The 240,440-nt window shown below is 32.4% G+C and overlaps 5 protein-coding genes across 6 annotated transcripts; 1 reads left to right on the top strand and 4 right to left on the bottom strand.

The window, feature by feature from the left end:
* Nucleotides 1-7,111: 7,111 nt before the first annotated feature.
* On the top strand, nt 7,112-187,728 carry LOC130450323 (high affinity cGMP-specific 3',5'-cyclic phosphodiesterase 9A). Its single transcript, XM_056788656.1, has 14 exons — nt 7,112-7,476; nt 111,703-111,987; nt 145,613-145,719; nt 146,514-146,730; nt 154,819-154,933; nt 157,532-157,769; nt 161,824-162,026; nt 162,482-162,665; nt 171,078-171,329; nt 172,523-172,740; nt 173,582-173,866; nt 174,521-175,101; nt 175,853-176,040; nt 176,101-187,728. The coding sequence occupies exons 2-14, from the start codon at nt 111,888-111,890 to the stop codon at nt 176,269-176,271; spliced, it is 2,859 nt and encodes a 952-aa protein (XP_056644634.1). The 5' UTR covers nt 7,112-7,476; nt 111,703-111,887; the 3' UTR covers nt 176,272-187,728.
* Nucleotides 187,729-188,181: 453 nt separating this feature from the next.
* Nucleotides 188,182-209,852, bottom strand: LOC130450412 (uncharacterized). The gene is made up of 10 exons (XM_056788785.1): nt 209,821-209,852; nt 208,432-209,317; nt 207,196-207,408; nt 202,627-202,875; nt 202,104-202,240; nt 193,417-193,906; nt 192,097-192,477; nt 189,663-189,875; nt 189,049-189,297; nt 188,182-188,449 (listed from the first exon to the last, which is right to left on the bottom strand). The coding sequence occupies exons 2-10, from the start codon at nt 209,315-209,317 to the stop codon at nt 188,271-188,273; spliced, it is 2,997 nt and encodes a 998-aa protein (XP_056644763.1). The 5' UTR covers nt 209,821-209,852; the 3' UTR covers nt 188,182-188,270.
* Nucleotides 209,853-214,069: 4,217 nt separating this feature from the next.
* On the bottom strand, nt 214,070-228,080 carry LOC130450411 (cytochrome P450 6k1-like). Its single transcript, XM_056788784.1, has 9 exons — nt 228,015-228,080; nt 225,624-226,464; nt 224,156-224,368; nt 223,244-223,495; nt 222,791-222,951; nt 218,341-219,208; nt 217,003-217,215; nt 215,638-215,886; nt 214,070-214,280 (listed from the first exon to the last, which is right to left on the bottom strand). Exons 2-9 carry the CDS (start codon nt 226,462-226,464, stop codon nt 214,114-214,116), a joined length of 2,964 nt encoding a protein of 987 aa, XP_056644762.1. The 5' UTR covers nt 228,015-228,080; the 3' UTR covers nt 214,070-214,113.
* A 1,944-nt stretch (nt 228,081-230,024) lies between these two features.
* LOC130450322 (hsp90 co-chaperone Cdc37) lies at nt 230,025-232,937 on the bottom strand. The gene is made up of 5 exons (XM_056788655.1): nt 232,751-232,937; nt 232,336-232,626; nt 231,955-232,233; nt 231,311-231,535; nt 230,025-230,648 (listed from the first exon to the last, which is right to left on the bottom strand). Exons 1-5 carry the CDS (start codon nt 232,781-232,783, stop codon nt 230,367-230,369), a joined length of 1,110 nt encoding a protein of 369 aa, XP_056644633.1. The 5' UTR covers nt 232,784-232,937; the 3' UTR covers nt 230,025-230,366.
* A 1,472-nt stretch (nt 232,938-234,409) lies between these two features.
* LOC130450321 (BRCA2-interacting transcriptional repressor EMSY) lies at nt 234,410-239,482 on the bottom strand. 2 transcript variants are annotated; one of them, XM_056788653.1, is made up of 5 exons: nt 239,117-239,482; nt 238,582-238,756; nt 238,086-238,454; nt 235,764-236,944; nt 234,410-235,107 (listed from the first exon to the last, which is right to left on the bottom strand). In XM_056788653.1, the coding sequence occupies exons 1-5, from the start codon at nt 239,175-239,177 to the stop codon at nt 234,935-234,937; spliced, it is 1,959 nt and encodes a 652-aa protein (XP_056644631.1). In that variant the 5' UTR covers nt 239,178-239,482; the 3' UTR covers nt 234,410-234,934. The 2 variants fall into 2 exon arrangements, with proteins under 2 accessions (XP_056644631.1, XP_056644632.1); XM_056788654.1 differs by having other exon boundaries at nt 238,582-238,732; nt 239,117-239,460.
* Between the last annotated feature and the right edge of the window lie 958 nt (nt 239,483-240,440).

Below are 240,440 nucleotides of genomic sequence, written 5' to 3'. Positions count from 1 at the left end.
TATTTAATTTTTGATTGAAATCGACTCCCGATTCATTAAAAAAAATTTTCCCACACAAATAATTTTGGATCTAAAATTGTACGGCATAATTTATGATCAATTTTTGGCGACCATTGTACAATGGAAAATTCACAGATGCGTTATTAATAATCTAACGGAAAGTATGAATTGTTTATAGAATAAACAAAAATTCTTAATGAAAATTTCCATAATTCAATTATGTGTGAAATTTCGACCAATTATTCATGCCAATTCCTAGTAAAAATCTTATCGTCTCGATATAAAAGTAGTTTTAAAAATATAACAGAAATTTTATAAATAAATGCACCAAACGAGATTTATTATACAGGGTGATATCACACTAAGAAGATTGCCAGCGTATTCAAAAAAATGCATCGAATGTAAAAGCCTGTATCGGAACATTTAAAACCATAGAAAAACAAGTAAAAGACAATCTTGAAGAAATTACACAGAAATTGTTTCTTATAATGATTGTATTAGGGTCTCTTGGCATCGTTTTGCGTCAGGAAGACCCACTAGTGACAACACTGTTCAATATCTCACTGGAATATGGTGCAAGAAGCATTCGAACGAATCCCGGAGAACTATTTGCAATAGACTCACGGATGATGGAAATTCCCGAGACAAGTTAAGCTCAATATCTCATTTAATCCATAAAAAAGATCTATTATTGTTTTCGTCCATTAAACTCCTGGTTTTCTTTTTTTTTATCACCTTCATGTTCTCTACAAAGTTATGGGTTTCGATTGGTGTTAGTTTTTCCTTGTAATTAGCTGTGTTGATCAATCCTCTTATCGTTAGATCAGACCAGTACCGTCATCTTCATCACCAGACTCATCATCGGTAAGAAAGTTAAAATCGGGCGGTTCGACGTATATAACTTCGGAATTCAGATCCATTTTAAGAGTTTCTTGTAATATAAAACCTCGTCCGTAAAAAATAAAGAAGAATGAATTTGAGTTGAGTAGAGTAGTGGGAGGAGCGGGAGTTTTGTAGGTTAGTTTTAGTAGCGATGAACCGTGGCGCATCGTATTTTCGCTATTGAACATTTCTTCAAAAGTAATAAATCAGTTATTACTGTTCAACGGCTTTTCCGCACAGAGTTTAATGTTCCACGAAATGGTTCGATAACTGGTCGCAACATAATACTTCGTTGGGTGCCTCTTTTCGCACAACTCGATTAGTTATGAAGCAGAAGTCGTCCTCGCACGGCGCGAACTCCACAAAATGCCGACAAACTTAGGGCGTCGGTTCTTAAAAGTCCTCGCCGCTCCACTAGAAGGCGCGCTCCAACTCTGAACTTGTCTCGACGATCGCTGCAGCGCATCCTTAACGATGATCGTGAAAAATAATGGAAAACTTCGAAGAAAGACTCTTGAGGTGTATAGAGGCGAACCGTCATACCGAATAATCTTCAGTTTATTTGAAAATCATCCTGTATCACGATCCTACATTAAATATCAATATTATTCTTGTATTCGAAAATAATTATCGTTTATATATATAGAAAAGCAACCCACATTTGAAAAAACAATAAATGTTTTTTTAATCGCAAGGACGCCTATTTACTTATAATCCTGTTTTTAACGTCTCGTGTACGTCATCGCATGACCAGATACTATTTAATACTGTTCAATTTCATCAATAAAATAAATTTATTTTCAATTTTTAATTTTGCTATTGAACTCTCTTCTAATGCAATTATTAATGGTTGTTTTAGTCTTATTTCACTATTGGGCGCTAAGTCTTTATGTAGTATTTGACTTTAATGACGTTCATGACCTTTTGGCGTCGATTGTGCTAAAAATTCTTAATCCTTATGTCTTCAGTTAATTCCTAGTTCTCTTGTCTTAAATTTTTTTTATATCGTCGTCATTTGAGTTTATTATATCGATTCATATACGTTAAGTATTTGAATGTACAAAAAAAAAATGAATAAACTTCAGTTAGATAAAGTCAAATACCCCTTAGATTAGATAAGAAAATATTTATTATACTGTTTCGAACAAATTCGCAAAATGGTTCCCTAGGCCGCCCCTATCCAGATTCTATGAAATTTTAAAAATTCGCCGGCGTCTTTCACATTTTTTGTAAATGGCGGAAGCGACTGATGTTTCATTTTAGAACTTTTTATTATAGGCGGGCGGTTTATTTACAGTATTTCTTATAAAAAAAATTCTAGGAAAGTCAATTCATTTATCCCTTTGAGTTCTAGAACTTTATAGAATTCTATTTGTGGTATATAAATAAGTTTATGAAGCACAGTTAAGTTTTAAATAAATAGTCGTAGTGAAAAGAACGAATTGGTGAAAGCAATCGCAGAAATTATTCAAGTGATATTCATAAGTAAATTATTGTAAGTTAAGTGTATTATATAGTGTGTAGATGAATTGAGTACGTGAGAGACAGTGTTTATTAATTCACCCCAGGAATAAGAAGAGTTATAATACAAATAAACATTTAATTCATTTTATAATAAAAATATTCATATTAAGCAAATAGACGTAGGAAATTAATGAAGGAAATCAACAAATTACAGGAAAAAGCAAAGCAATTACGGACTGGTACCAACTAAAAACTAACAAATACAATTTTGAAACGGTATCGACCTTTAACTATCTAGGAATAACGTTGGGACAAACATCCAGAGATAGGATAAAGGAAAGGATACGAAATGGAAGAATCAGAAACCTATTAAAAAAAAAGAACATAAGAAAATGAAAACGTACAAGACCCTAATAAGACCAGTAACACGTATGCGATGGAAACAATAGTAATTAACAAAAGAGAAGAAGAAGAACTGAAAGAAAGATAATGAGAACTACAACAGGTCCACACACAAGAGGGAGAAAGGAAAACGAAGAAATAGAGCTGGGGAAGGAAAATATAGTGAGATACATAAAAGCACAAAGACTCAACTGGGTTAGGCATATAATGATAAGGAAAACTTCTGAAGAGATCAACCCCATTGTGGCCAAGGAGAAGAGGCAGGCCGAGAAAGACTTGGAGAAACGAAATAGAGGACATAAGAGCTAAAAGCGATAGCCATAATCTGAAGGATTTAAAGATGATGATGAAAGATGTTCCTGCTATTCTTCTACATCCGCTCTTTCCCAAGCTCAACACTTCTACAGAAACAAAGTTACTCAGAGGTACTTTATTTGTTACAGAAGTCTCCAATTGTAAAAATTTCTTCTTCAAATGAATAACCCATGCGACCAGGCTTATACGCTAGTTACATTGGATCAACAAAACTATCAGTTGGGTCTTTACCTATTCTTGGTGTAGCTACATTATATATTTGCTTGATGGATAGAAGCTTCTGGTTTCAAATATCTAAGGCGCATATAAAAGAATTGGTGGCTGGTCATCTAAGATGACATTTCCATATATATAAGTGTCATGGAATATCCTGGATCCTTGACCAGTCACAAGTGCGAGGTACAAACACATGGGCAATCCTCACAGTCAAGGTACCTGATTAGCATAATCAAGGAAATCGTAGTTTTAACTTGAGTACGACTTGATCATCAACTGTCTTAACTAAGAGCTGTGAACCCAGGTTCCTCTTGGCTATTAAACAAAGTTGTAACGACTGGGTAAAGCTTAGACTGATGATTGATTGGTTATGTTAAAGTTCACAACTTTGGGTTGAGAATTGGGTTACTATATACAGGTATATATGAAATTCAAAATAGACTTGATATAAAATGTTGACCACCATAAATGATAGTATTGTTTTATTGTTTAATTCACTCTGACTAGTTTCTTCTTAATTTATTATTAATTCTTGCATCTCATACATAGTGTGTTCTTTTTCAAAATACTCGATTTTTTCTACATGGCCACAAATGTTTTAATAGTTTTGAAATTGGTACATTGCTTATCTCGTTATTATCTTATTAAATCCAAATAACTACACCACTAAGTAAAACCTAGAGTTAACTATAAAGATAGAGAAAGCGCTATGTAAATGGAAGAGAGAGAAATAATATCAGTTTGCCATCCTGTATACTCCTGAATAAAATCACAACTTGTTATTCTTTTGATTTACCATCACTTGAAACATCGACGTCATGGTGATCCAATCAGATAGAGAGTTATACATGGTAGTATATGTTTTTTCTTTCTCTATCAACAGTACGTGCCCATTTGAACAAGCTAGCTCTCTACCTCTACCTTTACCCCCTACCCAATAGTTTATAGTATTAAAAATTTCCAGTTTTTCATGTTCACAATTTAATAATAACAAACTATTCACCATAAACAGAATATATTTTAGTTTTTCAATTGAATAATCTTGTACAATCAGAGTATTTGGTAGTTGGATGCGTGAATATGTGTATCTGGGGATTTATTTTTGGATCTGGCAACAGGGGAGACGTTGATAGGCGACGCCGATCGGATTTTCTCGCGATAAGTCGTTCGTTTTCAACGTCGTCATTGGACGCCTATTTACGAATAAAAACAAATGAAGATTTACTATGCTACTTCAAATAATAAATATCTCACCTTGGAAAGGGGATTTGGAAAATATTGTTTGTTGAATTAATGGTGACGAAACATATTTATAATCACGATTTTCATTCAATTTTGCATAATATATCGAGATAAAATTCTATTTTCCATAATAAAGGGAGCGTGTTCCGGAATTCAACAAAATTTATAGCAGAGATTAACTCTTTTTATACGGTTTTTAAGAGCTCAAGGGAGGTATTGTTTTTTTGACAATTACTAAATTTAACAACCATTCCAATAATGGCTAGACAAAAATTATAGCAGATATTCTTGCCTATGGTTGTCTTGGTTATGAAGATAACATATTTTTGAAAATAATTTTATCGTTCAGCTTGACTTCATGTGACTTTAAACATTATATCTGTGTTTATTGTCGTTGTCAGAACCCCCAGGAAAAGTCTGTACGTCAACTAAATATCTGTACTTCCCCTGAATCGTTTCGTTGATTCTAGATCTGTATTTCCTCGAAATAGGCTTTTCAATTTTGAGCTCTCTGTTTTTTTCTCATTTGTACTTAATTTTTGATTCAATTTGGATGTTGGTATATAATTGCCAGGAGTTGATACATTGGGAGATTGTGAATAAATATAAAAATAATTAGACTTCTCCAAAAGAAAGCTATTTTTCGGCGACTATACATTCTACGTGCTATCACTTTTGCTGAAATAGTCAGGACATTTTCACAGTTACTATGGCTCGCTCGCAGAATCTTCAAAACCAATCGGCTAAGCTGATATTTTACGGGGAAGTGACCTGCCAGAAGACCCACCATCATTTTAATGTCGTTTCTGGACGATTCGAGAAATTCCTCGGCTTCCTGATGACACGGTTATGAATTGTTTGGATTGTCTTAGTACTAGAGTGTCTCTGTAGTAAGATTCCACATGATAATTTAATCACCCGTTCAGTTATTTGTTAATATGACATCTTAGGAGGCCACATAGTAGAGCTTTGGTAGTTAACTCAAGGCAAGGATGTCTGCTACATTGATATACTTCCTTGTATCTTTTGTAAGAAAATTTTGCCTTTTAGTTTTAGTTTTTTAATGGTTTTCCCCATTTTTGAGGTACTTTTTTCTCATATTTGTATTAAAAAAAAAGTAATATACATTTTTGCATACGTTCAAACCAATTCTGGAAACATTTTTCCACTCTGAAGCTGATATCGTAGAAAAATTGTTTTCAACAGCTTCTTGAAGTGTCCGCGCTTCTTTTGTGTGATAGAAGGAAAGAAGAAAAAGTCATTAGGCGATAAATCGGGTTATTACGAGCTATGAAACATTAATTTTGGAACGTCAGTCATAAATGTTGATGCAGATCGATTCTTCTGCAATCTGCGATATATTAAGCGATATCTTTATCTGTCTTTAAGTCACGCGCACAGCATCGACTACAACTGATTTTGGCCGACCTTCTCGACATTCATCACTGACTAATTTCTGCAAACCAATTGCAAACAGTCTTCTCTGATGGTGGTCCATTACCAAAAGTTCCATGAAGCGATTTAATGCGTTTTTGTTGACGAAAACCTTTTTTAAAATCATAAAAAATAATTTAACTCAAGGATATTAAGGGTGATTAACGCCACACCTATTGTTCGATAGTAAAAAAGGCAATGAGAAGAAATCAGTACAATAATCATGAAAAATGATAAAAACGTATATGAAATAATACTAAATAAGACAAAACTGGAACAAGTGAATATATTTAAATACATAGGCTCAAAAATGATAGAATATGAAAGAATTAAGGATGGGATGAAGGACTGACCAAGGGCAGCAAGAAGACTCTTTGGTATTATCAAAAATACCTGGAAAAGAAAGACGTACCGAAATGAAAAAGTTTAGTTTCAAATTCTGCTGGAGACATTCTTGCTTTATAGAAACAGAGAGGTTTGAATTTTACGAATACCTCTGAAGGATATATGCAAGCAAAAAAGCGAAAAATTTCGCACCAAATTATGGGGGTCCCTCATTGTAATCAATCAGTTAAGTACGAGTACTTCTGGGGGATACCAGCTGAATAATATCGTTAATTAAAATAAGACAAAAACTGAAAATGAAGTGCCTCAACTTCTTAGTTTTATTTCTTCAATAAATTTAGATAGTTAGTTGTTAGTATCATAAATGAATTATTTACAAATGACTTGGTTTTTGAGGAAGGTGGGAAAATGATATTTATCACATGGGAGCGCCTTTTCATCCTCATTCTTGGGAGGGAAAGTACCACTTTCCTCCCTTATTTTACAAATAGCTATAAACTGGAAACCACATCAAAACCAAGCATAAAAACACTGTATGAATAATATTTTTAGTAAAGGTTACACGAAATATTTCTTTGATTTTTAGTCCTAGTTAGACATCCAAGGAAAAATGTAATAATAATTCCATCGTGTAAAAGATAGTAATTTAGTATTTTCTCAGAATATTTTCATAGTTGAATTACTATGATAATACTTAAATATATATATATATATAAAACGTGATTAAATGTGATATGGGATACACAGCATTTCTTATCTGTACAACAAACCGTACGAACGACTTGACAACACTGTGTAGCGGCGCCAATCCAGTTCTATGAGCGCTATTTTATTGTGAGGACGCAAACTGACTATATAGTAACTTGGTTGGTCCTTGCTCCGTAACGGCGACTGCAATTTATTGTTTTTATCTTGGAAAGTTGAAAAATCTTTGACATTGCATGATAAATGTACGCGGTCATGAATTTTGTCGTGATTAAATCGGGTTTTATCAGACACAACGCAATTAAACAATTGTGATTTTTGTGTTAGGTTGTTTGTTTATTTGAAAACTATAAATATTTGTTGTTTGTATTTATTGTGAATGGTGAACATTTTTTTTTCTGAACGAATTTTCATCGGGAGTATAACAGAAATTAATTTAAAGTGTGTTATTTTTTCGAATTCTTGAATGAGGTGAGTGTCGATTGTAATTTAGATTTATTTTACCAATAATCGTCCAGCCAAGTTTCAGGAACGAAAATGTGAATTTATATCAGTAAGACATCGACAGTTTTCCAAAAATTTTCCCTAGATTCAAATTATTACAAAGCGATCAAAAAATCTGTTATACTGGCCAATGTTCCTCGAAGATAAATTTTAAAAATGCAGATAACTATTATAGTTTTCAAATTTTAATTTGGTTTTTAATTTCTCCATCCTTTTTGAATTCCAACAAATCAATATTCTAATAATAGAGGGCGCTAGATAGATTTGATTGTTGTCCCAACCGAAACATTTTTTTTACCGTTAAATTATGTTAAAAATCTTGAACAAAAAGTTTCTAATAAATAATTTGATATTGATGAAAAGCACATGTACGTAATAAATCAAAAAAAAGTCACAACCGTAAAAAAACTGAAGGAGATAGCATCAAAAATATAACTCCACCTTCGCATTTCAAAGATTAGAAGATTAGAATTAAAAAGAAAACATAATAAAATAGAATGAGTAAACTCGGTAGAAATTAAGTAAAAGAGAAAATAATAGAAAACTTTTCACCTAATGGAAAGGTTGTAGAAGCTTTTGTCAGTTCTAGGCTAAAGACATCGTCGTAGAGGATGTTTCATAATAGTGGGCCTAGTACCGAACCCTGAGGAACACCTGAGCCCACTTCAAGTGTTTCCTTGTTCTCTAGGACTATCTTTCTTGATTTTTGAGTGAACCATGTATTGATGAATTGTGGAAAAACTGGTACACGTCAGTAGAGGTACAGAAAAATTAATGTATGCACTCTCATGAATTATTTCACTCGTTTTCGGTTTGTAGTGCATTATAAACATACTCGTTGCATAATGTACTAGTTTTTTGTTTATTCTGTTGTATATTATGTTTTTTTTAAACCTAGAAATTTTGTTTTTTCTTATTGTTTGCTATACCTACCGTAAATGAAAATATCAGCAGTACATTTACCTTAATCATTATCTACAATTACAGTTTTGAAGATAAATGATAAGATAAGATTTTTTCGTCAAATAATTGTTAAAACGTTTTATAAAGAGAATTTTAGATTTTATCTATAGTAATGATAATTATTTAATTAAAGTCATAGTTTAGTGTTTGCAGTAGAAAGGAGTTTGTGGTTTTCTTTATTTGAAATTACATCATAAAGTTTATTTCTTTCAAAAATTATTTAAAAATAAAAACTAATTTTGAAACAGAAGAGACCTAAAATCAAGAAGATTTAGAAACAAAGATATAAAGTTTCTTGTAATAAGTAAAAACAATATTTTCATATAATAGAGATAAAATCGTCCACATGATTTGTATTATACGAGAAAATAATTTTATATCTCAATTTTATTTTGTTGATGCTCATGTTAAATGCGTACTTAGTATTTAAATAGTTTTTTAAAATGTGAAAGGATGTTATACCTGGGTAAATGCGTCGACGAAGGTAAAAAGAAAAGTTCAATCATTAACATTAAAACTCTGGCCCGAACGTTTATATTCCCATTCTTATATGGCAAAAAATCGTAGATACTTGGAACAAGGAAGCAATTTATTGATTCATTTTATGTTTAGAATTCCCTGGACAGCAAACTAATCCATACTGGAAGACTGTAGACTATCATCATTAAGGATGAAGAAAGTTTGCAATATTTTGGACATGTATCTAGAAGACCTTGTGTTATTTGCGTAAACCGACTATAAAATAAGTATTTTGTATATTTTACCCACCTTTACATACATAAGGTTAATAATAAGCAACATGGGTGGATGCCTAGACGAAGTGCTGCAATATTTTGAACACGTAAAAGACGAGATGACAATATAGAGGCTCATCGACTATGGGATCAAATGAAAATATGAAAAGAGACAATCAAAAAGGCGATAGAGATTTTCAAAAGATGTCAAAATTCTCATAACTGAAGAAACGAATAGATATATATTATAGAAAATATTTTTTAGTGATTCAACTTTGGATTGAAACGAAGTTAACTCGAAATATATCTGGATAAGTTATTATACAAAAGATATTCTAGTTGATATAAAATTTGCGCTAATAGATTTCAGAATTTTTTGTGATAAATTCAACTAAGGCACATATATTTAATAGTACAGGGTACGTGTGAAATAAGTTCGTGACTGTATTTACTATAATTGTTCATAATATTGAAACAACTGAATAGAACTTTGAAAAATGATTAAAAAGGAAGTTAATAGCTATTTTGAGGACCTTGGCTAAAAGGAAATTACGTTGAATATAGTTTTGTTCAAAATTTTTGCGTTTTCTCTGTTGGGCTAGACACTTTTGGGTCCATTCTCGATGGTTTCTCATACAAACCAGCTGGTCCACAAATATGTCTCCAAATAATTCTGATATCTCTTGTTTAATCCATTTATTTTTCTTTTCAATTCTTATAAAAATCTTTTGTAACATTTTTCCTTCAATTTTCAGATTTTCTTCCAAAGTTTTGTATTGTATTTTCCTTGCAAAGCTCTGAAACTTCATTTTCTATTTTCCTTCTACAAGGCTTTATTTTTTTGCTCCTTCGTCTGCTCCTTTTTATTAATTTCTAAATAATCTTGTTCATTTTTTTCAGGTATCTATAGAAGAAATAAGCAATTTTCTGCCTTTTCTTATCATCTACAATGATGCCCTTGATCGCCCTAAAACTGAACAAAATCTTTGTCAATAATTCATTTCTTCTGTTTATATTTCAACTATACTAAAACACAAAGAAATTGTCTATGTTTAATCTGTTTTTACTTAAAATATTATTGAAATTATGTTGATGATTAGATAGTTAGATAATGAAAACTTAATCAGCTGTAAATAGATCGAATTACTAACAGTTGGAGTTTAGATACAAAGTCCTTATTATGCGCCAAATCATTCCAATAGCTTAACCAAAGAATTCTATCTCTATCTTCACCCATTTTTACTATGTGTAGCTTAGAATCGACTATGTAGTGTCTAATTATTTCTTTAATAAAGATTGTATAATATAATAAACTTCTACAATGCCGACCGTCCAAACCAGTAGTTATTACACATTTCCTGTTAAACATAGATACTTACACCACGTCTAATCTCAATTGTTTGACTTATGTATGAATATCACTTAACGTGATTGAACCTTTGTCCCCTTAATCTAATTGAGAAACAGACGACTACAGAAGACGTTCTCAAATGAATCAATCACAGCTGATTTATCTCCTCGGTGATATCATACACTTTGGTAGGCACTAGTCACTAAAGTTTCTAAAAGTTTGCTTTGGCGCTACAAGTTTAAAAGGTTTCGTAAAGTAATTTAAAGTATAAGTTTGATTATGTAGGGTCATTTATCTTTATTTGACAATTTATTATAAGATTACAAACAAAGTACGAAATATTGGTTTTTCCCAACTTCCAACAACAATAAATTAGGCCAAAATTCACGATCAGAATGTATTCTAAGAAATAGAAACAATTTAATATCAGTTCCTTTAGTTCTTATAATATACTGATATCTTCCGGGAAAACCTCGACGATCCTAATTGCCTGGGGAATCTCTTTGCAATTTCCTTGTTACCCCCTAGCTCATGGAGGCTGTGTGTGACTGCCTTAAGATTGAGCCTACCAATTTTTTTCTCTACTCTTTAAAATACTTCTTCCACCACTAACTCTGAAGGTTTTTCCACTTTTTGGCAACCATCTAACTGGAACCAAACAGTTTCTATCATTTGACTTGATCCTTAATAAGGAATTCCAAGGTTTGTATCATCAATATTTAACCGACTCTAAGCTTGGCGGCATTTGTCACATACTTTCAATCAATGTTTTTAAATACTAAGAAACAAAAAGTTTAATAAAGATGGTGCGTCGCTTTAATAACATAATGAAGTTTCCAGTGTCCTCTACTGTTACCAGATACGGCTCCGTGTGATTTTTACCTTAGAATTTCATTAAAGATAGTGGGTATGCGCCTCAACTATCACATATTAGGAAAGAGCAGCATAAATTACTCGAGAGACACTGATCAACTTGAATGTTATAAATATTATGAAGCTTCGAAATTTTTGAGACGTTTTGAGACAACAGTTTTTTTTTTTCGTGCAATAGTATATATAGTATAAAGTATATATTTAGTGGGATTTCAGGAAAAATGTTTATGCAGTACCTACAAAAATAAAACACGACGCTGGGTGCGGAAAAATCAATGGTAGTTAATAAATTACCACACACCCTCTTGAGATGCATAATTTGAATAAAATAGGGTTCGTTTATTTGTACGTTTAAGACATGCTTAGTTGTATAATGGTCTGACTGTTGTGTCAACGATCTAAGAGCAGAGCCCCCTTGAAATTCGGTTTGTAAATCATTCCAAGAATCTTTCCCGATTTATATAATGACTTGGCTACTGCGGATCTTGAAAATTCAGTTTAATAATTTTCTGTGGTGACGGAAATAAAATAATTAGTCGTGTTTTTAATACTTTTATTGAATATTCAATAAACAAAAGTTAAACATTGAAGCAGTATACTTAATAAAAAGCTGTCCAACATAATCCCACCTAAAGCAATATTTGAAAGGCCTACTCGACAGGCAGGTGTGGCTCATGAACACCGAGATCTCCTGGTACACCAAGGTACATCTTTGCCGAATACTACAAACCTACAGAAGTTCAAAATCAGTATTCCAGACATATCGCCACTCGAACTACTTGAGCTTTGACTTAAATTGAAAACCTCCTCCATTTTTGTTTTTTCCTCGGCTAAAATTGACTCGATTAATGCTTCCAGGATGATACCAGAGAAAACTAATTGAAATTTTATTACGATGAATATTATCTGGGGCAGAGTCTACTGCAATTCTTTGTCTTCACCCGAGCTTTCAAATAAACTCAATTCTCTGGATGCATCGATTTTATTTGATTTTTCAGAGACGATGTGTTGCAGCCCTTGTAGGATTTATTGCATATTTTACAATCAGCTTTATCCTCGTCGTGTTCGATTTAAAATAAATCCAAATATCGCTTTATGTGGGCGGTGACATTGGAAATACACTTGTTAAATACTTTATCAACTACAAAAATTCTGTTCAATACACAATGTTCACTATATTCACAATAATAGTTAAAAACTTGTTTTAGAATGCTCAGACCTTGGAACCGCCCAAAAGGAACATTCGTTTCTAATTTTTCAATAAGTACGGAGGTGCCAGTGACAGACCTTGCGCAATTTTTTTCTTGTCGCATCCGCACCGATTATCGCGGATCCAGATGACCGAATCGATGGGGAAGCTCCGCAATTTCGGATGCGGATGCAATATCCTTGCTTAAAAGATCCACTACATATTTTTGGTGAATGAAAATGATTTACATTAAAACGATTTCTGCAAAAGAATATGTGATGAATCGTCTAAATTTTAGGTTACTTTTGCAAGAAAATCAGTTTTAAATAACTGGTGACCTAAGGAGGTCGAAACGTCAATTTTTACCTGTTATTCAACACGAAAAAAATATAAGAAGGTCTAAGATATAAAAAGTTATTAAAGATTAATTGAAAAAAAAAATTATTTTCTGTCTTGGTATCTATTATTTGTACTGAACTGTAAACCTAGTACATCATCCGCTTTTATTTACGTGTTTTGATCAAATTTAAAAACAGTAAACATATAAATAAATCTTCATTAAATACTAGTTTTTGAATACTTGAGTTAAATGATTCATGACAACGTAAAACAAAACGAAAATGTTGAAACTAATAAAAATAATTTCAAGATTATCTCAAATGTAGATAGGAATATTCTGTTTTTAATAATCACGAATTCTCTTCGATATTTTATTCAACGAATATTGTTGAATTTTGCTTTTAGTTTCAAAAACCAACACCTTTCTAAGCTTTTACCAAGATATCATAAAAGGATTGTTGAAATCTCAGACCGTGTTTTGCATTTCTACCACGATTTACATTAATTTACATAAATATATTTAAACGAGTGTATATTTTCGTTTTAGAGTTATATATGTTCTTTCCTTGTGACTAACAATGATTCATGAACTTTCCATAATTCACGCAATAGTCTGTGAATTAGATCAAATCTGATGTATTTTGAATACAGTACGAATTCGAAAGTGTTTAGTATTAAAATGAAATCCGGAAGTACAAGGAATAATTCATAATTTTGACATCTGCATTCAGAAATAACATCGTCGTTGCCCATTGTTGAGGTATCTACTGTTATCCAGAGTATACTTCCCACCATTTTATCAGGTTTTCTTTTAAAAAGGTCCGCGTAAATCTTACTTCTATTTCTGGACAAAGTAACTTTCATATTTCAGATCTTAATAATTGACAATATCAAATTAGACCTTCCGATGAAACATTCGCCTAGTTTTTTGTATCTCACAGTCTTCTTGACACAAAATTAACGGTGTTATTTCCATTATAGCTAGATTCTATCGATAACATTGGTCATGACTATTCTACAGCTTTTACAAAGTACATGTCGTACTAAAATTTTTATTTTGGTTCGCGATAGGAAATCCAAAATAGGGTTTTAAAAAATCTGCGGCGGGTCCCTTCTCATTTGAAATAAACTACCCACCAACATAACAAAAAGAATTAGCATTTACTACTAGACATTTTGATTGAATTTGATGTCAATACTGGAAAAAATTTAGTCATATTACCATGGTTCATGTTAATATTGACATAACCTCGATCCAGAACATTCTAAATGACCTTCAATTCCAATACGTGATTCGTCCCGTTAAATCAATTGATTCCTCTGTCGATGACACTTTAAAACCAAGAAGAAATTTTCTTATCCCTCGCTTTAGTCTACGAATATGTCCCTCCAAATTATCTTAACTTTCTCGACATTTCCTACGTTGCCTAAATCCCACCTCAAAGTTTTCTACGGTTTTCCATCACATGGCGAATCCGTTCACCAACCAAATAGCCCACGACAGTGGATAGTATAATCAAAGCTGTAACTACTCAAATGAAGAAAATTTTTTCCTACATCAGGGCCTTTCCATGGAATCTCCATATCCTGCAAAACAATCTTCCGATCCCTCGCCAGGATAAACCGACGCGCTCTATTGAATTTCAGAGAGTTTCGAGTAAGATTTGACGTGTAATTAATTTGGTTCAACAATAAAATTTGACGTGGTTTTAGGTTTAATGATGGTAGTTTGAAATATTTGCAAACACTCGCTTTGGGGCACATAAAAAAAGTTGAAACATTGAATATATCGAGAATTTTCCATGCGGTGCTTATAATAATAACTATGAATCGATTTAATGGCATAGGGGCGCATATATGATATGATTCCATTCATTCAATACGTTATATTAGATTATCAACAATAATTTAAAATATCGACGCAACACGTGGAAACTATGATTATAGCAATTTAAACTTTGAAAGGAAATAGTGCGATTAATATGAGGAACGTGTACTGATGATAACGATAATACAATTTCAAATTTTGGTCCGAGATTAATTAATTTGAAGTTTAATTATTATTATAGAGAAACGTATTTGGAATAGAGAGTGATATTTTATAACGATACGTTTATTTATTTAATCTATATGGGTATCTTCGCAATTTCCTCGATGCAAACATAGTTCAGGAGCTATTTGACGGAAAAGTGATTTTTCAATGGAAAATTTATTTCCAAAGCGGCGCTACGGTTGTAAACTCGGAATTTAAGGGTTCATTTTACCACTATAGGTAAATTGGTTAGGTTTACTTTACTTTTACTAGTTTATTATTCGAAAGCAACATTTATACAGAGGTCAGGAAGCGCTGTGTGTGTGTGTGTGTGTGTGATCAGGTATCCATGCAGGAGATCTCTTTGGTCCGTAGTCTTTTGAGGGTCACGTGAGGGGTCAAAGTTATCTGGAAATGCTCGAAGATTTACGTGGGGATATGAAAAACGATCCGAAACTCGCGAACATCCGCCGCATTACGCGTTATGTGTGCAATGAATACTTTAATAAGGATTCGTTGAGTGACCTGACACCTTGTGATTCTCAAGGATCGCGTTTTTGCTAGAGGACCACGCATCTATCCCGACTTCCGAACTGCAATTGAAAAAGAATTTGAAACTCTTCTCAGATAGCTTGAAATACTTCGCCGGATTTGCTTCTCTTATAGGAACGAATCCCTTTTGTAATTGCAAATTTATTGGTCGATATCGGTTTCCAAGGGATCGACATAAACGAAAACGGTTTTTGGGGGTCGACGACGTCTATTAACTAACCCGAGTTCTTATTTAAAATTTTTTAGATACTGTATAACTTGTTCCAGGGGTAGAAAGTCACCAGATTCATCCATCGTACTGAATTTTTCATTTTTTCATCTTCACTTTGCGATTTAAATGTTTTTTTAAAAAAATAATTCCTACTCAAGGAACTTGAATTATTATTAATTACACTTGATATTTACCAAGTTTTTTGTGTTTATTTTGATAAATTTTGATAACTAAAGAATGTTAAATTTACCCACTTAACCAACGGCAAATTTTCTAAATTGGTAAGTATATTGTATCAATAGAAAAAAAAATGGAGATAGAATTTTTTAATTAATTATAAAGTAATTACGGGGGTCTCGTGCCTAAAATGATTTGGGAATCCCTGGCCTAGACCGATGCGAGCTTTAAAGGGGAATCGTTTGAAAATATTCTTGTTGAAAAAGATGGAACGCGGAGGTAGTCTGATCCATATCTGGTTTTTCTATGCAATGCTTTCTGCTAACTTCCTTTGTGACTCCTTTTCGAATTCTCTCGGGATAATACCCTTCCTGGATATCGGGCTCTCTATTCCCATAATTCATAGCATTACTTTACAATGTAGCATCCATTTTTCCTTACCTTTTCCTCCACTTTCAATCCCTGACATCCACATTTTTCACTATAATTCATTTGTGTCTTGTGACAGCAACTATTTGTTGACCAGTCGATCTACACTTAATAAAATCGATGTTCTGAGTAGAGTATTTAGATTTGCAACTTCATATTAGCTCTGTGTACTATCAAAGATGAAAACCCGTCGATTTATCAAACACGAATTTTTATCAAAACGATACAAAGCTCCAACACAACTGTACTAAGTTTGGGATTAGCAAATAATCGGAGCGAGACAGATCAAGTGATTATGGTGGATGAAGCAGAGGATTTATTGATACACGGCTCAGCTAGTGTGTAGTGCTAGTGATCAAACAAAATTTTTTCTACAATAAATGTGATCGTTTATTCGACAACTGAAAATCACCATAATATTGTCCAGCTAGCAAGATTTTGGTGTATCCAAGATTCATCTACTTTTTGATGCAAGCGAGAACTTTTGATTAGCATTAAACAATCGTACCCAATAATTTAAAATATAATAATTTAAAAATTATTCAATTATGTTTGTAACTTATACATTTCTTTTTATATATCTTAGAGCCTTCTCGGTTATAATTGAAGAGGATTCAGTAAAAAAATATAAAATTTAAAAAACTCATTCACTTTTTACTTGACGCATACGCTTGTACATTATTGCAATGTTGACGGACATAAAAGTGTTGTTTACATTATTAATCAAAGGCCATCAAATTTAATGCATCTATATTATGTACGAGATTACTTCAAATGTTATGAAATTTATGATAATAGTTATCTACATACATACTTTATGGATTCTATTATCACTTTCATCTGATTGGCAAAACACGTGTCTTCGAAATAAATGTTCAATGATACTTCCGATGTTTACTTTTGGTAAGAAATGATAATAATTTTTAAGAAGTATGTTGCTGCGTGACTGTTTTCGCCAAGGTTAATTGTCATCAAGAGAATTATGAATTTAACATTATTGTTTTATAAACTAGTTAATTGATTATATCAAATATATATATTACTTTATTATTGTATATATTTATAAAGCTTGAATTTGAATTATTTATAAATATCCATAGATATCAGCATAATTTTGATTATATAATTCGAGGCTAGAAATCAAGTCTAATGTAATATTTTCTCAAATAACCTTGAACTATACACCTTGTCTCCCGATAGATGAAATAAAAAGATTTCTGCGATTCACTGATTCATGATTTATTTAATGATGAACGTACTTAGAACATGTTGTCATACGATGTTATTTGAGTTCTTTACAGATACTTGCAACATATATCTTGGTCAAATTCTGAATAGTATACCAGCATTTCTTTGCCAGAAACCAATTGCAAGAGACGAATCATTATCCACCTCGACAAAACTACGTCTCAGTCTTGATGGTTCATCCGCCGTAGATTCCTTGTTTGGTACCCAATGATTTCTTATATTCGCAGTTCTAAATTAAATTTCGAGGTCAAAGTTTTTCTACACCTGAAGGAGCGGTTGATGTTTTCAAATCACATGTTTTGGATGTATCTCTGCAATGAACAAATCGCTATGCGTTCGATCAAAAGATTCCTTACAACAGGAATCGTTCATTGTAAAAAAAAAGATACAGAAGCTTATGGTGAAACTGATGCTTTAAACGATATAGACCCCAAAAGTTTACTCAGAAATCGGGTATAATTACAAAGTCAAAATTTGTTATTTGGTAAAAAAAGATGACGATTGTTGTTCTGTTTGTATTTAGGGGAGCAAAATTCTAAAAAACGGGAAAGTACTTCCACCATAAAGGCCGGTACACACTTATCATGTATCCTTCCGAACCGACTACGATCTTACAGAAGGACGAGTGTCTGAGAGGGAAAATTTTATAGTTCTGCATTGTTTTTTTAGTACAATTAGGAAGTATCCAGTACTTTATGACCAGACAAACGAGACAATAGTCATTTAACTTACTCTTAACTTAACCTAACCTAACACTGGAGAATTCTTCGCGATTTTTCCCTCCACAGCCGAAGAGGAATCTTCTGAAGACTATTTTTTTCGAATCGTATCATCAGTACTTTCAGGTAGTTCACGCACATTGCAGTTTTAGTTATTTCGAACGAAATTGTGCAAGATGCATGTCATCATGGTAAATCGCAGTTGCTGATCATTGAACCGAACCATTCGCGATTTCAATTGATTCCAGACTGAGTGGGGTGGCGAATGTATAGAGTCTGGAAGCGTATTGGACATGAGTGCTCACTCTTTCAGATCCTGCACCGATCCGTTCTTTATCTGTCGATCTTGGCAATCCCCGTTACATAATTAAAGCAAGAAAGCGCTATTTCACAAAAGGAAATGTTTGGTGCGCTGTATTAGATCTCATTAGACTCATTTTTTCCAACATAACGGATGCTCTACTCATTCTATCCTTAGACTTTATAATAATGGATTCTGTTTTATGAAAAGGGTGAAAAAAATTGTTTATCAAGAGAATATTTTGTATTAAAGCGTAGATTTGATTCATGACAACTTATCTTAATAACTTAAACTTAAAAAACTTAATAACTTAAGAAATTTTCTTGATTTGTGTTAGACATTATCTATCTCTTACATTTTATAACTGGTAATAGGTCAGAATATTTATTTTTGTGGTATTACAGTAGAAACTCGATTATCCGGCCGATTCGCGATTATCCGGACTATCAATTGCGACCGATTAAATAATTCGGAGTCAAAACTGGCATTACCCCGCCCGTGCCCCACGGAATCGACAGATTATGTCGGATGACGATATCTTAGAAAACAAATTGCCGATTAATGACCAGCAGGAAATGGAAGAAGATGAAACAGAGGAAAATATAGATGTGGAAAATGATGTAGGGCCATCTCATGATAAAGCACAACTGTCAAATGGTTTGAAAAACAAACAAAATTAAACTTATTATTAAATTATTAATATTTTTGATTAATAAATGGCAATTCACGATCCAGAGATTGAATCGTTTGTGTCGAAGACGTTTTTTCTACAATTACCTCAAATTTCTAACAAAATTTTATTTTTTTTGCTCTCGTTAATCTCGAGTCTTTTAGGATGATCATAGAAAATGTCGTTCATGAATTTTTTGATTATTTATTAGTAAAAATTTAAATAAAGATATTCTCCAATATCATCCTTTCTTTTAATAAACGATTGATGCGATTCGAGTAATTCAAAGTATTCCAATTTACCCCCAATCTACCACAAAGAGGCTTAAAAGCAATTTTTCTTGGCACTTAGATCCCTTCAAATGATAAAGAATTCACCTCACTGTTTTCCACATCAAATTTCTGTATATTTTCTATTCACTGCTTTCGATTTCACCCTTAAAGAAGGGTTAGTTAATTGATTGAATTCCGATAGCATTGAATCATAATTACTTTCCAATTCATACACTAAACGCACATGGAAAATTAGTATCAACACCAATCGATAAAAAGGAGTAGTCGGTGGTTAATACTTATATTATTGATCCCTCCATAATTTTAAGTACTTTAAATTTAGAGAAAATAAAATAAGCATCAGATAAAATCAAAACAAACTTTTTTCTAAATGAATTTTCCTTACTTGGATCATATTATAGTCAGGGGGCCCACGTGCAAAAAAAATGATTACCAGCAAGCTGTACCTTTACGGTTGACGAGTCCTCCAAAATTTCACTATTAGGAAAATTCAGCAGTGGAAACTCTTCCGGCAATTTTAAGGGAACGTGAAATATTATATTATACATTCATTATTATAACTGGAGTGATATTTGACTGTCTGTTAAGTTTTTCGTCTCTATTTCCATTCTATTCAAGTAACAGTACTTTTCAAACTTCTTTTTGCCTATAATAAATCTATTTAGTGAATTGATGTCACTAAGTTAGCAGAGCAGAATGTGTGGATAGAAAAAAACAATAAGCGGACAATTAAGTGCTAATTTAATGCTAATTAAGTGTAGTGTAGTACACTCATAATTAGTAGTACACTCATAATTATACTGTCTGAAGCGCGTTTCGATAACCATGTTATCATCTTCAGAAAAGTTTACTACTAATTTCTAAATCTCGAAAAAAGTGAGGATCTATGGAAACTTGAGTTGTGGCCGAGATTCAACATGGAATTAATAGTTTTCGAACTTTGATTGATTGTGCTATGAGTGGATATCAAAAAAGCAAAGCTGGTCAATCGAAAAAATGACTCAAATTCTACTTTTTTGTAATCTACAGTGACTCACAGCACAAGAACCAATCAATTTTCACAAATTTTATCAAGAAAATATCCCATAAGGAGTTATAGAAAGAAATATGATGTTTGTCTACGTCTATTCACGTTTTTTTTTCATTCATTTGCATTTATAAAGAATGTAGTTTCTAAATCGGTGAAAAGGCGTGAAAAAAAGTATCGTAGCGGCTCATTTTTTCACGATAGACCGAAAAAATCTAAAACATTTGCCCGTGAAGAAATTAATAAGTTGCAAGCTCCAGACAATCATTATTTCATGCATTAGGTATAACAGAAAAAAATTTTAATGTAACCTTGGATATTATTTGTAACATTTTAGTTAACGGATAATCGAAAGTCCGGATAATCGGATGTATGAAGAAAAGCGGGTTTTTCAAACCATTTAAGAGCTGTTTCCAGAGCCTGAAGTGCTTCATCATGAGAAGGTCCTACATAATTTTTCATCTCTAGATTTTATTCTGTTCCATATTCTGGCATTTCCTGCTGTTCATTTATCTGCAATATGTTTTCTAAGATTTCGTCATCCGACATAATCTGTCGATCCCGTGGGGCGCGGGCGCAGTAAAGCCAGTTCCGGCTCGCTCGTGCTTGCATAAATTCAACTTTTAGTACATTTGTTGAACATTTTGTAACTTGGCTCAATATTACTTAATTATTTAATTGGTCGCAGTTGATAGACCGGATAATCGCGAATCCGTATAACTGAGGGCCGGATAATCGAGTTTCCACTGTATTACTTTACTCACTTGTTGCATAAATAACTATTTCTTGTCTTCTAGATCAGTTTTGTTTGTTAAGAATAACTGCAAATCTTCGAAGGTTTATCAACTTTGTCTAAATATTTGATAGATTCATTTCAAACAACATGACGGCTGCCCGTTCTGTGATATTCAATCTGCTACTTTTTTGTTAATAAATTTGTAACGGATATTTCTACTTGCAGCCAAAATTTTTGATATCCTCTTGTAAAAATCACTTTCAGCTCCTCATGCTAAGCTCGAGTAGCTCATTTTGTAATTCTTCCATTCCATCAAATGAATTTATTATCCATGGTGGTATTTCTATCCACAGAATATCTAATTCGAAAATAATCATGCAGAGCAATCAAATGTTGAACTTATTGTCTGAATATCTTCATGAAGGCATCAACTGTGAAAAATTCTAAAATCTTATCTGCCTATATTGACATATCACTTCTTCATTTACCAAATAAGTTTTCTTGGAGACACGCTTACGATTGTGGATCTCCATTTTTTTGTCACGCTGAACGTAGACCTCTGTCGAGTCTCTCGTGGACTCCTGGTGATCCACCTGGACACTTTGGTAATCACGTGAATATCTCAGGTAGTTCACATAATCAGAGGATTTCTTCTTACCGATTCCCTTAAATAGATTGAACGTTCATTATTTTTTCAAATTTAATGTAAACTGTTAACTCCTGTTTGGAGGTGTGTTTGAAACCAAACAAATATTATTTGATTATTGAATTCAAGGATGAAATATTCGCTTTTCATTTAATCACATGTTAAACTGATAATTTGATTACACGAAATAAAAACTGTGATATTTCTACTCGGTTTTAGTTGATGAAATCGTCTGTTATGGAAATTGCAAATAATACCATACACATAATTCACAAAATGAATTTTGTCTGTATTTTTTTACTCAGAAATATTAGATTATATAAAGTCTTCAGAGATTGTTCGATTCTTTTTCCATTTAATATCATCCTACGGACCATCTGCGGGTTTATTTCACTTACATTGTTTGTCTATCACTCAGAAACCAGAAATATCAGTAACTTTTTTTAGATAAATACAAAAATTATATTACGTATAGACAAGATTGGTGTGGAAATAAGGAAAACCGAAGAAATAACCAGCATCAAAATCGGAATAAAGAATAAATTTGGCAAATACTTTGTAAACTCGATCATTGCGTGGAAATATTTTTCACACAAGCTCACAATGATTAATTTATCAGATTTGAGGTCGATTTTGTGACCTTCCTATTTATATTTTATATTTATATTAAATCATACCATTGAAAACAATATTATAAATAAATCCAGTCCATTTTCGATGATATAAATATTGAAATAATATCACTTTAGACACTTGAAACTTGTTTATAGTTTTCACTAGTCTATAAACTTTTTAATTTTAATATGGGCATGCAAAAAAGTATATATATATATATATATATATATATATATATATATATATATATATAGTCCAGTAACGGTTTTAACTCAGATTTCCATCGATTTGCTTGAAATTTTAATGACCGAGACACACTTGTCATACTCCGATCCGATTTTGCTGAAAGGATTTGGGTGTAAAACCTTATAAGATACGATTGGTACAAGAATTGATGCCACACGATGTCCCACAACGTCTAACATTTGGTGAATGGATGCTGGCAAAGTTGGAGAGAGATCCACTTTTTTATCGAAAGATTGTGTTTAGCGACGAAGCTCATTTCTGGTTAAATGGATACGTCAACAAGCAAAATTGTCGCATCTGGAATGAAGATCAGCCAGAAGCATTGCAAGTGACTGTTTCGAGTGAATTATGAGCGGGTGGCATCATCGGGCCGTACTTCTTCAAAAGAGACGATGTTACTGTGAATGACGAGCGCTATCGTGTGATGATTGTCGATTTTTTTGTCCAAAATGGAAGAATTAGACATGCCTTACATTTGGTTTCAATAAGACAGTGCCATATGCCACATTGCACGCGAAACAATGACCAAATTGAGAGCCGCCTTCGGCGAATAGTTCATCTCACATTTGGGGCCCGTCAATTGGCCATCTAGATCGCCCTTGGACTATTTTCTGTGGGGCCACGTTAAGGATAATGTCTACAGGGATAAACCAGCAACGATTGACGTACTGGAAGCTAATATTGAAGTATTTATTCGTGAAATACCGGCTGATATGTTGGAGAGAGTGTGCCAAAGTTGGATCTTGCGCATGGGCTGCCGCGGCTCCGCTTTGGCCAATATTTCCATGAAATCATCTTGAAACATTAAATTATACTGATGGTTCTGTCGATTCCAATAAAGGTTTTATCAATTTTTTCAAATGTTTTGGAAAAAATCACTGATTCTTTAGCTAAAGAGAGTTAGTTATACCTACAACAAACTAACACATTGCTTTTTAATTTCGGGGAACATAAATTTTGAAGTATAAGTAAGGCTTATATGATTATTTATTGAATTTTGATAACAAGGGGTAGTTTTTACCCATTGGTATAGAGTAGATTTTAAAGTGAAGGGTGGATAGGACTTAATTCCTAAATTTAACGCAAATCCGTGCGTCTTGATGGATTTCTAAGTTGATACTATACTTTTACCGATAACTAAATCGACTATAGTCGAATCATGCTCTAAATGTAAATGAATACGTGAAAATTTGATGAAAAATTAGTTGTGGTATAACTAATTGAAAAGTGACTAATAGAAATGAAATTACTATGTTTTGAATCGAATGAGTTATCATATAAACATTACTGTGGTCAAATACATTATAACCAACATTCCTTCATATCAAATAACTAATTTTAATAAATATTGAAAACATATTTAGAATATAACAAATCGTAACGATTTATTAACATTTTTTTGCACTCTTTGACTTTCTGAAACTTGCGTTTTACGCTGACGATAACGCTGATTCCCGCAAAACTTAACGACAACAACATGACTATTGTTTTCATTGTTTCCTTTGAACCGCTTAAGTTGGTAAATAGTAATTTAAATAAAATTATAATATAACATCTTTTAAGAATACTTCATACTGAAAATAAATGATAAAATTAGCAGTCATCGCGTACTTGCGAATAAATAACTACAGGTAAACATCCCAGTAACCTAGAGTTGTACCTGTATTTGTGTAAAGTAAGGGTTGTTTGTTTTCAATATAATTTCTCCGTTTTCAAAAGATACGCTTGTAACACTACCATACTGTTCCAATCTAGTCTCAGTTAATCTTTGCACTCCGTCGAACATTTAAACTCAAAAATTTTTATTACACAACTATCTTCAATAATAACACCATCAATACCTTCACATAACCACAGCAATTTTCGTTATTGAACGTGTCATGTATCATATTATTTGTTTACAAGAATTCTTTTAGATATTGAACATTTTTTCTAACTACTTTTTCCATTATAATAACTTTTTTTTACAAAACACCATAACAGTGTTACATTATGTCATAATATTGCTAAGCATGATTTTATGCAACAATGCAACCATCAGATGTCGTTTTCGTCGCGCACCCTGCCCCAGAACACATCAAAATTCACTTCCATAACTAATCACGTCAATAATTAAGAGAATCTGGTGTTCTAGTGATGAATTTCCGACAGTTTCAGATACCCAACAGAAAACTAGAATATTTTGACACGAACTGTGATATATGAAACCTAATGTCTGCTACAGATCATCGTATAGTCCGAGAACATTGAAGATTGTATTTAAGATGACTACGTTTTTGATTTTGGTCCACTTAACTACTCAGCTTTAAGATAGTACCATTGATAAAAGCAAAATCAAAATCGACGATGACATTTCTTATAGGTTAGACCCTGTTGTAATAAATCACATTTGCTGTTTAATTAAGCGCCAATCGATGTATAATATTTTTGGTCAATCGGTCCTTTGTTAATACAAATAAACTTCCTACTGTATAACTGTAAGTTAGAAGTAAAAAAAAACATTCGAAGTAATGTAAGCAACGAGTAGTATAGGCAAAATAAGACATGTATAGTGTGTAGTCTAAAATATATCACATTAAAGTGTGGCGCCATCTGTTCCAGACTTATGGAAACTACGATTAATAACAACAATCTACGTTGATGATCAGTTTATTATTAATTAATTATTAATAATTAATAACTATCCTATCATTTAAGTTGGACCAAATTACATATATATGCCAACTTTCATGAATATCAGTTGACTGGTTTTTGATTTAATTCGGAACATACACACGGACACTGAAAATTTTCATATATTAAGAAGATGGGATACAAAAGGTTTAGAGAAAAGTTGTATTTCGGAAGCAAAATAATAAGATGTAGAGTATCGAGAAGCCAAAACGATTCCACTTACCATTTGCAATCTAGATAAATTATATTAAAATAATATCAATACCTGTATACACAGACTGTACTAAATACTTGAAACGTTTTTAATATTTACAGAATAAAATGTGTAAATTGCTGCTTAGCACTCGTTAGATCCTACAGTACATTGGAAATAGAATTTGTAATAAAAGTGTCCTTGAGAAACACTATTAGATAATTGAAGTTAAATTGTACAATAAAAACAAGATTAACTGTTATAACGAACAAATTTTTCAAAAAATTCGAGTCCACTTGACATACGCCCTTAAGCAAATTTTTCCTTTGGTTATTTTATGTCATACCAATACATATGCTCTAAAAGGTTCCTCATATAGTTAAATGTTTTGCAGTAAAGATTGAGCAGCGAGAAATATTGCTGTCCGATATTCTGTAATTGAACTGCAAGCTTCGAAAACTTTTACCAGTAGCTAAGTACCTCAGTGTAACAATTTTTGATCTGCTGATATTACGTCTATTACCAAGAATTTTTTAGAGATCTTATGCTCTCATTTCTTCATCCATTTTCAAAAAGTTTTTGTTAAATCTAGCATTTCCTGACATTTACTTAAAAAATTGGTGTTATTTCTTTTCGTATCTGGATTTTCTCAGTAACAACAAGTTATGCGTTGCCTTCTTAGCCTTTTAGGTAACAAAAATCTTTTTTTAATTTTTTACTTGGACACATTGAACATAAGTTGTTGCCATGCTACAGTTTGGAATAAGAATCGCCAAGCTTCTCAGAATATCCGTTAGCTGCCGACATCACCTCTTCATTATTGGAAAATATTTGACCACCGAGCCTAAACCTGCCAGCAGAGGGAACTAAATCCGGTGCATAAGGTAGTAATTCATTAATTTTGGTAATTGCAATAACGGATGTTTCAGCTGGTGCACTGTTTTCATGAAACGACACTCTCTTCTTAACGAAATTCGGCCGTTTTTGCTTGTTTTCTTCGCTGAAACGTTGCAATAAGTTTGTATAACACTCATCGTTGATAGTTTTTTCTTTTTAAAGATTGATAGTGAAGAATATCCCACGCGCATTCCGAAAAACCGTCTTTGCTTTCTTTGGAGCCGGTTCTCCTTTTTCAGTCCATTGTTTTGATTGTTATTTTACTTCTGGTGGAACCACGTTCCATCCATGGTTATGAAACGGCGCAAAAATTCGACTTTATCTCTAAAACATTGCCAAATACTCGATGAAAACATCTTCACGATGATGTTTTTGTTTTATTGTGAGCAAACACGGCACCCATCTTGCGCACAGCTTTCTCATGTCGAAATTTTTAGTTAATATGCATGTACTGCACTTTTTGAAATGCCTACTATGTCTGCTAGCTCGAGCACTTTCAGTCGGCAGTCATCCAGTACCGCTTTGAGGATTTTCTTCAACATATCTGGAGTCGCCACCTCTTTTGGTCGACCCCTGCGGTGCTGGTCTTCGCAAGTCGTTTGATAATGAAGATCCAGTCTCACCAGTAGAAACTAGTTCAGATAACGCCATTCAAATAAAAATGATGGCTGCTTAACAAATATTAAACAACGTGGGGTCTTCAAACTTAGTGCCATCTCTAGTGCTATCTTTAGGTCAGGCCAGGTACTTCTGTGTCCGTCCACGTATATATTATTTACTATTTAGGCATGGAATTTCCTATTTCTTATAAGCGCTCAATATTTTTGAATAATCTATTTTTTTGTATTCCGACAGAGGTTTTCATTATATAGCAAAATCCAAATTTATACAATGGATGAATTTTATGTGAAAACTAACGATATGAAACTTACGTAACATTTCCAAATATAGATATAGGTCAACAAGGAATTATATGAAATGCACGTAGGAGATGTCTTGAAAGAGAAGCATAAACAAACTTGGGAAGTTAAGAGTATCTCACTACCAAGACAAAAGAGTCCTTGAACAATCCTTGTACTTTCCTCTGACACAAAGAGTTGCAGCAACCACCATAATTTAATTATTTTGTTTTGATATTGTCTTCTAATAGGAGTTCATTAACTACTGCGAATCCTGGGGATTCGTCAAAGAATTAATACGGAAAATAACCAAGTGTAATGAAGGTATTGAAAAATAAATGGCGATGGAGAAGTTGAGCAATATAAGAAACAAAATAATTCAGTGAATTAAATCGCTACTTAATGGAACGAAATAGAACTTTTGAGTTAAAAGGAAACCGGAATAGACAAATCAGCGGCGGCTCTTGGTTAAAAAGTTGAAGTCGAAAATATATTTTACATAACAATCAAAAGTATGCACCAAGAAAGCCAGAAGTACCGGCAACAAAAATTTTAATTAAATTAAGAGAAGGATATATATCAGAAACAGCACTTTAGAAAATAGTCAATAAGCTTACACTAGGAAAAAAGAAAAACTAAAAGAAAATTTTCAACTGAAAAAAAAAAGAAACTAGCTCTTCAGCCAGTGTGTTTATTTACGTGCCATAGAAACGAAAAACAAAAAGAATTGAAACAGTTTGGAGATCACCAACAGTTATATAGGTTATCCGCAATACTAGAAACCAAAATTACAACTCAATATTCCTTTTAAACGCATCGGAATATTGGAAAACCATCGAGAACTCAATAATAGAATGGTCTATAAATAGTTTTAACTTCAGTTAGCAAATGAATGCTTCAAATATACGCAGTTGGTTTCAATAGTGACTTTATTTTAAGAAGAAATTTTTGATTTGTCTCTAGTTTTATCTACTCTGATATATCGGCGAAAAAAATTCACTTGAATTACAATTTTCAATGCCAGTGAACTTTCTATCAGCATTAAGCCATCCATTATCTAACTTGCAGATTATTGTCACGTATTTTCATTCTATAAAAGTGAGGACAAAGGTGGGGCTCTGAGGTTCGTACAGTAAATCTCTGTTCATACGGCAGATGCAAATCATTTTATTAAACGGATCGCTGTCGAGGTAACTTTGTCATGTTTCGTTAATTGAATAAATAATATTCGACTGATTGTCTATTAATATTGACACAGAAGAAATGAAATAACATGGCGAAAACTAACGATTTACCTACTAAGATAATCACCCAATAGATTTCGTTTAAAAAATACGTTATTTCGATCTCTTGTACTCACATATTTAAAATAATATCAGTTCATTCAATAAAAATTTCCATTCTCACCTTTTTTTACCATTATCCTTGAAAGGGATGTAACAATTCCTTGTTTAACCTCACTCTAAAGTGTAATATAGGTACAAACCAGCGTGTATCTAATGTTAACACACATTAATCTATTAAAGCAGAAATTATACACGGCCCGTGGATTTTAAGTTGAGCAACCATTTTGCAACTTGCAACAAAATTTACGGAGGTATTAACAACATAATAACTATTTATCATCGCGGTTTTAATTAAATTCTGATAGTCCGGGAAATAACTACAATTTAGATTAGACTTTCTTTCCAGCTCGCACTCCAATTATCAATTAATTACTAATTAACTCCCAATTACGAGCGCGAAGGCGATTAAAACGAGGCTACAAGTTTTTTGAGGCAGCTTTGTATGGTGCAAGACAATGCGCAAGAAATTGCATGTAATTTCTTGCCAGTTCAAAATATTGCTTGACATTATGCAAGTCTCACTAATCAAAATTCTATAAGTAAAAGTAAACAGTTTTTTAACCTCGATTTTACTGGCTTAAACATGATAATTTAAAAGCTAAGTAGGAAAAAATTGGTCATTGAATTCTTCTTCTTCTTCATTTAATGCTTATCCATTAATGGATATTCGCGACCACATTTTTCATGGCTTCTCTATCTCTAGAGGTATGGATCAATGTCTGAATATCTTGTATACCCGTCCACTGCTTCACGTTCCGCAACCATGACATCCTCTTCCGTCCCAATCTTCTCTTATCTTCAATCTTGCCCTCGACTATCAGCTGAAGGAATTGATGTTTATGGCCAAGATATGCAATCTTTCGTTTCTTCACGATGTTAAAGAGTTCACGGTCTTTATTGATACGCCTGAGAATATCCTCATGCCTCACTTTGGCAGTCCATGGTATCTTCAGGATTCTACTATATACCCACATTTCGAATGCCTCTAATTTGTTGATGTTTTTTACCTTAAGGGTCCAACTCTCCATCCCGTAAAGAAGCACTGACCAAACGTAGCACCGCACAAGTCTCAGTCTAAGATCAAGATCAAAGTCGGTACATGTAAATAAATTTTTAAATTTTATGAATGTACTTCGAGCTTGTTCAATTCGGCATTTTATTTCACCATCCGACGACCATTCTTCATAGAGCCATGTTCCTAGATATTTAAATTTTTCTACCCGTTCTATAGGTTTTCCATTATATGTTACTCTAGATTTTCTAAACGTATTCGCTTCCCTAGTGATAATCATGAATTTAGTTCGTATGTTGTTGACCCAGACTCCATTGACTTTGATTCGATCCCAATGTCTCTATCTTCAAGTGACTCTCGAAAGATGGATTCAGAGTATATATTAAACAGAAGCGGCGACAATATACAACCTTGACGACTCCTCTGCGAATCCGAACTTACTCAGTTAGACCATGATTTACTTTGACTTGTGCTTTTTGGTGCCAATACAGATTTTCGATACAACGAATGTCTTTTTCGTCCAAACCCAATTTTTTGGGGAGCTTCATAAGTTTCTGATGTTGAACTTTATCGAAAGCTTTTTCGTAGTATATGAAGCATAGACAAACATTTTTTCATTGGTCATAGCAATTCTGTACAAGGACCTGTGTTGCGACTATTGCCTCTCTTGTACCTAACCCCTGTCTAAATCCAAATTGCGAGTCGCTTATATTATTATCACATTTTCTATATAATCTTTGATGTATTATTCTTAGGAATATTTTTAGGGAATGGCTCATAAAACTAATTAGCCTATGATCTTTACACTTTCTTGCGTTCGATTTTTTTGGGATGGGAATAAAAACTGAAGATAGCCACTGTTCAGGGTAATGACCAGTGTCATATATCTTGTTGAACAGCTTGTGAAGCACTCTAATGCCCCTTTCGTCCAGTAGTTTCAGTATTTCTGATGGTATTTCATCTGGACCAGCTGCTTTATTGTTTTTAGCGACTAGTACAGCCTTTTCTACCTCTTCTTTGGTAATAGAAGGTCCAGTTAGACATTCTCCTGCATCGAGTTCTCTGGTCTGGTCTGGTCTATTGGTCATTGAATAATTGGCAATAATTATATTTGCAGCTTCTCCGCTTTTTGAGCTGATGGACAGGTTATTACGTAATAAAAATTGCACCAAACCGATGATGTTGTAAGGGCGGAATCTTGCATGAAACAATCAGCTGAACTTCTTCTGCGCATACTTTTGAACAAGAAATGTTGCAATAGATTATTGCATTACAAGCAGTCTTTAGGTACTTAACAGCACGCAGAACCATTCTATTGAACATAAGTGAAATTCAGGTCCTCTATCGATTGATAGATAAGTGAGGGAGAGATTTCAGATTTCCCACCCAAACAATTACGACAATTTCTGCTTTGTTTTAGCGGTATAAGGTCTGGCATCTTTATGTATGAAGATGACATCTTCACTCAACATGTCCGTCCATTTCCTTTAGTGAACTTGTCAAAGTGGCACATTCACAATCTGGATACGTATTATAATATGCTACATATTACCTCAAGTCCTTCACGAACTTTCACATATCCTGTAGATAATTTTAAACCATTTTTTTGCTTTATTGATTTCTGTTTAAAAAGGAATTAATCGGACGCTCCTTGTAAAATTTCAGATTTTTAATTGTTATTTTGTGTAGCTTTCAAATGATTTTGTCATAGAGGAATAGTGAGGTTTTTAAATATCTATTTTATTAAGTTTCGGATCATCTTCTTCCAGTTTAGTCCATATTGTTATTTGTTTGTCTTGAATTATCGAAAACAGACTTGCTGCGTAGACTACATACATCAACTGTAAAATCTACTCCAAACTTTAATTTCTTCGGCGAATTTTTGGAAAAAAGTATTATTTTTTAACTACGTGTTTGAGGAATTTTTGTTCCTGAATTTTCAACATTATTCTTTAAGCAGAATCTTTTGGATTTCCTGCGGTATTCAGTACATTTTCTTCTCTAATATTTTCTCAACAACTGATGTACTTGCTTTGCTGAGTTTTTATATTTGAGCAGTATCCTATGTACCTTGGTTTTTTTGAGTTTTATTTTCGCTTATCAATTTTCCGGATTTTCATTTTCTATATATCCGATAGTATTTTTTGAACAGTATCCAACAGTATTGGATACATTCCTACTGACTTTTTATTTTCTCAACCACTGATGTACCTTGCTTTTGCTTTCTTTTCTCGATTTCCGACTGAATTTTCAAGACTATTTCTGCATTTCCAATACTATTCTTTGACTAATATCTTCGGGATTTCCTGCCGTATTGTTTACGTGTTGTACTGATTTTTGGAAATATTTGATTTTACTTTTCTTACTACGACGAATATTTTTAAGAACAAGTTGATTCAAAGATCCAAATTTTTGATATGAAAAGTAACTGAATTGTATAATCAAATAGAGTAAACACCAAATAATTCCACCACATTGATATCATTTTTAATTGCTTGTCTATCACCGTAATGATTTACGTATTGGAGAAATTTCAAATAGCATAACTGGAATTTTCGTCTTTAGCATATTATCTATACACTTAATAAAAATTTTAATATAACTTTGATTGAAATATAATTGTTTGACTGATAATCTCCAATCAATTCCAAGGACCTATTCAATCAGATAATCCGAACACAATAAGAACCGACTCATTTCGTCATAACTTGACCCTGTTTTCTAATAATTGGAATGATATTAAACAAACAAAATGAAAATCAAAATTTGGTTTCCAAAAAATCTTAACGTATCTATTTATATGTTCATTTGAAAGTATCTGGTTTTACGTCTAGACTTCTAAGTGAAATATTTAATCATTACTATTTATATATTGCGAGAATAATCATTGTTGTTACTGAATCTTTATAAAGGCCGCTTGACACGTTGCAATAAAACGTGCAATATTTCTTGATAAAAAGCATGCGCTGATTGTTTCATGCAAAATCTCGCACTTGCAACATCATCGGTTCGGTGCCATTTTTATTGCGCGCAAGCTGCAATTCTATAGAGAAATCTAGTTACTTTTCTATTAACAACCAACCTATCCATCAGGCTTCAAAATCAAGGCAGCAATAGATATAATTATTGACACGATTCACTGATCACTTATTCACTTCATTACTTACTTACTTTTATCATCATTGTTAAATCGGTCATAAAATAATGAATCAAATTTTAGGTTAAGTATTTGTTTAATTCACTGATTGAATTTTTATTGGTGGTAGCCATGATGCAATGACAAGTGACACATGACGTGCAATATCTTGTCAAACGGCCTTGAACAGTTTAATATACATTTCTAAAAATATTATTATTCAAGCTTTTGTTTGCCCTCTTAATAATATTTAGATTTAGATTTCATTAATTAAACGATATATCTTTCAAAATACTTAACTTTGCTGTCATAAAACCCAAACAGAAACTATAGATACATCATTGCAAGTGTTACAATGAGGTTTAGACAACAACAAAGCAAATACCTGAGGGTACAGACGTAGAGAATAGAAAGCAATACCTGCAATAACGATGTAGTTAACTTCAGTAGTTTGTGGATATAAAGTGATGCTTTCCATTTAATGATAACAGTACCACTGTGTATAGATATTTGTTTTGAGGAAAGTTTTCTTATTGTATAAATTACACCGTTTGATATTATATCTATTCTTAAGGCAACATTGAGATCCAAGTATTGTTTTGTTTGCTTATAATGAATATCGTCAGTTAGAGAGTTTTGTTTGAGTATTTAATTGTTGTTTGTGACGAAATGGAGCTGGATACTTTCATGAAAAGAGTAGAAAGAAAATACACGCAATCCATTAAGCAGATACGTTGAAATGTTGTCGCACCCAGGACTTTAACTTTAATAGTAAGTGTTTGAGGTATGGCAGGAGTGTCATCGTCTACTATTCATAGAATTATATGTTCAACGACACATTCAGTAAGCCTAAAATGATCCAAATGACTATTTGGATGCGACGTAAGATTGACAAAGTATGGGTGGAAACAATCATCATTACTTACCATCATACTTCAAGACGTATTGGCAGGTTTCAAAGTAACAACACGTACAAAAGAGCGGTTCAAATAACTCGTAGTAAGTGATAAAGGATTTATAGAGGCAAATAGCACGATTCAGATACTTTCTTATATACGAATAAAGTGGTTTTCTACTATAATTTTTAGTTTTTCAAAGTGAATTCTCTCTCTTTGATGACCAGTAGATTCGTTTATTGAATTGATTGGCTTGAAGTGCTCTAGATGTTGCTTTAGATCAGTACTCATTTTGTAATTGTTTATTCAAGGAAAAATGTTTATATATATGCAGCTTAGTACTGTAGGCTTTTAAGGTTCATTATTTTATTATTTTTCTATTTCCATCGGTCTTCCACATGCTTGCACAGGCTGTGATTTTGATCTTTTGCACTCCAATTTGGTTCTAAGTCTCCAATATCTGCCAAAAATGGATTTAGCCATTATTTCTTTGGTCTAATTGTCTTTCTTCTGCCTCCTTTCCTTTGTTGAATGACTCTTTTCGAATATTCTCCGACATCTTCTTAGTACGCCCCAACCATCGCACTCTTTGAGTTTCTACGAAACTTGTTATTAATGGAATTTCTTATAGGAATTATCTAGTTATTAGTTAGTCCTTTATTAGTTTTTATTTCCCCAAGGATTGCTTCAATACTTCCCTTGAATGTTACTGTTGATTGTACTTTTTTCTTTTTGCTACTTTTTATATGGATATTTCATTCCGTTCTTCAATTTCAATGTCTTCTTTCCCACCAAACACATTATGGCTTAGCACTTTGTTCTCTCTTGGTTTATTCTTATATTTTGCTTATGATGATAAACCCTTTTTCGTAATTTTTATCAGGATTTCCAGTAGATTCAAAACAATATACATGTTTTTTCTTTATACCGTATCACAAGCCTTTTTGAAATCATTTTCTTTTCTCTATGTCTTCCCCGACGTATTCAATACTTTTTGATGGCATCCCATTCTCTCCTGCACCCTTATTGTTTGTAAATTTTCTCGCCCTTCTAAGAATTCTTCATCTGTTGGATAACGAGAATATTTTCTTTTTCATTCACTTACATGTGGAGTATATAAATTAATTGCGTTAATAATTTAAATACAATCGCAAAAAAAGTTGCTACGGTAGTTAGAAAAAGTTTTAGATATTTTTTAAATAAATTTAAAGTATAGAACATCGTTTTTTTTCATTCATCATGTGTATAAAAAGTGTATGCCAAATAAAAATTAACTGGAATAGGATAAATAAAAAATTGGTTCCAGCAGTGGCAATATCTCATCAAACATCTACGGTACACAACAATGTATGTGATGAATATTCATAATGATATTTTTCATAGAATTTCTATCCCCTAGAGATATCTACCGAAGTTTGAAATTATGTTCTGTTTGTTATATGAACGTGTACAAGCAGCTTCGTAAATATTTGAAACAAACGATGGAATTTTATATGTTTCTACGATTTACTTTATTAGTTTTCTTTATCTTCTTTAGTCTTTCTCCGATAATGGTCCCAGAAGTATCTGGCACAACAAAGAAAACACAAAAATTTTGGAAAAAAATATTTTTATTTTTCCTTTTAGCTCTATATACTTTTCCCAGCGATGTTCAATAAGTTTGATACACTTTTTAGCCATTATCTGCCGACATCACTTCATTGTTGAGAAACTTGGGAACAGAAAATAATCCCAGGGAGCTAAATCTGGCGAAATTTAGTTCATTAATTTTGGCAATTGCAATAACAGATGTGTGAGCTGGTGCATTATTTTGATGAAACAACATTTTCTTCTTAGCCAAATGCGGCCGTTTCTGTTTGATTTATTCATTCGTATAATACTCGCCGTTGATAGTTTTTCTGTTTACAAAAGAGTCAATGAAGGTTATTCTAAACGCCTCCTAAAAAACCGACACCATGATCTTGTCTGCAGATGGAACGTTCTTTGCCTTATCTGGATTCGGTTCTCCCTTTTCAGTCCATTGTTTTGATTGTTCCTTTGTTTCTGGTGTGAAATAATGGACCGATGTTTCATCCATCGTCATGAAATATTGCGATGGAAACATCTTCACGACGTTGTTTTTGTTCCATTGTGAGGAAACGCGCCACCCATCTCGCGCAAAGCTTTCTCACGTCCAAATTTTCAGTTAATATGCAAAGTACTGCACTTTTTCAAATGCCTACTATGTCTGCCAGCTCCAGCACTTTTAGTTGACGATCAACCAGTACCACCTGTGGTTTTTTTTAACATTTCTGGAGTCGTCAACTCATTTGGTCGAACTCTGCAATGCTGGTCTTCGCAGGTCGTACGGCATCGTTTAAACTCTGCTATCAAATATTTTTACTAATGATAACGATGACCAATTGTTTCTATGTCAATTTCGATGGTTGCCAAACAAATACTAAACAACCGTAGGAATCATTCTTTACCCTGAGTGATACTTTATGATTCTCATATCGTATCGAGTCCTCCACCCTGTTTGATGACTTGATTTTTTGTTACTGTCTCATATTAGACAACAGAATGTAACATGTAACATGAAGTAACGAGAAAAACTGCCTAATGTAACTAACCACCTTTGAAATTCTCTCAATTATTAACAAAGTTGTCGTGAAACAACGTAGATATATCTGGTCTTTGGGGAGTAGCGTGAGCGTTAAGCATTTAAGTGGAAACATTAGAGCAACACGGGGTGTATGGATCGATTATCAATGTATGACATTTTCCTTTTGCATGCTAGAATAAAATTTACAATAGTGGCAGTAAAACTCACGGTTGACATGACAGTTATACAAAGAAAGGAAAACATTGAAAATACGATAATGTTTTTAGATAATAACAGATTTATAGATTTAATATCAATTATTTCCACCGTATAACTTTCTGTTTAATACTAAAATACTTACACCTGTTGCTTCTCGACGTTGCGATTTTAGCTCTGGGGTAGAAATTCGATAACTTATTCGTTCTAACTCGTATCTACTCAAACTGTTGATTGGTTATAATTCTGATGTAATAATTTAATCCTCACTCTTTCGTGAGCAGCAATTTTACATCTATAAAACTTTGTTTTGCTTTTGGGGTTATTAGAGGGGTGAATAATTAATCAAATATCTAGAAATCAATTGAATAGCTGCTATGAAAAACTCGTGGAAACGGAGAATACATAACAGAAATAGTGTTATTCATTTTATTATCCATTCTAATACCAAAAAATCCTCGACATCTCGATTTCTTAACTTGATTGTTTTACAATTAACGACGTATCATATTTTTTAATGAAGTCAAAGATCCACCTCATCAGAACCATTCTTATCCTCTTTAGGATGTATGGGTTGAGAAACGCTTCAAAAGGAGCTCCAGGTCGAACAAAACATCAGCGATTTCATACATCGTAAGATCTACTGAAGCTGGACCAAAAGAAGATGAGAGAAATCGCCAGACAAAGATTTGAAGGACTATACCAAAGAAGACTACGCCAGGCATCTAATGCCAAGAGATAAAAGGAAGAAGAAGTAAAAAGAACAGAAGAAAGACAGTCTAAGAGTTTACTCCTTCTAGATAAAAATTCACCATAACCGAAAAAAAAAAAGAGTGAAGAGGAGCCGCCACCAAACTCATGTCGACTTCTTGGAATACATAGTTCTTTGAGAAATACATTTTGAAAGGGGCGGGTTTGGACTAGATGTGTGACGTATCATTTTCATCGTCAATTTCAACGAATTTTCGATTTGAAGTTAGTAAAATAGGCTAAAGACAGATGTGTAACAATTCAAAATGAAGAATCAATTTTATGGGTGAGATTCTGTTAAGAAAAAAAATAGGCTTGGAATTATCAATAAGTAGTTTTGTTGTATACTTTTGTTTTAATGAAATATTGATTTAGGTTTTAGTATCTTTGCTTAAAATTCCAATTTTTAATACAAGTATAAACTATTTGAGTTGGATTCTGTGTTTTATATGAAAACGTCTTCTATGCAATACCAATTATTGATACAATTATCTAATTTTGCTTTTTGATTGGCGGCTAGATTATTTTGAAGTTGTTAGGTTAGGTCATCAATCATTACTTTTGGTTGTTGACCATAATGGTATTGAATATATTAAATCGAATTTTAATAGAAACGTTTGTACCATATACCAAATTAATCTGTTAATAGAAAAGATCTATAGTACTTAATTTGAATTTAAAAAAATTGAATATTCATAATTATTTTCCTTGTTATTAGTTTTTCTAAAAATAAATGAAAAACTTAACTGGAAAACTAGCTTACTAACTAACTAATTATTATTTTCTTCTTGAGTTTTGTTCAGAGTATCTAGAGATTTTTAAACAAACTTTCAAAACAAGGACTTATGTGATTGTAAAGAACTTTCTGAGAATATTCCCAGCTGTTCAAACTTTTGAATTAAAATTGAGTTGATCTGAAACAGTATTTTTAGAAAAACAAGATGTGTACATTGTATTCCAATTAATTAGAATAAAACAAAAATCATTATCTTCCAAAATGAATAATCGAAAAATATATTTAGGTTGATCAATTCTTTGAAAAAATCATTCAGAATTGGATAGAGGATGCTCAACTAATCGTTATTTACCTAGAATGGTAAGTTCCGTTTTTTTTTTCCTTTGAGGAAACAGAAGAAATATCAATCCGCGTTTCTACTTACCCTGTATCTAGTTTTTCGATACATTAATCATTTTAAACAAAAATATTGAAATTTCTTCAAGTGTGAATAGTTTTTTTATATAAAATGTCCATGCAACTATAGGAAAAGTCTAAATTTATGATTATTCATTTTCTATGCTGTATACAAAAATTTTTCACACAAAATATGGAGTATAGTCTCTGCGAATTATTCAAAATTAAAACTGTTAGAAACGTTTTTACATTAGAAACTAAATAATATCATAAACGAATCCCCTGATGATGAATATCTGGCGACAAACGTAGTACATCTCACAACAATTCAAGGTTTTTATTATCTAGTCAATTACATGATTAATTTTTATTACGAGTACAGAAGAATTGCACTATATTTACATATAAAATCGAAAATTGTCCAAAAGATGTTACATATTTTTAATCTATATAAGAAATACTTAAATATTCGTACCACAGATATTTTGCGACTCGTATTCTTCAAATTTGAGAATTGCTTCCATAAATCATTATTTGTTTATAAAATTAAATGACTAACTCTCAAATATTACTAAAAATGAATATATAGATACCGAGTGAGTCAATCATTGTTCTAGCTGATGAATTAAATGACGAAACTGATGACGATACTAATACTATTCCTACCAATATAGAAAATTATGATTATAAAATAAAGTTAAATTCAAACGAACTCAAAGTACCATTATTAAACCAAACGAGAAGCTCTAGTACAATCTTTAGAAGGTCGAAGGGAATCTGATAATCGGGGACATCTGGTACTGGGTTGGTTTTCCACAATTTTCTTTGTAACCTCAATATTCCACGTGGATTATTTGAGCGCGAACGATCTGCAAGCATCAAACCTCCACTATTAAAACGATGGAACCAACACTGAGCCGTTCGTTCATTAACTGTATCTTATCCCTCAATTTCACATTTTTTTGCTGTCACTTTTGTTACCAATAATTTTGGAGCACCTTCTAATTGCATCCGTCATGAACTCATGTAACCTTCTAAGGTATACGAAAGTATACCTTTGATCGTAAGTAAATGAGATTTGGGAAGAAATTATTGCGGGAATCCCCGGGAAAATCAAATAACGGGTAACTAAGTTTAGGAATGGAGAGAGAAGGTTTGTATATCGCAAAATCTGCTTCAATTCATTTAGACTCGATAGTGGAATCGCTTTTTAGTGTCTGAAGTAACAGAAATTCATTCTTCACTATTGATATGATGCATCCAACGCTCATTAACTGCATCTTCTTTGTAACGTGGTACTAAAATCTCCTTTTGCGACTCGTCTGGTTAGTTGCCTCGTGACGGTAGTGCCTCTATACATCAATAACTATTTTTTGTAAGCAATAATGTCTGTTGATTTCTATTTATCATTATCGTTATTTTCATCACTAACCGATGAATTATTTGATTGATAAACTAATTTACTTTTTAATTGATTACAGTAAACAGTAAGAATGTTTTAAGACGGAAGAAGTGTATGATTTTTAATAGAGACTGTACTCAACTGTTTATTTTGTGAAATTAATTGCTGCATCTACAAAAATTTGATATCAGATTAATGCAGCATCTTCCATGACCAGTGTAAACATCATGGGTGACCTGGTAATACCTTTTGTCATAGTTATATATTTTAAAGGATAGTTTTTTTTGTAATAAAAGGACATACTCACCATTCTGCTTTCTATTTATCATTCGATTTTCATTTTTTGCTTTTCCAGTGGCGTAGCGATTAGGATGCAAAGGGCATCGCACCTTGAGCGCTTCTCTCGCAAAACAGAAAATTTCTGAATAATTTAGTACCAGTGTTGTGTAATAAATGTTAATTCGTGAATAAAAAGAGGCACCAATAGTCTGAATCAAACGTTCTCGTCTAGGGTGTATTCCAAATCGAAATTCATCTTTACAGAAAACTTCTGCAACTTTTCCAGAACTTAGAGATTCTTAGATTTAGAAATCCTCTCCGGGAGGAACCTCAGTTTTATCAGAAGTTCACAAACCATCACATCAATGTTGAAATATGGGAATTTTCGTTATTCTTTTTTAACTTAAAATTAGATAATTGCCAAAAGATATGTTACAATACATGATCCCTTATTTGATGTACGAGGATGATCCCAGAAGTACCTGGCTCAACAAAGAAAACACAGAAATTTTCGAAAAAAATATATTGAATTCTCAACGTAATTTAGCTCCCTACACTCTAAGCTTTATCACTAGGTTAGACATGTGCACTTATCTGATTAAGAAAAATGGTTAAAGTAATCCTAGACGTAGTGTGGGACCACGAAAACATTTTTAAACCAAGAAATCTACTCACGAATCATGGTATAGTGAATTTCACTTGAATTTTCCTTAGTTTTTTATTGTTTTTGAACTTGAAACCGCTCCCGTACTCGAAATTCGTCGATCCACTGTCTAATTCACAATATTATGACTCTGAATGTTCATTTTCTAAAGAACTATGACCTATGAAAAGAAAAATCTTCTTTCAATCGGGGAGAGTGAATTCAATATCAAAAGCAATTTATTATAAGATTAGAACTGGACCTATCATCCTTTATATCAACACCTATTCTACTGGATAATTAAGTTCCGTGTTGGTATTATTCAGTAGTAACTACATGGTATTTCGATAAATCCTCATTACACAAATATATTGTATCCGGATATAACTTGTCAATTTAACTTTAATACATGTTTAATGGCCTCTTACATATCATATGTCCCTTGAGACAAATGTAATTAAGCTTAATGGAGATCCATACATTTGATTTATATCCTAAAACTAATTAGAGCACGTTCAAATTGCTATTTATAGACTTTATAGTTCATATAGATGTTTACTAAGAATAAATAAATGTTATGGGATTCGCAAAAGAAGTTAATGGTCGTATATAATAGTTCAATAGATATTTATGCTACAAGGGAGTGAAATAATCATTTTTTACATGAGTAGGACGGTTTACAAAAATGTTACTTTACTCACGAGTTTCATACAAAAATTTTTTTACCTCCGCAGATATAAAAAAATCGACAAAACTTGCAAACTTCAGTTGCAAACAACTGAATTGTTTAGCAACCGGGGCTCATCCACTCGGAGGGAAATTAATTTGATATTTATTCACAGTAACTATTTGCTTCTTCTTTCAATTTCGGCACCGAAATCCAGCATTGTCTTCGAATGGCTCCTTATAACAGAGCTATGATTTTCCAAGAACAGATTGTCTTCTAACCACTGTAGCAATTTTAGAAACTGGCAACGATGTATTTGAATTGGGTAAATGTGAAGAAAAGACTTGGAAGAATCAATACAAGTAAAGAAACTATTTGAAGATGCCAGGAGAATATAGAAATCGGACGATAATGTAGAATTAACATAATTAGTAAATTTACCCACATCAACATACCTTGTCTCTATTAATTTATGTAAAATATTCGAGACTTTAACTAACAATTAGTAAAGATTCTGAAGGAGAGTGATTCCCTTTGAAATTATTAACACTTACGACTTGATAATCTAAAGCTCCATCGCATGCCATTATCGTTAGAAACAATATTCCAAATTATGGAAATATCTTAATTTAATTAGTTAGTTAAGTAGAATACTTTGAATATCTTTATACAAACTCGGCAACGTGAAACTGGAAATGGGAGCTTAAGAATAATATGTATGTAAAGAAAATTTTTACTCCAAGTTTTCTGTAATAAGATGAATACTTCGGTGGAAATACGCTGCAAAAATTAGACATTTATATACTTTCCTCGTTCATAGATAACTTTTAAGACGTTCCGTTTTGTTATATATCTGCGTTATTAACTGATTTCCATTGAAATATGAATATAAAACTGCTAAGATCAAACAGAAACAAAAATATATCAGAAAAAGAAAGTTTGTCGAGTTAATTTCCTTGCGTTAAGTTAAGACGTTCAATTTAGAAAACATTTGACAGTAGAATTAATTATTCAATTCAAATTCTAAAAATGGAAACACATTGAATTTATAAACGCACGCGAATGTTCTTGGAAATATTTCTAAAGATTATAAAACCTTATCTTCCATTATACCACTCCGCTTTGGAACAAACCAACTAATTTATTCATTTATTTTACTTCTTCGTGCCGAAGACGGCGCCAATCGTACTAATAGCTAAATTAGACTGTCTTTATCGTAGTGGGGATTTACACGTTCAAGATAGATTTTCTGAATTTGCATTTGAGTTAAGTTACGATATTTGAATGGTGCAAAAGGATAGGAAATTGAAGAAAAGTATTCTAAGCTTTGGTCTAATAAATAAAGAATCTTTTGAAGATATTTAGTAATGAATATATAAGAATTAAATTGGAACATGATTAAATTGATTGAATTCGATTGGTATTTCTAAGAATATTTGTTAAGTGTTGAATCAAAAAACCAAGTGTCATATTAGACACCTCTACTTCCTGTCCCCTTACTAGATTTCCATCCTCTCAGCCTTTTCAATTGGAGTATATTTGCATTGCTGTTGGCTAGTATCGTAGCGGCGGCTCTACTTAGAACGTGGGCTGTGTTGTACCCAATCTAAACTTAACAAAAAATCTGTCGATTTCTATGTTTTTTCTCAAATTCATGTAGTCTTGAAATGATCTTCACCTATACTGGATCAGTGATTAAAAATTATCTACTTGTATGTGTTTTGGAACCTGGGATTGAAACCGAAATCTTTTCTTCAAAAAAGCAACATCGAGAATTTTCATTTTCACTAATTCGTCCGTCCGACAAGAAAAATATGATACCATAATAACTGCGCATGTGTATAAGCTCAAATACGATTTTTTTTTTAAATACTGATTTAAAAATCATAAATATATGACCTTAATCGGTAGAAATTCATTTGGAGCTTTATTTAAATAATCTTCTATATTCTGAGTTTTATTTCTTGTACCTGAAGCCCACCTTTCGTCGTTTTAGAAAGGCAGTTTTTCATTTTTCAAAATATCAGCTTTTTTTTCAATGTATAGCTCCGTTCGAATCATACATTACCCACAAAGTGAACGGCTTCTTTTGTTCTCCAAAATATGCTAAGACTACAATTTCGGAACTGGTATTCTTCACCTTTTTTTCTTCTCTATAATTAATTGAGTCAGCAGCCCGTCGTATTTCTGGAGGAGTACAATTCATCAATTCTTCATCCATCAACAGTAACAAAATAGGCATCTGCTTGATTATTCTGAAAAAAATGCTTGGTAATTCTTAGGTATGTTCAGAACGAATCAAAGATGATGATGGTTATTTCATTTGTGTTTCGAGATCATAGCTAATCTGGACGCTTCACATATTGGTATGTAATATAGTATTAAACAACAACTTCTTGGCATGTTTTCAAACAATTTGTTCAAAAAATTTTGTGTGATTTCTGCCTTAAATTGTGAAGGAAGCGACCTGGGTGAAAACGGCGAAGAAACGATTCATTTTTTTTTATAAAACCACCGTAGCTTGATGTGCTCCCGCAATATCATCAATAAAAATAAATTGGAGAGATATCTAGAGGGGCACCAAATTGTGGGAGTATCTTAGCTATTACTTTCTATCATATTTCTATTCAATACAATTAACTCAGTACGGCCACTATAACAAACTCTTCGAAAAAGGTGAGTTCCTCGGACAGGCCGTTGGAGCGAAGGCATCAATATATTTATCCATGTTTTCTACTGTCTGCAAACAATCAAGTGCTGGTGTTCCAATGTCCATGTGTTTCAGCGTTACTTATTAGTTATATCGATACAAAAACACCTCTAGGATTAAAAAGTCTCCTCACCAAAATTTCATCGATATTAGGAGAATCGCAAGCCCCAGGTATCGGTCACTAATGGGTCTTCCAGTTATCGGTCACCAATAGGTCTTCCAGTTATCGGTCACCAATGGGCCTTCAAGTTATCGGTCACCAATAGGTCTTCCAGTTATCGGTCACCAATGGGTCTTCCAGTTATCCCTCACCAATGGGTCTTCCAGTTATCGGTCACCAATGGGTCTTCTAGTTATCGGTCACCAATAGGTCTTCCAGTTATCGGTCACCAATGGGCCTTCAAGTTATCGGTCACCAATAGGTCTTCCAGTTATCGGTCACCAATGGGTCTTCCAGTTATCCCTCACCAATGGGTCTTCCAGTTATCGGTCACCAATGGGTCTTCTAGTTATCGGTCACCAATAGGTCTTCCAGTTATCGGTCACCAATGGGCCTTCAAGTTATCGGTCACCAATAGGTCTTCCAGTTATCGGTCACCAATGGGTCTTCCAGCTATCCCTCACCAATGGGTCTTCCAGTTATCGGTCACCAATGGGTCTTCTAGTTATCGGTCACCAATGGGTCTTACAGTTATCGGTCACCAATGGGCCTTCAAGTTATCGGTCACCAATGGTTCCTAGATAAGGACTTCCACTATAACAGACTGTCCAACCTCCTCGAAAAAGGTGAGTTCCTCGGACAGGCCGTTGGAGCGAAGGCATCAATATATTTATCCATGTTTTCTACTGTCTGCAAACAATCAAGTGCTGGTGTTCCAATGTCCATGTGTTTCAGCGTTACTTATTAGTTATATCGATACAAAAACACCTCTAGGATTAAAAAGTCTCCTCACCAAAATTTCATCGATATTAGGAGAATCGCAAGCCCCAGGTATCGGTCACTAATGGGTCTTCCAGTTATCGGTCACCAATAGGTCTTCCAGTTATCGGTCACCAATGGGCCTTCAAGTTATCGGTCACCAATGGGTATTCCAGTTATCGGTCACCAATGGGTCTTCCAGTTATCCCTCACCAATGGGTCTTCCAGTCATCGGTCACCAATGGGTCTTCCAGTTATCGGTCACCAATGGGTCCTAGATAAGGACTTATAAAATTCCAATTTGCTGGTTTTCAAAAATAGTTGCCTCAAATGGGTAGTGCTTTCGACGACAGTCGGACTTACGGGTTTTATGCCCGACGTGTACTGCCTTTACTGCCAATTCACGAGAATGTAATTTCTGATAAAAAGAAAATTGTACTTAACTTTTGTTTGCTGGTCGAGGGCCGGATTTCAACGCTTTGCGGGCCGGAGATGGCCCGCGGGCCGTAGTTTCCCCATCCCTGCTCTAAGATTTTAAGTTTATTTTGATTTAGATTCAGGTATATAATGAAATAAGCATGTCAGCAACAAATCATGTCAGACGCTTATTGCCTTGCTAGGTAGATTGAATTAGAACTTTGTGTTCGTGTACAAATTATAACGTGAGAAAAAAGCATTCTTGAAATTTATAAAATATTCTGCGAGTTATTATAAATTTATCAAATTAGTTTCGGATATCTTTCTCTAGGGGTTGGAATATGAAGAGTTGTACAATACATTACCTTACATATTCTTCAATTTATATTGTATAATTTTCCATAAAAACATGTGAAAATTTGAAAGCAATTCTGTAAATTATTTATATATATTTATATGAAGGTATCGAAGAATAATCTTTCTTACTAAATTTGCTATGGATAATAATAATTAGAATATTCATTCTAAGATTTATATTGACATTACTACTATAAAATCGTTAATTCACATGTGACGATTATGTCCGACCTTCAAGAGGAATCTCTCAAGGTAGTCTGGTTTTACGATCAGTCGTTAACCCATAGATTGTACACTATTAAACATTATAATTGAATATATCATCGGTGTTGCAGTTTCCTGTAACCTGATGACCTTTTCACCACCCTAATAGCCGAAGAAAGAGAATAAAATAGTCGCAGCCCACGAAAATGTACGTCGTACGTTGATTCGTTTCTTTGTTCACTCATCTTGCGACAGTGGTAAACACGCAAACAAACCAACAAAACCTCAAAATTAACACAACCACAGCCCCGCAGAGAGAAATTTCACTATATCAGAGTCAAACCTCAAATATTTTTCAACCCCACATAAATATTGTTTGTCCCTTTACATCCAAAAAAGAGCCCAACGAACATTTGGGAAAATCAAGTAATCGTTGTGTTGATTTTACAAATTTCAGTCGTGTGTGAATAGAATTAAACAAATTATGAAAAATGACGGACATTGTAATGCATCTTCAGTACGTTTCGTTTTATGCACGCATGCAGATCTCAACATTTTTTTATAGATGAAAAAATGGCCTACGACTTTGAAAGAACTATGATCTATTGATGTAAGGAATAACTATTTATGATGAGTGAAAAAATTTACGGAAAGAACCTAAACGAATGGAGCAATTGCATGAGTAAAATAAATTTGTTTTTTATATATTTATTGTCGCCTCAACTGCTTTTACAACAATGATTAATTAAACGTCAACAAAATGAGTGAATTGACATGTATGACGCTTTACTGTCATGTAGTCATTCCGTTCGATCCACAGAACTCAAAAGTTATGTGTTTGTCATTTTAGTGTACCTTAGTCTTAAGACATCGAATTTTACTTGGTCTCTACGACTTTCAAAATTATTTTTCTATGGCTGGAATGATTATAGATTTTAAATCATCATCATATGAAAAAATGTAAAACATACTATCTTTTACTTGTGGATATCCGGAGAAAAAATACTGTTTAGCATTCGCGACGCCTCTGAATTCTATTTATGTGATTTGTTTCTCTTCACAAACAAATCATAAATCACAAAGATCGACGATCATAACTTTATGAAAAGTCAACTTCCACAGTGACTCTCATGGCATACTAAGTGTCCATAATGGTGTTTCCAGACGAAAAATTATGAGAACGAGACCGTTCGATAGATGTCATGTAAACGGTCGGTAAAATAGAGATATTGCTTCTTATGAAAACCTTAAGACATGTCGAGAATAAAATTCTGTTCTTTTTTTGTCATTTTCAAGGCGGTTTCAAGTTAGTTTTTTCATGAAAGCAACCTACTGTTATTGCAGAATCTCAAATTATTTTAGATAAATATAAAGCAGAGTAAATATTTAATTTAGTTAATGGATTCTAACATAATTCCCGAAGGTGCTTTTTGGTACACATCTAAGCATTTACTTGTACAAGGGTCGTTTAAGGCATTGTTTACGATCACATGAGGAAGAATCAAAAATATTTGTTGAAGGATAACAGAGGTCAAGAGTTCCAACTAAACCATTTATACTGATGGGTTTGTCATGTTTCAGAAGCTTAAATGTTCATTGTCAAGTTGTCGATTAGAGATCATAGTTTTGATAGAGACGGTCAAAAATATTATCTATATCAGCACCATTCAATAGACCATTCATCATTAAAAAAATTTTAAATAGATTTAGAATTTAGTAGGAAAATTTAACATCACTCAATAAGTCGCGTGACTAACTTAGAAATACATTTTTTTGCCAAAAATCGAAGAAGCAATGATAAATTAACACACGAAATTATTTTGAATTTACTGTTCTGAAAATAACACTTCACTTAAATGGCTGTCACTTTTTTCAAACTAATCGAAATATCATGAAAGATGAATTTGTGATATTTCTAATTTCTATATATAAATGTACTATCAGCAGAAGTTTACTATTTATTAGTGATGATTGAAACTATTTTCTGAATATTGAGATGTCTGTCCTACGTAAACAACCACAATTATAATTAACATATCTTGAAAGATGAATTTGATATATTTCTAATTCTATATGTAAATGTACTATCAGCAAAAGTTTACTATTTATTAGTGATGATTGAAACTATTTTCCGAATATTGAGATGTCTGTCCTACGTAAACAACCACAATTATAATTAACATATCTTGAAAGATGAATTTGATATATTTCTAATTCTATATGTAAATGTACTATCAGCAAAAGTTTACTATTTATTAGTGATGATTGAAACTATTTTCCGAATATTGAGATGTCTGTCCTACGTAAACAACCACAATTATAATTAACATATCTTGAAAGATGAATTTGATATATTTCTAATTTCTATATATAAATGTACTATCAGCAAAAGTTTACTATTTATTAGTGATGATTGAAACTATTTTCCAAATATTGAGATGTCTGTCCTACGTAAACAACCACAATTATAATTAACATATCTTGAAAGATGAATTTGATATATTTCTAATTTCTATATGTAAATGTACTATCAGCACAAGTTTACTATTTATTAGTGATGATTGAAACTATTTTCCGAATATTGAGATGTCTGTCCTACGTAAACAACCACAATTATAATTAACATATCTTGAAAGATGAATTTGATATATTTCTAATTTCTATATATAAATGTACTATCAGCAAAAGTTTACTATTTATTAGTGATGATTGAAACTATTTTCCAAATATTGAGATGTCTGTCCTACGTAAACAACCACAATTATAATTAACATATCTTGAAAGATGAATTTGATATATTTCTAATTTCTATATGTAAATGTACTATCAGCACAAGTTTACTATTTATTAGTGATGATTGAAACTATTTTCCGAATATTGAGATGTCTGTCCTACGTAAACAACCACAATTATAATTAACATATCTTGAAAGATGAATTTGATATATTTCTAATTTCTATATATAAATCTACTATCAGCAAAAGTTTACTATTTATTAGTGATGATTGAAACTATTTTCCGAATATTGAGATGTCTGTCCTACGTAAACAACAACAATTATAATTAACATATCTTGAAAGATGAATTTGATATATTTTTAATTTCTATATGTAAATGTACTATCAGCAAAAGTTTACTATTTATTAGTGATGATTGAAACTATTTTCCGAATATTGAGATGTCTGTCCTACGTAAACAACCACAATTATAATTAACATATCTTGAAAGATGAATTTGATACATTTCTAATTTCTATATATAAATCTACTATTAGCAAAAGTTTACTATTTATTAGTGATTATTGAAACTATTTTCCGAATATTGAGATGTCTGTCCTACGTAAACAACCACAATTATAATTAACATATCTTGAAAGATGAATTTGATATATTTCTAATTTCTATATGTAAATGTACTATCAGCAAAAGTTTACTATTTATTAGTGATGATTGAAACTATTTTCCGAATATTGAGATGTCTGTCCTACGTAAACAACCACAATTATAATTAACATATCTTGAAAGATGAATTTGATATATTTCTAATTTCTATATGTAAATGTACTATCAGCAAAAGTTTACTATTTATTAGTGATGATTGAAACTATTTTCCAAATATTGAGATGTCTGTCCTACGTAAACAACCACAATTATAATTAACATATCTTGAAAGGTGAATTTGATATATTTCTAATTTCTATATGTAAATGTACTATCAGCAAAAGTTTACTATTTATTAGTGATTATTGAAACTATTTTCCGAATATTGAGGTGTCTGTCCTACGTAAAAAACCACAATTATAATTAACATATCTTGAAAGGTGAATTTGATATATTTTTAATTTCTATATGTAAATGTACTATCAGCAAAAGTTTACTATTTATTAGTGATGATTGAAACTATTTTCCGAATATTGAGATGTCTGTCCTACGTAAACAACCACAATTATAATTAACATATCTTGAAAGGTGAATTTGATATATTTTTAATTTCTATATGTAAATGTACTATCAGCAAAAGTTTACTATTTATTAGTGATGATTGAAACTATTTTCCGAATATTGAGATGTCTGTCCTACGTAAACAACCACAATTATAATTAACATATCTTGAAAGGTGAATTTGATATATTTTTAATTTCTATATGTAAATGTACTATCAGCAAAAGTTTACTATTTATTAGTGATGATTGAAACTATTTTCCGAATATTGAGATGTCTGTCCTACGTAAACAACCACAATTATAATTAACATATCTTGAAAGATGAATTTGATATATTTCTAATTTCTATATGTAAATGTACTATCAGCAAAAGTTTACTATTTGTTAGTGATGATTGAAACTATTTTCCGAATATTGAGGTGTCTGTCCTACGTAAAAAACTACAATTATAATTAACATATCTTGAAAGATGAATTTGATATATTTTTAATTTCTATATATAAATCTACTATTAGCAAAAGTTCACTATTTATTAGTGATTATTGAAACTATTTTCCAAATATTGAGATGTTTGTCCTACTGCTGTAAATAGAACAGTGATAGTCAATATGATAACCAACTTGAAAGCTAGCAATCGATAACGGTCACTCACGTGAAGAATATATTTTTAGCATTTAAAATAATAATAATTCTATCGAATTTGTGTGCTTTCAAATTGTTTTTATATAAATTCCATGTTCAATGTTTCTTCATCCATTAAAAAAATTTTCAATAGCTAAAAATTACATGAAAAACAGTTATCCAGAAGTTTATAAAATTCTGGGATCGTATACAAATACATTTTCAAAGCTCTCGAAAATCTTTTTATACTTTTAATTCAATAGTATGTTTAGAAGAGAGAAATGAAAGAAAAAGAATGAAAAGGAACTTTTTTTGATTTAAGTGAATTTTACTGCATCGAAGCCCTATTATGTGCTGTATTGGCTTTCCAATTTCGTTTTCGTGATAAGATTGCTCTACAAGGAAAACCTAATTACAAAGAATAAATTCGTTTCTATTTGATTCTTGAAATTTTAGCCAGAAACGAGGCTAATAAACAAAAAAGTCCAGAAGGAACCCTTGTGAGATGAAATATCAAGTTTGAAAAAGAATAATTTCCATTGAATTGGTAACATGGTTCGTTTAACAGAATATGTACGCACTAATGGGTAAAGTAAAATCAATTTTTACTTACAAAAAACTTCTATTTATTTATTAACAATTAAAGTGCAGTTATTAAATTTAAAATGTCAACTCTTCCCTTCGGAATGCATAAATTCCACCTAAAAATAATTATATGCATAACTAGAAATATAAAAAATGAAATGAGTGCGACTTGAACCCGAGACCTTCCGCATATGAGCCTCATACTCTAACTTTCATGCTACCGAGACCTTAATAAGAATATTCTTCACGCACAGTGCGTAAAGTTTTACTTAGTCGAAAGATGAACGACCTTCAGATATATTTTTCGAAACAACAGACACCATGTAATCTATTCCGACTCTTTATTCCTAGTTTTCTATGGATATATTCAATTCTTGAGTTTTTTGTGGTATTTATGAAGGTGTATATTATAATACATGGTGTCATATCGTCTGAAACTTATTAATCCTAATCCTTTAAGAAACTTTGGAGGCTCTAGTTGATTGAGATCTTTAATTTTTATTCTAATACATCAAGGTTTGATGTTCTGGTGCTCCTTAGTCACTAGCACTTTGAAAGGATGTGGATAGAAGTTTCTTTTTCTGTTGAAGCATCTTCAGATGTCCGATGAAGCAGTAATGTTCTTAGATTGCTCCTACTCAGATTAGTATGTCTTCTTTGCTTGAAGATTATCTTTACATGTTTTAACCTCTAATTTTTCCTAAATCCACCTCATTTTCTAATATTTTCTCTATTGTTCTGAAGGTGTAATTTCACAAAGAGCCTCAGGTCCTTCAAAGGGTTCATACTTTAGCAAATCCGTCTGCTATTACCTTTCCTTCATACCAGTGTGTCTTGTGTAACTATTCTCGAATCAGCTTGTATCTTATTACATTGAAACTAAGAATTCTATTGGACAAGATGATTATCTGCCGTTTGCGATAATTTTGAACTGTTACATTTTTCGATTGCATAAATTTATGCGGTACTTTGGTTCTTCATTAAGGTAAATTCAACGTTCTCGCGTTATATTGAAGTAACTAGTTAGTGTAGCTGAAGGTTTTGGATTCAAATGAATCAATTTTATTAGAATGTAGACACGATTGAATTTGACTTATTCATTTTAGTTATATCCACTTTAATATCGAGAGATATTGTGTTTTTTAACTGAGAATCTCTTTTTTATAAACACAAATCATTTAAATATAAAATTGTGCAGTTCAGTAATCTGCATAAGTTTTTTCCTCATAATTCAATTACATAAATCGGTACGATACATCGAATTAATATTTTAAATTCACTATTTGTATTCACTTATATAAATTCAATGTTTATCTGGAATCTCTTTCTGATAGTTTCGTATTTATATGGTGTAAAGTCTTTAGTTTTCAATGTTCTATCGGAGAGAAAACGTTTAAGTACTACACAAATGTGTAATTTCGAATATTAAATTCATTTAATTTAATTAGAACATTGTTATCTCTTTATTTTTGTTTATTACCATGGATAATAATCATCTTTTTATTTGGTTCTTCTCTCTTTTATATAAAATATTCTTTAGGAAGATCTAGGAATCACAATGTTTTGAGATTCAAATCAATCACTTGATATCATCAATATCATCGTTTTGGGATTTGAATTCGCAAATAAAAAAGTCAATTGCAATGTATATAAAACAATGATGTCCTCATATTTAAAAGATATATAACTTATGATAGCAAGAGCATCCGCATGGAGTATAATGAACAAATTAAGTATATAGTCGTCTACTACAGTGTAAAACCGCGTAATACCAGTAGTCGCGTCTACCGGTATTACATTGTATCGATAAATTATAAGACAGTGTCGTAGAGTATATTTTGATGGAACGAAATATTCATTCTAGACGATGCCAACTAAAATTTGTTCGTTTTGTATTCATTTACATACCGAAAGGTGCGTTTTGAGTGTTCCATGTAGTGAAAATGACAGTTCCGTACTGCAAAACACTTTCGGGGCGCTCTGGAGTAGACAACTTTAACTACCTTAAATGTGACTCTATCCACTTCAATGTTGACAGCTGACAGTTTCACTTAGATGATTTTGCACAACCTTAAATTTTTAATTTTCTGAAATTATCTGTTTTATCCGAAGTTTTGTCTAAATTAATGGATAACAATGAATGATGATGAAAAATAAAACATCAGTGATGAAGAGTTACTCGAACCTGATCTCACCGAAGAAAGCAATGCCGCCGTTCTTAATTCGTTGCCGGATAAATCTCGTGCAAGGTACGGAAAAAAGTACGAGCCCTTTATGAAGTGATGTCACTAGAAAAAGGCGAAAAACCCTACGAAAAACGTAGTGTTGGGTTATTTTTCGGAAAAATCTAAAATCTGGAAAAGTTCTACTTTATGATCTACATTCTGGATGATTAAAAGTACTCTCGCAATAAAACAAGATGTTCACATCAACAAATATCCAAAAACTCATCAATTTCCCGAAGAAACAAAACGAAGGGTACACTGCAGAAAAATCAAAAGTGAAAGTGAAAGACAAGAATTTTAGGCCAAAATGAAACCTCCATATTTGTTCAATTCACATTTTTGTATGATAAAAATGAAAAACAAGATTTTTTGAGCTAAATTAAACCTTAACATTGGTACCATTCACCTTTTTTGTATAAAAAAAGTGAAAAAATAGAATCCTTTAGCCAAATGAAACTCCCAAACTGGTAACATCCACATTTTTTGTATAAAAAAATGAAAAACTAGAATTCTTGAACCTTAATATAAGCTCCATATTTGTACTATCCTCCTTTTCCTATAAAAGAATCGAGAAATAATAATTCTTGAGGAAAATGAAATTACCACATTTCTGTCAGTATTCTAGATGATTTTATTAACGAAACTGACGATGAAACAATAGATTTTTAAGAATTTCTTTTTTCAAAGAATCACGAAAAGGTGAATACTATTGATAATATGTCAAATCTCCTCTGGAATTATCTTAGAACAAACTATATCTTCTAAAACTGAAAATTTATAGGAATTCAGTTACTAAAACGTGGGATCTACATTTCCTAAGTTAGCCAGGTTACTGGAAGAACATCATAAGTCTACTTATAATGAGGAAGGTATTAGGAAACTATTTGTTGAAAAAATACATCTACTCATCGATAATTGTAGTTGTATAGGGAGGCAATTGAGCAAATGCACCGAGAATTGAAAAAAATGTGAGGATTGTCTGAAAAAATTCCATTGAAACGTGGCTATATTCGATTGATTGTCGTCGAGCGTTAGGGACGACCAGAAACAACCATCAATATAGTCGGAAAAGTTCACTAAATGATACTGGGGTTAAAATTATAGATGTAGAAGAAACTATCGGTGTACCAAAAGAAAGAATGCTAAAATTTTCCGCTCGTTGGGTGCCGCGTTGGACCAAAAGCGCATTCGAATGAAGGCAAAATGGTTTTGATATGCATTTGTTCATAAATCTAGATGAAACGTGGATCCACCACATCACTTTTGAGGTGAAACACATTGCAAAGGGCGAACCTGCACGGGAGAAGACCGAGATAGTGTCATCGACAGAAAACATAAATTGGGATTGTCATGGAATTGTATTCATCAACTATCTTTAACAATGTGAAACAATAATAGAAGAGTATTGTGCATCATTGACTGTTAGTTAATGGGAGAATTAGAACAAAACCGACAGCAGTTAAAGAGAAAGAAAGTGCTTCTCCATGAAATCAACGCACCTTCTCGCACGGTTATCGCTAAAACTTACGAATTGCACTTTCAATTGGTTAACCATCTACCGCTTTCACCTGATTTGGGTCCTAGAGAATTTTCCCGTTTACTTACCTGAAAGAATCACTTGCAAGTGAAGGATTTCCATCAGAAGAGAACGTCATCGGATACATAAGAGACTTTGTTGAAAAATAAAAAAGACTATTGAACAACCGTCGTAGTGGAAATTGTGAAACAAAGAATGATATGTTTGGTGTCCAAAGAGCGTCTCTGCTGGCTGGTGTTAAATAACATGAATCAATTATCAGCTTTGACTGGTATTGTCTTCGAAAATAATGGTATTAGCTAGTTCTGAAGAGATTCAATAAGGTAAAAACCGTTCAATGGACTCTAACTCACATCTTGCAGCAACTGGAGATCTCAATATCGACAAATTAGGCGTTATGTTTTTCGCAAGAATCGTAATTCAATATTCGTTACGGTATTTAATAAGGAAAGTAGTTTTTTCTAGGAAAGTTCAGGAATTAGTGAAGTACAAAAAAAAACAGAAGTGAAAGTGATAATTAACTATTTCAATACAAAATTCTTGAAACCTATTTCCATATATTCGAGTCTTTATGAAAATATTTCAATAAAAATATTTTTAGTTTTAGTTTTTTCGTCGGCATATACCCACTTTTCGTGTCCGATAATATGACATACAAAATATTCGTTTTTATATGTTTGTAATCAATTGAAGACATTAATTATTTCAACAATTACATCATTCTATCTGGTAAAATATAAAGCATCATCGTATTCGTATTCGAAACTAATTTAAATTTCAAAACTCATGAGAAAACTCATTAACTGTAATTAGAGAAATCCGGGAAACTTTTTTGTGCTCTTTTGAAGTTATTTCGTCGTTCAACGTTAAAAATTAATCTTCAGGAAAGCTTAAAGATTTCTAGTCATGTAGTTCATCCAACGTTACAACTAATTGAGCACCATGAAGCCTTAAGTTTTCTTTCGGTCTCATTCATGTTTTTCCTATCGCATTTATCAATTTCGTAAATTTTTTGTATAATTTCACAGCTATCCACTTAAGAGCGCGAAACATTTGGAATTAGCTAAGGGCTCAATACTGTACAATGCAAAAAAATACACAATCATTTGCCAAATAGAAAAACTAAGTAAATTTAAGTACTTGAGCATGTGCTTTTCTACAGACAAAAATATTATCGAACATACCCGACAGACATTTCTGAAAATTCGAAAAGTATTTACCCTTTCCAACTTTGACCCTAATCTAATATTAAGATTCATCAAATGCTACGTGTGATCGGTCCTTCTTCATGATATTGAAGGCTGGATATAAAAGAAGGGTGGAATTAATAAATTAGAGGCTTCCGAAATAAATAATATATAGTAGAATCATTTAAGTACCCTGGACAGCTAGACTAACAAATGAAAAGATACTAAGACGTGTTAACAAACAACGAAAACTCATTTAAATTATTACAAAAGGCATATTTAGGACATATAAGTCAAAATACGGAATATCAATTCTGGCAATTGTTCATTGAAGGCAAGATCGAAGCTGGAGAGGGACCAGAAGAAGGATAATGGAAGGAAACGCCTTCAAGACAAGCGATTGTTAATATATGCCACAAGAAATGTAGGAATAATCGGAAATGTTATCGCAAACATCCTTCAATGGATTGCATTAGATGAAGAAAAAATCTTCAGGGGATAAATGCAATATAATTGTACAAGTACAAGGAAAAAATTAAAGGTTATCTAACACCAAGAAAAACATAACATACTCTGTTGACCGGTGGAAATAAGAACAAAAATGGAAAAGTACTTCTGGAGAAAAACATTTGAAAGATCTAGAGTGGAGAGTCTCATAGAGACCAAAGAAACAGTAGTGGGATATTGCAGACATAGACAATTCGTCTGGTTAGAACAAGTGCAAAGAATTACGGAAGGGGAGAAGTTGATGGAAAAGAAGAAACTATATTATCACAATAAATCAGGCATACTGAACACACTGTTTACATTACACCAACACTCACAATTACATTGTTTAACGCGCGTTTCTATAACCAAGTTATCGTCTCCAGAGACTGTTTTTTATCTTCAGTCTCGGAAGACGATACCTTGGTTATCGAAACGCGCGTTAAACAATGTAATTGTGAGTGTTGGAGTAGCGGTAGGGTAAACAGTGTGTTCAGTATGAATATCACCAAAGGTTCCAAAAATTCCAACTTGAAAAATGAATGTTCTATTAGATTTCAGCATTTTTTATTTGAAATACAGTATCTGAATAGCATTATTGATTACGAAAGTATACTAAATTCAGATAAAGTTACGAATTTTGTCGTTTTCGTAGTGAATATTGTACGCCAATGTACGACGCCAATTCTTGGTATAAACGATCACATATAAACACGTTGGACAGGTGTAGTTGGCGCCACGTTGAATTGATATAATACTGTTGTCATATATAGCTAAGCTCGAGGTCGTGTGCATGTTATTTTTTAGTAAAAAAGAAAATAGTCATACAAGTATGGTCAGTGATGTTATCTAATTAAAGGCAATAAAAGAGATGTTGTTGAACTCTTAAAGGATCTGATTTACCTTTTGAACATACCTTGTATATTCGTTTCATTATAAAAACTGTTTATTTTTACCATACAAACAACAGTTAATAAATCTAACAATAGGTAAATATGAATATCGGTTGTTTCCAAAAATTATTATCGAATTTTATTTATGTGATGGACATGAATACTAGATATAGAGAAATTATTTAACGCGTTCCTATATTGTCAATTTTGAATAATAAATCTGCTCTCTGGCTTGTCGCATTTTACGTTCAATAATCAGATACATGAGAACACATGTATTGTGAAATGAGTATATGACACATCGTGGATAGAATATCTGTTTTGATTGATTATGTATTCGTACACCCACGTTAACGTATTAATGTCATGTCTATAATTTCTCTCACTTTATAAGAATTTCTTTTTCGTGTACTCGAATATGCGAGGATGTATTGATATCTAGTTAGTTCCATGCATAAACAGAATATTGCGTTACCATAGCAACGAACAATAAATTATTAGAAGTGTAAGTGTAAAGTTTGACGTCAAATAAGTAAACCAGAGTTACGCAATAAATTAAAAGAAAAAAGATGTACACCACCTGTATTTAAAAGGGTCAAGAGGTAAGCAGATTTACGAAGATATGCTTAATATCTTTGGTGATGAATGTTCTTCGTATGCGACCGTGAAAAATTGGTCTGCAAGCTTCAAAAGAGGTTTCTGTGTCAGTCCCCGAAAATATCGATTCCGTTCAGGGTATCTGAAGCACTGAATATTTCATACGAATGCGTTTATCATATAGTTTACATCAATTCAAATGGTTGAATGTTGACCAAAAGCGTAGAAGGGTTGAAGCTTCGCTTTCGATCTTTGCTAGATTTGAAAACGATGTAGACTTCTTAAACCGAATTGTTATTATGGATGAGACTTGGATACATTTCTCAGATCCAGAAATAAAACAACAATCGAGGGAATGGCGACGCTCTGGTTTTCCAAGACCTAAGAAGTTTCATGTCCAAAAATCTGCTGGAAAAGTTCTTGCTTCAGAATTTTTCAATATATCCTCGTATAGTATAGATACTATAAAGGTTTATCAAATATAATGGTAGGACTGAACGCGTTCTTGCCAAATAATGCACAAATAGTTGGGGAAAGTCTCCTATTGGTAGACACTCGAGGTTTTTAGGAAAAATTTGAAAAACCTTCCTGAAAAACGTTTCTTTATTGACTCAACCAACTCAACAAATGTTAAAATCAAAATAAAAGAAAAAAATTGCAACTTCTGCATGAAAAAATTGAAAAAAAATGCATTAAACTTTACAAGTGGCACATATTCCTAGTTAGACTTCACTCCAAACCCTTATAATCGCACAATTTTCAAATATTTGACACCGATCACATATATTGGCCGTCGAAGATTCTGGAATGTTAGCACAAGCTTTATGTATCCATTTATGGCAACTGGAGCGTATCCTCTCCTCATCGTTATCCTTCAAACATACTACGATAATCGTTTTTTCAATGCTAAAGGCTGTTTTTTCGTAGCATCATTTCTTTTATCTTTTACCCCTTTAGTTTACTTTCGGTTTTTTCCTTTTTTCTTTTGACTATCCCACATTTGGTTTATTTCCCTTCTATTGCAGTTTGAAAGTTAGTTTTCATATATTTCTTTTTCTCTTTAGCTTGTTTCTAATTCTCTTCAATATCTTCGACGGAAGTTTTGTATTTTCTTTTCCGTGCAGCGGTGCGTTTTTTTCAGCATCTAGTAATGGAGGCAATTCATGTACGGTGTGAATAAAATCTGGATCGCGATCAGTCGATCGCTTTTACTTATATTTCAATGATAACAGCTTGAAGCCCGTGGATTTGCTAACATCTGGATCAGTGGTCGATGACTTGGAACTGCTAATGATTGTTTGTACTTGCTGCAATCATCTGAGTGAATAACAGCGATTAGAGGCAAGTAAAAGACGAGCCTTGTTTTCTTTTATATTTTTCGCTTCCCAAAATTCTTTTATTTGCATTGCTTGTTTCTTTTCTCCTACATTTTCTGTTCTATCTCTATCGTTTATTATTACTACACGTACGACGATGGTTCCAGAAGTACCTGGGCTGATCTATAGATGGCGATAGTTGCTTGAAAAATTCCACTGTTACAGAAAGTACACAATCTGTACAACATATGATTCAAGTTTGAAGACGCCACGTTGTTTAGTATTCGTTTGGCAGCCATCAATAGTAGACGTTTTCAGTAAATTTGTAAACATGATAAAAATTTGTTATTGTATATATGTTTTTCCAACATTTTTGTGTTTTCTTCGTTGGACCAGGTACATCTAGGACCATCTTCGTAGACACTTGAATTTCTTCAACGTATCTATTGTAGAACATAATAATATTTGATTATAATTTTATCCAATTCGACACGGAAGAGACAAGTTTCATATTTGTGGTCACAGATTCGATGGAATTAGCTTTTTAATTTTTCTATCGTTCGCTACCATCTTTGAGTACCTTACAACGAGTAAAACCACCTCGAGTTTAAACGGAACTCCAAGAAAATGCTAAGACAAATTAACCTAAAATTGCGTTAGACCTTTGATGAGTGATGAAAGGACCACTTCAAACGAAACCCTTGACGTATACACGAGACAGATTGATATGAAAAAATAATTGAGTTCTGAAATATATTACGTTGTATAACAGCTTTGTTTTTGATGTTTCTATAGAATGTTGTGTAATAAACCAACCAGTGAATGAGTAAATATGATAATCTTCTTAAAAAGAGTATATATAACCTCTTAACTTGTTATTGAGAAATTTTCAATAGTATATTTGGATTTACCCTCTACACATGAGATTAAATATATGAACAAAATGCTTCAGTTTTATTGGATAATGCAATAAAATTTGTAGTTAACAAAAGTACCTAGTTATAAGGATGCAACCGCAATTTTTAACTTCCTTTTGCAATTTTCTATCTAACGCATGTCGATATTTGACTATCGAAAGTCGTGTTGAAGACATTTCAAGGTTATTGCGACTTGTTAATGCAGCCGGTTTTGCTGGGTTTCTTCAAACGTTATAATAAGCTCGTTGATAGTTTGGAGTCGATTATCCCTTTTCTGTCCATTGTTTTGTTTCGGATGTGAAGTTTCAACCATGGTTTTGAAACGCCTCTATTTCTATAAAACCTCATTTGGTCGACCTTTGCAATGCTGGGCTTCGCAGGTCGTACAGCTTCGTTCAAACTCTGCTAACAAATATTTAACTGTTGATAATGCAGAGTAGAATCTAACGTTTACTATCGATGGTTGCCAAACAAATACTAAACAATGTGGTGTCTTCAAACTTGAAACATGTGCTGTGTAGATTGTGTACCTTATATATAGTCTACCGCCAGGCCAAACAGTTTTGAGACCATCTTCGTAACTCATTCTTTTACTTTGAGAAACTGTTTTTCCTTCATTGCTTATCAAAAAATGTATACATTATTCATAGTGATTCAAAAAAACGTCAACAAGAAGAAAGTTTTCAGTTTCTTTATTGTGGTTTATTCCATAACAAACTTATTTACATATAAAAAGAACTAAAAAATAACTGATTCTCTTATAGAATTCATAAAAACGGTATTAGAAGGAAAATTATCTAGTAATAAATACTTTTGGTGAATGAAATGAAATATTGGCCGTTACTATTATTAATCGAATTCGAAACTTTTAGAGGTTAATAATATAAGGAGTTCCTATGATTTCGAGAATTTGGAACTGCTAAAAGTGGTCAAATTGTAACTTAAAATCAATTTTGATCTCGAGGGGGCACAAATCAATTCACACAACTCATTTCACGAGTGATAATTCTCATAAATCGCATTTTCTGCAGTGAAAATTGTTAATGCATGTAATAATCCATTTCAATATAAACCTGTATCTGTGTCACTTGAATAGTTCTAAATAGATAGATTTTTTTAGGGGGTTTTGGGTATTTCATTTCAATTTATATTGTAGTCGATTAATAATAGAATTTTTTCTAAGGAAATTATGAAATTTAGACTGTAGTAAGGTAAACCTAATTCTATTTTTCTGATATACCACGACGAATAAATCTAAATTACTCTTACGATTCTTTTATCGAGAATTATCATAAATTGAGTTCTCTACATTGTTGTTCTATATCTTCTTTCTTCCATTATAGATCTATCAGCTGTTCCTCCTTCGATATCTTCCCTCATTCTGGCTCTAAATTATCACTCCCCTTCTTTCGTGGTTCACCTCTACATCCTGTTCTTTATTTATACTTTGTTATTTTTACCAGTCTATCGTCTGTCAATCCACTTATTTGTCTTACGTTATGACACTCATTCATTGATATTATCTATCTCATCATCGTTTTTTTGCTTCTTTTTGGGACGAGCGGATAAATGTCAAACGGGTCCAATCCTCCTTGCTCGCTTTGCGCATGCTCTGGAACGTAACGTCGTCTGCGCAGTCAGCGCTCGTCAAATGTCAAACGCACCAGGTAGAAACTTTGTACTTGATTTCTTACTCATTAATCAAACAATTTGTGTTAATATTTACGTGTAAATATATTTTGTGTTGATAGGTAAATCATCGAAGTAAGTAAAATGTGTAATATCATATTACTTAACTAAAATATCATTTTTTATAACCTCAAAGTAGATTATGAAGTGTAGTAATAAAGAAGAAATGAAATTTGAATTATTTATTATGGAAAGTAAGGAAGGAGACAAAATTAGAGACTGAGTTAAATGTTATACGTACTTTTCTACGTATTACAGATTTCTATGTACATACAATTACAATTTCAATATCTAATTAATAAATACACATTTTCGAAATCTATTTTCTTGGTTAATGTTGAGTTATGTGAAAATATTGAGTATTCGAATATTTTTGTATGTAAATTTTCATTCAATGGCTATACTACTTCAATGATAGTCTGGAAAAATAGTTACGTTAAGGAAAAGTTATTTGTTGTAACAATTTATACAATCTGAAATAAAAAAAATACTTTATTATTTAATACTTTACATTATAATACCAAAACTAAGGAATGAATATAAATCCAATTTATTGTAAGGGAATGTTGTTAATGTGTTAGTAATATCAAAAGAGGACAAAAGTCCATCCAAATTTTATCGAAAAAATTTTCTGAACAAATTTCAATTTTTGGTATCAACATGTTAATGAAACAAAACTAATCACCAACTAATCCAAATCTAATTTTTTGAATTTTCTTGTAATCGAAGGATGTTATTGTTAATTAATATCAAAATCAAACTAAATAATATGCAAAAAATAGATTAGAACAAAGCTCAATTTGAACTTTTTTCGAGTAAATTTCAATTTCATGAAAATGTTTTACAGTTTGAATGAACATTTTCTTGACATGAAATTAATTCATCAATAATAATAATATTCTACCAATGAACAAATACTATTTCAAAAGTACCCGCCGAGATGGAGCGCATGCGCAAAGCCAACAAGAAGGAACTGACCCATTTGACATTTGACATTTATTCACTCGTCTTTTTGGTTTAGTAGTTAACTCTTGATGTTTGTAGTTTGGGTAATTGTTTTTAGTGGTAGATTGTAGACGTTTACGTGTTTCATAGTTTCATCTAATATCAAGTCTTAACTATTAACACTGACCACAATTACAATAGAAACATACTTAACACTAGCCGTGATTGTGATCACTACTATTACCACAAATCACATAATCACTTATAAACGGTAAGATTTGAACTGTTGATATTCATTAACAACAATAGAAGATATTTTGAAAGAACTTTTTTCCCATGTAATTTTCCATAAAGCATCGTACGCTGAAAATTTTTCATTATTGAAAAGAATGTCATGATAATATTATTTAATAACCGATAATCTTCTCATTTTCTTGTCGTTTTGAGACCTATAGATAAGCCTCGTGGAAATATCTAACGATACTGGAATGAGTTCCTATAATACATCTAAATTTCTCTACTGCTGAAATTTATTACACAATAAAAGTCGGATCTAATCTGTTCGAGACACCTCACTGAAATTTACAGGTAACTATTTGACAAAATCAAGACGGTTTGCGCTTATCTTAACCGCATATTGAGATGAATGGAGTCGAAAAATAAAAGATAAAATGGCACGAACAAAAGCTCAAGTGTAATCAAGATAAACTCTTTCTTGTGTTGTAATGGACTTATCGTTACTGTTGGTTCTAACTTTAATTTTTTTGTTGTATCATTCAAGTTAATTTAGAAGGTATATGCAATACCAAATTATTCATTAAAATATCAGTTTTTATTTTTTTATAAAAAGGTTCAAATAAATACAGAAGAATTTTCTAAGATGTAGCAAAATATTTATCATGATTTCGATATAACAAATTATGTAATACTGAAACTACTGCTTAAACGCAAATCTGATGATTATACACCAAATTTGCCGAGAGTAATTGGAGTCATATACGGGGTGCTGTTTCCGAAGGTATCTACGACAATTCTGATGGCTGCAGATGGCGATATTACAACCCTCAAAAGACATGAGGGCTGGAAGTCGACTACAGTTGCAGAAGATTACATAGATTTACTGTTATCGTATGAAATGGAACCTGCAAACAGCATTTTGCGAACAGTGAACGAACTGTCGCGTCAGGGCTTCGGCGGAATCAGAATATCTGAAAATATAACACCAAAAACACCCCCTTTTATTTTAGAAGTACATATTATAAATTTTTGTAACCATCACGAATAAAAAGAATTTCAGCGGGTATGTGAATAATTTGAAAATATGTAAATTTGAAAAATATTTATTGCGTTGTGCGTATCGTGGGAAAAATATTGTATTTAACTCGCTGGAAAGGTTATATAATATACTATTTTATACGTTTGTGTCTTCCAATACGTCAGTTTGATTAATCGAATCCGCCTTTTACATGAAAATGTATACATTTTCATCAATTTTCACAAATCTACTCTAATATTTACCACAATACGTTAATTCAACTATAAACTGAGAGTTATGTACACGATAGTTAACTTTGATGACTTTACTTTGTCGTTAAAACATAATTAGTTAATATTTTAGAGAATACAAAATATTTTCTTGTTAGTTACTAAAAACTAAATTCAATAACATGCCGATAATATTTAATTTGCAATTTAGGCAAAAACTGATAGAATACTTGACGATCATACATGAAAAATCTTCATTATTGTATATTGTGAAAAATGTTTCGCAGTCAGAAGAAAATTATTAATAATTAATATAATAAAATCTTGAATATGTGTTATATATCAAGTGCCGAATGTCAAGCCTTAAAAGTATATATTGGTGCAAATAATATTCATTATCTTAAATTATAATGCTCATTTTAATTAATTATTTTTTGGCTAAAGTTAGCTTTTAAAAATCAAAATATGTACAAGAACTTTCTCAACAGCTATCAAATTATCGTTATCCAAATATTAAAATATAAATCACCAAAAAACAAAGAATTAATATAATATATCAAGTGGCTTGTACTGATTGTGACGCTGTCTACATAGGACAGACATCTCAGTATTTAGAAAATAGACTAAAAGCTCATCAATACGATAAAAAAAATGAAAATGCATTAACGAACCATGAAATATCGAAAAAACATAAATATAAAGATTCAAAAATTCTTGGAACGGAATCTAATACACGAAAAAAAAAATTTTTAGAAATGATTCACATTCATAAGAACGAAAAAGCTATAAATGATAAAAAAGAATAATTTGAGTAAAATTTATAGCTCTGTTTTGTAAATTTTAATAAAACTAATTTGATTAATTCAATACTGCTACATATTTGAGATGTAAGGACCAAGGAAAAATTTATTTTTCTTATTAGAACAAATTTCTATTTTTATTTTAAGTCTAAAGACTCAAAGAAAAGTCGAAACGTCAAATTTTATCTTCCAAAAATTATTTAAAAAAAATAGAAGGGACCTAAAATCAAGAGCATTTAGATGCATTAATATATGAAAAGGTCTAGGAAATGGGAAATTAAAGAAATATAAGTAACTAGAAGTACATCCATTTGAAGTAATTGTTTTGAGTTTAAAAAGGATTTGCTTAGTACGAGGGTGAATCAAATATAAACGAGACTTTTGGACCTGCGCGCGCAATAGTGATGGTAAAACGTTCCGCTGTTATTGGCTGTTAGGTTGGTTTGTCAGGAGTGGGGGAAGCACGTGACTCATCATCATAGACTCGCTCAGTGTCCATCGTTACGATGTCCGAGTAGAAGGTACCTCCCTCTATTGCGCAACGTATTGTTATAAAGTTTTTAGCTGCAGAAGGTGTAAAACCGGCCGAAATCGAAGATTGACTGCACAGTTCGGGGAAAAGACGCTGTCGCGAGCTAGAGTGTTTGCTTGGCATAAACAGTTCGTGGAGGGCCGTGAACGTGTTGAAAATGAGAGCCATGACCGCAGACCACGCACCAGCATTACAGCGGGCAACATCGACAGTGTTCGTCAACTTGTTGAAGGTGATAGGCGTCTAACAACGGATATTGCAATTGCGATATGCAAGACGTGCATATCGCCGCAAAAGACTACACCTTCCAATGAGAAAAGTGATTCTCCTCCATGACAATGCTCGCCCCCATACGGCAGCCCTGACAGTACAAAAATTGGAGCAACTGGGTTGGGAGACACTGGAACACCCTCCATACAGTCCAGACCTGTCTCCCTGCGACTTCCATGTCTTTGGTCCTCTCAAGGAAGCTTTGGGAGGGCAAAAATTCCACAGCGATAATGAGGTTGAAGCATATGTGCGCAATTGTCTACAAACACGACCTGACTCTTTTTACCTGGAAGGAATTAAAAAATTACCTATACGCTGGGAAAAATGTGTTTCTAAATCAGGAGATTATGTAGAAAAATAAACTATGATTGTTTGTGCGTTTAAAATCAAAATAAATATTTTAAAAAATAAGTCTTGTTTATATTTGATTCACCCTCGTAATTTTAAAATTCAAATCGTGTTGCGACCTTGCAGACCCATTCACAAACAAACAACAAAACAAAATGAATAAAAACATACAGTTAAGTTCCATACGTTCTTAAGAAGTTTAGCAGTTTGAAATATGTGTAGCGAATAAAAGGACACCTGAAATAAAATTTACAGCAAATTCACAAGCAGTAAATAAACTACCATCCAAATACAAACACTTATAACGAGTTGACTAGGGGCTTTGTCTTGAAAACATTTTCCAAAACATCGATGTACAATGTGCTGTTCATATATTTCAAAATAGACACAAGTACGCCTAGATTTGACTATGCCATTTTATGAATCGACCCAAAATAAGTCGAAAATGTGGAATTAAATTTTTTGATATCTCGCTTCGTTTTCGAGATATCTATAGTTGAATTTATTTTTATTTAATATTTGTATACATCAACATAACCTTACCTAACCTAACTTAACCTTCTCGTTGTGCACTTTGAGTGTAAAAAGTTCGCCCCTCGCCCGCACAATTCTTTATGAAAAACATCAAATTATTCATGTATTTATCGTATGTTATTAAAATTGTCTTATTTTGTTTTTTTCAATATAATTTTGGAGTATCAGGGTATATAATATAAAAATTAAATAAAAAAATCTTTTGTTTAATGAATTACAAGATTCATATTGAATTTGAAGTGATAAAATATTCATTTGAAACGAAATATTGAACGCCATCTGTTCAATAAAGCGAATTTTCAACTAACGTTTCATTATAACTTTAAGTATCGATATCTCGAAAACGAAGCGAGATATCAAAAAATTTAATTCCACATTTTCGATTTATTTTGGCCTAATTAAGCCAAATCGGATTGGGACAAACTTTAATGTGTATTATATTCAAGTTAAAAGAGTTTTTTTCTCTTCTGGAAAAATTTGTGGAAGTTTGCTGAGCAATTTTCAATTTTAATGTTTTTTCTATATATGAACTATATCCTCTACCTAACATAAAAGAATTCCATCTTTATCTTGTACTGCATGTGTGAATGCGTTCCATATCTTTCGACCCACACACAAAAAATTCTGTTTCAACTGTGATATTTTTCCAATCTATCTGCCTTAGTTTACTCTGGCTAACTCGCTATTTGAGTTTCAATGCATTTCTTCTTTCCTATACGTTTTGATTCATGTTAAGTAAATAAAATTCGATTCATTCTACTTCACTCACATTTTCAATATCAAAATGATCGTTCTCTGCCTTTTATTTTCTTTGGGATTTTCAAATTTTCAAATAACATCCCCATTTCGTTCGATGAATGTTTCATAGTCGTTTCCACCTCTAGCTCCAAAGCCCCAAAATCAATAAGGATGGATAGGATGTTTTTTGATTTGATTAAGAAACATTCCATTATCTTAGAAAATGTTGACGTAGCAAATGAATAGCAAAGATGAATGTCTCTACGATTCTTTTTGATCCAATTTAGTTGTGCGTCTCTAAAAGCTGTCAGAAAATCATCATTTGGGTATTATTACGAAGTAAATTCAGCGGAAATTTTTTTCCGTTTGCCGGTTCATATTTCATCCCCCGCAAAAAAAATATGCTATCCAGGCAAATATAAAAGGAGAGTCCATGAGCTGGAAATTTATTGAAATCCTTCCGACTGTGATATCCGGATAAACAGCATTTAACATGTCTTTAGAAAGTCTCCAAGGATCGTTGAGTGGATACGTAAAATTGAGAGTATCCGGTAAATTTATTCACAGTATTTCTGATTGAATTGATGAATTTCGGAATTCTCCAGTGGGTCTTTTAAATTTTATCAAAGACAAAGGTTTCAAATACAAAATGTTTGACCGTGGAGGATCTCTTGCAAAAACTACAAAGCTTGTTCTGTTTTTATATTTTTAGATCTATGTTATTGTCTTTTGAAAATAAAAGTGATCTAGTTTTTTTTCTTTTTTTATATAAATACACTAGAAATTAGTCATAAAACAAGATTTCCTCCCCAATTTTAGGAATACTGATAGAAAAATCTAACAAACTTAAGAAAAATATAATGCTATACATAAAAGCACAAAGACTCAACTGCTCTGGCCATATAACGATAAGAAAACCAACTGAAATGATCAAAAGAATGACGCAATGGACCCCATTGTGGCCAAGGAGAAAATTCAGACCGAGAAAGACTTGGATAAACGATATAGAGGATGAGATAACAGCGCTTAATATAAAGAACTGGCGAGCAAAATGCCGGAACCGAAAGGAATGGAAAATAATAACAAAATAAGCCAAGACGACCGATAAACCATAGAGAAAATAAAAAAGAGAAAACGAGGAATAATCCACGTCAAAAAAGGATTCTAAAGCGTTATAAGCGATAGCCATAATCCAAAGGATTAAAAAGCTAGATGAAGATGATGATGATGACGTTACTAACGAAGGAAACGTAAATATCATTAAATGCTTTCATTCTAGAGGTTATAACTATACTGAAGCATATAGAGGTTTTCGTACAAAGTTTGTAAGTGAAAAAGTAATCAGTAAAAAAAGTAACCAAAAAAATATATATGACTTTATGGTATTACGAAGTTTATGGTGAACGCCTGATCGGTTTAGGATATCCCAAGTAGATATAGAATAACCCCCGTATTTACAGGACTTAAAACCCGTGTGATTTCTTTTTGAAAGATTACTGTTATGCAGAAAAACCAAAGATCAAAGATTTGAGAGAAGCTATTTCTGATATTTCTTCACATACAATTGAACGAATTTTTCCGATCGTTTTGATATTTGTATTTTGAACAACATGTATAGATGAGAATATAGTTATAATAGAAACAAAATCTGTAATCATTAGATATTCACATTTTATTCATTGGATGTAACTCCATTTTTCTTTAATTATTTCGATGCACAATTTTGGTACTCTCTGTCGTCTTTTTGGTTCTATTCGTTTTCAGGTTATTCCAAAGATGTGAAGTGGTAATAGGACACTGCTTTCTGACTTCCTTGTACAATTTGTCGCACAACAACTGAATAGGGTTAAAGTCAGCCCAATCATTCTTTTCAGTACATTCTTCCTATCTAATTCTTCCTCCAAAACATCCCCAAACCATCACCGAGTTTTACGGAAATACACGTTGATCTAACATCCGTTTTTTTTTTGAACCGCATACAAACACCCAAAACCCTTCAACTCTAAATTATTACTCCATAAGACTCTCTCATACATCGAATTTTGATGTTGTTTAGCCCACTGCAACCTCTCGAATTGTATTTTGACGTCTCAAAAGCCATTTTTCCAAAAAAAGCAAACCTTTCTAAACCTCCTTTTCATTATGGAAGTACTCAAACGCAGATTCCTAGATTCACTGATCTAAACTGCTACTTCTGAATCTGTGAGACGTTGATCAGTATTCGGATCAATACAATACGTTCATCTTCAGCAGTTGGGGTTCATCGAGACCATCTTCAACGTTTTCTATCGCCAAAGCTCCTAGTGAGTGGATATTTTTCACGTTGTAGTCCACGGTATTTTTGATTCGACGGCAATGGTGTCTGTGACTTTCGTCTAGACAGTGCCTTGGTTTGACTCATTTGAAAACTCACAAGACTGAATTTGCGAGAACGAAAACAAATGTTTTGGTCCAAAAACTATAAATCACAGCACGTTCTTTCATCTCAAATAGCTAACTGGAACTAAACTACAATCATAAATATTGAATGAATAATACAAAGTTAAAATAGTTCATTTCGCACATAGGGAAAATAGTAAGCATTCTCGCCAGCAATTTTTGACACCCTTCTTTTCTCCCGTGGTACGTTTTTCTCGCTGGAATGAAAAGTTCATTGTTTTATTTCAATTTTGTATTTCGATTTCGATGAACAAGTCGTTGCCACGATATCGGGAGCAAAAGAAAGTTCTTCCCCCGGGCCACTTTTGTCCCGCATACCAAGGACGAAAGGGAAGTTTTCGTCCCGACGAGAGAAAAAATTTAGCGAATGGATTATATGGTAGGCAAAAACTGTTTTTGACAGGGATTGTATAACTGATTAATTTCTTTTGTAGTTTGTTACACTATATATCAAAGTATAATGGTTATTTTTCACCTATCACCTCAGATGAATGATAAATCGGCAATATAACGTGTGAATGAACTTGTCCGTGAACTTTGGACAAGTAATCGTTCGTTTGCTCTAATATTTTCGGCAGTAAATTCAAGGTGCCAATTTCTGTTGGTAATATTTCAGCACATATTTGTTTGCGTTACACATAAAATATAAAAATAAACTCGGAGAAAATCAGAGAAAAGATATTGGGAGAATTATACAAGTGGCGGCTAAAAGTTAAAAATAATTTTGAATTCAACTATTATCGACGGTCTGGCATCTATTTTCTCTACGATATACAAAATACGATGTTGTTATATATCAAAAACACATCCAGAAATTCAACGTACGGGGGTTATATTTCAGTAAAAGAACGAGGGAAAACAATAACAAAATAATGTGTTTCCCATAAAATGGATTGAAAGGCGTGGTATATCGAATGACCCGGTATGAATCCATTAGGTTTATTTCCTATGGGTTCACTTCAAAAACAACGTTCTTAAAACTAAAACCCAAACGCTAAAAGATAATATGAGTTCGGATATAAGGAGATATGAACAATTGGGAAAAGTTTTGAAAAACGGGAACGATTTATATTCGCACTGAAAATTTTAAGTACAAAATAAAGATGCTCGTAGTTTTGCGGCGAAATTTCAGCTGTGTGAACACAGCTTTTTCGATTACTTTCCTTTTTGTACTGTAGTCCCTTTGAAAGGGAAGTATTTGTGTAAAACAACGAGCAATTTTCATTTCACAGGTGTAAAAGCTAACGAGACGTTATATCTTTTTGTTAATTAGAGTTATAATTGGAAATTCGTCTGTGTATAATACAGTGAAAATGGTAATTTTCCTTTGAATTTGAAATAGCAGCAGAGCTATAATTTTCTGGTACAAACTGGATTCATATCGACCACTGAATAAATAACATTTGCAATAGGAAAGCGCAACTTGTTGTTCTCAGGTCACTATGTATTTTTAGTTAATTGAATTTTGATTGGCCTTTGACAATTTAATCAAATCAACCGTTCTTTCCACTTAATTGATTATAAATAAAACTGTGGAGGAAAAGCTAACTAATAATGGTTTAGTTCAGAAAGCGGTGTTTATTCTAAAGTTAATTAAGAGCCCTGTTGGAAACCGATTGATTTGTAGCTGTTATTTATTATTTTCAATTATCATCGCTTCCAAGCTGGACTACACTTGTTTTTAGTGTGAGGATTATACGCTCGTCTTCATTTTACCAATTTATTGACAAAAATACCTTCAACATCAAAGGAAAAAACTTCTTTATATTCCTCCACATCACCTATTTGCGATGGAAACGTGATTGTTTGAATTCATGAATACTTGAGCTTTCAATTTGCTGTTGACTAAGAAATTTAGTAGAAAACATATTAACAGACATTTTATATTATATCATTGGATTCTAAAGGAGATTCCTATGGAAAAACGAACCGCATCAGAATAAGTAAAGACTGCAATTTAATTTGATATTTTTCTGACACGTAACTTAGATAACAGATTAGATATTATCCAATACATGCTGTGTTCTTCCAATAATGTAAGTACCTAGCCCAACAGAGAAAACACAAAAATTTTGGACAAAACTATATTTATTATTCAACGTAATCTCCTTTAAGCTCCATACACTTTTCCCAGCGATACTCTTTTCATAATAAGAATCGTGAAGCTTGTCAAAACAACCATTAACCCCAGCATTGCTGGAAAATCTTCCGAGGGGGCTAAATATGACGAATAGGGTGCCTCTAGTAGCAATTCAAACTCCATTTGTACTATAAGAACCTTGCACTTTTTTTCGAATTAGTACCAAAAACTCTTAAGTCACCTACACAACAAAAAAATTTCATCTCGTGGAAACTCTATCTAACTAACTTAGAGAGTTTTAAAAATAAACTATCCAAAGCTAGTTTGAATCAATTTTTCAATTTGTGAGTTTATCCTGGAAGGCTAAAAGATATTCCTCATCAATTTACAGACTAAAAATAATGAGCACTTTCCTAGAAAAACCAGATAGAAGCTAAAGTTGAGTTAAATTTGTTAAAGCTAGGTTAGGTTATGAAGTATTAGGATTGCGGTAAGTTAGGTTAGGTTCGGTCAGGAAAAGGCGATTTCCATACACTCGAGACAAAATTCACTCCGTTACCTGGATGACATCGTTGTGTATGGAACTCGTTTCTACATTCTCAATGTATAAACCTCCTTCGCCAAAAATACCTTCGATCTCGGAGCCCTTTTCAGGATTATGAGACTAATCCAGATTTGTACCAGATAGTTTTGTTGGAATTAAACGGAAAATATTCTAAAAATATTGATAAAATATCAAAAATAAGCTTAGAATCTGTCACAGAGGATGGATATGCATATGAACATGCCATATATATGTGGAAATAAGCAAAATATGAATAGAATAAAGTAGAATAGAATGGAATAGAAAATAGGCTAGAATAAAATCAATTGAGCCAAAATTAATAGAAATAAACGAAAATATTTCAAACTCGATATAGTATTTACCCAAAAATATTTTTTACAGCTTTCGTTTCAGCCGTATATCAGAAACTGTTTGTAAAATTTGTTAATTATACGTGGAGTATTATTATTAATACAAAATAAAAAACATTTCTGGAAATTTGGTAATAATGCCGACCTTAGAAATATTAGTCATAACGTCTAGTGTAGTCATTTCGATTTGTTGGATTAAGCTGTAAATAATTGATGATTGATTAAGCATTCAAACTTCAATTATGATTCAAGATTTACAAAGAATCAGTGATAGTTCAATACTATTTTCGAAGAAGGTGCGATGGCAACACCGGTAAACATGAAAGTAAAACAGCCTGTTGCTTCGATATTTTATAAATAGCTTAAGCGAATTTTCCGCTGTCGAACAAAAAGTTTTCAAAGTATCTGCTCGAATAAATCACCTTCGAATGAAATTATAACTTGAAAATTCCGTATCAAAGGCAACCTAAATTGATTTAAACTTCAAATAACGATAGATCTAATATTCTTTACGATATTTTTAAAAAATAAATTATCAGAGTAAAGCCGATAAAGCAAACTTGTGACACAAATCGAATCGTTAATTGGACTTTTGGTAGACCAATCTAAGAGAATTTTGTTGTTACTATAATCAGGCATGAAGCTGAAGAAAGGCCTAAATCTATCAGTGAATAGAAGTAACTTATGAAGATGATGATACCAAAAGAAAACATCCACACATATTAACACCAGCGAAAGTTTTTCAAACAAAAAATCAGTGGAGTTGATTGATAAGATATACTACAAACTTACAGGGTTTACCATATGGTTATAGTGCTAACGGGTCAAAAATAAGGGTGTGTAAGGACTATATATCGACTTATAAAGAGTACATCGTAATCACGTAATGGTGCATAAATTTTTTATTTATTTATTATTACTTTTTATGGTACAGAAAAACTCAATACAGAATAATTTTGAATCGTGGTAAGCATTTTATTTTATTAACAGTCAAACATATAATCGAATCCGCGAGCAGGATTGTTTTATTTTTGAAAGTACACAACTTTGAGTTGGCAACACTGTTTTATTTAATAACTGGCGATAGTTGTCTTTTGTTTGACATTTAATTATGGAGGTACATCTAATAACAACGCTTGAGAATTGTTAGAGATCAAAGTAATTGTTCTGTTCGTCAAACTTATGCATTTCGTCTATTTCCAGAAGTAATTGGCCCAACAAAGAAAACACAAAAATGTTTCAACGTAATTTCCTTCTAGCTCAATATAATTTTCGCAGCGATGTTCAATAAACTTGATTCCCTTTATAATAAGAATCGTAAGGCTCCTCAAATCAACCATTATGCCATTAACCTCTTTATTGTTGGAAAATGTTTGATCCCCAAGCCAAATCTGGAAACAGAAAATAATTAATTAATTTTGGTCATTGCAATAACGGATGTTTCAGCTGGTGCAGTGTCTTGATGAAACAACACTTTATTCTTAGCCGTTTTTGCTTGATTTCTTCGCTCAAACTTTGCCATAAGTTTGCATGATAGTCGCCTGCAGAAGAAACGGTCTTCGCCTCCCTTGGAACCAGTTCTTTTTGGTCCATTCTTCTGATTATTCTTCTTCTTTCGCATGTGAAGTGATGGACCGACGTTTCATCTATGGAAACAACTTTATAACGCTGTGTTGGTTCCATTTTGAGCAAACGCGGCACCCATCTTGCGCACAGCTTTTTCATTATCCATCCTTCGAGAGACCAAACAATGCGTTTAGAAGAAGTTGTACTTCATGTGATTTAAGTAAGCATTTCCATTCAAAATATTCTTCTCCGATGAATCTCATTTCAAGTTGGATTAGTACATAAATAATCAGGATTGTTGCATTTGGAGCAAGCGTAATTGACAAAACATCATTACATCTACATTACTGTTGGCTTTATATAGATACTGTCGAAGTCATTGGTTCATATGTTATCAAAAACGATAATAATGTTACTGTCAATGGTGAATGGTCTTATTTCATGTTATTAATTGACCAATAAGACCGTGTGATTTGACCCCATTGGATTATTTGTGTCACTTGTCAACAAGAGAGTGTTGAATACCTAGAAATAAACCTTCGTAGAGTTTTATTAACATTGGAATTGATGTATTTCTTTTGTGTTTTATTATCCACACTTTTGTACCTTTTCATTGAAAGAGCACCCCTTTAAAAATTACGAAAAGTTTCATGATTGTAACCAAAAAATAGTGGTTGAATGACTATTGAAATATTTTATTATAGTCGATAGTTCACTTTTCAATGTTGTACTTTTGATTTGCAAATGTTTTTTACTGTGAGACTTCAATACACTTCTAATTGTTGTAAATTGTCTTATCGAAGTTAATCTACATTCTTGAACTCATGCATTAAATGTTTGCAGACATTTCAAAATGAGATTCTTTCTATTGGAAAATATTGAACATGCAATTCTGAAAATGCATAAATCTCACATACGAAAGCGAACACTGAATAACGTGTCGGAAACCACGATAAAAAGTTTTGTAGTTTTCTCTTTTTCTTCTGTACATTTCGGAACTATACTGAGTATATAACGCAAAGGTATACATTACGGGTTGAGTGCTGCTGACCTCATAAAACAAACTATAAAACAAAACAAGGATATGAAGTCTTGCTAGTTTTTATAGTGCTCTCTACATTGTTTCTTATACAGAGTGAGCTAGTGAAAACTCACAATCCAATCATGAGTTGCTAAAGCAAGCTGGGAAGGAATTTATAGATCCACATGAAGAAAATTAAGGGATTGGCTAAGACGAAGAAACGGAACTGGAAGGATATTAAAGAGACGAAATAGGAAATGAAGATCTCGTGGAGGAACCTTAGAACAAATAGAATAGAACCCAGCAGATGTTGTCCTAAGAAGGGAGATAAAATGTGAAAATTATAGAGAGGTGGTGTACTAAGTTTTGGCTAAAGTTGTGAGAAACAGACTCAATGAGTACCAAGAAAGGATAGTCGGAGAATACTAAGAAGATTTTAATGAAGGAAAACAACAGTGGATCAGAAATTTACCATTAAGATCATGGATGAAAGCTTTGAGCGAAATCTAGGCCTTCATATTATGTATATAAAGATTTTAAGCAGGCTTATGACAAGTAATCATAAATAAGATGTATGCTGCCTTTAATCTGCTAGGAATCCCGAAAAAATTGTGTTTGATTTGACATTTGATAACAGTAGAAAAACAATTGATGGAGTTTCTTTTTCTTCTTCTTCTTCTTGTAGTAGGACGAGGTCCTGTCAGGTCTGTCATCTGCCCTCTTGTGACGCCGATGTCCAGCTACCGTACCAGCGTTTTGGGGGCCTACCGATTGGGCGTCTTGTGTCTGGTTTCTGTGTTTTGGCCCATTTGGCAATCCGTTCTGGAGCCATTCGTTCTACATGGTCTCTCCATTGTCGGCGGATCTTGTACTCCCAGTTCTCTTAAGGTATCTGTGTTGGGTATTCTATCGTGGAGTGTGGTACCCTTTATTGTTCGTAATATCTTCATCTCTGCTGTTCTCATTTTTCTCTTTGTTTGTGTTGTGTCTGCCCTTGTTTCTGCGGCATAGGTTAGTATGGGTCTGATACAGGAATTGATGAAGTTTTAGGGTTGAAAATGTGTTAAAACAAGAAGATCCATAATCGACAGTGGCTTTTAATCTGGCGTTGGAAAACATTTTACGAGATAGCAAGATACAAACAACGGGGATCAGACAATTTAGCGTCAATAACCAGAAAAAAGAAATAAATGGAAAGAGTATTCTGTAAAAAATCATTAAGAATAATGTGATTGTTAAAAAGGAATATATAGAGATTAAAACGGGACAATACAAACAATATAAGATAAAAAATTTTGTGAATTTGAATTCCTAGGAGCGATACTGAATGAGCAAAAATGAAGAGATTGTCAAATGAAATGATAAAATCAAAGAAATTATTTGGAGCAGCCAAAATTAGATTATACCAAACAATAATAACATTGATTTTAATAATGTCCGAAGAAACAAAATTAGTTATAAGGGAAAGGAAGATGTTAAGGAAGATTTTTGGCGGAATAAAAAGAAGTGAATGACTATGAAAGAGAAAAACTAATGAAGAACTGAAGGATTTGTATAAATATCCATCGCAAAAGCCCAAAGAGTAAAATGGTTGGATCCTAATCAAAGGGAAAAAGAATTGTAAAAAGGGCCATTGAAAAAGGGAAACAAGGTACAAAAAGGAAAAGGGAGATCAAAGAACAAAAGATATTAGAGAAGTACATAATCGCAACCTGTGGAGAAGAATTGTTAAATCAGTCATGGGCTTTAAAAACTGGAATAAACATTAACAATAATCTATCGTTTGATATAAGCGCATTTACAGTATCGAAATGAAACAATATGAACTACTTGTTGATTCAGATCGTTGAAATTTCCATCTCTACGAATTTACTTCTCCATTACACGAAATCGGATAATCATATTTGTTTATTTTAAAAAATTGAGTTACGAAATCAAAATGAAAACAAATTCGCTTTATACGAAGAAATTTATTATGCAATTCTTGTTAAGAATATTTGCGAAAAATCAATTTCTTTGTGTTTGTCTTGTACCGTTGCACAAAATTTGTTCAACTTTGCTAGTTTTGTTGAATGGTTTCAATAATTCACAGTAGATCTAATAACATTATTTCCGTTAGGATATAAATTATCATTAAATAATATCAGAGATAGAATGGAAAGTTAGGATATTAGAGAATAATTAGAAACTCAGTATATGATCAGATAGGCTGGAGAACCTGAACTAGGTTGGTGAGTTCATGTGGAAAGAATACCAGGGAATTGGTGGGGGACTACCGAACATGCGGAGATCATAAAGCAGATCACCACCAGATGGTATGAAAGATTGAGTCCTGCTTCTCAAAAAGAGCTCAAAAGAATGCTGAATTTTCATGAATAAGCAAGATAGGGATCCATTAGATGGAGAAGAAACATACGCAGTGCGGTTCGTGAGGTCTTTGCCTCATATAATGAATAGAGTGCGATCGGAAGAATCTTGTGACTAATTATTGAATTGCAACATAGACCGGTATTATTAGTGCAATGTAGGTGCCACGAATTCTCAGCGCAGTCGATTCTTAGAACTTTGCTACAAGGTTCGAGAAAATGCAATGCCATTAATTGTGAGGATGATGAAGCTACGACATTTTAATATGATCCGACATCTAAAAAAGATTCCATGGAGTGGCATCGGAAAAGAGCTTCAAAAAAATGATGACTTGACTAAAAATTATCGTGAAAAGTCGCAACGGAATCATCTGAGGTGTGCGATTGTTTTATGCTTCAAGGAACACCCACCATATAATCCTGTTTTGGCGTCGTTGGACTATTTTTTGTTGGCATCGACATTTAAATTAAACATTTTGATTCTAAAGATGCATAATATTTTTATAGTGGCATAGAAGCTTTACTCAGACGTCATGGAAAGTGGGTGGGAGGGAATGGGGAATATATCGAAAAATAATCACAGTTTTTTATTTATGATGTTTCTTCCCATTAGGCTAAGAACTCATAGATCGTTCTACTTATTATTTGAAACAACTTACTTCATTATATTTCCCGAAAAAATTATAAGAATCGTATTACCAATTTCAGAGATGATTGAGACGTACTAAATTTTGAACTCTCCTGTATGTTTCCATATATAATGGTTGTGGAATGTAACAAAATTTGAAGAAACAACCCATCTTGAAAAATATAGCGGTGTCTTTCTCCAGTTGGCAACACTGATAGCGCATTTATACTCACATTGCGACATTGATTGCAGTAGTAGGAAAAGTTCCGCGTCGGACTGGAATATTTCGTCCTTCCCGGCATTTTGCGCCGTTCATATTTTCTCCGTATATATTTCAACGACGTGTTTTCCAGCTATTTTTTATTCTCTCTTATTTCGCCAGGCTACCTTGGAAGTAGAAATAGATCGTTAAATAAATATCAATTTTTTTTAACCTACAGAGCAGTAACCGTGTTGAATATTTATTTTGGAGCCGGAGGATTGTTAAAAAAACATTTTTAGTTTACTTTCTCATGACCAGTACATTCAATTCGATCTTCAAACTGTTTTGAACAATAATTTGAATTGCAATCAATCTTCAAGAACTCACTCTTGCAGCCCATAAAAAAATTGAACAACAATCCAATGGATACCATTAGGGACATTATTGTTTCTTCGGAGCGACTTAGTTTATCACTACAGGATAGAAAATGATACACAAAATGTTTTTAATTCGCTCTAATATGATGTTTTCGTAAATTTAAAGTTCCGGTGATCGTTTTTTAAAACACAATTTTTCATTTTAATTCAACCATCTTAAAATTGAATTTACTTGACGTACTTGACATACTTTAACCGGAAATTTATAAAAAAAATGTATTATTAAGGTCTCTGTAACGTAGTGACTAGAGTATAAGGTTCACATGCTCAAGTAGCGCTGATCATTTTTTATTTTTCTACTTCAATCAATTTCTGTATTTTGATAAAACTTTCATTAGCAGAAAAAATATTGTATGCAATTCGTATGTAAGGACTTCAAACACTTGTTAACTAAATAACTATTTTATGTGTCGTTATTCAACGCCACTTAATAATAAATCATTCTCGTTTTGTTCATTGTATCCTTGAACATAGACTGTAGCATTGTTTTCCAGTTCCTTTTTCCATTTTCCAAATTATTATTCGACATCTGATGAATTAAGCGCTCAAAACTAGTAGAGCATGCAAAGTATTACACTGGTATCAGCTGTGCCTCATTAGGCATTGAAACACTCTTACTCATTCCTTAATTTCTATAATTAATTTAAATAATTGATCGTACCCTCATCCTCGAGTGAAATTAAAGATATTGCATCCATCACAACAATTCTTCAGTCGTATTAAATAATATCCTGAATAATCATTTATTTTGTATCGCTTATCCATAAAAATAACGAAGCTTTTGTCAAAACCGTACCAGAATTTTTAATTCAACAAACTACAAAAACAATTCAACATAGATAAATATATATGTTAATATTACGAAGGGTAAAGTTAAAGAAAAGTATGTTATATGGAACAAGGCCACAGAACATATCCTAAGAAGAAATGTAAACTTATTTTATTTATCTTGACAATTGACATTGACAGTAATGACAGTACCGCTACGATTCGTGATACTGAACTGTAGATCCAAGTCGACCTTCTCATTGGGTATGTTCTGTGGTATGAACAGAGCAATATAAATCAATGTTTGGAGCAATTAAAACAAGAACGGGCCGATATATTTCCAAAAAAGGTTCAATTTGGCATCAATTTACTCATTTCACCAAATTTTATTACGTATTTACGAACGCTGGACACTGAAAGTTAACACCGTGTACAAATTGAAGCCATTTGAGATGTGGATCTACCGAAGAATTTTGAGATTTCCATAGGCGGCAAGAAAAACCAACGAGGAAATTCTTGAGAGAATAGGATGAAACGTTAAAACGTAGGAAGACAGCATATCTGGGACATGTAATACGGCGCCATTTACTTCAATTTTTGTTAGGAGAAAAGATAGATTGGGATTGGGCAGATGTCGTGGCTCCACAATACCAAAAATTGGACAGAACTACAGGCAAATTAATTTATGCCATCAAAGACACGATAAAATGGTCAGAAGTGATCGCAAATATCCATTAATGGATATCATAAGAAGAAGAGGGAGGAGAAGACAGCTTTCTGTAGAAACTATTCCAGCAGAACAGCAAATCATCTAAATGGTTCTTAAAGTGTTCGTTCCACGTGTGAATCTATCGCGAACCCCAAAACCAGTTAACAAAGAGCGCCCAGACATCTCAATCAAGTGAGTAGCACTTTTTAGCTTTTTAGAATAACCATAGCCGGGTATATTGCCCAGAAATTTTTTTTTATTTCTAAAAATTGAAAAAGTTGGAAAAAGAACAAATTTCGATTCGTCTGAATATAACGCTCGGAGCTTCAACTCAAATTATTGCTACAATAATTGTAAAATTTTCTGGAATCATGTTAAATGTGGTATCCCAATAATTCTGAAGGCGAAAGGGTTAAGAAAATCCTCACATTTCACAGCTACTCGTATTATATACTTCCGTCCATACTTCATTTATTTTTGCTTGAATTTGATTTGAAAATATCAGTTTCGTTGATTAAATTATATTCGATTTAACGGCTTTAATTATCTACTTTATACTCATATATACTTTTTCTCTTTACACATAAATAAATCCCTAAAATTTCCCGGGAGAATCCATAAGACTATTATCAGCTTTATCTTTTCACAAAGGACACTTTTACGAATGTAATTTGCATTATTAAAATTGTTTGTTAGCGCAGAACGTAATTATTTTAGCGTCAGTTTATACCTTATATTAATCGCGAACCCGAAAACTGATTTAACGCTTATTTAAGAATGAGCTAATACTGAACCAGTATCAAAGAGATAACAAGTTAATATTTAGGGGTGGCGAGGACAAAGATTTCACATTCATTCTGAAATTTATAATTTCATGAAAGTAATCAAATTAATTAATAACAAGACGTCCTTTATTTTTAATATAGACAATAATAATTAAAACAAAACATATTATGTTGTTGTATCTTGAAGTATTACTGGGGAACTCAGTGTTTACAGCTGATATATCGATTCTGACCTCTTCGAAAGTTCAGAATGTGGTATAGCTGTAGCTGCAGCTACCAGATATATTCGTCTTCGATTTCATACGCTCCCAAGTGCATTGCTCTGGATTTTCGTAGTGTCTTACACTTCGAGAGAATCTGGCTAGAGGTTTCGTCCTCTGCGCAACAGAATCTGCAATTAAATCTCACGTCTTCATGTATCCATTGAGCGATAGAGTCTAAAGATAAATATATAATTATTATAAAACTACTACTACATCGTTTTTTTAACTTTTCTTCAGTGTTTCTTCACTATTTTAAACAAGAGATCCCCATCTTTTAATCTTTCATCTATATCTTTAGAAACTGTATTAATTTTTTCACATAATTGGATAAAACTTTATTCATTATCATATTTAACAATAAATTTGAAACTATCACTTGTTTTACCTGTTGAGAGTCCTACTGGAATGTCTGGTATTTCATCGACAGCTTAAGAAGTTGATAGAAATTTTAATGTTAACGTAAAACTTACCTCTGAAGAACTGTTTACTTTATCCATATAATCTACTTTACTAACCACTTACTTTTGCTATCTTGTTTTAAAGAAAAAGGGTTAAATTTCGTGTTATGTTGCCCATAAACCCGGCCCGGGTTAGCCAGTCAGTCCCTAACTGGGCACCAGAAGGAAAAGCAAACCACAATTTTATACTAAACACTTTTACATACCCATTCCAGGTATCGAAATGACTCTAAAATGAATAAAACGAAAACGCTTCATTCCTAGTGAATACGTTCTACGATGAGTTGTTGTTGGTAGGCCCCAGATCAACTACGCATTCTCTATATTATGTCAAATGTCAATGCTTTTCTGTGTTTGACAGGTCAACTAGTGTTATCTACCGTCAAAACTATAAACGTATTAGTTGTGCTAATGAACCAATAGAGTGCGCTACGTTTTATTTTCCATTTTAGCACCAGCGAGTTTTCATATCCAAAAATAACCTTTAACCTTAAAAAAATGCAGTTCAAACTTTATTATATAGCACTGCAGCTACCTTGTGGCTTTAATAATAAAAGTTTATTCTGCCCGACACTAACAAATAGTGGTTGTAAGAGATTAAATACTTAATTCGATAGTGACATACTATAAAAATTCAGTTTCGAAGCATGTAACTTCGTTATTTATTATGAAATTCTAAATTTATCTAAAAGTTTGATGACAACTGTACTTTATTTTTTTCATATATTCCATGTAACGTAAACAATCCTAAATTGTTAGATGATTTGTTTGAAGATTATAATAGATGATTTGTTTATAGTAATTTTGTTTCAAACTAATATATTTTAAGTCAGTCGTGAACAAACATTGTAGGAAACTCATAAATCAGAATAAAATTTCTTATGAATATTTCATTGGTAACTCGTTTATTTTGCTGTAAAAAATACTCCAAAGATATCTGGCTAGATTTATGAATAATACTTTTTCTTACTTCAGCTCATCTTTGCTCAATGAAAGTACCTTTTGGTACCAGTTGGTAGAATAAGAAAGAAATATCTTCGATTTCAGACCCGGACCTTATTCCATGTTTTTGATTTTCTACTTTTTGACTACCAATACTTGAGGGTTCTTTGTGAAACCCACAAAAGGTTGTGATCCTATTGAGGGAGTTCTGCCTTTTACCAGTTTGTTCTTGGCACCAGTGAGTTCAAACATTGGATGCAGTCTCATACTAGATTTGACTAGTGAAGCTTAAGGTGCTGCCCTGCTAACTGATAGGCGCAACGAGCTAAACAATTGAAGCAAAGTGAGCTTTTCTTCTAGGCTATATTTGTATTTTCATAAAGCATAGTTTTGAAGCCATGGTCAAATCAAATCTATGGCCACCTTACATTGTTTAGAATGGTGAAACACCCAGTCAGCTCGCCGGGCTTCATGTATACCTTTATTGTATTGTTTTTAGTTTCCATGAGATTCAACTTTACTCAATAGCAGATTAAAAAGTGATAGATTCCGTGTGACCAACTTTCCTTTACATTTCTGTACCTACATGTACGTTAACGTTAATTACGCTAATAGTTAACAAACTTATAACTGTTTGTGAAAAAACATACATCAAAGACACCGCTGCAGTCGCCAAATTTAAGATATCCGTTATAAAAGTGCAGAACCGGCTTCGTGGTCCTTGTCAAAGACGAGTTCGTAACAATACAGAATTTTATTTTATTTATCTTACAAGAAAATCGTCATGAAATTTTAAAAATGCTGAATATTATTTCTTATTAGAATTAAGTGGATGTAATTATGCAATATTATTAAATTTCCCGTCTATTTTCTTACTGAATTATGTATTGTGATTAAAAGCCAGAAAATACGTGAAATTCTAGATCTATAAGTTGAAGGAAATTCCTTATAAACAAACTGAACAACAAATTAAATTAGATAACGTTATCTTAGATACGGCTGTCTTAATTATACTAAACTCTTTAATAATTTCGTGGAAATAGCTAAAAAAGCGAAAAGGACAACAAAAGTTGCTACAAAAACTCATGTAATTTCATATTTATACCTAGTTTTGAAGTAGAAAATCGTTTTAGATCTTTCCTATTTAATTACATCCCACAAAATCTTTGGTTTGGCGTTCGTCAAATTACTCCGGCCATGTTTTAACACATTCTCAAAATTAAGTTGAAAAGCTGTGCCATCTTCATGTTGGAAACTTTTCAGACAACTTCCTAATTACATTTTATCCTCAGAAGGTAATTGAGAGAAAATTATGGCATCCTGATGCAAATTGTAAATTACGTTATGTTACGATCTGATGATATATAGGACAGTTTTAGAGGTATTCGCTCATACAAATATCCCCTCAATTTGTTCCATTAGCGATATTCGTATTGTGGAAAGACTTCTTTCCACACTCGATCTTAACGGACAGAAGAATGCCTTCGACGACTCACGCTAGAAAAAATAAATGATGAGGGTTATCAGCACTAAATACTTTGATACGATCCGAATCAATCTCTAGAGAGTTATCTCATTTCCCGAAAGGAAAAGATAAAAGGGTTCACATGAAAATCGATCTTGAGAAGCTTTCTCATTTATTTACGATTCGGTGTTATATTTCGTCCACTTCTTGGCTCAAATAAATAGATTATTTTATGCTTACGTCAAAATATCACTTCGCTTTAATGATAATTATATGATTAACAGATTCATCATGAATAAAATTTGGAAAACCACAACTTATACAACCATCAGATACTGAAAAGAAAATAATTATCCTTAAAAAAGGATTGAAACTAACGAACAGAAAGATAATGATAATAATATGATGGAAATTATTACAGATAACAGATAAATCAACAAAATAAGGAAGGGAGAGATATACTTAAAAGAATAAGAGGATTAAGATAACTAGTGGATTTATGGAGAGCAAGCGAAGACATAGTAACTTTTTTAAAGCTTCAGTATGATCCAGAAGCTAGTAGGCCAAAATCAAAATTGTTAGAGAATAGAGCAAAAACAGAATCACATACTGCTATCAATTACACTCATACTATCGTAATAATCTCCATTTTCCTCACACTAGATTGTCGTTACCAGAAGCTAGATAGATTCGACGTCGTTCACGCCTTAATGGAGTTGTTAATTCTTCTTCTTCTTTATTAATCTTATGTTGAATCGTCTCTCCAAGTCCTAACGTTGACCATACTTCTTTATATTTTGCAATCTCTCCGATAAGAGAATGATTTGTTCAGTCTTAAAGCTGGATACCATATGATATCCTCAAGCTTCTTTTTGGTATAGATTTCCGGAGTATTCTCGCGACTAGATATTGAGCAAATTAAGCATAACACCTTCAGCAACAAAGCACCACAATGTAAAAAAAATAACAGTATATAAGAGGTTTCTTGTAATAATTTAGGTGTTGTTTATATACATCAGACATCGCAATATTTGAAATAAAGATTTATGGATCATCAACATTTTATCCCAAAATTAGATAATCCTTGAAGCAGTTAATCACAAGAAAAGTGGATTTTTAATAAACATAAAAATGAAAGATATATCGATGATACAAACGTCTAACCAAAAATTTCAACGCAATTTTAAGTATACTTAACATATATGCAAATACAAATTATGATAAAAAAGGCAGACAGATAGATTCGACGATGTTCACGCCTTGATGGAGTTGTTAATTCTAACTTCTTCGTTAATCGTATGTTTTATCGTCTCTCCAAGTCCTAACGTGAACCATACTTCTTTATTTTTTCGAATCTCTCCGATAAGAGAATGATTTGTTCAGTCTAAAGCTGGATACCATATGATATCCTCAAGCTTCTTTTTGGTATAGATTTCCGGAGTATTCTCGCGACTAGATATTGAGCAAATTAAGCATAACACCTTCAGCAACAAAGCACCACAATGTAAAAAAATAACAGTATATAAGAGGTTTCTTGTAATAATTTAGGTGTTGTTTATATACATCAGACATCGCAATATTTGAAATAAAGATTTATGGATCATCAACGTTTTATCCCAAAATTAGATAATCCTTGAAGCAGTTAATCACAAGAAAAGTGGATTTTTAATAAACATAAAAATGGAAGATATATCGATGATACAAACGTCTAAACAAAAATTTCAACGCAATTTTAAGTATACTTAACATATATGAAAATATAAATTATGAAAAAAAGGCTGCATTATGTTAATCACGATGCAAATTATTTATTAATTAATATATCACAGTGATCAATCTCCAAATATTTTAATAAGAATCGAAAGGTAAAAACTACGTCTTATATATGAAATGAGGTGGATTGATATAATTTTATTGTGCCCAAATTATTTATTACAGGCCATTCTATAAGTTATAATCACGATTTCACCCTAAACATTGTGACAAACCCTTTACGTTATCTAAAGGACGTGGTGCGGTATCCGGGGAAACGACGCTGACGTCAACTAGCGTCCCAACGCGTCTAAAATTGTATTTGCGTTTGATGTTGATTGCTGATTGAAGGTCGTTTGTGGTATTTCAAGTGTCAAGTAGCAAATTCATTCTGATGTTTCTCTCTGATGATTTAGCAAAATAAATAACAGCCTAGAAATAAAATGAGTATCTTCTAAAAACCAAATCAAACATTTTATTATTATATTTTTGCGGAAAAAATCCGTACTATTTGATTATGTTGATGTTTGATTACGATATTTTCAGATTTTACGATGCATTTTGGATATTTATAATAAAACTACAACATATAAAAATGATTTTGAATCTTTTCTTTCGACAAGTTATTGAAATAGTCAAGTTATGGTATAATATTTAGTGTGGAAAACTTGATATCAAGTCTTCAAGGTGCAAAAAACATTTATTTTCACGTGGAAATTCAAGTGCTCAATCTAATTAACTACAGTGACTTTATTGAGCTTTTTTGGTTCAAAATAAAAATGATAAACTCAAAATATATCCATTAAAAGTGTAAGTGTTTCAAGTGAAAAAAGGATTTGAGGTGTTTAAGTGTTGGTTATATCGAAATAAATGCAATTCAATTAAGGAGAAGTTTTTTGGATTCTGGTACATGCTCTTGTAATTTGGACCATAAGAATTAATTCTCCTCTTATCTATATCAAATTTTTGACATTGAGGAGCCACGACATCCTCTTTCTGCCCAATACCTTTCTTCCCTTTATTTTTCCTTCGATCAAGAGCTGAAGAAAATATCGTGTCCACTAATTTCTCCATTGGTTTTCCTGCCGTCCATGGAAATCTCAAAATTCTTCCCTAGATCCACATTTTAAATGCTTCTTATCTGTTCAGGCCCTTAATTTGGGATACCCATTTCATTATTGATTTCTTACTTCATTTTTTAAATCATGTTTTCCATCTGCAGTTTTTCTCATCAATTGATTCTTTCAATATTTTGTTTTGTTTATTATTTTTCGACGTTTACTCTTTTATTTTCTTCTTTTCCAATGTGTTTGTTCTTCATTTTACTCACACTTAGTTTTTCCTGCTATTTTTCTCAGGTTCTTATTTCCATCGTCCAGTTTTCTGCTAAGTATGTTACTTTTTAGCACATTAGGTTTTTCTTTTTGTATCTCCAGTTCCTTAATTTGATTTACTCATTTCATTTTTAATCCCTTTATACAATTTCTAATGATTAAATGAATAAATAGTAATCTGAAGGTGAAAGGTTGGAACTAAATACTGGATATGGTAGGAATTCAATACCATCAAGCTCTTTCGTCTTATTTCGCTGTATGAAGCTCAGCATTATCTTATTGTAAGAGAATCAGCTCTATGGTAACTAAACCTGGATATTTTCTAATAAAACCCCAAATATTAGCATCAGTTGTACACTATGTACCTGGGAATTGATAGCTCGACCATCTGGATTGATTTCCATGTATATTAAACCTTAATAATTCCACCAGGACTTTGCGGTCGAATCGATTTCGCTTTATGACGGGTTCTGGTAATTTTCCTCTGCTAAACTATTGATTTTTTTTGTGTTCGGGCTGCTTAGATAAATCCATTTCTCATTGCAAATAACAATGCGTCTAAAACCGAATCCATATCTCATATAAATCTTGTGTTGTATACCATTCGGCAAAAATTTTTGTGACGCACGCAGTTTTCGATTTTTCAACGAACATCAAAGTATTTACAGCATATAGGGATGTAAATATGGATTTAATAACTGCCATTATGCAAATTCTGGAAGAAAATTTACTACTTTTGTCCTAGTTTGGTCTTTCTTGCTGGTGTTTTACTTCTTTTTGTGTTTTCAGTGCCACCTAATGACTGAATTAGAATCAAAATAGTTCTGTGGTTTGCCTCATTATCAAAAAGAAGGCTAAGCAACAAAATCATAATAATGTCAATCGAATAGAGATGAGACCCAATAAATGTTTTAATCTCCATTATAAAAACTCTATGTTTGTTTGTTTATTTAGTTCATAGCACTAATTTCATGATCTAGTAGTTAAAATATCTCTTCACCGAGGAAAACCTACCGGAATCATCGATCACGATCACAAAGAATCGAAAATTTGTGATGTTTTTCGAAATTATGACAGTACTGAACACACTGTGTACACCGACACTCACAATTACATTGTCTGACGCGCGTTTCGTTATCACTAACGGTTCCAGAAATTCCAACAAGGTTAGTATGAAGAAAGATTCATCATATTATTAGTTTCGATCATGTTTCTGATGTCGCCAATATTTTACATAAATCGGATCAATAGATTCCGAATTAATCGAATACATTTCATATCATCTATAGAATTCAAAGTGAATTATATGAACTGATGTTATTAGAAGTTACTTTTTGATAAATTGGATTTTTCATTTGTTCCATGTTATCATTAATTCCAGCATTATATCATATCGAATCGATAAAAAGGAATAGGTCACGCGTAAAATTTTGTGAGAAAGAAAATTGGTCTGGCGTCATTGGATTATGAACGTCTATCAAAGAATATGATTAAATGGGTTAATCTATATTAAGTGGTGCTCGAAAATGTCAAAACAATTATCAACAGGAAATGGGAACAATAGTGTATGTAACAAAAGTTTTCGGAAAAAATTTGTCATGTAAATCTACAAGAATAATAATTCAAATTTTACTTAAACGGCCATTTTCTCCAATTGCGCGTAATTTTTGCATTATATTTCAAGTTCGCCAGTATTTTGAAATATTCTACGTCGAATCTGTCGCTCATGATGTTTTAGACGCATTGTTATTTGCAATGAGAAATGGATTTATCTAAGCAGTCCGAACACAAAAAAAATCAGTAGTTTAGCAGAGAAAAATTACCAGAACCCATCAAAAAGCGAAATCGATTCGACCGCAAAGTCCTGGTGGAATTATTAAGGTTTAATATACATGGAAATCAATCCAGATGATCGAGCTATCAATTCCCAGGTACATAGTGTACAACCGATGCTAATATTTGAGATTTTATTAGAAAATATCCAGGTTTAGTTAACCTAGAGCTGGTTCTCTTACAATAAGATAATGCTGAGCTTCATACAGCGAAATAAAACGAAAGAGCTTGATGGTATTGAATTCCTACCATATCCAGTATTTAGGTCGAACCTTTCACCTTCAGATTACTATTTATCCAGATCCATGGGGAAAAGGTTGGAAAAAAAATTTTTTTGTAAATAATATAATGAATTGATACAGAAGATCATAAAACAAACATTAAATTTTTCATTCTATAATAAGGCAGGAAAAATCATTAGAAATTGTATGAAGGGATTAAAAATGGAATGGCTAGACCAAATTAAGGAACTGAAGATAGAAAAAGAAAAACCTAATGTGCTAAAAAGTAACATACTTAGCAGAAAACTGAAGGATGGAAATAAGAACCTGAGAAAAATAGCAGAAAAAACTAAGTGTGGGTAAAATGAAAAACCAACACATTGGAAAAGAAAAAAATAAAAGAGTAAACGTCGAAAAACAATGAACAAGACAAAACTTATACACGTATCGAGAGAATATCGACAGATAAATTGAAAAGATAAATTTCAAGCAGGAAAAATGATTAGGAATTGAAAGAAGGGATCAAGAACGAAATGGCTAAACCAAATTAAGGAACTGGAATTGCGCGTAATTTTTGCATAACGCGTTGCATTATATTTCAAGTTCGCCAGTTTTTTTAAATATTCTACGTCGAATCTGTTGCTCATTTTCGGCTTCCCAACCCTTATAATGAACTTTTTCTCTCATTATCACCAAAAGCTTTGGGTGATTATCTTTTTTCTGTACAAATAGTATGTCGTGAGGCTTTAACCAATTTCGTTATTAAGATAAAATCAACCAATTTTGGAAAAAATCTCCCTGTATATGCTAACGCCTTACTCTTCACATGCCCGACATAAGGACGTGAAATGCCTGTTCTGACATAATAATTTTCTATTTGAAATTAGGCAACATTGCATGAATGTAACATAGACAGATATACAACCTTTTGGGTTGGGAACCATTAGAATCCGTTAATCATCTAGTTAAATGATATAAAGTGTCCCTTATTTCACCCTCCATTAAGGTATCGTCTAGTATTACTTAATTTTTGTTTTATATTAATGTTATTGTGAAGAATCATAAATTTACGTACCTAACCTCAATTTATTACTGCATTCGTTAGGATTTATTGTACACTGACCGCTCCTAATGGGAACCAACGCCATAGTTAAGCGATTCCAAGTGTCCCAAATTACTAATTCACTCAAAAATTATTAGAAAAAACTAAGTTTAAGACAGAAAAGACCTAAAATCAAAAACATTTTGGTATTTAAAGCTGTTTGTAAACAGATACGAGGTTCTTAATAGTTTTGCATTCGTCGATTATTGAAACAAAATCTAATTAATTATTTTCTTGCATAATATACAGGATGGTCCAACGAAAAGTTTGCACGTAGGTTTTCTCCTCTTTTTAAATGGAAAGAGGGGTCAACTGATATATTATTTGAAAGGGTACAAAATTTTCTTTCTAATGATACCCTATTAGCTGAATTTTACTAAAACAGTTAATGCGAAAACGGCTTTAAAGACATTAAGCCGATAATTTTGGTATTAAAGAAAAATACCAATAAGTGCAAACAACTACAATCATTTCTAAATCAATTAATTTAAAGGAAAATGAGATTTCAAAAACACGACATGATTTATCAGAACGAAATTACTCAGTAATCGTTTGCGTTTTTTTGTTGAAATAAAAACTGCAAATACGTGTAGGAAAAGAATTTACGCACTTTATTTTGGTCTATTCATTGATTCAGTTTGGTTGCTTTTCAAGTTATTTTATTTTCACGGTACATAAAGATTTATTCCATTTCAAAATAATATTTGTGCTAGACTTACGACTCGCTTATTTAATGACAGTCATCCCGATAAAAATGTGAATGATGTGTACGTTGGCAAGTTAGTTAAAAAGTTTGTAGATACCGGATTTGTCTGTAATGTAAAACACCAGCCGCAGAAACCGATCAGAAATGAAGCTGTGGAAGTCGTTGTGTTAGGGCATGTTGAATTGGATAATTATCAAAGTTCTCGTCAACTAGCTGAAGCCTCAGATGTCTCCAGTTCGTCCATAATAAGAATTTTAAAAGCGAACAAATTTCATCCGTACAAAATCAAACTAGTACAGGAACTAAATGAGGATGATCCTGATAGAAGGCTGCAATCTTGTGAAACAATGAGCCAGCGTTTAATTGAAGATCCGCATTTATTTTTTAACACTTTTCCGACGAATGCACATTTTATTGAATGGAGCTGTAAATAGGCATAATTGCCGTTACTGGGATGATAGTAACCCACATTTATTCTATGAGGTTCACACCCAATATCCTCAAAAACTAAAAAACTAAAACTTATTTGTAGCTTTCTTTAATACCAAAATTATCGGCTTAATGTCTTTAAAGCCGTTTTCGCATTAACCGTTTTAATAAAATTCAACAAATAGGGTATCATTAGAAAGACAATTTTGTGACCTTTTAAATGATATATAAGTTGACCCCTCTTTCTATTTAAGATTTTAGGGTTGTTACTCACCCCCGCTAGTGGGTTAAAGGCGCAGATCAAATAATATATTTAAAATGTGTCCCCCTCAAAAGCAAAATAGATGTGTCCGAGCATTTTTGAATTTAATTACAAAAAAAAAGAGAAAAACTGGGTACAAACTTTTCGTTGGACCACCCTGTATAGTTTCAATGTTTTAATGAAAAGAATATGGTGAAACACGGTGAGCTCGAAATTATATTACAATGTCAGGTATATGGCAAAACTTTATCTTCAAATTTCTTTTTGCATTTATATTTCATGTCATTGAGAGAATTTTCGGCATCCTCTTTTTTTGGCTCTAGAAAATCGAAAAATCATCCGATTTCGATGATTTTTATTTTTAAATATTCGTTTATATGGCGGATTTATGAAAAAAATTATGGCAGTAGAAAAAAATTGAAACTTATATTGGTTTCAGGTCTTTAAATGATCATGAAAATCCACTTATTCATGTATAGTTGTTGATAACTTTTTATCAAAATTATCAAATGAAGTTGTTATATTTTTTTCCCATAATCCATACAAAAAAACGTACAAATTTATTGAGAAATATATATACAAAAATGTTGATGTATCATTTTTTTACAATTTTACAATGTTACAATTAAAATTGACCTTTTCTCACGTATAATTGTTTGAAACATTTATTTATTATTTTTCAAAATATTCGTTTTTTTTTGTAGATTTTGTAGATTCGTTTGATGTTTGGCACAAAAGTTATCAACGATTATATCTCAAGAAGTGCGTTTATGACCACATTTTAAGTCATAGAACCGTATAAAATTCTCAAATGAGATATTTTCTATATTTTTTCATGTAAATTCGCCGATTTTTAAAAAAAATTCATGGAAATCGAATGATTTTTCGATTTTCTAGAGCTTTTATGATACCGTTCAAAGTTAGAAATCATTAAGTGAGATAAAAAAATGAATAAACAAACATTTTTCAATTTTTCTGTTTCCAAAATGTTGGTTTTTTTGTGTAGATTGATAAAAAAATATATGAACTGCGTTCAATGCTTTGTAAAAAAGTTATGATCGATTATATGCGAGGAAGTGCGTTTATGATCACATAAAACTATAAGAAATCTCCAGGTGAGATATTTCCCATATTTTTTTTCATAAATCCGCCGTAAAAACGAAGATTTTAATAAAAAAATCATCGAAACCGGACGATAGTATAGAATCACCCAATTTTCTATATCATCCGTGTAAAATCAATCTTAGACTTTAATTTCTGAATGTGATAAAGTGAAATATCTTCAGTAAATCTTCAATATTTCTTCCTTTCTCGATATTTAACATCCTTTCTCTTCAGTTCCCGATTGATGGTCATGTGGGAAACCTTCGAGTTGATATCCCTAATTTGTCTTTTCCACATTCCATCAATCTTCTTGACTGGCAATTAGTTTTTAGGTCGTCTACTTTTTGGAAAGTTTAAATATAGTAGTGCACGTTCAAATTCACTTAATTTTTTTTTAAAAATTGTCGAAAGTGCAATATCTAAATATATTCACAAAGTTTTTGACAACCGCCCAAGTAAACTGTTTATACTTTTTCGTATATCTAACGTACAACCTGACGAAATTTGACAGTAATTATTGAATTCAAATTAATTAGGTTCATTTTCTCAAGTAAATAGATTTAAGAAATCAAAAGATCATCATAAATTTGTAGAGTTTCTAGACACGGTGAATCGATGCTCTTTATGTAAAACTACCTCCAACAAACAAACGATTATTTTCCATAAAAATATTCAAATTGTTCTCCATCGATCGCTGGATAAATCGTTCATTCTATTCGTTATTACATTCCATATCGTATCGAACATTATGTTCTGTATTTATTACCACATTCGTAAAATATAATTGAGAGAGGCTTTAAGAACTGGCACCTAACAAAGATTGACTACCACTTTTGATGAAATGGCAAAAGCGATCCTAATCGTTTTATTTACAAAACTTGAGCGTGTTTTCACAACTAATAAAACAAGCGACAAAACAATAAACCGATTATATAATAATTGGTACAATGAAACGTTACTCTAACTAGAATAATGGGGTATTTATTTTATCAAACATACAAATTGATTTAGGGGTATATAATAAAAGTATCAATCGATAATAATTCACTTAAAGAAATGATAAAAGTTTGTAATTATTTGGTACATACAGAATTAGAGTAATAGTAGAATCGAGTGTTACTACTTGAGAGATATGGCAACACTGAAGTGAATATGTCAAATCTGACATTGACATCATAAAATTGTTTGGAAAATTTTCTTGAGATTATTCCAATATTGATTAAACCAACAGCAGATTGTATGGATCTTTCAAGACGAACCAAATTCGACCTGAATAAGCGGTTGGTGCGTTCAATTCACATATTTTGGAGGTATCTCAATCAAAATGGCTCGACAATTGTTTAAATACGTAAACAACTCTAGTCCAGGACCTGACGCTTCCTTACGAACCTACCAGAAAATGCTAAATAATACCTTTTGGACAAGTATGGAGAACAGCAATCGTAACTTCTCTTTTAAAATCAAACAAAGATAAGTCGGATCCGAATTCTTATCGACCAATCTCTTTAACATCCAAGCTATTAGAAAAAATATTAAACAAACGTCTACAATACTGTTTGGAATCTAACATTTTAATATGTAAACAACAAACCGGATATAGGAAAAACAGGAGTACAATGGACAACTTAGTTAAACTAGAGTCTGTCATAAATGAAGCATTTGCAAGCAACCGTCAAGTAATAGCTGTTTTCTTCGATATTGTGAAAGCCTACGATACTGTGTGGAAATACGAATTAAAACAGTGGGGTATAGATAGAAACTTCCTGGCATTCGTGAAAAACTTTGTCTATGACAGAAATTTTAGAGTTAGATGTAATAACCAACTTTCAAACTCCTATAATCAAGATAATGCTGCTCCCCAAGGATCAATACTCAGTGCATCACTTTTCTTAGTAGAAATTGTCATCTATGTTAGTAAAATAAATATTCACACGGCTGCAATTGTAATACAACAATCCATCCAGTCTCTACAAGAATGGTCATAAAAAACAGGTCCACGTTTTTCTATAAACAAGACCAAAGCAATGTGTTTTTCAGTAAAAAACCAAATAAACCTGCCCAGTTTGACATTATACAAAAAGAATTTGCTGTACCTAAGTGAACACAGATTTCTGGGAATGATTCTTGATACAAAACTCACGTGGAAGTATTAGCAAATCATAATTGTATACTCTTCAGCCAAAGGTTGCCTACTGAAGCAACTGGAAGTCATACAAAACACTGCATTAAGACTTGTACTTGGAGCTTACAGAACCAGTCCAGTGGAAGCTAACCAGCCCCCTCTTATAATCAGAAGGTCCCAACTGAATCTGTAATACGCAACTAAAACCAGAGCCAATCCTAATAATCCCATATATCTTCTCTGATCATTTTCATTCGATTTTCGACCAAAAATCAAATCTATCCGCATTATACTAAACCAAACGAATTATAGATTTCAATTTATCGAAAATTATTTCAAACAATGTTAACTATCATCCCCCCTGGACCATGAAAATTCCCAAATGCAATAGAAATCTTCTACTGTACCCTAAATCCAGTACTCCGTTACCCCTGATTCCAGAGATCGAAAACAAGTATAAAAGCCAGTACCAAATATACACAGATGCATCAAAAACATCTCAAATGGAAGCAGTAGGCGCAGCTTTCGTCGACTAAACATCCTCATATCAGTTTCAGCTACCCAAGGAATATTCCATATATTCAGCAGAATTGGTAGCAATCACCAAAGCCTTGCCTCATATATTACAACAGTGAAAATCAAAGACAGCAATTTTTACTGATTTCTTAAGTGTAATATCGATGGTATACCCGAACCACCCAGTGTTATACCAAATTAAAACCGACCTTGAAGCACTCGTTCGTGTGGATTCCATACCACGTCGGTATTATAGGAAATGAGAAAGCCGATGGGGAAGCTAATGATGCCTGAAATTCCACATTTCGACATAAAACAACATTCGACGGATATATGGCGAAAAATGGGAAAAACTTGAAGAGAATAAACTCCAACGTATCAACCCAAATCTACTACCAAAAAGGAAAATATCACAAAGACGACGGGATCAAGCGATACAGCATCGCATGAGAATAGGTCACACCAAGTTAACCCATGAGTACCTGTTGAAGAAAGAGCAACAAAAACTGTGCTTCGCAACAAAATTGACTAACCTGTACAAACTAATATAGTGCTTAATTGTTTTGTAAACTTTTTTCACAATAACCTTTCATAGTTGACGCGGTTCTTTTTTTAATAAAAAAAAATTGCTTAAATCTACCCTCGTAAGCTAAATTTACGGATTTACTTCAGAGAATAGTGATCTTTGATTTTGTGTCAATAAACTATATTCAGAGTCTGCAATCAATCTAGATGATGCTGTACAGAATCGACACGAATTGATTCAATTACAGGATGAGTATGTCCAGCAGAGGAACTGATTGATGATGAATTTATATACGTTCAAACATCGACAATATCCATTAACAAAATAAACTGTTTCACTCATTATGAATTGCTTGAAATCCATTGAAGTTTCTTTCCAGTGGTGCCTCGTGGTGAAAAATTTTAGAAAACATGCAGACGACAATAAGATCAACAGTATGGTGATGAAACGTAAATACTAACGAAGCAGATGATTAAGATATAGAGAGAAGACTACGATTAAGAAGATGAGACAAAAAACTGAACCGAAAAATAAGAACCAAAACAATTGGGGTTAATGCAGGGAATACTGGTTTTCAGAATACTGAAAAATGCAACAAATAGGAACAAGAAGAAGAGAAAGAACAAAAATATTGTATACGGAAGTGATAGAAAACATAGGAGAGGCATAGAGAAGAATACCGAACTGGAAAACAAAACAAAATACACGAGTGGAAGAAGATAATTCTGGATGATAATGGATTCAAGACAACAATAAGACCAACAGTATGATAATGAAACGTAGATACTAACGAAGCAGATGATTAAGATATAGAGAGAAGACTACGATTAAGAAGATGAGACAAAAAACTGAACCGATTAATAAGAACCAAAACAATTGGGGTTAATGCAGGGAATACTGGTTTTCAGAATACTGAAAAATGCAACAAATAGGAACAGGAAGAAGAGAAAGAAGAAAAATATTGTATACGGAAGTGATAGAAAACATAGGAGAGGCATAGAGAAGAATACCGAACTGGAAAACAAAACAAAATACACAAAAAAGTGGAAGGAGATAATTCTGGATGATAATGGATTCAAGACAACAATAAGACCAACAGTATGATAATGAAACGTAGATACTAACGAAGCAGATGATTAAGATATAGAGAGAAGACTACGAGAAGATGAGACAAAAAACTGAACCGATTAATAAGAACCAAAACAATTGGGGTTAATGCAGGGAATACTGGTTTTCAGAATACTGAAAAATGCAACAAATAGGAACAGGAAAAAGACTAAGAACAAAAATATGGTATACGGAAGTGATAGAAAACTTAGGAGAGGCATAGAGAAGAATACCGAACTGGAAAACAAAACAAAATACACGAAAGAGTGGAAGAAGATAAATCTTGACGATAATGGATTTAAACCAAAAGATTCTACCTCTCGTTTTTATAAACAAGTAATTAGAAATGTTTGTATCAAGAAAATAGTTTTTCAGAGATGTAATTTACTATTTATCTCGGTATTATTTAGAAAAGTAGTTTTCTCCTTAGAGAAACGTTAAGATCGTGTTTTCGAATTTAAATAGAATCTAAAATAACATGTCAAAAGCCAAATTTAAATCCAGAAAATACTACGATAGTTTTTTATTGAGCGTTTTTAATTGTAGAACACAGATTTTAGATTTCCAGAAAAAAAAATTTGTTAACGTGATAGTTCAAGATGTGTATCTATTCGATTTGCGTTTGTAGCTAATAACATTGTGGTCGATTGGATAATTAAAGTTATGCACATGACGTAACCGCTTTTGTTTTTGGAATAAATTGTCTTTTCTTAATTTCCTGTGCTAGCGAGAGAGTATCCGGTGCTCGTCACTGGATCATATCGGAAGCCGGACAAACATCAGAGTATCTGTAAACTAACGGCGATAAACAATGTATACAAACAAGTAATCAATTTTCTGGACCAAAAAGTTTCATCCTTTGGTGATATTCCGTTGATGAGGGTTTATCAGAAATTTCATTTTTTAGATTCTATCGGAAATCGACTGTAACTTCGTTATTTTGAATTGAACACCCTGTATATTAATACATTTTTGAAATCTACATAAAATTTTAGTATAATTTTGTCCTAAAACTTTTTCTGAAAAATTCATACTTTTTGAGATATTAATTTTTTTGTAAAAAACTGGACCGTTTTTAAGAGTGTGCAAATTATTTTTTTACGAGGACACCCTTAAAGATATGAGAATGGTTTCTATTCAGTTGCTTTCAACTAGAACTGACGTATTTGAATCTATGTTGAGGAATTTTCTATTTTATACAGGGTGTGTATAAAATGTTTGCAAAGTTTAACTTCATAAATATCAAATTTCTTCACTTTTTCAAATAGAACCACCCGGTTTTTTCTATTTTAATGCATTTAGGGGTGACAAATAAGGAAATTCATGTATATATAAGAAAAAAATTCAATAGAAACCAGAATAGAAGTATTTCGAACTATATTTATGCCAATATTATTATAGGGCTGCAAATCATGTGTGCTAAATCAGCAACGAAAAAAAAGTAAAATGAAATCTTTGAAAAGAATCAAAGGAGTCACAAGAAAAGATCGTACTAGTTTAAGAAAGTTTAAGAAAAGTTTTTAAGAAGAGGAAACTGACGTGGAACGAAGCAAAAAACGTTGCTACGAATAATTAAAAATTGTTAACTTCGAGACCTTGGTAATACCGTTCTTTGGGCTTAAATGTAAAAAATTGTCCTCCTGCATTTTCGATATATCCTTTAGATTAAATTGTTTTTCCATGCAAGAATCTCGCCATTGATCTAAATACTGTGTAATGTTCTAAATGCTGGATGTGGTGTACCACTAAGTACTTCGATCTTATTCTGAGTAACTTTCGCAAAATACGGCTTGTTGTAATGAAACAAACTTTCGGTAAATTGAACCTGTAAAACCTCAGCTATCCACTAAATACCTCGACATCGATAGCTCAACCATTTGAACTAATTTCAAAGTACACAAAACTCCATAATTTCACCAAACACACAACAAGACTTTCTGTTCGATTCGAACTATGTTTGTGACGGGTTCTGATAATTTTCCTTTGTCTAGCCACTGATTTTCCATGCTCGGATTGTTGATATAAAACCATTTTTCGTCACAAGTAACTAGGCGTCTAACGAAACGATCATATTTCAACAGCTCTACTCAACGTTTCGTTTAAATTGGTTAGATTTGAACGGCTTTTCTTGTCACTTCAATATTCCACTCAAGTGGATGATCTTAAAGCGCCAATCTTTGATTATTAATACAATTGGACCAGAGCTATACCTTCCGCTTATTAACTGCGTATTTCCGAACAATTCCACATATTTCCACATATTTTCCTTGCTGTCACGGCTGCTTTAAACTTTGTTTTCCAATAATATCTCAACAATACAGGAATTTCATTTTTATTGCATTTCATACTGTTTATTGTGAAAATTGGAATTGAAAGAGAGAATTATCAAAATATATACTGATGTATATACATTACCCTCTGTATATACATAATGAAGTCTAATACAAAACGTTATTTTTGGCGGAAGACTCCCCGCCTTCACCAAATTATCAATGTCTTAACATTAACCAGCCTTTTAAAACATATAACCCTGTATATAAAAATCCTAGCTTGTTTATAGTTCTGTGGAATTGTAGTATTTAATTTGTTTTAATAACAAATGACACCCCAAGCAACCCTTACCGTGTAAATTTTATAAAATTCCATGGTGATTTTGTGACAAAAATCTGATAAAGGACATGTCATTTACACTTAATAACAAATGAGTCCCAAAGTAGCACTTTTTTCATTTTGTATGAACACAATATCTCTTGTCATTTATTTCAAAAATAAAAAGGTTTTGAAACGATTTGGACACGTCCGTTGTCTTCTTACTGATGACACATAATTTTTATCTATTATTTTTTTTAAATATAATAATTAGTTACATCACTAAGCTGTTACTAAACGAGTTGAAGTATGAGTTTATATTTTTTTTACATCACCAGGATGCCCACACGAAAACTTTCATTTTTTCCTTTTTTGACTAAATTTGGTTCATCAATACTACGAAAGTAGTATTAAAAAAAGTCTACAAAGAATTAGATCTCAATGCGGGTGAGTTTTGTGCTGCCAAAATGAATTTCCATTTTTCGAAAAAATTTTTTTTTTATTCTTAAGAAGAATTTTCTCTGTTCAAAAATTTTTGTAATTCATGGATCTGCTAACTAACTATAACTAACTATATATCAAGTTGGCGAATTTGAGAAAAAAATTCGAGTATTTTATGGTGGTTTTGATTATGTATAGTGATAGTTTTGGTTAATTTTTCCAAACAACTTTCAATAAATGTTGTGTATAACATTGAGAATCTATTAATTTGTTCCCAAATCATCATAAGGACTACCAAACAAATAACGTTGTCGTGATCCATCTAAATATAAGTAATCTGTGATTGTTGGATCGTTTTTTTTTTACTAAATCTCCCCATTTGATCCTGTCCTGTGCCTCTTCTTGCCATCTTGTATACCAAACTTTCCTAAATCTATTTCCACCTCTTCTATCCATGTTTTCCTTGGTCTTCCTTCTTTCTATATAACTTATATCTCAAAAATTTTATTATTCTGTTATTTCAATACCCAAAAAGCATTTTAAACGAAATAGATACAATAAAAATTTAACTGCTGCATATTCATACAATCAATAAAACCCAACTTAATATTCTTTTCAATTTCTATAATCGACTCAATGGCTTTTTCAAATTGTCTTTGTCCGGTTTTAAACCCCGTTTTAATTGCTATAGTCAAACTTTTTTTATTTCGTTCATTTCGTTTGATTTATTTTTTTAAGAGAATAAAAGAAAATCAAGACAATTCATCTCATGAAGCTGAAAATAAATCTTCTACCTCATATAGCCGAAAGGACTGCGTCGTGATTTCATTTGTGTTCGAAATCTTGTATTAAATATTCGGATTTCCGAATAAATTATTTACAAGTTGTAATCTTTATTATTGGTATTGTGATTCGAATCGCTGAAAGTACTCACTAAAGGGGATGATTTCCATAATACAAAAAATAGACATAAGAAAACTTCATGGAATGAGTATTGAATAACAAATAGTATCAAACCAACACCAAATTACTCAAAAATTAATCTCAAATAGATTGTTTTCTAGTCCTGTTTATGCTAGTGAGGAAATGTCAGAGTGACAAGTTCATTTTGGTGAAAACACAGCTACACGATAAGCTGATTCGTTTCACCAGTTGATTGTTTGGTAGTTCTACTTATATATCTTAACAAAACTTAAGATGTAATTGAAATTTGTCATATTCTGAATCTATCTGAAACATTAATAAGATTTATCACAAAGATGTTTGTATTTGTATAATTATAAGTATGTTTTGCTACTATTTCGTAGTTCATTGATAAAAATTTATTCCTTATCGTACCGATGACTCTTTAGTCTATTTCTTAAATATTGAGATGTGTGTCCCACATACACAATATCACAATTATAACAAGGAATTTTTTATATGATATGCAGAAATTTGGCAAATTCTGAATCTATCTGAAATATTTATAAACTGTATCACAATGATTTTTGTTTTTCTATAATTGAAATTTTGTTTTTTTCACTATATGGATGTGTATTGATATAAATTTATTTCTTGTCATATTGATGATTTCTTAGTCTACTTCTTGAATATTGAGATGTGTGTCCCATGTACACAGAATTACAAATATTACAAGAAACTTTATCTATAATATCTATTCCTTGCTCTATTTATTGTAGGTTTGATTTTAGATTACTTAATTCTAATTATATATCGTCATTTATGTCTTATTTAATCTATTTTTTGAGTGATAATATTTCTTCTCTGCTGCTGAATTCTAGATCTTATAGTTGGAAAGTGTCAAACTGATCATTTTTGAAGATATCTTAAGGCCAAATTGGTTTCGTACAACATTTATTCCATATCGTACTGATGACTCTTTCGTCAATTTCTTAAATATTGAGATGTATGTCCCACGTACACAATATCACTATTCTAAGGAACTTTATATGTGATGTGAAAAATTTGATAAATTCTGATTCTTCCTAAAATATTTCTGAATTTTATCACAAGGATTTCTATAATTGAAATTATCTTTTTTCATTATACGGAAGTGTATTGATATAAATTTATTTCTTATCATATTTCATTTTTAGGTCCTCTCGGAAATCGACTGTAACTTTGTTATTTTGAATCGAACACCCTGTATATTAATACATTTTTGAAATCTACGTAAAATTTTAGTATACTTTTGTCCTAAAACTTTTTCTGAAAAATTCATACTTTTCGAGATATTAATTTTTTTGTAAAAAATTTGACCGTTTTTAAGGGTGTGCAAACTTTACAAATTATTTTTTTACGAGGATACCCTTAACGATATGAAAATGGTTTCTATCCGGTTTCTTTCAACTAGATCTGACGTATTTGAATCTATGTTGAAGAATTTTCTATTTTATACAGGGTGTGTATAAAATGTTTAAATTCCTAAATATCAAATTTCTTTATGTTTTCAAATAGAACCACCCGGTTTTTTCTATTTTAATGCATTTAGGGGTGACAAATAAGGAAATTCATGTATACATAAGAAAAAAAATTGATAGAAACCAGAATAGAAGTATTTCGAACTATATTTATGCCGATATTATCATAGGGCTGCAAATCATGTGTGCTAAATCAGCAACGAGAAAAAAGTAAAATAAAATCTTTGAAAAGAATCAAAGGAGTCACAAGAAAAGATCGTACTAGTTTAATGAAGTTAAAGAAAAGTTTTGAAGAAGAGGAAAAATTCGATAAATTCTGAATCTTTCTAAAATATTTCTGAATTGTATCACAAGGATTTCTATAATTGAAATTGTTTTTTCACTATATGAAAGTGTATTGATATAAATTTATTTCTTATCATATTGATGATTTCTTAGTCTACTTCTTGAATATTGAGATGTATGTCCCATGTACACAACATCACAATATTAATTCTAATTATGTATTGTCATTTACGTTTTAATTTGTTTTTTGTGTGATAATATTTGTTCTCTGGTGTTGAATTCTAGATCTTATAGTTGGAATGTCAAACTAATCTTAAGGCCAAGTTTGTTTTGTATACTATCGAACAAATTTTTGATTATATATAGTGTAATTATTCTTCGGAGCTACATAATTATCAACTTCTTTCATTAAAAACGTTTTTTCGACGTAATTTCAGCCTTAATTAAATGTAAGAGAAAAGTTTGTTTTCCATTTTCAATTGGATGATTGTGCGACACTTATTGCGACTCAAAATAAACATTAAGAGATGAGAGAAAAAATTTCCTTCCATTCTCTAAGTTGGAGCGTTTTAGTTGCCGTGAAAATGTATCAAACCTCCTGTGAATTCTGCAATTAGTTACCTGCTTTAATATGATGATATAAAAAACTATTTATACGATACTTCTTTCACGGTTTTTGCATGTGACGTGCTCGTATTTCATAATTTTGTTCCTCCTTTTACGGCAGAAGAGCACGTGAAAAATGTCAAGTGCTCTAAAATGTTTCAGAAGGAAGTTGTATGAAATGTAGATTCGCTTAAAAAGTAGAAAGAATTTGAATAAATTTTGTGATATATATATACATATTTCAACACAAAATTGTAGTGAATATACCAAGTGGTTCCAATATTTTGAAAACTTTTCTGGAATATATAAAAGAGAAACGATAAAGAGACAGGACACCCAATCCACGAAAAAATTGTGAATTCAGTTGAGGACGTGTTAAAATTGAGAACAATTAGATGGTGTCCCTTTCAAATTGAATCCTTTAACACTTTAAGGAAGAGAAAAAATAATCGAGAAACCACAAGAATGTGAAAAAGACACTAAAAATATCCAGGAGACCAAGTGCATGACAAATTTAATGGAATAATTGATGACATATATGCAATTCAATGTTGTCTTCTTCGAAGGAAATACCTCGGAAAACTACGTAGTGTTGGAAAAGGTTTCTCCACTTTTCATGGCAGTGCTGAAGCTTAGATGACTCAAAATAACGTCTCTTTGATTAAGTTTTCAATTAAGTAAAAAGGAAAAGTCAGGAAAACTCATTTGAATGAATGGCTTAAATCACCATCAATCAAAATCTATTCAACGTTGATTTGATTTACACTCAAATAACTTTCACCAAGAATTTCCATCATGAACCGACACTTTATGAAATAATTGTTAAAAAACTTTTTTTTTTCAGTTACAGTTTCGTGTGAACTTTTTTATATATATGTATGAAATATTCAGCAGAATTTGGAAACGCCCTTCACCTCGAGTTTTGAGGCTCACGTCAATCTAAAACTATAAATATATAATGGACACAAATTTGTCGAACTTTCGGCACACACCACGTTTATTTGATTCCGAACATACCAAGAGTTTGGAGGTTTTAAAAGTTTGAAGCCACAATCAAAAAACTTTGATGTATTTTTGGAACTTTCGAGGACGTCAAACATTCATGAGATGTTTTGAAAATGTTTTTTAAACATAGAAGATCCGACGTTGTGTCATTTGCATTTTATTTTACTAGTGAAATCGTTGGTGGTGATTTAATAATAAGTTGAGCTCGGATACATTATTTATAAGTAGATTCTAATTTAAAAAGTGCATTTTTTCAAATTGTTTTGGAGTGTAATATTCGTTTTTATACGTTTTGATGTCAATTTCTTTGCTGTTACTGCAAAAAAATTAACCGAACTTGCGTGGACATATTTCCAATTAACATATCAAATATTCAAAGAATAAAAATGATAAATAATAGATGGGAAAAGGGTAATAAGAAGAATAGGGTCGTTCCAAACTATTTGAAAAGGGTTCTTGGTACTTCTTAAAAAGGAGAAGATAAACTGAATGTATTTGATTATATCGAAGTTATTTTCACAGAAAATAGAAAAATATAAATATAAATATGCTCTAAATAAATAATTTTTGAGAAAAAGAAAATATATGAAGACTTGAGAAGAAAATTAAAGAATACAACTGGATAATTCCTACTTTGAAATATGGAAATAACATCTGGGTAGTGAACTGGGTAAAGAAATTAACAAAGAAAACGTTAATAAATGAAATATCTATGGAAAAGCTTGATAAGAAACCGATAGAAGACAAAAGGACACATATAAAGGAAAACATCTCAAAGCCTGATAATAAAAGTGCGTACAGGAAAAAGGACGAAAGTATAAACATTTGAATGGAGCAGACGTGGAAGATTGATTTGATTGTGATAAATAATTTAAAGAAAATTTAATTTCTCATCGAAATCAAAGTGAAAAACTTAGTACATTACTCATTAACGCCGCTTTGGTCTAATCTAGATACCGAAAATGAATACGTAATCAACTCAACAAGAAATGGGGGTTTCCCGAATTAAATTTAATTACGCCCGGATTGATTAAACTTGTTCGAGGACAAACGAAAACGAATTGAATCATAGTAGCAATTCTCCACATGTGATTCGCTGGTATTGACAGGTTTTTGGCGTGTATTATCGTCATCAAACTACATGGCGGTTGATAGAATTTGTTTGGAATTTCCATGAAAGTTTAATGTATAATATTCAAGATGAAAATTGGACTTTATCATCATTCATACCCTTATTTTTGATTGTTAATAATTTTCTAGCTCCTAGACTATATTAAATCTCGTTTTGGTTAGTCCATAGTGGATAATCTAATCGTATGTCTATCTCACAGCAGTTTGATTTATTCAACAATTTAAACCCGAACGGTACATCAATTTATGTTATGTCCGAAAATTGTAATTCACGCAATGTTCGATGGATATGAATATTTTGCTTCGATATAAAATGATCGTTTATTCAAATAGGAAATCGACTAAATTAATTAAGCGAACTGCGATACAATAATTCAAATTACATAGATAAAAGTCAGAATAGATTGAAATATGGAGGGAGATCTTTCGTATCAAAGATATTTACATGTAAAAAACATAATACAACAGTTAGCGCAAGATATTCAGGGCAAATGTAGATGCCAAGGAAACCGTTCGCCATAAAGAGACATTCCGAAGAAAATTATCATAAATTTTAATTATTTATTATGTTAATGGTGTTAATTACATAAGGAAAAAACTTAAATGTAGAAAAATTATGTTGGTTAGCCTACAACTTATCAAATAAAAACAAAAACAAAACTATAATAAATGTTCTTGCACTTTGCAGGATATTTCTTCGAACTTTGAAGATAATTTCAAGATTCTGCCTCATAGCGTCACAATGAAATTGATACATTTATTTCTAGAATCGAAAGTTTTTGTTCTCTCGTTTATGATATGCTTTCTATTCAATCTTCTGAGAAAATTCCTACAGTAACTAACATTTTTCAAATTATATTCTGTTCTGATACACGGATTCATTTATTTCCTGCTACATTACATGATCATTACTTATTTAGAAATATTCTCGTTAACTTTGTGTCTCTTGAACGTTTGAGAATTTTTCCTTTGTACTCTATAATAGGATGTACTTCCATATTGAATAGATTGATTCGATATAACGAGATTTTCAATTCAATAATTTTATTATTAATAAATATGCAGTCAGTTATAGATGGAATCAGTTCCTCTCCAATTGTGAGAAAAGAAAAACGAATTTTTTAATATACTGTTAGCTCGAAACGACAGTAATGGGGACAAACATGATGTTAGTTGAGAAAAAAAAAGAAAACACGGTTTGAATAAGGCGTCGACACGCTCTTATAACTTGAAATGGTTGATGAAGAAAACTAATTGTGAGAAATAAATCTGTAAGTTGTACTGAGCTATGAAACATGCAATTAAATGTCAGTTGATGCACCAAAGTAAGCAAATTATTTCGACAACACCCTAAAAAACTTATTAAAATGATTATAATTAGAATTATAAATCAATGAGGAAAGCGTTTGATAATCTTTCAGCATCTAGGGATTAGTTTCTAATAATAATTTTATCTCGAACCCATTTTGTTGAAAAATTTGACCATGATCCATTTAGTGCGTTGTCTTTTGAGTCTTTTAAAACCCTAGATTCTAGTCTCTAAACCTACAGCTCTAATATTATACTTTAAAATTACAGAGAATAAGTGAATTTGTTGAAACTTGACATCGTCGCTCCTCTAAATCTCATAGACAACTTGAATACAAAATCGATGTTTTTCATGTACATCGTTAGCGAATAAATGCTGAAGCTTCAGATACCAGAAAGGGCTGAATTATAGTTAAATATCAACACAATCAATCAAGAAAATTTTTGTACAATACAGATCTAAGGTTGTTATTAGTTTTAAAAATTCGGCATCTGATGGTATTGAAACCGATAAACTTATAATATTGTTGGAGATCTTGTTTGGACTACTGGGATGAAGATTTTAGAATCAAAGAGACAATTCTTTGAAAAAATAGACATCAATCATCGTTTCAACTGATTTATTGCCTGCCGATTTAGTGATATTAGCGAAAGTGTAAAAAAAGTACCTTTTTCAAGATGCTTTTTCTCTGGTAATGAATTTCAATAATACTACATTCAGTTATCGTTTATTGTAATATGCTGGCGCTTCCACATGGGGTTGGAAGGACAAATATTGAGTTGAGAGGATAGGCTAGAAACAACAATAAAGAAATTATTCAAAAACCAAACATCTACAAGTTGTAAGCGAAAATATAGTTAAATTAAAACCTCTACATTAATGCTGACGAAAAGATTTCGATAAAAACTACTAATTAAGACTTTTAGAAAACTTATAAACATAAAACTGTTCATTGAACAGTACATTAACACATAATACTGTACACACATCTTAAATTCCAAAATTTCTAATTTTCATGTATAAACTTCAACCATCTGGACTGTTTTCATTATTATTAAAATATCTAACGTCATTACATATATGGTTATCACAATTCGACCAATCGACAGCGTGTAATTATATGTATACTACGAGGGAAGTTAAATGTAGAGGCTGTGTGAATAAAAAATTATAGGATGTGTATTTATTATATTGTACAAAATCTTAATTTACCGCAACGCCGTTGGATGTACGATATTTTGTTTGGGGTATAAACAAATAAATTAGATGGTGTTCCAGCTCTGAAACACGCAATATATAATTGACCGTGAGAAAAGCTCTTATTATCTAAATCTAAGCCAGGAATCTTCTCTATTTGACGTTGTAATAATTTAATTAACAAAAATTCGTTAAAATCAAATAATAACCCGAAGTGAGAAAATATTTTCCTGGATTTAATGGCATTTTTGAATATGAGCGCAGTCTGCCGAAACTAATGTAAAACGTTCAAAGATCAACAATAATTTATGAATAAAAAATCAATTAAATAAAAAGTATCCATTGAACCGAATTGTGAATCTGAACCATTCTCAAATTGATACACAAGTAAACACATCCATTGCTGCATTTTTTGGAAACTGTATTGATATTCATAGCAACTTTCCTGGATGGTTTCAATCTACTTTTATCTACCCTCTTTGTGTAAATACGAATATCGAATCTGAATTTCTATATACTCCATAAACATGTGGAGGATTAAGCCAGTCAAATACGCATGGGGTATACATGTTCAATATTGTTTTTTGTTACGGTATTTTAATCCCGTAAGAAAATATTTTGGTGTGATTTGTATGAAATCAAATGGAAATAACAACCTTTTATGTGGTCTTTAGCGGAATTATTGAAATTTCTAATGTTAAGTTATATAAATTACTATATTTCATTATAACGAAACGAATATGGATAAGCATTTTATTCCTCCGAGGCAAACAGAACTCCTTCGGATGCTTTGAATACCGATCAAGTCTGGAAACAGAAAATAATCCGAGTGGTCAAAATCTGGCGAATAGGGTGCATGAGGTAGCAACTCACACTTTAATTCATCAGTTTTGACCATTGCAATAACGGATATGTGAGCTGGTGCATTGTCTTCGTTTCTTCTTAGCCAAATGCGACCGTTTTTGCTTGATTCTTCGCTCAAACGTTGATAATACTCGATGTTGATCGTTTTGAACCGTTTCTCCCTTTTAAGTCTATTGTTTCAGTTAGTATGCGCTGTATTGCACTTTTTGAAATACCTACATATCTGCTAGCTCGCGCACTTTCAGTCGACGATCATCCAGTACCGCTTTGTAGATTTTCATCAACATTTCTGGAGTCTTTACTTCATTTGGTCGACCAAACTCAGCTACCCAATATTTTACTGTTTATAACTAATGAACAGTCTCACCCAGGAAAGAATCTAGCTCAGCTTTCATATTGGTTGGGCTAAAGCCTTCCAAATAAAAGTATTTTTTCAATGTTTACAAATTCATTGAAAACGTTCATTATTAATAACTGCCAAACAAATACTATTAAACGTGGCGTTTTCAAACTTGAAACATATGAAGTATGTGGTGTTTTTCAAGCAACTACCGTCATCTATAAGACAGGACAGGTACACTTCTGGGATTATCCTCATAGTTAACTGTAAATTAAAGATTTTAATTCAATGTAGGACGGTAAAAAAAAGTAGGAAAACTAGAAGTTCATCTAATTAAGAAGAAAAACAGATGGCTTACTTTTAGTTATATCAAGACACTTATAAACAGTAATTTAGCAATAAAATGTTTTCAGTATGGTGTGTCTTTTTCACCCAACTAGCGTCTGTACAGTAAACGCTCTCAATTCCTTTATACTAATTCATTCAACGAATCCTTGGAATTTCAGTCGATTTGCTATTGCATTTTTCTATATAAAGAGTCTATTTTTGCTTTGCTGGAAAGCGGATTCACACTACCTTCACTTCATTTTTGAAATGAAAATCCCATGTAATTCACGTGACGTCTACAATTTCGTAAAAGCAAGTTTAGTTCAACGATTGAACACTTTTAAATCAAAATATTAAATTGTCCATAACCCATGCTCGTAAAAAAGATGAAAGCTTAAGGAAATTATGGAAACTTTTTATCAATAAAATGATAAAAATAGTACTTAAATTGGAAAAATCATATTTCTAATAATCTGCTAATTGTTTATTATTGTTTCTATTAAAATATATTACCTAGTATGTCGGTTTTAAATCATTTATATTATCAAGTTTTATCTAAAACAAATATTTTTCTGCATTTTTGATTTATATCAACATAAATGAAACTCATTTTTCTCTATTGAATAATTTCAAAGCTTTGTACTAGTTGAATATAAGTTTTCAGGATCCGTAGAAAGTTTATCTGTTGCATTCAAAACGAGATTTGAAATATATTCAGGTGCAATTGATTTTGTTCTTGCAAATGACTGAATGTCTAAAAGGTATTGCTGCTTATGCCAATATTAGCAGTTGTTTGCAGAAGTTGTCATCCTAGATTTCATCTAATATCCCACTTGGATATCGATATTTTGAGAATCGATAATATAGAAGCAATTTATTGTAATATTTTCCTCATTTATTTATATTATTTCTATCGGTGTGGTGAATTTTTAAACACTCACACTACACTTAACTAACTTATATAATTTATTTAAATTCACCGGCACACTGTTCTATGTTGTTCCGAATATATAGCCTAAACGATATTTATAGAAAGTAAACAAACAAAAAAATGATTAGACCTTCCTTGAAAGTAGTTCCAAAAGAAACAATGTGAACAAATCACTCATCGCTATGACGAAAACTTTCTCATTATCATGGGCCGGCCTCACGGCCCATGTCGGTCACGAGTTCGTAACAATATGAATACCCCAAACAAATAAACAAAACATATAAGCAATTTCTGATGTAAAATTTCCATTATCAAATTTACCTAATTATACTGAACCATATACTTTTTTGTTCCAGAAGTAAGATGTGTTTTCCCTTCATCGACCAAGGTTTTGAAAATTCCGTATCACTAAAAAGTGGAAAATCGCTATTTAAATCACTAACTGCACTATGCAATCGAGGGATAACGGAAACCTTTGAAAGCGCGTCGTTTGGGTCGCGCGACGAGCCATGAGTCGGTGCCCGGCGGTGCGTCATCGCTCATGGACCATCCCGCGTCTTATGTGCGGATCTTCTTCAGCTTGGGGCCGCGCCACGAGACTGCGATCTTTCGATCCGACACACCATCAGATCAAATTAAAGGTAAGATTTCTACAGTGTCAATTCAGTTTCGTCTACTTGACCATAATTCGTCAAATTAAGACCTTTCGACCCAGCTTTTTGCTACAACATTTTTGTCTTCCCTGCATCTGTTCACTCGAGTAATTTACTCACAGATTTCCTGGCAATTTTGTTATGTTGGGTGCCATTTTGTAATGTTAACCTGATATTTATCTAAATGTATTTGAATCAGAAGCAAATAGTTTAATAAGCATGGAATTTTTATATACAATAAACGCATTAGGGGATTTGTTTCCATTATCTTCATAATATTTTCATTTGCGCATACATGGTAGATCCTTGTCAAACAAAGGAAAGATATTGGACTGATCTCTATTTATTATTCACGTCAACGAAACGAAAATGGTAATAGAAGTTCGATGTTTGTTGAAAATATTATATGGTTTAGATTTAGTATGACTATACATACGGTGGATTGGATAACTTAGTTAAAAGTTTCAATTCAATCATTTAAATCGTTTACAAGGATCATTATTTTGAAACAATTATTCATTCGAACTTTTGGAGGTGAATAATATTTTGGTGAGAATCCAAACCTTAATATTGAATTCTTCACATGAATATCAAATATCCTCAATGGCTAAGCTTTGGGAGTCCAATGGGCCCCATTTCAAGCTAATTATTGGTTACGTATTCAATAGAATCATTAGACCTATTCACTGATTTTATTTATACAGAAATATCGTGTCAGCTCTATTTGGTTTCCAGAAATGAACTAGTTGTCGTTACCATTTAATAATTGGGACGAAAACACAGCAAAATAACTACTCATATTCTAAGCATAAAAAGCAGAGATTTAATAGACATACTTCCACATATTAAGATGTGTTTGTAAAGTATCTAAGACTTCAAAAAAAATGGGTTTAAAGCAGAAAATTTCTAGAATCACGGTTCTAAGAGTACAACCAGGTGATGCATTTTGTGTATGGATCAAGGATGTAGGTGCCACCTGTAAGTAGAAATATCTTGTAAATTAGTAACCAATGTTCATAATATTGAAGTAATTTGCAAACAGGTTTTTTTCTCTTCGCTTAGAAGTGATGATACTTACTAAGCAATCAAAGAAAAACTTCGTCAACAAAAAATAATAAGCAATAATATTTTTTGTATACATTCCATTTTTATACCAAGCTTGCAAATTGAATGAATATTTAAACATCTGAAGTTGTTCATACGAAAGTTACAGACAATTTCTGAATTTCGCGAGTAGGGTTTTTCCAAATGATTTGATTTGTGTATAGTACCACTATTATGACATATATTTTGAGGAACCAATTTTTTCAATGGTTCTCTTTTCTCAACATCACTATCATCAGTTCGCTAATGTGAAAGTCCAATTCCTCTTTGGTCACATTTCATTGTTCACAGTAGAAAAACGTATGCAGAGTACTATCTTAGTAAGGGCATACTGTGCAAATATAAATTATGTTAGTTAGTATCAGACTTCACCATGTTACTTTTCTATCCAAGTTTGCACGTTTGATATTAATCGCTTTGTTCACTTTCTTCTTTGATCTTGTTTCCAAGAATTTTGATATCTTTTTATTCATTCCTCTTGTACTATTGTCAGTCCGAGTACCTCAGCTTTTCTCAGGTATATTGCCGAAATAACTATTATGGTTGGCCTCGAGATCGTCCGATACGCTGAAGCAACTTTCAATGCCGCTCTTCTCTGCATCTCTTTTTTTATTCTTCTGTATTCTCAGTGTTCGGTCTATACCTCTGCCTCTAACTCACAGCCGGTCCACCGACGATGACCATCAACGTGCTTGGTCATGAAGGCTTTGTTAGCTGTAGGACGAATCTGCTACCAGAAGTTCAGCTTACCATCGAAAATCAATCCAAGACATTTGCCTTTTAGTATGAATAATGCTTCAATAGTGAGAATACATTTGAACTAATTACCAAATCTTTAAGGGTTGGTTTTTTTTCTATCAATTTACCTTGAAAACAAAGAAACTAATTCAACGTTAAAAACATGGCATCCGCAAATATTTGTATAAAATAGGGACAAAAACCAGTGCATGTAAGTAATAAAATACGGACAAAAACCAGAGCATGTAATAAAATGGGGTCAAAAACTAGTGCACGTAATAAAATAGGGACAAAAACCAGTCCATGTAATAAAATGGGGTCAAAAACTAGTGCATGTAATAAAATACGGTCAAACACTAGTGCATGTAATAAAATAGGGACAAAAACTAGTGCATGTAAGTAATAAAATACGGACAAAAACCAGAGCATGTAATAAAATAGAGTCAAAAACTAGTGCATGTAAGTAATAAAATACGGACAAAAACCAGAGCATGTAATAAAATAGAGTCAAAAACTAGTGCATGTAATAAAATAGGGTCAAAAACTAGTGCATGTAATAAAATACGGTCAAAAACTAGTGCATGTAATAAAATACGGTCAAAAACTAGTGCATGTAATAAAATAGGGACAAAAACCAGTGCATGTAAGTAATAAAATACGGACAAAAACCAGAGCATGTAATAAAATAGAGTCAAAAACTAGTGCATGTAATAAAATAGGGTCAAAAACTAGTGCATGTAATAAAATACGGTCAAAAACTAGTGCATGTAATAAAATACGGTCAAAAACTAGTGCATGTAATAAAATAGGGACAAAAACCAGTGCATGTAAGTAATAAAATACGGACAAAACCAGAGCATGTAATAAAATAGGGTCAAAAACTAGTGTATGTAATAAAATAGGGTCAAAAACTAGTGCATGTAATAAAATACGGACAAAAATCAGTGCATGTAATAAAATAGAGTCAAAAACTAGTGCATGTAATAAAAGAGGGTCAAAAACTAGTGCATGTAATAAAATACGGTCAAAAACTAGTGTATGTAATGAAATAGGGACAAAAACCAGTGCATGTAAGTAATAAAATACGGACAAAACCAGAGCATATAATAAAATGGGGTCAAAAACTAGTGCATGTAATAAAATACGGTCAAAAACTAGTGCATGTAATAAAATAGGGACAAAAACCAGTGCATGTAAGTAATAAAATACGGACAAAAACCAGAGCATGTAATAAAATAGAGTCAAAAACTAGTGCATGTAATAAAATAGGGTCAAAAACCAGTGCATGTAATAAAATAGGGACAAAAACCAGTGCATGTAAGTAATAAAATACGGACAAAAACCAGAGCATATAATAAAATAGAGTCAAAAACTAGTGCATGTAATAAAATAGGGTCAAAAACTAGTGCATGTAATAAAATACGGTCAAAAACTAGTGCATGTAATAAAATACGGTCAAAAACTAGTGCATGTAATAAAATAGGGACAAAAACCAGTGCATGTAAGTAATAAAATACGGACAAAACCAGAGCATGTAATAAAATAGGGTCAAAAACTAGTGTATGTAATAAAATAGGGTCAAAAACTAGTGCATGTAATAAAATACGGACAAAAATCAGTGCATGTAATAAAATAGGGACAAAAACTAGTGCATGTAATAAAATACGGACAAAGCTAGTGCATGTAATATTGTATATATTTCTTGAATTATTTTCAACCCACGTCAACAAGCTTTCTGCTTCTCAATGTATATATATTCCCATTATTTGGATTGTGAAGTTTTTAGAATGAGTATTTTCATGGATATCTCGTTACTTTAGCACCAGTATCATCTTTTTATTTGGAATTTACGGTCCATTTTCGAAGAACATCCATTAGTAAAATGAAACCGATTTACAGGTTAAATAAATTAGCAATTATCACCTCCGGCAACTGGATATCGGATTTCTATGTATAACGATTATCAAATATTACGGGAACTGATACCGCAGGAATATATTTTCCAATCAATTATTGTTGTATCCTGTGAATCTCATTCTAAAATGAATTCAAAAACGTGTAGTGACGCTACCTGATTATTTATTTGAAGCCTTGAAGCAATTTTTGGAATGATATTTTATATAATTCCACACCACTTATTTCAGTTAACATTGAAGCGTATTCGCTGTTATGGGTTGCTAATTAGTGAAGGTCTTGAGTTGAATTTCAAAGCTAAAGCGGGAATGTGATTGATTAAAATAAGATCTTAATAAGAACATTCGACGGACGTTCACAGTTTTTTATTTCTGTCAATTTGTAGTTTTAGTTTCAGGAGTATTTTGTCTAGTTGCTTTTAAAAACTTACGATGAATATCTACCATCATCATCTATCATTTTTCTTCAAAGAACTTTTGATCACAGATCACGGTTGATTCAACAAGTTTCTGGTCTGGCTCTGTATCAGTTTCTGTTCACTTTTCCCACGTTTCAGTTAAGCTACGACGACGAAACTATAACTGACGTTATTCAGATAGTTAATCACGAATTTTAAGTAATATATCAGAATGAAGGTATAATCAGAATTAGCTAGGGACATCACGTGCATTAATGTCTCAGTTAATCGATATCTGACACTTGTTGATGGCCCCAAATAGAATTTGAATCCTCAACATGTTAAACAACCCCAAAATTCTAGTATAATTAGAGTTTAAAGCCATTTAGGCCCTTTTAACGTTTCTCTAGCCACGGGCGATGCGGAATAATGTTGTATACAAAGCCGGAAAACGAGATGAATTTTTTCTTTAAAGGCATATCAAAATAACGTTATTATCTGTGCTTTCAAACAAAAGAGAAAGAATAGAATTCGGAGAAAATTCATTCTTGGAAATTTGTAAATGAAACAATTGTTTGTTGATATGTTTTTACGACTATTTTCTAAATCCTAAGAGTACTTGTATTGAAAATAAATTCGTGAGAAAAAAATCGACTCAAACGACACGAAAAAAGTAAGGCCCAAATAAAAATGGTATGCGGAAGACTTCAAGATTCAAAATGAAAACAAAAATTGGTTTTTCGGTAGGGTGGTTATTCGTTCGTTGATAGGAAGTGATAAAAGCAACTAATCACCCTTTTTTGGTTGATTCCAAAGCCTCAAACTGCCTACTTCTGGTAATTTCACCAAGGAAATGAACATCATCGAGAGCGTCGGTATTACTGCTGGTCTAGAACATCAACAACAACGTGAAGTGGACAGATTGAAACAAAGGATCACTTCTTGTCAATGAATAACCACCTTACTTAGATTTTTGTTGGAACTTGAGTTACTTACCAATTGGCGCTACGATTCTTGAAGATCCTTAGCCTCCCGGACAACTGTCCTCCATTCTTCTCGATGTTATACTTTTCTCCGCCAGTTTAGGACACCTAATTCTCTTAGGTCCTGTTCTAAGTCGTCCTGTCATCTTATGCGTGGTCGTCCTGATAGTTTGCGACCTTCCGACTTTTGCCTACAGCATCCATTCGAGGAGACCAAGTTAGTTTAGTCTTGCATAGCCTGGGTTCTCCATACAGGGCATAAATCTCATTATTCTTGGTCTTGGATTGGAACGTAGATGTCCCGAAGTTTTTTCCTCTCCTACGAGTTGAGTCTCAGTTCATTTCTAGAATTGATGTTGCACAAAGTCTTGATACAAATACATTGTTGCCAAAATCGGCAAGTGGTATGTTCAATAGTTACCAAGCAAGAAGTTTATTGCGGAAAAATTTGTAGGACGAAATAAAACATAATGTGGTACAACTAATCTATAATCCATAGTTATTTTTTCCACCTTCATACGATTATTAATTGTTTTTTAAATGTTTAAGTGTTTGTTGTCTTTATATTTGTCATAAAAATTGAGATGGAAAATCTAGAGCAGCTTAATTTTGTGCAAAACTTCATTCGGCGATTAAAACGTATAATAAAGTATTCAAAGTGTTTGGTGATGATTTTCTAAGAAGTATACAAATGTTTTGTTGACATAAAATGTTCAAGGAAAGCCTTAAAAGTATGGAAGGCGAAGCGCAAGGAGAAGAACCGGATGATAGCAAACTGATTGAATATGAATCTCGAAATAGCTGCAAAATTTGCGATTAGGTAGCTCTATATATAATCAACCTTGAAAAACTTTACAAGGGGGCAAAAAACAACAATGAATTTCCATCTTAGAAGACTTACTACAACTCCTGGTGTATTAACGCGGTAGGAAATTACTTTAAAGGGTGTTGCTACGTGGCGTCGGTCTCATTGCTTGTGAGACCTCGTATATGACTAAAAACAGAATAAACTTCACCTACGTTCGTACTAAAAATCCAGTAACTCACAATTTAACGGTTATAGTAACTTTGTGATCAAATTTAAATATAAAATATCTCTACCAGACACAAAATCGAAGATCACATCATAATAATAATACTACCATAAAGATGTTCATCCGACTCTACCGCACTTCCGTTCATTCAATGTTTTATCCCGCCAATAACGTTTCAGACATACATTCGAAAAAGGCTCTTTGACATTCGGAATCAAATGAAATTGTAAAAAAGAGACTCTTTATTCGAATATCCGCTAGAGATATACAAATTGAAATTTTTAGTGTTGCATGGAAAGCTTTAAAAGAGAAGCTTCACATTCTGATATTATTAAAATTCTATTAGCATTGAGTTGTTCGAAAATAATAGAAATAAAAATGCCGAAAACGTTGAATTCGAATCCGCTTATATAATGTTTAATATCAAAAACAATATAAAATTACAACTCATAGATCTAATAGTTTAATGGAATAGTCATATGAGGGCGTTTAATATGTTGTATTGTCTTTAGAGTTAATAAGAGTTATACAAAATAGGTTATCTATCAATCAAGACCTAACCTTCCACTACTAGGGTTGTTTATAAGCTAGATATTTGAATAAAGCATTTTGGTGGTTGCGTAAACTGCTGCGAGCATCTACATGTTCAAGTATTATCTTGTTTGACATTATTTGTAAGTGACCATACCAGCTTAATTGTTTAGTTTTGATGTCTTCGATTAATGTGTGGCTTTTCCCTTTATCTTTCTTATTTTGTTATTTTTCTGGATTTGCCCGCTGTTCTTTCATCAGAATTCCATCTCGGTCATCATTAGCATTTCTTCTGTAGTTCTGGGTTTATAGCATTTTTCCTGAGAAACTTTTGAGTTTTATCCCATATTCTTCTTAAAATTGCCTAATAAACGTAAAAATTCACGTTATTTTCAAAAATTCTGTGATTTCTAAGGTTTTTAACCTAGAATTTCATATATTCTGAATATTTTTGGGTATATTTTTATGATTTATCAAAAAATACCCTAAAATTTTATGTTTTAAGTCATGTTTTCATTTAAAATATCTTGAAAGGCAAAAATCCAGGTTTTTTTTCATATTATTCCTCAAAATATTATATATTTCTCGGATTTTTGTCAAAATATCCGAATATTTTTGGTTTCATGACATTTTTTTTTTCAGAAAAAAACCCTTTTTTAGGTTTTATTCCATTTTCGAAAAATGTGGGTTTGTTCCCATAATTCATTTAAAAAAAACTCTTAAATTTTTCGGCTTTCATCTTTTTGGGTTTATATCAAATTTCTTGATATATATCCCAAATTTTTTGAGTTTTAACACATTTTTACCTTTCAATTCACTCCTTGAAACGTTTTATATTTCTCGAAATATAACAACTTTCGAAGTTTTTTGGTTTTATAATAATTTCGCAAAATGGCCCAGCTACTATGGAATTTTAAATATTCGCTGAATTCGCGCGGCGCTTTTCGGGCAACGTCTTTCACAATTTTCTATAAATGGCGGAAGCGCCTTCGATGTTTCCTTTCATAACTTTTTATTTACAGTATTTCTTTCGAATAATTTCTAGAAAAGTTTATTTATTCCCTTCTTTTCTTTCTTTTCGTTGCAGAAATTTATTTAGGTATATAAATGATTTGTCTAAACGCAGTTAGTTTAGTTTTAACTAAATATTCGTAGTGAAAAGTACGGATTCGAAAAAGTAATCGTAGATCATTATTTAAGTGATATTTGTAAGTAAATTATTATAAGTTAAGTGTATTTTATAATGTGTAAATAAATTAAGGACGTAAAAAACATTGTTTATTAATTCACCCTACGAATGAAAAAATACGAAAAACGTTTGAAAATCGCTTAAACATAGAAAAACTTAGGTTTTTTCTCATTTTGTTTTCGAAAAACCTCGTGAATTTTTCCACTTTCAGTGTTATCATATTCAATGTTTATTTGCTTTTTATGTTGTTTGGTCCCATATTATTCTCTTTAATTGTTGTGTCCCTTTTGGGCAAAAGCGAGAAAATTTGGTGCGTCAATTAGACCAAAATCATACTAAACATTTTGAATTATTCTTACAACATAAGGAAGCGCATTTTCATGTAGCTGAAACCCAATTACTGCGGCATATTAACTGCTATTATGAACAAGAAATTGTTTTTTCTAAACCAGATCAGCTCTGCTATTTAACTGATTTTCAGCTCGATAATTATCCACAATCTGACTTATTTACCATCATTATTAAATTCAAATGAACACCCTTAATCTTTTGGTTCAACTTTCTGCCTTCTAGCTAAATCTACACTTGTGTACAAATGACAATTCTGGTATGTAAATTGGTTTTATTGGACTCTTTTTTAATTGTACTGAATACCTTGAAGGTACTATACTAACTTAGAAGCTATTATAATTCTTCATTATTTTGGTTAGGCGCAAAAATAAGAACAAGATTATTCTTCTTGAAACATTTCCTTTGATCTTCAAAGAAAAAGGCCATTTTTTGAGATAAATGTTCGGATGTTTATTTCATTATAAAGAGGAAGGTATGCCGTTAATAATGGAACACAACATCAGCCAAATGGCCGCCACGACTGCGCTTACAGAACCATATCCTTTTCATGAAATTTTCCGTAACCAAATTGCAAAGCGGCTCTCCTATGTCCTCGATAGCCTCACGAATTCCATCTTTGAGGTCTTGAATCGATGCTGGACTGTTGGCGTAGACCTTATCTTTCACGTGGCCCCAAAGGAAAAAGTCGCAAGGTGTTAAATCACAAGATCTCGGTGGCCAATTGTGATCACCTCTTAGAGAGAAATTTTTCCCGTAAAAGATCGATGGTTTCGTTGCTTGTGTGGCACGTAGCGCCGTCTTGTTGAAAGTAAATGTTGTCCATATCAATACCATCCAATTCCGGCCATAAAAAATCAATAATCAACTCTCGATAGCGCAATCCATTCACCGTAACTGTTGCTCCAGCCTCATTTTCGAAAAAGTAAGGTCCAATGACACCGCCAGACCATAAACCGCACCAAACAGTCACGCGTTGAGGATGGAGAGAATTTTCAGCAATAACTCTTGGATTTTCTCGGCCCCAGATTCGACAATTTTGTTTATTGACGTAACCACCAAGGTGGAAATGGGCCTCATCAGTTAAGATCATTTTTTGATGAAATTCCGGATCATTTTAATGCATTTCAAGGACCTAATCAGCAAAGACACGACGTTGTTGATGATCGGCCGGCTTGAGTTCTTATGTTAACTGAACTTTATATGCCTTAAGACCCAAGTCTATATGCAAAATACGGTGTAATGACGTTGGTGGAATGGCTAATTCCAAAGAACGCCGAGGAATGGACAAACCTGGGTTTTGTTCAACACTTTGGGCTACAGCAGCAATATTCTCAGTTGTTCTTGAGCGACGTGCACGGGTTTTATTCTTCACATCACTAGCTTGTCCCAACAGCTCAAATTTCTCCACCAATTTGTGTATTGCGGTCCGAGAAGGTGCTTCACGTCGACCCAAAAATGTTTTAGTTTTACGAATCGACTCTGCCAAACTTTCACCATTTTTATAGTGAATTTTAATAATTTCATTGCGTTATTGAAGCGTGTATCGTTCCATTTTCATCAATGGCGTAGTTTCTACTTGTCAAATGTCAAAAAATGACAGCTTCAAAAGTGACATTTACCGAAATAGCGGGCTGCTCAAAATAACACCTCTTATTGGAAAACAAATTTTGAGACAAATACTGAAAGTTTGATTTTTACAACGTTTTCTCGTTTTGTAGTTAACTAGATATGTGCGGGTTGAATCTCTGTCAATATTGAAATTGATATGATAACCAACATTTTGAAAAATTTGTATAATAAGATTATGTATCTGAATGTAAACTCCAAATATCAACGATTCTCGGTTTTTCAGTTCAATCTTCTAACCTCATATTCTTTCACAAAAGAACTATCCTGAAAATGGAGCATGTGGGTTTTTTGATATCAAATTCGATTCGATATGAATCAAGCTCAGGCTGTTTTATAAAATCGAGTATCTACTAGCAGAAATCAAGCTTAAATTCCAAATATACGACAAAAGATATTTTCACTGTACGTCAATATTATAGGTTGGTTTATTTTGATTCTAGTGCATTTTAGTGGAAAATTTTAACAACCAATTCTACGTATGTATACACAATTCGCCTTCCAATTGTGTAAAACTGAATAATTGGAAGCCAATAAAATTAATGGTTGGTGATACCACACTAGTTTAATTTATTAAATAATCTAGATAAACAGGTGATTATTAGAATTAACAAAAATAAGGGCGTCATTTAATTATATTGAATCGCTACCTGGGGAGAAAATGAAATCAAAACTACGCTCCATAAATGTTATAGAAACGCTTCACCCTTAACTTTATTGGTATAAAAGTTATGAACACCCAGATGAAGTCCCAATGCTCGAAACAGTTCAAAATAAAAAGTTCTTATTCCTTAGACCTTTTGATGTATTAATGCATCAGATTTTAGGTCTCTCACAATGCCTTACTCCCTAAAATATATGGTTTACCAAAGCTGCACGAGCCTGACATTCCCCTTCGACTGATTGTTTCAATTATTCAAACACAAAAAAAATTTTATACCAAAACAAACACCAAATCAAAACCACATAGAATTTTCAAGAAAAAATATAAAAATCTCTAACGAATATGTATTTATTTAGCTGGATGTGGTTTCTTCGTATACAAATAATCCTATTACCACTGGAAAAAGTATATTGATAAAAAATGGGACAAAATTAAAGAATATACAGAAATACCTCGAAACACATTTGAAAAAATCCATAAAATTCACAATAACAACAACCTACTTCAAATATGAGTGTGTCAATATTATATTTTAATGAAAACTTAAAGAAAAGTCGAAACGTCAAATTTTATCTTCCAAAAATTATTAAAAAAACCAATTTTAAAACAGAAGAGATCTAAAATCGAGAACTTTTAGAAGCATTAATAAAAAGTTTTCGATATACAAAGAAGAACAGAAAGAATATAATTTGTAACAAAACAGTTTGATTATCTAATCGAATTATCTACAAATTTAGAAGAAAAGAAAATGATATAGATATCAAATGAAAAGAATCAAAAAACCTCTCAAGGACAGTCTGAATCAAAGTTCGTACACCGCGTTCCGGTCCGATCTTTCTGAAATTGGAGAAGCCTTCTTACAAATTATGCAAACGGATTCAGATGAATTAGAAAGGAAGAGTCAGAATTTTTAATCTATTGAAGAAGTCCTTACAGTGAGTCCTGGTGCTTAAGCCGAGTAAATATCTAACCGCTAATTTGAAGATTTGCTCAAATTCGTACCACACGTCACCCCAGAAGGAAAGGGCATATCGGAGATGCGACTCAATAAGGGCATAATAGACTGTTAAGTTTAGTTCTTTGAAAACTGATCTCAGCGCAAAGCAGGAGGAATTTAATTTTTTATATAAAGACAAGGAATTGGCTACAACAACCCTTAAGAATTTTACAAATTCAACTACATCAATGGTGATGTTGCGACTATTTAAAGGACATAAACGTAAAACGAGTTGTGTTTGAATTTGTTCTGTAAGGGCCGATGTAGTTGGAGCATTTGATATGTACGACACGTTTTTACTCTACTTTAAATAATAAAACGATAAAAATTTTATGTTTGTTAAATATCAAACATCATACAACAAAATATAACCAATATAAATCAAATCCTTGCACTACTGGCGCTCGAATGGTTTTATTTAAATATGATATAGCTGATTAATTTCATTTTTAGTTTGTTATTCATATCGATGAACTACGAACTTAGGAAATATACGAGTCGAAATTATACGCCAAATATATCGTTTATTTCGTCGAACAATCAAGTAATAATATCATGAAATTGTAACTAATCGAATTACTAAAGGCAATAACATCAATAAATGCAGTCATTGTCTGAGTTTGATAATGAAATTGATGTAAAAATAGAATAGAAATTAATCTCCTGGTTACTTTTTTATTGATTTTGCTATAAGTTCCTTTGGGAAGAGAAAAAATGATTTAAGACTCTTTTTGTAGAGAATTTTGAGCACTACATTTTGTGTTCGAGCAGTTTTTTTCGAATTTTTCTTAGTTTTCGTGTTATTAGCGTTTCAAAATTTCGAAAAATCGTGCCCGTAATTTTTCTAAGAAATGCTAGGATTATTCAGTAACCAGAAAATCAGAAGCGCCCAATTTAATATCGGATTTAATCCTATTTTACCTTTACTATACCATTTTACGGAAACAAGTTTCTTTACCAGATTATTTTCTACATTTCAAAAGTATAATTGAGTTAGTGTAACTGTTTGCGCAAAGTTTAACGACTTACGTTGGAAATTACGTCGTTGTCTTCCGCTGCAGCAAATATCTTGAGAGTATGAATTCCTTTATTAAAATATAAATGATATACAGTTTATTTCATCGCATCATATTTAGTAGATCTTCATAATCATAAATGTGTTTGTAGCATCACCAAAATATTCTTTCCAACAAAACATTTTGAACGATAGCATTAAAATAAGTTTACGTATTTCTTCTGAAAATAACCGTTTCCTTGCATACATTTTTTGTCTTTAATAAATTCACTTTATATTTGTACTAAAATGTATTTCTACAATCTTTAACGAATTCAACCTCAACGACGATTTGATAAACCGATATTCGAATATGTAAAAGAGGTTTGGGGCAATTGCCTTGTCAAACCACGTTATCCAGTTAAATCGTCGGAAATCTAATCTCGTGCTTTTCAGATGTCGTCGATTTATCACAGAAACCTTGAAAGAAAAAAATTGTATCACCATCGTATGTAACAGATTAAAGGAATATATACTGCGAAGGAAATGGATATGTTCGTTCACAATTCCGTTCTATTTGAACGTTCAATAAAAAATCCGCCGATTTCAATGAGATAAAAAAACCTGTAAATCAAAGAAGTATCGACAATAATTGATCATTCCAAAAGCTTAGCTTAAAGGAATTCTCGTTATAATTATATTTTATATTCATCCAACGATCAAGTGTTGTTTGATTGGTTCATTTTGGTTCCATTTTATAATTTCACGTCAAATATACTTCATGATTCGTTCATATAAGGAGTTTTAATCGAATAGTGTAGCCCATCCTATTCTGTAGCTTCAACTTAATGTTCAGTGAACTCTCATAAGACTTTCGCAAAAATTTCGCCATGGATCTGAAGATCGACCATCTGGAATGATTTCGAAGTACACTAAACCTTCATTATATCTCCAAACATACAAAGACACGCTCGAATTGACACATTGAAACATGATTAGAAATAACGAGAAGTTCCGCAGCTTTTGGAGCTACTACCCGACTAGGAATTCGTTTAGTATTGCCCAAAGTTTACATCTGGAGCTTATTGTGCCCAAGTTAGATTTTCCTTACAGTGGAAACCCCAATTAAAACCTCATTCAAAATTCCTAAACGACAATAGAAGTCAATCAATCAAGTCAAGTCAATTTTTTCCCATTGAGGCCTACGTTGACTCTAAATGAGAGAACCCAAAATATTTTGAAATTTAAATGACTTTAAAATTGAACATTAAAATAATATGTTTCCGATTTATTTGTATTAAATTACCTAACCATATTCCTAAGTTAATTATTTGTTTCTACTTAAGAAACCCCCAATATTTCTAATAAAATATCAAAAAATACATTGAGATCAAGGACAAAGATATAGTTTAAGAAGTACGACGTCTCTGGTAAAAATTTGTATCTATAAAAGTAAAAGAAAACACCGATTAGGGCCGAATCAGTATTGCCCAATTTGGGTTGGACGGGGATTTGCGTGATTTTCTAATATGCGGTCCTAAAGAGGGATCCCAATAGCAACCCAATCGGTTTTATTAAAAAAATTCCGCAACAGAATTAACAAAAGGATACTTGATTAAGAGCTGCTATATAATTGATTCACTTGGTTCCATTTTATTATTATTATAACTTAATTCTATGTTTCGACCTATTGCGGTGAAAATATTTTTTTATAAAGACCGAAATAAATAAAAATATCAAATTTTACCTGTTTTTCGAAACCATTTATCAAAGGAGACAAAAAATCCAAAAGATTTATAAAAATAAACAAAAAGAAAAAATGATTAAGGAAAGTTTGAAGCACTAGTGTCATAATATCCGTGGACTTACCTGAGATGAATATAGAATAAAATAATTAATGGAATCCTCACAAGTTGATCAATAAATATGCTCAGAATTATGTTCTAGTTCTCGTAAAGTCGGTAATTGAGTACAAACAATTCATCAAGCTCTTTGAGCACGAAATCCATAGGCTCGACGTTGTCAAATTTGAAAACGTGTTACAAATTATTTGTTTAGATACTCGATTAATTAAATGTAAAATACGATTTCCATAGAAGCACTTTTTTGAAGCTATTACTTTTTTTTCACCCACTTAGACCCTTTTATAGTGCTTTTAGGTGCTCAAATTGTGTAATTGGAAAACAACTATTATGGAGTAAGGTGCAATATTTTTTAATTCTGCTCAATTGCGATTTCTCGCCGTGTATAGGTATATATCTCTTATCATGATTGAAATACCTACAAAATTTGTTACATTCTTTTCTTCTTTACACGTCTTTTAGTTTCCAATATATCACAGTTTCACATTTATACATTAGTTATATTTTCATGCGTTTCCAACCCTCCAAAGCTTCACTCCTTGTCAAATTTTCAATTTCCGGCGGACTAGAGCTTGAAAATACAAAGAAACACCAATTTTTTCAATTTCGTACTTCACAGATCATTTTATCGAACTTTTAGTATGGTGAGTCGAACAAATTGAATTCAAAAAACTTTTTGATACAAAATATTTGAAACTAGAGGCTTCGCTCGCATTTAAGCCATTAAATAAGTCAAATCAGAGATCATTACGACAGAAATGAATCAATGTGTTTGAAAACTATAGTTATAATTTCTTATTTTGCTTAAAAATTACTTTGAATCATCAATAAAACTTAACAATAAAGTTTTTTAATGACTCTTCTGGAACAGCACATTCCAACAGTTTCATCTTTCCATTTGAAAGCATCGCAATAGTGACATTGAAGAATGATTATTATATTAAATTGAAGGATCATTTCGAAACCTAGTACCATTGAATACCGTCCAATCCTCAAGCATGAAATTTCGACGGCGCGTGGACTGCATTGGCATTGATCTGGGGCTTCTAACTCGTACCTGAAGAGGATTTCCAGCTGCTCTCAAATCACTTCATCGCTCTGCTTGTTGTTGTTTTCTGATCACTGCGTGAACCAAAGAACTTTTGCTGCACTGGGCTTTTGCTTTCGAGGTATTTTTTAAGAAGAACAGAGTAAGAATTAAAACCAAAGACACCTAACCTCAAAAACTCGATTTGTATGTGTAAAGATAAGAAAACTAACAAAAATATAACAAAAAATTCCAAACAGCTGAAACTATAGTCAATTGTTGATTGGTACAGCAGTCAGGATTGGAACTCCATTACTAGAATGCTAAATGGCTTTGAGGAAACTAATTTTTTTCGTAAAAAGTATCCTATGTTATTCCTAATACCTTCAAGAATATGTATACAAAGTTTTATGATTATCGTTAAGTAGTTTTCGCGTGAAAGCGTCATAAACACACTTACATTCACATTTATAATATTAGAAAGGATTTTCCTCAAATTTTAGAAAATATTATGGAGTTTCTTTCATGATAAGTTACTGAAAACAAGTTATGCAAGCTTGTGAGCTCAGAAATACATCGATAAACTTAGAAATTATAAACAAATAATCAAAAACCGTCTTGAAAGTTGGTTATTGAGTTAGCACAACTGTTTTTCATTTTCTCGCGTAAATTGAAATTTAAATTGATAAAAGTTCCGTGAAAAATGGATTTATCCAAAGGAAAATGCTGCGATTTCAACGAAATTTACAGATCAGGGGCACAGATGATACGTTTTATATGAAATGCAAGTAACACATCATTCAATAAATCTTGTGACTAACTAAGAAAAACACTTTTTTTTGCCAAAAATCGATTTTATTCATCAATATAACCTCCTTCACTAGCCTTACAATCATTTCAACGCTTCTCTAACTTCTTGACGCCGTGCTTGTAGGAGGATTTGTCTTTTGCCTCAAAATAAGCTTCAGTTTCAGCAATTGGTTCTTCATTCGAGCTGAATTTCTTACTGATCTACCACCTTTTTTTAGATCAGTAGTCACTGGGGGGCAGATCTGAACTATACTAGGAACAAGGAAGGAATTCGAAGGGTAATTCCTTCAATTTAACAATCATTGGTATCTACTTTGCAATCGGTTCATTGTCTTGGTGAAAAATTCGACATATTGTGGCCGTTTTTCTTTGATTTCTGCATTCAAACGATATAAAAACTCTATGTAGTATTCGGTTTTTGTTTTTTTTTTCTTTTTCTTTCGTGGTCCAACACTCGCTACCGTATAAATCTTCGTAACTTGACAGCTCTTGAAATATCTCTTGATCTTAATAGTCCTCCTACGGCTCCAAACATCTTTTTCTCTCTCACCAATCTTTTATCGATTTCTCTCTTTTATTTATCATTGTCGCTTCCAGATATTCGAGCTCCTGGACTGTCGAATCTTACTCCCTGTTTTGCTCTGTCAACACTCAATTTGTTTCCTTCTTAGTTTTTCTGGAAAACTAAGAAGGAAAGAAACTCCCTTGATGAAGTCACCCTGTATAGGTATAGGTATCCAATCTACAGTTAAAATTTGTTGTTCACAAAATTGATTCTTACTCTGTATCCTTTGTAAACCAAATCCTCTCAAGTAAACTAATTTGCCGTGAGATAATGAACTACCATATTTAACGTGCTCAAGTTACATAAACAAAAAGTTCTTTACGCATATCAACCAAGACGTGTACTCATTATTAGAACAGAGTAATAAAGTTGAAAGCGTGCTCTGTCTTTTCTTTGTGTATTTGTATGCGGTTCACGTGCGTCTACCACATTATGCAAGCGAAAGTAATCTCTGTTGATATCATCCATTGAAGAAAATATACATCCGCAACAGGAATATTAATATAAAAATTTTTTTCAACAAAACTCACTTTCATAAACATCATTATGTACTGGATATTGAGTTCATTGAGTTTAACAACTATTATCGACTTAGTCATGGAAATAAGGGATGCACAATTTGAGCAATATGAAAAATACGTGTCTGAACTTTTGAGAACAGATAATTTCATCTGGATGCCAAGAAAATATCCCAAGATACCATCACAGTCTGCGCGAAACGACGAACTCAAACTATAAGCGATAAAAACACCGAAAAAAACATAATGAAATGAAATTACTATACTCAAAAAAAAATCATCGAGCAAGCACAGACGAAGAAATACCAAAGAAGGGGTAGTCTTACTATCATACATTTATAATGTAATCATAAAACTTGGATCCTGACCAAATTCATTTGAAGTTGCACAAATTATGATTAGTAAACCAGGCAAAGACCGACCTATAAACCTGCTCCCAACAAGTGTTTAAACTTCTTAAAAAAGTAACCCTACATAGATCTCCCTACATAGGAATGTATCCCCGGCCAACAGTTTGGATTTCAGACATTGATGTACAGTGCACCAAGTCCACCGCCTCGCGCATAAAATAAATAAAGCCCTAGGGAATAAAAAGTACCGCTATGCTGTTTTTCTTGATATAAAACAAGATATAGACCAAGGACTGCTATAGAAAATTTAAAAAAAACTCCTTAACCAAACCACAACCTACTTCTAAAATTATATCTAGCTTACAGAACCTTCCGTAGAAAGTTAACGAAAAAAAATTTAAAGAATGGAATCGCATCCGCCAAACTTTAGATTTTATCATTGGAGATGTGTGGAAAAATTATTCCCTGGAGGAAATATACTAAAAATTTCTCTTACGATTCCTCGTTTCTGAGTTATAGACAAATTTTTCAATCGATTTTTTAACAAAAATATACTGGATAAAATTTCATCATCGTTTATATTATTTCTAAGGAATTACTATTGAAATTTTTAATGATATAGCATGGATTAATTGATTAAATAAATCATATACCAAATTTGTCGATTGGAAAACATTGTGTATACCAATTTTTCACAAATTGAATTATTAGTTCTATATTTTATTTATTTCTTCAATTGCTTATTTCTTAGACCTTCTGATATATTAATGTATCTTGTTGCTCTTGATTTTAGGTCTCTTCTGTTTTAAAATTTTTTTTTGATAATTTTTAAAAGAAAGATAAATTTTGACGTTGCGAATTTTCTTTAAGTCTTTTCAAAATATGATATTGACACTGACAATTTGCTTATTTATATTGATCTGTAGATCATTCTATAAAATCAACTTAGAACTTTGTTCCAATAAGAAATAGTTATTTTCCAAACAAGTGCGGGAAGTGATACATTTGGCAGGTAACAGCTCGGAATAAGTTCCATTTGCAGCCTTCAAAATGGCTTCGGGAAGTTCTTCGTCGGATTAATCCATTAATATTATATTATCGGATTCGGTTTAATGTAGTTTAATTTAGAAGACTGCACATATTCGGTCACTTCCAAGATGTTTTGAACAACTTTGACGTTTTAGTAACAATTACATGGTTATATAAAAAATATCTGTATTATTTTATATTTTCAAAAAATTAAAAATGCTACAAAAAGCTAGAAAAGGTTTAAATTTTATTTGATGGACTATTTCGTAAATATTTATTTCCCTGTAGTAACAATAGTTAGATCTCAGAAGTAAAAAACTATCTAATAAAGTCAAAATTTGCATAATTTTACTTTCCCGCACTAGTGCGCACTTTCAAAACTAAAAATGCGTGCGGGAAAGTGGGTTAAAACGCACAGTCGTAGGGAAAATTAATTTTTTCTTTGGTTTCCACATCTCAAATATATTAAATTTATTAGAATTTACAAAATAGAACTATTAATTTTACTTAAATTATTCATTTTTCTCATTTATAGCTTTTTCGTTCTCATGAATGTGAACCATTTCTAAAAATTTCCTTTTTCGTGTATTAGATTCCGTTCCAAAAATTTTTGAATCTTTATAATTGAATTTATTTTTTTTTTGATATCTCATGGTTCGTTAATGCAGCTCCATTTTTTTTTATCGTATTGATGACTTCTTAATCTATTTTCCAAATACTGAGATGTCTGCCCTATGTAGACAATATCACAATTAATATAAGGCACTTGATATATGATATTAGCTCTTTTGTTTTTGGTTGTTTTAGATTTTAATTCATTTTATTATGTCCTTTATGACTTATACCAATATCATATTTATTAAAATAATTCGATAATTGTTGGGAAAGTCCTCGTACATATGGTAAGGAAAAATGTTTTATGTTTTAATGTTTCGTTCCAGTTTTTTTTTATAAATTGTTTATCCTTTTCTTGAATATGTTATTCATAATTATTTTTTCAATGCAGTTTTTGCTTTTCGAATAGCTAATCATCTAAATTCAGGATCTGATAGTTGGATTGATCTACCAGCCAAACTTTTTTGGGACATAGGATGACACGAATTGTTTAAAGTTTAAATATATTGAGGATCAGTTGGTTTCGTATACCATTCTGTTCTTATTTTATTGTTAATTACATATAATGTGACATCAAGAAAATTGATTCTATTATTTTGCTCAACCTCGATTTTGAATTGAAGCTTTTCATAATAAGAATTGAACTTTTTACGTATGTTTTCAATTTGATTCTTTGATACAACAGTAATGCAATCATCTACATTCGCTTAGGACCGTTTCCTCAAGATCTCCCATTACCAATTGTGCTATAACACTTGAAATGGAAGCTCCCATAGCACAACCATCAATTTGTTTGTGTTTTATTCATTTTCATATTTGAAATATGTTGTTGTAAGTGTGAATTCTATGGCTTTTATAAATCCATTTTGAGGTATTTCTGTATATTCTTTAGATGCATTAATATTTTATTTATATTTGATTGCTATTCATTTATATGAATATAAAAAAATCTCATTAATTTGATTGTTGTATCCATAAAATAACTACTTACCATCCATCAATTCTTTATTCGCCCATTTTATTATGTTCCTAACCATTATACTTATTTGTAAATCAATTATGAGTTATGATAATCATAATAACCTAACCGTTATAACCGTAATAAAATTCAGACCTCAAAATTAGGAACACGACTTGGTCAACCCAACATAAAAATAGTTGCTACTCAAAAGGTAGATCAATACTCATTGCATTATCTATTTTTATATCTTCTGCGATTAGTGGTAGTTCCATTCAGGATTCTGTTTAAGAAACTGCCATGAGAAATAAGTGGTATCGTGTACGTGGAGCTAATTGTTTGGGAGCTGATAGATTCCCATTTGTGTTTATTCAAAGTACCACAATTGGACGTTTATTTTTATAATCTCCCATAAACCACTTCACGGTTTCTTCGCTGTTTTTATACAGTGCGCAAATTTAAATCCCATCGAACATTACGACTGTCCAATACACATCATTCTCTACCAACTCTGATTATAGTTAATCCATAATCCTCATTTTGTCAACGTCTGAATGTTTAAAAGCATAGTACATAATAATCATGTTACCAAAAAACCCAAATCCACAAATAATTTCTTTCTGATTTCATTGAGTATATATCCTACTTTGTCAGATTTTCTTATCGATATTTCTTGATAAAAAACGAAATAGCTATTACCAATATCTGTAAATGTATTTCTACTATTCAATCTCGAAAACGTAAAACTGTAGGGCTCTATAAATGCTTTTCGATTGACGAATCCATAGCCGGAAAATTCAATCTGAAACTATATTAACGAATAGTTCGAGGAAAGACATAAGTCGATAGATCCTTCTGAAAGGCAAGTCAATCCTTTAACATGATGATTACTTTTAACGAAATTGTTGAAAGATACTTTTTTTTGGAAATTATTTCAACTATATATATGTGAATCAATAACATAATTATTTATAATTCTTGAATTAGAATCTAATAGAATATTGTGAATGCGTTTGAAATTAACTTTTGTAATATAAATCTGCAACTGCTTCAACGTGTAGAGACCTTTGATTCATTCGAAAGTACGTGGAGATTATGACAAATATTTTTCGAAAGATCTGAATTACTAAAATCCACCTAAAACTGAGGATTAGGCAACAATAAACGTTGTTAAATTCATTTTGATAATAACATGTAACAAACAATTTTGTTGTCGTCTCCAACGCGATGTTGAAGAACAAAATAAACTAATTTAATGATGTAGTTGCTAATAAACCTTTCAAAAACTTCAGTTTCTTCCATACTCAACACACATAAAGTCTGGATATACCTCTCGTCGAAACCGCACACCAGAGCAAAACTTTATCTGCGACTTTCCTTTTTTACTTCATATTTTACATTGTACACTCTTTTATATTGTCGTTTCTTTTGATTTTTCATCTATAATAATAATTCTCTCATCTGCTAAGTGTTTTGGTTTCGTCTTTTCCGATATTTTTGACCATTTATTGCCAATTCCTTCGATACTCTTTGAAGTATACACCGATTTTGTCTTTTAATCTTCTTACCAGTTTTACAGCTCTTTTTGTGGGGAAAATTTTTTTGTTTTCCACTTTTTGGGAGGTTGGTACATGGTATTCCTTCTTCACATTCGGCTATAACACGGTGAATGCTTCTTGGTGACATATTTTAGTTTTGAAAATACATCTACGTCAGGCTTAAGGATCTGTACAATCAAATTATAAATACTTTTCCTTATTTCCATTTTTTTAATGCAACTGATATAAAAAATTACTCATCTTAATGAAGTTAATAAAAAGAAAAATTTTTTGATTATAAAGCCAGTCAGCTCCCAAATTTACTAATCAAAAACAAATCTAATTCTATATTATTATTTTTTTCTTCAAGAAAACTATTTCTTTTTAAATTTAAATCAAAAAAATTGAATATAAAATTGTGTCCGGTTTTTAAATTAATATTCAAATGCACAATCTTTCTACAATCTATATTGTGATAAACTCTCTCAAAAGGAAAACAATTTGCGACCAGACTTCTCTATTAGAGATGTATTTTGATAATTTATTCACCCCTGACATTGTCTCTTAGATTATTGCCTCATTGAGTATTCAAAATATTTCAAACTGTCTGTTTTTGAAAAAAAAACTACTAAAGTACAAATTACTCATGAATTCGATTCTTAGAAAGGTTGTTTATTATAAAAAATAACTAATATAGTTTTATAATTTGTTTAAGGAAAGAAACTCTAGGATCCATTAAAAAAATCTTCATAAGAGATATAAAGCTCACCCATTTCGAAAGCATCGTTTTAATTGAAATCCGAGCGGCCATAAAATATTTAGTGCTTCCATGAAAGCGAGCAAATATAGCACTGAGGTTCGGTTATATTTTTTTTTTTTTTTGGGGGAGCGAAATATCCCATGAAATATATCATTTTCGATCGATCATATCATAAATTCTTATCAAGGAAATATTTAAATTCTGTCAGCAACCAATCTTTCAAAACTTCACTCGAGGCGACCATCCTAGCGGGAGCATAAATTTCACGCCTCTACAAAATCCTGCATACACCACCGAGATTATCTTGTATACTACTAAATTGGATACAGCCTGGTTGTTATTTTTAATTTTATATTACTCACAATATATTAATTCACTGGGTTTCTAAAACGGCTTTAAATTTCAACATGAATGTGTACACTTTTCTCTTATTAATAAAAATTTCTTAATAACTCAAAAAAAAGTAATCGCAGTTTTCTATTAAAATTAAACAAGAAAGATTCCTACTTATACAGCGCTGCACTTCGTAGCAACACTTTGAAATGTGCTGCACTTCGCTGTTCTATCCTACAACGCGCTGCACTCCACTACAATGTGCTGCACTCCACTAGACTGCACTGCACTACATTGCGCTGCGGGAGATTATCTGTTGCCAATAATAGCTTTGCCGCATTCTTTGGGGCGTGTTATATAATTTACTTCATGTATATGAGCTGTTTTCTATCAAAGCCATATTTTTTATAACGTTTATAATACAATTTGAATCTATAATATGTCAGAATTGGACTTAGCTTACCCGAAAACGATTTTCGGTGAACTTCCATGACCAGTATACCTTTTCGGCAATTTAATACACTAGCCTACATTGTGCTGCACAACCCTACAATCCACTGTACTAAGCTGGACTACACTAAAATGCACTGCACTACTTTAAAATCCGCTGCACTATATTAAAACGCGCTACACTGTGCTGCACTACCGTACAATCCACTGTACTAAGCTGGACTACACTAAAATGCACTGCACTACTGTAAAATCCGCTGCACTATACTAAAACGCGCTACACTGTGCTGCATTTCCCCACAATCCACTGTACTAAGCTGGACTACACTAAAATGCATTGCACTACTTTAAAATCCGCTGCACTATACTAAAACGCGCTACACTGTGCTGCATTTCCCTACAATCCACTGTACTAAGCTGGACTACACTAAAATGCACTGCACTACTGTAAAATCCGCTGCACTATATTAAAACGCGCTACACTGTGCTGCATTTCCCTACAATCCACTGTACTAAGCTGGACTACACTAAAATGCACTGCACTACTGTAAAATCCGCTGCACTATACTAAAACGCGCTACACTGTGCTGCATTTCCCCACAATCCACTGTACTAAGCTGGACTACACTAAAATGCATTGCACTACTTTAAAATCCGCTGCACTATACTAAAACGCGCTACACTGTGCTGCATTTCCCTACAATCCACTGTACTAAGCTGGACTACACTAAAATGCACTGCACTACTGTAAAATCCGCTGCACTATACTAAAACTCGCTACACTGTGCTGCATTTCCCTACAATCCACTGTACTAAGCTGGACTACACTAAAATGCACTGCACTACTTTAAAATCCGCTGCACTATACTAAAACGCGCTACACTGTGCTGCATTTCCCTACAATCCACTGTACTGAGCTGGACTACACTAAAATCCACTGCACTACTTTAAAATCCGCTGCACTATATTAAAACGCGCTACACTGTGCTGCACTACCGTACAATCCACTGTACTGAGCTGGACTACACTAAAATGCACTGCACTACTTTAAAATCCGCTGCACTATATTAAAACGCGCTACACTGTGCTGCATTTCCCTACAATCCACTGTACTAAGCTGGACTACACTAAAATGCACTGCACTACTGTAAAATCCGCTGCACTATACTAAAACGCGCTACACTGTGCTGCATTTCCCCACAATCCACTGTACTAAGCTGGACTACACTAAAATGCATTGCACTACTTTAAAATCCGCTGCACTATACTAAAACACGCTACACTGTGCTGCATTTCCCTACAATCCACTGTACTAAGCTGGACTACACTAAAATGCACTGCACTACTGTAAAATCCGCTGCACTATATTAAAACGCGCTACACTGTGCTGCATTTCCCTACAATCCACTGTACTAAGCTGGACTACACTAAAATGCACTGCACTACTGTAAAATCCGCTGCACTATACTAAAACGCGCTACACTGTGCTGCATTTCCCCACAATCCACTGTACTAAGCTGGACTACACTAAAATGCATTGCACTACTTTAAAATCCGCTGCACTATACTAAAACGCGCTACACTGTGCTGCATTTCCCTACAACCCACTGTACTAAGCTGGACTACACTAAAATGCACTGCACTACTGTAAAATCCGCTGCACTATACTAAAACTCGCTACACTGTGCTGCATTTCCCTACAATCCACTGTACTAAGCTGGACTACACTAAAATGCACTGCACTACTTTAAAATCCGCTGCACTATACTAAAACGCGCTACACTGTGCTGCATTTCCCTACAATCCACTGTACTAAGCTGGACTACACTAAAATGCACTGCACTACTTTAAAATCCGCTGCACTATACTAAAACGCGCTACACTGTGCTGCATTTCCCTACAATCCACTGTACTAAGCTGAACTACACTAAAATGCACTGCACTACTTTAAAATCCGCTGCACTATATTAAAACGCGCTACACTGTGCTGCATTTCCCTACAATCCACTGTACTAAGCTGGACTACACTAAAATGCACTGCACTACTTTAAAATCCGCTGCACTATACTAAAACTCGCTACACTGTGCTGCATTTCCCTACAATCCACTGTACTAAGCTGGACTACACTAAAATGCACTGCACTACTTTAAAATCCGCTGCACTATACTAAAACTCGCTACACTGTGCTGCATTTCCCTACAATCCACTGTACTAAGCTGGACTACACTAAAATGCACTGCACTACTTTAAAATCCGCTGCACTATATTAAAACGCGCTACACTGTGCTGCACTACCGTACAATCCACTGTACTGAGCTGGACTACACTAAAATGCATTGCACTACTTTAAAATCCGCTGCACTATACTAAAACGCGCTACACTGTGCTGCATTTCCCTACAATCCACTGTACTAAGCTGGACTACACTAAAATGCACTGCACTACTTTAAAATCCGCTGCACTATACTAAAACTCGCTACACTGTGCTGCATTTCCCTACAATCCACTGTACTAAGCTGGACTACACTAAAATGCACTGCACTACTTTAAAATCCGCTGCACTATATTAAAACGCGCTACACTGTGCTGCACTACCGTACAATCCACTGTACTGAGCTGGACTACACTAAAATGCATTGCACTACTTTAAAATCCGCTGCACTATACTAAAACGCGCTACACTGTGCTGCATTTCCCTACAATCCACTGTACTAAGCTGGACTACACTAAAATGCACTGCACTACTTTAAAATCCGCTGCACTATATTAAAACGCGCTACACTGTGCTGCATTTCTCTACAATCCACTGTACTAAGCTGGACTACACTAAAATGCACTGCACTACTTTAAAATCCGCTGCACTATACTAAAACGCGCTACACTGTGCTGCACTACCGTACAATCCACTGTACTGAGCTGGACTACACTAAAATGCATTGCACTACTTTAAAATCCGCTGCACTATACTAAAACGCGCTACACTGTGCTGCATTTCCCTACAATCCACTGTACTAAGCTGAACTACACTAAAATGCACTGCACTACTTTAAAATCTGCTGCACTATATTAAAACGCGCTACACTGTGCTGCATTTCCCTACAATCCACTGTACTAAGCTGGACTACCCTGCAATGCACTGCACTGCGCTGTTCTATCCTACAATGCGCTGCACTACCCTAAACTGCACTACTCTGCACTTCATTGCTTCACAATGCGCTGCGCTACCTTACACTGCGCTGCACTGTATGATTATCTATAGTCCACACTGTATAATTAGAATAGAAAAGCAGATATTGCTTCTAAACCTCATAATCAACTGTTTGTTGAGATATTCATTTGGAATTCACAAAGTTATGGCTGCGGAATGACAAAAATTGATTAATTGGCCGTTTGAATTATAATTATAAAACAATTTTGTACAGTTCATGATGCGTGCGTATATTTTCCTTTGTAGAAAAAAATTATATACTCGTTAATTTTCCAAGATCAAAGGTTTGATTATAATTATTTTTTTAACGAATTTAATTGACACCGCTGCAGCTTATACGTTTCGACGTGCTGGTTAATTGCGACAGCCATTGAAACTACCATTTTTTATCAAAAAAAGTGAGCCAACAACCATATTCAACAGTCCTCACGAATGACATTACTGCAATAAACTTTTCATTCTAGAAAATATTTTATAGAAAACTCTGGTGGTATTTATTTTACAGCATAAAATTGTGAAACATGGAAAGTCAACATTTCATTTTTGATATCTCAATGAAAAGGGCAATTTGATACTTGAAGTTTATACGAAGGTTGCTTTTTATGTTCTTAGAAATAGTGGAAAAGAAACGAACGAGTTCAAAATGAATATCCAATAAATTCTAATGATGTTTTTTTACTATCTAAGAAAAACACATGAACTGAGATAATTGGGAATCAGAGATTATGCTACAGTTTGAACAAGTACATATTAATAACGAATGCTCTTAATAACGATATCAACAAGGAAGTAAACGTCGAAAAGGTAGTCAAATTTGAAAAATAATACTATACAATGGTATACAAAAATATGTTACACGTGCTCGCTGGTATTTTAATATTATTTCCTTACGAAGCGTATGATAAAAACTGAAACTGACGAGTAGAGATTCTGTGAGAAAAAGAAAGAAATTCCGGAAGTCGAATGCTTTGAAAAAGAAGTTTTTAGGAGGAAGGAATTCGATCGAGTATGAGGACTGTAGAACTAGCGGCAGCTACAATGAAGACACACAACAGAGCTTCTTCTAGCAATACTTACAAATCAGATAAATGAATAAAATGTCCCTGTCGGGTCCAATTATAGTAAGAACCTCGATAAGATAATTATTTGATTCTCACAAAATTATCTTCAACAACTTTAGAAATAGGTTCCCAAAATTTTTGAAATTGGAGTTATTACAAACTTTCATCAAATACTTTTAATAGATATGATGATTATAAATCAACGTACTATCTTCAATTTATCTTTTTTTTTTAATATCGTGACACCATTTATTGGATTCAGAATAGAAACTGAATAAGAAAGTTGTTGGAATTAATCATCGGGGCACACCTAATGTGACAGCCTAAAAAAAGGCAATTACAAAAAAAACTAGTGGATCAATCGTTTTAAAATTTTGAGGGTATATTTATTCATGTTTTTAGAATACACAGTCAAATTTTCGAAATAAAATATTAAATATTTTTGAAATGACACGCGATCTCCGGCGGCGCCAAAAAAAAAATTCCTCCACTGCTGGAGTTATTGCAGCCTCCTCCATTGATGAAACCTAAGAAAAAAATTCTCTGATGACCCTTGAGCTAACCAAAAAATCAAAAATTGACAAAGTGGCATGTTGAAAAAAAAAGTTAAATTTTACCCAAAATTGCCTGCTGAAATTCGATTTTTGATCAGAACAAAAAACTGGAGGATCATCGTATGGAGAACTATATAGAGAAGACGCAAAACAAATTTGATAGCGATGTCTCCGAGTAATCACTCCAGCAAATTCGAAAAATTCTGTCTCGAGAAAAACGCGTTTGAAAATCGTTTTCACTGTTTCACAAAATTGCCTGCTGAAATTCGATTTTTGATCAGAACAAAAAACTGAAGGGTAATCGTATGGAGAACTATATAGAGAAGACGCAAAACAAATTTGATAGCGATGTCTCCGAGTAATCACTCCAGCAAATTCGAAAAATTCTGTCTCGAGAAAAACGCGTTTGAAAATCGTTTTCACTGTTTCACAAAATTGCCTGCTGAAATTCGATTTTTGATCAGAACAAAAAACTGGAGGGTCATCGTATGGAGAACTATATAGAGAAGACGCAAAACAAATTTGATAGCGATGTCTCCGAGTAATCACTCCAGCAAATTCGAAAAATTCTGTCTCGAGAAAAACGCGTTTGAAAATCGTTTTCACTGTTTCACAAAATTGCCTGCTGAAATTCGATTTTTGATCAGAACAAAAAACTGAAGGGTAATCGTATGGAGAACTATATAGAGAAGATGCAAAACAAATTTGATAGCGATGTCTCCGAGTAATCACTCCAGCAAATTCGAAAAATTCTGTCTCGAGAAAAACGCGTTTGAAAATCGTTTTCACTGTTTCACAAAATTGCCTGCTGAAATTCGATTTTTGATCAGAACAAAAAACTGAAGGGTAATCGTATGGAGAACTATATAGAGAAGATGCAAAACAAATTTGATAGCGATGTCTCCGAGTAATCACTCCAGCAAATTCGAAAAATTCTGTCTCGAGAAAAACGCGTTTGAAAATCGTTTTCACTGTTTCACAAAATTGCCTGCTGAAATTCGATTTTTGATCAGAACAAAAAACTGGAGGGTCATCGTATGGAGAACTATATAGAGAAGACGCAAAACAAATTTGATAGCGATGTCTCCGAGTAATCACTCCAGCAAATTCGAAAAATTCTGTCTCGAGAAAAATGCGTTTGAAAATCGTTTTCACTGTTTCACAAAATTGCCTGCTGAAATTCGATTTTTGATCAGAACAAAAAACTGGAGGGTAATCGTATGGAGAACTATATAGAGAAGACGCAAAACAAATTTGATAGCGATGTCTCCGAGTAATCACTCCAGCAAATTCGAAAAATTCTGTCTCGAGAAAAACGCGTTTGAAAATCGTTTTCACTGTTTCACAAAATTGCCTGCTGAAATTCGATTTTTGATCAGAACAAAAAACTGAAGGGTAATCGTATGGAGAACTATATAGAGAAGATGCAAAACAAATTTGATAGCGATGTCTCCGAGTAATCACTCCAGCAAATTCGAAAAATTCTGTCTCGAGAAAAACGCGTTTGAAAATCGTTTTCACTGTTTCACAAAATTGCCTGCTGAAATTCGATTTTTGATCAGAACAAAAAACTGGAGGGTCATCGTATGGAGAACTATATAGAGAAGACGCAAAACAAATTTGATAGCGATGTCTCCGAGTAATCACTCCAGCAAATTCGAAAAATTCTGTCTCGAGAAAAACGCGTTTGAAAATCGTTTTCACTGTTTCACAAAATTGCCTGCTGAAATTCGATTTTTGATCAGAACAAAAAACTGGAGGGTCATCGTATGGAGAACTATATAGAGAAGACGCAAAACAAATTTGATAGCGATGTCTCCGAGTAATCACTCCAGCAAATTCGAAAAATTCTGTCTCGAGAAAAACGCGTTTGAAAATCGTTTTCACTGTTTCACAAAATTGCCTGCTGAAATTCGATTTTTGATCAGAACAAAAAACTGGAGGGTCATCGTATGGAGAACTATATAGAGAAGACGCAAAACAAATTTGATAGCGATGTCTCCGAGTAATCACTCCAGCAAATTCGAAAAATTCTGTCTCGAGAAAAACGCGTTTGAAAATCGTTTTCACTGTTTCACAAAATTGCCTGCTGAAATTCGATTTTTGATCAGAACAAAAAACTGAAGGGTAATCGTATGGAGAACTATATAGAGAAGACGCAAAACAAATTTGATAGCGATGTCTCCGAGTAATCACTCCAGCAAATTCGAAAAATTCTGTCTCGAGAAAAACGCGTTTGAAAATCGTTTTCACTGTTTCACAAAATTGCCTGCTGAAATTCGATTTTTGATCAGAACAAAAAACTGGAGGGTCATCGTATGGAGAACTATATAGAGAAGACGCAAAACAAATTTGATAGCGATGTCTCCGAGTAATCACTCCAGCAAATTCGAAAAATTCTGTCTCGAGAAAAACGCGTTTGAAAATCGTTTTCACTGTTTCACAAAATTGCCTGCTGAAATTCGATTTTTGATCAGAACAAAAAACTGGAGGGTCATCGTATGGAGAACTATATAGAGAAGACGCAAAACAAATTTGATAGCGATGTCTCCGAGTAATCACTCCAGCAAATTCGAAAAATTCTGTCTCGAGAAAAACGCGTTTGAAAATCGTTTTCACTGTTTCACAAAATTGCCTGCTGAAATTCGATTTTTGATCAGAACAAAAAACTGAAGGGTAATCGTATGGAGAACTATATAGAGAAGACGCAAAACAAATTTGATAGCGATGTCTCCGAGTAATCACTCCAGCAAATTCGAAAAATTCTGTCTCGAGAAAAACGCGTTTGAAAATCGTTTTCACTGTTTCACAAAATTGCCTGCTGAAATTCGATTTTTGATCAGAACAAAAAACTGGAGGGTCATCGTATGGAGAACTATATAGAGAAGACGCAAAACAAATTTGATAGCGATGTCTCCGAGTAATCACTCCAGCAAATTCGAAAAATTCTGTCTCGAGAAAAACGCGTTTGAAAATCGTTTTCACTGTTTCACAAAATTGCCTGCTGAAATTCGATTTTTGATCAGAACAAAAAACTGGAGGGTCATCGTATGGAGAACTATATAGAGAAGACGCAAAACAAATTTGATAGCGATGTCTCCGAGTAATCACTCCAGCAAATTCGAAAAATTCTGTCTCGAGAAAAACGCGTTTGAAAATCGTTTTCACTGTTTCACAAAATTGCCTGCTGAAATTCGATTTTTGATCAGAACAAAAAACTGAAGGGTAATCGTATGGAGAACTATATAGAGAAGATGCAAAACAAATTTGATAGCGATGTCTCCGAGTAATCACTCCAGCAAATTCGAAAAATTCTGTCTCGAGAAAAACGCGTTTGAAAATCATTTTCACTGTTATAAATAGATTAAAATAATACTTATCTGGCTCCGAAAATACGTGACGTGGCAGTAAACGAAAAAAATACCCAAATACCTCAGGTATGTAGCCAATGCAACTATCTAACTGCCGAGCGGCTACTCTTTTAAGTGGCTGTAACTCAAAAACTATTCAAGATATCGGTTTAAAATTTTAGTATGTTATTTTTAAAGGTATAACCTATCTAAATATTGAAACGATTGTTTGAAAATTTCACACTAGGTGTGCCCCTTATAACAAAAACGTTTTCTTTAGCAGGCATTATCATTTCTCTTTTTGCTTACAATAATTCATCACCCCCAAATGTTTCTATGTTCATCACTCGTTTAAAAGGTCAGCAGGACAAAAAAAATCCGCAAAAATTGTGGGACTTTCGAGTTCAAACACTACATAAGTACCAACCTAGATAATCATTCAGTGGGACCAGATTTTCTTGAAAGAAATGGGAAAAATTCAAATTCCGAGTCTTATGTAGAATTTCGTATAGCGAATTTTAATTATAATTGGATAATTAATTACCCCTGTGTATCATCATTTCCTTGGTATTCCTTTTTTCTGGTTCCTCCTTGGTCTATGTCCATCATTCATTTTTGTTGCTCTCAAATCTGGTATTCTTTGTATGTAGCACAACCACCAACTTCTTTTATTTTATTCTTATTATTCAATTAATGAATTCTTTTAGTTCTTCTCGGCCATAATTTTCTTTTCCACCTTTAGCCACCGTAGTTTACTGTTGGTCACTTTTTTGAAACGTATTATCGCATTCAGTCTTCGAACTTTCAACTTTTCTAAGTTCTACACTTTTTCTTTGGTCGGCTGTATTGAAAAACTTCCCGTTGTTGCTTTTCTCTGCTGTGTTGTCATTATCATGAACTTGTTGACTCTTAGATTCACTGTCACTGCTGTTTATTGATCTGGAAACGTTTTCATATAATTTGGTTGGCCCTTATCTTCGTTTTTGTATATTCCAATGTCATTTTGGTAAGACTTCTTAGAATCTACGAATACTGGGTTAATTTGTAGATCAAATCCTACCCCATTCTTTGCGTTTACTACCTCATAGTGAAAAGATGAGACTGATTTTCCAAACTATGGATATGAACCATGAAAAAACTTGAATCTAGTTACGATAATTTCAATATTAGTACCGAAATATCTTAATATTTCCATTTTAGATGATTTTATTAACAATTACTTCAGAAAGTTATAATTCTCAAAAATAATTATTGGAAATTGTTATTGCGGAAATTGACAATACGTTGAAGAAGGAAAAAACACTAAAAATTCAGCTGCTTTTATGTTTTTTGAACATATATTGAAGTAGATAAAATTATAAATAAAAGGAGGATTCATTAAATTTGAAATCCGCACCCTCAACATCAAGATTTTCAATTAAATAGTTTGCTCTTGGATCTCATTCGAATGCTTAATCTATCAACACGGTAATTGTCAAGTGGTTCGAAATCTGCATTCGCTTATCGTCTAAATTAAACTTCCAGACTGGGTTTCTAGCACTAGTAGCAAATTCGAATTTAAGAACAGTTTGTAGATTCGTAAACACCATTCCAACACTAAGTTTGTGATAATTAATACAAAATTTTGTCTTGATGGATATTAAGTTCCATAATTCTGAATTTTTGAAATTATTATTACATATAGAGGTATCTGGAAATATCTATTGAAGTTTTATCAATCAAAACTTCAGAAGTCTTATCCGTACCTGAGTTAAAACCATTTTTCATATTCGATCACGGCGAGAAAACTCCTTTCATTGATTGGCAATTTTTCAAGTGAGGTACTCGAAACTTATACATTGATGGATACAGGGTTAAATTTTATGTTATTTGATTATTTTTAGTCAATATACAGAATAGAACTTACTAAGAATATCAATCAATTAATTGAAAACTTTCAGGTTATGTAAGGAATATCTTGAAACATAAACTGTACCAAAACTAGCTCTACTGTTTATTATAGAGCTCAGGAAGACAATAACTAAATCAAAATTTCCATAAACATTTATACAGTGAGTGTAAATTCAATTTTATTTGATCTAACGAGATTTGTCTTGTTCCAGATTTATTCAGATCTGCTGCAGAGGCGGGACCACGAGATATTCTAAAATTGTACAATATCGATGGACAATTATTGAATATTTCTGCTGAACTACCTTCTAATTCTCCAGTAAGTACTCCAATTTAGAATCTGCATAAGTTTGGTACTTCGTTATTGAATCACTGAAACACCTATGTCTCAAAATGTTGTGAATTTCTTAGTTAGAAAGATATTAACCCTAAACTCAATTTTTTAACAAACGATTAGCTAATTGCCACTGTACCCGACCGTTAAAGAGCCCAATGATGAAACTTTTTCTCCAAATCGATTCGATCAACTGATCTGCTCAGCATTTCGAAGCATCTAGTATATCACACCACGAGAAATGAGAATTTTATTAACGGAAATATTGAAATAAGTCAAAATAAGAACTTTCTACTGATTTAAAAAAATGTCTATTTGTTTCTTAATCAAATCATGACTCCATATGTCTTGAAAATCTTTTTTTATCAAAAAAAAATCAGTATTAAATGATTCTTAGAATGATGACTCAGTTCACCCTTAAATAATACAGTCACAAGGTGGAGAAAATATCTAGAAACCTAATCTAACCCCTTTTTGGCTGTTTTAAAGATCACAAAAGAATCAAGAATCATTCTTAAAACTTGTTTGCTTCATGAACGATTTTGATGCATTTACTAAAATTAAAAATAATTCTAATTATCTCACAAGAATCAAAAACTGATGTTTTCCTTTGATTTTGCTATCCACCAATGTTAATACATTAGTTCGTACCCCATTTTCAAGTTCAAGTGTACTCTATATACCTGAAGGATCGAAATACATTCGGCAGTCGCAATGGGACATAATAAACTAGAATATTTTATCTTGTTAATTCAATCAATTGTAATTTTTTTTTGTAGGAGACTCGGTATTCTTTGCAAGTAGTCGCCGCCAACGGTTTAGCAATGCTTCAAGAATCCACCGGAGCCGATCTAAAAGCCCTCGAAGAAAGGGTATCGGCCATAGAAAGACAACTTCGATGGGAACTACCATTACCCCCTACAGTTGAAGAGCTTCAAAAGGAAGTTGAAGCTTTTAAAGAAAAACTGGAAACTACAGAAAGTTTGAGCTGGCTTGGTGAGTTTCATTCGAAGTTATTCTAAGGTATATTGTTTGTTTCACTTCCAATTGATCAATCATCTCTCAAAATTGAAAATAAATCCATTTTGGGATGAACGCACTTCATTTCTTGATTTCCCAAACCTCTCAATAACGTTATTACAGACTTAAACGGAACTGGAGACGCTACAGGTATTTTTCTATCATAGTTTAGTTTTCAAAATATTGGTAAAATAAACCAAAAGCCTCTCTTATACTAAACTAGGTGAAAGTTGATATAAATATTGTCTCAGAGACTTTGCTGTATTAGAATAATGTTAATTTCTCTAATTTCTTATTTCTTAGACCTTTTAAAATAAGTTTTTCTTGATAATTTTTAAAAGAAAGTTGAATTATCAAAAAAAACTAATTTTAAAACAAAAGAAACCTAAAATCAAGAACATTCAGATGCATCGATAATGTTAATACTGTTTACATCCAATTCTAGATTGTTTTCGGATTGATTCACAATTTTTCGTATACATCTTCCTCTTTCCAACAAAGAAATCAAAGCTTTTTCGGATCTATACAAGATTAGGAAGCACTGCTACAGAAAAATGTGCAAACATTCCTCTGAAATTGAAATGCGGGACCGGCATTTTCATTTCTTATCATGTGAAATTTTTGTGAAACAAAGATGAATGTAGATTTTCGTATATTTCCCCATTGTAGATGATTGAAATCAATACACTAAGTGATAAAGAAAACAATAAAATTAGATGTTAATCTTTATAAATATCATTAAATCAATTATTTAACTGCATCTTCGCCAGTGAACTCATAGGAGGAAAGCAGATAATAGCTAACAAACACAAGTTCCAGTTCTGCGATATTCAAAAATGCAATTGAAAAATATAAGTGTACAATACTTCCAAGTAGATTTGAGTAGTAGCTGAAACCATCCTCGTGGATTGCTTCTTCAGCACCTGATGATCTCGTGAACTTGGTATATTAATAGGTATATTCCTTTCTTGTCCTTTCCTCTTTTTTTGTGATCATTAAACATTAATGATTGCCAGATAATATTAACTTTCTTTGTATCTAATTATGGTCAACATGATTTTTCTTTTTACAAGTATCGTTGCAATCCAGAAGTCGTTTTTTTTCGATACTTTTTTGGTAAAAATTCGGAAAGATATTCATTAGAGCTAAAGTGATATATTGTTATTATTATGTTGATTTAATAATTGAATATTCTCAAACCATCTTAAATTAACCTAACTACCGTTTAAAATTACGGAGAAAGCCTCAAAACTACCGAAACTAAATTATTTCGAGATTTATACATATTATGGCGAATGCGAGTAAACACCCACCAAAATTTTAAAAAATATATTAGTACATCGATGTCATACGCAATTACGAATTAATCTAGTACTTTCTCTTACATGAAAATTTGTTATTTCATATCCAATTTACAGATTTAATTTATTTTAGAACCCTATCACTTTTCTCTACCTTCGAATTCACCATAATTTCAAAAAATTTCATTTTTGGTGGCTGCACGTGTAAATTATTAAGGAAAATAACTAGGAAACTTCGTCTCTTGAAGATTAGTTTTCTAAGAGATTCCCAAAGAGGTCCAAGTGAACCACCACTTGAGACTCAACAAGAATCTACGGAAATTTTTGTCGGTAGATTTGACTTCCAATAGTACACCACCAAAATCCGTAGAATTTGGAACGTAATGTACTTACGAGCGGAAAACTCTAAAACATCTGCTGTAAATAATCTTCATTCTTCAAAATTTCCAATCTAAAGAAGTTTTGTCTCAAATAATCCTAAACTATAGGTCTATATGGTCAAAAATCGAATATGAACTTACATATTGTAACCTGATTAAGCTCATCATGTTAATGTGTGTTGTCAGGGTTCGTTGCAATATTTTGCTGCGTTCAATATGTACAGAAATTTTGTATGTTTTCAATTTTCAAGTTCCAAATGGGGCGCCACTCAGTTTTTTAACCTAAACCGAGAAAAGTATAAAAATAGGTTGAGGTATTGAGGTTAGAAATGAAAATACTTGTCGAAAACAAAATACAATGATTTATATTTGAAATAATGAAAAAAACAGGTTAAAAAAAGTTTTGGTTTACAGGAAATAATTAAATAAATTTTCCATAAAAAAGTAATAAGCGTTGATTTGACCTTTAACAACACATGAGACTCCCTACTTATCAGGAGAATACAAACAGGACCACATCCGTGTAATGCCAGAAACCAAAGAAGTTCATTCAGTCAATCGTCACGGACTTGGTAGTTCCACGAGTCAAAGTTTGACGTTAAATCCAAATTAAAACCCCAATAAAGGTCCTATGTCTAAAACTAGGTCCCTAATTAAATTAAAAAGAAAAATGTACAAAATACAATCTGTGAAAAATTTATAAACTACTGAAAGAAATAATTTATAACTAAATTTTTAACATTTCCTGAATGCAATAAAAAGGGTAGTCTATAATTTGGAGCCTAATCTAGTTCATAAGACAGTAATTAGAACCTTTTACAAAAAAAAAGGATCTTACCTTCCATTTTAACGAAGGGAACTTATATCTACTTCTTCTTGGATGTCCGCAAAATTAAAATTTGGAGCCAAATTTAAAAATTTATAATCAAATCCATAATGAAAAATTCCACATCGGTTGACAATCAGAAGGAAAATATGAAGTTGGCATCAGACTTTTTGAGCAAAATCGGGTCATGACGACAATCTAACCAGGTGCAACAATAGCTCAATTTCAAAAACACCAGCTCAAAAATCACTCCCCAAAACAACCTTTCGACGAATTGAACGACTAAAAATCAATATCCACAAAATAAACAGCCATACACCGCTCAGTAATTTGAATTAGGATGAAATAAATAACTAAAAATCAAATAATCAACAGTTTTAATTCGAATATTTCACCAAAGCAACAAAATATAATCTTATATTCTAGAGCCCTATGTCTAAATTAACGAGAAATTACTGATATGAAACAATTTAAAATTATTTCTCTCTAAAACTAACGATTTGTTTCTATGGATTTGAAAATGTGTTTGTTTATTGTTCAGTCAAAGGTTTTTGATATGAAACACTTTTTATTCCGAAAATTCTTTCACAATAAAACGATTCATCAGATTATGAGTTTCTATACATACACAATACACATACACAACTTGAATTCAATGCATTAATTGTTTCATAAAACCTGGTAGATCTTGAAAGCAAAGGATACGTGTATGGTAAGTTATAAGCAAACTTTCCCTTCCTCGTTTACATAATTTCGAGCCGCGAGGGTCCCGTCATTAATAGTATGTATATAAAGAGAAAGCAAACAAACTTGTTTAATTTCTATAATGTATTCTGAAGTCCTGGGAGAACAAAACATCATTATTTTTTTTGATAAAGTGGAAATAAGTATTCTTAGTTGAATTCCATGAAAAGTTAATCAATGTAATAATTCATCAGTAGACGATAAGTCTTCCCAATGTATATATTTGAAGCTAAATAAAAATGAGGCTACAAAATTTACAAAAATTTTAATAAAAAAGAACCGATACACAACCAAACAAGCATGGACGAATCACTTCGCTAATATCTACAAAAATATCATTGAATACAACTCAAACAATAGAAAAATCCTATCAATACCTCAAACTTCATTTATATAATCCACTCATCACTTAACTTCTTCGATTACTTTCTATTTCGGTCTGTCACTGTGACTATTTATTATAAACTAACTAAACTGCATTACACAGACTCTTCCTAGAAATAATTCAAAAGAAACAATGTAAATAAACCGCCTGCTATAATAAAAACATCCGCGGTTTTAAAAAGAATGTCAAAAGTGCCTCGCATCTTCACCGAATTCTAAAATTCCACTATATCCAGGAAAAAACGGCTACAGGGAAGATTTCTCAGTACAGAAACCAGATAAAAAAGGGCTGTATAAAAATAGTTTGAAAAACTTTTATCGCCCTCTAAAGAAGTTGATTACTGGTATGAAATTTGGTAAAAACAACTCCAATACACCACATAAATCTACTTCTGAAAAGATATAGTGATCTATGAATAAATTTCAGAAGATATGTACTGAAAAAAATTGGTGAGGTCTTCAGAGATTATAATGGGCTCTTAGAATGCAATTAAATACATGAATTGATCTCTCCATCATAATTTCTCTATTTTAGAAAGGAACTGCATCAGGAAACAAGCAGCACCCAGAAGACGCTTTGTCTCATAAATTCATTCAACTAAAATAGACATATTGTGACATTGGGAAATCGCTGCACTACATCAGATAAAGCCAAATCAGTGGCCCAATTCCTAGAAGAGGAATATTCTGGCTAACTGGAATCAATAATCACAGACAAAGAGATAAAGCCTTAAAAATATTCCTGGATCCAACCACCAGATGGTCAACACGGTGGAAAAACGAGTCCAAGGACTAAAAAAAAGACTACGGACCAGACTGGTAGACAAACCCGGGAAGAATTCTTCTCCGATACTTTTCCCTCAGAATAAGGACCTCAGCAACAACCAAACAAACTCCATGCCACCTGCCGCCGAACCAAACACGGCCACTCAGTACCCCATAAATACATCTTCAGCGTTAAGAAGACGGCAAACAGAAATTCATTGTCTACAGTAGGAATTTCTTTTCTGATGCACTGTAGCCAGCAAGACAGATCCAAGCTGGAGAAAAAGTTCTTGTAAGTTACTTCGCCAGGTCCAACTTCACCCAAGCATAGACCTGACACCATAAAGCTCTGGAACAACGGGGAATCAATACCTATCAAGTCCTCAAAGACGGTAGCCGCAGTCTACGTCAAAGTTATGAGACCAGGCCACCTCCAAGAGCAACACACTACACTCTTGTACTTTCCATTGAACGAGAATTTTCCCCAATTGTGCTCCTAGGTCTTACCTAGTCCATTTCAGAACTTCGACAATTATTCCAAAATCTCAAGATGGCAATATTTATATATAATAGTTTTTATTATGTCTGTATAATTATGAAAAGTATTATTTCACATTGTGAATATGAAGCAGTTTTGAGAATAAAATAAAATTTTTATGAAGCAGTTCATAAACTAAACTGACTTCTATAATACCTATTATCTTTTCAGTCATTTTCTGGGCCAAATTATTTTCTCCGTCTGGATGGCAATTGAATCAATATTTTTTTGCCTTTTATACAAATTCTTGTCTTGTTCTTTCTTGACGTTTTCTCATATTCTCCTACAAACGTAAACAACGAGACAAACTAGTGGTAATATTACGAAAAGAGATAATTCAAATTATAATAATGGAAGGATCTTATTAAACTTTTCTATATTTTTACACGTGACAAGGCTCGACCGCTAAGCACTTAATAAAATAACGTTTTTTTTTTTCTATAGGAAACGTACTACATACTAAGTTATTGTATTAAACTAGACTTAACTAACTTATATAATAATTAACTTATCACCAATACTTACCTAACTTATATAATTTATTTCATTCGTTCATAATGACTTTTAATTATATAACTAACTAGACAAACTCCTCAATATACCCAAATCTAATTTCTCAAAAATTCTAGGAAAAACCTGAGAAAGAAATTAGCTCTAAAAAAAATCGCCGCTTTAATAAATAAACATCAAGGCCGCCGCTAATTAGCCATATTTTTAAATTCCATTACAACCGGACATGACTGGCTTCACGGCCCATGTCGTGAACATTATAGAGGTTTTCAATGTTTACTTTTTTTATTCAATTATCATGTAAAAAGAAAGTTTACTCGACATTCCACTTGAATCTCGGTTAATCCATGTAGTACTAATCGACAATTTTCATAAATCTGATGATTTTGAATGTATGGTAACGTCATAAAGTTCAAGAGAGTCCCATAATTTTAACATCGACATCCTACTCAGGTAAATGAACTGAGATTTTGAAATGTCAAATCTCCAACCACGGTTGCTTTTAGCTTTCAATATTTTCTTAACAATACACGATTTTCATATTTATCGCACTCGAATACTTAGAAAAAACCAAAGCGATTGGACTCTTAAAAGAATCAGAGACTAATCTTGTATAGTATGTTTGTCCAGTACTATCTTATCTTTTGTATTTGCTAATGTCACTAGAAACTTCGCCATCAATTGTTTTTTAATACTTTCAAGCCTTGAAAGAAGAAGATCTCATATAAAAGAAGAAAAATGTGGTTTACAGAAGGTCCAATCTGTACATTTTGAGATGCCACCAAACTAAAGAAAATATCTAACCCAAGAGGTAACACAACAAGAGGTATCAGAAAATCATCTTTCCACATTTTTAGAATGATAGATCTAATTTGAGACAAAATGAGATTCAAAAATAAAAATGCTTCCTATTGGTTAACGACATCAACAATTTCTCAGAGAATGATTTCGATCCTCAACGTCCACGTCTATAAATCAGTTAGTACCGGCCTTCTTTATCCTTAATTAGAGCCACAGAATCTTCACAACCAACATAACTGAAGCCATCCATCAAGTTATACATATATATACAAGGACTTTAATACAATATAAAAGTCACCTCGAAGGTAAAAAATAGAGTTGTGTGTAATTAATGATTCAGAAGTTCTGCAATCCCTATTTCTAAATTATCTATTATCCTTGCTTCTTCATAAAAATTCTCAGCAATCTCTTAAGTTTTTCGATATGTTTTCTATTTAAATTTAATCATTTCTTTGTACCATCTACCCAATAAAAGCTCCTCACGTATTTAACGTCTAGTGTTAATTGAACTTATTACCAAAAATATCTTTGTCTCATTAATAATCTCATCGAGTGAAATTATTCCGCTTAAAATGTTTTCATAGCTTCGAAGAATAAGTTGAATTAACTCTTGGTCTCTCCTGTTTCTCTTAAAATTCATTTTGGGAGCTCAATTAAGTAAATGGAATTCAACTTTCTGTCAAGGTTTTTTCTCCGTTTCTCGTTAATTGTCCCTATTCTTTATAATCAACTTTTTGATGATGTCTCATACTTAAACTCAATACAGGTTGTCCCAATTCTATTGGAAATCGCAAGAATTTTATTATTTTATTTTAGTTCATTTACATAACGTTAATTCCGATTGCTGCTTATCTGATTTTTAGATCATAACAACTGAAATTATTCTAAAAATTGGAATGGCAAGTTCGGATGATGATACAGTCCACTCAACATTAATCCGAACCCCACTTGAAGGCAGGCAGACTTCAGACTTTATAAAACTAACAGAAATATTAAATACAAACAATTTATAGTGATGATAAACTTAATTAATGAGGTTAGATTAGATTACTTAAGTCTATTATTTCGCTTTGACTATTCTCTCGTCGCGTTCATGAATGCTAAGTTCAATTGAGAATATTTATTTTTTTAAACTATGTTCCATAAGATTCGATGCCTGCACAAGTAGTTTCGCTTTCCCTTTGATTTCAACAAAGCTGGAAGCTATAGCTGCCGCAAAGAAGAAGGTCTAACAAGGCTCGATGTTAATTTAAGAATTTTTTTCTCAACTTTATTTAACATTTCTTCGTTTCTTTGTTAAACTCAATTATGGAGGGGTATACGCGTTTTTTGAAGTCAAAACCGACTAGTGGATTCAAATAAAAGCAGAATTGTCGCATTTGGGAAAATGATAGTCGACGAGTGATTTTGGAAAACCGATGCATCCCCAGAGAGTAACTATTTGATGCTATTAATGACCACCATCTTCTAAAATGGAAAATGATCTCGATCGAGCAGTTTCTCTGGATAATATGCGGTTCTAACAAGATGGTGATACTTGCCACGCAGTCATGGCTTGAAAATATGGACCATTGGATAGAGGTTTGCCTCTGAAACCGAGAATTATATTTATTCTACATATAATCGTCACGGATTCTTCTATATCGGAATTAAAAAGATATGTAATTCTTTAAAAACATTTTTTTAATTACAATTAACATGGTATGTTCTGATTGAATCGACTTTTATTTATAACAACAGCGGATCGGTTGTTTATCATTTTTTTAAATCAGTTTTAGTATGAAAATTGTGATTTTTCCATATTTTTTGTTCCAGGATTCTATAAACAGCTTCCAGAACCTCTTTCTAGTGAAGAATGTCGTCGACTGCAATATCGACGTAAAAGTGATTCTGTCAAAAAACGAGTGAAGCAGAATTTTGCAAATATATGGTAAAATAATCCTTCATATGTCAATAAATATATTCTAATGCATTACGTGTACATTTTTATATGTTATTACTAATATATCGTCCCGATTTTAGATCTCTTTTTATAGAAAATCAGTTTAAAAAAAACTGTTAAAAATTGACTGTTTTTGGGGTCTCACAAACGATCAGAAATCCTGCTGATTTATCAAGAAAAAATGATTTCTCAATATTGTATATACCATCGACTCTACTTAAACCACTTAGTGGTCGCGGTTACATTTATGCATCGTACACAAATTTCCTCCATTCTTTTTTACTAATTCCTCTTCTTCTTCATGTTGTGTCTCTCTTTTCTTCAGTGTAATACCAATCACTTAATCCCATCTTGTTTTAGGTCTTTATTTCTTTTTATTTTTACATTTTTTATATCCCGTACTCTCTTCGCTAGTTTTGAATCTTCCATGACTTTATCAACTGTACTTTCCTCAATTAACGCCACAACTTAATCTCTAGATTATTTGAAAATTTGTTAATCTATGCCTTTTTATATCTTCTCTCAGATATCTGAAATATCTCATATTTCTAGTTTGGAGTGCATTTGTTTGTCCATCAGTGAGACTCCATGTTTCACAGTCGAAAATTGATACTGGTCAATAAATTCCTTCATAAACATTCATCTTTGCCTCAATTGATACTTCTTCACCATCGAACAACCTGTACTTCTTGTTGTAACATGTCCTTAAGGCATTTAATGATGTCTATATCTTCATCATCAGTAATTTCTATTTCTGTCGCAAAGTATTCTCACTCTTTCCTTCTATTTTGTTTTTCTTATTTATTTATACAATTTTTATACACTATACACTACACTTAACTAATTTATATAATCCACTTATCACTCAACTAACTTGAATAATTTAGTTCAATTCTTCGATTAATTTGCTAGTTAGTTCTACGACTAACTACTACGACTATTTATTATAATCTGAACTAAACTGCGCTTCACAAACTCCTTATATATCCCAGAATAATTCTTAGATCTTCTAGAAAATAAAGAAACAAAACAAATGAATAAATAGACATTTCTAGAAAGTATTCGAAAGAAATAATGTAAATAAACCGCCTGTTAGAATAAAATATAGAAGTATAAAAAACAAACATCCAACCGCGGCACGTGCGCCGAATTCTAGAATTCCATTAAATCCAATTAGAGCCGGCTCCAAGGAGGAGATGCTCTCTTTTCTACAATTATTCTCATGACGAACTACTTTAGTATATTGTTTATTTATACGATTTCTATTCGTGGAGTGAATTAATAGACCCTGTCTCTTACGGTCTTAATTTATTTGAATACCATACACTACACTTAACTAATTTATATAATCTACTTATCACTATCACTCAACTAACTTAAATAATTTACTTAAATTATTCGATTACTTTCTATTTCGGTCGGTTCACTGCGACTATTTAGTATAATCTGAATTAAACTGCGCTTCACAATTTCCCTATATATCCCAAAAGAATTCTAAAAACTTCTAGAAAATAAAGAAACAGAACAAACGAATAAATAGACCAATAGATAGAAAGTATCCAAAAGAAATAATGTAAATAAACCGCCTGTTAGAATAAAATGTAGAACTATAAAAAAACAACAAAAACGCCGAATTCTAGAATTACATTAAATCGAAACAGGGCCGACTCCAGGGCGGAGATGTTCTCTTTTCTACAATTATTCTCATAACTACTTTAGTATATTGTTCCGAATTCAAAGTTTTTTTCTAGATCTTGGAGATTTCTGAATTCTAAATTTTTTACACAGTTATTTCACTTCTTCTGTATGTGGTAATTAGAATATTAGTTTTTGTCGTGCTCTGTCACCAGATTTATGCGCAATTTGTGGAGTACAGATTTCTAATTCCGAACGTAATCTGAATACGTCTAATCTCTGTCCTAGGTGTTTTTCTACGTACTTGCAATTCAAGAAAAAACGTGGTATTTGAATTTATATTTACAAGAATAAATCATTTAATTATATAGCAAAATGGTTATTATAAACCTTTTATTCTCTTGGCTAGTTTTAAATTGAAATTATATTTTTATTTGTTCATAAATCGTTCGTAGAATAATGGATATTCGGAAGACATTCCGAACGAAGCATGCGTATTTGACACGTTCAAAATATTTTCAAAAAATACATTCGAAAGATATTTATAACTTGATGAGATTAAAATTGACAATCTATAAAACAGACAGAAATATTAAATACAAACAATTTATAGTGATGATAAACTTAATTAATGAGGCTAGAGTTCATAGTAATTGATAATGATGCGCCGCTGCGATAAGGGTTGTTTTTGATTACTTAACTCTATCATTTCGACAATTCTCTCGTCGAATTTTTGTAGGTTAAGTTCAATTGAGAATATTTATTTTTTTAAAATAAGTTCCATAATACAATTTTCATAATAACCACCAAAAGTATGTCCAGCTTGAATAAAAAAAAAAGTTAAGATCATAAAGAAACCACTCACGTACGGAATGCTATCACGAAAACATCACATTACCATTAAAGTACATAAAATCTTTTCTTATTTGATATTCTCTATATATTTTTCAGCGACACACAAGTATCTGATGCAATCCGACAATGGCTCAGAATGCCGACGTTTGATGCGAGGCCTTGGGAAGATGAAGAATTATTACTTCTGTTACAACAAATGTACCTGGATCACGATCTATGTTCAAAGTTCGCCATCGACATAACTACCCTGAGGAATTTCCTGTACGAGACGTACAAAAATTACAACGATGTGCCGTTTCACAATTTTAGACATTGTTTTTGTGTCGCACAAATGGTCAGTATCTTAAATCAAAATAACAACGTTCCATTTATCATTATGCAATAGAATCAACTGTTTTTTTTTAATGGAAGATAATTCTATTAGTATAAAAATATTACTAAGTCTAAAATAAAGAAGAAAAAATTACAAAAATACGTCTGAAGGAATAAATAAAATATGCTATTAGATATTTCATGATCATAGTCTTCTGCGAGCTTAGATGCACGTTGTGCACTAAATGCAAAATCAGGACTATAAGGTGGATGTAAAAAAAAGACAACCTCCATTTAGGCAATAGTGAATATGTTTATTTATTTATTTATGTTATTTAATAGGTCTGCCTATTAAATAACGAGATTGGTTACGAAAAAAGGTTTTATCATAAACATTAATCTACATTCGAATGCTCCCCTTCAATATACCTCGCCACATACCTTCCCATAAGTTTTTTCCATTGATCGAAGCAGTGCTGGAAGTCTTCTTTGGTGAGGACCTTTAGGAGTTCTGCCGTTTTTTCCTTTACCTCTTACATCGACTCTAATCGAGTCCCTTTCAAAGCATATCTTTTTATAACCTTTCTAGCCTTCCAAGGAAATGTGAGCAGACTTGTTGACGCAAGAGCTTTTGGTCAGGAATCAGATTTTTTGACACCAACTTCGCACAGACTTTTGTTATGTGTAATTCCTCGTGTGAAATTTTTCTAGCATAGATACACACGAATCATTCTCCGATGGATTTCTGAGGCACTATGGTTTTCAGTTTGTACAAAACGAATTACACTTCGCAATTCACACTTGGCGGAAGCATCGATGATGTTTACGTGGCTAGAGCACAACGCCGACTGACGCCTGAGTGTCAACAATGACGGATTGTGTAGAGCGAGTGGTCTACAGCGCATGTTATAGCTCAACAACCACAAGAACGATTTAGTAATAAAGTTGAAGCTGGTAATCGAATTTTCCCCTAATGTCGATTCCAGCAAACTGATGTATGAATGAGAACGAATAAGCAAATAATCTGGCACAAATTGGGGCTAAGGTTTCTATCACCTGATCATAATTGTTGTAGGTGATAAACCCGTAACATTGAAACTGAATAAAATAGAAAATTTTGGCGTAGATATTAGTATTGACCGAAATCTAAACAATAAACAACTCTTTGGGGCTATACGAAGAGCTTTAACATACATTTTTAGCCTAACTGTACCAAATGGGAGGAATATTTCAAGTTACAGGACATGTAGAAACCTCACAACTCAATTTAATTTAGCTATTTCAAAAGACAGAGACGCAAAAACATTCAAGTAGACTCTTCATTCGTTTCATTACTAGAAATAGATTGGAAAATTAATTTATACTTAATGAATGGTTCGTTAACTATTTCCATGAGCTAGTCAATCAATTGATTTCAAAAATTAATTATTTGGCGTTGGTAAACATATTGAGTGACTTTATTTATTTGCATCGCTATATCGATCGTACCAAAATTTAGCAGATATGCGGACAACATGGTAGAAAAGCGTTAAATGGAGTATCTCGTTATAAATCGACTGCAATAACAGGAATATAAACCAAAATGTAGTGTGATTGAAATGCCGGAAATATATTTATCCCAAAAAAAAGGTGTAAACATGTCGGCGTATGTTTGTTCAATTATACAACTTTGTTGGAGTGTGAAGTTATGGAAGTTTACTTAATGATATTGTTAATTACAGTGGTAAATATATAAATGAGGAAATTATACTGTAACTATACGAGGTCTGGCTGTGCTGGAAGTCTTCTTTGATGAAAGCCTTCAGGAGCTCTGCCATTTTTTGCTTTACCGCTTCCATCGACTCAAATCGGATCCTTTTCGAAGCAGATCCTTTTCTATTCTTTCTAACCTTTCAAGGAAATCTGTTGAAGTAAGTGCTTTTGGTCAGGAGTCAGATTTGTTGGCACCAACTTCGCACAGACTTTTGTCATGTATAATTCGTCGAGTAAAATTTTTCTAACCGTTTCTTTATCGGCGTTTATAACCTCGGCAATCATCCGGATGCACAATTTGGCTGATTTTGGTCACAGGGGTACCTGGACACTGGTCGTCTTCAGTGCTCTCTCGCCCCTTACATAAACACGCGCTCGAGATAGAAAATTGTCCCCATAGGCGTTTTGCAACAATTTATAGCAAGTTTTTTCAATTTAACGAGAAATTTGAGATAGATACGCCACACAAATACTATAATAGTAACGGAAACGTCTTTTGGGACGTGCTTTGATATCTAGATACCCAACGCACTAATCGTTTTTTACCCCACCCGTCTAGGGCGCCATCTAGGCGCGCAGTCTCGTTATTTAATAACCGGACCTCGTATAGACGCTGCCTGTCTGTCGGTTTTCATGTGTGACAATTTCTGCGCCTCAATTTAAGCATGTCGTAACTTGCTTTAACATTCTTTTAATCATTCTGGATCAAACATAAACCAGAATTTTTCTACAAACAATTTTATTATCAAGTTAAATACCTTATTTTTTTTTTCAATGGAAAAAACGTATGAAAAGGTGTGTGGCGTGGGGAGTTGAATATATTGAATGCGACAAAAACATATACAGTGGAAACTCGATTAACCGGACTAATTGTTGTCGTTGGGGATTCGGATAATCGAAGTTTAATGATAGTAATGTTATCATTAATAAATAATCAATCAAAAGTAATAATAATTTAATAATGAGTTTAAGTTGGCTTTAAATATTTGGTAATTGGCATTTGAGGTAAGCTACTTTTTCTCTTCATTGCTGCTATATCACGAATTGGTTTTAGCTGTAGTAACTCACAGTATCACTCTCTGTTTGTTTATCAAACTATTTGAGACCTATTTCCAGAGCCTGAAGTGCTTCATCATGAGATGGCCCTACATCATTTTCCACGTCTAGTTTTTCTTCTGTTTCATCTTCTTACATTTCCTGCTGTTTTCTACGATTTCGTCATCCGGCAAAATCTGAAAGCCTTGATCATTATCGTCATTATCGTCACCCACTCTTTGATATCTTATATTTTGTAACTTATCTCAATACTACTTAATTATTTAATTGGTCCCAGTTGATAGTCCGGATAATCGCGAATCCTTATAACTGAGGGCCGGATATTTTCTACTGTATATCGAAGAATAAACTACGGTTAAAAATCAAATCCACTTTGGCACTGTATAACGAGTCCAGTGCCGTGATCGTGAGGGTGAATTTTTCCTTTTCGTCCGGCGAAATTCCTGTCTAGAAACTACGAAGCGAACGGAGCTCGAACGACGAGATTTCAGCGAAGCTGCGCCGTCTTCAGAGGCTTAGTGTGCGGTCACATTGGCAACGCTCAAGCGGTGACCGTCGAGCGATGCCAAAAATATTTCTGGCTATAGACTTCAATTGAAAGTGTTCACATTGCAAAAGACCACCGCTCAACGTCGCGCCGCTCGAGCTTCGATCTTGTTTATTCAGTATGGAGTCGAAGTGCATAGTTGTTTTCTTTTGAAGTCGATGCTTGATTTTTCCCAGAATAAAATCGAACGTTTCCACTAACATTCTTAAAAACTGTAAAAACCTTATTGGATCACTGCGAAGTTCATGATAAAGGTGATGGAATTCCCCATAAGCAAGTCTATTTCTATTAAGTTCGTGAACGCCTCGTATTTTTTTGCTTTTCTTTGAAATAAACCTTCGCAATCGTTTACTTTCTATAAGTAATAATCGTTTGGATACCGAATTCATCACGTCCTTTTGGTGCGAAAGCTAGACGACGCTTAACTAATTTGAACATGACAACTATACTAAAACAAGCGCCCATAATACATTTGAGTCCTTGAGAGGCACCCCTAATTGCTCAATTAATTTCACATTTTGATCAAAAAACGAATAATGCGTCACAGGTACATCCTTTTCGCTTACGGCTCACCAAAAAGTGAGGTTAAGTGATCCCTAACATACCAGTCTAACATCCACTGCAGCTATTTTCACGACACTACATTTCGTTGAGACACTATTTAAAAAAAAAAGTTTGAAGCAGCAAGAAATATGTCAAATTGTTTTTCATTTTATTTCAGATGTATGCGATTTCGTGGTGTGTTGATTTGCCATCGAAAATAGGTGATTTAGAAGTGCTTATATTATTAACTTCTTGTATATGCCACGATCTTGATCATCCCGGATACAACAATATATATCAAATAAATGCTAAAACAGAATTGGCAATACGCTACAATGATATTTCACCGTTAGAAAATCACCACTGTAGCGTAGCATTCAGGTAAACAAAATTTTATCTCTTATATACAGTGTGACTACTTAAGTTGGAACCATAACTTTGTTATTAGTGATTTTATGAAGAAAAGTTATTCCTGTTAAAAAATTCTGCATAGTTCAAAAGTTAAATTGCAATCATCAGATATGAATTTTTTAAAGCGGTATACGAGGTTTGTCAAAAAATTTGAATTATGTTATGAAGTAAAATTGTTTTGAATTGAAAGATTTAGGTTCATTTACTAATCTCGGTAATTTTGTAACAAACCTCGTATACTACTTCAAAAAATTGATATCTGATGGTTACATTTTAACTTTTGTACCGTGTAGAACTTTTTAAAAAGAACTTTTGTCCTAAAACCGCTAATAAAAAAGTTTTCTGTATGGTTCCAACTTAAGTAGACACACTTTATATATTATTATTTATATAATCGACAATTTGACATAAATAATTATTTACAGAATACTCGAAAACGATGATTGCAACATATTCAGAGCATTCAGTAGTGAAGACTTCAAACAAGTGAGGGAGGGAATGATTAGATGCATTCTAGCTACTGATATGGCGAGACATAATGAAATTTTAACCAACTTCAAAGAAATATTACCCAATTTCAACTATAGTGATAAGGCACACGTCAATTTGGTGAGTAACTATTTTCATTAATTACTTAATATACAGACATAAGAATCGATACAGAGTAAAGTTATAGGTCTATTTTACCTCAATACCAAGCCTCCGTGGGGAGTTGAAAGGCGTCGAAAAATTTCGAAAAAAGTTCTATCGGTGCTAAGTTTTTGTGGAAAAAACTGTAGAAAAAATCTGGAAGAAAATTAGAAAAGGTTTCCTAATTGTTTGATCCTCGAAGAGAAACATTTTCTAGAAAGAAGGGCTCGAGAAACAGGAATTTTTTTACAGTGTCAATCGAAAACATTCTATACAAATGAATGTGCGAGATGAAGATATCTTTTAAGAGTACAATAAACGACATTTTAGTACTTATTTAGCGTTTATACCAAATACTCTTCCGGGCTAATTTGACGATTTGGTTTGTACATGATAGAACCTCATCAAATATCCAAATAAGTGGATGGGACGATTAAATAATTGTCCTCAAGATTGACCTCCCCGGTCACCGGACTTTAGTCGTGTTAGTTATATTTATAACTCAATAACGGCAGAACCTATTTGAATGAAAATTGCAGAGAAAGTAGACTAGAACCAGATCAAAGACGAAAAATTAATCAGTGAAAACGTATAATAATTTGTATTCAAGTATGAGTTCGAAGCTGGCAGTACCTTGGAGACGCACAACAGCCCAAGAAAAACGTCGATGATTTCCATCTGACGCGTTTTGAAGCCGGTAGCCAACTCGCAGCTTTGATTTCTTTCACGAGAAGAGGAATTTTCGTTACCATCCTATTCTATATTTGAAAAAATCGACACCCTGACGAAATAACTTCAGATTTGTTGTTAAACTGTCCCATATTTCCTTGGCTGACAACCTACCTGCGATTCGCTGGTAAAGATCTTCGCTAACGCACTGAGAAATTGTTATTTTAGTTTGAGCTGCAGACTTGTTACGCTTCAAGTTTTGCTTTTTCAGTATTTTTGGCATTTCAGATGAAAACTCAGGATTCTTCTTGGTGCTTTCGACGATTCCGACCGCTTCATACAACTTCAACACGTCCAAAACACGATCTTTCCACGTCGGCACCTTTTAATGGTTTGATACCCTTCACGAAATCGATTTTAGAACTAGAACTCGAACTGAGCGTTTGAGGCAATCACAAAATACACGCATGCGCTTCTATGATCACGTCTAGGTTGCTTAAATCTCAGAATAAAACACAACGCAGTTAATCGAACTAGAGTCATAACCTGATCTTTATGTTTTCTTCTAAACTATTTGTGATATTACAGAGTTAAGTATAAAACGTAAGTCAGAATGACAGTACGAAATGTCACAAGCAAGGCTGCCAACCACTCGATTGAAAAATCTCAGTTTCCACAGACAGTCGCTACAAAAATAACTGTTGGGATTCTCATTACAAGGATATCGATGATCCCAAACGATTTGCCATTTGAGTTTGAATCACCATACGAAACTTTTTTTGGTCTGAAACTGAAAAATCCATGGTCTTTCCATGGTCAATTATATTTGGCATGTTCACAGGTCAGAAGACTAGTTCTTGCACCTGGTAATAAAACATAAACTGGAGTCTACTTCAATTTTCGACGATAAATAATTTTATGATCAAGAAAAAATTACAAAATACAATATTATTAATTTATTTCTCAATTAAATTGATTGAAAAAGTTGTTGAATCATATTATACATGGTTTGAAAATGAATTTTTTTGAATCAACTGACAGATATGAAATTTTAAGGTTATGTCACACCTACTAACTGCCGGAATGGTTCGATAATTCAATAATTAAATTGTAAGATTGAAATTAAACATTGAACGGTCCGTTATTACAAAAAAAACGTTCGCTCTCATACTTTTCCATTAGACATAGTACATGCATAGTACAAACAAGGAAAATTATATTCCATAGAAAAATATTTAATCTCGCAGCAAGCAACGCAAAGAATATTCTACATAATTTATGAGTGTGCACCAAAATGGATTCTACTCCTTTGTAGGCTTTATCATAATCTCGTTCCTTCTACACGCTACCTAAGTGGCATCTGCTTTATATATTTTTCTTACAAAATGCTTCCCGAAATTTTTCCGTATACATTGATTGAACGTTTTATTTTTGAATGATAGAAATTACATTTGAAAATAGAAATCAGAAAAAATTAGGATGTTACAACTTATTTCCAAATTTGAATGATGATTTTCGAAATATTTACGATTTTTTTTGTATAATTTCTTTCATTTCAAGTCTGTTTTGATACATATTACGTAATTTACTTTTAATGCTGAAAAAATTTCAATAAGCCATAGACGTTGCTTTTCTTTTTATTTCAATCTAAGCTCATGAAGATTTTTGTTGCAAATATTCGAAAATCGAAAGAAACCAAGCAAAGAGGGAATTTAAAAGAAATTGGAGATTTGCTAAATGATTGGAGGAAGAGGAAAGTAAAGAGGAAAATCTGGCCATGACGATAACACAAAAAAAGTAGCGACAGAATGCTTAAGATATAGAGTCCAGGAGAAAACAATATTCGAATAGAAATTGTAAAATATGGAGAAGAACAATTAATTTAGAGAATATGGCACTTATCGGTATTAGTATGGGGAGGAGAAAAGATCAAAGATGATTGGAACAAGGTATTTAACATATCAATCAATGAAGAAGATCCCAAAAAAGAATGCAATATCTTATGGTAAATAGATGTAACAAAATTTTGTTGAAAATACTTGAAAATAGATCAGAGAAATGTCACAAAGAAAATTTACCACGATTTAGAGCAGTAAAATCGAGAATAGACGAAATTCTTATCATAAAACAAGTTCAAGAGAATGCTTACGAGCAAAATCTAAGTCTGTATATGCTATTCATCGATTATAGATACCATAAATAATAATACGAATCGAAAAAGTAGAATATACCAGTTAAATTTAGTAGATTAGTGCAAATCTGGAGAAAAGTAGGTTTAAAGTGCAGTAATTTTAACAAATTCAAAACAGGGAAAGGTCTGAAACAAGGAGACTCGTTATCTACAATCCTTTTCTACTTAGTTCTATCAATCTAGCATTTGTACTTATGGTAAGGTCCAGGTAAGAAAGGGATCATCAAGAAAAGAACAAAATACATGGTAATGAAAGATAATATATTTCGAATGTAATAAAAAGATATCATGATGATTATAATGAAAATAATAGCTCCAAAATAGAAAAATTGGAATATTTGGAAGTCGCTGTCATAAAAAAAGAAACGAAGAAAGAGATGTATAAAGAAATAACAAAAATCCGTGAAGCAGTAAAATAAGGAACGATAATTAACCCACCAGTTATCTAAAAAGATTAATGACGACATTGAAGACAAAACAGTATACAGAAAAATAACAAACAGGGAACTATGATAATTGCCCAAGCACCCAAGTATTACCCATATGATTAAATAACGTATAGCGAGATAATTGGGACAGAAACACAGAAGACAGATAAGCGAATCAAGTACTAAAAGGTAAATAAGATGAGAAAAAACAAGAGGAAGGCCAAGGAAAATGATCGGAGGAGGCTGGAAGAAATTTGAGAACAGTTGGAATTAACTGATAAAATAAGGTTAGAGAAAGAAAAAAAATGGAAAGAAAGAGTGAAATACAAATATAGCCTGTCATTATGAACTTTTTTTTATAGTCCACTTTGTATATATACTGTCTTTTAATATGAATTCAATATGTGATGGAATTATCCTAAATGACCGTCTAAATTTCTAGCAATTTCGATTTTGTAGACCAAAGGTAATTATGTTGAAACCGATATATCAAAATTACATTTGTCACTGGCAGTCCGACGTTCACAATCGGTTAGTGTTTATAGTGGACGTGAGACAACGAATACGGCTTTCCATGACACATATTCTCTCTTCCTCTTCAACTATGTCCTCATCGATCGAGATAGCGATCCCATCATTTACTGTATACCTAGTTTAATTGAATTCCTTCACGTTTCTCATCATTAGAGGATCTATTAGAAGGTCGATTCCGATACCGAGGCTACTACGTAATAATTTCAATGGTATGAACAACTTGATACATTAAGAGGTTTAATATACAGTATTTGTGAAAATACCTCTGATATTATTGATGATGATTCAATGAAAACATTGGTGAAATATTTGATTACAACGCGCAAGAAACTAGTCTTAGATGGCAGTTGTTCAAATTCAAATCCGCTTTGGCGAAGCAGCAAAAACGAAAAGACAGGATTATTCAAGAAACAAAAACAAAAGTCATGGAGAGTATTTGGACAAAAGATGACTAACCAATGGCACTACCACTACACCAACACTCACGCAAAACGCGCGTCAAACAGTGAAATTGTGAGTGCTGGTGTAGTGGTGATGTAAATAGTGTATTTAGGATGAATATCGACAACGGTTCCAGAAATTCCAACTTAGTTACAAACAATAATGACGAAAGACAACAACCACCACTCGAAGTCATCCACTATAAGACATTACCCCGACAAGAAAGTAGAAGAGGCTTAATCGACCTTGTTAAACTACACTTTCGACGGGTTATGAAACTACGTGAACTCTTTCACAGAAAAACAGAATCACGATCTTAATCGGCAGCATGTTTGACAAAATAGCTTCAAAAAGATGGCTTACTAGCGGAAATCTCTTTCCAGAGACCGAAGGCTTCATTAGGGACATTCAGGATCGAGTTTTTAACACTAATAACTACAAGAAAAATGTAATTGAGGATCCGAATAATCAAGAAACCAGAAACTAGCCAACAAGTTCGGTCTTCCTCAATACTTATACGCCGTATTATAAGTACCAGGTTGCTCGAAAATGAAGATTCTAGACTTTACTACGATAGATTCATTATTACCGATACGCCAGTGATGAATAACAGATCGTGGTGGTTGATAGAAGGATTATTTCACTCCTTCGGGTCGATGTAGCCATACCAAACACCCATAACGTTCTCAATAAACATCAAGGGAAACTGGCCAAATCCGAAAAATGCAGAAAACAAATATCAGATACCATTCTGCAAATAGCATCTGCTCGTAATGTGAAAACTAATCCTGCAGCATCATCCACCAGAAACTAGCCAACAAATTCGGTCTTCCTCAATACTTATACGCCGTATTATAAGTACCAGGTTGCTCGAAAATGAGGATTCTAGACTTTACTACGATAGATTCATTATTACCGATACGTCAGTGATGAATAACAGATCGTGGTGGTTGATTGAAGGATTATTTCACTTCTTCGGGTCGATGTAGCCATACCAAACACCCATAACGTTCTCAATAAACATCAAGGGAAACTGGCCAAATCCGAAAAATGCAGAAAACAAATATCAGATACCATTCTGCAAATAGCATCTGCTTGTAATGTGAAAGCTAATCCTGCAGCATCATCCACCAGAAACTAGCCAACAAATTCGGTCTTCCTCAATACTTATACGCCGTATTATAAGTACCAGGTTGCTCGAAAATGAAGATTCTAGACTTTACTACGATAGATTCATTATTACCGATACGCCAGTGATGAATAACAGATCGTGGTGGTTGATTGAAGGATTATTTCACTCCTTCGGGTCGATGTAGCCATACCAAACACCCATAACGTTCTCAACAAACATCAAGGGAAACTGGCCAAATCCGAAAAATGCAGAAAACAAATATCAGATACCATTCTGCAAATAGCATCTGCTCGTAATGTGAAAACTAATCCTGCAGCATTATCCACCAGAAACTAGCCAACAAATTCGGTCTTCCTCAATACTTATACGCCGTATTATAAGTACCAGTTTGCTCGAAAATGAGGATTCTAGACTTTACTACGATAGATTCATTATTACCGATACGCCAGTGATGAATAACAGATCGTGGTGGTTGATTGAAGGATTATTTCACTTCTTCTGGTCGATGTAGCCATACCAAACACCCATAACGTTTTCAACAAACATCAAGGGAAACTGGCCAAATCCGAAAAATGCAGAAAACAAATATCAGATACCATTCTGCAAATAGCATCTGCTCGTAATGTGAAAACTAATCCTGCAGCATCATCCACCAGAAACTAGCCAACAAATTCGGTCTTCCTCAATACTTATACGCCGTATTATAAGTACCAGGTTGCTCGAAAATGAAGATTCTACACTTTACTACGATAGATTCATTATTACCGATACGCCAGTGATGAATAACAGATCGTGGTGGTTGATTGAAGGATTATTTCACTCCTTCTGGTCGATGCAGCCATACCAAACACCCATAAAGTTCTCAACAAACACCAGGAGGAACTGGTCAAATCCGAAAAATGCAGAAAACAAATATCAGATACCATTCTGCAAATAGCATCTGCTCGTAATGTGAAAACTAATCCTGCAGCATCATCCACCAGAAACTAGCCAACAAATTCGGTCTTCCTCAATACTTATACGCCGTATTATAAGTACCAGGTTGCTCGAAAATGAGGATTCTAGACTTTACTACGATAGATTTATTATTACCGATGAATAACAGATCGTGGTGGTTGATTGAAGGATTATTTCACTTCTTCTGGTCGATGTAGCCATACCAAACACCCATAACGTTTTCAACAAACATCAAGGGAAACTGGCCAAATCCGAAAAATGCAGAAAACAAATATCAGATACCATTCTGCAAATAGCATCTGCTCGTAATGTGAAAACTAATCCTGCAGCATCATCCACCAGAAACTAGCCAACAAATTCGGTCTTCCTCAATACTTATACGCCGTATTATAAGTACCAGGTTGCTCGAAAATGAAGATTCTACACTTTACTACGATAGATTCATTATTACCGATACGCCAGTGATGAATAACAGATCGTGGTGGTTGATAGAAGGATTATTTCACTCCTTCGGGTCGATGTAGCCATACCAAACACCCATAACGTTCTCAATAAACATCAGGGGAAACTGGCCAAATCCGAAAAATGCAGAAAACAAATATCAGATACCATTCTGCAAATAGCATCTGCTCGTAATGTGAAAACTAATCCTGCAGCATCATCCACCAGAAACTAGCCAACAAATTCGGTCTTCCTCAATACTTATACGCCGTATTATAAGTACCAGGTTGCTCGAAAATGAAGATTCTAGACTTTACTACGATAGATTCATTATTACCGATACGTCAGTGATGAATAACAGATCGTGGTGGTTGATTGAAGGATTATTTCACTTCTTCGGGTCGATGTAGCCATACCAAACACCCATAACGTTCTCAATAAACATCAAGGGAAACTGGCCAAATCCGAAAAATGCAGAAAACAAATATCAGATACCATTCTGCAAATAGCATCTGCTTGTAATGTGAAAGCTAATCCTGCAACATCATCCACCAGGAACTAGCCAACAAATTCGGTCTTCCTCAATACTTATACGCCGTATTATAAGTACCAGGTTGCTCGAAAATGAGGATTCTAGACTTTACTACGATAGATTCATTATTACCGATACGCCAGTGATGAATAACAGATCGTGGTGGTTGATTGAAGGATTATTTCACTCCTTCTGGTCGATGCAGCCATACCAAACACCCATAAAGTTCTCAACAAACACCAGGAGGAACTGGTCAAATACGTGAATGTCACAATTGATATTAAACAGATGTGGTAAAAGAGGAATGTGGAAATAGTCCCATCAACACCTTCGCCGACATCCAGAATATTGAATACTTGCCATAATAATCATAATAACTCACTGATAAACTTAAAAGATACAACGACTACTAAACTATAGAGTGTGCTGTTAGGAATAATCCCTTTGCAATGATTTTCGTGGGAGAAGGTTGATTGGTGGTAACTTTTAGTATAAAATGGGAACACTTAAACTTGAAACACCAAAAAAAAAAAATAAAATTGTTAAATTAAAGTTAATATTAATTCTAATTGAATGGTATATATTCATATAAATAAAGATAATAATAAATTAAAAATAGTTGATAAATAATATGAATTGAAATTTTATATAAAAGGATAAATTTGTTCTTTACTAAATAATTCAATAGCATCACTAAAAAATTGGATTAAACCAATAAATCCTACTACTTCATTAGGACCTTTACGTTCTAATAATGTTAAAAAACAAACTTAACAATTATTTCGTTAACGTTTTTAAAATTATTAGCTTTCTTAGATCTGTAGATAGATTTGAGCTAGTGCAAATCATACTCAGCATTCAAAACAAAACTTCCTAAATTGTATTATTATCAATCAAACCAAACCGTTATTTTTTATTATCTAATTAAAAACTGTCTCTGTTATTCCTTTTAGATGTTTTTCCACAACATTTTTTTGTCTTTCAGCTTTTTAATGATAATTTGAAGTTGCATATTGGATAGTCATAATCTGCTTCAAATTTCTACGTTCATATTTATCTCTTTCAGTTATGCATGGTTCTAATAAAAGTATCAGACATATCCAACGAAGCGAGGCCTATGGACGTAGCTGAACCATGGCTTGATAAACTCCTCCAGGAATTCTTCAAGCAAAGCGACGCTGAAAAACTGGAAGGATTGCCAGTTACACCGTTTATGGATCGTGAAAAAATTACCAAACCATCTTCACAGTGCTCTTTTATCGGATTTGTATTACTGCCTTTATTTGAGGCACTAGGAGAACTTTTCATTGAATTACAGGTAATATGTGAATCAAATTTTGTAGTTTTTTTTTAATTCCACGAAATCCTTCAATAATTTTATCCTGTATTGCTATAAATTATCCGATTCAATAACATTGATGCCCTCGATTACCAAATCAATGCATTTTATCCAATAGTGCATCTAGTTTGAAATATTGAAGAAAATCATCGTTTTTCTAATAAATAACTAATTTCCACGTTTCTCAATTTTTATAATGATGTTCAGGAACATTTTTATATCATTTTATAATAGCAAAATATAAATCCCATCCCTCTACTCACCAGAGCGAATGTGATATTAAATCTGAAATACGTGATGCATTTTGATAATTTTTGCACATCGTCTTGACTGGAAAACACTTTATGTCAACATATTAAAACGACAGTTGGATTTTTCCGCTTTCAAGAATGTTTTTCTTACCTTATATCGTTTTCTGCTAACAATTTACGAACTATAATTCAGTGTTTTCTTTATTAAATTATATTCATTCATATTCACAATCTTTCTCTTCAAAAAAAAAATTAAAATACTGAGATGCTACGTTTTCTCTGTCCTGCTGAGTCCTGGAACGAAAATAGGCCATCCAAGCCAAAAATTTGGAAAAAGAGGTTCAAGAAAAAGACGAATACCTTGGAATAAGAACCGGGTTCAATAAAATCTCCCCACAGTCTTTCGCATTGCTGCTGACAGAATAAAATTGCAATGAAAATCACCAGCTTTGGTCACAGATAGACCCCAAATAAAAACTTGGAAACATGGTTTATTTTTTTCTCTTTTTCTATCATCCGTTCATTCATCAAAAACTGCTTTTTATCTATGGTAGCACATCAAGTGATTTCGAATCTTTAAACCAGTAATGAAAGTTCATTGTCGTTCAACTGTAGCTAAAGCAGTTTCACAAAAACTTGGAGCTTTAATACCACAAAACAATATATTCCGTAGCAGCTTCTGACGCTCTACAAGACCTAGATTCCTCCTTATTTGAAGTATTGCTTGCACATTGGGATTTCTGTATGCTCGATTAATGATGTGATCCATTTGGAACATGTTTTGTAATCGATGGACGAGAAAATACCTTGAAAGGGTTTGTTTTTTGATAAAAAATGTTGGTTACTTTATCAAATTTTAACGAAATATTGGGAAGAATTGCTTCTAGTAAAAATATAATGAGTATTTATTGTCTTATTCAGGATTTAATAATTGTACCTGTTCGAGACGCACTTGACTACTATCGAAGACTTAATGAAGCAACGAGGGAAGAAAGACTGCACCGTAAAAGTATAGTAGAAACAACTCTAGCCGACCATAGCCCGTCATCTCAAAGCTCTGATCCAAATGTGCCAAAATCTAATTCTAATGCGAACATTAAAATGAAGAAGAGCTTCAGCTTTCAACAAACACGTTCCAGGTGAGTACAAACTTTCTGTCATTACATCTATACCAGGAAAGGAGCCTTTAAAAATGATAAAAAGATAAAAACTGAAAATGAAATGAAAGGAAAAGCTTCCAGAAAGATTTCAGTCTCACCAAATCCGTCCTATTCGCTCAAAAACAGAATGTTTCTAAAAAGAAGGACAAACAACCGTAACAAATATGTTGTCAGTGGTTCTAGGACTGTAATAATTGTTGGAGACGAAATTTTCAGCCAATAATTTTTTAATAAATAATGTTTACAGCATCAGTACCATCAGTAACATTCTTATTATTTAACTTTGTTTTATGGGATTAAAAGCCATTGTTGTCAATAAATTTCCCATGAGAAGCACGTTCTAAATGGAAAAAACGGATGTTAATCGAAAGAATGCCAATACAAAATATCAATAAAAGCATAGCTTCAGCTTCCATCTGACAATAAAAAGAACTTCTTCGCTTTTAAAAAGTATTTCGTGAAAGCTTGAAAGTTATAGAAACTCAGCCTTTGTAGGAACTCGTACAATAAATTTATTGTCTTTGTGAAAAATACAAGAAATATGAGGACAGGATATAAGTTTTTATAAAATTAATACATAAAAAAAATTTGAGACCAAATCTTACACTCATACAAAAAGTTTCTACTTATACAATATGTTATGGAAGTTGTATGTATGTATCATCATCATTAACACGTTCAAATTCTTGGCAAAAGTCTTCGAAAATGCTAAAGAATTAAATAAAACGCAAAGTTGTGAACTGATTCACATTTTTTTCACATAACCTCAAAATCCAAATAACCATCATTATCTTTTAGAAAATAACATTTCTTTTCCTAGATCGCGGTCATCGGACGAAGAAATCACAGACAATGACGCCGCTACAGGACCAGGTGACGGACAAAGTCTCGAAGATGTTCAAGAAGATACAGAAAGCGGAGATTCGGAAACGGCTAACGAAGTCGAAGTTTCGGAGAAAGCTTTGAAGTTTAAAATATCCACGGAAAGCAGTATTACTACTACTGGTAGAAAAAGTTATCCAGGATCTCGTAAAGGTAGCAGAGAAAGAGTTCAGCATCTCAATCATTCGGAAATAGCAAAGATGGTGGCTAAAGGAAAACTACGGTAAGGCCTAACCAACTAATATTTACTTTCCTTACGGTAAACAAGATATATAATTGTTGATGGTAGAGAATGACGAATCCAATGGTACCCTTCGATCAAAATCTAAAGAAACTTGAGTTCAAACTTCGCTTCTTCAACATGAACTCTTTTAAGAGCCATAATATAGATCTGATTGGTACAAAATTAATATTTCTAATGGTGTCAGACGTTATAGCGGAAATCAGGAAAACGGCCATGTTGTTTCTGTCACTCAAGGAAAGCGCGCGAAATTTAAACACGTTCTTCTACAGTTTCTTTTTGGTTTTGGTTTATTTTTACACTCACTAAATGCCGTTATAAACTGGCCGTTATTCACAAACATAAACAAGAGATTTCTGCATATACTATATCAATAATGACCTCTTAAATGATCTCGAATTAAAAAAAATACTGACTGGGGGACTGGGGGAAAATAACTCTTTTATACGGTAAAAAAAAGGTGTAAGTGATCTTCCTACAGTATTTGCAGCATATGTTGACATTTTCTATAAGGATATGTGGTAGTACTAGTTCTTTTTCAATACTTTTCCAATACTTTACAGTTTGAACTTCGTTCATCGTATATTCGAGATTTTCCCAATCAAATATTGCGGTTACGTTTCTTTTCTGTTTCAGATGTGGAGGTTTGAGCTTCGATCAACACTGTCTAGTGGGGAACAAGAAACTGTCCTTCGATCCCCCTGAGTTTTTAGACGAATACGCTTTAACACTTAAGAAGAAGTTCGAAGAAGGTCTAGCAAGCAACAAATTTGAATCCGATGAAGAAAAAGACGATACAGAAGACGGCGAGTATATTTTATCCAAAGAAACGCTGAATTTGAACAAACGAAATTCCGAACATTCCGTAAAAGTTCCTTCGGTGAACGAAGAGAAGAAAAGCATTTTAAAGTATAGTGAAAAAACTTATACCACTGAACAAAGACTTAAAACGAACAATGACGAAGATGCTGCAACCAAAGAGGACATCGAATGTCCAAACTATACGCGTAAAAATAGTATTAAAAATTGTAGTGACCAACAAGTGGGTGGTAACAGTATTTTTGTGCAAAGGGAGGATGCTAAGACGAGTCGATCGATTTTTTCGCGGTTTAGACAGTTAACGGACAGGCTAGGACTTTCAGATAAAGAACCCAAAGTGAAAATTATAAAAGCAGCGACGAAAAATAATAATTGTTCGAAGGGTACACCACAGAAAGGTAATATTGCCAAAAAAAAGTCCAATTAAAATCTAAATTTGATTCAAAACTTCTCAATTATTACAAAACAATCAATTGATTAGTAAATATTTTGATTTTGACAAAATCAATTAATTTCAATCAAAAATACTGAATTTAGTGACAGTGAAATATTATGAATTAACAAAAAATTGGCGACATCTAAAGTAATGAAACAAAATCAAATCTCCATTTGTTAAAGCTTCTTATACATTTAAACATCAAATTGTTTACTAACTCTGCATGTTACAAACAAACAAAAAGGCCTTCTCAGACATTATCTCTTCAAAATAAGACCACAAAAAATATGATATAAATAAGCCACAAGCAAATAAACAAAATTTCAAGTCATTACTCGATCCTCTACGAAACTTTAGCTTCGACAAAAATTGGAACGGGACTGACTTCACCGTCTATATTAGTGGACGAGCAAGTTGTCCATTTTAAAATTGGAATAATCAATCTTTTTTAGCCGTTTGAAAAACACAATGACATTTTCCACGAAGTGTAAGTTACCCATTTTAATATGAGTCCTCATGGATCCACAAATTATAAAGAAACTCCAATGTTTAGATAATCATTCTGAAACTGAAATTATTCCTGAATTCCTTAAGAATTCAGTCACTATATTTACGTATGTGTAGATTTATTATATCATATTGAATTTTCAAGGATTTTTGACACCAACAAAATTCCTAGAAAGTTTTAGATTTTACGGGGACTTTTTTGGCAGGCAAGAAAAGGTCAGATAGTGCATATTACAAACTGGATGATGTGAAGAAAGCTAGTACGCTACCAAAAACTAAAGGAAGTAATAAGAAAACGTGGAAATTATTTGTAGGAAAGCAGAAGAGTTGGGCTTCCGATGCAGCAGTCGACGAATTGGATTTGGACAATCAATCACTTCCTTCTACTTCCCAGGTACGTGATGTTAAATAATAAACGTTGTCATTTCTCAATTATATGTTTTTTTTTGTGAAGGTTCAAAGCAACTGCGCAAGTCCTAAGTTAGGTAACTTCAAGAGCGAATCGTCGCTTAGGAAAGAAGATTCAACTACTAACAACGTTGTTGACAAATGTATCGTCAAGCTACAGGAAATTACAAATGACGAAATTTTAGTCATAAACGAAAAAGACCCTACTCTGATATGACAAGAGGTTAACGTCCCTGAAAAAGAAAGTTTTACCAGATATATATTTTGTCGTTGCTGTAAATACAGGCCAAACGCTAGAGAAAATGTTTAGAATTGAATTTCTTATTTATTTTTATTTAGTTGAATTTTTCATTATAATCGCTATTTATTTTTATTTAACCGAAGCAAATATTATTTGTATGGATTCGTCTCTCTGAAGATTATTTCGAAAATATTCAGAAATACGTAATAGTTTTGTCTGTGATTTTTATCTAAAAATATTTCATTTCGGCAAGGACGTACCCAGCGAGGGGCAGGTGTGTATTGGTGGAAGGTGAGGGGTCTCTAACCAGAGAATACAACTAGTTGCTTGAATGTCGATAGAAATAATTGTACAGTCGTTTCCAATTTTCTATAGAAAATCTGAAAGCATCCGCTTCTTGTGGACCATATTAATTACAATGTTTACTACCATAGCACCAACACACAATTACATAAACTGAGTTTTCGTCTTCGGGGACCTGGGGCGAAAAGTTTGTTCAAAGTTAGTTGAAGAAAGTAAAAGAAAAAGCAAACAAAAGTTTTTATTGCCGAGCCGATCACTAGAGTGTGCCAAAGTACAAATATTACTAAGGAGTTAATTCACTTGAGGCAAGAATTTATACTATTCGTCATAGATTTTTTAAGGATTTTAAAAAGCGGAAAGCAGTCGGAATAATTCTTAATTTCAATAGGGAAATGAAAGCATATTCCTGGATTTCTAGCTTGTGCTTGGTTTTGTACATGCAAATCCTTATTCTCAAACTCCCACGAGTCGTTGTGTTTTTAATTTTCAGTTGAAACAATTTCTTCTGAAAGCTCTACAAAATTGGTTTTATCAAATTCTGTACGCGACACTCAGAAACACACGTGTTGTTCACACATAAACACCATTAAAAATGATTTATGTGCCGTAAATTTGCTTAAACAAATATTCGATTATAATAAATGTTTTTGTTCTTTTGGTAATATTGATTGTATTTCAAACAGAGTAGCAGTGTGTTCAGGAAAAGCAACTCGTTGATTTCGACCAATTTCTATATCATTTCCAAATGAAACTTCGCGCTATAACTTGTCTTATTTCCTACAGAATCAGTTGTTGCTGTAGAACCAAAACTCGACGTTAATTTTTTGTCAAATGCTTCTTTCTTTCAGTATAATTCAGCTCATGGAAACCTATTACGTATTTTATTTGAAATAACAGATAGACGAATCAAAAAAAGGCAACGTAAAAGGTTTTTAATGGAGTGATGGACGAAATCAGATACCAAAGAAAAGTTGGTTCTAAAAATACATATAAATTAATAAAATAATGGGTTTCATACAGACCAAATATGACAATAGAAACTAAATGTTGATAGAGATCATTTTTGCTAATAAATTATACGAGGTGCATAACGTAAGTTTACCTATTTAAAAGAAGGATCTAATATTTATTGGCAACAAATATGGCAATGTTTTAACTATTTTCAACATACCCTCCAGTATAATTGTGAAGAATAGAACATTAATTACCCTTGCAAAAAAATTTACTACCTGGATAAGCGTATATAACGGGTAGTATTAGTTTTAAATTATCTGTATCTGAAATTGAAGAAATCAATACTTTATTTGAATACATAAAAGATAATTCACAATTGTGTTTTCTTTTTAGCATTTTTGCCTGCTTCTAACATTCTTTGACTAGATTTTGAATCAATTATAAACCGCTAAATTTGACTAAAACAGTTTACTTTTATTTCCAATCATAATCATAACATAACATAAGTACATGAACTCTTTTTGACCTTCAAGTGTGTTGAATTATTATTGATTCATATATTTTTAGAACCACAGCTGTCTCATAATATCTCACAAATAGCTATTAGTCGAGAAGCTGGCTACATAAAACAGCATCGATAAGGTACACTACGGCCTTTTTGGCACTCTGTACAGGTCGGATATGAAAATGTCAGCCGGTTTTCCCGGGCGAAAAAATGAGCTGAAAAACCTAATATGGTACACGAGTGAAAACTCTGGGATTGTGGGGTTCGAACCTCAAATAAGAACGCTGAAACAACGCCAGAAGCTTAGGAGGTCGGAAAGCCTAGCCAGAAGTTAAAATTCGTCCGAAAAATGAAGCGAACGTGAGGCCACACTCTCAACTAGTAGCGGTGTAATAGCGAAGCATCATCTTACCCCAACGATCTTCAAAGTTTCTTGGGGCACCATTAGCCGACAAACATTACTGAAGGACTTTTGGCAAAGATACAACGGTTTCCAGACATTTTTAACAAAAGTTCATGAAAATAATTTTCATTAGAGCCCAGAGCGAAAAGTTCATTTCACAAGTACGTTGATTTTCCTTATTTTTTTCGACCTGTGAAACTTCTGGCGTTATTACACCACTTTTGGTTAAGACCACAAAAGTCAAGTAAAAAAGTCTGACGCGTATACCACGTGAGGTTTTTCTGATGAATTTTCCGGCACTTTTGGTCCTGATCTGCACAACTTCTGGCGCTATTACACCGCTACTAGTTGAGACTCCGGCCTCACGTTCCACAATGTTTCACTCGTGTACCAAATCGGGTTTTTCGGACGAATTTTCTGGCACTTTCGGTCACTTCTGGCTAGGCTTTCCGACTTCCAAAACTTCTGGCGTTATTACAGCGTTCTTATTTGAGGTGCGGACCCCACGATCCAAGATTTTTCACTTTTGTATCATATGAGGTTTTCCAGGTCATTTTTTCGGCCGGGAAAACCGGCTGGCATTTTCATATCCGACCTGTACAGAGTACCAGAAATGCTCAAACGTCGTGTACCTTATCGATGCTGTTTTCTGTAGCCAGCTCTGTAACTATATCTGGAATTTTAGGTTGAAATAGTTGTAGCTAACTAAATAAAGATTGCAGCACATCAAGTTTTGATCAAAGAATTTAATAATCAAATATAGTTTTCTACAATACTTTAAACAATTACACAAAAGTTTCTTATCTTTCATAAAAAAACAACACTGTATATTTTTGTAAACTTTATAGAGTTGTTTTTATGTAATATACTCAGTGATGTAGAAACTCAAACAACTAATAAAAATTCATTTACGATTATATTGGAAATATATATCTCAAAGTACAGTACATATATAAAATTATTAAAATATTTCTTCAACTTTCTGTTATAAATTCTTTTATAATCCATGATCTATAATGACAGAAACATTTTGATAACATTCACTTATGTCCCATGTTCAAATGAGAAACAAATCCGGCAATCTTGGGAACCTAGTTAAGAGTGAAACTTTGAGGAAACAAATCAAAGATAGTTCCAATATTTCCTCAATGCATCTTCTATCTATGTTTCTTTGGCAAAAACATCTGTCTCTAATATTCCAGATGGTCTTCGTGACTTGGTACACACGATCTATGGTATTATATACAAGGTTATCTATTATAGGGTATATATACAACCCCTGTCTAATCTACAAAGAACTAAATGGTTTTTTGCTTTTACCATTGAGTTAAATTGATATTTAAACTGCTGAAACTTTGAAGGAAACGAGGTAAATATGGTTCCAATGTTTCCTCAATGTATCGACGTGCATTCAAATTGTTTCTGGAGAATATTCGCATCCTATACGTTATGCTATAACACAATTCAGGCCCATATGAAAAAAGTTAATCTATAAATTTTTTCGAGCAACATTTGATGAATTACTTTGCCTACTGTAAACATGGTTTTCGTGTCCACCAAATTCGGGACTTTCTAAACGTACAGTTACATATTAAATATCAAATATTATTAAAAAAAAGTAAACTTGGAGTATTAAAAAATATATTTGAAAACTACTAAATTGCTTAAGTAATAATGACACACAGTATGATGCAAATACAAATGTAAACCAATAATTTGTAGTGCTATTGTCTTCCTAACATCTGACATACTTCTGTTTATACCAACAGCACTTTCTCATCTTTCCAACGAACCCATTGAGCACTATGAAGACTTTTATTATAAATATTTATATATCACTGAGTATATTCTTACTTGCGAAACGTGTTTTTGTGGGAATGATCGTAAATTTCCAAAATTGTAGATTGTTTACCAAGTAAACCAATATCAAAACTGTAAAGTATTTTAACATAAAATAGAAAAAAATTTATCTCCATTATAAATCTATTCTGTTGAAATTTTTGTTCGCCTTATTTTGTAGTGAAAAATTTACCCTCAAATCTATAGATGTTTATATTTTATTAAAATCTGAACATATCCAAATAATCTTTTATCTAAAAACTAAAACTTTTATATAAAAAAATTTACTTTTCTAAAATTTTTGAAACCAAAACAACAGTCTTTCATTCTTTTAACACGTCGAGCCCCGGTGCGGCCCATAGACCCACAACTGAGTGTTCCCCACAGCCCAGAGCGTATTTTATTTCAAAATTCCTCTACGACCCAAAGAACCGCATTTAAATATGTTTTACAGTGTATTAGGACCGTCCTGGGTCCTTGAAACATTATCCTATTTTTGGTACATTTTATTTATTTTTTTCACGATCCATTTGGACATAAATCTTTTCATATTTTTTTATGGTTTTTTGAAAATAATATCAATTATAATTTTTAATTTGTACTAAGTTTAAATTACCTGTAACTATTTTTGATAAATTTTATGTTTAAGGGTATAAAAAATGACAAATTTGGAATCAAATTAGAAAGAATTTAGATAAATATAAATGATTCACTTAATATTGTCTATCACGCATTTTTCTAAATGTTTCAACACATAATAAACATAGCAGATAAGTAAATATGACCTCAAAAAGAATTTATTTTTGATCCCATATAATATTTTTCAAAAGTACATTTTTTACTTTACATAAAACACAAATAAAAATATTGAGTTCAGGGGAAAGTTTATCAATTTAGGTTAGGGCTCAACGTGTTAAATCATATACAAAAAAAACAATCTATATTCAAAATAGAATTTATCAATTACATATATCTCGTATTTGCTCTCTTATATATACAGGGTGATCGGCTATGAAAATTGATAACATGGCGTGTGCCATAATAACTGTCAATGATCCAAATACTATTTAAAATATCAATTTTATATTCCGACAAAATAAATCACTTGTTTCCCTTTCAGACTTGATTTATCACAGATTAAACATGGACTGCTACTTCTTCTATTCTTCTCGGCAAAAAGAAATACGTCAACCAGATGAAAATTTCAATCGATTTCTTGAAAATAGGAATTCAATTGTTGAAAATCGATTCCACTTTATATATGCATTAATTGTGTAAAGCTCTCGCAGCTGTGATCAATTGCACTGCTACTGGACGTTTTGTTAACGTGTGATTGACATCTTCAGAGGATGCCTCTTGCTCCAACTGATTCTAACAGTAGCGGTAGTTGTTTTTTAGAAGTTAATAATAAAATTTGGATTCATTCGAACCATTTGACAAGTCTGAAATCATTTTAAAAGAAAATTTCGTTTCATTTGGTCATTGAAAACAGCCAACAAAACAGAGAATCATCCATAGACGTGCAAGATCCTTTTTACATCAATCCTTTTAGATGATTTGCCATTTATTTTCTCAGCTAAAGTAGTGTACTATGGTCTAAGTGGTTTATGTAAACTTAAGGACACATTTTCTTTTTAACTCACGAACTTTTAACAAAAATTTAAAACTAGTTGCATGTCTGAGCGTCCTTGGATATTCAAGGATAGGTCTTCATCTTCGTCGTGTATACGTAGTTTTCAGTTCAGTTTGTTTCAGGAGTTATTTGTTCATTTTTGTGAAAATTTCGCTGCATATACCAGTTAACAAAGAAATCTACTGATTCTCCACTCAATACTTTCCATAAGCTGAAACTTGAAGATTGAGTTCGTTTTTAAAACAAAGGTTCTCTTTTTTTGTAGGATTACAGTCAAAAATCGGAATCAATCCGGTCGAATACATTGTAAAAATGAGGGATTTACCGCAGTTCTAATTTACTGGCTTATTATCCAATATTTATTAAGTTTTGCATCTTCTACATAAAGGACTTTTCAGTAATGATCCAAACAAGGCTGACTGCAAAAAGTCACCAGTCTGAAAGCGGTTTAACAATGTTAATAGTTTTCAGATGTCGGAATATAAAACTCCATTTCTATGTACTGACCAATTTTCATTTAGAAGATGATTAAATTAAAACCGTCCGGTCAATTTAGAGTACATATCGCGTACAGCTAAAAACTGGCGTGGTTATTCGAAACGCTATTATAAATGAAAAGTTACTCGAGACCAAAATTCGCAAAATTGCGTTTTTCGCTTTTTTCAGTAGAAAATTAATCATACAAAAATTGTGACTCATACTTATCTATAAGAAATGTCTTAGTACTTTTTTTCTAAAAGCAAGCGTTTCTGAAATATAGGGCGTTCTTTTACTTGCTGGTTGCAAGTAATTTGCTTCCATAGCTATGCATCATGAATCCCCATACGACTCGACACCTGGTACATTCACGAGAATAACTATTTTGTAGCCATTTCACGGATCACCCATATTAAATAAGTGGATTGTGCCCTATATCCCTTTTTATAGTTACAAATAATTATGTTTGTGGATTAATTTTGACATTTAACTTCCCACACCATTCTTTTTATTGTAGCTAAACTTGAACCGAATAATACACTCGAAAAAGACATTTAAAATAAACTAATTTATAAGTACAAGTGTTTTTATTTTCGAAATTTATCTACAGTCTGGGTTTTTACCCCACATTCCACTACGATCGTTGGCCGAAACCCACTAGCAACACGTCACGCCACGCCACCTCACGCCACGCGACGTATATTTGTGCATATGTTTTCCCATTTAATTCAATTGTCTGCGTACATACTCAGCTACCACGCCACGCAACGCCACGCGATCCCACGTGGGGCGATTCAAAATTCTCGACGCGCGATGAAACGTGTCTTGTCTTTCTATGTCAATTTACGATTTTTGTTGATTTTATGGGCACAAAATCTTCTTTTTCTCTTGATGCATAAGCAGCACATCTTCACGTGGATGGACGTCGCATGGTGTGTTGTAGCGTGGCGTGTCATAAATTTGTACACATCAATGTACCATGCGAACCGAAGTCGCATGGCGTGGCGTGACGTGTTGCTAATGAGTTTCGATCTTAACGCTTACGATTATCCATACCAAGAGGTGAGTCGATGTAAACGTATCACAACTTTAGTGATATGTATACGTAGCGTATTTATGCATGATTAATATGAAGATTAGAGCTTCTAGAACATTTATATCTCAGAAAAAGTATTAAGACTTTTTTCATAGATAAATATAACTATTTATAATTTTTATCTGATGTAATTATTTAAACGTTTAGACGTGAAAATCCAAATTTGAGTGTTCCGAACATTCATACCAATTATTTAGGTTTATAGGAGTTTGTGAGGATTCATTAAATACTATTTTTAAGGCTAATTTGACCGGACTACAACTATTGACAAATACTGATTAACATCGATTTTGTTATGATTACACAGATTTGCATTTAAAAAAAGAACGTAAAGGTGTGTACTGGCGCTAGAAATGTATTAGAATATATTATTAAAAAAAAAAACTTTATTTATTTACTTTAGATATTGTTTTCAAAGATATTTATAAATTTTCAATACTTGTGATTCTAGTCCACTATCTTTATCATTATCGCTGATATTTACTAAGGTACCTGAATCGAATATACCCACCTTAAGGTTTGATTCTCATTTTTTCAACATTTAAACAATATAAACATGTCAAATTTATGTCATTATATAATGTTTTTATCTAGCTTCAATATCACGTATACCTCTTAATTATTTATTTTTTTAACTCTTTTAAAATAGGAGGAAATTGGCCTTGTTTCCGACTGCTGTTTTATTTAACTTCGGAAACCCCATCAGCCAATCGGCACCTGTCGTTATACCCTGGGAATTCCACGTTTTAATTATTTTGTACGCAGAATTTCTTGACGAATATACGTTTTGCTTCAATGGCTATCCTACTTTGTATAATAGGAGATACTAAGGTCCTTTCCTGTTCAACGTTTAGTAAATTTTTTCAACCCAATTCAGATTTTTTGACGTGGTATTTTATAACGTTTGGCGGCCCCACGACGTCCATATTTCGTTTTGATTACGATATTCACAAATCACATTGAACTTTTGACATTTTTGAAACTAAACTACACCACAAAAATACCATAACAAACTTACCTTTGTGTTTTATAACTTCGACACGGTTTTCGGTGAGTCGCGTCTGCCGTTCGGATACGAACCTCGAGCAATTACCGTCGCGTTTAGCTTAAAATGGGCTTTAGCTACAGCTACAGGCAATTGGTCATATTGATCGGCTGGCCATATTCGACCCAGATACCTTATATATTATTTTATATGTGTGAATTATGTAATAGAATATAGAATGTAGAATAATATTTTCCTACCAATTAACTTTTGTATTTATACAAACTTATATTTCTTTGTTGATACGTTGAGATAACAATTCGAAGTTACAACAAATTGCTCTCAAAAACCCCCAAAACGGTGCAATAGCGAAGAAATGATGATCAATTGCATTTGTAAACATAGAAGTCTTATCTACTCTGATGTACTTTTCATTCCATAAATCACAAAATATTATTCTTCCAAAATTCATTTATATACAGGGTGTCCCACGACCAATTAAACTTTAAAATTAAAACTGTATATGGCAAAATACTTATAGTAAAATTATGAAAATTTCTACGTTTTGATTTTCGGATACGATCTTTTTAACTAATATATTTTCAAACATGGCTATAACTTTGTTATCTTAAATGAAACACCCTGTATATCAATACATTTTTGAAATCTACATAAAATTTAAGTATACTTTTGTCTGAAAAGTTTTTTCGAAAAACGCATACTTTTTGAGTTATTAATTTTTTTGTGAAAAATTTAACCGTTGCAGACCCTTATAAATTATTTTTTTACGTGGATACCCTTGAACATATTAAAATGGTTTCTATTCGGTTGCTTTTAGCAAGGTCAGACGTATTTGAATCTATGTTGAAAAATTTCTTATTTTATACAGGGTGTATATAAAAAGTGCTCAAAGTTTAACTTCATGAATATCAAATTTCTTTATTTTTGTAAATAGTGCCACCCGGTTTTTTCTAATTTAATGCATTCAGGGGTAAAAAATGAGGCAAATTGAATGTTTTCTGTAAATTTTCAGAGATACAGGTGGGGTCTAAATTTTATTTTGATAAATAAAAAAGTATTTTTATTTATCTTGTCAAGGTCTGTAAACTACTTATTTAACTGTCAGTGTTACAAGTTATTACAAGAACATGTACTTTATTTGCTGCAAGTTATCCAGATAGACCACGACCGAAATCACATTCTATTGAAAGAATACTCAACAATTTGGAAACTATACGGTTCATTTGAAGCAAAAGTTAATCGAATTAAACCAGTTATTGACAATAATAATGCCGAAATTGATGATGTTGCTTATTTTACTGCTTATCCAGAAGCATCAATACGTGCTGTCGTAAAAGATCTCAGAGTAAGCAAATCGTCGATTCACCGTATTTTACAAAAACATAAAATTCATCCTTATTCTAACAATTTATGTCAAAATTTAAAACCAACTGATTTTATTAAAAGTAGAGTTTGCTGACCTTGACAAAATAAAGAAAAATACTTTTTTATTTCTTAGTGCTTGTATCAACGGGTCAAAATAAAACCCCTGAATGCATTAAAATAGAAAAAACAGGGTGGCTCTATTTAAAAAAATAAAGAAATTTGATATTTATGAAGTTAATCTTTGGATACTTCTTATACACACCCTGTATAAAATAAAAAATTTTTTATCATAGATTCAAATACTTGAGACCTTGCTAAAAGCAACCGAATAGAAACCATTTTAATATCTTCAAGGGTATCCTCGTAAAAAAATAATATATAAAGGTCTGCAACGGTCAAATTTTTTACAAAAAAATTAATAACTCAAAAAATATTCATTTTTCGAAAAAAGTTTTTGGGCAAAAGTATACTAAAATTTTACGTAAATTTCGAAAATGTATAAATATATAGGGTGTTCTATTTAAAATAACAAAGTTATAATCGACTTTCGGTAGAACTGGAAATCGGCCATCTTTGAAAATATTTTATTTAAAAAGATCGCCATATACAGATAGTTTTAACTTGTCGTGGTACACCCTGTATAGTGTGGAAACGTATAGGAATAAGAATAGGTTTCACATTAAGCGACTACACCAGGAAATAATTAAAATTATTCAGTACATTAATCAATCGTGGTGAAAATAAATCACAACTTCTCGGAGCTAGATATAATAATAAATGAGCTAAAAATGGTACTCACTCGAACTTCATGGAGATCTAATGATATTTGTCAACAAAAATTATAATTTCATGCATATTATTTGAAAAATAACATTTAATCGTCCTTGAGATTGTCGAAGCAGCTACTTTTTAGTTAGCTTTCCTCCGACTTCTTTATGTTATGCTCAAATTATTGAAATTGATACATTTCAATACATTTATTGTGATCAAATAATCATTTTTTAACTATTCTATGTCTCCCCTTTACATGAATCTGCTACAATTGCGCTCCCCTGTTACAAGTTACTAACTGACGTCATTTCTATTTTCAAAAGTTGAGTTTTTGAACTAAAATTTCATAAATTACGAACAGTGTCTCATTATCACATGAAAATATTTATAAATAAATTTGTAGAATGGGGTGATTTGCACTAAGTTGAAAACGAATGCAGGCGTTCGATTTTCAACTTATCTTAGATCGAAAAATCTTTATTTTCCTATGAATATTCGAAGAAAATTTGTTTTCACACGAGGACCACTAAAACCAACTTATATGTACCATATCTTTGTAATGAAGAAACGGAGGATTTTGGATATTATTTTGACCTCTTCTAGTACATCGATTTTATCATTAGTCTGATATAATTCAATTCATTCATGTGTAGTAACCCATATCACTAAATGTACTCAGAAGTCCAGCATCTTCGGTAGGTGCCTTGTTGACTTTCACTTTGTTAATTGTCATTTTCTTACCTGTGCTTTATCTGCTAGCTTTTCGCTATTTTCTGTTCTGATCAAGACTGAGTTTTAGTTGAACGTTTGAACGTGATAATTTATCTATTTATTTGATAATTGAACATATCATTCGACTCAAATTTGTAAAAAGATCGAAAGACAACACAAATAAACTAAAAACCTCCGTTTTTTTATAACTGAACTTTATATTTTCTCAATCCAATCTATATTCTTCCTATTGTACTAGATTGATAAGTGATAATTACTTAGAAGTTGCATATTTTACAAATAGTATGAATTAAAAAAAAAACATACGACCGTGTAAATCAATTGAAAATATTGAATAAATGTCTATAACTAAAAATTGTTGTTCCATTCAATTTTCCCGCTATTAGTACGATTTTTTTTTAATAAACATTGATTAAATGCGCCAATTTCGAAAAAAAAACATACTTCCACAATTGCAGCGAAAAGAAAGTATTTATTTCACAAATAAATTACCGATAAATTAATTATTATTATACTGATTTAAAGGTAATCTAAAAATTATTTGAAAACATCGAAAAAATTATCAAGAAATTTTATAATTGATGAAACAACCAGTATTTCAAAGCTGCTGTAATTTATTGAAACCTAAGTCTTAAAGTCATAAATCTGGTATCAAATCATAGACAAATCCAAATAGACCCCCGTCAACGTCAAAAAAAAAATTTAATCATGTCCTAGATGTTTTTGTAAATAAGATCCCAAATATCCTCGAAATAATGTCAATTTTTTGACGAAAGGTATCAAGTATATAATTATTACCACATTTTATAAAAATAATTTTATTTTCAAATTAGTTCTTATACAAATTCGCGATTATAATTTGATTAATTCCAAATAATTCCCATGTCTTCATTATGCTGGAGTAGGGTTGATGTATTTAAATTTCATTGGCAAACCAACTTTTGATTGGAGAACCAAACTTTTTGCTTCAAACACTACGGGATCAGGTGTTTGTTCGCACGGTTCCACTTCAAATTTTATCAAGGTGTATATCACTCCTAACTTTGTTGCCATTAAACCAAATCGTTCCCCTTCAACCAAAAAATTAAAAATTTCGCTTTTGTGTCTGAAATAAATTGTCTAGAAGCTTCAGAACTTCAATGTAGTGATGTTTGTCAGTTACAGAAAGTTTCTAAACATCTATAATACTTTTTTAATGGTTAACGACAAATTAATTCCGGTTTTGTAATATAAAATAAAACAATTATAAATTTTCCATTTTGCTCAATGACCTTTTGTCACCTTTTCTGGTCTTTATCAGCAAAAAACAGAACCAGGTGCGATTGACCGAAGTTTGACCATTCAAAGAATTTTACAAACTTCGAAATAAATGGTAATCAGATGGTGCGAGATCAGGACTATAGGAGAGATGTGGCATCATTCCCCAGCCAAGCTCCATTAGTTTCTCACGAGTTGCCAAAGAATGGGGCCTTGTATTATCATGGTGGAACACTAAATCCACTAAACACTTCATCCTGTTTTATTAATTGTTGACAGTAAACATCAGAATTGATCGTTCAATTCATTGGAAGTAGTTCAAAAAACACTTTGCAACACCACCAAACTTTTTTGGTGTTTTGCTATTACTCATAGTTTGAATCAATATTATATATAACCAGAATCAACTTACCTAAGCAGTTTCGCGGTCCATCTCCAAAAGGAATATAAACTAATCCATCAGAATTGTATATTTTGTTCAGAAAACGTTCTGGATCATACTTAAGAGGTTGTGGAAAATATTTGGGATCATTATGAAGACCGAACATAGGAATATACACTGAAGTGCCTCTTTCAATTACTAAATCTGTATCGGGCAGTTTATAGTCGTTTAAACAAGATCTATCCAAAAACGGCAGAACGGGATACTTCCTGAGAGTTTCTGTAAAAAATTTCTTCTGTTTTTTTGCTTTAAATTGTAAAACTAGCATCTTCAAACCAATTGTTATTCAATTCAACGGTGTTAACAAGGACATTGTTGTCCTCTAACATAGAGACCCTCCCTCGTAATCGATTTTTATAATCTTTGTAGCAATTTAAGAAGCAAAAAGGTGAAGCTATGTTAAAATGGTTAAATCTTGATAAAAAGCATTGAATCCCATTATGATGGGAATAGAAAAAAAATGAGATAAAGATGCAGAAGAAGAAAAGATGGAAATTATAACTCATATCAATCATGGATCAATTTAAATATTCGATGTTTAATCGCTTTATGAAATAATAATATTTAATAATGTTTATATTCACCTTTAATGCACAAATCTAAATATTTCATAGCATTAACACCTTCATACGTAATTCCTCCATTTTCTTCGATGTTTGTCATAATTTCCGTTCTAAGCTTATTTTGGATGGTTTTATTCAAGCAAAGCTCGTGTAAAGTATAGGAAATTGTTGCGCTAGTAGTTTCGAATCCTGCCGCAAAGAACTGCATGCTAGCGCCATGAAGCTTCGCTACATCTAGAAATTAAGGTAATGGAATACCTCGGCAAAAGTACATTCTATTCAAACTCCACGATCGGAACGGTGAAATTCTAAAATTCTATCTGAAAATCTCACCCATAAACATAGAAATACTAGAGACCGCGATTCATATACTTTCCTTATTGATAAGTTGTACCAACTTTAGAAATAAACATCCTCTAGTCTAAAATATATCTATCTTTGTTTCACTGTGCAGTGATTGGTGAGATAAACAAAATAGAGTAGAAGAAAAATAGAACGGTAGAAAGCTTATTATACGAGAAATTAGGAAGAACACGTTTAGTAAATGATAAATACCGTAATTTTCTTTATATCTCGTTCTAATATTAAAATATGATTTCATCGACTGCGCAATTTAGTATTATTATGTCTATGATCTAACCTATTAGGTAGGCCATCACCCATACGTCTTCTACTACGGCTAACTTCATACCTATAACTGTTTTTTGATAAACAAATTTCGAAAATGGCAAACTTAGCTGCAATATGTAATACAAGCGATTACAAATGTTTGTTAACAACAACATAACCTTAAAATTGTGGGAAAAGAAGCAACGAATTGATTTTTAAGATTTCTTATTTCAGCTTATCACTGTTATAAAAACTGGTTTGTTTTATTTGTACAAAGATCTCAAATTCTAAAAATTATATATCTACCAAATAGAAAACCTTCAATACTTAATTTTTGGCGTTTATCTTCGATATTTTGATGTTATCTAAAAAATTTTTCAAACAAAAACTGTTCTTTTTTAACATTTGTATGTATCTTGGGGCCCTAACACCGCTTCAGAATACAATAGAATCCAAGCAAAGCTCCTTTATCCATGTGGAAGCTCGAAAGAGCGAAAACTTCCGAGAAAACAAATCAAGAAACAATGAGAATCATTAGATTAGGTTAGGTTAGGTTTGGTTGGATTAGGTTAGGTTATGTAAATGCGATTTCTATGCACTTAAAACAAAATTTCCTCGGTTCGCTGCACTCCCTTGTTACGTATGGATCTCGTCCCTACACTCTCATTTCTAAAACTTTTTTTTAATTACCCTCCTTTTCCCCTTCGCAAAATTAGTCCAGAGCACTGAAATTCTCTTTTAACTTATCTCCTCTAGGTGGCGTTTGCGCAGTGTCGAATTTCTGTAGAATTATCCCTACTAATCCGAACTCTAGGCAAAATGTTTTTATTTATTTTATATATTCTAGCCAAGTTTACCTTTTTTGTAATCAATCCTTCCAATAAGAGGTGTTATTTTGAACAACCCGCTATTTCGGTAAATGTCACTTTTGAAGCTGTCATTTTTTGACATTTGACAAGTAGAAACTACGCCATTAATGAAAATGCGTTCAACAACGCATTGAAATTATTAAAATTCAGTATAAAAATGGTGAAAGTTTGGCAGAGACGGTTCGGAGAACTAAAATATTTTTGGGTCGACGTGAAGCACCTTCTCGGACCGCAATACAGAAATTGGTTGAAAAATTTGAGCTGTTGGGACAAGTTAGTGATGTGAAGAATAAAATTCGTGCACGTCGTTCAAGAACAACTGAGAATATTGCTGCTGTAGCCCAAAGCGTTGAAGAAAACCCAGGTTTGTCCATTCCTCGTCGTTCTTTGGAATTACCCACTCCACAAACGTCATTACACCGTATTTTGGCCGGAATTGGATGGTATTGATTTGGACAACGTTCACTTTCAACAAGACGGTGCTACGTGCCAGACAAGCAACGGGAAAAATTTCTCTCGAAGAGGTGATCACAATTGGCCACCGAGATCTTTTGATTTAACACCTTGCGACTTTTTCCTTTGGGGCCACGTGAAATATAAGGTCTACGCCAACAGTCCAGCATCGATTCAAGACCTCAAAGATGGAATTCGTGAGGCTATCGAGGACATAGGGCAGCCGCTTTGCAATTTGGTTACGGAAAATTTAATGAAAAGGATATGGTCCTATAAGCGCAGTCGTGGCGGCCATTTGGCTGATGTTGTCTTCCATTATTAACGGCATACCTTCCTCTTTATAATGAAATAAACATCCGATCATTTATCTCAAAAAATGGCATTTTTCTTTGAATATTAAAATAACACCTCTTATTGGAAAACCCGCTATTACCAGTTGCTTTAGTCATGAGCTTATAATCGATAGAAGAAAGAATGACAGTAACAGGTACTAAAATATTTGAATAAGTAAATTTTTAACTCACTAAAATCCTCGTCCTTCGTTTTCATATCACGTAAAATATCAATAAAATCATTTTTTCTCTCTTTCGTCCCTTCTCTTGCTTCGAACGCTTTCTCAAAACTATTAGTGAAATAGTCAACCACCCAGGTATCGAAAAAATTGATCTTGAACAATTTCACCAAATTGTGCATTGAAAAATATGCTGTTTGCGCAAAAGCATTTCTGAATCTAAAATCAAATATGGCTCGTCCCAGTACTCTGAATATGGCATTTTCGTCGTCGAAACAATGCGCTTTAATTCCGAAAAAACATTCGGCAATTACGTCCGTTGCGAATTTCGCCATTACTTCTTTAGCCTCTATTGTCCCTTGCTTATCGTATAAATATTTTTGTAGACGTTCACCTTAAAATAAATCAATTTTTGATCATCCTATATTATCAAGATGAAATATTTTAAGCAATTTTACGTTGGAACGGCATATTTAATTATTTTTATTCGCTCAAAAGGCAGGAAAATCAAGTCTAGAAAGTTGGTAATACTTCGCCATGTTGTCAAATCAACTATTATGAAATCGTACTATTAACAGAAAATGTACACCGGCAACATCGAGGGCAAGGGTATGGCCATTCCAACAAATAAACAGTTTTTCATCGACAACCAGAGACAGCATTAGTTCAGTAGTAAAAAAATCATTCCAAATTAAAACAAACATCATATTAACTCAATAACAATCAAAATTTGAACCATCAACATTATCAAAATACTTGTTATTGAATTTCTGATGTGGTGATGAAACTGTAGTTAAAGTTGGTGCTAAAAAAAACAAAGTGCACGAAAAGCACCAATAAAGTGATATCTACAGTATTTTTGGACTACGAGCGTATCTCTTTGATTGACTTTAAGCCTTATTCTGACATATGTCAGTTACGTCAAAAAATTATCGAAGAAGATGCGGCAAAACCAACTGAGGTGTTCGATTGCTTCAATGCTCCAGTCAAAACGGCCTACTGTACACGAATGTGGCTTCACAGATAATGAACACCCTTCGTGTAGGCCTGATCTGGTCCCGTCCGAATTTTTCTGTTCGCAAAGCTGAAAGTCTAGATAAGGTGTAAAAGATTTAACAACGATGATGAAATTAAACAGGCGTTGTACGAAAATTTTGATTCTGAAGCTGCATCATATTTTTATAGTGACTCACAGGTTTTTCCATTTATGATCTTTCTTTCTCTAATAATTCGTGGTCCGAACTACGTATAAACGAGACCAGGTAAAAACAGGTTAATCAAAAATAGAAACATAATAAAATTATTAAAGAAATCGTGGACAAAATTAACTTACCAGTTTTACCAAGTATTGGAAACATCCCCTTCAATTTACCCGAGGTAAATACTGGGGAAAGTCGTGATCTGACATCTCTCCATTGGGGATTGGGCATCACAAATAAGATATTCGATACTACTTTATCGTGCTCTGGACAGGCTATAGTTCTGTCAGTAAAATTATGGAAATCCTTGATCATAATATTTTTTATCAACCGAGGATCTTTGATCACTAATGTCGGTTTATCGAAAATGAATGTTCCAAAATATGGTACATCTTTGGCTCTGTCATAGGCTTCTTTCAACCACTCGCCTATAGTTGTTTTCATAACAATTACATCTTTGAAATTCCCAAATAGAGGTAACGGAGTTTCATAATAAACATTACGAGTTTTCCAATAATTGAAGTTTCTTGTTGAATATTTGTAAATCAAGTAGGTTATAAAAATCAAAAACAAAATGAAATCTATAGTCCAAAACGATGTTATCAGCATCTCAAACTCGCCTCGTTATTCTTCTAAAATGATAATAGTAATATACAGGGTGTCCCACGACGAGTTAAAACTATCTTTATACGGCAAAATACTTATAGTAAAATAATGAAAATTCCTACGTTTGGGTTTTCCGATACGATCTGTTTAATTAAAATATTTGTCGGTAGAACCAAAAGTCGGATATCTTTGAAAATATTTTAGTTAGAAAAATCGTATCCGAAAACCTACCAAACGTAGAAATTTTCATGATTTTACTATAACTATTTTGCCATATATACAGATAGTTTTAACTCATCGTGGGACACGCTGTATAATTATTACAATAAATTACCATCACTAACTACGAGATTAATTTCTAAATGACATTATGGCGTTTATCTGCGATATTTTGATGATATCTAAAACATGTTTCAAACAAAAATTGTGCTTTTTCTAATTATCTATAATTTTTTGCAACTTTTTCCATTACAACCGATATTTATGGCGGAAATTTCAAATAAACCGTTTTTTAACATTTGTATGTATCCTGGAGCCCTTAAACCACTTCAAGATGCAATAGAAACCAAGCAAAGCTCCTCATCCATGTGGAAACTCGAAAGAGCGAAACCTTCCGAGAAAACAAATCAAGAAACAATGAGAATCATTAGGTTAGGTTAGGTTAGGTTAGGTTAGGTTAGGTTGGATTAGGTTAGGTTATGTAAATGCGATTTCTTTGCACTTAAGACAAATTTCCATCGGTTCGCGGGACTTCCTTGTTGCGTTTTATTACAATAAATTACTTTCACTAACTACGTGATTACCTTTAATGTAAACTACAAAATGAAAATTAATTTCTAAATGAAATTATAGTAGAAACTAGATATTCCCATTTATTTTAGTAATAACTTTTATTTATTTATTATTTATTCTCAATACATAGAACTACTTTTATAATGAAGCGAGTATCAGGGTTCTGAAGTACAGAAAAAAAAACTGAATTTTCAGCAAAAAAAACTCTCAATTTATACCGGTAAGTTCAAGAATGCAAAAAATATTTTAAATATGAATACATATGAAGAAGATGTAAACTAATTTCAAAATAATTACATGTGCCAACATTTGACAAGATACGGGTCTATATATTCTGTACCTTATGTGGTTTTTTAATGGTTTTTCCAACAATAGAAAATTGATATTTACGCGCACGAACGCGCATACAGTGTGCTCATAAAGTATCGTTACTTGTAACTCGCGAAGTTACATCATAAAAAATGTTAACAGCTCTGTTTTTTTGACGTAGCAAAAGCTTTTGACAAAGTTTGACATGAAGGAGTCAAATATAATAATGAATCGACTACTGCCAAAACAGTTATCAGAATTATTAGACACCCATATATCAGCAAGATATTTTTTATATTAAACAAGAAGAATTATAGTCAGAAATCAAAGAAATTAAGACAGGAGTACTTCGAGGAGGATATATTAGGGTTCTATACCTAATATATACTAGTGATATTCCTGAGTTGGAACGATTCCTATTGTTGCAGATGACATTGACGAAAAACACATGAATAGACTAATCCAAACATGTGGTGATTAGCTTAGAGGATGCGCCAGACTTCAGAACATCGAATTGATGGGTATTCATGAGAAAACTAAATTGCGTGATGGATATTCCACCATACAGTCCAATTATTTCTTTTTATTCCCGCCGAAGAAAACTAAATTGCGAGCTCAACGTTTTTCTACACCCGAAGAAGCGGTTCAAATCACATGTTTTGGAGATATCTCAATCCGAATGGAAAAAATTCTTCGACAATTAGTTCAAACGCGTACAAAAGTGTATCTCAAAATTTCAGTAACAACTCTCGTTTTAAATAGCGCTTTGAATCATCGCAATTGCAGATATTAGAAAGTTAATTTTAGGCAGACATCATTGGTGTAATTCCCATTCTTTGTACAAAGCAGTTCAAACGATTCAAAGTATTTAGATTTGTTGAGAATACTTCCAGTAATATTTCACATCTTATAGCACAACTTTAATCACTTTTAGCGACGAAATAGGTACCTTAGAATTTCATGAAAATAATCTTTAACAAAGAAGTAAAATAGAAATACTCAGTTTTCAACACATTCAGTTTTGATAAAATTGAATCGCCCACCAGGTACTCTCCATAACAATTTTGATATTCGATTCTTTCGACTTTTTAGACAAAATCAATGAAGCACTTTAAATGACGACGAGTTAATGAGAGTGTGGTTTTCGGAATTGTGACCTCGCAACTAAAAGTGCATTTGGTTTGTGTTTGACTTTTGATATTTGTTATGTTTCTAAACGTTTTTGATTTAAGGTCTCTTCTGTTTCAAAATTGTTTTGGAAACACCTAAAATCAAGAACATTTAAAAACATAACAAATATCATTATTTAATGCATATAACCAAAAAAATGTAATCAATTATATGTATACAAGATTTTCTGCAATGTTTGGAAAATAAAAATTGGAAATAATATTTAGATAGATCTCAAAGGTTCGCTTGGATTGTTTTTAAAAACATTAATCATATGGGGCGAGACATATTTTATGTTTGACTTTGATATAAGAAAAATTTTCCTCAACAGAGCGATAATATATTGAAAAATAAAATGCTTATTAATCCAAAACAACCTGGGCTTCATTTAAAAAATCACTTTTTGACCAGTCCTCATATCACTTTAACATACAAAAAAATCTTCAAAATCAGTTTTGAATTTAAACTTTACGTTTCTGCGTTACTCTAATTCTATAATATATTAAAAATTTAACGCACAGACGTTTTTAAAGAACGTATTAAAGTTTTTGGAGAATATCAAACCAGATTGGAACATCACGTTAATGAAATATAAAGTAAATAGTGCCATATAGTAACTTGGGACCTAAATGATACCAATATTTCAATTTTCATCATTTCTATTCTTTAACTAACATATCTAAGTGAATTTTTTTTATCAGTTGTCAATATTTCTAATAATAATTCTCACTTACCCCCAAATATTATTATCCAGTTGTCGCGTGCTCTACAAGTATAATTTATCTCATAAATTTGAACAGTTTTATATTTGACTAGAAACTATGGAAATTCTAATGACAGGTATGTATTAGCATTTCGAGAATATAACTTTTAACCGTTTATTTTTCATTAAGTTGATTCTTTTTGGATATTACGAAAATATACAAATATCATTTTTTCTGAATATGAACGTTTCAGCGGGAATTTTAAACTAAAAATTTTATTTTAAATGTAAGTATGATATAAAAATGTATTATAATGATTTTGCATGTCAAATTAGTCAAATATTTCCTCAACTTAGTAGGTTTTTTGCATTGTTAAAACAAATAGGGTCAAGCTGTAATGCGTTTAACCTTAATGGACCCTAAGCAAAAACGCTTATTGTTTACAAACTTACCATATATTGACGTCAATAAAACGCCATATTTGTAATGAACGTTTCAGCGGGAGTTTTAAACTAAAAATTTTATTTTAAATGTAAGTATAATATAAAAATGTATTATAATGATTTTGCATGTCAAATTAGTCAAATACTTCCTCAACTTAGTGGGCTTTTTGCATTGTTAAGACAAATAGGGTCAAGCTGTAATGCGTTTAACCTTAATGGAGCATAAGCAAAAACGCTTATTGTTTACAAACTTACCATATATTGACGTCAATAAACCGCCATATTTGTAATGAACGTTTCAGCGGGAATTTTAAACTAAAAATTTTATTTTAAATGTAAGTATGATATAAAAATGTATTATAATGATTTTGCATGTCAAATTAGTCAAATATTTCCTCAACTTAGTAGGTTTTTTGCATTGTTAAAACAAATAGGGTCAAGCTGTAATGCGTTTAACCTTAATGGACCCTAAGCAAAAACGCTTATTGTTTACAAACTTACCATATATTGACGTCAATAAAACGCCATATTTGTAATGAACGTTTCAGCGGGAGTTTTAAACTAAAAATTTTATTTTAAATGTAAGTATGATATAAAAATGTATTATAATGATTTTGCATGTCAAATTAGTCAAATACTTCCTCAACTTAGTGGGCTTTTTGCATTGTTAAGACAAATAGGGTCAAGCTGTAATGCGTTTAACCTTAATGGAGCATAAGCAAAAACGCTTATTGTTTACAAACTTACCATATATTGACGTCAATAAACCGCCATATTTGTAATGAACGTTTCAGCGGGAATTTTAAACTAAAAATTTTATTTTAAATGTAAGTATTTATCTTTTGTGAGTTGAAAATAGTATTAAAGAAGCTCACGAAATATGAAGACCGTGTATATCTTGCGATGCTACGGAATTAGAGAGATTAGAACTGGCAACACAGCATTTTGAATAGTACCATCCTTAAAGGGGCGTTTAAACTATTCGAGTGAGTTGATTAAAATGACAAATGACATGAAACCAAATTGAACATGTTAACTCAAATATTCAGCTCACTTGATTGACTGAATTAAATAAGGTTTGAGCTGCGACTTTTTATGTCAAATTGAAATAAATATCTGGTATCTGTTGATAGTTAGATGGTCTGAGAATTATCCTATTGAACACACTGTTAAGACCATCACCACACCAACACTCACAATTACACTGTTTGACGCGCGTTTCGATAACCAAATTATCGTCTTCAAGTCAAGTTCTGGTGGGTAATATTCTGGTATCATTTCATCTTCTTCCTCAATCTAGTAATCCAAGTCTCACAATACGCCTCAACAATATTCTGCACAAAGTTTCTCTTACTTTTTATTAGCTTTTCTTCTCCACCACTTTCCAGTGCTGTTTCCACAATCTCTTCCCTGTCGGATTAAAATTTCTTCATCTACCTTCTTTTATATCATTTCTAGCTTTCAACTGTAAACTTTTCACTCTATTTTACTACTACTACTACTAGTGAAAAAAAATTGGTAACTATTTCAAATTTATTGTTTCTTGTTGACATAAGGGATCTCTAATGCAAACTAGTCTGTCTGCAAAAGCGATTCACGTCCAAAAATTGATGAAATAAAACAGTAGACACTTACAATTATAGAATGTACAATCTATTACTACTCCTCTGTACTTTATTCCGTTGTTTTCGCTCTAATTTGTGAGATATAAACTTGATTCCACTTCTCCAAGATCATATATTTGTTTTTTCGATATCACATTCTCTAAACGAACTCATCTAATTGAAGAATTTCTATCCAGCGAGCATCGTCTTGATATCTGACAACAGGAAAAAGTCGCTGGGGCAGAGATCTGAAGAATACGGTGGACGTGGCAGCAATTGAAGGAAAATTCATGTAATTTCTTAATCGTTTTGTTCAAACAGAACTTTCTTCTCAAAATAGGGCTGTTTTTCCGCGATTTCGTCCTTCAAACGGTCCAATAACTATTCTTAATAGTTGTTTATGTTCTTTTATAATCGATTGAAGTTGCCAACCGACTTTGGCGTCTTAAGATGCTTCAATAGTAGGTTCGACACGTGCAGTTCTCTCAGTTGACTGTCAATTGGACTCCGATGTAAGATGATAGAGCCATATTTCATTAATCACGTATCAAACACTGCTTATAATGATCAATTCGTTGTTGTCTTTATATTCATTTACGACAAATCAAAATTGATATCTTTAGGATTTCAACTTTCTCAGTCAACTCATCTTATGTTCATTCGAAATTTTTTTGTATTTTGTATCGTCCTCGGTGCTCTTTTCGCTTAATTAAACTTGGAAAATCATTTCCCAGAGATTGATTCTCACAAGACAAAATCCAATATTTTTGCACCTGAATAATTAAGTCCACTCATTTCATTATATTCTTTCATAAAAAAAAAAAACGAAAATACCGGCCTGGATATTCAGTTTCGCGTGCATCATGTTTTCAAACGACGTTTTTATAATTATTATTAATCACCCAATTCTACAATGATAACTCTGGAAAAGTCGTATTTCTAATTGCATGTAATTTCTATTATTGCATAATTACTTTGCCAAAATAATAGCTGGTGTATCCAAAATACGAAATAAACATCACTTGATTCAATACTTCGTTAATTATTCGATTTTACGTTTGATAGAAACAGTCGTAAAATTAAAATTAAATTGAAGGTATTAAAGAAAACGTCGAAGAAAATATGATTAAGTTCAACAAACTGTTTCCTGTTATTTATATACCGAAATTTAGAAAGTTTTGCTAATAAGAAGAAGAAATTTGTACTAGGATAGGGTATGTATGTGGCGGTGATTGAAAATATAAATTTTTTGTTCTTCATTTTATTTTATAAATCTCGAAAATTCCTTTAACAAACATTTTTTTATCATTCGTTAACAATGATAATGACGAAGACAGTAAATTCATTAAATTTAAACACTTCGTCATGTGATCAAAAATAGAGCCTTCACCAATCAACTGCGAAAGACGTCACTATATAGTAAACGCCCGATTCGATCCGATTAACGTCGTTTATTTTTGTTTTAATTTTATTTTCTTGCGGTCACAAACTATCCGTTATAAAGTGAATATAACAATTTATACTTAAATCAAAGTAATTTTCACAAATATAAATTAAAGTTGTAGTTGATAAAATACAAATTTTGGAAGACATTTTAAACAAATGGACCTGAAGCAATTGTTTACAAACTTACCATATATTGACGTCAATAAACCGCCATATTTGTAATGAACGTTTCAGCGGGAATTTTAAACTAAAAATTTTATTTTAAATGTAAGTATGATATAAAAATGTATTATAATGATTTTGCATGTCAAATTAGTCAAATACTTCCTCAACTTAGTGGGCTTTTTGCATTGTTAAAACAAATAGGGTCAAGCTGTAATGCGTTTAACCTTAATGGACACTAAGCAAAAACGCTTATTGTTTACAAACTTACCATATATTGACGTCAATAAACCGCCATATTTGTAATGAACGTTTCAGCGGGAATTTTAAACTAAAAATTTTATTTTAAATGTAAGTATGATATAAAAATGTATTATAATGATTTTGCATGTCAAATTAGTCAAATACTTCCTTAACTTAGTGGGTTTTTTGCATTGTTAAGACAAATAGGGTCAAGCTGCAATGCGTTTAAGCTTAATGGACCCTAAGCAAAAACGCTTATTGTTTACAAACTTACCATATATTGACGTCAATAAACCGCCATATTTGTAATGAACGTTTCAGCGGGAATTTTAAACTAAAAATTTTATTTTAAATGTAAGTATTTATCTTTTGTGAGCTGAAAATAGTATTAAAGAAGCTCACGAAATATGAAGACTGTGTATATCTTGCGATGCTACGGAACTAGAGAAATTAGAACTGGCAACACAGCATTTTGAATAGTACCATCCTTAAAGGGGCGTTTATATTATTCGAGTGAGTTGATTAAAATGACAAATGACATGAAACCAAATTGAACATGTTAACCCAAATATTCAGCTCACTTGATTGACTGAATTAAATACGGTTTGAGCTGCAACTTTATACATCAAATTGAAATAAATATCCGGTATCTGTTGATAGTTAGATGGTCTGAGAATTATCCTATTGAGCACACTGTTAAGACCACCACCACACCAACACTCACAATTACAATGTCTGACGTGCGTTTCGATAACCAAATTATCATCTTCAAGTCAAGTTCTGATGGGTTATATTCTTATTATTATATAAAGTGAGACCTATGATTAAAGAAGAGCTTCTGCAACAGTTAATCTACTGTTACTTTACGATTTCCAGAAGACAATTCGAAAAGAATCACGCGGGAAACATTGAAAATGTTAATTGGTTGATATTTTTCAAAAATAGGACATTAAAAGTAAATGATAATGTGAATAAACTTCCTCGTTTAAGTTATCTAATAACCATCCACGAAATACAGACCTAAACAGTGAGCTAATTCTTTGATTCTTTTTATGAAAACATGCTTGCTTCTGATCGGACGATCAAACACCAAAAGAGAAAAGTTTTGACATTATTCTTGACAATTAAGATTGCTAACAACTACAGGACTTTGAAGAAAAGACTACGGTTTCGTTTAAAGTTTTTACTTAAATAATTCCCTCGTATAAACACATAAATCCACTTATTATAATACTAAAACAATAAAATTATCACTAAGTGATCATAAAAGGTGAATAAGTAGAAAAAAATATCAAAAATAGTGAAGTTAAAGTTTTTTCAATTGTTTAAATTTCAAAGGAACTCCGTATTTTGACTGGAAAACAAAGCTTCGTGTTTCCAGTACCATAGGTACAGGTGTACTTTCAGTTTTTTGAACTTCGTAAGACGTGAGTATAGTTGCCATTACTAATTTTGAAATCATCATTGCGAAACGGTCCCCTGAAACAAACAACATAATACATTTTGAACTCAACTCTCCGGTGTGTTGCATTTCAGATTGAAGACACTATTTAAAGGAATTTGATAGTTAAATTTTCACATATCAAATTGTACAAATGTAGATTTTCCATCTTAACAAATAATCTACTGAATAATTGCATTCTTCAATTGAAATATTTAAAAAGCTAGTGGCGTAGAGAAGGAAGCAACAAACAGCAAAAATTATTTGATGAAACGAATGAAAAGAGAAGTGAATTTATTGAAATAATCACCGACTGGAGCTACTTTTATAGTTAGGAAAGGATGGAGTCAGTAGATCTAACAGTAGGGGTGCAATTTACTCAGTTTATTTACCCCATTTATAACCTGATATCAAATTTTTTTACCAATGCATATTCTTGGTCCAGCTCCGAACGGAATAAAATTCAAAAATTTCCCCATGACATCTTTTCCTATAAATCTATCTGGATTGTATTCTTTGGGATTCGGAAAATATTTTTCATCGTTATGAATAGCATAGAACGGAACGTATACAGTTGTTCCTTTTTCAATAACCAAATTTCCACCTGGTACCGCATAATCTTCAGTCGCCTCCCTATCGATGACTTGGAGTGAAACATATTTTCTCATAGTTTCTAAAAATATACTACAATCGTTATATATCCAGAACAATGTTTATAAGATGGATCTGTCAGTTTCACATACAATAATAATGTATACAGAGTGTTCATGACAATGGCAACACTGCCAAAACAACCCCACATACCATAAAAAAATGTTTCCATTTAACAAAATCAATAAAAACATAAAGTGGGACACCCTTTATACTTTATTAAGGTACCATACGTATTTTAGAAGAACCGAGATATATTGATCTCATTTCAAAATACGCATTGTATGTAGAAAAAAAAACAGATTCTCTCAAAGGCAGTATTTCAATAAAGCTGGTCCAGTTGAGTTGGTGCCGAATATCAAATGCAAATTAGACCCGCTCAAATTATATCTGTTTCGGCTTAAGCTCTTGTTACACCCCACGAAATCAGACGTTCTACTCATTAAAAAAAGCTGGTTGGAAACTTCTGATTACACTTTACTTATTCCATTCCTTACCAATTAAGTCGCGAAAGCGACGATTTCATAATTGCTCGTCAAAGGAGCAGAAAATCGGTTTTCTCGTAGGCCTGTACGCTCAGAAATTGACTACGAATGAATTCCTGATCTTTTGACATATTAATAAAACTTGTACATTCAAAAAAAATATTCTAATCTACGAGAAAGTATTAGTACAAAACAAAGATTGATCGTAACTTTACGATTTTTCGTTAAAGTAAACTCATATCAAGATTAGAGACATATTCCTTTCATAAATCATCCTATTCCTTATTTTTTATAATTTAAATTATGTAATTTTCATCATTTTATACAAAACATATCTATCTAAAATTCTGAATGCTATTTTAATTAACTTGACACCTTAAATCGCTGTGTAATTAGAATGCTAATTAATTTAATTAGTTAGAATCCATACAACATCCGATTTAGGATGCTAATTAAGATCCTAACTTCCCAAACGCTATTTCCATTTACTTTACACCTTAAATCGCTTCGTACTTAGGGATGCTAATTGATTTAGTTAGTCATAAGCTACATATCTTCCGACTTAGGATGCTAATTAATATCCTAACTTCCCAAACGCTATTTCCATTTACTTTACACCTTAAATCGCTTCGTACTTAGGGATGCTAATTGATTTAGTTAGTCATAAGCTACATATCTTCAGACTTAGGATGCTAATTAAGATCCTAACTTTCCAAACGCTATTTCCATTTATTTTACACCTTAAATCGCTTCGTAATTAGGGACGCTAATTGATTTAGTTATTCATAAGCTACATATCTTCAGACTTAGGATGCTAATTAAGATCCTAACTTTCCAAACGCTATTTCAATTTACTTTACACCTTAAATCGCTTCGTAATTAGGGACGCTAATTGATTTAGTTATTCATAAGCTACATATCTTCAGACTTAGGATGCTAATTAAGATCCTAACTTTCCAAAAGCTATTTCAATTTACTTTACACCTTAAATCGCTTCGTAATTAGGGACGCTAATTGATTTAGTTATTCATAAGCTACATATCTTCAGACTTAGGATGCTAATTAAGATCCTAACTTTCCAAAAGCTATTTCAATTTACTTTACACCTTAAATCGCTTCGTAATTAGGGACGCTAATTGATTTAGTTATTCATAAGCTACATATCTTCAGACTTAGGATGCTAATTAAGATCCTAACTTTCCAAACGCTATTTCAATTTACTTTACACCTTAAATCGCTTCGTAATTAGGGACGCTAATTGATTTAGTTATTCATAAGCTACATATCTTCAGACTTAGGATGCTAATTAAGATCCTAACTTTCCAAAAGCTATTTCAATTTACTTTACTCCTTAAATCGCTTCGTAATTACGGACGCTAAATGATTTAGTTATTCATAAGCTACATATCTTCAGACTTAGGATGCTAATTAAGATCCTAACTTTCCAAAAGCTATTTCAATTTACTTTACACCTTAAATCGCTTCGTAATTACGGACGCTAATTGATTTAGTTATTCATAAGCTACATATCTTCAGACTTAGGATGCTAATTAAGATCCTAACTTTCCAAACGCTATTTCAATTTACTTTACACCTTAAATCGCTTCGTAATTAGGGACGCTAATTGATTTAGTTATTCATAAGCTACATATCTTCAGACTTAGGATGCTAATTAAGATCCTAACTTTCCAAAAGCTATTTCAATTTACTTTACACCTTAAATCGCTTCGTAATTACGGACGCTAATTGATTTAGTTATTCATAAGCTACATATCTTCAGACTTAGGATGCTAATTAAGATCCTAACTTTCCAAAAGCTATTGCAATTTACTTTACACCTTAAATCGCTTCGTAATTACGGACGCTAATTGATTTAGTTATTCATAAGCTACATATCTTCAGACTTAGGATGCTAATTAAGATCCTAACTTTCCAAACGCTATTTCAATTTACTTTACACCTTAAATCGCTTCGTAATTACGGACGCTAATTGATTTAGTTATTCATAAGCTACATATCTTCAGACTTAGGATGCTAATTAAGATCCTAACTTTCCAAAAGCTATTTCAATTTACTTTACACCTTAAATCGCTTCGTAATTAGGGACGCTAATTGATTTAGTTATTCATAAGCTACATATCTTCAGACTTAGGATGCTAATTAAGATCCTAACTTTCCAAAAGCTATTTCAATTTACTTTACACCTTAAATCGCTTCGTAATTACGGACGCTAATTGATTTAGTTATTCATAAGCTACATATCTTCAGACTTAGGATGCTAATTAAGATCCTAACTTTCCAAACGCTATTTCAATTTACTTTACACCTTAAATCGCTTCGTAATTAGGGACGCTAATTGATTTAGTTATTCATAAGCTACATATCTTCAGACTTAGGATGCTAATTAAGATCCTAACTTTCCAAAAGCTATTTCAATTTACTTTACACCTTAAATCGCTTCGTAATTAGGGACGCTAATTGATTTAGTTATTCATAAGCTACATATCTTCAGACTTAGGATGCTAATTAAGATCCTAACTTTCCAAACGCTATTTCAATTTACTTTACACCTTAAATCGCTTCGTAATTAGGGACGCTAATTGATTTAGTTATTCATAAGCTACATATCTTCAGACTTAGGATGCTAATTAAGATCCTAACTTTCCAAAAGCTATTTCAATTTACTTTACACCTTAAATCGCTTCGTAATTACGGACGCTAATTGATTTAGTTATTCATAAGCTACATATCTTCAGACTTAGGATGCTAATTAAGATCCTAACTTTCCAAAAGCTATTTCAATTTACTTTACACCTTAAATCGCTTCGTAATTACGGACGCTAATTGATTTAGTTATTCATAAGCTACATATCTTCAGATTTAGGATGCTAATTAAGATCCTAACTTTCCAAACGCTATTTCAATTTACTCTCCACCTTAAATCGCTTCGTACATAGGGATGCTAATTGATTTAGTTATTCATAAGCTACATATCTTCAGACTTAGGATGCTAATTAAGATCCTAACTTTCCAAAAGCTATTTCAATTTACTTTACACCTTAAATCGCTTCGTAATTAGGGACGCTAATTGATTTAGTTATTCATAAGCTACATATCTTCAGACTTAGGATGCTAATTAAGATCCTAACTTTCCAAAAGCTATTTCAATTTACTTTCCACCTTAAATCGCTTCGTACATAGGGATGCTAATTGATTTTGTTAGTCATAAGCTACATATCTTCAGACTTAGGATGCTAATTAAGATCCTAACCTTCCAAACGCTATTTCCATTTATTTTACACCTTAAATCGCTTCGTAATTAGGGACGCTAATTGATTTAGTTATTCATAAGCTACATATCTTCAGACTTAGGATGCTAATTAAGATCCTAACTTTCCAAAAGCTATTTCAATTTACTTTCCACCTTAAATCGCTTCGTACATAGGGATGCTAATTGATTTTGTTAGTCATAAGCTACATATCTTCAGACTTAGGATGCTAATTAAGATCCTAACCTTCCAAACGCTATTTCCATTTATTTTACACCTTAAATCGCTTTGTAATTAGGGATACTAATGATACTAATTGATTTAATTAGTCAGAAGCTACATTTTAACTTTCTAAGAGCAACTTTACTTGAATTGAGATGGAATAAGGGCTTTACTTAGCAGATATTTAGAGTTTTAGCAGAACCAACTCATCTGACAAACGAGTCAACCATAAGGATCTTGATTTTCAGTACACGCAAGAAGAAGAGTTGGGACTTAAAGTTGTTGATTTGTAATTATTTGGAGTTTAGTCTTGAAGATAATATGAGACCTGTGATCGATATTTTTTTTGATATTTGAATAACATACCTAGTAAACAACACTCCAAATACTCCATATTCTGTACACTGTCGTAACTAATTTCATTATTCTTCTTTAAAATGTTTGTAATTTCTTGGCGAACTCTCTCTTGAATTTCAGTATTGATCGACAATTCGTATAATGTGAATGAAATTAATGCACTAGTCGTTTCCGTACCAGCAATGAAAAATTGTAAGGCGTTTGCCAATACTTCAGTCAGTGCTAAAAATGTTGGTAAAAATTTATCAGGTGATGAAAATTCTCATTTTATAGCAAAAATATTATCCCCAAAGCAAATTCCAGACACAAGAAATTCGGTAATTTTAGAGAGAATATGGAGCAGAATCGTTATCTGCTTGCTTGAGCTTCTCAAAGCATACCTGTGCTGTCATCGTCAATATAAGTCAAGATAAATCGTTTGCGCTTTGTTTATTAGTGTTTGTATAAAATTCAAACAAACACAAACTCAATTTTTTACTTCATATCACATGTACTTTATTACCTGTTAAGTAATTCGTATAAATATGATTTTGTAGGTTATGTCTCTGTAGTTTGGTTGCGTTCCTATCATTTGCATCACATGCTACACTCTAAAATTTCGCAATAATTCTCATAAATTTAAATAAATGGCTATTATTATTATAAAGTTTGACATTTTTAATGTTATACGAGTGCTATTTGTTTACAAATTCTTGAAAGTTTCATACATTATCGTACGATGATTTTCTATGACTTCGACGTGGATTAATCCAACAGCGGTTTGCTAATTAAGTCGTTTCGACTTTTGGTGATGGAGCACCATCTCGAACAACCGTGTTTCGCTGGTTTTCCGAATTCAATCGTGGTCGCACTTCGCTCCAAAATGAATTTCGTGAAGGTCGTCCATATAAATACATTGTATGTTCCCACTCGTCGGTCTTGGAACTTTCCAGCGGTTTCCCTTTAACTTGGTGAACTTCTTCATCAGCCAAATGGCCGACAACAGGAAATAAAGCATTTCCAGCTTCACCCTTTCTTCTTTTTCCATCCTACCCCATCCTTCAACCCTTTGTTTCAAAGAGCAATTCTCAATTCAATTTTAATTTCGATCCCAAATATTCTCCCTCGACAAAAATTTCATCTTCTACCATACTAGTTGTGAAAATTTTTAGAAAAATTTATTCACTTACATATTCCTGAGGAAAATATCACAATAAAACAATCTCTGATGTGTTGGAAAGATAATTATAAACGTATGGAACTCACCTGCTTTATTAGTTTCATTTTTTTCGCTCTCATATTGGTCCGAGGCTTCTACCAGAATATCTATGTAATCAAAAGCCTTCTCGTTATTTTTCCCACTCGCTTTTTTCACTGCAATCACCTCCTTAAGCACCTTTATGATATAGTCTTCATCCTGCTTCTTTATAAAATTTAATTTGAAAAATTCAACCAAATCGGGATTGAAAATATATAATCCCTGAATTATGGCATTCCTAGCAGAAAATCCAAATATTCTTCTAGAAATACCTTGAATATCCGAATCATCTTTTTTGAAGCAATAAGCATTGATGCCGAAGAAGCATCGAGATATCACTTCAGTTGTATATTTATGACTCAATACCTTTGCATCTATAGTTAAATGTATGTTTCTGTCAATATATTCCTTCAAATCGTTGCATACATTTTTTGCTATCAACGACAATTTTTTCAGCTTTCCACTAGTGAAAATAGGGGCAAGTTTATGTCTGTTTTTTTTCCAATCTTTATACTTCTGGAAAACTAAATAACTACCAGTCATGGGATTATGTCGCGGACACGCTAAGCTACGGTTCCTAAAATAACTGAAATCTCTTATCAGAACGTTTTCTATGAGATCAGGAGATCTCAGCAGTAATACCGGCTTGTGGAACACGAAAACTCCTAAATAAGGTTCGTCAGTTTGATTATAAAGATCTCTTAAACCTTCCGCTATAGTTGTTTTAAATGTAAGTATCTCGTAGAAATTTCCAAATACAGGTATCGGTTTTACGTAAAACACTCCCCGTTTTTTCCAGTAATCAAAATTTTTCGTAGAATATTTGTATAATATAAACACCACTAATAAAAGGAGTAAAACCAAATCTACTAACCAGGATGTCGTTAAAAACATCTGAAAATAAAAATAATTCTTTTTGTTTAAAGACAAAACATTTATTGAAGTCTAGATATACATAAAAGCCCCTCAAAGTAAAACGAAAAACTAGAGCAGTACACCTGGGAGTACTCTAAAACACTGAGCATTTTCAGTGCCACAGCAAGCAAACGGAGCACCAGAAAAAGAAGCTAGTATTTGATATAAATTGAGATGAACGTGTGCCGAATCAAAAATACGATCAAAAGAATACAAATATCAAAAATAATTTGAAAGAAAGTTGAGAAAAGGCAACGAAACAGTGAAATAAATAAGAGATACAAAAGAAAATTTTATATGAAATGAGATTTAGTACAAATAGAAACGAGTACAGAAGAAAAAATTGAGTAATTTATTGATATGAACCAGCTACAAGATCCAAGTCGTTGATAAACGAGAACGAACAAAATTACAGAAGAAAAATTAACAAAATGATAAATGAATATAGAGAATAAAAACAATTTAATAATTGGAAAACTTACTATTATGTTATTAGAACTATCAATTTCACAACCATTTTAATTTGCAAATCCAATTATTCTGCGAAGTTCAATAGATTGTTTAAAGAATATTCACTCCGCGATGTAGATGACCACATTTATAGAGATGGGATTCCTTCACATGTTTACATAAAATAAATATTATTTCGTTGAAATTTGTTTTGTTTTCAGAGGTAAACAATATTTATATCTATATGTTATTTGGTTCATATTACAAACAAAGAAAAAGAAAACAAATAATTAATGAAAAACCGATCTGTGATAAATAAAAGGTTCGAGAAATAATTGAAGAGCGATTCGGCGACTAGAACTTATAATCGAGTATTGAAAATCTTTGGTGATGATTTCATAAACCGTGCACAACTAGTTCATTGACATAAATTGTTCTATAAGGAATATACTTCAATAAAGCGTCAAAGCAATGCGAATAATTGACAGTTAGTGGTGCTTGTCACCAAATAGAAGAAGCGAAACTTCGAGCAACGCATTGCGAGAAAATTTTGTGCAAAATTGAGCGATTCCAAGACTAGAGCTTATAATCGAGTATTAAACATGTTTGGTGATGATTTCACAAACCGTGCAGAACTAGTTCATTGACATAAATTGTTCTACAAGGAATAAACTTCAATAAAGCGTCAAAGCAATGCGAATAATTGACAGTTAGTGGTGCTTGTCACCAAATAGAAGAAGCGAAACTTCGAGCAACGCATTGCGAGAAAATTTTGTGCAAAATTGAGCGATTCCAAGACTAGAACTTATAATCGAGTATTAAACATGTTTGGTGATGATTTCATAAACCATCCGGAACTAATTCATTGACATAAATTGTTCTATAAGGAATAAACTTTAATAAAGCGTCAAAGCAATGCGAATAATTGACAGTTAGTGGTGCTTGTCATTAAATAGAAGAAGCGAAACTTCGAGCAACGCATTGCGAGAAAATTTTGTGCAAAATTGAGCGATTCCAAGACTAGAGCTTATAATCGAGTATTAAACATGTTTGGTGATGATTTCATAAACCATCCGGAACTAATTCATTGACATAAATTGTTCTACAAGGAATAAACTTCAATAAAGCGTCAAAGCAATGCGAATAATTGACAGTTAGTGGTGCTTGTCACCAAATAGAAGAAGCGAAACTTCGAGCAACGCATTGCGAGCAAATTTTGTGCGAAATTGAGCGATTCCAAGACTAGAACTTATAATCGAGTATTAAAAGTGTTTGGTGATGATTTCATAAACCGTGCAGAACTAGTTCATTGACATAAATTGTTGTATAAGGAATAAACTTCAATGAAGCGTCAAGGCAATGCGAATAATTGACAGTTAGTGGTGCTTGTCACCAAATAGAAGAAGCGAAACTTCGAGCAACGCATTGCGAGCAAATTTTGTGCGAAATTGAGCGATTCCAAGACTAGAACTTATAATCGAGTATTAAAAGTGTTTGGTGATGATTTCACAAACCATCCGGAACTAATTCATTGACATAAATTGTTCTATAAGGAATAAACTTCAATAAAGCGTCAAAGCAATGCGAATAATTGACAGTTAGTGGTGCTTGTCACCAAATAGAAGAAGCGAAACTTCGAGCAACGCATTGCGAGCAAATTTTGTGCGAAATTGAGCGATTCCAAGACTAGAACTTATAATCGAGTATTAAAAGTGTTTGGTGATGATTTCATAAACCGTGCAGAACTAGTTCATTGACATAAATTGTTGTATAAGGAATAAACTTCAATGAAGCGTCAAGGCAATGCGAATAATTGACAGTTAGTGGTGCTTGTCACCAAATAGAAGAAGCGAAACTTCGAGCAACGCATTGCGAGCAAATTTTGTGCGAAATTGAGCGATTCCAAGACTAGAACTTATAATCGAGTATTAAAAGTGTTTGGTGATGATTTCACAAACCGTGCAGAACTAGTTCATTGACATAAATTGTTCTATAAGGAATAAACTTCAATGAAGCGTCAAGGCAATGCGAATAATTGACAGTTAGTGGTGCTTGTCACCAAATAGAAGAAGAGAAACTTCGAGCAACGCATTGCGAGAAAATTTTGTGCGAATTTGAGCGATTCCAAGACTAGAACTTATAATCGAGTATTAAAAGTGTTTGGTGATGATTTCACAAACCGTGCACAACTAGTTCATTGACATAAATTGTTCTATGTTGATTATACTTTGAAAAACTCGAGCCAAAGCGAATAATTGGATGTTGCAACACACCGCTGAGCGTTTGGTATCACGCAGTTTTTAGTTTCCAGAAAAATTACCACAGCAATCATATTCGCCAGATCAATTGTCCTGCGACTTCTTTTTTTTTCCAAAAAGCAAAAACAAGAACGCATTTCAAATCAAAATAACTATGACTAGAGTTCTGCAAGAGGTTCCATACAAAGACTTACTATAAATCCGGAAGAAATCGTTGGACTTGATATATTAGAGTGAAAGAGACTAACTTTGGAAGAGATTATGTTACCATATAATAATTATGCAAAAAATCATTTTTACACTAAATTGTTAAACCTGGTATATGCAATAATTATCTTTCTGAAGTAAACAGCTGCGTCTAGACTAATATTTATTACTATTAAAGGTAAATGTGATAGAGATGGGAGCGTTAAAATAACGTAGGTAGAAGTTGAAAAATAGTTAAAGGATAATTCTTGACCTCGCTCAAAGACTGTACGATGATTATTTTATATTCACAAAGGTGGATATCAACTGAATACAAAGTATTGCGGTGACCAATATACCAACGTGAATAAACTGGAAATCTGGTCCTCCTTGCAATGTCTCGTTTTGATTGAGTGACATGCTAGTTTTAATTCAATGTAGAATCAATTATATCATTATATAAATTAATAATTGCGGTAACAACGTAATAAATTTAATTCAACTAAAGTTTATTAACAACTAAAAAAAACACTTTTTATAAGAAACATTCATTATTGCTTCAAGGACGTTGTATTGTCAAACACACCGCCGTTCAAAAATAAAAACATTCATAGTGAGTTGCTATAGGGATTTAAACGTTTTAACTATTTAATGTATCCAAACTGGTTGTTGGACTTGTGGTAGGTCACTAACGCTTCGAATATCATTGGAAAGTGTTGAGGTTTCTCAAATATTTACGAGCTCATCGTAGAATGTCACCGAAGCAATGAAACCAAGTTACTGGGATTAATATAGTTGCTACTTAAGTTTTGAGATTCTTCCTATTAAGATCAATACATTCTGCATGCGTTTGAACCAATTGTCGAAGCATTTTTTCCATTCTTCTTCTTCCAGTGTAGAAAAACGTTGACCTCGCTATTTATTTTTGATCTGAAGTAATAAAATGAAATCATTGGGTCCAAAACAAGGCCTGTACCCATCAATTAGATGTTTTGGCTGATCAAAAACGATTTTGTTTGAACTGATATGTGATAGTCGTGGTAGCGAATGATTTGTCTTATATTGTTGGTGTTTTCGAACACTTCTTGCAAATAAATGTTGTTGTACCATTAAGAATTAACTTTTCTACGTTACTCTCATAAAACAGTGGCTATTTATGCAGTCCGAGAAAACAGCACTTCATGCACGAACAACGTCTGTTGCATTTGGCTCGTTTGGAAAGATCCTTACAGTCGATTATTATTTAGTTTCGGGTTCATACGAGGTTTGGCTATTAAATAACGAGACTGGTTATGAAAAAAGTGCTTTCGGCATGAGAAAAAAACACTGCACTGCATAGATAAAATATCTTTGTATTCCACCCACCTAGAGCGCCATCTAGACGCGCAGTCTCGTTATTTAATAGCCAGACCTCGTACGCATCAATCCATGGTTCTTCATTTTTTTGCACCTATCGACACGAGTTTTTTTTTAGCGATTGTCAAATTATGCGGTATCCAATGCGAACAAATGGTTCTAATACCCAAATGTTCATGAAATCTTGAATGAATCCGAGTGGATTTTATGCGGTACAGCATCGAGGTTTTCTGACAAAACAACCGATCTTGGATTATCAAAAGTGGCACCAGCAAACACGTGGAAACTATCTTGAGAATTTTTGGTCTATTACCTACACTACCTAATTTTTTTTCAAAAAATTACTCAATTTTCTGATGCAACTGTCCTTCGTAGTTTGAAATGCTACTGAAAGCATCCACGACGTTTTCATCAGAAGCTGATACCCGAACTGTTAAAATAAGAACACAATATAATTAATTCGTTCCAATAAAACAAATTGTATGGTATAAAAATATCTTTATTATTTTCAATTTGAAAAAACTGTCAATCAATAGGGGTAATTTTTATCGGTAGACCAACTTTTGATATTAGAGCAAAATTTTTCGGTTCGAATTCTATTTTTTCCGGAGTTCCTTCACATTTTTCCAATTTGAACTTCATTATAATATTGGACATAGCTATAGCTAATGCCATCATACCAAGTCTCTTGCCTAAAATTGTTAAAAAGATATAATTATAAACTTTGAGATATTTTCAAACCTTGTCTTTTCTAGAATTTCATTTACAGCAGGGATAACCAAATGTGAAAACTTGATGTATAAAATAAAACGCATCAATTTAATTTTTTCCATTAAAAAAAAACACATTTTCTGTCTGTATTAGATTATTTTCTAGTGAAACGCTTCTTCGCTGGTAGGGAAACTTTATTATCAGAACTGAGACGTGTTGTATCAGTATAATATCAAAAATTGTTATACTGAATACACTGTTTACACCAACACTGCACCAACACTAACAATTACACTGTCTGACGCGCGTTTCGATAACCAAGTTATCCTCTTCAGAAACTGAAGGTAAAATAAAATCTAATAACCTGTGAATGTTTTATACTAAATTTTCCCAGCAATAAACCTTCTCCCCCGTGTGGGCTGTAAGAAATTGGCCCCCTAACCACTCATTTCTATGGTGATTGTGACGGAAAGTATATTGGTCAGACTAAGAGATCCGTTATTGTCCGGTTTAAAGAGCACAAAAACTGTTGGATGCATTTGAAAGCATTGAAATTGCTAGATGTAAGAGTAGCTTAAATAAGGACAACGGGCCAATTCCTTACAGTCCACTCTATAGATTAGTAGTCAAAGAATGAATACGAAAATTCCCACCAAGGAGTTTTTTCCCGCTGGAATTAATTTCCGCGGAAGAGACTTTATTGGTGGGATAATTTAGTATTAAACAGATAAGCCAAGTTATTAGATTTTATCTCTGAAGACGACAACTTGGTTGTCGAAACGCGCCTCAAACACTATAATTGTGAGTGTTGGTGTAAACAGTGTGTTCAGTATGAATATCGCCAACGGTACCTGAAATTCCAACTTAAAAATTGTTGATGACTGGTTTTATTGATTTTTTCTGACCCCATAATGTATCAAGTGTGGGTAAATACTAATAATACCTCTATTAACATCTCAAATGAATCGTAAATATTTCATTTCTTATATATCTACACGGTTAGTCCAACGTTAAGTATCATTTGGCCACTTTAAAAAGCAGAAAACCATTTAACACGCGTTCTTTAGAACTCAACACTTTCAATATAATATTTCCATGACTTTTTCTCGGTTTCTTCAACAAAGGAAGTCCGTTGAAAGGGAGCAAATTAAGGTGGCGCTGTAGTAGCAAATAGAAAGAGCGCCAGACATTATTAGAGTAGGATAGCAAATTAAATTCTTATTTAAAACTCATAACAATTTTAACAAAACTATTAATATTTAAAAATCGTACATAACTACTAAATTTACAGAATTTTGTCAAAACTTCCTCATAAACCAATCAACAACGTTGCCTTACCTAAGCATGCTCTAGGTCCTTCTCCGAAAGGAATAAAATTCAAACCATCCACATTGAAATTATTGTTCAAAAATCTCTCTGGTTCGTATTTGTCGGGATTCGGATAATAATTTTCATCTCTATGTAATGCAAAAAATGGTATGATAACCGACGTTCCCTTTTCGACCACGAAATTTGTACCATTAAATTTATAATCCGTAATAGGTATTCTATCCAAAAATGGTAAGGCTGGATACTTCCTCATCGTTTCTAAAAGAGTTGGTGAGCTTTAAACAACATTTTTGAAGTATTAGAATCAAAAAAGTTTCCATGATATAAAATAATCTGACGTAAAAGCACGCCATCCATATTGTTTAGAATGCAATGATATATTTTAATAAAGACCGAAGTAAATCGAAACGTCTATAATATAATATAATGTCTAAGAAATAGAAAGTCAAAGAAAAGTGTATTTTTTAATGTGAGTATTACTCGTGAAGACAACTTTTGCACCACGTGCATGATAGTACTAGTTTCTTTCTCGTTCTAACTTGATATTTATGTTGACGTCGATGTAATCGGCGATTGATTTCCATCTTCCTAGTTTTTTCGCATCTGTAATATCATTATCCTAGTTACTGACGAAATGAATGACTCGTTTAAAGCTCAGGATCTTTCATTTATACTACAACGTCATAAAGTAAGTTTCTATCAGCGACAGAACTGCGATCGCAGTTCCGAACAAGCGCGGCAGTTACTCTGACTCAAGCAGAAGCAATTTACGTCATTTTCAGATCGCTGCTGCCGACGTCCTTTTGTTTTATGATGGCCTCAATTGAAAATACCACCGCTTGTGGAATCAGATCTGTGATTCGTTATCTAAATGAAAAGAAAGTTTGCGGGTCTTTGCGTCCCCCTTTCTTGTTGCGGTACTGAAGAACCCAGTGTTTACAGCTGATCCATCAATCCCACTCCTTTTAAAATGTCTAGAATGTGGGATGGCTTCTAATTCAGGTGTTGTGTCCTGGATCCCTTTAGTATTTCATACATCAACAGAATGTGGATTGAGGTTTCGTCCACTGTGCAACAAAACCTGCACGCCGCATTATCTGCCAGGTCTAGCATCTTCAGGTATTCGTTGAGGCGAGGGCATCTATAGAACTCCTGTTTGTATTCGTAGATTGTTACAATTCAGCAGGTCTTCTCTGGTTATAGTTTTCCAGAAGAGTATTTGCCTGTCTCAACCCTTGTAAGTTGTTCCAAAACTATGAATGTTAGTTCACTGTTTTCTTTGATGATTTTAAAGGTCACTACAAAGTAGACTCCTGGTGGTGGTGTTGGTGGTGGACTAACTAAAGGTATCTTCAATAAAATGATTATACTTACCATTCAAACACATTTCCATATATTTGTTATCTTTGATACCATCCTGAGTAAACTCTCCGTGTTTTTGTAAATTGATCTCAACTTCTTTCCTCAATTTATCTTGTACATTCTGATTTACTGCTAGTTCATACAATGTGAAAGCTAAAATAGTACTCGATGTCTCTTGACCAGCAATTAAAAAAAATATTGTATTCGACACTGCTATGTCAAAAACTGAAAAATGAAACGGATTAAATTTATTTTAATCCAAACATACTGAGCAGATACTTCAGATATTCTTCAGAACTTTCAAAAAACACGAAGAATATAGGTATGAAGAAGTTTATAGGAAAATATAAATATATAAACCAACTAAAATGATGAAGAAATAACGCAATGGACCCCATTGTAGCCAAGGAGAAGAGGCAGGTCGAGAAAGACTTGGAGAAACGAAATAGAGAAGGACATAAAAGCGCTTAATATAAAGAACTGGAAGGCAAAATACCGGAAACGAAAGGAATGAAACATAATAACAAAAGCAGCCAAGAAAAACGATAAATTATAAAGAAAACAAAAATAGAAAACGAGGAGTAATCCACCTCAAAAAAAGGATTTTAAAGCGCTAAAAGCGACAGCCATAATCCAAGGGATTGAAAGGCTTGATGATGATGATGATGATGTTGATGATAACGATATGAGTCCCAGGTATTTCCAGTCAATAGTTTGCTCGTTTAGTTTGACATTTTGAGTTTTTTCTTAACAGTGAAGGTAACTAAATAGGATTTGTTCGGTTTGACATTTAATCCCACCGATCGACACCACCTTCTTATGTAGTTGAGTCCTGTATTTCACAGAGTGTATTCTTAAAGCTTCATTTTGCGAATATGACTATGACGTCGGCATATTCTTAACAGGAAATGTTGAAATCAGTCAGTCCTACTAAGCTCCACACAACTTGGGATACAACTCCTTCTTTTGCAGTAATAAAAATGGTATCTGGATCCTAGCTGTGTTTTCCTCTGGAGCTTTTCCGATCTACTATTTTCACGTCTAATGCTCTTTTGATAACCACATATAGAGTAATGTCAAAGGCGCTTTCTATGTATAAGAATGAAAGTACCACGTTTTCTTCATTTTACAGAGCATTCCGTTTATCAATTGTGAGTTTTCAGTAGAAGCTTTGTGAAGCTGATTGGTCTAAAGGATTTGGTTAGTGTGTAGTGTCCTTTTTCCCTAATATATAATATTGAATAAGGCAGAAAAAGTCAACGACTGCTCTTGCAGCACTGTTAAGAGTTATTCCGACGTAAACAGAGTCAATTTTAGTTTAGAAGGAACCTCACAGTGAGAAAAACTTACCCATATTATCATTATTCGTTTTTTCTTTTTCAAGTACACCTTTGCTACCTAAATCGGTTAAATCTTGCACATTGCCATTGAATTGGTCTTTCCTAGCAGCCACTGAAGTCATTAAAACATCTTTAAAAGTGTTAATAGCATCATCGACTACGAAATCTAATCTGAAGAAAGAAACCCACGACGGTTTGATGAAAAACAAATTTTGTATAACGGCATTTCGGAAATTGAAGTCGAATAATTTATGAATATATCTCCTAAATATGGATTCTCCTCCATCGAAGCAATGAGGATTGACTCGAAAAAACCACCTCGCCAATAATTCTGTAGCGAAATGTCCTCCGATCAATCTGGCGTCGATAAGACCATTGTTTTTATGTAAAAAATCAATCAGAAGGTTTTTAGTGTCATCTAAATGAAAGTAATTGTTTTTGAGTACCGAAGTACGAAATAACGGGGAAAGTACTGATCGAACTTTTTTCCATAGATTATATTTCAAAAAAAATACCGAATAAACCATATCGGAATGTTTCGGTGTTGATACTCTTCTATCGCAAAAAACGGTAAAATCTTTGATTAGAACATCTTTAATTAATTGGGGGGATTTGAGCACTAAAACAGGTTCGTCTAAAATGTACAATCCGAAGAAGGGATCTTCAGTACTATCATAATACTTCTTGACATTTTCGTGAATAGTTGTTCTGAAACTAAGAGAATCAAAAAAGTTTCCGAAAAACGGTATCGGTGTTGGACTATAAATTTTCCTTTTCTTCCAATAATTAAAATTTCTAGTGAAATATATGTAACTCGAAATTCCCGAAATTACCACTAATACGAAAAGGTCCAGGACCCATGACGACGTTATGAGCATCTAAAAATAATAAAAACAATTATTATACTATTAAAAGCACTCAAAAAACGATAATAAGAAATTACTGATAAACAACTACACCAAAGGAGATACAATAGCAAACGGAGATGATATAATGGAAAAATGGAGACAATATTTTAGATATCTTTCAGTAGAAAATGATATTAACGAGATGGAAACTAAAGAGACTGAAATAATAATGAAAGTAGCAGAAATCAAAGCAACAAAATATGATATAAATTCAAAAGACAATACAGTAACTAAAACAGCTGCAAAAATGGAAATAACAAGAAGGAAGACACAAAAAACTATAGCAATTATAAAGGAAGTACAATCAAGTACCTGATCCAACAATATAAACACAAAAATTTTGGATAAAATATATTTATTTGTCAACGTAATCTCCTTTTAGATCAATAGTTATTAACTGCCGACATCATCTGTCCATTATTGGAAGATCTTTGACCACCAAGCCATGTTTTAAGTTTAGCAACAGAAAATAATCCGAGGGGGCTAAATTTGGCGAATAGGGTGCATGAGGTAGCAATTTAAACTTTATTTTATTTATTTATGTGATTGTAATAACGGATGTGAGAGCTGGTGCACTGTCTTGATGAAAACGGCCGTTTTTGCTTGATTTCTTCGCTCAAACGTCGCAATAACTTCGCACAATTCTCGCCGTTGATAGTTTTCCCTTTTTGAAGATAATCAATGATAACTATTCCACGCACATCTCAAATTCCGACGCCATGACCTTACCTGCATATGGAACGCTTTTTGCCTTCTTTAGAGCCGATTCTTGCTCATGTCCAAATTTTCAGTTAATGTGCGATGTACCGCACTCTTTGAAATGCCTATTATGGGGGTCACTAACATGTCTAGAATAGGGTAGTCAAGTGATTTTTGAAAATTGGAAATCTTTTTAAAGATACAGCAGATAGAAAAAAGAACTGTTCGGAGCGCTGAGTTGGCAGTTGGGGTCCGGGCCTATTGTGTACCGTCGACTTTATACCTGGCCCCTCTTTTATACATATATACACCTATACAAATTTAGAGAAGTTTCTACAGGCCTAAACAGAAATTAAATATGGACCGATTAAGGGTAAGTTCGGATTTTCATAGTTTTAAATGAAACTTTAAACGCGTTTTTCTCAAAACTGTGTTTTTCAAACTTTCCTCCATCGTATCTCAAAAACGGCTTGACCGAATAACTTGAAATTTATATGGCACACTCAATACATGTAAACGCATGGAATGAACTATTACCAATCGAACATTTCCAAAATTTCGATTTTTTATAGCAAAAAACAAAAAAAAAACTCAAAATGTCTACCAAAAGTCCAATTTTTTGTATATTAATTTGGTAATAGTCCAATCCGTGCATTGAGACTCACAGATTAGAACGCAGTTTTTTTGTTTCAGATTAGCCAATCAGCCGGAATCGTGAAGGAAATGCGAGCTCATTTTTTCGAAGCGGGGGTGTTCAGAACGTTTTAACTCGAGTTCTATACAATATTTTTAGCTTAAAATTTATATTTATACTGTCGACTTATATGTTAATAAATGATAATAAACTTCAAGCTCTATCTATTTACTGGTCGTAGAAAAATATCCTAAAAACCCCTAAAAAACAGGCCGTTACATGGAATGACCCCCTTAGTACCGGATTTCTCACCCAGAGCAGTATCTAGTCCAGCTTTTGTATTAGTTGGGCTGATGTGTTAAAAAGAACGGTGACTAATTTTTTCGACGTTCCCAAATTCACAAAAAAACCTTCACTTTTGATAACTGTTAGTCTTTTAATTTGCATCATAGATTTTCTTTCTAATACAGCGATATTTCTCTCTAAATATCACAATAAATATCAAACCAATGTGTGGTCGACACGATGAACGGCGATACAAATGTATTTGATCTACAAAAAACCATCAACGGACATCGTACCAACGTAATCAGCGTAAAAACATCTTATGCTATACCCAAATTAATCACTGTGTCATGCATATCAAACAACTGATTTCTCTAGTAATGCGTTAGATATGCAACATCTGTTGGTGATTGCAACAAAATTCACTAATTTTGAATTCAAATGATACTGTGAAGTAAAAAATTAAACCTCCCTTGTAGCTACAACAAAAACGCCAGAAAATTTAATGATTTTCCATACGTGGTAAGATAGGTTAAGATGTGAAAAAAATTGGGATCATTACGAATATTTTTATCCCTCGATATAATAAATTTGGGTCAACTACTTACTTGTAAACAGTTTTAAAGTGATTTCGTAAACTATCACCGAAGACTAATCTCACAAACGAATAAAAACAAAACATGTAATTTCTTTATCATGTAAATTATATTTGAACTTCAATATTATCTAAGTTCTCATGCTCCCAACATTGTAAATTTAACATTTATGTGTATTTACTTACAAATTTCAGTAATTACCTCGTGAATAAACAAATTAATTGGCAAATAATTATCGTGCTTGTTAGGGAATTGCATTCGTTGTACTCTTTTTTTTTATATTTATTACCAAAGTATAATTTTACTTCAATTTATTTTTTATTTGAGAACAATTACACTCAGTATACAAAGTGATTCTTAACTTGACCAAAAAAATCTCTAAACCACAAACCACCTATTTTATAGACGTTTCACACAGATAACCCAATATTGAATCTTTTAATGATTATTCGGAGCCCTAGATGGATCTTCCAGAATAAACTAGGTAGTTTTTCGAGGCACGTATCCCACAAATTAGTCGCATTCATCGTTACGTATCCTTATCGTCACGTCTAACCGCAGACGATAACGGCAGCATCGAAGTATCGAAATACGGGGTGTGTTTAAAAAAAGATTAAAAAGTGATTTGTTAGGCAATAACGGAAACATCGACAGGGTGTGTTAAAAAAAGCAGGGTGTGACGTATATGTTTTGTAACATCGAAATATTGAAATATATATACGGGGTATATTGAAAAAGTTATATACAAGGTGTAGTATATTGTTTTGTTGATAATAGCTTGAGTGGCAGCGAACAAGGGACGTAAGTAGGGTTGATGTTTTGTGAAAATGGTCCGGCATTTTTTGGGTAACAAACGACGTAGGAGATATGCGGCCACAAAGGCATAGACATATAATTTTGTTAATAATGGCGAGATTGGTTGCGAATAACAACTTATATATAGATAAGGAGATATGGGGAAAACATTGAGGTATTAAAGTTGTAGTAAGAAGAAATTAGAGGTCACGAGTTTAGAGGAATAGGTCACCGTGACGTCAAGTATGAAATCTGCACTACCGACGAAAAGATGTAAACCTCTGAAGCCAAAAAATATACTCTCCAGGCATATAATTCAATATAATCGAACAGTTGATTGAAAATGAAACTTTATTTAACAATTTAAAATTTTTTAATTGTATAGAACATACATTATTATATAAAATATTACATAAAATGGTTCATTGCTAACATAAAGGCCATGTTTGCAGTTCTGAAGGAATCCTCTGCAGGATTTGTGAACTGATTTTCTTGTAAAAAATGATATTCAGTATTTATCGAATACAATATACAATCTTATTGAATGGGAATTATTTTTATGGCAAGACCATATTTTGAATGTAGAACGAAACTCTTGGGTTCAAATTCCATTTGAACTGGCGTACTTTCACATTTTTCTATTTTAAATTTTGACACGATATAGAAAATAGCCATTGTCGCCATAAGCAAACCCAATCTTTTTCCTGTAAACAAAACATTGAATACTTAATTCAAACGCATCGAAATAAATTCAAATTGTTCATTTCAAAATAAAAGAATAGAATAGAAAGAATAATACACATTCTCAATCTTTTCCAAATTGTTGTCTTGAAAAGTTTGAAGGTTAGAATTCAAACACTATATTTTCATAATAAAATTTGACAAACCAGATATTGCAAAGAAACAAAAAACTCAGGAGATGATTAGAGTTAGACCAATAGCACTACCAAGCTGTGATAATAATAGAAAAGTTGGATAAATAATTCTATCACTTGCCTGTACATGTTCTAGGTCCATCCCCAAATGGAAAGTATTTCAAACCATCTTCGTTATTAAAATCAACGTCCAAAAACCTTTCGGGCTCAAATTTTTCAGGATCTGGATAATATTGTGGATTCATGTGAGTGGCATAAAAGGAAACGTAAACCGTCATTCCTTTTTCAATTACTAAGTCAGTTCCTTTCAGACGATAATCGGCCATTGCTGTTCTGTCCAAAAAAGGAAGCACAGGATATTTACGCAAACCCTCTAAATAAAACCGAAGAGATATGTTATCACATTTTACTTGAATTTTGTAACTACAAATAGAAATAATTTGACTCTTCCTTCATTATCAATCTTTGAATCCGTTTGCCTAACTCGTAAGCACGCTTCTCCAATTTTAGAAAGATAATGACTCAATACTTTACAATACAAAAAAATGTACAATCATTTGCCAATTGAAATCAAATCTACAACATCTTTTCTCACATTTTGTAATAATTTAAAGTGCCTTCTACTCTATAAATGACTTTTATAAATTTTCACATGTACATTTTCAAAGATATTTTTGTTATTCATTGTAGTTTGCTTGTGTATACTTTATATTTACATTTTATTTTATTTATTAAGTCTTCATTTAGTTATTTGTAAGTTTGTTTCTTAGTTTTTACAAGCTACAAATTGTAAAAAATTCAAAAATTTTGAACATTTATAACTAGCTAACATAGATTTTATATCTGGCTGAAGATCTTAATGGAATATCATCTTCAAAATTACAAACAACTATCGATCAAATTCATCCTTAGACTAAAACATGGGGAATCAAATTACCCAATACCAACAGAACTAAATATCGTAGAAACCATTACACCAACCAAATAAGGAGACGTAAAAGGAAGAAGCCTTTTGAATTAGTTCAATACTTACCACTTATAACCATGTTGAGATATTTCAGATTTTTCACTTCTTCGAAAGTTAAATCTCCATATTCTTGTACATAATTTTCTATTTCGTCTCTTAAAGTTGTTTGGATGTCTTGATTAAGAGCCAATTCATATAAAACGTAACTGATCAAAGAGCTTGTGGTTTCTTGGCCAGCTACCATGAAGAAAATGGCATTTGAAAAAGCGTTCGTCAATTCTGAAAATTTTACATAAGGATTTGGTACAAAAGAAGGAAAACTACCGAAACAAGTTTAAAAATCAATATGATACGTACATGTGCTAAGATGCAAATAACACATTTTATTGGTTCCAGCAGAATTTTGACTTTAATCCTGTTGGAACTTTAGATATAAACAAATTAAGAAAGTGTTCGGTATCTCCATAGCAGCATACAATCATGTCAATGTATCGATAAATAGAGAAAATCTTCTGAAGCCTTCTTCCAAGTAACATAGTTCATAGCTCATAGGTGTGGGCAGCGGTTGAAGCCTTCAAATAGGCCCCACGTTACCAAAGTCCGTTTGGCAGATTGTAGTATTTGCCCAGGTGTTTAAACCGCACCCGTGTGAGTGCTGGGCAGTCGCAGATAACGTGGTCTGCAGTCTCGTCCTCTTCCATACACCAGCGCCACTCCGGATCATCCGTGAAGCCATTGGTGTGAAGATGACGTCTTAGATGGCAGTATCCGGTTAGGATTCCGGTCACTAGTCTTTCAAGTAACTAACCTCGCAGAATCTATGAAGGAGAAAGTATTTTGATTTGTACTAACCAAACGGTCTCACAGAGCTAGTTGCTGAAGCGTCTAGCTTCGAGTTTTCTTCAAAATGCAGCGTTGGTCTTTGTTGTTAATGTAGAATCATAGTCTACAAGGCCAGAATCGAGTATAAAACAAACCACAGATAAAGAAAGGATTAGAAGCTGAGAAAAAATTGAAGATCTGATACGAGGCTGATAAACTCGGCTTTGCCTAGGGTTTAAGAAACGAAGAGAGTTAGATTATTAGCTAATACTGTTGAATGTCTATTTGCATCGTATGAGGATCCAAAACGTTCCTGATTTCGTCACGACCACACCTTCTTTGACTTATTAACTCTGACATCTGCGGTCACAGAATTAAAGGTAAGTGCCTTGATTCCATTGGAGATTCCATTGTAGTTTGTTAAAGAAAACTTTCTTCATCATCATCATCGACCAGCCAGTCGCGTCCATGGCTGGTCATAGATCTTCCTCAATCTTTACCACTGTGCACGGTCTCTATGGTCTTCTAGCAGGGAACCATCCTGTTAATATAGTTAGATCAGCTTTTCGGGGTGTCTTTGGGCATTTTATCTTGATCCCAACTCAATAATTTTTTGGTCTACTGATTGGACTGATTATTGGACGGGTCTGGTTAACGCTTTGAAGGAACTTACTTGTTTGTTAATATCTCTATAAAAAACTTACTCAATTACCTGAATCATCTTTCGAAGCATTCATGACGTCAATCAGATTAGTAGCTTTCCCTTTATAATTTTGTCTTGCTTGCATGGCAGAGTTGAATACATTTTTGAAAAATGTCACGGTATTTGCTGCTACGAAATTTAATTTTAAAGTATCAACCAACCAGTGATGATAAAAGTGACAGGACTGAATAAATATATTTCGTAAACTGAATTCGAAAATCCCTTCGACATGTTTTCGAAAAGACGAAACGTGTTCATCAAATGCCAGCGGATCAACACCATAAAAACATCTAGAAATAACCTCGAGAGAGAATTGACTTCCTATGTGTTTTGCATCAAAGATTCCATGTGATTTCTCTAAATATTTTACAAAATTTTTACAAACCAAATCCACGGTGACGAACATATTCTTCATCATTGACGAAGTAAAAAATGGACTTAATTTGGATTTGGTGGTTCTCCATTCTGGAACCTTTTGCATGAATATAAAATTGGATGTCGTCAAATTATGAGAAGAAGGTGTTATACTCCTATTGGAGAACACGTTGAAATCTTTTATAAGAACATCTTTTATCAATTTCGGGCATTTCAAAACTAAAATCGGTTTATCGAAAACAAAAATTCCAAAATACGGTTCGTCAGTCTCTTCATACATTTTCTTCAGTAATTCAAACGTCGTTGTTTGTAAAGTAAACACTTCGTAGAAATTTCCAAAAAACGGTGATGGTTTCTTATAATATACTCCCCGTTTTTTCCAGTAATCAAAATGCCTTGTGGAATATTTGTACAAACCAAATATCGACGTTAAAATTAATATTAGCAGGGATATAATCCATGTTGAAGATAACATCTGAAACGAAATAATTTCATAAAAAGCGAAATCTTCACTATAATTAGAAACATTGAGTTGCAATAAAGTCGTTAAAAAACCCTTTTGGTACAACTAAACTATGAAGCAAATTCATTGTTTCACAAGCGATTTATTTTTTGATGTTATTTATTCAAGAAATGATTGCAGGGCATTGAATTACAAAGAAGGTTCTTTCCTGGTCTACGAATCATATTAGGTAGCCTTAAATTGTATGCTGATACATAGATGGCGCTACTAGTATTAAATCTACTTGCTTTTCACTTAGCCTAACTTAACTTTTACAAGACACGTATGTAAAGACAGTTGTTGTACTATTAATCTTTTAATTGTATCATTTTCAACTTTATTAATTTAAAAAAATTGGAAAAGAGGAATTTCGTGTGTAGATTAAGTATTACTATTGAAGCCGATGATTGGCTGAATAAATATTATCGGTGTTAAGCCCAGGACGGCTAAAAAGTGTTTCTTCAAGTTTTAAGGAGTCGAAATGAGCACCAAGGACGATGCACGCAATGAACGCCTCAAAGAGGCTGTCACCGATTGTAACTTCAAAATAGTCCACAAAATAATGTCGGATAACCTTAAAGTGAAGCTGATTGTGATAGCTCTGAACCTAAAATATCAAGGAAACATGTTGTATTCATCGTGAATGATATTTTAATATGGGAAAGCTTTCTTCAAAGTGGTTGGAGCTATTAAGTCTTAATAAACCAGAATAGCATTATTGGGGCGTTTAAAGGACGAAATTGAGGAAAAAACGGCCCCATTTGAAGAAGAAGATTACATCAATACAATGCAACGTCACAAATCAATGAAAACGTTTGGTAAAATTTATGAATTGGGTTTCGAATTGCTTCCGTGTCCAAAATATTTTCCAGATCTGCCCTCCAGTGACTTTCTTCTGTTCTCAGACCTCAAGAGGATACTAGTGAGACAAATCTTCTTCTTCTTCTTCTTCTTTTTCTTCTTCTTTTTCTTCTTCTTTTTCTTCTTTATTGTAAGCTAGGACTTAGCCCTGTGTTTGCATCAATGGTTGACTAGCTGCAGCTGGGATGATGAAGACCAGCTTTCATACCATCTTGTAGGTGGTCATCACTGTCATTTATATCTCCTATCCACTTAGCTACTGGAAATATGTGAAATTTACACAACACAACAACTATTATTAAAAATATTTCATATTACGAGCATGATTTAACGATAATTTGACCACATCGAGCGCTGTAATCGATTTAGTTGTCCCCACTATATATTTAGCTCCCTGTCAATATTTCAATGCAACTATATTAAATAATAAAATAAAATTCTTCTAGAAAAACGATTTTCTTTATGCTAACCTACAAAATTTTCCGCCTATCTATTATCTTAGTAAACATTCACCCAACTTGGTTGAAGTTACTAGAAATGTTGAGTTTGGGCATTTTTAAAAATTACAATATTGCAAATTTTCTTTAAAAATATCAAAGTAAAATTATTTGAAGATGAATTGACGTAAATTAAATAAATAGATAAGCCTTATTCATACTCACGTTGTGGTAAAATTCAAAGAACGTCTTGTTTGTTTTGTTTTATATTGTGAAATATTTAAACTCAGCATGCATAGTAAGATAGTGATTTTTAATAAATAATCTTGGATAAAAAAGTTTTTATCACAATTTGAGTACGTACCTTGTACAGAGTGTCTCAATGTGATTTGTGGAGGGTCATATAGTGTGGAACATCATTTGGGTTACTGTACATATTAATAAAATTGGTTAGGTTAGGAACATAGACGAAGGAAGTGAATTTCGCTCCAATCAATATCATATTATACGTCTACATCGCTCAAAACGCTTTAGATTAATAGTTATAACAACATTTTTGAAACATAAATGGGCTCATTCAACAATTGTAAGGATATTTCTACGAACTCGTCTATTTTGTAGACCGTGAAGCCGTTCCTTTTATTTTAAGCTAATAGAATCTAAAGTTTGGCGGTTGCGGCGGGTACAATCGCCAAAAGAACTGAACTGATTAGGAATTTCACCCGCAAATAAAACTAATATTAACAATAATTATTTAGGCATCGATGTATACTGGTGAATGTTAACGCGATTGGGTTAGATATTCAGGTTTCTCAAAAAATGTCGTGAAAAAGTTGGACTAAATTCAATTTCTCTGTATCAAAAACTGTCTAATTCTAACTTCTTTCTTTCCATTATAGTAATAGAATTCAGCGGTAGAAGTGAAACTGTTGGAAATGGAAATTTCGAAATTCGTTGCTTTGTTTTGTCCACCGGGGTAAACAAACGCGACGTGACTCGATCAAAAAACAGTAATTAACCTTAACTCTTCTCTTAATTAGTACCCAAACAACAATTTTATATTTTTTTATCGTCCTGTCTTGTCAATTACCAAGAACAAATTTATTCTATAGGTATCTACTTAAAATTATATTAAAACATTAATAATTTATTAACGCGTCGGTTAAAGCCAAATGAACCTTTCTTTCTGTTGCTAATTAGTAAATCTGATTCTTGATTGATTGATAAATAAGTAAGAATATTAAAAATAATTATTCAGCTGGATATAATAATATAACCATGAATGATAAATTTGACTAAATAATGAAAATTAATTATTTTGTAATCACATCTATTCATTCGACCTATGACCCCTAAAATTACAACAACTTTGCATATTTAAAACCCGTATTATTTTTTGTACGAAGAATAATATATTTTAAAATTTATCATTAACATTATAATACGTACCTAAGCAACAACTTAACCTCATTATCTTAATTGAAAGAAAAATCGTTAGAAATCTTTTTCTCCAGACCCTGTTTTCTCTTCCCTTTAAAAATTTTACACCGCCAATCATTTCTTCCTGTCGTACGCCTCTTGTAACCAGAAACGTTTATTGAATATAATTTATCTCAAGTTGTACGAGGTATGATTAAAAATACAAATATTTTATCAAACACTAAATAATATATTCAATAAGCTGAATGTAAACTTTTAAGAGGTTAAGACTCACGAATAAAAACGATGTCGTGGGGCATTAACTCATTTTTCGAGCCTTTTTCTTTGCATAGTTTCTCCAACGTTTCCTATCGTAGTTTAAACTAACGTTTTGTAAAATAAAATCTATCATTATTCACATTTTCTTTCAATACTAATCTTACATCCAGGAGGACAAGCTGTACAACTAGTGAAACCGAAATTCAAGACGTCTCGATACACAGAAGGCAAGAAAACCCTCAAAGGCAATTTCTAATGTGATAACCTGGTGAACCAGTGAAGATGTCACCTCAAATTAGCTATTCTTGGAACATAGATTATCAATAACAAGTATAGAGACAGCTTTTTAGAAGTGAAAACAATTTAATACACCCAACTACAAATCGGAAAGAAGAAACAAAGAAGACCCTGTACGCAGTTGTAAGTAATTGGTATTCTGAGTATTGCGTACCAAAAAAAATTATTCTGATGTTTTATCCCCTCTGCTACAGTTTGTGTATCCAGGAATTGTTGAAAATAAGAAAATAATTCGACATATTGTTTTTAATTTCTTTATTGAAAATTAAATACTAATTTAAGCAAAAAAAATTGATGAACTGATCTATCATAAGTATCTTGTTCTCCATTACATTAACTAGAATGAAATGGGTTTTTATTACGCGATAAATATCAAAGATATGAACTAATGAATTTATTTCTAATTACTTCAAATAAATTTAGAAATCGTTCAATTTTTCTTCATTCGGATTTTTAAGATACTGATTATGGATCATATTAAAATGAGCACATGTATACACTGTCAGGTTAGTATCAAATGAAAATCATGATCAAGATGCAATTTAATCAGTTTGCCATAAAGGTTTATGTACAATTTAGTCTTTAAGATGTGGATTGTTCTTGTTCTGGTGCTTCAGCAGAATCTTCTTCTTCGTTCTCTCCCTTTTTCTTGCGAGATTCCGGTACCCAAAGACCTGAATCGACACAACGTTTCATATGGTACTTCGCTTGTTCTTCGTCCATCTGTGCAATAGTTTCTTGTAGAAGTTTTATATCTTGTGATTCAAAGCATTTCTTTAATTCATCCGGTAAACTTTCAAATACTTCAACTGGATCTAATCCACCTGGACCTAATCTACTTTTCTTTTCTTCTTCTAGAGCTTCCTACAATAATTATCATAAAAACTAGTATTTAATAGTGTTAATATTAAATTGAAAAAAAGATGTAATTTCAAAATGAATGCACAAGTATCTGTACAAAAATCAACAAAACAATTTAAACAAAACCATATTCCTTTTTAATATGGCTGACTATTCTCTTTCAAAAGTCAGATTACTGCTTAGGGCATCCATTTTCAGTTAATAGAAGACGCAAAGAAAAATTTATGGATACATAAAGTGTATTTAGAGATGTGAAGTGAGAATATTCTTCTTTGAATAATAATTTGGAATATTCTTTTTTCTCATGTATCACTTATATCTTTTCAAATTCCACCTATGCTATTTGGATCTCGGGTTTTAAAATGGATGGATAATTGAAGGAAATATAAAATATTTTTAGTATTTTCTTCCCTTCAGCAAAGGTGAGTAGCTTGAGCATTACACAGATACTAAAATTGAATCTTGAGATAGATCTAGATGAGTAGATTTTTTGTTAACAAATTTTTAACGATCTAGGGATAGAATTAAATATAAGTACTAACATTTAATCATAAGCAAAAACTGAAAAAAATAAAGTAGATGCCAAAAGAAATGTAGAAGGAACCAAAAAAACCATTATGGTACTATAAATTAAAGATGTCCAATTGTTTCATTCCATATCATACCTTCATGGCTTCCTCTAACTTCTCAGCAGCCCTTTTTTTGATTCTCTCTTTGAACTGTTCCAATTCATTTTCAAATGACTGTTTATATTCTACTTCGGCTACTTGGATTTTGGAGAAAAAGGCGTCGACACATGCTCTTGGATCATAATCAAGTTGTTTAGCCAGTTCAAGTATATACTGCATGCATATTGTCTGATGTGCCACATGTGCCATTAAATCGTGTTTCTGTGAAAAAAAATTCAAATATTTTCATATTATTAACATGTATTTATATAAATTTCTATGTGTATGAATAGAAAAAATATTGTTACGAATTCGTTCACGACATGGACCGAGGAGCCGATCATATCCGGTTATAATGGAATTCTAAAATTTGGCAAATTCGCAGAGTCTGATGTTTTTATAAACTGTTTATAATTAAAAAATCATAGTGAATGGAACTAAAAAGTCAGGGAATTAAAATAAATTGGAAAAGTAGTTGTGAATATTCAATGATACAAGTAGTGATAAGTTAATTATTATATGAGTGAGATAAGTCAAGTGTTAGTAAGGGACAGTGTATAAATTTACCCCACTGTTGAAAAACAGGTTAAATAAATTAAGAAGTAAAAAACACATTAAAATATAGGTATATTTGTATTTACCTCTTCCATTTCTAAATTGATACACCAAACTACCAAATAATTAGCAGTATCTTCACAAACCAAATTATTATGGCTCTTCAGAAAAGCTTTAGAATCATCATATTTCCGTAACAATCCAAAATGTTTAAGATCTTTTTCATTTTCCTTTATAAATTTGTTTAGTCTAGCCTCTTTTTGTTCTTCAGTCAAATTGTCATCTTTGGGACGAGAAGGCTTCTTGTTAATAACTGTTTTTGCAAAACCAGGTTTACTAATTGTATCCACATTCCATGGTGTCAACTAAAAAAATAGATAAAGGTAGAAACTAAAAATAATAGAATAAATAGAAGAAAGAATAAGAATGAACTCTAATGGAATAGAAAAATAAAATTTACAGGTTACCTTGTCTTTTTTCCTAATTTCTTCTTCCTCTTTTTTTATTTTGTCTCCTTCAATTTCCACATCCTGTAAAGCCTTTTTTAGATCGTTTAAATTACTCGCATTTGTTTTTTCAGCTTCTGCTAATTTAGCTTTCAATTCTGAAATCTTCTTTATGTGATCACTTTTCTTTTTCTCGATATTTTCATATTCTTTCTTCCTCTCTTCCATTCTTTCAATTCTTGCTTGATGTCTCCATCGAAATAAGGAAGGTGTATCAATATTTGGATGCGTTTCATCTTCATCATCTGATATCTACATTTTGTAGTTAATGAGAATTAAAATAATTGTAACTTGAATTATACGTTGAAATGACATTAATAGTTAAAATATTTTTCAGGGAATAGAAATGAGAAAAATTTTACAGAAAATCACATACCTCAATATTTTTCCATTTACTATAATCCACCATTTTGAGCTCTGATTTTTAAAATTAAAAATAACGCGATTTTATATTTTTTTGAAATAATGAACAGAAGTCTAGAAATTTCAGTTTTTAGAATAACCAACAGTTACCAATATTATTTGATTAATATGTCATTGAATTGACATAACCACATAACCACAATTTTCTTCTTTTTCACAGTAGATGATACGTTGACCGTACAGGTATTCATATACATACATTGAAAATATAAAAATCAGTTTATACTCCTAGATGGCGCTAGTTTGATCAAAACAAATAACATTGTTGTGAACCTTCCAAGTATAGGTGATTTGTGGTTAAATGATTTTGAATAATTTATACAATTATTTATAAATTAATTTTTATTATTTAATATCACATTCTCACTGATGTTATCAAAACCCTTCACAATATCATAAAAATGTGAACATTTTGAAAAAGTTCGAATCCGTCAGACCGTCGGTTACGTTTAACCTTAGTTTGTCTATGAAACCTCATAAAAATCTGTGGCTTAAGCAGACGTTTAAACTTCACGTGTAAAATAGGGCCTTAATCCATTCGTCCAAAAATTTTTAAACACATTTTCGTCAATACTCGCCGCAAAAATTATTTTAAACCAAACTGGGTTGGTCGAAGTGCAGATTTTAGTTTTGGAAATAAAAGTAAGTCGGAGCTGTATCAGGGAAATACAGTGATTGTTCAATAAGAGTTATAGGTCATAAATTCATTCATGATGGTGAAATTTGTGGTATTTTTATGTAAATAACCTTATCACGCGGCACTACATCATTTATAGGCATTGATCTTCTCTACAATGGACCTCCATAGCAATATATTCCTTGACTTGGAGCACACTCCTGTGACATTGTGCAACATCTCATTTCATCGTATTGTTAAGAATTAACATTAAGAACTTTTTTTTGATATTCGCGAGTCTTTCCTTAAACTGAATATATCTAAACCATTAGATTCTTCAAGCTTTGATACAACGAATAATATCTCTGTTTTGTAGGATGTCCCTTATATTAAAGTTATATCACATTCTCCATTCATCTCCAGCTTTCACAACTTCATATATTTTCCTGATTACTTTTCTTTCGAATCTTCTTAATCTTTCTTTAATATACTGTCAGCTTTAATGTTTCGCCATACATATGAGATTAATAAGCGAATAAGAATTTTGTGGATCTGAATTTTGCAGGTACCATTTAAAAATTTTGTTTTTAGACTCATAGTTGTATAGTAAGTTCCTTAATGGATGTTGAATATTTCGCATTGTTGTCTATCTACTTCCCAAAGTACTTTGAGGTTGTTATCCTCTTAAAGGTTCTGTTTTGTAGTGCAAAGTCACTGTGTTGGAAGTTTTATCCACTGAAGCGATCATATACTACGTATTACTTTCATTCATTTCTCTTTTATGTCTTTCAAACAACTCAATCAGTCTCATTTTGCTTCTTCCTATTAGTGCCATCAGCATTAGTACACATATTTGTGTCGATTTGTTGAATATTGTGCTCCGTTGTTCAAAATGTTTCATAACAGAATATAAAGAGTAAGATGTAAATGAGGATAAAAAAGGAAATGAAAGTGGAAGATGAGTTGAATAAGTTTGGAGTTAAAAGAGTTTGCAACTATGATTTCAAATCATTTATATTATTTTCTAAAAAGAAAATCAACATCTTTTCATATGGCATAAACTAATAATTCTATATTTAAAATACAGTGTGTTCAAAAAGTATTGTAATGATAATTCGGTAAACATTGGAGTTGTTACTTTTGAACACTCCATATATCCGGCAAAATTAAATAATAGTTTGCAATAATAGTTTTTAATCGTACTTATATTATTTATTTAGAAAGAAATTCAACAATTTGTCAAATAAAATAATAATTTCAGATTAGATATTATATATTACAGAGAAAATCACAGTGTGAAGAAAACGTCGTTCAAATACCATACCTCATGCAATTTAATAGAATCCAGTAATGAGAAATATCATAAATGGATTTGAGCAAAATTTCAAGTTCCACGATAAATAATTTTCTATCGTAAAGAATTTTTTTTCAAGAAATAACAATACCTAGCAAACATACAAAAATGTACAAAAAAATTAAATACAATTATACAAATATCGAATTATAAATAATAAATAAATATCAGTTACATTGCATATCATCAACTTTTGATACTTCATCATCCAAAGTAACAGGTAAAGGAACCTCTTCAGTTGTTATTTCTTCAGATAAATGAGGGGTTGCGAGTAAGGAATTGTCAGAGTCTATTACCTCGTTTGCAATTACTTCAACTTTCTCTATCGGTTCTTTTTCCCCTAAAAAAATTATTTTTCATCTAGACGTTATTATTAATAATGAATTAATGTAACTGTTGTTTACTTGTGCCAACAAAAACATAATTTACCTGAGACATGTGGCAAAACACATAGTGAAAATTGGGGAGCTTATGGTATGCTAAATATATACAAATAAGTAAGAAATAAAATTTCCTTGTAGTTGACTAGAAAACTTTCTAAGTACAACAATAAACAAAGTTTGATATCCTAACCTAACCTAACGCTATCTTATTATATATACATCAACAAAACAACATTAAAAAAATAAATTCAAGTGAAAAGAAACTAAAAACAAGTTTTTAAAGCACATCAAATTGAAAAGTTGAAAATATTTTTTTAAAAAAGCGCTTAAAATAATTATGAATGAAAAATACTAGTATTATTGTGAAAAAAAGCATCAGATACTTTGTTCAATATATCTCCAAATCTAAAAACAGAAAATAATGGAAAAAGCTAACAAACTAAGCTGGAACCAAAATAAAACTAACAAAAGAACAAGGGGAGCAATACACCCCAAAAAAGGGATATGTAGGCGCCCCAAGCGCTAGCCATAATCAAAGAGATAATGTAGGTGAAGTACGAGTTACAATCAAATTTCTGGATGAAAAAATGTAAAAACTCGAAAATCTACTTACCAAATTCACTATCCACATATTCTTCCTCAATATGTTGCTCATTAACAACTGAATATTCCTCGAAATTATTCGATAATGTAACGGCATTATCCGCAATACCATCTGGATTCTGATTTTCACTACATTCTTTATTATTTGAAATCTGAGTATCTTCAACTTTATCTTCATAATGCTCGGATATATTTTCTTCAGAAATACCAGACGCTTTCAATATATCTTCCAAAACTGAAGATTTTCCGTTTTCTCTATTAGTCGGTGACGAGACACCGTCTACTTCACTCATTACAATTTCTGTTTTTTTATCTTCAGGTTTCTCTGATTGTATTTGACTCGTAGCAACGACTTGAGTTGGGGTTGATTTAGTTAGCTGTTGAGTTGTATTTACAATGTATATAGGAGACGAAGTACCGGTTACAGATTTGCTCACAATTTTACTTCCAATGGGAAGTACTTTTATATTTCCTTTTGAATTTAAAACCTGTAATTGGGATAGCGGTATCACTTTTTTCGAAGATGAATTCGGTTTGACTGACACCACTTTGTGTTTCACCGAATTAACTCCAGAATTTGTAACATTGGTTAATTGTAAGCTAGTCGGAGTGGAATTACTAGTGACGATTTTGAATTTCTCAAAATTTTTTATAGAAATGTTCTTTACAAAAGGTATTTGAAGAGTCTTTTGTAAAATACTGCTCGATGGTATAGTTTGGGCGTTAGATACTACAATCAGTTTTTGACCGGCATTGATTGCTTTTGTTATAGGTTTTTTTGTATTTGTTATCTTAATATTTTTCTGAATTTCACTACTAGGTCCAGCTAGTTGAGGTGAAGGTTGTTTTATTGTTATACTTGTATTAGGCTTGAAGTTTGTTAATAATTTAGGTTTCGGCGCCTGGTTTTCATTGGAGCATACGGAAACTGGTGTAGTCATGGACTGCTCAGGTAATTTTGAATTATTCATTTCAGTCTCTTCTCCTTCGATAATTTCATCTTTGATTGGTTGCAACGTAATATTTTGAAGTACATTTATTCTTTGGTTCAAGAACTGTGGTTGCGGTGAGGAACAAGAAGCTGCTTGAGGTTGGGGAACTGATTGAATAATTCTGTGCTGTTGGACCATGTCAATATGTTCGTTTTCTGACTTTTTTATCAATTCTTTTGGTTTTACTTTAGACCTTTGTCTGTAACATATCAAATAACAAAAAAATTGAGTTGTTTATTATATTATTCTTAATGGAAAGTTTTGTTTATGAAATTAAGTAACTGAGATAAAAAAGTTAATCAATTAATATAAATCAGTAACAAAAAGAACATATCAAGTCATCAGTAGCAACGGGGGAAACACAACATCCAGTGGATCATTAGTAAAATATTACTTCGTTTACTTCAAAACATGTTATGATGTGATATCTTTATTGTTCCACCCACACGTCAGTAGTCATAGTACGAACTTTTTTATCCCATAAAATTGATTTCAATGATATGAGATATATTTTGCTAGTTTTTTCTTAAATCAAAACACAAGACTGAATGAGTTAGTTGGTATAACATAACCACAATTGCAAGCTGTCTAAATGACCTGAATGTAACTTGAATAGAGCAATATCTGTACTAGAGACATATTTTTCACCCCCTGGACTACTACTAGACTGCCCCTTTACCCAACTGGAACTTAAGAATAGTAGAAGGAGTCTGTCGCTTTTTGGACAACTGAAGACACTAGACTTAGCAGATATGAAGCTCAAAGTTAAAAGCTCAATCAACAACCTTCAGAAGCTTTCTCCTCAAATAATAATATAATTAATTCACTATTTTTTCCCTAAGTAAACATGATTGATATTTTTTAGGCGTTGAACCAACTTGTATTATTTTTTTCAAAAAAGCTTCTTTTTCGATATCTTGTGCTATTATCCTGCCTTATTCAGTTATAGCGATTAAAAATTAACTGCTGAATAATATTTTCAGTCTTTACGTCTTCTGTATCTGATTCGCAGTTTTTAAATTTTCAAAGAATTTTGATTTTTTCTCAATTTTTATCAATCCCACTATTTGAAAGGTTTGCAACTAATTTTCACCCTCTATATGAAAAATTTATGTCACAATGTCAACTTTATTATAAGCTGACTTTTTTTAAATGGCTGCAGCTTAATTTTGCTGTAACAAATTTTTGAAATATACTAGCTGGGAACAGGTTTTGCTTGATGGACATGATTAATAAATTAGTTGTAAACACTGAGGATCCCCAGTATCACAGCAGAAAAATGGAGCACAATAGATCCTTTAGGTACGTTAATTTATATCTGTATTCCAATAATTACTTACCTGTATATTTGCTGAATCCTACATAATTTGGGAGATAACAAATTATGTGTAATATTTGCATTTTCAGTAACTCCCACCAATTTCCTCTTTTTATTTACATTTTCATCTTGTTTAGGTGGTTCAGGGACTCGAAATGATATATTTTTACAAGTATCAGGATTAGCTATTGTAGTGATTGGAGAAACTACGGGCCTTTTCCTTTCAGTATTAGCTGGTGATGGTAATAATTTATTAGACTGACTAGCACTCTCTGCAACGTCATTTGCAATAGCTGAGTACAGTGTTTGAGGAGCTTGCCTCGGTAAAAGAGGCACTAATCTACGTCCTTCTTGTGCCCATTCTTCTAAAGACTCTATTTGTCCAGTGATACTAAAAATATACTTGAAATATTCAGGATATTTTCCCTAATATCAATAAGAAAATTAATAAACTAAAAATTTACTTGAAATTGATTAAAAACTCAATGTTACCATGAAATAGTGAAAAAATTTCTTACTGATATGCTATTGTGTTAAGCTTTTCATCACTAATTGCTCTTCGAACTTCTGCTTTATGTCTTTCTTGTGTAATATTTAAAGCAGAACCAGTTTCCTTCAACAACTTACGTTTATCTGCATCAAGAGGACCTTGAGCCCTTAAAGCAGAAACTAGACAAGAATAAGCTTCTAATTCTAAAAAATAGGATGATACAAATTATAAACAGATGATATTCGCATAAAAAATACGCACTAAAAATATATATTTTGACTATATAATTGGATCAAAAACCTTTATTGAAAGATATTAGATGAATTTAGTAAAATTTACGCTCAAAATTGTGTATATATATATACAATAATATTCTATTGATATTGTATTTTAAAAATTAAATTGCTGTATATAAAGTAAACCCATATTTATAAAGCAAAATGTAGGATTCACACTAATAACTAATTACTTCAGACTGTTTTATATACTGTACAGCCTTGACTTGCTTAAACTTTAGATATAGTTTTTAAATGAAATATTGAACAAAATTTAAGTTTATATACCTAGATTTCGTAAATTCTGAACAGACTCTTCTTTGGTCATATCTAGTAATAACGGCCACATTTTACTGGCTGATGGTTTTCGCTATAAAAAAACCATTTTTGTCAAATTTTCTTCAAATGTTTCTAGTAATCTGACAGCGTCCAATTTTGTAAGGTTAAGTATATTTTCCAACTCAAGACTATTTTTGAAATTGGGTATCTAAAGGAAAATAATTATTTCGGAATTGCATCTAAAAATATTAGAAATTCTAGTATATCCTGACAATTATAATTAAATATATGCACATAAAACATTCAACAACAATCGAGGTTTAACAGCCTGAAAGTCGCCGGCGCCAACTACTTTTTTAAATTTATCGTTCGAATGACCAACTTGAAGAAATCATTAAAGATTTTTTGATACATTTAAAGTAATTTGTATATATGTAAAAATATGTATTAGTTTCTGCTAAGATTAAGGTGTTTTCAACATAATTGCGAACGTAACAATGTTAATACTACTGTATAAATTATTCAAGTTAAATAGTTACTTTTCAGTTTGTGTGTTGGCGATAGTTGTTTCAAGGACAATTTTAATGTTGGTAAATGACAATCACACATACTTGCCAGATCTCTGATAAAATTTACTTCATACACTATTCATAACATTTCCCTTCTAAATATAATTCAAAATATGAATGAATAATCAAATAACTAATGCAAATTATAGTGGGAAATTTTTCAATATTACGTTCAATCAATATTTAAGGATAAACAGATTCATAGAACATACCCATACCTTAGGATATGTTCTGTGAGTGACATTATAGTTCTACTGTTGGCATATTGTTTTATGATATTTATAACAACGAAATGGCAGAGTTGTCGAGTATATTTTAATTTAGACATGATATAAGGTAAAAATTAAGATCTAAATCAACTAATATCATTAGGTACTGAATGGTCTAGTTTATAAGTAATTTTCCCAAACTCCTCATCAATTTTCATAGATAAATATTATAGATCAAAGACAATCCGAATGCGGCGACAGGAAAATTTTGTTTGTCAATTTACCGCGAAGTTCGAAACTATATTTTCTAGCCACTACGAGCAATATAACGTTGTTGTTGATATTATTTCCTATTGATAATTATTAGTATTGGGTAATAAATTTGAGGTTTGAAATTGTCGCAAATTTGATATTGTTAAAGTAGAGTTTTCAGAAATAGCGCATGATATTGTTTATATTTATTATCTTCGTTGAAATAAACCACCTTCAAGGTTATTTCGTCAATTTTTTGTTATTTTTAATATTAAAATTCATTCAATATTTATAGTACTAGCT

This window comes from Diorhabda sublineata, chromosome 11, assembly GCF_026230105.1.
Source record: "Diorhabda sublineata isolate icDioSubl1.1 chromosome 11, icDioSubl1.1, whole genome shotgun sequence".
NCBI classification, from domain to species: Eukaryota; Metazoa; Arthropoda; class Insecta; order Coleoptera; family Chrysomelidae; genus Diorhabda; species Diorhabda sublineata.
This window is presented reverse-complemented; position numbering and strand designations above follow the sequence as displayed.

Coding starts and splice junctions, on each gene's coding strand:
- LOC130450412 (XM_056788785.1), bottom strand. CDS start 209,317: ATGTTTTTAACGACATCCTGGTTAGTAGATTTGGTTTTACTCCTTTTA. Junction 207,409..208,431: donor AAATGAAACTAATAAAGCAG/GTGAGTTCCATA, acceptor CAACATTTTTAG/CACTGACTGAAGTATTGGCA. Junction 189,876..192,096: donor AACGAAGGACGAGGATTTTA/GTGAGTTAAAAA, acceptor CTTAATTTCTAG/ATGTAGCGAAGCTTCATGGC.
- LOC130450321 (XM_056788653.1), bottom strand. CDS start 239,177: ATGTGGCCGTTATTACTAGATATGACCAAAGAAGAGTCTGTTCAGAAT. Junction 238,757..239,116: donor TCAGAATTTACGAAATCTAG/GTATATAAACTT, acceptor CCTATTTTTTAG/AATTAGAAGCTTATTCTTGT. Junction 235,108..235,763: donor ATATGTGGATAGTGAATTTG/GTAAGTAGATTT, acceptor TAATTTTTTTAG/GGGAAAAAGAACCGATAGAG.
- LOC130450411 (XM_056788784.1), bottom strand. CDS start 226,464: ATGTTATCTTCAACATGGATTATATCCCTGCTAATATTAATTTTAACG. Junction 223,496..224,155: donor TCTCAACATGGTTATAAGTG/GTAAGTATTGAA, acceptor GGTTTTATTTAG/AGGGTTTGCGTAAATATCCT. Junction 222,952..223,243: donor TGGACCTAGAACATGTACAG/GCAAGTGATAGA, acceptor TTTTGTTTACAG/GAAAAAGATTGGGTTTGCTT.
- LOC130450323 (XM_056788656.1), top strand. CDS start 111,888: ATGGACCATCCCGCGTCTTATGTGCGGATCTTCTTCAGCTTGGGGCCG. Junction 146,731..154,818: donor AGAAAGTTTGAGCTGGCTTG/GTGAGTTTCATT, acceptor TTTTTGTTCCAG/GATTCTATAAACAGCTTCCA. Junction 173,867..174,520: donor GTGGCTAAAGGAAAACTACG/GTAAGGCCTAAC, acceptor TTTCTGTTTCAG/ATGTGGAGGTTTGAGCTTCG.
- LOC130450322 (XM_056788655.1), bottom strand. CDS start 232,783: ATGGTGGATTATAGTAAATGGAAAAATATTGAG. Junction 231,536..231,954: donor TCAATTTAGAAATGGAAGAG/GTAAATACAAAT, acceptor TTTTTTTCACAG/AAACACGATTTAATGGCACA. Junction 230,649..231,310: donor AGTTAGAGGAAGCCATGAAG/GTATGATATGGA, acceptor TAATTATTGTAG/GAAGCTCTAGAAGAAGAAAA.